This window comes from Pteropus medius, unplaced genomic scaffold (assembly GCF_902729225.1).
Source record: "Pteropus medius unplaced genomic scaffold, Ma_sr-lr_union100, whole genome shotgun sequence".
Lineage (NCBI taxonomy): Eukaryota > Metazoa > Chordata > Mammalia > Chiroptera > Pteropodidae > Pteropus > Pteropus medius.
The window spans coordinates 19820087-20108444 of NW_024352787.1; the positions used below are offsets into that span (position 1 = coordinate 19820087).

Here is a 288358-nt window from a genome sequence, read left to right on the forward strand (position 1 = left end):
TCTAGCAGGTGTCAAGCTTCCCCAACATGGCCATGGTAGGTAGAATATCATCAGTGGAAGGCATTTGCAAAGACAAGCCCAAATCAGCACCACTTTTTCACATAGGATGCACATGTAAGAGACCCAAGTGCCTCTTAGGGTCTCTAAGTGGGTGAGTAGTGCTCAGGCAATCAGGACATGCAGCACCTGGAATGTGGATGAGAAGCAGCAGAGTGGAAAATTTGACCCCCAAGGACTTGGTGTAGAGTCGGTAGTGGTGGGCTCAAATTGGTTATTGCACCAGCCAATTCAGAAGAAGAGGCCAAATCTCAAGGCAAAGAGCTGGAAGTCGAGGACATAGAAGGTGGCGGGAAGATGACTCTAAGCACTCACACTCCTCCTGTATATAATGATATCATCCTGGGGATGAGCCAAGAAAGAAAGAGAAGCACAGAAAATACAAAGAATGCACAAAAAGAGATTGAGCTAATGTGAAAGAGGCTTTTCTAACCTGGAGGAAACTATTTTATATATAGATGAAATATAGCATTTTGTTTAAGAACATGGGTTCCAGAGTTGGACCCTCTGGTGCAAATTACTTTTTTGTCACTTACTCCTGTCAGGTCCTGGACAAGATGCCTGCTCTGTCAAAGCCTCCATTTTATCATCTGAAAAATGGGAACAATAGTAAGATCATGTACTTAATAGGTTTTGTGAAGATTAAATGAGATAATGGAACCAAAATATTTGTAGCACAGTGTCTGCCACATAGAATGTTTTCAAATATCAAGAGCTATTAATATTATAAGTAATATAAAAATGTCCATTTTCTGAAGTGTTTAAAATAATAAATTAACGATAAAATGTACTTTTTGTTACTTTCATGTTTGAAACAATTAATAAATAAAAACAATTTTTTTTCAAGAAACATTTCTAAAGTGGCTATTGAGCTTCCTTTTTGTCTCATAGCAGTTAAAACCCCATGCTATTGTTTAGGGAAATTCTCACTTTAGGAGTCTTGGTGAGAATTTATCTCCCACTGTAAAGAGAAAAATGCCAGATACTTTTTCTCAGCCTTCATTGCAACCAAAGTCAGGTAGGTAGTGTGGGCTCCACCAATTAGACACACTCCCCACAACTGCCACACACCCTCCCCGCAACTCCCCACCCCCACACACACAAATGCTGGAGTTGCAGCATCTGGAAAGAAATGTCTGACAGTGATGGAGGTGCAAGGAATCTAGCTCTGGGGTGCCCATGTCTGTCCCAGCAGTGGCAGCACCCAGACTCCAGAGCCAAGTGCTTACAGCAGCACTGGCCCAGGGTGCAGCTTCAGTGTCTCTCTCCTCCTTCTCCTTCCCAGGAAGCACCCCCATGCAGGACAAGAGTGAGTCTTTCCAGGTGTAGACCACAGGCCTTCTGGTACACTACCCTCTATGTTCAACTTCCTAGTGTTGATCATCTGAGAAATGGTATTTGTTGGAAAAGAGAGAAAATAGCTGCCTCAGGAGAAAAATCCAGCCATCTGAGCCAGCCTCTTCCTCTCTTTTCTCCTTGTAAGGACCTAAGCTAGAATGAGTTCACAACTGCTCCACACAATATGTCACAGGGCTAGACGTAAGTTTCAGAGACAACCTCTGCCCAAGGTTAAAGAAGTTCTAATACACACAAAGATTTCAGAGACAACAATGTGGGAATCATAAAACACAAATGAAGAAGCTTAGCTAAAGAAAGGATGGAGGGAGACTCGTTGAAAACATGGTGAAGTGAGAGACGTCCTCAGATCTCTCCCCTTGAAACAACAATAAGCTAAACATCTAAAACTGAACAAAAAACACACAAACTGCACACCAGCACGTCTGAGTGTGGGATCTGTGCATAAGAGCTATCACAGGTCAGAACCTCAGGTGTCCGGCAGTGGATTAGGAGAAATAAAGAATCTGTCTCTCACAGCTTCCAGAGCTCCTTGCAGGAGGAGAGGGAGGGGTGAAGATGTGGAGAGTTCCCTGAACAGCCCTGCCTGGGAATGCTATAAGCTCCCCGCAGCTAGCCAGCAGCAGGGCCCAGTCATCAGGGCAAAAAGTGGAGAAGTGGGCAGGACTGCAGAGAAACAACAGTAAAATTTTACCTGTTGTAAAACCCAGGCTGAGCCACAGCCCCCAACTCCCAAACCAGAGGGTTCCTCTCCCAATACCCTCTGAGACCAATCACAGCAAAGCCCCAGGGGAATCTGAGCAAATGTTGCCTAGACTGTCATTGACACTGACAGGGACTGAAACAGGGTAGCGAACGTGATTAAATATCTACAAGAAAATTAAAAAAGGTATTATTTAGGCTTTAGATAAAGCAGGGATCCAAGAGGCTTAGACACCTCCTACTGGAAACCAAAAGAAAAATGCCTTCTTTGTATCAGGCTAAAGAGAGACCTTTATATAATTAACCTTCTTTCTGGAAAAACACAGAATACAATTCTATTAATGCCCAAGTGGAGAAATAGTCTATCAAACACCATGAACAACCAAGGTGACAAGGTATCTCAGAAGGAAAGTGAAAAAGCTCCAGAAACTAAGCTTACAGACATAGAAATATGTGATTAAATGACAGAGAATTTAGGATGGAACTTCTGAAAATACTCAGTGAGTTTCGAAACGAGTCATATCAACAATTTCAGGAATTATAAAACAACTAGATGAACAGAGCAAAGAGACTGAAACTCTCAAAAAGAACAGAATAAATCTCCTGGAGATAAAGAACATACTGCAGGAGTTGAAAAACTGAAATGGCAAGATTGGGAAATAGAGTCAACCAAATGGAGGAAAGTATCAGTGATATCGAAGACAGAAATCTAAAAATAAATCAGAAGGAAGAAGAGATAAATTGAAGAATGAAAAATAATGAGAGAGAAATGTAAGAACTAGCTGATACCATCAAGAGAGGAAACGTAGGAATAATGGTCATTCTCAAAGGCGAGGAAAAGAAGCAGGGACTAGAAAACATTTTCAGACAAATAGTGGGCGAGAATTTCCCAAATCTAAGGAATGAGCTGGAGTTTGGAATTCAAGAGGTCAACAGAACACCCAATTATCTCAACCCAAAAAGGCCTTCACCAAAACACATTGTATTAAAATATCAAAAATCAAGGACAAAGATAGAATTCTCAAGGCAACCAGGGAAAACAGTAACGTATAAAGGAAAACCCATTAGATTATAACCGGACTTCTCAATGTAGACTTTATAAGCCAGAAAGGAATGGAATAAAATATTTAAACTGTTAAATGAAAGGAACTACCAGCCTAGAACAATGTATCTAGCAAAGCTCTCCTTTAGATATGAAGGAAAAAGATAGACCTTTCCAGACATATAAAAATTGAGGGAATTCTCCACTACAAAGCCTGTACTACAGGAAATACTGAAAGGGGTCAGCTCACCTAAAACAAAATGACAGAAGAAAAAAAAACCCTAATTAGGAGTAAAGTGACTATCAGGCAAATAGAAGCAGAGGAGTGCAATCCTTATTAAGAACAGGGCATTGTAAGTTTAAATAATAAGAAGAGAATTTTGATAGGAAGATAGTAATGAATGTTCAGCATACATGGGGACAAAATGAAACAACAACGACTGAAAAATAAATGCAAAAGGGGGAGGATTCAAAGATCCAAACTAGCAAAGGGGAATGGAGATAAGGCACATGCAAAAGTAAATGGACGACTGTATATATATAACTATCCTTTACATATTTGTAATGGTAATCATGCACCGAAACAAACTTCAAAATAAAAAAGGAAAAGAAAGACACCAAGGGACACTTAATGATAAAGGGAATCATGCACCAAGAAGACATAACAATTATTAATATCTATGCTCCCAATCAGGGAGCCCCAAAAGCAATTACTAACAGAACTAAGAGAGAAACACTAAAACACTATCGTAGTAGGAGACTCCACTGTCGGATATGGACAGATTATTCAAATAAAAAATCAATAAGGAAATAGCATCCTTAAATAATACATTAGACCAACGGGACATAATTGACATTTACAGAGCATTCTATCCCAAAACAGATGCTTATACATTCTTCTCTAGTGCACATGAAACATTCTCAAGGATTGACCACATACTGGGACACAGCGATAGCCTCAACAAATATAAGAGGGTTGAAATCATACCAACCATATTCTCTGATCATAATACTTTGACACTAGAGATTAACTGCAGAAAAAAATCAGGAAGACCCACAAATGCATGGAGATTAAACAACATGCTACTAAAGAATGATTGGGTCAGAGAAGAAATAAAAAGAGAATAAGAGATACATAGAAACGAATGATAATGATAGTACAACATATCAAAACTTTTGGGACATGGCAAAAGCGATCAAATGAGGAAAGTTCATATCATTACAGGCTTACCTCCAAACACAAGAATGGGCCAAATAAACAACCTAACGCTTCATCTTAAAAAAAAAAAAAAAAAAAAAAAAGACTGAAAAAAGAAGAACAAATGAGGCCTAAAGTCAGCAAAAGGAAAGAAATAATCAAAATTAGAGCCGAAATAAATGAAATTGAAAACAAACAAAAAAAATAGAAAAAATAAATGCAACAAAGAGCTGGTTCTTTGAGAAGGTTAATAAAATTGACGACCCCCTGGCTAGACTCACTAAAGAAAAAAGAGAAAGGACACAAATAAACAAAATCAAGGATGAAAGGGGAAATTATGACAGACACTGCAGAATACAAAGGATCATACAAAAATACTATGAAAAAGTATATAATATCAAATTTAATAACCTAGAAGAAATGGACCAGTACTTGGAAAAATACAATCTTCCTAGACTGAATCAAGAAGATCTGGAGATTCTAAATAGACTGATCAGCAGTATGAAAACTGAAACGATCATCAAAAACCTACCAAAAAGTAAAAGTCCAGGACCAGATGGCTTCACCAGTGAATTCTACCAAACATTCAAAGAAGATTTAATACCTATTCTCCTCAAACTCTTCCAAAAAATCAAAGAGGAGGCAATATGTCCCAACTCATTTTATGAGGCCAATATTACCTTGATACCAAAACCTGGTAAAGATAACACAAAAAAAGTAAACTACAGACCAATATCCTCATGAACACAGATGTAAAAATCCTAAATAAGATACTAGCGAACCGAATACAGCAACGTATTAAAAAGATTATACGCCACGATCAAATGGGCTTCATCCCAGGGGCACAGGGATGGTTCGATATACACAAATCGATTAATGTGATACACCACAAAAACAAATTAAAAAATAAGAATCATATGATCATATCAATATATGCAGAAAAAGCCTTCAACAAGATGCAGCACCCATTTATGATCAAAACACTTAACAAAATTGGTATAGAAAACAAGTACCTTAACATAATAAAGGCCATATATGTCAAACCCTCAGCCAACATTATACTTAACGGTGAAAAACTGAAAAACTTCCCTCTAAGATCCAGAACGAGGCAAGGCTGTCCACTATCACCACTGTTATTCAATACAACATTGAAGGTCCTATCGAGTGCAATCAGGCAAGAGAAAGATATAAAAGGCATCTAAATAGGAAACAGAGAAGTCAAATTGTCACTATTTGCTGATGACATGATTCTCTCTATAGAAAACCCTAAAGACTCCACAAGAACACTATTAGAAACAACAAGCAAATGCAGTAAAGTTTCTGGATACAAAATCAACGTTCAAAAATCCATAGCGTTCCTATACTCTAATAACAAAGTGTCAGAAAAAGAAGTGGAAAAAATAATTCCTTTCACAATTGCAACAAAAAGAATAAAATATCTAGGAATAAATTTAACAAAACATGCAAAGGACCTATATAATGAAAACTATAAGACCCTATTAATAGAAATCGAAGAAGTTACAAAGAAACGGAAAGATATTCCATGTTCTTGGATTGGAAGAATCGACGTAGTTAAAATGACCATATCACCTAAAGCATTATACAGATTTAATGCAATCCCCTCAAAACCTCATTGGCATTTTTTTTTAAAGAAATAGAACACAAAATCATCAGATTCATATGGAATCACAAAAGACCCCGAATTGCCAAAGCCATCCTGAGATAAAAGAATGAGGCTGGAGGTATCACTCTGCCGAACTTCAAATTATGCTACAAAGCGAGAGTAATCAATATGGCATGGTATTAGCAGCAAAACAGACACATGGACCAGTAAAACAGAATTGAGAGTCCAGAAGTAAACCCATATTTATATGAGAAAATAATTTTTGACAAAAAAAGCCAAAAACATACAGTGGAAAAAGAAATCCTCTTCAATAAGTGGTGCTAGGAAAACTGGAAAGCCACCTGCAAAAGAATGAAACTCGACTATTGTCTATCGCCACACACCAAAATTAACTCAAATTTGATTAAGGACCTGAATATAAGGCCTGAAACAATAAAATGCATAGAAGAAAACATAGAAACTAAACTCAAGGAATTTAGGCTTAAAGAGACTTTTATGAATTTGACCTAAAAGGCAAGGGAAGTAAGAGCAAAAATAAATAAATGGGACTACATCCAACTAAAAAGCTTCTGCTCAGCAAAAGAAACCATCGAGCTAAAGAAACAACCATCCAAGTGGGAAGCAACACCTCCGATATGGGCCTAATATCCAAAATATACAAAGAACTCATACGACTCAATAACAGCAACAACAACAAAAAACAATCCAATCTAAAAATGGACAGAGGACCTGAACAGACACTCCTCCCTAGAGGACATACAAATGACCAACAAATATATGAAAAGATGCTCAATATTGCTAGCTATTAGGGAAATGCAAATCAAAATCACAACAAGATACCATCTCACACCTGTTAGAATGGCTATAATCAACAGGACAAGTAATAATAAATGTTTGAGAGGATACAGAGAAAAAGGAACCCTCATACACTGCTAGTGGGGACTGCAAATTGGTACAGCCACTATGGAAAACAGTATGGAGGTTCTTCAAAAAACTAAGAATTGATCTACCATATGATCCAGCAATCCCTCTACTGGCTATTTACCCCAAAGACTTGAAAACTCATATTTGAAAAGGTATTTGCACACCGATGTTCATAGCTACATTATTCACAGCGGCTAGGACATGGAAACAACCGAAGTGTCCTATGATAGATGATTGGCTAAAGTAACTGTGGTACATATATAGAATGGAATATTACTCAGCCATAAGAAGAGATGAAATATTGCCATTTGCGACAACATGGATGGACTTCGAGATAATCATGCTAAATGAAATAAGCTAGATAGAAAAAGTTGAAAATCACATGATATCATTTATATGTGGGATATAAACCTAAAAGCAACAAATGAACAGGACAAATAAACAGAGACACATGGACATGAATAATAGACTAGTGGTTACCAAAAGGTAGGGTTTGGGGGGTAGGGGGGGGAAGTAGACAAGGTAAAGGGGGTCAAATATAAAACAAACAAACAAACAAACAAATAAATTATTTTCTATAAAAAAAGGAAAGACAGGAAAGATGAATCAAAGTTCTCTAAGTGTGGAGAAATGAAATACTAATAATGTTGACTGATTTCCCAGGTTACTATTCAAAACGGCCACCAAAGCATTCTAATAATGAAAGTTGAGAGGAAAGTGAAATGGTATACAGCTTAGGGAAGTTAATTTTTAAAATATGATAGTGGTATTAATAATAATATCTAACAATTACTGAAATTTTACTACATGCTGGAGATTGTACTAGGTACTTTTAATTATTTAATTTGCATAGCCTTTTCAGGTAGTTAGTATCACTGCATCTATTTTCAGCTGTGGAATCTGGGGTACAAAGAGATAGAGATTTTCAGAGTCAGGCAGCTTCTAAGTGATAAAAATGAACAGCATATAAATGCAGACATTAAAAATGCTTCAACAACAAGGGAAGTTGCTCAGAATATAAAGTGAACTAAAAAAAGAATACAAAACTCTGTACATATTCCACATGTAACTTAAAATATATTTATGGTACTCAAAATCATATTGACATTCATATATATGCAAAGAAGAAATATAGAAGTTAACACACTACAAAGATAATATTTATTGGTCTTGATGATATGAATATGGGCATTTTTCTTTTCATCTTTACCCTGTATTTCTGAGTTTCTTCAATGAGGACTTACATCAGCTCGTCCCAAGGTAGAGCCATAGCCCCCTCACATTTATGCCAAAGAGCCCTACAGAGACTACCATCCCTATCTTGAGATCCACAGGGCAAGCATGAGACCCACGGAAAAGACCTTAGGCCAGCAGCCAGTATTAAAGGCTTAAGATCCTGCCTTGATCCACCACTTCCTTCCCTCTCCCCAATTTAGGCCACACCCACCTGCCACTTACTTGAGGTGTCCTGCCACCAGTTCTCTGCTTCCCTGCCTTCTCTTTGAGGATACAGCCTGTCCACAGAATGTCGCTGCTGGAAGCATTCGCCTTCATGTCCTTCTGGCCTCGTAAGTCACATTCCCTGACCATGTCAGTCTGGATGAGTGAGCAAAGAAATTCTTTAATATTTCTTATATTATCACAAGTTCACTGCAAATTCTCTTCTTTTGCATGCAGTTGTACTTGGGTTATCAAAAGTGGAGCAGTCCCAGATATCCATTTCCACAGTAGTAAAGAAAAGTGTTGACATACATTGCAAGATATCGAGCACAAGTTTTGAAAAGGATGTCATTTTCTGGTACTGGCAGAAACCTAATCAGGCTTTGGAGTATCTGATTCGCGTGAGCTCAACACAATCCCCAGCTCGAAGTCCCAAAGGTGGGAAGAGCAATAAAGTTGAGGCAAGAAAGAATTCTCAAATTCTCACTTCAATCCTTACCATAAATTTCATAGAAAAAGAAGATGCGGCCATTTACTACTGTGCTGGGTGGTCCCACAGTGCTAGAACTGTTAAGGCAATACACACAAGATCCCCTCCTTGGATTTGTGCCCACCCACATCCTTCTCAAGAGTGGCAACCACAACCAGCCTCCTGGCTGGGCTCCTGGCCTCAGCCTCAGCTTGTCGGCAGCATTTCCTGAGGTTTCCAGGAAGCCATATTGGATTATATTTGCACATTAGCTTCTAGCTGATCCCAGGAATTGTGCTTCCAAGCTTTATTTGATACTATATCCCAATGAACTGGTCTTTTCTGAGGACTGAGAATACACAGGATATGCCACTGTACATCATCTTATAATCCAGAGACTTTCAGTAATTGATCAAGATTTCAGGCTGAGAGAGAATTGCTGGAACCATTATTATTGTGTATACTCAAGATAACCCCTTGGCAATGTAATTATTATTGTTCTGTTCTACATCTAAGAAAATTAATCTTAGAGAATTTAGGTTTAATAATCAGCCAAAGGCAAGAAGTTCATGCTTTTCAACTGGACTGTAAGATCACCCTGAAAAAGTTTAGGATTGTAATTATTTAAGTAAACACTAGGGTATCTGGGATAAATTAAGAATGAAGCAATATTGTTCTTCTGAGGAGTGTGGGGAAATGTTTCTGCCAGCATGATGTCATCAGAACAGAGCTCCGAATTCACTGAGACCATTAGATGAGCCCACCATATTGGGTAACCCTTGATTCTGCCTGTGAAAGAAGAGAGAGAACCTGCCAAGATCAGCAGAACTAATAGTGTGTGTGTGTTTAAGTTCTCTATTAGTGTTCTCAATTCTTTAAATCTTAGCTCTTTTAACCCATACCTCCTATAAAGTTTGTTTTGTTATCAAGCATATTTGACTCATGGAATAGGTGAAATACTAAGTGGTTCAGTCACTCGTCCAAGTCACACAGCTGGTATGTGGCTAGTTGGCAGAGCATGTAGGGGCCCAGATAATCTGGCTCCTCTTGACTGTTACACTACACTTCCTAATAGCAAGACAATAAAAGGAAGAATACATTGTTCCTACCCATAGAGGAAACAGAATAATTATGGAAAATTAACTGATACAAATTATTATTGTATGCTGAAGCATGTGAAAATTAACTGATACAAATTATTATTGTATGCTGAAGCATGTGCCCAGGCTTTGAATGATTAGGTGTCTTCACAGAATAAATAAATAAATAAATACCAATAAATTGTCAATTAACTTTCAATACAAAACAATAAAAAGATCCTTATTTTCTAATAGTAGTATTTGCAGGGAGTTTCTTGTAAGAATTTGGATATCTCCTTGCAAGTTTCTTATGCGTACTGTTCATTTTAATTAAAAATTTCCAAATAACATAAACATATCCATTCTCTCTAGCCCCTATTTCAAGGATCAACAGATTATTGTTTAATTTTGAGATGTATTAGAAGGAAAAAAGAGAGTTTTGCAGGCCAGGCAGACCCATGAGATGGAATTAAATGAATGATCCATCACTCTCTCTTCTATCACCACTGGCGAGCTCGTATTTCTTTGACTTACATCCTGACCTACATTGTGCATGGCCATATGATTTATGTGGGACAGAAAACTGAAAGCAACAAATGAACAAGATGAACAAACAAAAACTCATAGACACAGACAACAGTTTAGTGGTTACCAGAGAGAAAGGAGGTAGTGGGGAGGTAGATAAGGGTAAAGGGGGTCAAATATATGGTGATGAAAGGAAATTTAACTTTGGGTGTTAAATACACAATGCAATATATATATATATATATATATATAATATGCAATATATATGTAGCATATTATATATATAGTATATTATTGAATTGTACACTTGAAACTTGTATACTTTTATTAACCAATGTCACCCAGATAAATTTAATTTTAAAAAATTCAAAGTAAAAGTAAATGATGGTTGCCACTGTTGCTTTTTATACTTCATTTTACACAAATTTTCTTCAAAAAGCACTGTTATTTATCTGAGTTCTCGTATTTCCCAGCTCTGTGTTTTTGGATGAATCGCTTTTCTTTGCCATTGTCCTCATTGACAAATGAAGATTATCATAACAGCTACCTCACAGGACTGTTGAGAGAATTAAATAAAATAAGTAAACATTTAGAACAATGCCTGACAAATAGCAAGTTTTCGGTGGATATTAGATGCTGTGATAATTTTAAAGCTTATTATTACATATTAAACATAATATTGCTTTGAAATACTCCTGCATGTGACATACACAGTGTTAATGAAACAGGTCCAAGGTCCAAAATGAGAGGAAGTTGATTTCCACAGATTGCTCTGTCTCCTATATCTGCCAGCAATAGCTGTCTAGTCCGTTCTTGGTGGCATCCAGATAAGAAATGAAATTTAATTGCTCTGAGTCATAATCTGTGTGGTGACATCTTGAATAATTTTTTAAAAACACAAAAATGTTCTAGTGCTTGTGCATATGACATATTAAATAATGTCAATGAGGTATTTCAATGTGATGTTTGTGTTGTGTTACAGAAAAATAAAGGTCAGATTTTATACATAAGTCCTGAATCAACAGCAAATCACAGAAAGATAGACACAGGGGCTGACTACAGCAGATATGTCTTCATATATCTGAAGCAATGTTTCTACAGCATGGAATTCAGGAGGAATGGCTGAGTAAGTATGAGAACTGTCTCTCCCTGCCCTATCCCTAGACAGACACAGTTATTCCAGGATTTTCTTTCCAGATCACAACCCCTCCTACCTGATTTTCTCTGCACTCATGGGACACAGGAAGCTCCAGAACTGCTCACATCATAGCAGATCATGAAGAACCCTAGGGAACTATCTGAGCTACCACTTCTTCTGCGAAACCAGAACCAGCCAGCCCTCCTGCCACTGGTCTGAGAACTGCTGCTAACAAGGACCTCACTTTCTTACCTTCTCCCTGGGGAGTCGGCCTTGTGTACAGGATGCCACTACTGGAAGCAATCATCTTTTCTTCTTTCTGGGCTTGTGAGTAGCCCCCAATTATTTCAGTCTACAAGAGAAACTAAAGAAATTCTTTATTGTTACCTCTTTACATTTCATTTGTTCATGGGAATTTGTTTTTTTGCTTGCAGTTGGCCTTGGGCAGTTAAAGTTGGAGCAACCTGAAATATCAATTTCCGAGGCAAGAGATAAGAGTGCCCACATATCTTGTAAGGTGTACACACAAGACTTTATTGAAAAATCCATGCACTGGTACCGGTACAAACCAGATCAAGGTTTAGAATATTTAAAATATGTTCCTTCAACAACCCCTGTTCAAGGTCACTTAGGTGGGAAGAAAAACAAACTTGTGGCAAGTAAAGATTCTCGCACTTCCACTTCAACCTTGAAAATAAATTTCTTAGAGGAAAATGATGAGGCTGTGTACTACTGTGCCTGCTGGACTAATACCCACAACGTTAGAGTTGCCACTATAACTTATATGAGAACCATCTTTGGGTCTGTGCCTACCCACATCCTTCTTACTATGGGCATCCACAGAAGCTGCACAGCTGGGCAGCCAGCCTGAGCCTCCCTCCCTACAGATCTTGAATCGTGTACATTTTTTTTTTTACTTTACAGAGATTACCCATAAATCATATGGCTCAGACTCAAAGAGGAAATCATCTAGTACCAGAAAACATGCTGGTGGTATTACATCTTATGTAATCATCACAATACTTTTACAGTGTAATGATCATTTTTTTCCCACTGTACTTTTAAAAATTTGAAGTTTAGGGAAATAAAATTACTTTTAAGTCCTAAACCCCATGCTTCTTCAAATTTGCCGGGCCATCCTTAAGAGGTTCAGCATTTATTTGTTCCACACATTTTAGAGTGGATGTGGGATGAAGTACTTGCCCTCTCCTCCAGGAAGAGGAGATTGTGTGCTGAGGGACCGTGTCACAGCCTGACCATCACAGTTCCTTTTACACAGGCCTCAGACCCTCCTAGGGAGCATTAGATGATCACACAACAAGGTGGACATTCATATCAGAATCCTTTGCCCTAGGATTCTGCTGGGAGCCTTTGAGGATCACAGCAGTCATTCATTCAGAGCCACTGCTCTTTCTCAGGCACTGTTCTAATTCATCTCATGTTTGTGACAATCTGTTGACATGCTATTATGATTCAATTTTTATAGATGAGAAAACAGAGGCATAGAGATGTTATTTAGTTTGTCTGTGGTCACTGAGTCACTGAGCAAGTTGGAGGCTGGGTTTCTGGCTCCAATGTCTGTCCTTGCAACCACCATGCCATCCTGCCTCTGAAATACTAGAAGCAGAAATGGCATGTAATCTGTGATTCCTACAGCTAAAGAGAAAATAAACTCATTTATAAAATAATTACTGAAACAAATGGATTACTATTCTAAGCTGAGTCTGAATTTAAGTGTTGTTTTCCTTGAATAAGTATAAATACTATGGCTGATTTGACTTTTAAAATGGAAAACACTAAAAAGTATATAAAACAATATAAAAACAATAACATTATTTCATTTCCTTCTTTTTGTTTGTTTGTTTGAAATAATAGAAATGAATGAAAAATGAAACCTTTTCTTTTAGGACATTTTCTAATAGGACGTCTGCCCCTGACATTCCTGGAACGCAGCCATGTCTAGTCATTTACAAACTGTCTATGACTGCTTTTGAGCTACAACGACAGAGAATAATCACAGCAGAGACCTCATGGCCCACAAAGCTGAAAATATTGGTTATCTGACCACCTACAGAAAAAGTTTCCAGCCCCTGATGTGCAATATGGGATTAAGAAGTGAGTTTGTAACTATGACTAAAATTCAAGTTGCAATAAGGGAAAATATTGATAAATTTCCCTACATGAAAATGAAAAGTTTGCATGGTAAAAAGCAACATAACTTAAATCAAAGGACAATCACAAACTATTAGAAAATATTTGTAACCTGTTTAGCAGATAAAGGCCTATTATCCCTGACACAAAACTACATTTTAAAAATGGAGAAAAAACATTTAAAATATCCTATAGGAAAATAGCCAAAGACATAAAAAGCCAATTCATAAGAGAGATATAAAAATAGCTCTTAAACATATAAAAAGGTGGTCAATTTTGCTTATAATGCAAATTAATACTACACTGAGATACTATTTCTCAATCATGAAATCAGCAAGAATTAAAAGTTTGACAATACACTCTGATGGTGAAGTTATGAGGGAAAACAGGCACTCATTTATTGCTGGTAAGAATGAAAATACAATATTTTATAGGGAAATTTTGAAATATCTAACAAATCTTCATATGCATTTATCTTTTCACCTAGCAAAAAAACTTTAGGAATTTACCCTGAAGGCACGACTTTTAACAATATGAAAATATATATGCATGAAGTTAGTTATTGTGTAACTGCAAAATATTGGAAATTACGTAACTTCCAAACATAGGAGATTGGTTGAATATATTATGGTACATGTATAATGGAGTACAATACAGCTATAAAATAGAATGAGAGATGTAAAATTGTTGTCATTTTATATACAGTTGACCCTTGAACATGAAAGTTAGGGACACCATGTAGTCGAAAATCTGCAAATAACTTTTGACTCTTCAAAAACTTAACACAATCAGCCCTCAGAATGTGGTGGGGAGGGGAGTTGATTCCAGGACTCCCCCACAAATACAAAAATCTACAGGTGTTCAAGTCATTTATATAAAATGATGTAGAACTATGCATACAGTTGGCCCTCAGCATCTGCAGATTCCAAACAGTGTGTTGAAAATATTTTTGATCAGCTGTTGGTTGAATCTGCAGATACAAAACCCATGTTATTTACTGAAAAACAATCTATGTGTAAATGAACCTGTGCAGTTCAAACCCGTGTGGTTAAATAATTTTTAACAAAGGTGCCAGGGGAATAAAACAATAGAAAAAGAATAAACTTTTAACAAATAGTATTGGAACAATTGTTTGTCTATATAAAAACACAGCTGCAAAACAAAAAAGAACACTCAATCCATACCAAGCACCATATACAAAAATTAACTCAAAATAGATTATAGACCTAAATGTAAAACCAAAAATATTAACTTCTAGGTAAAAATACAGGAGAAAATTTTTGTGACCTTGGATTAAGCAAAGATTTCTTAGGATACAAAAAACAAGAATCATATAAGACATATTTGATATGTTGCACTTTCATCAAAATGAACATTTATGCTTTTTTTCAAGACTGTTATAAAAATGGAAAGAGAAGCCACAGATCAGAAGATACTTTCAAAACATATATTAGGGAAAATAATTGTGTCCAGAATACATAAAGAACTCTACTCTCACAACTAATAAAAAGAAAAGCAAACTAATTTAAAAATGGGAAAGAAGACCAGCATGTGTTCAGAGATATAGAGAACTGGAAATGGCATTGCTCTCCTCTTACAACATTTAAAAAAAAAAAAAAAGGATAAACTGAAAATTAGTGACTTTATTTGAACCCTGAAGAGAACTGAGTTTGCAAGGCAAATGACTTACTCAAAATCTGGAAACAGACAGGCATTTGCAGGGAGAAATAGGAGCTGAATATTTGCTTATTTTGGACAGATACTGTCAAACATGTTAGGCTGGTCAAAATATTAAACTATAAATTTTTAATAAAATAATAAGAGTTGAGTATAGAATAGTGGGACCACAAATATAAGGTATTTCTCACTACCTTTTAAGCTTTTTCTCAAGAAGCCCATAAGATTCTTGCAGTGAAGATGAAGGAGAATACAGAAAATAGCTTCCCCAATGGTGTTACCTTCAGGAAGGGAATAACAGCTACTGCTGAAATCTACCCAGACCTAATCTACCCCATCTCCACTGTAGAAAAAAAAAAATTCATCTGCAGGGTAGGGTACTGGTGGAATTTCATTGCAGTTGAAGGAGGAGAAAGAAAGCCACAACTTTGCCCAGAACCATCTCCCTTATCTCTGAAAAGTAACAAGTTTTCATCTGCAGAAAGATGAGCATCACAACCATAGCCTGAAGTAAGTGGATACCTACTGCAAGTGGGAGAGGAAAACAAGGATAAAAAATTTTCTGCCTCTGAAAGAGAAGTAGGAACATGTAAAGTCCACATTCTCGAGACTCAGTTTTACTATACCTGTTTACGATTGAGTCTTAATCAAAATATCAGAGAATGTCCCCCTTCCTCACCTCTTGCCAGCATGCTAGCAAACGTTGAATAAGAATAACAATGAAATATAGCTAAGGGCTCTTCATGAGACAGACTTTCTCTGGGGAGCAAAACGAAGGGAAGACTCAAAGCCAAGTGAGAAGACAAAAACAACGTATGACTAAACAAGTTTAAAATCTCTGAACATTAACAACAAACCAACTCTAATAACTAAACTGCAAACTTCAAACCCAGTCTTAACTCTTGACTAGATTTACACAAACTCCCACAATAAAGGTTAGCAGAAGGAAAGGTGTGCTCATTTTCAAGCATAAAATATATTTACCTCAATATCTATCATTCCATACAACATTTCTAGCTGTAAAGAAAAATTTCAGAGACATATGAAAAGACAAAAACAAACAGTCTAAATACACAAAGCAATCATTAGAACCAGACTGAGACATGACACAGATGTTGGAACTAACAGACAGGGAATTTGAAATAGATATAATTAATATGTTAAAGGCTCTAATGGAAAAGATAAATGGCATGCAAGATCAGAAGTAACTTCAGCAGAGATATGAAAATTATAAAAAAAAGAACCAAAGAAAATGTAATAAATTAAAAACACAGTAACAAATGAAAAATGCCTTGGAAGGCCTCACCAGTAGACTCAATCGAGATATAGAAAGAATTAGGTAACATGAACATAAGCCACTAGAAATCATCCAAACTACAATGCAAAGAGATTCGATAGAGATAGAAAGTAGATCATCATATATCACAAAAGCACAGAACTGTGGACAATATCCAATTTTCGAACACATTTATAATTAGAAGCGGAAGAATGAAACAATAGAGGAAAAGAAATATATGAAGAAATATCTGCTGAAAATCTTCCAGAATTAGTGATATCAAAAACAAAGACAAAGAAAAAAACTTGAAGGCAACAGGAGTGGGGGTTGGGAGGAATAGCAGACTTCTATCAGAAACTGCACAAGTAAGAAGACATGGGAGTGAAATCTCTAAAGTACTGAAAGAACTGAGAACTCAGTAAGAATATCCTTCTCTCTCCCTTCCACTCTCCCTCTTTCTCCTTCCTTCCCTCCCTCTCTCCCACTCCCTTTTAAACTAATAAAATACTTTAGTTCTTTAACAAGAAAATGTTTTCTTTACACTAATATCATCGGTGGTAACAATCATACAATAATGACAGAAATCTGCTGATAAATTCAGTTAGCAGACCTATTTCCACAGTATGTTTTGGAGGAAATACCATGAGCCTCTTTTCCTGTAGTCTATGTGTCTTAGTTGTGGGTTCAGAGTGCCACTTCTTACTAAATCAGCCCTTGGATTTACTCTGTGATCATCCCATTATTCAATCACGTTAACTGACGGTTTGGGCAGAATGTTCCTTCTGCTGCAAGTCATCCTGATGGCTTCTCTTTGGACTTGTGAGTGGCTTTACACAGGGGATATCTCTCATTCATTGGAAGGGAGGTGATAGAAATCATGGACAATCAAATCAGCCCACTCATGGAAGAAAGCCACATCATCACTCAAATTAAGCTGACAAATTCCAACATTACCTTGAATTCTTCAGGAAGAAAATGGAAATTTCAGACCCCAAGATTTTCATTAACAGAAAACAAATGTATACTATTTTAATGAATGTCAAAGTTTTAATAATTTTTCTTTTGTTTTTGTTTCAGATACAAGTGGAGACATTCTAATAACACAAATCATAACATCTATTACCAAGAAAAGAGGAAATACAGCATTTCTTGAATGTCAAATAAAACCAGACATTTTAAAGAAGAATGTATATATACACTGGTACCAACAGAAGCCAGACCAGCCTCTCAAACGAATCCTGTATATTTCCTCAAATGAAAATGTGGTCCATGAACAAAGTGTTAGTGAGGAAAGATATGAAGCAAGGAAACAGCGGAGTGGTTTATTGGTGAGCCTCAGGATACATCAAGTAAATGAGGAAGATGCTGGACTGTATTACTGCGCCCGCTGGGATACACTCCATGGAAACACTCATTGTCACTGAACAAAAACCTTCCCACGCCGTCGCACCTGCAAACACACACACCTCCTCCTCTTTTGTACCTCCCAGAGGGACCCAGCTACTATCTATATAGGACTTTTCTCTTGCACATGTGTCCTGAGCAAGGTCCGAAGTAGAGCCCAAGAACCCAAACTGTGAAGTTTCTTTCAGTTCGTCACGTCATCGTCGACCCTCATCTCTCTCGGGCTTATACCTGCTTTTCTGAGTGTCCTCTTTTCTGAGTGTCTCTGCTTCTCCATCTATGGGAAACCTCCTGGGAAGGAAGCCATAATCCAATGCTCAACTTGGTTTGTTGACTTTGAATGAATGATGGAAGATACAAAGCCTTTAAAGTGACAGACACCTGAGTTTTCAAATTTCTTCTCAGCCTCTTACCGACAGTATGATCTAGGAAAGTTACTAAATTGGTTCCATTCTCTTTTTCCAATTTTAAGTGGGCATATTGTTAACAACAAAACAGGGGTGCTGAAGACTGAATGAGGTTTCATACATAAAAGTCTTAACATTGCGTTCAACAAATCAGTGTCGTTTTCCGTTATCACTAAAGCTCTTCGCTGAGTCACCTCAGCAACTCTTTAGAATTCATATCTTCCATTGTCCTCCAAATAATGGTAAAGTGTAGTTTTAATTCTGAAAAACTAAGAATTATGAATAGGAAAAGAGAGGAAAGAAACAAACCAAGGGGATTTCTTTCGCTCCAACATCATTCTTCATTCACAGCAAAGTATAATAACATCATAGTATCTAAAGCAATACCTACAGTAATTGTTAATATTTACCAAACTTTATGAACTTCTGCAAACTATTGATTTATAAAATGCACATATTTCTGCTTAAAGTTGTGGGAATATTATCTCACTAGTTATTATAAAATAATGATACTTGCCTTCTAATTCTCATGATAGCCATATATAGTTACCTACACTTTCACAAAACATATCACAAAATCTATAATGTAGGGAGTAAAAAAGAGCTCAATAATAACTATATTTGAAGCAACACTTTAAGGAAAAATGGGAGGAAATTGCTCCCAAGGGGAAGTTATTATTGAATTATTATAACATAGGTGTTTTGATGTGGTCTCCTGGGATCTGATAGTTTCTTTATACAAGGAACATGATAAAATAACACTGTGACAGATCTTACTGAGGACTTTCATTGGTTCTAAAGCAAACTTTCCTCCCCCATCCCTGACTCTGCAGAGCAAGGGCTGTCACTGCATTCCAGGTCCTGATTCACACCCTTTCGGAGTATCTATTCTGACTAGTCATTGGCAATGCCAACTGCATGGATTGTCCTTTTGTCTTTGGCTTGGGTTTGTAGGTTGACTTTTCTCTTTTCTTGTATTTTCATTGTTTTTGTGTCCAGTCAACCTTTTCCAGTGCCTCTGAATTCTCTCCTTTGCTTTTCAGATGGAGACACAAAAGTGAGAATATCTCAGAGTCAACTCTCCTTTACCCGAAGAACAGACAGAACAGTACACATAGGCTGTAAGCTGTCTGGGGTTCACCTAGAGAATGCCATTGTACACTGGTATCAACAAAAAGAAGGGGAGCCCCTAAGACGAATTCTTTATGGCTCAACCAATAATTACAAGCAAGACAAGCCCAATTCCCGCTTAGAGACAGATAAGAAAGATAATGGAAACTTTTACCTGATAATCAATAATGTTGTCAAGTCCGATGAAGCCACCTACTACTGTGCCTACTGGGATCTCACAATGCCGCAGAGTTACAAGGGACCTGTAAGAAAACCTTCTCTATTACCAACTCTCAATTCCTGTCACACTTGAGCAACTATAACAGATTCTTTAATGATCTTAATCATAAGTTCATAGACCTTTGGGACAGGAAGGGCCCTTCGTCCTATGTAGCTCAGTGCCCACACTTCAAATGAGGAAGCTGGGGCCTGGAGATGGCAAGTGACTTGTTCAATTAACCACAGAGGTAAGTTTCCTCCTGCATTTTTGATTTTCAGTTCACTGTCTTTTCCTGCCTTTCTTGTGGTTAGTATTGAACTTCTTTTAGCAAAATTTTATTTATTTCAAAAGGAAGCTTTAATAACTATGCCTTGTCTTCATAAGTGATGTCTTCAGAAGCCAGTAAGTTCTGACTTATAGGCAAAGTATGTGACTCCACACTTTTGAGAAGAGATAAAGGTCAGCAGGTGATGGACTCGAAATTCTATTTATCTCCATGATGTCTTCCCATGGTGACTCCCCTTCATTTCTGTAGTTCCTTATCTGTTCTGAAATGCCCAATAATTAGAATAGTTTCCCTCAGACATACATGAAACATATGGGCATATAGAAGGTGGAAATTGGTTTCTCATTAATATATTTGTAAATCTTTGCCAGTTATAGAAGGACCTGCCCAACTAAGGCCCAAATTCCCCCTGCTCTTCATTCTGAATACCTGGCACCAATCCTAACTGGATGGTCACATATTTGGTTACAAATCTGATAACTCTGACCTGCTTTATGTTTTGTTAACATGACTCGGGATGCTTTTATATCCAAAGTCTTACCAGGCGCACTTTGACAATAACAAGAACAATAGTAATAACAACAATATCTATATCATTACCTTACAGCTGAAACCTCTCTTTCTGGATGTTTAATAAGTATCCAGAACAAAATTATTGATTCCAGATCCTCTCCTTGGCTCCAGTCCCCTCAATTTGTATTATTTTTCTCTCTAAACTTTCCTATCTCAGTAAAGGGCAAAGGTATATTGTGTCATTTAACACAATGGCAAAGATCTTTCACAAAACAGATGTTTTCTTGACTTTCCTCATCTTTTGCTTTCTCTGGTAATGAGAGAAAAAGAGATGAGAAAACATGACTATTTTTTGGTCATTTCCCATGATATGAGATCTGAGAAAAGAGACAAGAGACCGTGGGAATTGTGGTTTCACCGGCCAGAAGGTAAACCACAAACCAGGCCAAACCCCATGGGGCACCACCTGAGACTAGAATTGGCTGTCCAGACAGTGCCTCCAACCCAAACTCTTAGATCCAATGCAGAGAAATTCCAGTCCTTTCTCTCTAACTTAATGCAAGTTTAGAAACTCTTTTTTTTTTCCAGCTTACACATGTAATCAGCAAGCTCATGACAGATATAATCACTTAATTCAAATAATGTTTATTTGCGCTGTATGGCCCAAATATTCCCATGGACACTTTTATCTCCTTGTGTAACTCAAGGACAAGTTAAAAGAAGCTAAATTGTAGGATTTAGTTGGATATTCGAATTAAACTAGACCTAGTCCTCACAGCTTCTTTTGTTAGGTGCTTGTACTGACTGTCCATTGCTTTTTAAGATATGCAAATCAACCATTTCTTATACTTGCCAATTTGAGATACAGATCTTCTAAATTATACAGACCTGGAATAGATCTGGAAACTGTCCCTGCCACACATATCTTTCCAACTCCATGCAAGCAGTATGAAGTAGTTGAAAGAACAAGGTTTGTGATTTTGTGATTTTAAATTCAAATCCCCCTTCAGTTTAAACTTCTTAGCTCTTAGTTTTCCCTCTACCTTATAATACTAATAACCATTGTAGAGGTGAAGCCTAATAGGGATAAATATATGAATGGTATCTAATTCATGGTAGACCCCAGTTTATGAATTTCCTACCTTTTACTACCAGAGCACACAGAGCCATAGCTTGTGATCTTGGAGCAGAGAGTAAAAAGGGAAAGAAGATTTTGAGCTAAGATAGAGTATTTCTTCCTGAAGAGAGATTCTTTCACATACAAGTGCCTTTCATGCATACTTATTCAGAATAGACAAGAATTTCTTGTTTGCAAAAAAAAGAAGAAGAAAAGAAAAACAAATGCTTCATCAAACATGTTTGCCTGTGGGTGCTGTATAGATTAAGAAGTACCTGAATTGTACATAGCTGCCTGTTGAAGTATCCAAAGTGCAAAGGAGCCCCAAGAGACTAAAAGGTAACCAAGTTCACAATGAAGATAGATGGTAAATTGCTAAAGGAAGAAGCTGCTTGAAAGTGAAATGACCTGGCCTCTAGCAAACACTGCCTTCACTTTTTATAAACAAGTATCTTGGTATTTTCCAATGATCTATTGTATTATATAGAAACACATCTGATTTTATCTAAGTGATAGTGAAATCAAGATTATGTCAAACTGTGAAAGTTAGTGGCTCACAGGTGGTATGTGATTTTATGTCTTGTAAATGTCAGATAATATGTTAATTTTGTCTTCTGGACATCTTTATTATAGAAGTTTCTGTAACTTACTCATGTATCAGATTTAATTAAAATTTCTAAAAGATAAACCAATCTGAAAAAGATGTATAAATTATTATTTTGTTTCAAGATGACAACCACATCCTTAAAAAAAAAAATGAGATGTATTCTCATAGCTTTTGATGGTCTACCAAAGTTGTTTGAAGTTGGTCAGTTATAAAATCATAATCAAATCTGAAAAAATGATGTAAAACTTCAAGTAATTCAGTTGAAACTTGTGTTTTACTTCACTTGACTTGCTTATTATTTATATATAGTTATTCATGCTTCCCCTGGTTTGAAGTAGAATTTTAGTTGCTTCACATAGTCACCTAAAAATATGGTGAGTAGGTTGTGTGCGTGTGTTACATAAAGCAGGGTTAAAAATAAAATTATTGATTTTTATACACAAGACTAAGATGTTTCCATTCTTTCTTAGAAAGTGAATTATCTGTGGCTGAACTTTCACACCATCTTTTCTAAACACATTATCTCATTTGAAACCTACCAAAGTCCTGAGAAATAGATATTATCATCTATTTTTTTAAAGATGAAGAAACCGAAGACCTTAGGAGTGCCAAGGACACATCACTAAGAGTGAGAGAGCTGGAATTTGAAACTGATCTTTCTGATTTTATTTTATTCTTTAAATGCTAGTTTATTTTTTTTTCATACTATATATACATAATATTTTTAACATTTTCTTTTTTTATTTCCCCCGTTCCCCGCAAACTTCTGGTAACCATTAGTCCACTGTTTATGACCATGAGTCTCTGTTTGTCCTGTTCATTAGGTTTATATCCCACATATAAGTGATATGTGATTCTCAACTTTTTCTGTTTGGCTTATTTTGCTTAGTATGATTACTTCAAGGTCTATTCATGTTGTTGCAAATGGCAGTATTTCATCTCTTCTTATGGCTGAGTAATATTCCATTGTATATGTGTACTGTTTCTTTAGGAAACCATCTATCGTAGGACACTTCAGTTGCTTCCATGTCCTGGCCACTGTAAATAATGCTGCTATGAACATCGGTGTGCAAATACCTTTTCAAATATGAGTTTTCAAGTCTTTGGGGTAAATAGCCAGTAGAGGGATTGCTGGATCATATGGTAGATCAATTCTTAGTTTTTTGAAGAACCTCCATACTGTTTTCCATAGTGGCTGTACCAATTTGCAGTCCCCACTAGCAGTGTATGAGGGTTCCTTTTTCTCTGTATCCTCTCAAACATTTATTATTACTTGTCCTGTTGATTATAGCCATTCTAACAGGTGTGAGATGGTATCTTGTTGTGATTTTGATTTGCATTTCCCTAATAGCTAGCAATATTGAGCATCTTTTCATATATTTGTTGGTCATTTGTATGTCCTCTAGGGAGGAGTGTCTGTTCAGGTCCTCTGTCCATTTTTAGATTGGATTGTTTTTTGTTGTTGTTGCTGTTATTGAGTCGTATGAGTTCTTTGTATATTTTGGATATTAGGCCCATATCGGAGGTGTTGCTTCCCACTTGGATGGTTGTTTCTTTAGCTCGATGGTTTCTTTTGCTGAGCAGAAGCTTTTTAGTTGGATGTAGTCCCATTTATTTATTTTTGCTCTTACTTCCCTTGCCTTTTAGGTCAAATTCATAAAAGTCTCTTTAAGCCTAAATTCCTTGAGTTTAGTTTCTATGTTTTCTTCTATGCATTTTATTGTTTCAGACCTTATATTCAGGTCCTTAATCAAATTTGAGTTAATTTTGGTGTGTGGCGATAGACAATAGTCGAGTTTCATTCTTTTGCAGGTGGCTTTCCAGTTTTCCTAGCACCACTTATTGAAGAGGATTTCTTTTTCCACTGTATGTTTTTGGCTTTTTTTGTCAAAAATTATTTTCTCATATAAATATGGGTTTACTTCTGGACTCTCAATTCTGTTTTACTGGTCCATGTGTCTGTTTTGCTGCTAATACCATGCCATATTGATTACTCTCGCTTTGTAGCATAATTTGAAGTTCGGCAGAGTGATACCTCCAGCCTCATTCTTTTATCTCAGGATGGCTTTGGCAATTCGGGGTCTTTTGTGATTCCATATGAATCTGATGATTTTGTGTTCTATTTCTTTAAAAAAAAATGCCAATGAGGTTTTGAGGGGATTGCATTAAATCTGTATAATGCTTTAGGTGATATGGTCATTTTAACTACGTCGATTCTTCCAATCCAAGAACATGGAATATCTTTCCGTTTCTTTGTAACTTCTTCGATTTCTATTAATAGGGTCTTATAGTTTTCATTATATAGGTCCTTTGCATGTTTTGTTAAATTTATTCCTAGATATTTTATTCTTTTTGTTGCAATTGTGAAAGGAATTATTTTTTCCACTTCTTTTTCTGACACTTTGTTATTAGAGTATAGGAACGCTATGGATTTTTGAACGTTGATTTTGTATCCAGAAACTTTACTGCATTTGCTTGTTGTTTCTAATAGTGTTCTTGTGGAGTCTTTAGGGTTTTCTATAGAGAGAATCATGTCATCAGCAAATAGTGACAATTTGACTTCTCTGTTTCCTATTTAGATGCCTTTTATATCTTTCTCTTGCCTGATTGCACTCGATAGGACCTTCAATGTTGTATTGAATAACAGTGGTGATAGTGGACAGCCTTGCCTCGTTCTGGATCTTAGAGGGAAGTTTTTCAGTTTTTCACCGTTAAGTATAATGTTGGCTGAGGGTTTGACATATATGGCCTTTATTATGTTAAGGTACTTGTTTTCTATACCAATTTTGTTAAGTGTTTTGATCATAAATGGGTGCTGCATCTTGTTGAAGGCTTTTTCTGCATATATTGATATGATCATATGATTCTTATTTTTTAATTTGTTTTTGTGGTGTATCACATTAATCGATTTGTGTATATCGAACCATCCCTGTGCCCCTGGGATGAAGCCCATTTGATCGTGGCGTATAATCTTTTTAATACGTTGCTGTATTCGGTTCGCTAGTATCTTATTTAGGATTTTTACATCTGTGTTCATGAGGATATTGGTCTGTAGTTTACTTTTTTTGTGTTATCTTTACCAGGTTTTGGTATCAAGGTAATATTGGCCTCATAAAATGAGTTGGGACATATTGCCTCCTCTTTGATTTTTTGGAAGAGTTTGAGGAGAATAGGTATTAAATCTTCTTTGAATGTTTGGTAGAATTCACTGGTGAAGCCATCTGGTCCTGGACTTTTACTTTTTGGTAGGTTTTTGATGATCGTTTCAGTTTTCATACTGCTGATCAGTCTATTTAGAATCTCCAGATCTTCTTGATTCAGTCTAGGAAGATTGTATTTTTCCAAGTACTGGTCCATTTCTTCTAGGTTATTAAATTTGATATTATATACTTTTTCATAGTATTTTATGATCCTTCTGTATTCTGCGGAGTGTCTGTCATATTTCCTTTCGTCCCGGTTTGTTGTACAGTGTCTCTTTTTCTTTAGTGGGTCAGCCGGGGTCTGATCAATTTTGTGTGTTAACAACCTCAAAGAACCAACTCTTTGTTGCGTTATTTTTCTATTTTTGTTTGTTTCAATTTTCGACTTTTTATTTTCTCTAAATTTTGTTATTTTCTTTCTTTTACTGAGCTTTAGAGCTCATTGTTTTCTTCTTTTTCTCCGAGTCTTTTTTTTAAGATGTAGGCGTTCAGGTTGTTTTATTTATTTGATGTCTTGTGTTTGGAGGTAAGCCTGTAATGATATGAACTTTCCTCATTTGATCGCTTTTGCCATGTCCCAAAAGTTTTGATATGTTGTACTATCATTATCATTCGTTTCTATGTCTCTTATTCTCTTTTTATTTCTTCTCTGACCCAATCATTCTTTAGTAGCATGTTGTTTAATCTCCATGCATTTGTGGGTCTTCCTGATTTTTTTCTGCAGTTAATCTCTAGTGTCAAAGTATTATGATCAGAGAATATGGTTAGTATGATTTCAACCCTCTTATATTTGTTGAGGCTATCGCTGTGTCCCAGTATGTGGTCAATCTTTGAGAATGTTTCATGTGCACAAGAGAAGAATGTATAAGCATCTGTTTTGGGATGGAAGGCTCTATAAATGTCAATTTTGTCCATTTGGTCTAGTGTATCATTTAAAGATGTTATTTCCTTATTGATTTTCTGTTTGGATGATCTGTCCATATCTGTCCATATCTGACAGTGGTGTATTTAGGTCCCCTACTATGATAGTGTTTTGGTCTGTTTCTCCCTTTAGTTCTGTTAGTAATTGCTTTACATATTTCGGGGCTCCCTGATTGGGAGCATAGATATTAATAAGTGTTATGTCTTCTTGGTGCATTATTCCCTTTATCATTATGAAGTGTCCCTCAGTATCTTTCTTTTCTTTTTTTATTTCGAAGTCTCATCTGTTATTAGTACCGCTACTCCTGCTTTTCTCTGAATGTCTTTTGCTTGAAACGTCATTTTCCATCCTTTTATTTTGAGTCTCTATTTGTCTTTGGAACTGAGATATTTCTCCTGGAAGTAGTGTATGATTGGGCTTTGTTTTTTGATCCAATCTGCAATACTGTGCCTTTTTATTGGTGAGTTCTGTCCATTTACATTAGGGTGGTTATTGAAATATGAGGTCTTCTTATAGCCATTTTATCTTTGGCTTTCTTGTAGCTCAGTATTTCCATTGCTTTCTTGTCCTTGTGCTTCTGTTTTCTTTATTTTGGTTGGCTTTTGTGGGTTTTCCCTCTGGTCTTTCTTGTTTTATGTTATATACAATGGTTCTGAATCTTTTTAGCATGTGGTTATCATTATGAATATGTAAAGGATAGTTATATATATATACATATATATATATATATATATAACTGTATATATATACAGTCATCCATTTTCTATGCGTGCCTTATCTCCATTCCCCTTTGCGAAGTTGGATCTTTGAATCCCTTCCCCCCCCTTTTGAGTCATTGTCATCTCAATTTGTTCCTATGTATGCTGAATGTTCAGTACTATCTCGTGATAACAATTCTCTTATTATTATTTAAGCTTATAATGCCCGGTTCTTAGTAAGGGTTGCACTCCTCTGCTTTTATCAGCCTGCTAGTCACCTTACTCCTGATTATGTCTTTTTTTTTTTTCTGTCATTTTGTTTTAGGTGAGCTGACCTCTTTCAGTATTTCCTGTAGTGCAGGCCTCGTAGTAGAGATTTCCCTCAATTTTTGTATGTCTGGAAAAGTCTTAATTTCTCCTTCATATCTAAAGGAGAGCTTAGCTGGATACATTATTCTCGTCTGGTAGTTCCTTTCACTTAATAGTTTAAATATTCAATTCCATTCCTTTTTGGCTTGTAAGGTTTGCGCTGAGAAGTCCAAGGATAATCTAATGGGTTTACCTTTATAAGTTACCGTTATTTTTCTTCCTGGCTGCCTTGAGAATTCTGTCTTTGTCTTTTGATAATTTTAATACAATGTGTCTTGGAGAAGGCCTTTTTGGGTTGAGATAACTGAGTGTTCTGTTGACCTCTTGAATTCCAAACTCCAGCTCATTCCTCAGATTTGAGAAATTTTCATCCACCATTTGTCTGAAAATGCTTTCTAGTCCTTGCTTCTTTTCCTCACCTTGGATAATGCCCATTATTCTTGTTTCCTCTCGTTATGGTATCAGCTAGTTCTTGTATTGCTTTTTTATTATTTTTCATTCTTCAGTTTCTCTCTTCTTCCTTTTGAGTTATTTCTATATTTCTGTCTTCGATATCACTGATCCTTTCCTCCATCTGGTTGATTCTATTTCCTAAGTTTGTTATTTCATTTTTCAACTCTTGCAGTGTGTTCTTTATCTCCAGAAGGTCTATTCAGTTCTTTTTGAGGGTTTCAATCTCCTTGCTAAAGAACTCATTCTGCTCATCGAGTTGTTTTTTCAATTCCTGAAATTGTTGATATGACTCATTTCGGATCTCACTGAGTTTTTTCAGAAGTATCATCCTGAATTCTCTGTCATTTAAGTCACATATTTCTATGTCTGTAAGCTTATTTTCTGGAGATTTTTCTCTTTCTTTCTGAGATGCCTTGTCTCCTTGGTTGTTCATGGTGTTTAATGAACTGTTTCTCTGCTGGGCATTAATAGAAGCGTGTTCTGCCTCCCCCACCGCCCAGAAAGAAGATTTTTTATGTAATGGTCCCTAGCCTGTTGCAAATAAAATGTTTTTCTTTTGGTTTCCAGTAGGTGGCATCTAAGCCTCTTGGATCTCTGCTTTTTTAAAGCGTAATAATGTCTTTTTTTTTCCTTATTGATGTTTAATCATGCTTGCTACCCTTGTTCTCAGTTCCTATCAGTGTTAGTGACAGTTTTGGTAGCATTTGCTCAGATTGCCTGGGGCTCTGCGGTGTTCAGTCTAGGAGGGTATGGGAGAAGGGGCCTTCTAGGTTGGGGGTTGGAGGCTGCGGCTCAGCGTCAGTTTTGCAACTACGGCTGGTAAAACTCAACTGTTGTTTCTCTGCCGTCCCCGCTTTTCTGCCGTCCCCGCTTTTCTGCCGTCCCTGCTTTTCTGCCGTCCCTGTTTCTCTGCCTTCTGCCCTGATGATTGGTCACTGCCGCTGGCCGCGTGGAACTCACAGCACTCTCAGGCAAGGCTGTTCAGGGAATTTGCCACTCCTTCTCCCTTCTCCCTCCTCCTACAGGACCTCGGCTTCTAGAGGCAGCTTCTTTGTTTCTTCCAGTCCACTGTAGTAGCTCTTATGTGCAGATCCCACACTCAGATGTGTAGTTTGGGTGTTTTTTGTTTTATTTTAGGTTATTATTCAGCTTATTGTTGTCTCAAGGAAAGAGATCTGGGAACATCTCCCATGCTGCTATGTTTAATCCAATCCTGATTTTTCTGATTTTAAAACATCTTTTTCTTTACTTTCAACCTCCTTAAAGGTAATTTGATTTAGCTCATGTGAATTGTTTTAAAACTCTAATAAACTAATTGGTACTTATTGCATCAGCCCTCTTGTCCTTCTCTACTGTTTCTACAATAATATAGGTCTTTGGATTTCTCTTTGTGGCATATGGTCTCATCTTTGAAACATCCCTTGACCAACCTAGCTTCCTGCTCATACATTTATTTTCGTAAAGCACAGATCTGATTATGTCACTTTCCTTAATTCTTCGTAATTTATTCTTTTAAAAATTTTCTTTATTTGAAAATACTGTAAAGAGTAAAAATTCTCTAAATTCCTCTTTTTTTTTAAATTAAGGATAAATAAAAGTGTCTCCTATCCCTTTCCATTTCAAATGGACATAATTAATCCCCTATTTGTTCTTCCTAGCTCATATCTCCAGATGCTTTTTAATTTAAATTTTAATCTACTTGGAACTTATTTTATATGGTATGAGCTAGAAAGCTATTTTGTTTTTACAACAGATAATCAATAGTCCAAAGCCATTTTCTAAATAATCTGTTGTTTCCCTACATTTTAAAAAATTCATATCATATATTTTGTCCAGCTTTATTGAAATATAATAGACAATTAGTTACTCATATTTACATAATACAATTCAATGAGTTGTTTTTTAATTATAGTTGGCATACAATAATATGCCTGTTTCAGTGGTACAGCATAGTGATCAGAGATCCACATAACTCGCAAAGCAATCACTCCACTAAATCCAGTACCCCTCCCCCTTACATATTTATTACATTATTAACCACCTTCCCCATGCTACACTCTCTATCTCCATGTCTATACTGCTACTATTCATTTGTACTTCTTAATCTCTTTGCCTTTTTTTGTCCCCCCAATTCCCCTCCCATCTAGTATCCCTCTAAATATTCTCTGTATCTATGAGTTTATTTCTGCTTTTGTTGTTGTCATTGTTGATTTTATTCTTTAGATTCTGCATGTACGTAAAATCATGCAATATTTGTCTTTCTCTATCCGACCCATTTCATTCAGCGCAATACCATATAGGTCCATCAAGGCAGTATCTTTTTCCATCCCCTTCCTTTTAGTCTGTATGTGTCTTTTAATTTGAAGTGAATCTCTTGTAGGCAGCATGTGTAGGGGTCTTGTTTTCTTATCTATTCAACCATTCTATCTTTGTCTTTTGGTTGGAGCACCTAATTCTTTTCCATTTGAGGTATTTGTTGATAGGAATGTAGTTATTATTCCTGTTTTTGATGTATGTTTTATGTTTTTTTCTTCTTAAAGAAGTCCATCCAACATTTCCTGTAATACTGGCTTTATGTTGACAAATTCCTTTAGCTTATTTTTCATGGAAAGCTCTTTGTCTGTCCTTTGATTCAAAATGATAGCTTTGCTGGATAAAGTATTCTTGGTTGTAGATCCTGGCTTTTCGTCATGTTGACTATTTTGTGTCAAGCCTTTCTGTCCTGCATAGTTTCTTTTGAGAAATCAGCTGACAGTCTTATGGGTGCTCTTTTGTAGGTAACTAGCTGCTTTTCTCTTGCCGCTTTTAGAATTCTCTCTTTGTATTTAAATTTTGGCTTTTTAATTATGATATGTCTTGGTGTGGACCTCTTTGGATTCCTCTTTCTTGGGACTCTCTGAGCTTCCTGGGGTTGTATGTCTATTTCCTTTACTAGATTAGGGAAGTTTTCCATCATTATTTCTTCAAATAGCTCATCAATATCTTGTTTTTCTTTCAGTATCCTTATGACACAGATATTTTTGCATTTAATAATGTCTCATAGGGTACTTAAATTATTATTATAATCTTGGTCTTCTTTTTTCTTGCCATTCTGATTGAGTGTTCTTGGCTTCCCCATCCTCTATATCAGTGGTTCAATCCTCTTCTTTATACATTCTGTTTATTCCATCTAATACACTCTTCATCTCAGATAATGTGTTCCTCATTTCTGACTGGTTCCCTTTTATAATTTCTATTTCTATTTTTATGTTTTTTATCTCTTTGTTAAAGTTCTCACTGAATTCATCTACACTTCCCGTAAGTTCATTAAGCATCTTTATAACCAGTGTTTTAAACTCTTCATCTGTTAGATTGTTTCACTCCATTATTCCTGGATCTCTGTTCTGTTCTCTCATATGGTTTCTGCTTCTTTGTCTTCCTGTTTTGGCTGCCTTTCTGTGTCTGTTTCTATGTACTAAGCAAAGCCCCTAAGTCTCCTGTTCTGATCAGTGCAACTTTATGTAGTAGGTGTCCAATGGCACTGTCCTAAGAAGGGTTCAGCTGTAGGCCAAGTTTAGCCCCAGCCTGTGCCCCTCCAGGGCTTCCAGAATCAGCAAGTAATCCACAGATGCTGTGCTTATAGTTGCCTCAAGAAATCACACCAGAAACTGAGGCCAGCTGCCACCACTCTGGGTCTTGGCGCTGCTCAGCAAGAAGCACCTGACTTACCAAGGACACACCTGGATGTGACTTGGGTGGGGCCACAAGTTGGGGGAGGCAGAGTTTCAGGGAATATTGTGGGCAGAGCAATCTCTGTTATGCAGTTTGATGTCCTCTCAGCTATGGTGGCACTGTGTCCACACACTGGGAGGTGGGGAGGACTCAACAGAGGAACAATAGATACTGCCAGCACGGCACCACTGCCTGGAGAGATACTCGCCTCTGGACCTCATACTGACAACTCAGTGTTCCCTATAAGTCCCTGGTGCCTCCCTCACAGCCTACCTGGCACTGCTGCTCAGAGTGAGCAGGTCTGTTACAGCAAAAGTCCACTTGTGGACACGGCCCCTTTAAGAGGCGTCTGTAGCTGCCTGCTTCAGCTGCTGCAGCTTCTGATCCACTCAGCTGCTGGGGCCCAGGGAGCTTTGCCCTCTCCTTGTGTCTTTGCCCCATCCTACCTCTGTGCTGCAGATTGATTAATTATTTCTCTCCCTAGTTGTAGTGCTTCTGTTTGTCTAGGTCCCAGGCGACTTTCCTTGTTTGCTCGGTATTTCTGTAACAAATTTTATTTGGTTGCAAGAGGAATGAACAAAGCCTCTATCATCTACACCATTTTTTTCCTTTTCATATCATATTTTAATATCAACATACACTTGGAGAATTTTCCAGAGGATTTGTTTTATTTTGTTTATTATTCTTACACCATTATCATATTATATCTGTAGCTTTGTAGTAAGTGTTAAGATCTACTATGCCAAAAGTCTATTCACTATTATTTTTCAAAAATTTATTTTTCAGTTGTCTCATATTTATTCTCATTAGCACTCAAAATGAATTTATCTTGCCCATCTTCAACCTTTACATTATAAAACAAAAATAAAATGATGTAATTCTGATTGGAATTATGGTCAATTTACATATGTGAATTTAGGAAAGATTAGCATATTTATAATATTGAGTTTTTCCTTCATGGATATAGTGTGTCTATCTATTCAGATTTTATTTTATCCTCTTTTGTAAAATCTTGTACTGTTTTCTTCATATTTCTAGTATTTTTTTGTAAATTTAATAAAAAATTTGATGACTAATTCTTTTGCATTTTATTACTTAAATTCTTCATGGATCTTGAAATATAGATAACTCCTAAAGCTCCTAATAATTTTGCTCATGGTTTTGGAATAAAGACAAACAGAGGACAAACTATTAGAAAGGGATTGAATGAGTATCATTCGTGTATACAATCAGTGTAAAAGGTATTTGACAGCTCCAAGTAATACAACTTGGAATTCTCAGTTAAAATTAAATGCTTTTCAAAAATAATTTTTACCCAGGCCTTTTATCTTCTCTCATTGTGTTGGGGACTGTGATGTGCTGTGAATGGACAGTTGTTTGTCCACTATGATCACCTCATACCTTTATTCTCAGGGGCAGAGGCAATATTTGCTGATTGGACTTAGGCCAGGATAAAGTGGATTTGGCATGGACCTGGGAATCATCAGGGTTTGTACTCTCTGCAGCCTAGCAGACGGACAATTCCTCCATGCTTTGAGTAACAAGGAGCAGCTTCCCGCAATTTCTTTTACCGCTGATCCAAAATGAGTGGCATGACTATAGAACAGCTACCAAGAGTCTTCTTCTTTCAGCATATTAGAGAACTGGATTTTCTTTTTAAATTTCAGTTTAAATAAGGAATCTATTCTGTTTCCATATGGCTACACAGCTATGCAGCATCTCTGCGGTGGCACAGGGGCTGCTTTGGGGCCCCCAGACCTGTGCCGGGGACATTGTAGCTGAGGTTGTGGCGCGCTTCGATTTCAAGGACAATGAAGGCAGCTGGTTCCTCTCCCTCTTCATTCACAAGGTGGCTCCCCAGAAGGATGCCCACTCTACCCTACTGTCCAAGAAGGAGACCAGCAATCTCTACAAGATCCAGTTTCACAATGTGAAGCCCGAGTGTCTGGATGTCTACAACAGCCTGACACAGGCTGTGCTGCCCAGGCCAACCTGGATAATGACTACCCCTGTTTGCTCGTGGGTAACTAGAACACATGGTATGGGGAACACGACCAGACAGTATACCTGTAGTGATTCTCAGGTGGCTACTCAGCCCTCAAGGACTGCATGAACAAGCTCTAAACAATGAGGAGTACCTGGAGTTCCTAAAGGAGTGGAGCTAGATACTGCTGTCTGGGAAAAACCAGACCCTCTTCGAGGTGACTTCTGGAATGAGCCACAGCCCAGAGCAGGCCCCACAATCTATGAGCTAAGGACATACCAGCTCACTCCAGGAACCATAATCAAGTGCGAGAACAACTGGTCTCAGGCCATCAAGTACCGACAGGAGAATCAGGAGGCAGTGGGCGGCTTCTTCTGGCAGACAGTGGGGCTCTACATTGTGTACCATCTCTGGACCTATAAAGACCTGCAGCCTCAGGAGGAGACTAGAAATGCTACCTGGAGGAAGAGGGGTTTGGATGAAAATGTCTACTACACAGTTCCCTTGGTGCAACACATGGAGTGTCCCTTTGAAGATCTTGCCTCTTTAGTGCTGTTGCTGCTTCTGACTCCATCTCCTTCCCCTTCTCTCTCAGAGCAGCCACGACAGAGGGGCTCCCAGTCCTGCTGTCTAGGCCTTCTCTCAGATCTGGGAGGACTCTAGGGGTTAGTGTTCAGCTCAGACAAGGGGGAGCAGAAGGATGACAGGGTTCTGAGGACTTGCAGCTCTGCCTAGACCCTTCTCACCTTTCCCACCCTCTTCGTCCCCTGTCCTGGAAGTAGTTTTTAATTTCTTTGAATGAAAAACAGCAATCTTTTATGTCTTCTCACATTTACCTCTAAGGTTCCTTATCTCAAGGCCTCCAGTCTCTAATTATCACCATGGAAACCCTCAGTTTAGCTTTAGTTGTACAAAAGGTAGTGCGTCCAGAGGTTAGAGAAGGAGTGGGAAGGGAAGAGGTCAATCCAAGCCAGGCTCTCAAGAATTCTCTTGTCTTTATTTGCCATCCTCTTGCTTGACAGTCTGAGACAAGTCTCTTCAGCTGAGGAAAAGCCTAGAACTGCCAGAGAAGTAAAAGGAAAAACCCTCAAGTTAGCAAAGTCAGCAGGAGGTCCACATATTCCATCCAGAAAGGCTGGGAAATGGGAGCTGGGAAGGATCTGGGGGCAGAAAACAATGGAACAGGAACAAGAACTCAGAACTGGGAACCTAGAAGGCAGAACTTAGAATTCAGAGCTTAGGTTTGAACTGCAGAACTTGGAATACAGAAAGGGGAAGAAAGAACAGAGATGACGGAAGACCACTTGGAGAGGGGTTCTTACCACAAGACAGTTGAAGAGAGGCTCACTTGTTTCTCTCTATATAATGAGGTTGAAAACTTGAATACATAGTTCCAGATCTTTCATAGAAGGAGTCTCCTGCCCTCCCTTTTCCTTCCTGCAGGCAGAGGTATGGGTCAGGCCTGTATTTCCCTCGCCCTGTATTCCTTTTTTCTCTCTTTACATTCTGTCAACCCAACTTTCATTCTACTGGGCACTAGGTGTGAGAGTAGGGTCAATGACTGTGACGACCTCCTAAGTGACCCCCACAGCTCACGAACCTGTTAGTAGCTTGATTCTGACTTCCTTTCAGGAAAATTTGTGCTAGACTTGCTGATGAAACCCATCAAATGTTTACTACAAAAAAAAAAATCTATTATTTCATAAGAAATAGAAGTCTACAAATTTCTTTTATTCCACAAAAATTGCTATCTTCGCAGAAATTACTTTCCCATTTGGCATCGTCTGGTAAAGAATCACATTGCCAAATGATAAAAGTGGCTTTATTAAAAATGGAGAACTTTGTTCTCATTTTGCAAGTGTATTTTTGTTGGCAGATTTGCATTTTCAGTTTCTGAAGAGTTTCTTCCTTTCAGAAATACATTCCTAAATTGCTAACAGAGCAGCCCTGGTGTTTGTGAGAACAGAAAGGCCTTTCCTTTGATGTAATCTCTGAGTAGTTTCACAGAATTTAACACCTGGAAATACAAAAGTCTTAATTCTCTGAATACTTTTCCTGGTAATTTAGAAAAGTAGCTGGTTGAGCAGTTAAGCCTAATCTCTTCTTTTCCTGCTCTTATTCTTTCCATTTTCTATCAGTGCTTTTCGATGATTACTGCCTTGGTAGAAAATAGACATTTAGGTCAATTTCTCTGAGGCAAACTTATGAAACATCAGATGTCATGAAATGTATATTCGAGGACTTCCAAAGGAACCCAGAAGATCAAATTGACAGCATATAGATTTTTCATTTCTGGTCATGGAGAAGGGTGAGCTTTTTGTAGGAGCTGTAACCAGTGTGATACCTCAGGATGGATCAAGATATTTGCCGAAGGAACTAAACTCATAGTAACTCCTCCCGGTAAGTAACTTTTTTCCTATATTTACTCTAGTAATAAAAAACTGATAGATGCTTTTTAGATAAAAATTTAGGCTCGACCGTATCTGACTGCCACAGTTTTGGCCTCAGCATATAAAACAACAATTTTGCAGCTACTGGTCACTGTAAATGGAAACAAAACTACTTTGTAAATGGTTTACTTATTTATTTATTTATAAGCAGATTCAAATTCTTCTTTTAAAATACACACACACACACACATACACACAACACACAGAGTAGACTCAAACTAGAAATTAAAATGTCCTGAGAACCATGTCTGTAATCCATTGATATGTTATTGGTTTAAGATACTTTTCTTGTAGATGGTCTTTTAATTGAGAGACACTTTTATTATCTATTCTCTATATTTTGAGTTAAAACATTGAGCTTCTTTCTCTCAATAATCTGCAAAACTTATATTATTGGCTTTCATCTCATCCCTAACACTAGGGCAAACTTAATTCTTATAGTAAATGAGTATAGAACATCAATAAATTCCACTTCTTATTATTCTAGCTTTTTAGAAGGTAGACTGAGATCAGTCAAAATATATGCTATCACAAGTTTTGTCATATTGCCTAGAAATGGGCCAGTTTAATGGAACTTTAAACTCAATAAACCATTTCAGCTCCAAAGACCATGAAGAGTTCGCATGGTTTTACATCCTCATTTGTTCATTTATTCTCTCAGCAGACATTTATAAAAGACACTTTCTGTGCTGAGTGCTAGAGATAAAGGATGAACAAGATGCAATCCCAACATTCAAAAACTTTCTAGTCTAGTGGATAAGTATTCTAGATGCTGGCTTGATTGGTCCCCATGTTCTTTGGACTGCAGTTTCCAGAATGGCAGAAGGTCTTGAGTTCTTGAGCTTGTTTTCTTCCTTAATTTATTTAATATTTATTGCTTATGAAATCTATATATTTTGTTTGGTGGGAAAATTTGAAAAAAAGGGCCAAAACTATTCCATTAAATAGACTAATAGTAGTGAGTATTTATTGAAGGCCACTATGCTAAATAGTTTCAGTGCCTTATCTCTTTCCACAACAGCCCTATATGGGAGATCTTCTTATTCTCAATTTATAGATAAGAAAACTGAGGCTTAAAGTTGTTTGGTTATTTGCCTAAAGACCACATGACTAGTTAATATGGCAAAGTTTGGAATCCAATAAAGACTTGTCCACTCCAAAGTGCATGGTCTGGACCATCATGTGATATTAGAAACATTAAGTCAGGTTTTCATATTCTGAATATTTACTCTTCTATAGCCTGACCTTTTAAATGGACTCTTTAATTGACTACTTAATTAGTAATAGTTCATAATTTGTATTACTGCTCATGCATGAAAACAATGCTTCTGCTTCTAATCATGACACATAAATTACCTCCCCCTCACCAAAAAGAAAGTTGAATAAATCATGTTGTATATGCATTCATTAAATATTCAAAATGTGATTCTTAGGGTATTTCTATAAAATGACAAGTCATTTTGACACCATTCCACTCAATTTTCTTTCTGTATTGGCATCATATTTGCTAGAAATATTGTCGCTGGTAAAAGAACTATAGTAGTTATACCAAATTGCACTACTAACTAAATTGAGTAACTCAGAGTTGCCTTTCTACTCATGATGGGACAGAAATACCAAACTGAACAGAATTCTCTGATGAGCAGCACAGGATTTATAGTCAATGCCCTGGAAAGTGTAAGGATATTTTCAAGTTCAAAGGAGCAGTCTTTCAGCAATAAATAGCTTATGAGACCATCATTAAGAATTCACAGCTCATCTGATCTACTATCAATGTGAATTAGATTCTGGAAAGAAGTTACTTTAGAATCAATTCATTTGCCCACCCCTCAACACATATAAATACAGAATACCTGTAAAACATATTGAAATACATTTATTAAATACTCAAATATTTTATTTAATACTCAAATATTTTATTTCTACTGTTGTTCCTCTTTGAAAATTAAAGAAATATTAACTCTAAACTACACTCTGGGGAAAAGAATGACTTAATACATGAAAATCTTTTCAGGGAGATTCAGGCAAAATGGTGAGAAAAGATAAAATTATACTCTCCAACATGAATTGATATGGGAAAAGACGTAACCTAAGCTGCCCAGACAGAGAGGGTTCAGTTTTTCTATTCTTGACTACATTCATATCTAATGTGCTTTTGCTTCAGGTTCATCTTGGTTTAATGTTAGCAGGGTAAATTTTTTATATATTTATGTAAATATGGAAAAACATGGGCACAGTTTTAAAACAGGCACCAAGGGATATTTCTATAAAGACTTTTCAGATAGTGGGCAAATGGATGCCAGAGAATCAAGTGTTAATCCTGGCACACAGCTCATTGTTACAGGTTAATTTTCATTAAATTCTTCAGTTACGATAGGGAAGAGAGACAGGTAATGCAAGTAATGCAGGCTAGGTGCTGGTGCTGGCTCAGAATTCTTAGATTCTGTCCCAGTTTGGTCATTAATCATAGCGGAATCATTGGAGAGGTTGGTGACCCCATTCAGGTCCTTGCGGACAGTTGTCTGCCTGACATAGCACAGAGGACATTGATAAGAAGTTAACTAGTTAGAGCAACTGTAAGTTTTTAAGGGATGGAGATGTTAGATATATTTGGTATTTTTATTTTGAAATATTTGTAAAGAAGATTATATATTTTATTTATTTGATTGCAAAAAAACAAAAACAAAAACAATTGGAAAAAATGAACAAAATCTGCTAAATTTGTCATTTGGTAGCAGATGATTGATATCATATATCAAAACATTTAAGTGCTTGACCATATTCAAGAATGTCATAAGCTGGATTTATTTTTTCCTAAATTCAGTCCAGTATCGTCATTGTTCATTAGCCTTAAAGATGAAATTTTGCCTGAATGAGGGACAACATCTCACAAGGAGATCCACTCAAAAATTTTCAAAGAACTTTCACAAAGTTGATAAGGCATTGAAAATAATGAAAGAAATGATATATTTTGGTTCCCTTAGTGGTTGTGATCATATGAACAAATAAATTTATAAATTAAAAAGCAACTTTATGGTCCTCTTTCTCCAGCTGACTATATACTCAATGTAAATTGTAGCCATAAAATTAAAAATAGTAACACAGATAAAATTCATGAGGGTCCTGAAAAATGCTTTTTAGGAGAGTATAATTCAAGAAAAATTATAGAGTTTGATTCTGGGTCATTCACTTTCTGTATAATCATCCTTTAGCAAATAAATTCTGATTTAGTGATTATTGCTTTATTAAAATTATAAAACATACTACAAGTCTATTATGGAAAAAATTGGAAAATACAAAAAATAGAATAAAAAATAAAATTTAATATTGACACATCACTGTTAACATTTTGATACATTTTCATCATTTAGTTTTTTATGCAGCAGCCATTAAAGTAGCTGTTGTGAGGATTACATTGAAATTAAACATGGAAATTATCAACCACAAAGGTTGGGCATGTTTGGTGATAAAAATGTGAATTCTCCAGAATTCAAAGTACCACCCATTGGAGTTCTTTATGAAATCAGAATACAGATAAGTGTATTAATTCTCATCTAGTCTACATCTCACTTTAGAACAAAAGGTCAGTATTTGCAAAATATTTTTAATTTCTAAGACTAATTAGTACCTGCTTTTACAAATGATTAGAATACGATAAGCATTGTCAAATATTATTAGCCTAAATATTAGGTGATCTCTCATTTTCCAGTGAAAATATCAAGGAAAAAACGGGGAAAAGTTTGTAATTTGCATACATAAATTTATAGAGATATAGATAAAAGTCAGATATTCACTTATAATATTTAATTTCTTAATTGGATTATATCTACAAGGTTAAAAATATATCAATATAAATATCAGGTGAGAAATATTGATTTATTTTTGTCCTCACATTTTGTTAAAAATTTCATTTACTCTTCACATACATCTAAAACATCTACCTTAGAGCAACTTTAGAAGTCAACTCAGGATCTGAATGTCTCTTTTGAGATCCCCATATGATGATATCTCTGAAAACTTAATCTGAAGATACGATTATCCATTTATATCATAAAAGAAAAGCACTGTTTTCATTTATTGTTATTCTATACATGTGCAGTATAAGCATAAACTGTAGAGACTTTAGTCCCAAATAATATTTACCAAATCTATGTTAAATTTCTTTGCTGTCTTTTACCAGTGTTTGCTTTTAAACTAGTATTAATTGAGTTATTAAAATAAATTTTAAAAATTAACTTATTTCAGGTTGATAGCTTATCCAAGTAGTATTTTTTGATCGAAGCAGAGTACTGGAAGAGCATCTTTTAATATGAGAGGTTGCATAGGACCGAAATATAAGGCAACTCCTGTTTTGTGATGTATAATTTTGGGAAAGAAATCCTCACCTTATGTTCTGGCACTTTCAGTCTGTTTGAATTCCACAGTTTTGCATCTGTGTCACAGAGCTAACATTTGCAAACATATTCTTCCATCCCTCACATCATCTTCAAATTAGGCTTCGTTAAACTATCAATCTTTGGGACAGAAAAAGAAACAAGCTATAATGCACACACTTTTTGTCATTTATTTAAACTGTCTATTTTTAAAATCTGTTTGAGATGACCTAAAATCAAGTACACAAGTTATGGTCAGACCATAAAATAAAAATAGACAATCAAAAGCACTAAAGAAAGCAGAAGAAAAAAGGCCTATAATTATCTAGCAAAAAGGATAGGGTAAACTTTTATGTTCAAAGGTAGGAGAGTTATGTTAGTAATACCTCACTAAAAAAATGAATAAAAAAGAAAAATAATAGGAAAAATGTAGTGGGATACATACTTTTTATTAACTGATAAAGTGAGGTACATCAAATTTTCAAATATGATCTTTTTCCCCACTATAAACTTAAAAAAGGATTTCAATGCACGAGTCCTTTAAGACAGTGGTCCCTAACCTTATTGGCACCAGGGACTGGTGCTCCTATGAGAATCTAATGCCTGGTGATCTGACATGGAGCTGAGGCTGTGATGCTAGCGCTGGAGAGTGACTGCAAATACAGATGAAGCTTCACTAGCTTGCACCACTGCTCACCTCCTGCTGTGTGGCCTGGTTCCTAACAGGCCTCTCACTGGTACCGATCTTCAGCCCAGGGGTTGGGGATCCCTGCTTTAGGAGGAAAGTGAAGTAAAGGAGTGAATATTGTCTTCAATGTCCATTTTATAAAATGGAAGAACTGGTCTTTAAATAAATCCACTGCATCAAGGCTATGGGCATTATAACATTAATGTCATTCACAGATGGTGACCCTCAGCAGACATGGTCAGGCAGGTAACGTTTTAGCGATCTAACGTGACAGTAAGAGGACTTAAGGACAGGCATCCTGCCATTCCTCTACTCATTCTGGCTTAAAGACCCATTCTCAGGAGCTTTGAGCTGAACTTTCATCATGAGCTAGAAAGGTGTCAGTTTGAGGCTGAAATTTCTGGTGAAAGCTTGGAATGCAACTAGATTGTGCTTTTGATTGGGGAAAGAGCTGTTTGTTTTGAACAACACAAATGAAACAGTTCCATATACTTACTGCATGTCATTAGGCTTTAGCCAATGTTCCCCTTGATTTTCTTAACACTGAAAATGCAGATAAGACAAGGCAAATGGTTGCTTATTAATTAGGTGTATAAAAGGCACATTTGCTGTGATGATGACTTTGAAAATTCCAAACATATTAGAGCAAAGTGAAATGTATTGCCTCAGTTTTAGCTACAACTTCGAAATGCTGAATTCCTATTAGTAAGGCCAAGGTTTGGTCCCATGAGATTAAAATGTCACATTGGAGCACAAAGTCATCACAATCAAATTGCTAATAATTATTATAATCTCTTATTTCTATAGCATTTTAATCAAATTGCTTTTTAAATCTTGTTTCACTTTGGTCTCACTTTGGTACTTGTAGTGATATTGAATTGATTTATACTAACATCACTGTCTTCAGATAAATAAAGCACCCAAAACTTTAATTTACTTGATTTGAACTAGGACCAGAACCTTGATCTTTTGAATTGCAGGCCATGATAGTTCTAATAACATTTGAAAAACTTGAGAGGCTAAGTTAGTCTAAAGTTGTTGATATGGGTTGGATCACTGTGGAATCATAGAAAACTCTTCAGTGATGGAACAAAACTTGCTGTCACAGGTAGGTATCATAAGAATGCAATTTTTCAAGATAATAGAAGGAAGGCAAGAAATAGTTAAATTTGAATAATTATAAGAAGATTTAAGAAAAACAGGAATGTGATGGGGATTTGAGGCAGAAATCTTAGGAGAGATTGTAAAACAAATCCTTGTAATGAAAGCACATATGGACAACAACATTTTGAAAATATTGTAACAGGATTTGGCTTTTGTGTGCATGTAGATTTGTATGAAATGCTCATGTATAATGTATGTAATTATCATAGAAGTGTTTGGCCCAAAGACAAAGTTTATTATTACAGGTCAGTTTTGTGAGTTGACATGTTTCCTTTTCTGATGGTGAAATTTGTCGTGAAAGAGCCTGTGCTTTGGAATCAGGATGACCTGAGCTCTGGCTCTACCACTTACTGCTTATGTGAACTTGGGCAATTATTCCCTGTCCTGTTTCTTAATCCATAAAATGTGATAACTATGTATCCAGAGGCATTGCATGAGAATCGATTGAGATGATATGAATAAGACACTTGCACATTGTCTAAGACATAATAAGTGCTGGATAGGTGTTCCCCAGTTCAAATAAATGTAAAAGGAGAATTGTATTCAGTATGAAGAGCTGTTTGCAGCCAATAATATTGACAGAGCAGAAATTCCCCAGAGAATTTAGCTGTACTTCTAACTGCTCAAAAAAAAAAAAAAAGAATTTGGAGGTATTTGTTTCTCTTTACAATCATTTTTCCCTTACTTGGCAAGAATATTGAGATTAACATGTGTTATTAATTTTTGTTGTTTTACTATATGCTTTAAATCTAAATTTATATTTTGTAGTATTTAAGATAAATAGTTTATCTTAATTGATATCATCTATAATAACCAACATTAATTGGTCCTAAAATTTATAACCAATAAATTTTATAGCCAAGTTTTGACTTTATGTTCATATTTAACAGAAAAAAAGTTCAAATTCATACAGAAAATAATTACTATGCAAAGTCAATTAAATATAGTTAGAAATTTTTATATAAAGATAAATTAATATTACTACTTATTTGATAAAAGAAAAATGACAATAAAAAGTAGAGAACACTTAATATCAATATGTAGGTTTGAAATATATTTTCAATTGAAAATTTAGTTGACATTTGGCAAATTTACATAGAATTTACACCACTTCATCTTATAAATTTAAACGCAGGCAATTTAACTCAAACGTATTATTTGATTATACAAATGAATGTATTTAAATGTACTAGACAGTCTTATTTATTTTTTAACCTGGTTTCTGTTATATTCATCACGAAAATAAAAAAAACATAAAAAACATTGTTAATAAGTTTAAAAAATATATATGAAGAAAAAATGTGATACAATTATCCAAAATATGGACATTAACCATTTTTAATCAAGTACACTATTTAATATTCAAGTTAACAATTACATTAAGAAAGTTAGGGAAATTCAAGATTCATTTTATCTTGGAAATAATGACAAAGAATCTATCTAAGGAAACAGGACAGGTGATAAGAATAGTGTGTTACCACACAGAAAATTTCCAAGTTCATCATTTAATTTTCAATTTCTTTAGTATAATGAATCTGAAATATTACTATGAAGAAAAAAAGTTTCTAAGATGAAAATTAAATTCTTTAATATATTGATTAGAGTAAAATTATGTAAATATAATGTACAATTGAGAAATTAATGTTATATAACATACTTTTAAAATTAAAAACAAAATATATAATTGGAGAAATATACAGTGTCTTACCGTTACAATCAATAAAATACTATTTCAGTAAAAGCAAGTTGTATAAAATTAAAATAAGCACACTATGACCTAGTTATATTTGCAGCATAAGGGAAAATAACATTGTTCGCATACTGATTTAGTATAAAAATTATGAGTTTGCTACACAGGCATAGATTCTCAAGAATTTTTTTTCCTTTTCTTCTCAAATGAGAAATACAATTTTTTTCTTAAAAAAAATGGCTTTTAAATCATTAAACTAACTCTAAGCTAGCACAAAGATATTAAATATTTGTGTTTCAACTGGAAATAAAATTGGAAAAGGTTCTAACATTTATATTTTCAGTCATTAGATTAAAAATAAATGTATAATCAAGTAATGCCTTTGTAAATACATAATGTTTTGTTATGTATTTTGATATTATGCCTGCAAGAAACTCTAAAACCGTGACTTATAACATTACCAATTGTGTGTGTGTGTGTGTGTGTGTGTGTATAATTCAATAGATAAAAACAAAATAAAACAAAATGATGGCGCTCTAGACAGCTCAACAGTGTTACAGAGTAGATACAAATTTTAGGGGAGACACTGAGTCAAAATACGGTGTATTCAAAATATGGTGTATTAGTCATGCTTAAACTTCATATGAAATTACAAAATAAAATGGGCTTTTGGTAAACATTTTCTGAAGTGAAACAAAAGTCTGTTAAGGGCATTTCCTTGATAATATTAATATGAGTGTTTCTGAAAATAATCAATAAAATTTTTAATAGAAGTTTTAGAAATATTGTTATTTTGCTTCTAAATTTAAGTCATCATAAATAATTTGGAGGTGCAGCTTTTTTGAGTAGGTACCCTACTCAAAAACCTGGAGTGGTTCAGACATGAAATTAAGATGTTATATAAAATTAGAAATCAATTAGGAGAATTTCATTACTTCAGAACTGGGCATGGGGTCCACATTTAAGCTAAAAGATCAACTTGGTAGATCGTTAAGTATATGTGGAAGTAGAGTCTCATTAAAACAAGTGACTGTATATTGTTTAGAAAAAATAAAAAACTTAACCCTGGCATTTGTTTATATGGAAAAAAAGATAATATGGTGCATTTCAGAATCAGTTAAATGAAGAGTGAGTTTCCATAGAGTTGTGGAACACGAGAATGTGTTACTTGGCCAAAGGGAGCTTAAGTTACAAAATTCATGGGATGGGAAAGGGAAGTGCTTTAGAAGTGATCGAAGATTCTCATCTGTAGAGAGAGATCATATAAGTTACCCAGTCTCCTCCTCGATCCCTGCCATCCACCCTCCACCTTGAAAACACGCTCCACTATGATAGTACAAAAAAAGATTTAAAAAATTTAAATATGTTGACAAATGTCGGAAGTCTTGATATAGAGCAGTTAAAAGTCATACTCCATCTTAGCATGTGGAGAGGAACAATAGCTAACTTCTAATTCAGGCTGTGCTATTTAATGATTGTGATTTGGGGCAGGTTATGTGACCTCTTGTATCTCTTTTCCCATTGGAAAATAAGAACAATAATAAGTACCTCACAATCTATTGTGGATGAAAAGCCAAAATAAGCCCTAATTCAAAGGCAGCTTCTCTTCCTTTTACTATGTGCTCGGTTGTTCCAAACCACAGAATATTTGTGTTTCTCTAATAATTCTTCTTAATTGCTTTTTTATTTTCCTCCACAGATAGAAGGCTTAATTCAGACATCTCTCCCAAGCCCACTATTTTTCTTCCTTCGATTGCTGAAATAAACCTACATAAGGCTGGAACGTATCTTTGTCTTCTTGAGAAATTTTTCCCTGATGTTATTAAGGTATCTTGGAAGGAAAAGGACAGCAATACAATTCTGGAATCCCAGCAGGGAGATACCATCAAGATTAACGACACATACATGAAGTTCAGCTGGCTGACCGTGACTGCAAAGTCAATGAATAAAGACCACAAGTGTATCGTCAAACATGAGAATAATAAAAGAGGAGTTGATCAAGAGATTCTTTTTCCTTCAATAATGAATAAAGAACACAAATATAAGGCCAAATATGAGAATAATAAAAGAGGAGTTGATCAAGAGATTCTTTCTTCTTCAATAAAGGAAGGTATGTGCATATAAATATAAATATAAATGTAAATATAACCTCTCAGAACCTCTTTTTTCAAAGAGAATGCCCCACATTTTTGTCAAGTATTAATAATATATATGTATTTTAATAATATATATATTTCTTAAATGTTGCTACATTTAATAGTGGCATAAATGTCCTGCTATTTCCTCATAGAATTAAAATAGTATAGGCTTTGGAACATAAAAAAGAAAAAGAAATAGAAAAATCTGCTTAACTTTATTCAGCATCAGTTTTAGCCAAAATATTAAGGTCACAATGATGCTTTTAAGGATTGTTGTATGGGTTAAATAAAACAATATACTTGAAAGCACCTAGCAGTTTAGCACATGGTAAACACTCAAAAAAGAGATCCCACTTTGATTATTTTATTTGATCAGGAAATAAGAACAATTACACATCTTTCAGGAATCTTCTACTCAGCAGGCAAAGTCACTGTCTCTTCAGTCTTCCTATACTGAAAGAATAGCCCATAAACAAATGTCCATCTGAGGGAGCCAGATCGAGGCTCAACAAAACAATAGAGTAATTTAACCACTGCAGTTTTATTATGGTCTTAGGTTTTTCAGCTTTGTATTTTATATAATACCATAAGGTAAACTTTCATAATTAAAGTTTGGGTGAGGCTAACATGTAGAAACATATTTCCATTTTACATGATGAATGCATTTCTTGCCATTGGTAAATGCCACTCAACAAACATGTACTGCAGTACTGCCATGTGCCAGGCCTGGAAGGGATGCATGGATAAATACCCCAGGATGAATTGCTGTCCAAGGAGGATGTACACAGTAAAGAGAATATACTCTTTTCTAATCATTCAGGGCCACTTGTGACTCAGGCATGAAGTACCAAAGGAGTACCTTTGATGCAGATGCTGCACATTATTTAGACAGTATGGGCAGGGGGCTGAATGTGCCTGGGCTCCGGCAGAGGTCTGGCAGCGGTCATTAGACTCAAAACTTAAAGTTCCGAATATTAACATAACAGACCAAAGACCCTGGGAATTTCTCCTGAGAAGGAATCCTTTTGTACTTTTCCCTGTGGTTAACAAGTGCCTTTTAAACTGTGGAGAAGAAGCACATAACAAGATGTGCTAAGGCCTTTGCTGTGTACCAGTCTAAATTTCTGAAATCTTTATCTTCTCAGACCTGAGTTTCTCCAGGGATCAAATTCAGTTTGAACACTTGCCTTGGCTTCCTCCTTGGGCTGTGATGAAGAGCAAATGAAATAGTGAAATGCTTGCTTTCGAAAATATAACATGGATGTATTTATTCATATGTTTATTTATATCCATTCCTAAAATGAAAGTAAGATTACCAAAACAGCCCTAATTTTCTATTGCTATGGCTAAGAAACAGAGGGAAAACAAATATGCAATATGCAAGTTTAATATAACCTATTAGGTTATATAAAAGAGTCCTATTAGGTTTTGATCTTTCTAGTAATCAGGGAAAAATAAGAAATGTAGTAAGTTTCATGGTGATGATTATCATAAAAGAGAAAAGTTCCAGTTTACAATGTGTTTTACTTGGCACTTAAATTCCAAAACAAGCGTCTTCCATGGGCTTCTCACGGCAACAAAGCCAATGAGGACTTTTCCGTTAATGCCATTCTACAGCAAATTTCTAACGCTGTTTCTTGGAATTTTTTTGTTTGTTGTTTTGTTTTTGATAAAAGCTAAAAATATCGCATGGAAGCATAAATAAATGAAGTGACTTTGAAGAGAGATAAAACTATTCTGGTTGAAGTTTTTGACCAACCTTGACTTAGAAAGAGAACTTAGGCACATGCACAGATTTTATTGTGAAAAGTGTTACTTTATTGTTTCTACCTCAATCAGTGCGTGATCATAAGAGATTTTTGTTTATCCTTTAATGAATAAAGTCACTGTGAGGAAAAGAGACTTTTAAGACACATTAAAGTCAGTCCTTGAGGATATTTTAATATTTAAACATGATTATACTAACATTTTCAATCTTGGGATTTACCCCAAAGCCTATATACCTCAAATCTATTTTTTTTAGAGCACACCAAAAAAAGATCTTGTTGAGTACATAAAATTGCATACCAGAACTATATCCATATGGACAAGAACACATCTAGTAGAAAAAGGATAAACCAAAGTAATCATTGTGACTCTGTTTTCCTCCATCTGACAATCAATGATCTTTTAAAGAAATTCTGTCTTTATATGTATATTTGCTTTTTAAAAAAAAACATTGTAGATAAATACAGCTTTCACTTCAGATTTTATATATTCAGATAACTATAAATGTGACTTGGTCTATTTTTCTGTTCCTTGAAAGAATTGCAGAGCTCCCATAATAAAAAGTTCATTTGTAAAGCATAGTTAAGATATCTGCAAGAGAAGATGTTTTTAGTGTCCACAGTGGTGGAATTATATTGTCTCTCTATAGATTATTTGCTATTTGTATGGATTATTTTTACAGAGCACTTTCCATGTGCTCTCTCTCATTTAATCTCCCACAACAATCCTTTGAATGCTGGGTCTGCCAGTCATCAGTATGACTCTCAGAAAATTCTTAATGTGGTAATTTTCTAATCTGTAATATCAAGTCCTCCGAAATACAACTCACTCAGTGTTACTGGAGGATTAAATAAGATAATGCATGTGAAATATTTAACAGTGCCTGGCACAATAGTAATCACTCAATACATTAGATTTTATTAATATTGTTGTCATGTTCACAAATACTACAAGTCCAGAAAATTATGTGTGTGATCTAGGGGTCTTGGGGATATACATGATTTGGAAAAGTATGGCTGCTCTCCTTTGCTTAGATTGGGAATTTGCCTAAACCAGATTCCTTCAACCACATAAGATTCTGTTGTGGATTCTAGGATTAAATACACTTATTTTGGTAGCAACCTTTCGTGTCAACAGTGTGTGCGGAAGACTGTAGAGCAGCCCTTTTTCTGTTTAAGTTTTCTATTCAATGAGTATTTATTGATCAGCTACTTTTGCAGTAGGCACTGTGCTGGGAGATATGAATGCAGGGGGAAACAAGGTAGTTTTGGATAGTATCCTCCAGTTATGATTAAAAAGAAAAAGTGTATCCTTAATTAATATCAATATTTTCATGTGCAGAAACACAAAATGTGTATTAGATCTACTGAATTATACAGAATTTGAGCAACTATATCTGGAATTGTGAGGCTCATATTTTTAATGACTCTCTTCTCTCTGCCGAAAGATTCTTTTTATTTGTCTATCGTCATCTATCTATCATCTCTCTCTCTCTCTCTCATCTATTATCATCATTTATCTTCTATTATCTATGTATCATCTATCTATCTATCCACACAAAGACACAGACACACATTATCAAATAATAGATACGAACAATTGATTAATAGTTGCTTTCATTTCTTGTAGAGGTCGCTGCTATTAATAATGCAAAAGAAGCTTGTCTGAAAGACGAAAGTGGTAAGATTTTATATGTGTGTGTGTATATATATATATATATATATATATATATATATATATATATATATTTTTTTTTTTTTTTCCTTTATATCATTCTATAGCATTTTTCCCTTCTGACTAACTTAACTTTTGAACTTCTCTGGCTTAAGGTAGAAAAATCAGAATGGCTAGATTTTGCAGACTACACTGAGTGATATTTTAAGCCAATCCATCATTTTTCAGTCATTATCTTAACACAGTAAATGCTGGATTTTGGTATAAGATGACTGTAAATTAGAGGGTACAGTGATATTTTTGGAGTTATTTTAACAATAGACTTCATTTATTTATATGGCTTTGTTTCTAATAACTAGGGAGAACATGATATCAAGTTGATTCTAGATTTTTTTAAGTCTGAGTTTTGCTAGTAGTTAATAACATGAACTGACATTTACTGAGAGCTGCTTATAGAGAAGGCATTGTGCTGTTTTGAATGCATTTTCTTGTTTAATTCTCATAATAATTCTATAAAGTGGTAGAATATATTTTTTCCCATTTTACAGATGGGGGCAATGAACTAAAATTAAGTCCCTTGCCCCATGCCACACATTTAGATCTGGGGTTTTGACTCAGCCCATCTGAATCAAGAGTTCATACACTTACTCAGTTATCTATTCTTCTAAGATAGAGTCATAGAGCAAGAAAGCACAAAGCTAAGACCTGGAGACACAGTGGATGTGTGGCTGAGAGGCAGGGAGTACATGGGCTTCTGAGCACTGCATACTGGACTTTAACCATAGTTATTTTAATTATTAGTTGTATGTATATGGGTACTTTCATTTTCTGAGCAACACTTTTTTCATCTGTCAACCAGGAATAATTACACCTAACTTGGTTATTGAAGGGATAAGGTCACATATGTTAAATGTCTAGCAGAGGATATCTCATTTAGTTTTTGGCCCTTTCTCCCTACACATATGCAAAGAAAGTAACTAGAAGCATTGGCTCTATTTTTGTTGTTCTCTCCTCCATTTCCAATATCAAGGGGCCTTTGGACTTTAGCTAACACCTTACCTGACCAGAGGCAAGGAGTTCTGAGCATATCACCTCTTGAGGTGTCTTTCCACACCAAGTGCTAATAATTCTGGAGTTCTGACTCTATGATAATAAAGCACGTAAAAGAGAAATTTCCACAAGAAAGGACTTGGCCTTATGGTTCACTGAGTAGCCAGTGTGACCTACCATCACTGTTGTTAATTATTTCTTGACATCATATATTTCTTGCAAAACTTCAAAGGATATTAAGTGTAATTCCCCTCTAGGATCACGGCCACAATGAGAGACATTCAGGAAAGACAGGTGAGTGAGCTATTACCTTCTAAAGTTTCAGAGAATTTGGATTAACTACTTTCTTCCAGTTTATATAATGCTCTCTAGTAAAATCTCCCACTCACCCTACGGTAAACACCACCACATTTTCATGGATTGTACCCTTTGTAGGAATCATATTGAATGCACATGTAATGGCCCAGATGTTTCAAAATCAGCAATTCAACTTTATATTTATGCTTGACCCTTTGATGTCTGGAGTATTTATTGCACTTGGAAATGCAGAATTAGAGTGGCTAAGAATGCAGTCTGTAAAATCATTGCTGGCATTGAAATCTGTTTTCTGGTACTAAAGAAATGTGTGACATCAAGCAAATTACTTCTCTATCTTCAGTTTATTTGTAAAATGGGGATGAATAATAATTTCATAAGTTATTATAAAAATTATATAAGATTAAAGCTTTGCACAAAGCTATCAGAATAAACATTTGGCATTTGGTTAGTGGTTAATAAATATTAGCTATTATTATTATTTAGAGACAGGATAGGGGTGAAAAAATGCTAAAAACTATCACAAATATGTTTTTGGATGTACTCGTTAAAAACGCAATCTTACTTTTTAATATTTTAGAGTGTTCCAAGTGAATTTAGCAGAGGTTGTTTGTTGACTTGAAAGCTGGATTCTGAGTTGTCTTGATGGTGATGATGACGATGGTGGTAGACATTTACTGTTGGGTTTTGGCGGTATGGAGGTGTCATTTCAATCTAGATCACAAGAAATAAATAATTGTGACCCTCCCCATTAATATTTTTTATCCTTAAAAATAGCAAGAGAAACTAACCAAATGACTTTTCTTAGATATGCTGCAGCTGCAGTTCACCAACACTTCTGCCTACTACACTTACCTCCTTCTCCTACTCAAGAGCATGATCTACTTTGCCATCATCGCCTTCTGCCTGTTTAGGAGAACAGCAGTCTGTGGCAACGGAAAGAGTTCATAACAGATGGTGGAACAAAGCGGTCAACTTTTCTCCATTTATTGTCCCTGAGGTGTCTGCTGTGGATCTAGCTAGAATTTCTTTCTGGGTTTAGGTTATTTCAGTTCACATGTGCATTTTTTTTATTATGTCATTATTGCACAACAGTTTTTCAAACTGCTGAGCAACCAGAAAATTTCAATCTGTAACAGTATCAAATTCTGCCATTTCTCAGGGGCAGGGCCAAGGAGTAGCCTTTAGCACCATTCTCTTCATAATCTCTATTAGCTCCTCCAGCCAAGTAATCATGACTTCTGAGCACAGACAGCATGCAGCTTCTAGTCATGGTCCTTGGTACTCTTTAACCAGATAGCTGCCTTGAAGCTTTCCATTTTACACACCCTGAAGCCGCCATCTTTGCTACTTGAATTCTGTACTTTTTTTTTACATAATAGGAACAATAAATTTAAAAAATCAAAAGTCTACTCTGTCTATGTATTTTAATTTGATAAATCTAATTGAAAGTCCAAGGTAAGAAAAGGCATGACAACTAAGCTATCAAATTCAGGGGCGTTTGTAATAACGGTCAATTCTACATTTCTATTTCTTTCCCTGAGACAGTGGTCATGATGTTTTCTTTGGGTCAGTGGCTCCAAGAGGAACCAGAACCAAATGATAGTGCCCAGGTTTCTTCTTTTTCAAAGGTCACCAGAGTTAGACTCATTTGGTTTGAGACATTCCGATGGTGACATTATAACATCTATCATGATTTGCACCGTGTGTGCTCAGATCTCTATTAGTGTCTCAGAAGCATCAAAGCTTACTGATCCTCATGATAACCCCATGTGGACTGCACTGACACTGGAGAGGCAGTTTGGTGGAGGGGTTAAACACTTTGACTCTAAACCCTAAGTGCCTGAATTTGGATCTAGTATTGGTATCTGTGTGACCTCAGGCAAGCTATGAGAACACTCTGTGCCGCAATCTTCTCATTTGTAAATAAAGTTACAGTGCTCAGTCTCCTGGAATTGTGTGGATTAGATAAGTTAATAACATTTGGCACATTTCAATCCTCAATAGCATTAGCAGCTGTTAGTAGCTCTTTAGAAATAGGAGATACTCCCCATCCCCACACACATACAACCCCTGACAATCATCTCTAATCTTATTTCCCTGCAGAGAGTTTAGATATAAACTATAGATATATATCTTAGGGTTCTTTGTATATATATATATCGATAGATATATAGATATATAGATATATCTCTATATCTCTATATATCTATATATATACAAACATCTCTGATCTATAAATGGGAAAACTGAGGCAAAGAGGGGGTAAAGAATATACCCATATTTAGGCAGCTAATAACAAACAGCTAGGATTTGAACCCAAGCTGACAGGCTACTGGAGTTCTGCTCTTAACTTCTATATTAGTTGCTACTAGAGTAGAAACAGGTTACTTCTAGTTTCAGCTTAGACAGGCAAATTTCCTTCCTTAAACAGGCTGAGCTGGTAAAGAGAACTGCCTCTTTACATGTCCACCTTTCCTTTCCTTGCTCCTATGCTGTGCATTTAACCAGAGGATTATAGGCTAACTTGCAACATAATTTTTTGTGTTGAGAAGATTTTTATATGCTGACTGCCCACCTACCGATTGCTCTTCTGTAATTAAAGTCCATGACACATGGTTAGATGATATAAATACCAGAACAACAGGTTGTATCCACAGGTGTGCAATAGAAAAATTAGGCAAAGATTTATACAATTCCACATAAAAGCACCCATGTCTCAACAGTCTTTATGAAACTAGAGTACTCCATAATCTTCTCAACCACAAAAAAGGAAAATTTCAATGCAACAATTCTCAAAATTTTCTCCATTATGAATTCTCTCTACTGTTTTGGAATTCTTTTACTCATAAACTTCATTTTTTAAAGGCTTTCTGTCAATCAAGCAGGCTGCAATTTAAGTAATACTTGATTTTTACATTTATATTAATCAAGGTCATATATAACTGCCAATTAGATATTCTGATGCGTGATAACCAGAGATACTATACAAACATGATGCAATTCAGCCAAAAAGCTAGAAACTCATTTCGTTATCCATGAAAAAACATCTGGGTAACAGCACGGTTTTTGTCATGTTCTTTTAGGCTATTTTTTGTTTGCTTTCATTTTGTTTGAGTAACAGCAAGAACCTACCAGTTAGTGAGCATCAGGAATCCTGACAGGCAGTTTGCATACTCTAATGCTCTCACTGTACCACAGTACAGGAATCATGCTCATTTCACTGATGGGAAGACTAGATCCCATAGAGACTAAGAACATGCCCAGGTTAAACACAGAGTGCCAGATTCCAGGTCTGTCTGACTTAAAATCTGCTGCTTTATCTGTTATACCAGTGACTCTCCTCTTGGAGTCTTTAAAAATCACTGAGGCCTAGACTTCATCACTGGCCAGGCAGAAGACAAAAACCTCCTTCAGTAGTTGTAATGCGCAGCCAGGGTGGAGGCCAGCAAGTGACTGAAATAGCTCCTGAGCTCTAGCACTGCTGTCTTGGTTCTCAGGCAGTGAGGAGCTATCACAGATCCCACTCCACAAGTGTGAAACGTGCTACAACCTGGAAAGTATTTGACCCATCAGTTTCCTAAGGAAATGGAAGGTATATACTAAGATTTATGTGCAAGGATGTTCATTCACTGTAGTGCTATTTATAGCAGCTCCAAATTAACGCAAATGTCCAATAAGAAACTAAAAATATAAACTAAAGAATGTCATATGACAGATTACTATGCATCTTCAAAAAATGTATTTAAAGAAATGAAAATCAATCAAGAAGTGTTGAAAAAATAATATGCATAGAATTCCACTAAAATTGTTACATAATACCTTCATGTGGTTCAAAAATCAAAACATTCTAAAAAATGCATTAAGAAGTCTTGCTTCAACCAGTCTCTACCTGCCCCACCTCTTACAAGTCACACTTTTATTTCTTATGCATCCTTCTAATTTTTAGTACGCAGATATGAATGCACTTATATAAATACACGTCTATATGTGAATATATATATTCTAATTTCCTCCCTTAGTACACAAAAGAATTATATAATATACATTATTTTGCATTTCTCTTATACATCCTGTAGCTCTCATGTAGGAACACAAAGACGGCTGCATATTTCACTGGTGAATGCATAATATTCTATAAAATCAATTCTCTGTCATAGACTTGGGAATTTGTAAAATTGGCTTGTTTCCAATCTTGTGGACTGAACCAGTGGGATGCAGCCAATCCTCATAGGAAGCCAAGGCTCACCCAGAAGTTGGTTCTCAGAGCACAGACTGAGAAGAACGAAGTATCTGATTTGAAGAAAGCCGTAAAGTCAGACTATGAAAGCCTGAAGTGTTGATCGCAACCATAGAGCTTTACTTCTTCTTAGGATGGCACAGATTGAGTCTGTGAGCCTGGGAACCCATTCTGAACAGCCCTCTTCCACTTGACCCCAATCACACATCTATTTGATGTTAGTGTCCTCTATTAAGCCTTGCTCAGGTTGGCTCCAAAGTCTTTTTATCTCTTTAGAGGGACTTACATGATTCAGTACGTGACATGCAATTACACAGTTGAATTTAGGGCCTTGCTAAATTCCCTTGTGAAGGAAAAGGTACATCACTGTTGCCCACATCTATGAAACATCCATGCTACCAGGTTCACGGGCACAGGTTTTATGTCACCTTGTCTACACTGAGAAAATGAAACCAAAGGTACCATCCTGAGTAAATCAAATACCATGGAAAAGCACAGATATTTGGTGTAATGTTAGGGATTATCTAAGTGCTACTAGAAGTCTTGGCTGCTCTTCCCTTCAGAACAGTGTCATGATGGACTAAAGAAGCATCTGAACAGTCTGGGCATAAGATTTCCAACTTCACATAGTAGCTCATTGGAGTAAACTCTCTATATAAAATGCAGGGAACCCATCCCCACAGCCTAAGAGTATGAACAACCGCCTACATGCATATGTAGATGAATGTTTTCTTTCCATTAGCTATGGCCTTTTAAAAGTGAGCAAAGTTGGTTGTGGTTTAACTGTTCTTAATTTATCTTATAACACCCTACTCACCACATGCACAGTCCCAACCAGGAGGGGCTGGTTTGACTTTGAGCATTTTCCACGAATCAACCACATTCGACAGAGCACGTAAACAAAAGAAGCCTGAGAAAATAAAACACCATCAGCCACACCAGCATCCTCCTGCCACCCATGCTGTCTCCTCCACTGCCACCTTTGTTCACCCTCTACTGCCCAGTTTAGGGCAGCCCAGGTTGAGTTGGGAAGGAAGTTGCTAAGAAGTTTGAAGCCACAGGAGATGCTCCTTAGTGGTGCCCCCCAGCAGTGAAATTGACCACACGAAGCATTCAGTGATTTGCGTGTTTCCTCTTTCCACTTATATGCTTTCTCAATGCAGAAATAGTTCCAACACTCTAAGTAGAGGACCAAGTATTTGGCCTAAAGAGGTCTGACCAAATTTATGAGAATCAAGGAGTAGATCTAATTAAATTTAATCTTTCTTGTACCTGGTTCATCTTATTTTGTTTCCAAATGGGAACCTCTACTCAGTTTCCAAAAGATCGTGTTTTACAGAAACAAGCTGATTGTAAAGAAACCAATTTTACAATTTTACAAATTCCCAATTTTAAATGAGACGTTTTAATTCTAATATATAAAAGTTTTTACCGCTAAAGGATTCATTAGAGAAAATAGAAACATGCAATCGCTTATATTTTCGCCATTTTGTTTTATGCCTATGCCTGTCGAAATACACAGACACATGTGTCAATGAGTATCATACTTGTTAGTATTATTAATGGGAAAAGTGGTCAAAAGACATGTCAGAGAAAGAAATATAAATAGACTTTAAATATGTGAAAAGAGGGTTATCTTCGCTTATAAAAGAAAAACAAATTAAAACCATGATGAGACTAGTTTTTACTTGTCAGGTTAGCAAAGTCCTGGCATTTGACAGCACACTCTTGGTATTCACCTTCATTGTTTTAGGTGTGCAAAATGGTGCTCTCTCTATCCCGGGCAAGTCAGAAATGCCTATCAAAATGACCAATACAGTGAAAATGACATAAAACACTATTATTTATTTCAGCATTTTTCTCACCCCTTTCTCCACAATAAGAAGCTCCTCCTAGTTAGACCCCAGCCTCCTAAGTGCATTTCTGTCATTTGGCCCACTCTTAGAACAAGTACAGATGGACCTGATTTGATCTGCACAAATGGCCAGTTCCCACACAAACAAGCACCATTATCTCTACACGCAATTGAGTTTTATTGAATGAAAGAAATGAATGAAAGAAAACTAATAGATATTCTGCTTTCCTATGAAGCATTAAATGAATATTCACGTTTTTTTTAAAAAAAATAACTCACAATATAATTTAGTTCACTCCAATTCAAATTAGTTAAACAAAAAAGGAAAATGATGGCAATGATTTCACAGTGTAGGTCAGAATAAGAGTACTCAGGCTATTTCAGAAAGTACTTCTAAGAGAAAGATACAATTTCATGATAAAAATAATACAAAATATCTTGTGAACTTCTGTATGTATTCACAATCCTTCTTTGTCCCCCTTTTGTAATTCCAACACTTTAGGCCAAATACATAATGCAAGCAAGAAAATTAATCATTTTTATTTGTTAGATTTTATTACTTTTTAAAATTGTACAAAAAGCGCATGTGCGTGAATTAAAAAACACAAGGGAAATGCAGGATGTTAAAAAAGAAATACAAAAGAAATCTGAGACATGAAACAATTCCATTCTGTGAATCCAAATAAGATATTCTGCTTACTAAAAAAGTGTTATTCCAATATATTAAGAAGTCTTTTGATTAGGAATACAGCACGGGACTTTTCTGCAACTATTTATTAACAGATCAGACTCAGTCTCAGAGAATGTAGGATGGGTCATCACATCTTACCAGTCAGAGGCAGGCTACTAAATATGTGTGGATATGGTACAATGTCTGTGAGGTATTACAATAAATAAATTCTTTATTAACTGTTCAATTAATCAGTAGTAGATATTACCATTTCAACTTTCATACGGGGACCCCATCTCCAGTCCTTTTATTCTCTCTGGTGATTTTCAATGAGGGTTTTTCACACTTAGGAAAAGAGAGAACACAAAAATATTTGAGATGTTGTGGTAAAAGGCAAAACGCTACACGGTGCCTAATGTTTTTATAACAGTCTATGTACTGAAGATGGGCTGTGTTATAGACACTTAAAGGACAATGGGTGTAGTCACACAAGAATTTACTTTAAAACATTTTAGAAGAGGATTGACTCTTCACATGCCTACACAGGTGCCGTTGTGGGAAGCAGGCACTGAGGAGTGTTGCGTGCTGCTGACGCAGGCACACATCTCCATTTGTCAGGACTCTGGCTGCCATTGCTGGCCATGTGGCCCCAATTCTGGCTCCCTGACTATGCCGAATCTCTCTACTACTTTTCTTTTTAAAAAAAATTATTATTTTTTGTGATATAACTGATATATATTATATTAGTTTCAAGTATACAACATAAAGATTCGATATTTGTATATATTAAGAAATGATCACCACTACAAGTCTAGTTAATATCCATCACCATACAGTTACATAATTTTTTTGCTTGTGAGAGAACTTTTAAAATCTACTCTCTTTTCTATGTTTAAATAATTAAGCAGAGTTGCTGCTACCACAATTTACTTTATGTTTATCTGCTTGTATTTCTGAGGCTGAAATGTTTTCCTTTGATGATTTCAAAGGATTTAACAACATGCCCCACCTGGAGGCAGATCAAGGCTGCTGCTCGGGCTAGATCACATCTTTCACCCTGGAAGCTCCAAAGACTTGAGAGACATCTCAATGCAGGGCGAGAGTGAATACTGGAACAGAGGGGCAGGCTTGAGTCTTGGCTCTGCTACTTGCTAGCTGTGAGACCCTAAGTCTCACCTGCCTTAAGTGTAAATGGAGATAATAACAGTACCACATCTCATAGGACTGCTGCCTCACAGCACACCTAAGTTAGGGTTTGTAATTAAACAATGTCTGATACAGAGACATTCTGGCTAAGTAAACAAAAATGAATGCACCCTTATTTAGAAATTTGAGACTCAGGTATTTTTCATGCTTCACAAATTTACATCCATACAGAAAATGTAAAGAAATTATACAGTAATAAAATGTGACTGGTAAATTCATGTAAACAGGACAGATCTGGCTACATACTCACACTCATATTCTTTGAATTTTACTTTAAATTGACTCAAAGAAATGCTCCATATTCCACTAGTCTGTTGTTACAGTTTCATTTTTAAAGACTTACTTTAACAAAAGTAGTACTCATAGTTCTAAAAGTGGTTTTTCACTGTCCTGCTTTTCTTCAGCTTCTTCAGAGCCTATATGGTAAGAAAAGGAAAGAGAAAAAGTATTGCATTCCATTAAAGTAACAAATGATTTCTTTAAAATTTATACACACATGCACATTTTAAATGAGAGATGCATGCATACATTTCATCTTCAAGAGATTCAGGCTAACAAAACTGTAACTGTAAAACAAAGTTTTTATTTATTGTAACAGGAAAACCTTTAAAATAGGATCTCTCATATGTACTAATCCGTCTAAAAGGATTTCACTTATGTGTTATTTTTATTTATTTTCACTTATTTTTTACTTAAATTTATTGAGTTGACATTGGTTAATAAAATCATGTAGGTTTCAAGTGTATCATTCAATAATACATCATATATATATTGCATTGTGTGTTCACCACCCAAAGTTAAATTTCCTTCTGTCACCATAGTTGCTGTCCCCTTTTACCCGTATCTACCTGCCCCCCTCCCACCTTTCCTCTACTAACCACTAAACTATGATCCGTGTCTATGAGTCTCTGTTTGTTTGTCATGTTCATCTATGTACTATTAAAAGTATTCATACAAACCAAGAATTATTATCCAGGCTATCCCCCCTCTACCCTTTGTTGACAAGCTTGCATGTATTTTTCAAGTGCAAATAACTTTGAGCTTTGGTACAAATAATTGAATCTACATAGTTTTTAAAACTGCTGTACCCAGCAAGTGAGAGAGAAGTAAAGGCTTCCTAATGCTAAGGGTGATGACAGATGGTCACTCTCGAGTGCTGTTGCCAGTGATCACTGTTATAACCACTCTGGGTCAGTGTTTGGTGAGCCTCAAGTTATTCATGCATTTGATGCTTTCAAATAATTGATATCAAATAATTTTAGGATTATTTCTTTAGGATATATCCTTGTTTTCCCTCTAAAAAGCAAAAAAACATCTAAATATCTGAGAGTGGAAGAAAAGTTAAAAATTATTACATTTCCATGAAATATCCTGCATCCACTTAAAATTGTTTATATAATTATAACAACATGGAAAATGAATATGCAATCAAGTAAAAACAAATATGTAATTTAAACAACTATAATACTATAAGATCATATTTGATGAAAACAAACAAAAAAAAACTAAATATATATGTGCAAATCAGAAAAACTAGAAGAAAACAACCAGGTATATGTAAACAGCTTACATACATGTCTGGATTTCCAAAATTTCTACTATATGTTTAAATTAACTTTAAATTTTTAAAACAAGATACAAATAATACAGGCAGTAAGGTCATAATTATGTATATTACAAACATGAAACTAGAAGGGAACAAATTAAACTATCAATACTGATGTTGCTGAATAGTTTAAAGAACAAGTAATCTTTTATTTTTGTTCTTTCCACATTTTTATAAAAAGTATGCCTTACTCTCACAATCAAGGGCAAGAAATAAAAAAGAATGGTAAGAGACCACTGCAGCAGGTAAGGGAGAGAACCTATTCACATGTTAAAGCTAAAGCAGTTAAAGCTGCTGACTCTTATCAGGCAAGGCACTTCAAAAGAGGCATTTTTTTGTCTGCCTGGATTATAGCCGAAAACAAATCTGGTACAGGAGAATGAAAGGCTAAGAACCTTAAAAGGTTGTGTCCCACATCTTAACCTCATAAATGTCATATAGTTACGTTTGTGGTAAAATAAATAGATAAAGGCTTCACTTTCTAGCCTGTTAAACTGCTGTAAATCACAGACACTGGGGCGGTTGAACTGCTTTCTCACTTTGAAAGGAATCTGAGGGTGATGGTTATACCAAGACTTCCTGTTTCTGGGCTCACTTTCCACCTGTAGGGCTAATGGCATTTGAGCCACAATGAGCTATCATGGCTGGGAATTATTTGGTAGTTTTAAATAAAGGAAAACTTTTAATTAAAATAATAATATGTATGCTTTACATAATTTAAAAGTGAATGCTAGGAAGCCCTTCTGGCTATGGTCAAGTGAAGAGATCTAGAAATCTTCTTGAAAAGCAACTGTAAAACTGGACTAGATGAATAAAACTAACCATTTCAGCACTCAGGAAATGACCAAAGGCATACAATAATGTAAGAAGATGCTTGAAAAACTGCAGAATTCAGGGAATAAAAATGTTGTTGTTCCCTGAGCCTGGAGCTGCTCCAATTCCTTCACCTCCCAACACACAGACTGATGGCCATGAAGGTTCTTCCAGGTTAGGGCAGGCCACAAGGACTGGCAGCAAAATTACACAGCTGAAGGGAGCTCACTTAATTTAGGGTGGGGAGTGGTTAGATGGGGAACTGACAAACTCAGTAGTGTGTGAGCAGGAAGGGCCAGAGGCTATGCTGGTTTGAGGTTGCGGTCATGACTGCAGCAAGAATATGCTTGGTTGAAGCTGTGTGTATGCTTGGCAGAGACCCAAAAGAGCGCAAACTAGTCAAATACTCCTGGTCTATCCTGAGGCTGAAAGCTTATGCAGAGGAGATGTGAAAAGACTCAGCAGAAAGTACAAGCTGGGGAAGACTCCAAAAGACCTAAAATTTGAATGTGCTACTGTATACATACATATATTCATTAGGCAGAACACGGAAATCTTAATCAAGGTGCTTGAATATGATCTCTGTCCAATCATTAGTTACTGCTAAGCTATGTAGATATAGAGATGACCCCCATGAAGCTAGGCTTAAAAATAAAAGAAATAAAAAGAAAAAAAAACTGGGAAGAGACAGCAGCAGCCACACACCACAGGGGACATAATTTCACAGATTTAGCTCAGGCACTTTTTTAAGCAAACAAACAGTAATAACATCAACCTCTTTTTGGGGGGAGGGAATCAGAATCTAGAGTTGCTACAATATATTTTCAAGAAAATATTTTTCAATAAAAAATTACAAGACAGGCAAAGAATCAGAAAAGTGTGACTATTTTCAGGAGAAAAAAACAATACAAATGCCACAACTCAATACAAATTGTCTTTGAATGTGTCCAGCTATTTTATTCATCAGACCATGACTTCAAAGCAGCCATTTTAAGTGTATTTATATTTAAAAATATAAATTTATAAATATACATTCAAAGAACTATAGAAAACCATGTTTAAAGAATTAAAGGACAGTATGACAACAATAAATCAACAAATAGAGATTCTTATTAAGGAGACAAATTATAAAATGATCAGATTAAAACAATGAAATCTAAAGTAGAAAAATATAACTGAAGTGAAATATTCATTAGAGGGGGTTAAAAGAATGTTTAAGTTGGTAGAAGAAAAACTGTAAACTTGAAGATAGAGCAATAGAAGTTATCCAATCTGAATAACAGAGAGAAAAAGACTGAAGAAAAAACTGAACAGAGGTCAGAGACCTATGAGATAACAGATACTAACATACATGTAATGGGACTTCCTGAAAAAGAGGAAAAAACAAATCAGGAAAAAGTTTGAAGAAACTATGGCCACAACTCCTCAAATTTGTTGAGAAATATTAATCTACACATCTAATAAGCTAAACAAATAGTAATTAGGATAGATACAGAGATCTACAGGTAGGCACCTCACAAGAAATCTGCTGAAAACTAAGAAATGCATGAAAACGCAAAACATCAAAATTTATAAAATGTTGCTAAAGCAATGCTAAGGGGGAAATTTATGGCTTTAAATGCTTGCAACAGAAAGGAAGAAATCAATCCTGAAAAGGAAGAGCAAGATAAAACTCAACCTAAGCAGAATAAATGAAATAATAAAAATTGGACTAGAAATAATTAAACAAGAGAGAAAAATCAAGGAAAATAAAAGTCAATTCTTTGAAAATATCAACAAAATTGACAAACCTCAAGCCAGAATTACCGAGAAGATCTGAGATAAATATCTACACAAATTACCAAACTCAAGAAAAAAAAATTACTATCATTCCTACAGAAATTAAAAAGGATTAAAGGGAATATTATAAATAATTTATGGCAACAAACTAGATAGTTTAGAAGAAATAAATGAATTCTTAGGCACAAATTACCTAAATGAACTAAAAAATAAATAAATAAATAAATAAATAAATAAATAAATTTGAATAGACTTAGATATAATAAGAAATTAAATTAGCCATTAAAAATCTTCCAAAGTAAAATTCCTGATCCAGATAGTTTCATTAGAGACTCTATCAAACATTTAAAGAAGGAATACTAATCTTTCACAAGAAAGATTCACTCAGAAAAGAGGAATTGGATATACTTCCTATTGAATTTTATGAGGCCAGCATTACCCTGATATTAAAGCCAAAAATATAATAAGAAAACTATAGACCAATAAGTATGAAAATAATGGGCATAGGTACAAAAATCCTCAAGAAAATGTTAGCAAATCAAATCCAGAAATATGCATAATGGATTATACAATGTGACCAAGTTAGATTTATCCCAAATGTAAACAGTTGATTTAACAATCAAAAAATCAATTAATGTAATACACCATATTAATTGACTACAGGAGAAAAACCACATGATCATCTCAGTAGATGCATGAATAAGCATTTGAAAAATCCAGTACCCACTCATGATAAAAACTTTCAACACACTAGGGCTTAAATGGAACATCCTCAACCTAATAAAGGGCATCTGTGAAAACCCACAGCTCTCATCATACTTAATGAAAAACTGAATGCTTTTCTCTAAAGATTAAGAACAAGAAAAGAATGTCTGCTCTTGCCACTTCTAATCAAAATTGTACTGGAGGTTCTATAAAGTGCAAAAAGAAAAAAGAGTTAAAGATAGCCAACATATGGAAAAGAAAAAGGTAAAACACTCTTTATCCACAGATGACATGATCCCTGTATGTAGAAAATTCCATGGAATCCATACACACGCACAAAACTAAAACTAAAAATAGAAAACAGTTTTAGCAAGGGCAAAAGATACAAGTTCAGTATATAAAAATACCAACTGTATTTTATATACTATCAATGAGCAATCTAAAAATGAAAAAAAGCAAGCAACTGCATTCAAAATAGGACCAAAAAGAATAAAATATTTAGAAATTAATTTAATAAAGGAGACTAAAACTTGTATGCTGAAAACTACAAAACAATGCAAAGAAAAATTGAAGATTATCTAAAATGCAGAGAGAGTCCATGTTCATGGATTAGAAGATTCACAATTGTCATGATGGCAGTCCCAAACTGATCTATAAATTCCATACAGCACGCTTTTGGGGCAAAAATTAACAAACATTCTAAAATTTCCATGAAAACACAGAAGACCTAGAATGGCCAAAATAATTTTGAAAAGAACAAAGTTGGAGGATTATTATGATCACCCTGCAAAAGCAGGGTATGTGTGGTGGGGCACCCAAAATTTGATTTGGATGTTCAGACTGATGATGCTACACACACACAGGGAGTATGAAAAACTTTACTACTTACAAAATTGAAGTATCTTGGGACAGTAGGGCAGGACTTTCAAGCAAGATCTAACAGTACCTGATTTCAAAGCTTATATAAAAATAAAATCACAGCAGTCAAGTCAGTGTGATACTGGTGCATAAAGAGCATACAGGTCAAAAGAAGAGAACTGAGTCCAGAAATAAACCCTTATACTTATGGTCAACTGGTTTTTGACAAATGTGCTGAGTCAATTCAATGGGGGAAAGAATAGTCTTCAACAAATGATGCTGTGCCAACTGGATATCCAAAAGCAACAGAATGTATTTAGTTCCTTACCTCCATACACAAAAATTAATTTGAAATGGACCATAAACTTAAACTGAAGGAGCTAAAACTACAAAATCTCCTAGAAAAAAATATTGGAGAAAATCTTCATGACATAGGGTTAAGGTAAAGAGTTCTTAGATATGACTCCAAACACATTATTCATAAAAGAATAAATTTTGATAAACTGGACTTCATCAAAATTAAAAATTCATGCTGTAAAAGATTCCATGAAGAAAATGAAAAGACTACAGACTGGAAGAAAATATTTGCAAATCATATATCTGATAAAGGACTTTTATCTAGAATGTACAAAGAACTCTCCCAACTCAATAAGAAGACAAACAACATAACTAAAAAAATGGTATAAGACTTAAAATGACATTTCTCCAAAGAAGATAAATGAATAACTAATAAGCACATGAAAAGGTTCTCAACATTTATTAGTCCCTACAGGCATGCGAGTTAAAATCAGAAGGAGATACTATCTAATACCTGCTAGAATGGCTCTAATCAAAAAGACAGCCAATACCAAGTGTTGTCAGATATATGGAAAACAAACTCTTATACATCGCTGGAGAGAATATAAAATGGTACAACTTTGGAGAACAGTTTAGCAATTACTTAAAAAGTTAAACAGAACTTGTCATGATGATGATGATAATAATGACATCATATGACCCAGCAAATCCTCTCTTATAAATCTGTCTTAAAAAGATGTATGTTCCCACAAAGATATATGTGAATGTTTATAGAAGGATGACTCATAATAGCAAAAGAACTGAAAACAATCCAAATGTCCAACTGATGAAAACAAAATGCTATAAATCCACATAATGAAATAGTGTTCAGCCATATAAACGAATAAGCTACTCAAATGTGCTACAACATGATGACCTTCAAAAATATTATGCTAAATTAAAGAAGCCAGATACAAAAAATTACATATTACATGATTATATTTATGTTCATTGTCCAAAAAGGAGAAACTGTCAAGACAAAAAGCAGATGAGTGGTTTGCCTAGGACTAGGGATTAACTGCAAATAAAGGAACTGTTTTGGATGATAAAATTGCCCTAAGATTGTATTGTGATGTTGGTTGAAAAACTACAAATTTACTAAACATCATGCAATTGAACATTTACAATGGATGAACTTTATGGTATGCAAATTGTACCTCATTAAATATGTTTTATTTTAATGAATGGCACCTAATATCGTCAGCTATGACTTAATACTTTTCAAAATTTTAATGAAAAAGTGAGAAAATTGTGTTTCAACTCTACTGATATAAATAGGTGATTACATAATTCATTATTTAAACAAGAACACTTCTGAAAAATAAAAGGAGTTCTAATAATAATTATGTTAGGTCACAAGAGTAAACCAAGACTGTTGCATGCAAACCAAAATGTATGGTTACTTTTAGTAGGTGTCAAATGCAAATTTTAATGCTTCCATCTAGATTTGTTTAGCACAAATTGTAAAATGCAATTGAGCTATTCTTCATTTTAAGTTAGTCTTTCAATGAATTAGGAGGTGATGAATTACCTTTTCCCTAGCATCACAACTGGTTCATTTATGCTTGTCTAACCACACATAACGACTTGAACCCAATCATCTGAGAGAGGATGCTACTTCCATTTAATTCGCAGGTAAGCAGGACATGGCTAGACCAACAAGCAAACCTGCAAACAAACCACCTTTATATCCTTTAAAAGTACATCTACTAAAATGTGCTGCTTTTCCAAATCTCTGTAATATAAAAATTCAAGCCATTCCTTTACAGGGAAAAATGCTAACATTTCAATTTTGGTGCCTCCAATTTCTTTCTTTCTCTCTTTTCATTAATTCCTTCAACAGTTATAAATATACTATGTGCCGGGCACTGTAGTATGTGCTGGAGAAAGAAAGAAGAAACAAGGCAAGGCTCTTCTTATCTATGAGGGTCCAATCAATGTTGTATTAGGGCAACAGAAGCTTATAACATCTGCTGCTGAAAGACTTAGCCACTGTCCTGATGAAAAAGCTTACTTTAGAATCTTCTTTCCTAGGCACATTAATTCCAATAACAGTTCTTTCCTACACTGAACACTCAGACAATGAAAATAATACAATACAATACACTATAATTTGCATTTGTCTTCAAGCATTTCCCCAGAGGAACACTGAAAAGTATTTGTTGTTCATGTTCAGAGCATCATAATCCAATGAAATGGAAAACTTCCAGCTACCACTAGATGGTAGTAGAAGCCACAGGAAGGAAGCCAACGGATTGCTTGTTGAAGAATGCCTGAGTGGTAAGCCTCACGTTATTATCATTATGCTGTTGTTCTGAATTTTTAATTAAGAAAATATATCAGTGCTGAGAAATTTTATTAGTCTTTGAAAACTAAAAGCAATACAAAAACATGAACTATAATGCTAGCTACCTTTTCTAAAAGAAATGAGTCCTATAACATAAAATCTCAATGAAATAATCCTTATGAGGTAAGAATACGCTTAATACTTACTCTAATAGTTTCTGCTGGCTGAGAAACAGCTTTTCTGCTAATTCATATCTTTAATTCATATGACTCTATGTTTTTGTTGTTTTATACTTTTAGATCCAACACCAATATTCCAGAATATCAAGTTACTTCCAAATGCCAAGTTATTTCAAGTTTCTCAATATGCTACATCTCAGTTTTGTGCCTTTGATCTTCACATGGTTCTTTCTGCCTGGAATCTGTTTTACTACATTGTGTGTGTATGCGTGTGTTTGTTTAAAATACTTACTAAGCATAATGCTGATAATAAAATAATGCAGTGTCTAACTCAAGTTTATATTCTCAATGACAGAAACAGGCCTAGTCACTGCAGAAGACGGTGCAGCCAATATGGGATGACAGAGTTGTGGGAGAGGTCCCAAAGAACAGGTAAAGGACACCCTACCATCCACTTCCAGGAGCCAGGGGTGGGGAGAAGCCTTATTAATATGGGAGCAGAGACTAGTATTACAGGGGGTTAGTATTAACGATAGAAAAACAAGATGCACAATGGCTTGAGGGTTTTGATGCATAGAATTTTCAGAGAAGCTAAGAACATATCACAAGAGAAACAAGATAAGAGGTTAAACAAATGGGTAAGGGTAGTCACAGAGGTGCTTTCTGCCAGCCAAAGAGCCATGATTTTCCTAATCTTTTATGCCATTGAAGGCTTTTGGGCAGGGGAATAATGTGACCAATATTTCATTTTAATTAATAGTATAAGACTGTATATTTATTAGTTATGAGTATGGATGCTAGCCTTAGAGCCAGGGTTCATATCCTTGTTCCACCTCTTATTCTCTGTGTGATGTGGGACAAGTTATTTCACTTCTCTGTGTCTCAATCTGCCTATCTCTAAAATAGGAATCATGAGACTTTTACATCGGAGAGTGGTTATGAGGAACCCTTAGAACAATGTAATTACTATTTTTAACATGGCACTCTGGTGACTGAATGAGAGAAGGCAACTGAGAAAGAGAGACAGGAGGCTGTTGCAGACACTGAAGCAAGAAATGCCAAATTAAAGTAGACGGTGATATTAAGAGGTACAATTTGAATAAGAAATAGAGAGGATCAAAATGGCCTGGTGAATGATGGCATATGAGCCATAAGAAAGAGGTGGAGTCCCCAGTGAGGCTCTGGTTTCTGACTTGGGCAACTGGGTAGACAGTGCTGTCATTCTCAGAAATGAGAGATCCTGAAGGAGAGTCAAGTTAGGGGATGACAGGTAATGAAGAAAGAATCAAGACCCTTGTCCTTGACTGCCTGTCTTCTATGATGCAGATCACAAACCACAGAGTCTATGGCCCTCTGCTACATTTATTTTTACATCTCTGTTTCTCACCGCTAATCTCACATTACTGTTATGTCTTAATTATTCTCATATCCAAAATGCCTCATATGTGAAATGTTTGCTAAGTGCTTTGAGAAGTAGAGGGAGGGAAAGAGAGGAAGAGAGGGCAAGCTGAGCTTCTGAATAATGAACAAAATACAAATGATAATCAAACTTTTTACCTGCTTCAGATTCAGGAGGAGAATAAAACTGACCATCAGAAAGACCACCAGGTATAAGTGCCGCCCTCTCTGAAACGTCCTGCACTATCCGGAGTCCTGGAAGAGAAGAAATCCAGATGCTGAGAATGATGCCACTATTCTGGTAGCTTCTTGGCAAGGTTACCCACAATAAAACGTGTTAATGTTACATTAAAAAATATTCTTAACAAAAGGAAGTACTTTGAAACTCTTTCAACCAAAAATTAAGTTTTATTAGTTAACTATATACCTGTACTGTAACGACACATTCCAACTAGTTTTAAAAAATTGCCTCATGTTACTCATGGGTTTCTTTGACTCAGTATTTAAAGCATCTTTCCCTTGAGAATACCTGCCTCCCTACAGAAACCAACAACATCAAAACCAAAGCACAAAGCAAAACAAAAAACCTGGTCAGCTTGTACAAATGGTCTACAGTCTGCATCTGGTTGGAGAAATACCAGATGTAAAGCATACTAAATGGAGAGACTTTTATAAATATACAAAGAGGAATTAAGATGGTGAAGAAATATTTATTCATTAAAATAGTCCTTAAAAAAGAAGGGTATTAAAAAACAAAGAAAAGAGAAGGAAGCATGATGTAGCAAGGTCAAGGACATTAATGCATGTCCAGAGAGGCCATCGACAATGAGTTCTTCTGATTGAACATGGATTAACAATAAGAAAAAGTTGGAGGAAGCACCAGGCCAAACAGCAGGTGCCAGGTAGTACATAAAATATGCTACAGACAGTGAAAATAAATGCTGTTTTAAAATTTTTCATTAATTCTATATTCTGCTTAATTAGTTACTTTGAATTTAGTTTAATCACATAAGCATTCAGGCCTCACATTAATAGCTGTTCTGCTTTCAATAAAGTTCAATTTGATCTTTACATATAATTTTTAAAAAATGACTTCCATTTATTTTGTCCTTTCTCCATAATATATTTTCATTAAAGAAAAGAAGGCAAAAGATAGAAGACACATCATGGTTTGATTAATGTGTTTAAATCTACTCTTGAGTAATTCTTTCTTATGTATTTGTTCTCTGTAAATGAGGTTTTCCAAAAGAAAACCATTTGCAAAGTTATTTTGCCTTCTGCTAGTTTAACTTTCTATAACAAGACTTTTTTTCCTATTAGGCAGGGCAAATTGAGCCAGATGATTGACAAAGAATAAAAACAGCATGTCTTGAAACTGACTGGGTCTGTGTTGAACTTTGATAATGTCACCTCCAAGAGAGCAAGTGGGGTGCATGGGCTTCCCCTAAGGTCATCATGCAGAGAAGAATTTTACCCCGATAATTAATCAGAAAACTCAATGAGTCATTTGGCCTTCTTAGTCAACATCCAAGGATACTTAGAGCTACACAGGGAAATTATAACAGCTTTGGAAGGACTCATGATTACATGATGCTAGCTATCACTCAGATCCTCAGAGGTGGATGTGTGAAAGCCTGAGATGGCTGAGCATTTCCCTGGTTTACTATCTTCCTCCTCTTTAACTCCATCGTCATCACAAACCCACCAACAGTCTGCTGTACCCACTAAAGAATGGAGAAAACGTGATCCGCCTAACTGCTCCCACGTGCAGCTCCATTCAAATCACATTTACAGCTCTTCCAGCTTGGTGCCTAGCCAGTCTCAAGAGACTAACTTTGAGAGAAACTTACTGTTTTCTTCTTCTGCCTCTTGAGGTAACACTTTGAAATCCAGGAACCATGTCTCAATCCAGGCAAGGATGAATGAAATGATGGGCAGCATGTAGCCAAAAGCCCCTTGAGAGAAAAGCTGGAAGAACAGGTATGACCCAGAGAGGGAAATACAGTTACCATGGGCTCACATGAGGCTTTGTCATTACAGATGGTATTGTTCAGAAAAAGCAGTAGGCCATACCTTTGAGAGGATCACTTTCGCTAGTAAAAAGGCACTGGTCACTGCTGTTGTCAACTGAAAGACACAAAAATTCAGCACCATTCAAATTAGACATTTTACATTCCTCACACAAGACACCCATCTAACCAGAAGCACATAATGCCGAGAAAAGCTCAGCCTGACATCTTCCCCTAAACACAGACTGGGGAAAAGTAGGCTTCTGCATGGCACGCAATCCCTGACTGGCTGCTCACGGCTTCTTTTTTCCCCACCTTTTGGCAGGCCGGTGTGCTGAGCAACTAAGTTTTGTCTACTAGATGGTACAACATCCAAAGACATTATCACTACTGAAGAAGGGACAGTGAAATATAGAGGCAAGGCTCCCCCTAGGGGTTGGAAAGCCCAGAGATAATCCCACAGGACCTGGCCCTGACTCTTGTCATTCAGTCCTTCAACTAAGACTTGTAGCCATATGAAACCTGACCAAAGAGAATGCCAACAGTAGCCTTAACTGACAGAATGGAGGTCAGGGGATATTAAGTGTCATGCTCAGTAAGTATTAATAAAGTTGCAGAGTCAGTACTTGTTAGCAAAATACTACCGACACACATGGGCACGGACACATGCATGCGCGCGCGCGCACACACACACACACGCCAGCCAGCCAACCAGCCAGGCAGCCACTTGGGAGAGGCAGCATTTTATATTCTGATAATAATTAACTTTACAGGCTGACCCTAAGTGCTGTTTACGTATCAGCTGACTTCTCCTTCAAGTTGCTGGGCTCCTCTCTACAAATGTTTTTAAAAATAAAAATCAGAAAGAATAAGTGTGCTAAATTTGACCTGTCTCTTTGATAATTTGCAATTAGATACTGAAGATTCTTCCTTGAAACTCTCACTGAGTGTCAACCAGTTTTCTGAAACAAACATTGAGACAGATGGTCTGACATATACTAGTGTACATTATGGAGACTCTGGGACAGAATGTTCCAAATAGGAACTGTTGTAGAAAATTGGGAAGGGATAATCATCACAGCTATTTGGTATTGGCAAAAGCGTAGTCAGGAAAGGGAGCCAAGTCTGGCTAAAACTGTCAGCCTATATCCATAAAACATGAGCTCGGGGCTTGACAGATGTTCTGATGTCAGCCTTGTGATTCTGCGCATGCTCAGAAGAGATGGCCCAGGTAGAGGCGGCCCCTGGTGGACTCTGTCTTAGGAGAGCAGCACTCCATTCCCAGCCAGACAAACCACTGCTGGCCCACACACAAACCAAAGTCTCACACTCCAAAAGCAGGACCGCAGGTTATCCCTGAGCAGTTCTCTCCAGCCCGAGGAAAGAGCTCAACAGTGCCCCCATATACCTGCCTTATTAGAGCTCTCAGGAAGGTGAGTGTTCAGACCTCAGTGGAAATGGCAAAAATAATTCAGGCAGAACTGCTTATAATTCTTCTTTCAACCAATAAATATTTATTGAGAGTGAATAGCATGTGCCAAAGCTCTATGCCAGATGAAAGGAATCAGAGATGAGTAAAAAGGCTACTGCCTTTAAGAAGCCTAAAGGCAATAATAAAAAGGAACATGAGAACTTTTCCCTTTAAGATTAGAGGGAGGGGAATATAACAGGGAAGATGGCAATTATCAAAATAAGCAGAGCAAACTACGAAAAATCTCCCAGTAGTTTTAACCAACAGGAAATTTTCCAATATCTTTGTGACAGAAGTACTGATCTCATCTTTCATTGCAAAATGAGGTAGAGCGTGGGCTGGTACGTGGCCAATAATCCTGTTGGGCCCCTAGATTTCTCTTTTGGCTTAGTATCCATACAGACAAAGCTAGCTACTCATTACCATTGGAAAGAAGCACTGGCGTGTTAAATTTGCTGAAGTATGGAAGAAAAGGACTCAGGAAAAGCTAGTAGAATTCAACCTAGATGAAAACCACCTCTTCTCTTAGCTTAGCCTTGTAGTGAGCTGGCCCTGGCACCAGCATTGGAGGAGACGAACCACTGATCCAGGTATACTCACCGCTATTGCCCACCAATGGCGCAGTCTGCACACAGCATATGCAAGTATTAACACTTTGAATCGAAAAACTGCCAAAAGCTATATTAAAAAGAAAAAAAGAACAAGATACATTTTAAAATATATATACAAAAGTAAAGTAATTTGGTTTTATGAAGAACCCACCAGTCTTCACTATTCTGATTTAGCTGAAGACTGCCACAGACGAGCACTGTTCTATTGACCAGCATTTGAGACCCTTGTTCTAGAATTTATGTAATACCACCCAAATAAGGATTCAAATTAACTTCCCATTCTCAACAAAAGAACATATAATTAAATATTAATTTTTACTTTCCGTTTGAGTACACAGATATTTCTGATATACTTTTAAGATTGGAGAAAATGTTCTCAAAGTTCACTTTTCTACTCCAGCTACAGACGCAGACTTTTGGAAGATACCAGGTTCTTAGAAAAGTCCACTGTAAATCTCCAGGTTACTGGGGTGCTGGGAGCATTCAGCCTATTCCAGTAGCTACCATCTAATTATTGAGGGTGGTTCTGGGACTCTTGTGAACTCTTTATGTGCACTATTATCCTATATAGTCCCCACCCCAACAATTCCATGAGTCAACTCCTATCATTAATCCTATTACACAGATAAGATGGATAGAAAAATTTTCCAAACCACATGAGTCCTCAGCTGTAGAAGCCAGGATTAGAATCCAGGTAGCCTAACTCCACAGACCAGGCTCTTAATCACTATTCCACAGCTGTTTTAGTAACTCTTATATACTAAGGAATAAACACAATAACATTTTACCAAGTTTACTTGGAAAATATGCTTATTTTGAGTTGGGGAAGTCAGGTTAACTTGAAACTCAGGGTAGAAGTCTGCCAAAAGTTCCTCATTAATTAAAAATGCTGAAAAGCTGGAGGCTGACTTTTTTGCTGCCATTGACTGGATAACCTCACTTAAGATCCTTTTACATGAGTGAAGTTTGAAGGTTATATTTGTTTTTGCTTTGCTGCTTTCACTAAAAATGTGTTTTCCAACAATCTGCTAACCATTTAGTTTCTATATTCATTCCAACTCTGTGTTTGGGACTTGGCAAAAGTATATCTTTAACCCTCTATCTCAAAGTCTCCCAGATCCCAGGGTTCCCTGGGGGCCGTGTCAATTTCCTAGCCCATGCATGACAGTCTAACCCCCTAAGCATGGAGTACAGCTAGTCCATGGAGATCTGACTAGTGGATTAATCTGGATTCCTGGCAATTCCTGGCTCAGGCTATTTTAAGGTAAATTCAGCAAGGGAAACAGGAGAAAAAAGAAAAATCAATTTTGTTATTTATGTCAATAGTTTCAGAAGAAATAAATATCAAGAGATTTAGGATTTAACATCCTCTGTCACCAATTTCAATGACCTGAAGTAGATCAAGACACTGAACCATGAAATGCAATGTCCTCATTTGGAAAAACAAGGGGATGAAATTATATTAGTGGTTTTACAAATAGTCTGTAGCAGCCAGACACTTTTCAACATACTGTACAAATAAAAATGGAATTACTCAGGTTGCTGCTTATTGAAAATCCCACCTCCTTCCCCATACGCACTTCTGCAGGCCCCTTCAAAAACAAAACAAAACAAAACAAGACTTTTTAGAGTAGTCTGGAAACTACTAGTAAACATAATCATTAAAATTCTCAACCAAAAATAATGATGATGATGACAGTGATTGCAGGTGGTTCTCTGCACTTCTAGATGTATCATTGGGCTAAGTGTTTTCCATGTATTACAATTTCATTTAGTTTTCAGAACAATGATGATCTCATTTTACTTATGAGGAAACTGAAATTAGACCTGAAAATCTAGTAATAGTGTTGTGAATCAAACCCAGGTTTTTCTGACTTTAAGGGCCTACTTGTAACCATGTGCACACAGTTTCTAAAGATAGTTTTCGAAGATAGTTAAAATGAACTTGAGGGAATTCACTGTAAATTTTAATGGCCTATGCTGTATCTAATGCAGTGTTACAATCTGATTTACTAATACTATAAATATGGATATACCATGGAGATGTAGCAAACACAATTAAAGTCACAGTGTGTCCTAGGAAGACACTGCAAGCATTCATTTGAATAAAACAAATGCCTCATCTACATATAATTGCATCTATGTAATTCTACAACTGACTAATGTTGCCCAAGATTACCAACATATAACTGTCTTCAAATTATATTATAGAAAAATGAAACATAGAATTATTATTTAAAATACACTCAAATCTATCTCAAGGCAGAAAAGAAAGGTATTTTCATCATGTTATTATATAAATAGGTGAATTTTCCTTTTAGAAATTAATGTCAATGGCTTCTGTTTCAGCCATTCTACTCCAAGAAAATCAGAATGGCATTTTCTGTTACCCTCTCTTATCTCTCAATAATCTTTTTTTTTTTTTCATTGAGATGACCAGACAATTCCTCAGAAAGAGAAAGATAGAGACATAAAATGGGCCAGTAAAAAGAAATGACAGTGTTCAAGGGAGGGAACCAATAGCACTGTACAGAATTTGAGGTCTATTGAGAGGAAATTTGCCTTTTGGTTAAGGTTTCATTATATCTAAAGTGAAATAGAAACAAAAAATACTTACAAATATGTCAAAATAAGAAGAGTAGAAGTCATACTTCACCACCTCCTTCTCTAACGTGTTCTCAATGCCTCCATTCACCTAGAAAGAATAAGAAGTGAAAACAAGGTGTGAAAATAATATAAGATAACACATAAGTAAGGTTTTGCATACACTATTCTGCCTATCTTCTCAGAACTCAGAAATGCTAAAATATAGATGAATCCTCATATTTTTAATAGAAAAATAATGAATAGCATTTCCTACTTATTTCTGAATTCATTCATTCAACAAATATAAATTGAATTCATTAATTCAACAAAGTAGGAAATATAGCATTTCCTACTTCTGAATTCATTCATTCAACAAATATAAATGTATAATGAAAAACTGCTTTTTGTAGTTCATATTTTGGCAAACTAAAATGTTAAACAAGAAAACATTTTTTTCTCTTCAAGATTTCTTAGAAGAGAAAAAACCACTTAGCCCAAACTTAAAATCCTACACATACTTTTAAAGAAGACAATTCACATTTATCTGGGGCTTCCCTCACATTCTGAACACTCTCCAATGTTTTCGGTTTTGAAAGTAAATTTGACAGAACTTACTTTTAGACTGGATATGGGATGTGAAAAATACAAAACAAACTAACAAATCAAGCAAAGATGAGACTTCATTTTTGACTTGAGTATGTGTATTTACTGATCAAGAAGAAAGGGGAAAGAAGGAGTGTATGTGTGTATGTTGGGGAGGGAGCACGCTGACATCCAACTGGACATGGCAGGTAGGTCATGATGTGGAATGTGAATCACTAACTTCTGGAAGATCTCAAAACCATGTTTTCCAATCTTCTCCAGAACCTATAAAATCTCACTCTTGCATTAAGTCTAACACTTCTATATAGCTTTTAAGAATTTTAATAGTCTAGAACAAGCTTACCTATGCGATTTCATTTCCTATATAAACCTTACTGTCTAGCCAGGCTACTATTTTCTCAGCTTCTGTCCCTGTCCTCTCCAAAGTGCACGTGTGTGCGTGCACACAAACACACACACCCATGCATAAGCACAGACTCCTGCCTCAGTGCCTCTGCTCACCTTGATCTCCAAACCCTTTCCCTATCGTTCCCCAATCCAATTCCAGATCATCCTTCTAGCCCAAATTACACCTATCCTTCCATACCCAATTCACAGTCCATCTTTTCCACTTATTCCTTAGATAAATCTAACCCACTGACCTCCCCCTAATTTGAATTTGTTATTGTTGGTTATCACAGTTTAACTATAGAACATAGTGACAATGGGGCAATAAAATCAGAATCAAAAACGGAAAGAAAATAAGTACCTAAAACAATAGTGAGAAAATAACAACTCTAGGTTCACCAGTCCCTGCACTCCAGGCTGGGTTGGTCACAGTCAGCTCCCTGACGCAAGGAGGAAAAGTGGTTAAGTAGGAAGCCATATATGAAGGCAAAGTATTGTTATAATCGCATAGAACAGCTGGGTCCCCATATGCTTCTAAAGACTTATGGACCTTTTATGCTATTTCTTTCTTCTTTTAAAGACCAACAGTACAGGCAGTATAAGATATATACCTCCTCAGCTAAATTTTGTTATCTCACAGTTTTTCTGTGGAGCTTGCAACACCTGAATCAGAGGCATATACCCTGGCACTCAGTAAATGTATAGACGTATAAAAAAAAAATACAATGGATTTGAATGATTAGAGTTAGAGACAGACAACAAAAGAAAAGGGATGGTACAGAGTGTAGTGAAAAACTCAGGTCAAGATTGACAATTCAAAACAAATAAGACTAGAAATTGAATATTAAAAAAAAAAGACATTGCTAAAGTCATGATGCACTGTTTCAAAGACCGTATACCCATGTGATCTTTTAATTTTATAACTGAGGAGACTAGCAGGCAGTGGAAAAGTAAGAATAAAAACACATTTCTTAATTGCTAGGCCTGGTGATTTTTCATTTATAACATGTTACACAGAGGTAAACAGAAAAGCCTTCTGATAAACAAGAACTTCACTTCCAGTTGAATTTTCTTAAAGCAATAAAAAGGAGAGAGTGAGAAGTGTGGTCTCGTGAACCCCAGCACAGTTCTGCCCCACAGCTTCCCTCACTTAAAATCATGTGATATTAGTGGTAAATCAATAATTTTTAATTGTGCTCCTTTTAAACTGCTGCTGTTAAAATATGCATTTCTTTTTTCTCTCATTACATAACTATTAGTTTTAAAAATGTGTTTCTTTAAATATATATTAATTTAAATATTTTCTTTAATGTACATAGAACAAACAGTAAAAAGAGACACTAAATTATTGTGTCATATCATTGGCTTGTTTAGATTTAAACAAAATAAAGCATACCTATGGTGCTTAATTAACAGAAGGGAAACCTGTAAACAGAAACTTAATAGTAGATTCATGTGGCATAGTACTGCAATTCTGGGTAAATCTTATTTTCTAATCTAAGTATCTGCTGTCATAATGAGTTTTGTTACTCTATTAGGATCCATAATGAAATTAAATGAGTTTATTGACCCTAATTACTAAGAGTCTAGAACTAAAATTGCTGTTATGATTCAGAATATTTGAGTTTAGATTAAGATGTTGACTCTTCCTATAAAAAGGCAAAATTAAAAATTATTTTCAAACAGGAATCTCAGCATCTTTTCATATTTTTGTATTTTAATAAATTTCTTATAAAGCACCTAGCACTGTGCCTAGCAAAGAATAACGTCTTAATAATAAACAGCAGCTAATAGCTATTACTACCTAGGCCTTAGCAAGTATTTCCTAAAACTAGATGAGCTGCTGAAAGCAAAGGGAGCAGACAACTTTGCCTGAGAGGAAAGCATCCTGGAAGAGTTTACCTATTTGTTGGTAAGGAATGTAAACAGAACCAAGGCTTTGGGAGAAAACATATATGGGATTAAATAAAATGTTATTAAATAAATTTCACCTGTTTACTTTTACTTTTATTAAATAAAGGTAGCAACTAGAGAACTTAAAATTACATATGAGGTTTACATTATATTTTTATTGGATGGTACTGATCTAAACAATTTTTGGCATTATGATTGCATAAACCTAGCAAAATATAATCAAAGCTCCAAATGCTGCCAGGACCTTTTTTTTTTAGATAAAATACAAATAAATAATCTCTTCACTAAAATAATCAAAGAATAAATTAAAGTTTTATTCTTTGTAAAATTTTAAATATGGGAATTAGAAAAGTGGATGCAACACCTAAAACACATTCCAGAAGCATGCTACATTTTTAGGAACAAGGATCAGAAATCTTTTTCTGAAAAGGGCCAAGAATAAATATTTTTGCCTTTGTGGGACAGACTGACTGTCAGAATTACTCAACCCAACCACTCAGCATAAAAGCCAGCCGTAGGTAATATCTAAACAGATGGGCAGGGTTGTTGTCCAATAAAACTTTATTTATAAAAACAGGCCAGCTGAATTTGGCCCCCAGGTTGTAGTCTGTCAACTCCTCTCATAGAGTAAAACATCATTAATTCACATTTCAAAATCCCACACAAAGTGAGTTTTAAATTAACTAGGTTTATGTTAGTTTTTATAACACTAAAGGACAAGAAATGTACAAATCAGCTAGAAAAGACCAACGTTGCCTCATTTGAGGAAAAAAAAAAAAAGAAATGTACTAAATGAGTCAGAAATGATAATACAATTTATTTTTTGTCTCTAGAAAGAATTCTTATAAAGTCACGGGAAAAAAAACACTTACATTTAACTCAATTATCCACAGTAATGTTATAAATAAGAGGTCAAAGGTGACAAACAAACAGAAAGTCCTTCTGACATCAGATATGCCTTTCTTCTCCCTTCCTTCATAGGACTCAATCCTGGCCATGAGTTGTGTAGGGTTGATGGAATGGATGTCGTGAAAAGCAGCATGAGAGCTCTGGCTCCCTGTGAAAGCGTTCTCCATGTCTTCCAGCAGGGGGTTCATCCTGGAGCGGGGTTAAAGGAGCCTTTTTCCAACTTCACCATCCCTGGAGAGATCTTTGGGGAATAAAAGAGAGATACCATGTTAAATCAGAGCTCACCCAACACCACAGCAATATCCCCACTGCCAAGCAACTGCTTCTCTAAGTGAGCATCAGAGTATCTTAACTGAAGACATTAATGTCTTGATGAAGACATAAAGAGAAAGTGAAATGAGAAGCAATTCTTGATGTTATCAATCAATACTACAAAATAACTATTATGAAGAAAAATGGCAATAAAGAAAAAGGCAAATTTACAGTGGTAAAGGATAAAAAGAGGATGTTAACCACAGCAAAAAAGTGTGCCTGGTAACCTGGAGCAAGCCTCTTGGCAAAAAATCGAAGCCAGTTCTCTTGCTGTGCCAGGGAGAAAACTTCTACAATTCTGTGTCATTGCATGGACTAGGAAAACATTTACTGAATATCTTTCCAGAGAGTGTACAACCAGAATGTGTAAATTAGCTATAAAAAAATTGTTTCCCAAAACAGAAATGCTTTCCACTAAAGGTGTCTAATAAACCAAATTTAGCATTTCCCCATCACCTCTTAATTAATAAACATGTTTCTGGGCCTCTTCTTAGAAAAGAAGTACGCACAATGCAAAATTTCAGGAATACCTAAATGTCCCACTGAAAATTACGGTGTTACGGTCCTATGTGGGGTTGCAGGACCCCCTCCCTCCAAGGCCAGGGTGTGCTTCCATAGTGAAAAGATTTAGCACTCTAAGTGATCTGATCTCCTCATGGATAAGGCAAAGTCATCAAATAAAGAGCATGGTCATAGTATTTTTGTTTGCCAAATATTCTAGTTTCTCTCCCTATAGAAGCTCTTCCTGTGGGAGGATTATATTATATACTCCTGGCTCTACTGAACTCATGTTCCTTTTTTTGGCCAATGTAACGTGGGTGGAGTTTGTTTATCACTTACATCCACCTCTTAATAACAAGGTTCATCATGCTCTCTTTTCTTTCTGCCACAATGACTGGCCATGTCCAGATAAAGTAGAATATTTTCAAGGTGAGTAAAATAAAATTTCAAAACATTGCTGGAATTTCCCTAAGGTAATATGATTCCATTTGGTTCTATTCGCAGGCCAGAACTCTGTCTCTTCGTACTTGACCCTCACTTCTCTACCTTCCCACACTCAGAAACAAAATTCCTTTCCACATTTTCCCATATTTTTCTAATTTTTTATTTTGCACAGATTACATTTGCAATAGGAGGGACTAAAATTCAAATTTAATTTTATTAGCATCCTGGACAGATGTCTCAGGATTTTATAAGCCTCTTTCCTCCCTCTGCAACCCATCTGGGCAATAGCAGATATCATCATCTCATCATTCAATTTGCCTCCTCAGTCAGCAAATCAGTAAAGTATCTTAAAAAGCTCAACAGGAGTCCACTTCAGTGCCTTGCAAAAGAAAATATAAAGTTCCAAAAAGTGAACTTATTTCTACACAATTTCTTTCTCAATGAGACCACTACCATCCTAGTAAAAGAAATAGCAATGGCACATTCCCTAGAAAAGTTGCTCTTAAAACAAAGCTTGTAAAATACTAAGTTTATCTGCCAGATTTTTAAGAGTTAATTCTGAAACAATAAGTAAAAATGAATGTAAACCATGTTTTCTGTGATGAAATATATGTTTCAGAGTGCAAAAAGATAGCAGATATTCTCTAAAAGTGGATGAATATAGGCATATTTCTGCAACAACATATGTTACATAAAGAAACAGCAATTCAGATAATTTTTAAGCCAATCTAAAAATCTATCAGCAACTATATCTAAAACTTAATTTAAATTCTTAAATCCACTAAACAGAAAATCCAACAGTCACAATTCAAACTCAGTACTATTTCAGAAAGAAAATCATTTTCAAGGTAATTAGATCATTTTCTTAGTCTCACTCATTCCTCCTTTCCTGATTCCACTTCTCAAGAATAAGAAAGGACAAAACAAAACACCAACCTAGGAATCTGAGACCATTTCAAACTAAAAATTGACATCATACAGATGGTATACAACCACCTTGGAAATGAGAAGCATTATATTATTTTTCACATGTTTGCATGTAACTGGTAATTAGCTAGCATTTACAGATACTTGCATAACTTCAATAATAAAGTTACCCAAAGCTCAGATTTATCTTGAGCAGCTTGATTCTAATCAGACTGATCTCTCTGGGACAGAAGGAAATTCTAAGAGAGAAAGCTTCATTTTAATGTGTAAAGAGGATACTTCCTAAAGCCCCTTTCTACTCTACAGTTAGAGGTCTTCATCCTGACCTCCAAAAACATTCAGGATCTCAGAATTCTCTGATGAACTGAGGAGACCACAACTTCCTGTTTCAGAGGAGAGCTTGGATATTCTTCCAGATATAATTTCAGAAGTATTAAATATTCAGTTCTTGGTACTGAGATCCTCTCTAGTACTTAAGGAAAGATATGCCTCTCTAAAAAGAGCGTTAAGTATTGATTAGCTGTACACACAGGAACTAACTCTACAATTCAAGACTTATTTCGACCACAGGGAAAGCATGGGGGATGAGGAGTAGTGTCGAGAATCATAAAGAAAAACACCCCTTTATCTTTTCTCAGATTTGTATGAGGAAAATCCCTTTTTGTTGTTTTGGTTTTTGAAAACAAGAATCATGTGGTCACTATTTTATCCAGCTGGATAATTCTCCTCCACTGTAATATTAGCCAATTATTTCTATAATTATGCTGCATTAACAGCTACTCCAATATTCAATGGGTAAAACAATCTATATTCTCAAGCTCACAGGCCTGCAGGCTGCCTGAAGCTTGGCTGATCGAGTATGGACTCAGCTGGGCAACTCTGCTTCAGGTTGTAGGTAGTAGAACTTGGCTTCAAACTGTGTTGTGGGGGTCTAGCTCTTCTCCCTATGTCTGTTTTCTTCCTTGGATCAGGACTACCTGGGGCATGTTCTTTTCATGGCAACTGAAAAGAGCACATTAGAATAGCTAGATCATGTAAACACATCCAAAATCTCTGTATCCATTATGTCTACTCACATTCTATTGGCCTAAGTATGTTTCAAGGTCAAGCGCAAAGGCAGGAGAGCTGGGATGTATATTCCACCCAGAGGAAGAGTAGGTAAGTGAATATTTGCTGATTAATATTCCAATCTAGAACAACTATCAATCTTCTAGATCAGAGGTCAACAAACTCTAAGCTACAGGTCAAATATTGCCTGCTGCCTGTTTTTGAACATTGAGTTTTATTAGAATGCCACCACACCCACTCCCACTGTCTATGGATGATTTCATAGTAAGATGGCAGAGGTGAATTGCTGCAATGGAGACAATACTGGTTCACAAAGCCTAAAATATTTATTTTACTATCTGAATTTTTCTATAAAGAGGGACTACTGCTTTCAGCTCTCAAAGGGTGCTCGGGTTAGATTGAGAGCTATCAGATTGGCAAAAATAGACTAATTAACGAATATTAATTTTTCCAGTGCATGCTCTTAATCTGTCACTAGCAAAAACTTGTAATTCATTCTTAGTTTTCTGTGGTTGCTCTAGTGACACACCACAGCTTAGACATGGGTGGTCTTATGTTGGCTTACCTGAGGGCCACTTCAGCAGTATTTACAGAATGAATACACTGCTCTTCATCTTATTCACTTTCCTCAATTCCATACTACTAGAATTGAAGAAAATTTCTATACTGGAAGTTTCCTAACTCATACAGAAAAACAAAACCAAAAACAAATCAAAAACCTTGAAATCTTTTCTGCTTCCCAACATAATTGCTTACGCCTTTGAGATTCTTCTCCTGCATTAGTTCCCATCCTAGGTGCAAAGCTGGGCCAGAACTTTACCTCCATGTACTTCAGCATAGAACTGACTGATACTATCTAGATGACAAACAGTAGTTGCTTTGAAGCAGTAACTACCACCACTGGTATTTTACAGAAGTCCCACAATTTCTTGTACCTTCCTAGGAGGAGTAGAGAGAGCCCATGGGTATCTACTAGTGGCAGCCAATCCAAGGCTCTCAACCCAATCACCCAGCCTTCTTCTCTGTACTACTTCTGACAACAGCCAGGACACTGTATATTCTCCTCCAAGAGGGAGTATCAGAATAACAGACACTAAAAATATTTAATTCAGAAAGATGTCTTCTGTTGTCATCTTATCCAAAGGCCTAGGGAGCAGATTTGGCTTACAGACATGTTTTGCTTGGTATTATACAGTGTTTCTAAAGATTATAAACTAATTGCTGACTTTTTTTTTATGTCTACAGCACCCAGTCTTCCTAGGTGGTCCCTCATCCAAGTACTAACCAGGCCTGACTCCGCTTAGCTTCCAAGATCAGATGGGATCAGGTGTGTTCAGGGTGGCATGGCCAAAGACGCTAATTGCTGACATTTTAAATAATGAATTTTCATATAAAAATCCAGATTTCCAGTTTCTCTTGAAAAGTTAAAAGATACAGAATCATCAGGCCTGCATCCCCATACCATGATAAAAAAGCCAAGCAGCAATTTACCTCTTCAAATGGGGCATGCACTGGCCTCCATTTTGACCTAGCCTAGAAGTATCTGAGTTTGCCTTTCTGCTCTGATCCCACTCCCTTGTTTTACAGGTGAAGAGATGTATTAACACCTTAAGATTGTGCCTTATCACATTGTTTCAAACCTTTCTTCATCTTTGTTATCAAAGTTATTCTTTCCTATCAAGTAAATGTTTGCTTACAGATTAAAGAAAAAGTGAAGCTGAAGCTTATGGCGATTATAGGGATGCACCCATCTAAGAGATATTTCAAGGTATATATTAGGATTAAAACTTGGGTCTTCCACTTCTTTCCTCTCAATCATTCCATATTCCTAGAAAGAAATCAATTATTTCAAAGTAATAAGTGAAAAAATTTCTAAAGCATTTAAATAAAACCATCCAACCAATTGTTTTGTATTACTTTAAAAATCTTTCCTGAGTCAAGGACTGAAATTTTGCCAGCAGGTCCCTATTAATTTGCCAACTGAAAATAAGTGAAATATTTTTAAAAAGAAAAAGAAAAAAAAATTATGTGCACATATGAAACTCTGCAAGGCTTTCTATAGATTTGCCCATATCATCAGGGCTAGAATGGGGGAAAGAAGAGGAGAATTTTGAAACAATTAAAATAATAATACTACCCTCTGAGAGTTAAACTATAAATTCAACACATAATGAATTAAGACAAGATGTGATGTGTCCTTAAAGAAGCAAACCGGCTCACAGCCCAAGATACGAGAACAAGCTGACAGGACATATGTTCAGATCTAAAGAAGGGAAGAGGGAATGTGCCCAATAACCAAGGGGTGGGCCAGTCTGGAGAAGTAGTGTCACAGCAAATGGTAGTTGTGCCCAACCTGGCAATGTTTAAGTGGGGGCACCTGTTGGATTTTAAGTACCTCCATCCACTGGCCAGATTAATTCTATGATTAATACAATGACAATTTATTAATTCCCTGTATGCCTCCCACAACCTTTTAAAATTCTACGGTTCTTATTAAAATTATATTCTATGTAGAGAAACAATAAACAGGTCAGCTTGAAATAAACATTTAGTCTACATGGCAGTGACAGTGGTCACTGCAGATTCTGAGACATGAGTCTACTCACATAAGGCAGAGCTTCTTTCCACTGCGCTCTGTAAACAGAAGCTGACAAATCAGGTTTCTCAGTCAACAAGAAAGAGGGCTACACTCAGATCCTAAGAAAGTAACAAATGTGATGCCATTGAGAAGTTTTTTGGGAGGTGGACGTCTAGATGTCTCCTAATGACCCCAAACAGCACTATCGGGTACTAACTTGCTCTTTGAGAACTTCTAGAGATACCATTTAGATATCATCTTACTGATGGTTAGCCACCATAAAATATTAACATATATCCTGTAAACAATATGCAAGTGGTAACATTCCAAAAGAGAATTACAGACAGTTTTATCATCACTCCAGCATTCTTCCAATACCTCTTTATAAATTTACATGCAATTACCAATGATTTTCCTTAAGTAGAATTATTAAATAGGACCAGTTATCAGGCTCAAACCAAAGCTATACAACTGAACTTGACTGCAATGATAATACAACACATGCTTATTTTAAATCTAACTTGCAAGTATTTGGGGCTGATTACTAATTCATAACCAGTAAAAAGCAGGAGAGGTACATAGTTCAGCTAAAGGTTTTTAAGAAGTACACACAATCTTCAAAATCTCAAGATGCATAAGTTACTCTAAAGATTCTAATACATATTCTCTTAACTCAGTAAGTATAGCTAATATTTGGATTCTAAAATGTCAGGTTTATGATTGACCACTCAGTATCAATGTATGCTTTACCAGAAAGAACAGAGACATAAAATGCATCTTTAAAAACTAAGAAAATGCAAAAGCTAAATAAATGATAGATTATAATCGAAATGAGAGGTTTGAATAATTTACATTTTTATTTGGTATTTTAAAAACAAATTTAAATATAATAATTATTTGAGTACTATAATTAAGTTTTTTTTAAGATTGATAATTATTTTCTTAACCCTACAATCAGACTATATGCTATTTTGAGGATGCAATACACCATGTTTACAAAACTGATCATAAAACTAGACTACTAAAAATATCGAATAACTCTTGCAATTAGAGACTGTATACAGAAGAAACTGCACAAAATAGAAATTTAAAACATAGTATTTTTAAAAATAACTACTGAGATAAATACATCTAAAAATCAACTACTTGAAAACAATGACAGTAAAAACAGTAGACAGTCATCCAAGTTGAGCTTATTATCAAATTTACTTTCTTAAAGTGCTTTAATTACTCTTTGAAATAGCTTTTTAAATAAGAGTAAAATTAAAGAATTAGGCACTTAAATAATAAAGTTATAAAAATTACAATTATCCCATGGGGGAAAATGTAAAAAAGAAAAAGAATGACTATATTTAATAAATAAATCCAAAAAGATGACAATTGTTCCAAGCTGGGGGATGGGTACAATGTGATTTATTATACTATATACTATTATACTCTCTACTTTTGTACATGAATGAACATTTCCACAAACAAATTTAAAAGATATAAATAAACCCAAGTATTAATTAGTCTTTTAAAAGGACAAATAGGCAAACCTAGATTGGGGAGGGACAGATTAAGAAAGGAATACAAGTACAACTACAGGAGAGGTTATTTTTCAAAGGGTAAGTGATACTTTATATTAATTACATTTGAAAATCATAAAGTCAATACTCTGGAAGATGCAGATCGCCTGAATATAAAGAACCATACCAAAAAGAAAAGGAAAAAGTTGACAAAGAATTATCTAGCAAAGGAACTAGAGTCAGACAGTTTGACAGGTATTTCAAAATTTGAAATAAAAGATAAACAAAATCCTATAAGCTGTTCCAGAACATTAAAAAGGAGAGCTATCCTATTATTAAACAAAGCTAATATAATCCTGACATTATCTGACCAAAAAATACACAGCACAAGAATGAACACAAGTATAAACTAATCTCATCTATTAACATATCACATCATATTTTATAACACTGTATTCCATATATAAACATAATGACAAAATCAAGTTTCCATACGCCAAGACTGAGTCAGGCAAAGTGCTGAGTACTTAACATACATTATATATTCAAGCCTCACAACAGCTCCGACAAGTAGGACCCACGTATTAGAATATAATCTTGAAACAACACATAAATAAGTCAAACTCATATAACTAAAAACTAAACCTATTAATAAGGAAGGCAGATATTTCTGTTTATCCATTAAAATGTTTCACTATATTTTGAAAGCATGTACTAACACAACTTATAAATCATTTGGGACAAAAAGCTTTGAAATTATGTATGTTCTGACTGGTTTTTAATTTGGAGAGACTGGCATAACTTCAAACTTTGTGGAACTCCTTATTTCCATAGACATCTACTGTCCTCCACTTTTCTTAAAATGTGGCTCTCTCAAGTTTCTTATTTTCCAGGTTTCGAGGGAAATACATGTGTGATACGAGAAAAACCATAGTGTAAACTGAAAGAAAACTGGCAACCGACAATCAACCTTGGGAGAAAGGAACTAGAAGCAACCAGGAGAGAAATGTGCCTGATCTTCAGGGGCCGTATGTGTGGACAGAGAGGCCATATTGTTGATTTATCAGTAGAAGCCAGAAATCTGAACTGTAATAAGAAATGTACCAAATATCAAGCATTAGTTCAATTAAAAAAAATAAAAGCACCAAAGATCAGGCGCTATAAACCACCATCTTGCCTTTACTTTCCTAAACTTTTCTACAACGAAAAACTTGTGTAAATGAAAAAGCATCTACAGATGATAAAGATGCCACTGAAATTCAGTTGCAAAATAATACAACTATTAGTCATTCTAGTACATGGAGAAAAAAATCTATACATCAAAATATACTGAAGATCTTATTTAAAACTTAATGAAAAAAAAACATTTTCATGGGTTATGTAGAAGAAACTGTAGATAAGTAACATAATTTGGGGATGAGGAAGTTCTTCCTAAGAAAGTCAAGGAGAAACAGGTTTGAATACATAAAAATCAAAAACTTTTCTATCAAAAAAACATTAAAAGTATAACTTAAAAGTGATGAAAGACATGATGAAATCCTTAAAACTCAATCTGAAAAATGAGCAAAGACAAGGCACCTAAGAAAAATAAATGTACTGATAAACTAAAAATTAATAATAATTCTCACCCGACACCTGTTAAGTTTTTTAGAGAAGTAAACTAAATTTATGAGTTCATTTATTAAATAGTTCCCTTGACCTTCAGGTAGGCCTCAAATTCCTTAATCTTGCTTAACCTAGCACATGGCCTACTTCTGTCTACTTCTCCATAATCACTTCAACATACTAAAAATTATAAGCAGTTTGCTAAAGAAATCACGTTCTCTGGAATCTCTGTATTTTTCTCTCTATTGGGAGTTCTACTCTCCCTATATCTATGGCTCTTACTCTTCTTATAAGTCTTAACTCAAAAGTCACTTTCTCAGGAAAGCTTTTGCTTCCTCCTCCTCTTCCACGCCTATGGGAGAACAGTACACACAGACCTCTATAATGACAGCTATTACACTGCATCCAGGTTATTTTTGCTCCACATTTTTTTCTAAAAAAAGTAACAGCTTACTTAGGATAGTGTGATTCATCCATTTACCAGTCCCTTCATTCTGGGCTTCATTCTGGGAGTGAGAAGAAAGTACAAACCAAAAAAAACAAAAAAAAACAAAAAACAACAACAACAACAAAAAAACGGGGGGGCGGGGAAGGGGAAAAAAGAAAACAAAGGCCATTTAAAATAGCATAAGAAACATAACACCCTAAGAAATTAATAAAAATATGCAAGGTCTCAACACTGAAAACTAAAATACTGCTTAGAGAAATAAAGAAAATGAATATAATGGCGAGATATATTATGGAAATAAAGAATCCATATTGCTAATATTTCAATTCTCCTCAAATTGATCTACAGTCAACTCAATCCCAATCAGAATCCTATCAAGGTTTTGTTTTGTTTTGTTTTGTTTTTTGTAGAAAATGTCAAGATAATTCTAAAATGTATGTAGAAATGCAAAAAAATAAAAATCCAAAGCAACTTGACGGAAAACAAAATTGGAAGACTCACACTGCCTAACTTAAAGACTTCTACAAAGCTTCAGTAATGAAAACAGGATGGTACCAACATAAGGATCAACAAATAGATCAATGGAACATAATGGAGAGCCTCGAAATAAACCAGAACTTATATGATCACTGGACTTTGGGCAAAGATGTCAAAGCAATCCAATGGTGAAAAAGAAAGTTTGTTTAAAACAAACAATGTTGAGTCAACCAGATATCAAAATTGAAAAAAAAAAAAAGAACCAAAACCCAAATTTTACACCATGCAAAAAATAAGAATGTGCAGCAGAATATTTTTACTACCTTTTTATAGGCAAGGATTTCTTTTAAAAGAAACAAAAAAGAAGTGAGGCCATGATGTACACAATTAAACTTGTAAATAGTTCAGAAAAATGTAAGGATGTTTTGGGATGGAATTGCTTGCTCTATCCATCTATTCAAACATCTACCCAGTATGTATAAACATATATACAATATAAATATGTTTAAACATAATGTGTATATTATGTATTGATAGCTTAGAAAATAAAATGGAATAAACATTGCTAAGAGAGTCACTTAAAATACAGTCAGGAGGCTATTAAGGAAGTGGGGCCTAGCACACCTTGTGCTTCCTTAGTTCTCAGAGCTGCTGCTATTAAGTTGCTAAATCTGTTGCTAAACTCAGCTCAAGGACATCTTGGAGCCATAAGCATCCTGGAATAACTGTTACATGCACACATATAGACTACTTTCTTGTAGTTTTTGACTCCCTTGTTTGCATACTGAAACTAACCAATTCCTGTTAATCTACCCAGGAATCCTTCATTTGCATGGAAGAATTACATTTTGTGGTTTTTGCCTTTATAAATCCTGCCTTTCTCTGTTCTATCCAGAGAGCATTTTGGGTTGCTATGTGAATGTCTCAAATCCTTTTCCTCAAATAAATGCCTTCTGTTCTTTATTAGAGCCTGAACCTCTCCTGTGGTTAACAGTATACCTATGCATATGTAGTCTATAGAGATATCAAAGAGAGTAAGGCATTTTCATTGCAAAAATAATCATTAAATTAACTTTGCTTTGAGTATGAGCTACCTTTAAGAGCACAGAGTAAGGAACCAGAGTTATCCAAAAAACCTCTTAAATAATTCTATAAAATAGAGTGGACATGGAATTTGTATACACATTTTTGAATAATAACTATGTATACAACGGTTTGTGACACAGTGACAGATTAAAAGGAAAACCTATATAAGATTTCTGGGCATCCAAGTCATTCTGCCCTTCATATATCTATTAAATTACCTAGACAAAATGGAGATTTGAGTGTTGAAGTTAAAGACTGCTAAAGTGCTTGTGACTGCAGATAGGAGTCATTCTGTCTGAATCTTGAGCCAACATTAAATATCTAGTAACGGTCTTTTTGTTGTTGTCGTCATAAGGTTTAAATGAAACAGTGGAGTGTACACTGTGCAACAGTTTGAGTCTGAAGTTTACTCACTTCTTGGTGAAAATGCACATGAAATCACTTTACTTCAAGCTTTTAAAAGCCAAATTTGTCTTTCATTTGTTCCATACATTTGTATTCAAATACTTCCCAGACACTTAGAGAAAGATTTTCTATAAAGCATCACCTATCAAGGCTCAAGCACATCATGTGTTATTTTATTCAAGCAGCTAACTTAGTACACTGGTACTCACATTTCAACAGCATTTCTTTTTGTTCTTTCTCTTACTTTAAGAATTCAGAAATCCAACTACACAGTGGTTTGTCTATCTATAATTTCATGGATTTATTCCAAATATCTATTTTTATAGATATCATATTACCTAGTGTTGTTTACATTTGTTTGGGATGGAATGAAAGCTTTTTTTCCATCCTGATAAATTTGGTCACTTTCCGCTGCTTGCATTCTTCTCTCTTTCTCCCACACATTCAAGAGGACTCTCTATTAAAGCTCTATATGATTTTTTGCAGTCTTGTCTTATTCATTAATTTTGGTTAACATTAGTAGATGAAAGTAACCATGTGCACATAAACAGAATTTAATCTTTTGACAATCTGCTTCAAGACTCAGATGTACTTAGAAATTATCAACGACTTACAAATTAAAACAGAAAACAAATATGCTACGGTGTTTTTAAGTCACTCCTCTAATATACACTAATTTATCTCCTAAGCCCAAAACTGTTCTAATAGCATTTTCTTCCTAAGTAATCTATTTCTATAGCAATATTAGAAATATCAGAGGGTTCCAGTCAAGATGGTGGAGTATGTAAACACTGTGCTGCCTCCTCCCTCGACCATATTAAAATTACAACTAAATTACTGAACAATCAACCTGGATAACTATTTGCAGACAAGCTGAAGAGAACTCCTATAACTAAGGATATAAAGAAGAGGCCACGTTGAGATATAAAATGGGCTGGCCCTACACCCACATGTGGTGGTTGAATCTTGGGAGGGATATCTTGGCTGTAGAGGTCCCCCAGAGGAGTGAGGGGTCCCAGCTCCACACTGGACTCCCCAGTCCAGGGTTCCAGTGCCAGAAAGAGGAGTTCCCACAAAATCTGGCTGTGAAAATCAACAGAGAATCTTTGAGGTAAGATAGAAGGCTGCCGGAAACCATTGAGGTAAGATAGAAGGCTGCTGGAAACTCAGAATTCCTCTTAAAGGGCCCACACACAGACTCACTCACACACAGGCACTCATCTTCACAAAGGCACTCACCCTGGGCTCCGGTGAAGGGACTTCGGCTCATGTGGGACCCTGTTCCTCCCAACTCATGTACTGCCCGAGGCTCTTTCAGCTACTGAGTCTTATGAGCAACCAGAACGCAGCCTCAGGCCTGGGGAGGATCTGGGCCTTTTGCTGACCTGTCCCAGGCTGGCACTGGTGAGAGCTGGCCCACATGCCTCCAGGTCCAGAACAGGCAGCAACCAACCAATGATAGTTTTGAAGAGGTCCCAGAATCAAACACCCGGAGACTGGTGTCAGATGATTAGGCCCACAAGTGGCATACTCAAAGGGTGGTCTCAACAGGCACACAAGCCCATGGGTGAATCCCACTCCATGGGGTCAGCCCCACAAGCAGCTTATAATCTGTGAGTGTGGCCAATTTTCACAACCAGTCAGGCTGAGAGTAAATCCCCCACACTAACATGCCAACAGCAACCAAGGCTCAACTACAACAAGAGGGTACACACAATCTACACAAGGGACACCCAGTAAAGGTGATCATGGAGACTGCGCCACAGGGCAACTACTACATAAGGTTATCTGGACAAGACTGGGAGATGTAGCAGATCTACCTAATACATAGAGAGGGAAAAAACATAGAAAGGCAGCCAAAATGAGAAAACTAAGAAATATGTCCCAAATGAAACAACAGGAGGAAATTCCAAAAAAAGAAATAAATGAAGTGTAGGCAAGCAATCTAACAGATACATAGTTCTAGTATAAAGATACTCAATGAACTTAGAAAAACAGAAATTCTCAGTGAGAACTTCAACAAAGAGATAGTAAGTATAAAAAAGGGCATAGAAACCATTAAAATAAAAACAGAAATAAAGAACATAATAACTGAAATGAAGAATTAGAGGGAATAAATAGCAGATTAAATTAAGTAGAGGACTGAATCAGTGATTTGGAAGACAAGGTAGCAGAAAACACCTAATCAGAATGGCAAAAAAAAAAAAAAAAACACCCATAAAATGAGGATAGTTTCAGAGGCTTCTGGGACAACATCAAGCATAGCAACATTCCCATCACAGGAGTACCAGAGGGAAAAGAGAGAGAGCAAGGAATTGAAATGTCTTTGAAGAAATAATCACTGAAAACTTCCCTAACCTGGCAAAGGAAACAAATATACAAGCCAGGAAGCTCAGAGAGTCCCAAACAAAATGAACCCAAAGAGGCTCACACCAAGACACATCAAAATTAAAATGATGAAAGTTAAAGTCAAAAAGAGAATCTTAAAAGCAGTAAGAGAAAAGCAGTTAGTTACCTTCAAGGGAGCTCCCATAAGACTGTCAGCTGATTTCTCGATAGAAACATGGCAAACCAGAAGGGCTTGGCACAAAAATTTTAAAGTAATCAAAAGCAAGGACCTACAACCATGACTACTCTACCCATCAAGGCTATCAATTAAAATTGAAGGGAGATAAAAAGCTTCCCAGACAGGAAAAAGCTAGAGGAATTCATCACCACCAAGCCAATATTACAAGAAATGTTAAAGAGACTTCTTTAAGAAAAAGAAAGTAAATATGAATAACAAATAGCAATAACTATGTACCTATCAATAATCATTTTAAATGTAAATGGATTAAATGCTTAAGACATAGGGAGGCTGAATGGATAAGAAAACAAGACCCAAACATGCTATCTACAAGACATCCACTTCAAATTGAAAGACATACACAAAGTAAAAGGATGGAAAAAATATATTCCAAGCAAATGGCAATGAAAAAAAAGCTGGGGTAGCCACACTCACATCAGACAAAATAGACTTTCAAACAAAGGATGATAACAGACAAAAAGGAACATTATATAATGATAAAGGGATCCAACAAGAAGATATAACCCTAGTAAACAGTTATATACCCAACATAGGAGCACCTAAGTATTGACTAACATAAAAGGAGAGATCAACAGTAATATGGTCATAGTAGAGGACTTTAACACCCCATTAACATCAATGGACAGAAAATCAACAAGGAAACCGCTGCCTTAAATGACAGATGGATTTAATTGATATTTTTAGAGCATTTCATCCCAAAGCAGCGGAACATACATTCTTCTCAAATGCACATAGAACACTACTTTCCAAGACAGAACACGAGTTAGGTCAAAAAACAAGTCTCAGTAAATTTAAGAAGACTGAAATCATATCAGGCATCATCTATGACCACAAAAGTATCAAACTAGAAGTCAATTAAAGAAGTACTAATTAGTAATTGATAGATGGTCACAGGGATGGGGAGCATGGCATAGGGAATGTAGTTAGCATTAATGAAATGGCTAGGTGGAGAGTCAGAGGAGAGAAAGAATACTTAGGGGGATCATTTTATAAATTATATAAATGTCTAGCCAATGTATTGTATACTCGAAACAAATAATAAAACTAAATTTAAAAAAAACCTGAAAAACACACAAACACAGGGGGAGGCTAGATAACATGCTACTAAATAATGAATGAGTTAACAATGAGATCAAAGAAGAAATCAAAAGATACCTTGAGACAAATAAAAATGAAAACACAATGACCCAAAGTCTATGAGACATAGCAAAAGCAGTCCTAAGAGAAAAATTCATAGCAATACAGGCCTACCTCTAGAAACAAGAAAAATTTCAAATAAACAGTGTAACCTTACACTTAAAGTAACCAGAAAAAGAACAGCAAATAAAGTCTAAAGTGAGTAAAAGGAAGGAAATAATAAAAATCAGAGCAGAAATAAATGAAATAGAGTTTAAGAAAACAATACGAAAGATCAATAAAACCAAGAACTGGTTCTCTGAAAAGGTAAACAAAACTGATAAACTTTTAACCAGATTCATTAAAAAAGGAGAGGAATCAAATAAATAAAATCAGTATGAAACAGGAGAAGTGACAACTGACTGACTCCACAGAAATACAAAGGATTATAAAAAAAATACTATCAACAATTATATGCCAATAAATTGGACAATCTGAAAGAAATGGATAAATTCCTAGAACCATACAACCTTCTTAGATTGAATCAAAAAGAAATAGAAAATCTGAACTGGCTGATTACTACTAACAAAATCAAATTGGTAATCAAAAAACTCCCAAAAAACAAAAGTTCTGGACTAGATGGCTTCACAGGTAAATTTTATCAATCATTCAAAGAAGACTTAACACTTATTCTTCTCAAACTACTCCAAAAAATTCAAGAGGAGGGAAGGCTCCCAAGCTCATTTTACAAGGCCACCATTAACTCTGATTCCAAAACCAAACAAAGACATTACAATAAAAAAAAAAAAAAAAAAAAAAGAGAGAGAGAGAGAAAGAGAAAGAAAACTACAGGCTGATATCCCTGATGGACGCAGATACAAAAATCCTCAACAAAATATTAGCAAAATGAATTCAGCAATACATTAAAAAGATCATATATCATGATCAAGTGGCATTTATTCCCGGGATGCAAGTTTGGTTCAATTTCTGCAAATTAATTAATATGATACCCCTCATTAACAAAAATTAAAGATAAAAATTGTATGATCATATAAATAGATGCAGAAAAAGCATTTGACAAAATCCAGCATCCATTTATGATAAAAACTCAGTAAAGTGTGAACAGAGGGAACAGACTTCAACATAATAAAGGTCATATATGACAAATCCACAGCTAACATCATATTAAATGGGGAAAAGCTAAAAACGTTTTCCTTAAGATCAAGAACAAGACAAAGATGTCCACTTTTACCACTTTTATTCAACATTGTATTAAAAGTCCTAGCCACAGCAACCAGACAAGAAAAAGAAACAAAAGGCATCCAAAATGGAAAGGTAAAAGTAAAACTGTCATTTCTTGTATAGAGAACCTTAAAGAGTCCACCAAAAAAAAAAAAAAAAAGTTAGAACTGATAAATGAATTCAGTAAAGTATTAGGATATAAAATTAATATCCAGAAATTGGTTGCATCTTTATAAACCAATAATGAATTATGAGAAAGAGAAATTAAGAAAACAATCCTATTTACAATTACATCAAAAACAATAAAATACCTAGGAATAAATTCAACCAAAGAGATAAAAGACCTGTATTTGGAAAATTATAAGTCACTGAAGAAAGAAACTGAAGAAGATACAAGTAAATGGAAGTATATACCATGCTAGTGGATAGGAAAAATTAACATTACTAAAATGGCCATAGTATCCAAAGTAATCTATAGATTCAGTGCAATTCCTATCAAAATACAATGGCATTTTTCATAGAACTAGAACAAATAATCCTAAAATTTATACAGAACCATAAAAGACCCCAAATAGCTACAGCTAACCGAGAAAGAAGAACAGAGGTAGAGGTGTCACATTACCTGATGTCAAACTACAGGGCTATAGGAAACCATCAAGAGAATGAAAAGACAACCTATTGAATGGAAAAAGATATTTGCCAATGATACATACGGAAAAGGGTTAACATCTTAAATTTATAAAGAACTCATACAACGCCAAAAACAAACAATGCAATTAAAAAATGGGCAGAGGATCCAAATAGGCATTTTTCCAGAGCAGATGGCCAAGACATATGAAAAGATGCTCAACATCATTAATCATCAGAGAAATGCAAATTAAAACCAAAATGACATGTTATCTCACATTTGTCAAAATGGCTATCATCAATAGATAAAAAAATAAGTGTTAATGAGTATGTGGAGAAAAGAGAACTCTCATGCACTGTCAGTTGGATTGCAAATTGGTGCAGCCACTATAGAAAAGAGTTCCTCAAAAATTTAAAAACAGAACTGCCTCATGACCCAGCAATTCCTCTCTGGGTATTTATCCAAAAAAAACTACAAAACACTAATTTGAAAAGATATATGCACCTCTATGTTCACTGTAGTTCTATTTAAAATAGCCAAGATGTTGAAGCCACCTAAGTGCCCGTCAACAGTGATTGGACAACGAAGATGTCATACATATATACGATGGAATATTACTTGGCCATAAAAAAATAAAATCTTACTATTTGCAACATGGATGGACCTAGAGGGTATTATGCTGAGTGAAATAAGACAGAAAAATAAATACCATATGACCTCACTTATATATGGGATCTAAGGGCAAAGCCCTGAGGAAGGTTGGAACTGGCTATGTAGGAGTTCAGCCAGCCCATCAGCTTTCAGTTCTTCTAGAGCGAAGTGACAGAGTAGGAGGGTATCAGGAGATGATAAAAGAGAAGGTATCAAGGGGTAAAGGACATTATAGTCCATGATAGAGACTCTAAATGAGAGTCTTTTCAGTAGAAGTGAAACATGATCCAGCTAAAACTTTAAGAGGCTCTCCAGCAGAGAGAACTATCAAAATAGGGTGACCAATTAGGGGACTATGGTAATAATTCAGAAGAGATGACATATTGACTTAGTAAACTAAGGTAGTGGTAGCTGAGGTGGTTAAGAACTGATTGGTTCTAAATACTGAGCCAAAAGCATTTGGTAATGAAATGGGTATAGAGTATGGAATAAAGGAAGAACTGAAGAACTGCCAAATCTATATAGCTTGAGGAAATGGAAGGACAGAGTTGCTATTTACTGAAATGGAGAAGATAGAGGGGCAACTTTGAAGAATATAAGTTCAGTTTGGACACATGAAATATGAAATGCTTATTAATATTTAAGTGGAGATAAAAAAGTTTTTTTTTTTATATATAAGTCAGGAATTCAGGGAAGAGGTCTGAGCTAGAAATAGAAATTTGAGAGTCAAGAACATACAGATGGAAGTTAAACCTTTGAGATATAACAGAAATTTGAATGTTCTTCCTTCTCTCCATTAAAGATAAAAAAATAAAAAGCCAAGGAAATGCACTTATTTATAGAACAAAAAAATAACAATTATGAAGTAGACCCTCTTTAAGTCCATTAAGAGTTCCCATTTTATTAAATAAGCATCAAACACCTACAAAATGTAATACCCTAAGCAGACATTCAAAAGGATTCAAAAGGTAATGCAAGAGTTCTCCTGCTCTTAGCAGAACTTCCACTTAGTTGAGGAGAGAGATATATAAGTATTACATGAGAGTGACTGAAGAGAGGAAAGAAATTAAGTGTATACTCTTAACAATAATGATGTTACTTGGTCTAGGGGAAGATGACCCAGCTGGATAGAGGAAGGACATTTAACAGTGTATATTTGTTCCCCCATAGATTCTAGGTTGGCAAAATGTCAGCATGCCTCGGAGTGGCCGAAGTTATATTCGGTGGTATATACTGTTAGCTCACCAACCCTGAAGGGGTTGATAACTTGGTAGCCAGTACTGTCACCATGTGATGTTATGTCACCAGTACTGTCTGAGTCAGATGGCTGGCAAGTTATAGCTACATTCAAAATAATCCTCTGAAGATGGGCACTGGAGAACAAGAATATTATCTGTTTCTCATCTTTTTTAGAAACTGCTATCTGTGGCCCAAAATAACTTGGGAACACAGGATCACTATAGCTACCTTCTTCCACAGTCTATTGTTTCTCTTCAACTTCTGATTCTCTTCCTAGCAGACCTCTTCTGGTGATTAAACTGATATTGTATTTTTTTTTTTCCTTTCTCAGCTTCAGCTCTAACTTCTACATTCAAATTTCTCCACAGTTCACCTAGAAACTTTGTCTTAATTTTCCAGGTCACAGAAGCTATATATAACTCTATTTTTCCTTCATGTGTCAAAGTCATTTCCACTAGTGTAAAAGATAACTGATTTATTTGGTTGCTGACTGCCCATCATTTTCCAGAACTTTTTTCTGTTCCCACAGAACAAAATGTACTTTCAGGTTTCCTAAAAAATCACAATAGATCAGTTATAAAATACCTGATGGTTTATGGAGTTACCACTATTCTTCCTAGTTTTGACCTCATTAGCACTGTGAACCATCAGCAGATGGTAATTCAAAGGAATCATGTTGCCCCTTAGTGCACATATTCTCTTGAATATTTAAAGCTTCCTCTTAGAAATCTCTTGCCACTTTTAGCAATGATGGAGTCAATAATCATATTATTATCTAGACAGATAATCCCTCAATTCAGAAACCTGAAATATTTTATAACGCATACGAAGACATCTCTGTACCATGTAACACCACTTCTTCAGTACTCACTACAAGCAATTTTCAAACACATGCTCTCAATTCTTGAGACTGACAGTCCTATTGATCTAGAACTGAAAATCATGAATATCTCAAGCTATTTTCTTCATCTTTTTAAAGACTAGAATTAAGAATGTGTTCATTTTACAAAATTCTAGCCTTCCCCCGCCCTGAGACCTATCTTCACTATATGAGAAAACAGAAGCTAAATTCTAAGTAGCCAGCCTATGAGTAGACAGCAAAGCTGGGTTTCTTTTTCATTCAACAACACAAGACTTCTTCTCTGAACGGGGAGAGATAAGGGTTCCTCCAAGTGTCACTCTAGTTGACAGAGCCATCTTCTACTCACTACTCTTTTAGCGGCTATAGCTGGTAGAAGTGGCACACTAATAGCAATGCTAGGTTAGATGTAACATCAACTGCCTCTGGAGTTTTCCAAGGCTAACTTTCGATTTCACAAACTAGAGCAAGTCAATAAAAGGGAATGTCATTCTCACCTTTGCCCAAGAGTATCTACCAACAGGCAGAAGTTACGTATGTTATCTCCTATACTCTGATATACAAGGATGGCATACAGTTCCTAAAAAAATTACTAATCTCTACCATGCATGAAGGTTTGAGGTCCAAAACTTGGTGAATGAGTCAATCTCAAAATCTTGATGCCTACATTTAAAAAACGTCAGTATCCTTTCCTGTTTTCATCAGACTTCTTAGGCAGTCACACATGAAACCAGACCCTCAACTAATCAGATAACTTTATCAATTTAGCTTGTGCTTCAGAAAAAAGAATCACATAAACAAGGATTACTAATTAAGACTCAATGTAACTACAGGTTAATATACCCAGAAAACAGATTATGAATTATAGCTTAATTATGAGAATGGGCTCAGAGCACACATTACAGCAGCAAAGGATATTACAAAAGTAGTAGAATTTTTTTAAACTCACAAGGTTCTCAATAGAGGTTTGAAACTAGCTCCATTCTCAAAAAATTTGCTCTCAAATTATTTAACAAGAGATAAGCAATTACAAAATTAAAAAGGAAATGATAAGAATGACTTAAAATACAGATATTGACATATATGTACTACCTGTAAATACATCAAAAATGTTTAAGGTAAGAAAAATTAAGCAATAATAACCAGTAAGATCTTATTTAGAGTTTTTATCATTAACACAGTGTATTAAATTTGATTCTGATGCTGGTTCCATTTTCAAGACACTCCAAAATGGTGACTATGTCATTTCCCCTAATATCTCTCATTGGTCTTTCCCAATCACCATTCATTCACATTATTGCAATAATTCAGTCTCATTCATCTCCAAAACATCTAAAATGAAAACTGGAATGAATCACTTCGTCCCTCTACTCAAAACTCCATTTCTTGCATATCCAGTGCTCTAGCTGTACTAACCTATCTCTTGTTCCCCTGTACAGAAGGAGGTTTCACCATTGTCCTAATAATGCCTCTGCCTGGGGTGCCTTTTCTTCCAACCAGCAAACAATTAACAGCAATAGCAAGCCTATTCATTGTTCGAGGAAGCTTAACTATCATTTCCAAATGAAATCTTCTCTGATATTGGTATAATACATGAGCCATATATCTTCCTTTAAAAGTACCTCTTATCTTTCATATATATTTCACATATTACATGTCTTTTTCTCATTGGTATACCACAAGTTCCTAGAAGACACTTCTATATCTATAGTACCTAGGGAAATGTCTGGCCATGTGTTTGTTAGGCATTCACTTGATACAATTCATGAATTACAAATAACATCATATAAACTTATGTAGTCTAAGTACTTGCTAACTAAAGTCAGACAAGTTTACACATATGTTTGGAGTTTCAATATACTATATTAACTAAACCAAGAATATTTAATCTCCAATTACCATAATTGCTAATGGAATTAATAAAAATGACCCAATTCCCCCAAATTAATTAATATTTTTGTCCAATATATTTTGAATGCACTTAGTGGAGTCACTCTAACAACACATTATATAAATTGGTACAAATATATGGAAAAAAAGAAAGAAACCTCTATATGAGTGGGAACCTATTCAACCCAAATGAATTAACAGATGTGTATTACATATAGATCACAAGTAAAACTCTATGCTAGCAGCTGAGGGGAAAAGTAAGATGGAAAATATACCGTCTTTATCCTCAAGTAGAATATAGTTTTATAAAGGAAGTAAAATGGTTATATAAATAATTAGAAATCAAAGCCCGACATAATTATAATACACACAAGGTTAAACTTTAAGTTCTTGTGACCAGAAAAGGCTTCATGAAAAAGCTGGCCTAACAGAAACTATATGACTTTGAAAGAAATGAAAAGGTAACATACTTCAGAGAAAGAGGTGGACCAGAGCCAACTAAAAACAGGAGGAGAATCTAGTGAGGAGAGCCTAGGATGCTGCTAAACATCCCACAATGCAAAGGACAGCCCTCACAACAAAGAAGTATCCGGCCCAAAATGGCAATAGTGCTGAGGACGAACATATTCTGAGAAGTGAGTCACCAACAGTCTGGAAGAGGCCACACATGAGGGAGTGTCAGGAAGTGCACCTAGACAGAAGTGTGTGGACAGAGTACAAGGGCCATGGAAAGTCAGGATAAGAGTGTGAGCTCACTTTTCACACGAAGAGCAGGAGCATGCCTGATGGCGCATGATAGCTCAACTAAAGAGGCTGGAATGCTGAGGACAAGGAAAATACTCCGAAGGCCAGCAGCAGTCCATCTGCTACTAAAACATAGGCAGAAAGCCTGGACATTCAAAGAGAGTTAAACCCATACTCAACTGGTTACTGGCTGTCAACAAAGTAAGATATGATTATGGTTTGCTTCTCCAGGATACAGCCACTGAATTCCAGAATTCAGTGTTTTCTTTATGTTCCATAAAATATGTACTAAACATCTGGACAAGTAGAGGTGATGGGAAAAATAGTTACGAATGATACGGCCGAAGGACATAAAAGTACAGAACTTTCAAATTGAGTCTACACTGAGCAGAAGAGCATTGAAAGTTCAAAGTATGGATGGCCATCTTTAATTCAGACTTTCTTGGCTTAAAAGAAAGCAAGACAACCACTTCTAGCCTATAAGCTCCACCCCACCCATCCTCATTACCAAAGCCTTCTAAGAAGGGAAACTTCTGCCCTCCACACAGAATCTACCTCATTTCCTCCATCAAATGAATATATACATCTACATGTCACATTACTGCAAAGTCTACACACATAAAAAAACTGCAAACTGAGGGCCCAGGACCAAATGTTCTCTATACAGAGGCGGTAGTATTTTATCAGTCTATTGGCTTAAATTATTAACCAATATTAAAAGTTGAAAGTTTTCCACATAAATAAAATCCAGATTTCTAGCTTCTCTTGAAAAATAGGCAATTCTGGCAATATTCCCCAGTTCATCAGTTTGCCACCCAGCCACCTCACTTACAGCCCTGCTTTGTCCCTGTTGGTAATTGTTCTGTTTCTTGGTTTACACGGGTTGTTGGATCACTAATAGTTGGTGCCCAGTCTGAGTTGGTTGTGTTAGGCCAGGATTCACAGACAGCACTGCCTGGTTTCAAATCTAGTATTACTGCTGAGTATCTGTGTATAACCTTAGACAAGTTACTTAAGTTCTCTATGCCTCAGCTTCTTCTAAAAAATGAAGGTAATAATATAACTTATCGAGAAAGTTGTTGTGAGGAATAAATTAGTTTAAATAAGGCAGTGGTTCTCAAGGTGTCAGGGGCAGAGGAGACATTTTTGGTTGTCACACTTGGGGAGGTGCCACTGGTATCTAGCGGGTAGAGCCCAGACATGCTGCTAAACATCCTACAATGCGAAGGACAGCTCTACAACAAAGAAGTACCCAGTCCAAAATGTCGATAGTGCTGAGGATGAGCAACCTGGACATAAAGCATTTAGAACAGCACCTGGCACAGAGGAAGCTCTTTGTAAATGTTCGTTATTATCAATAATGCCCCAAACAAGGCCTGGCTGGTATTTCCACCTCAGCTGGAGAAACATCTAATAGCTCAAGAGCTCCCTGTATTATCTTTGATGAATTTAACTACCACAGTAATAGGAAAATGTACTTAAAACTTCCTAGTTCTACATCATTAATTCGACAAGCAAGTGGTTAATTCAAAAAAAAAAAAAAATTGAGGATATATTTTACTGGAAAAAGAAAAAGCAAACAAGAATATACTTTCATGAGCAATAATGCACAATATTTGAAAAGTATACTGTTCTGGAAAATATGAAACATGGAAATCTGTGATTACCACAACTTAAAAGGTAAAATTCCTCCAAACTCCAAGTTTAATATAATGAGGATGCCCACAGGTCTCAAGAGATATTTTTTGGAAAACCATGACAAGAGGGAAAGTAGAAGAATTTTAAACTAAAGAGCTTACCAAACCTGATACTACCCTGATGCCTGCCCAGGAAAATCTAGGAGGCTTAAACAGCTCAGTCAGAGATCCTTGGTGAGAGGTCCTGCTTTGAACTTAAGTCACCACAAGAGAGATGTATCTTCCAAATCCAGGTCCACTCACAAGAAAAACAAGCGAAATAATCCAGAAATGCCTGAGCTGTGCTAATATACTTGTCAGAGGCTGTCAGGAATTCTGATGTCAGACATCAGACCCAATGACAACCTGCACAAGCTTTTGCTATTGTGAATCAGGAGTACTGACCAGGCTTCTTAGCCCAGCATTGCAGGGGCTCCTGGCTAGTCTCTCTGGGCCTCAGTTTTCTCATCTTTAATAATAGAAAGTGAAATTGTTGTTACTTTTTTCTGACACCATAAACACAGAGAACATTCATTTTTATTTGCGATGATAGCCCTTCAACATTTACAATCCAAAGATTTGAGTTCCTCTCAAGGGATCCCTTGGGTAACTGTAGAAGTCAGACTCTTAAATGAAACAGGAAAAAGTTCTGTTGGATTAAAGCCAAAAAAAGCATACCAATGCTTCTCTCAAAGATGAGTAATAAAAGTGTAAATAAAACTAAAGGGCTCTACAAGCTACAAAAATGTTGCATGTATAACAAGAATTGTCTCTCTTAAGCTCAAGCTGACACTGATTTGAACACCTATGTGTAAAATAGTACATTACCAAAGATATCAAAATTGGTAAACTGCATCACAGAGAAAGACTCCCAAAGTGCTTTGAAAGGAAGGCTTCCATTAAAGAGACAAAGGAAATCTCCCTCAAGAAATCAGCAAAGATATACGCAGAAGGACAGGTAGAACTTTAGCTGGATTTGTCTATCCAGAAGGCATTCTAGGCTGTAGGAAGACCACAACAATGGCACAGCAATGGAAGTTGGAAAGCCCAGGAGTCCCGTTTGAGGCTCTGTGCTAATGGCAGAAGGAGGGCACTATAATTTGAGGACAAATTATGACAGCTTGGATCTTCAGAACCTGGATTCTATAGCATGAACAATCTTAAAGGACAGAGATACTAAGTCGAAATATCCAGTAGATGGCTGAAACAGCAAAAGATCTCTTTTGCCTAAATTTAAACATCTTTCAACATTTAAGAAAGAAGGTGTTAATTCCCATAACATTATTCTAATTTGACTAATGAAAAAGACAATCCCCATTAAGTTATAGGAGAGTCAAAAACACCAGAGAGTAAATTAAGCTATTTGTTAGTTTATTATTATTCATCTATCATATCCCAACCATAATAAATAAAATATAACTTATAAACTGATTTTTACTTATTTTTTTAAATGATAATATATTGCTAAGAAAATGATATTATGTCCCCCTGAGCTGACTCAAGGGCTTCCTCAATCATAGGAAGAAACTCCGCTTGCTGACAGAAACTATGAGAAAACTCTAGGTAATATTCCCACACTTGTAAGTATAAGCTTAAAGCTGGGAAAACAGTAACGACTTTTAAATGTCCTTTCAAAGATTCCTGAAACTAAAACTTAAATTTTAATGTCATTTTGAAATCACTTTCTACTAATGGAAACCAAAGATTCATCTAGAAAGTTTATAACTACTTATGGTTGATAAAAGAGAATAAGAAAACAAAGGATTAATTTAGCCTCCAAAGCAGCACTGTGTCATCTTTTTAAAATTACTTGGTATGAGTTTATGGACAGTAAATTCATGATGTCGAATACTATATTTATATATACTCAGAAACCACATGATGAAACTTTCATGAAGTACACCAGAAAAAACATAAAGCTGAAAATCAGCAAGGGGAGAATTTGGTGTCAGTCATGTCTTGAAAATCACTAAACATTTATTAGCCTCCGCAGCCCCAGCTTTAAACCAGGAGGACTGAATCATGATCTCTACCATGCCATTTCATAAAATATGATTTGAAATAATAGAGGTTTGTAGCTGCTTTTACATACTCAGGGAAGTAGTGAAGTAGCATGGATTAGACATTGGGGCAGGCTAATTAGAGTTCAAATCTAGGCTCCTTCAGTACTAGCTGGGTGGCCTTCAGTGTAAGCTTCCTTTTCCATCAAGAAGAGATATTTACCTTTGCAATATGTTAGAAGGATTAGAAGGTATGTAATGCACCTGGCACATTGTAGGCACTAAGTAAGAAAAGTTGAAATGAAAAACAGTAATCCACTTGACAGTGCAGTTTCTTAGAACTCAGTTTGGAGAAGAGCAGGGATTGACTGCCAGTCCTTTCCAATGGGCAAGCACATAAAGATAATACTGCAGAGGGCTTATGGTTGGAAGTAGGGAGAATAAAAGCAAGAAGTTGAAGACAAGCTTAGAGTCCTACACATAATAACAACGAACAGGAAGGAAACATCATGGGACACAATGCTTGAGGGAAGACACCTTTTTCACTAAGAAAGAGGACCACTGGTGAAAAAAATATAGTGAATTACTGCAACGATTTCATAATCAAAATAAAGCAGAGAGCTGGTTAGCGTTTATGAGGGTCACTAAAGAAAACAAAGAGTGCTTTGGTAATGTACAAATCCTATTTCCTTTACCTGTCTGCAATTCTTACAGGGCATTCAGATGATCCTGTTCCTGTCCACCTCTTGAGTGTCATCTCTTATCACTGCTCCCCCATCTCCCTCTCCCCTAGGTTCACTTCACTCCAGCCACATCCCTTCTCTTCTACCCTTGGGGCATGCCAAGCTCATTTTTCCTTTAGCTCTGTTGCACTGTTACATCTACCTGGAAATTTCTGGCAGATCTTGCCATTCCAAACATCCAGGTCTCACCCAAACTGTCACTTCTTCAAGGAAGTCTTCCCTGATCACCACACTAAATTCTCCCCTACACTCAGTTATACTCTATCTAGCCCTTTACTCTGTAATATTTTTTCTACTATTTATCATTATCTAAAATTGTCATTTTTGTTTAAATGTTTATCGTATCTCCACCAAAATGTAAGGTGTCTGAGGGCAGAAACCTTACCTAAATTTTTCAGCACTCAGTCCCCAACACCTAAAACAAAGTGTGGCATAAATCAGACACTCATCAGATATACTTGTCCAAATAATAAATTCAAATGGTAACGATTACCATCCTTCTGTGAACATAAATGAGAAAAAGTACCTGGAAATGCTTTAATTTCTTTAATGCAGTTTTACGCAATCATGCAGTCTTAAAAAGGCCGATGTTTGGAACAGCAAGATTTAAAGAGAATGAATTATTCCAGATAATATAAAATATATATGTATACACTTATTATACATTACACATATTTTATGAGCATGTATTATGTCCCGCCTTATTAGAATCCATAAATAAAACAACAGTACCATAAGTTGTTTTGTTTTGTGAGATACTGCTCCTAGAAGGAGAGGATGTATGAGCAGATTGTATATAGATGAGAATTGTCTTTCAGAACCCTTCTCAACAAGAATTCTGAGATAAACAAAATGAATTTCAGTATATTTGAGAAGTTAAATCTGATACTTTGTTACTTTGCTAAACTTATCCAAACTATTAATGAGTCAAGTGATGAATTCAGTGATTCCATCTGTGAAACAGAAGACAAATGACATGGTGAACAACTGGCATATTAATGGAATGGTAAGAGAAATTCCACAATGTTAACCCATGTGGGAACTAAAAAGAAAAAAAAAAAATCCTTTCTAATCTTAAACCAAAAGTAAGCATGCTACTGAGATTTCAAAATACTTCCAGGAGTGGGCAAATCAGTGAACTGAAACCATAGTCAGAACATTTACGACTTGTGCTTTAATATTTTAATTGTTTTGTTTTGAAACAGCTTTTTTTGATGAATAAGAGGTCGCTTATACTTGGTCCGTATAACCCATGAATCACCTAGTGCCTATTCTCGGTCACTCTGGAGGACCCACGGCACCAGCATGAGGCTGGACTCCACCGAGGACTCCTCGGGGTCCGTAGAGTGAAGGAAGAGAGACCTCATCCCTGGGATTCAGCATCCCCTGAATCCCAGCTCAAGCCGTGGATCAAAAGGTGCTAATCATTTTGCAACTTCACTTTTGTACCTTTGATAAATACAGCTTGCCTAGCCCCGCCTCCTCCTCTCCGTAGGACGTCGCAGAACGCAACAAACAGAATCAGATGCTCGAGTTCTGGCCTCCGTTAGCGGGTGTAGAGCCCTGAAAGTCCCGTGCAAGTCATTTGACCCAGGTGACTCAGTTTTCAAATCTGTCAAACAGGGTGATGAGAAATCCAACCTACCTCATCGGGTAGTTCCGAGCCAGCCACCCTAATCTGGCTCCAGAACAACAGCTCCGTGGTCGCGCCCACGGGGCCCTACCGAGCGGAAGGGAGGGCTCAGCAGGGCGGGACCTGGGATCAAGCCTGGTAGGCGACGCGGGCCGTTCCCGAACCTCCTCGAGTACCCGGCCCGTGACGTCAGCACGCTGACGTAGACGCGCAGAAGCCGCATCTCGCCCTAGGGACCAAAGACCTGGATGGGGCCTCAGAGCCCCTGTAGTAGAGCCAGTGATTGGTGAATGAATCTGTCAATCATCTAGTGCCCAGTACGCGACGCCGGGAGGCGGGGAGGCGGGAGAGGACGGGTTGGCCTGCCCTAAGGAGAGGGCGGAAATCTGGAACTCCGTCTAAGAGCGCGCAGCTGGGGTTGGGCTTAGCTGTGTCTGTTCTACACCATTTTATTAAGAGGCCTCTTCCTCTTAGCGGATGATTCTGCGTCTTCCGCCTTTCTCCAGGATTCTGGTGGGGATTTAGGCTCCCGCTTGTGGACAGCAATCATTTCAGGACTGGATTTCAGAGCCCCTGGGTACCTCGCACTGAACACCTCCCAGGAATGAAAAAGTAGGAAATTCCATTTCTCTGTTCAAAGGTCATCTCCGTTTTGAATTCTCCGCAAGTTCCCCAGACCTATTTAGGAGACCCTTTCTCTGCGCTGCTATTAAATAACTGTTACCTTGATCTTCATAGTAATCACATTTAATTGCATTTGTGTATGTTTCTCCACGAGATTAGACATCTTTTAATTATGCTAATTCAAATTATCTTCGTAGTTTAATTAAAAATTTTCCCAATTGATACTACAGTTATATTCTTCAAATACCTAAAGAAATAGATGGTCATACAGTGAAAAGTCTCCGCTTCCAGTTCCTCAGGCACTCAGTTTGCCTGTTGGAGGCAGCTAGTGTTGTTGACTTCTTGGCTATTGTAGAGACATTCTAAGTGATATTATTAATTTTAAATTACACATAACCATAAATTCACATATTACAAATTAGGTTAAAATCTTGCTCAGGCACTAATTGCAAATTCAGTCCATATATGATGACTTTTGTTTCCTGTTCATTTACATATGTATAGATGTAACTTTTTTTTCCAATCAACATTATATAGTTGTGACCTTTCTGTATCCGTATGCAAATTAACCTTATTCTTTTAAAATACTGCACGGTAGCCTTCAGAACCAATAGATATAATTTATGATTCACTTACCCTCAGACATGTAGTTTCTTTTTCTTTCTTTCGAGAGTTGCTACCTTCAATATAAGTGTATGTTGTACACTTATATTGTACCTAAATGCAAATGTACCTAAATGCAAATGTTCTCCAAGGTAGAGATAGAGATACTAACAAGGTAGAGATACTAACAAGTGAATGTGCTGGATAGAGTATGCACATTCTAAATAGTAGTAGATTTCCTTCCTTTGCTCCTCTAAGTAGCTATTACAACTTACATTTCTACCCCAAATGTATGAGCTACTCTTCTCCTGCACCCTAGCGAAAACTGATACAATTTAAAAATTTTTCCAAATTGATAGATGTGAAAATATTTAAAGGGATAGGGTATGTACAAAAGAAGTGTATGTTTTGGATAACAGTCAATAAACCTGTGTAACTACTTCTTAGATCAAGATTTTAAATGTTTTAAATGTTTACCAGCAATATAGAAACTCTCTTCATGCTTGGTCTTAGTCAGTCGTTGCTCCCCTACACAAAAATAGCCACTATTCTAAATTTTACCACCAAATTTTTTTTTGCCTGTGTTTGAACCCTTATAAATGGCCACACGTAGTAGGTACTCTTGTGTGGCTCTTTTTGCTCAATAATATATCTGTAAGATTGAGCATAGTAGTAGTTTATTTATGTTCATGTTTGTATATAATCTAAAATTTCTTTAGTCAAATACTGCTTAACATCAGGTTGGTTAGAGTTTGGGGTGACTACAAATAATACCGCTATGAGTATTTTTGTACCTGCCTATTGGTGTATGTAGTTACACATTTGATTTTGGTATATAACTAAGAGTGTTATTACTTGCCACAAGATATGTATGTATTCAGTGTTAGTAAATACTGCCAAATAGTTATTTGGTTTACCAATTTATCACCCACTAGCAGTGAATGAAAATTCCAGTTGCTCCACATCTTTGCCAATACTTGATATTCTAAGTTTTGTCTTATGTTTATCTTTATTATTTGTTTTTTGTTTTCAACTTTGAGACAAACTAAATATACAAAAAGTTGTGTATGTTTGAATATATACATATACCTGTGACACTATCACCACAAATAAGGTAATGAACATATCCATTATCACCAAAAGATTTCTTGTGTCCTTAAGCATTTTTTTTTTTTGTGGTTAGAACACATAGCATGAGATTTACCTTCTTAAAAAGTTTTTAAGTGCACAACACCCTATTAACTACGAGCTCTATGTTGTACAGCAGACCTCTAGAACTTGTATGTAACTGTAACTTTGTCACCATTGAAAAACTCATCATTTTCCCCTCCCCCATTCTCTGGCAACCAGCATTCTATTCTCTGTATCTATGAGTTTACTATTTTAGATACCTCATATAAGTGGAATTATACAGTATTTGTTCTGCGACTGACTTAGTTCTAGGCATAATGTTTTCTATAGTCTCACAGTGACTCCTGCTCTTCCTCCCTCATAATCCCATGGGTGCCTCAAGTTAGATTGGCTTCCCGTGTCTTCCCTTCAGATGGTCAGAGCCATGAGAGAGTCACAGGGAGGGTAACAGGCACCATTAAGACTGTGAGTCACTCTTTCCTCATCTCCATGTGCAGCCTGACCTAGCCCTCATTTGAACTTCCCTGGGCCCAGCACCTGAGCTCCTAAATTTCTCCGCCCCCTCAAGATTTAGGCTCTGGGGCCCAGGTGGTAGACGAGATGCTTTAGCCCTAGTTTTGTATGATAGAAATCCCAGGGGATTATCTAGACAAGATAGATTCTGTAAAGAAAAAGTAGTGATTGAACAAAGTGAAGTGATGTCAGAGTAAAAATAATGTCTCTGGTTGTGCAACTGATCTCTCACATGTCATAAGCAATTAGAACTAGATAATGTCATTTGTCACCCAATTAAATTAAAAAGGCCAGAAATGCATAGATTAGCACTTTAATTTTTGCTTCAGTCAAAGCAGTTATTACTTCGATAAAAAGACATTTAAAATGAAAAGTGAATTTTGATAAAAATGTAGCTGTCTCGATAATACTCACTTCTTTTTAAATGCTTAAAAAAATGCATGTTTCAGATCCATCCATGATGTCACAAATGGTAGGATTTCCTTCTTTTATAAGGCTGAATAACATTCTATTGTATACATCTACCACATTTTTTTTATCTGTCTGTTGATGCTAATTTGGGTTGGTTCCAAATTGTCTAGTGTGAATCATGCTATGTTGCAATAAATACGGCAGTGCAGATCCTCATTTTAATATTTTTGGATATATACCTGAGAGTGGAATTAATGGATCATATTAGAATTACTGATAGAATAAATAGAAAATATGAACAGACTAATAAATAAGGACATTGAAACAGTAATGAAAAACCTCTGAATAAAGAAAAGACCAGGGCCCAATGGCTTCACTGGTCAATTCTACCAAACATTTAAAGAATTAACACCAGTCTTTCTAAAACTTTCAAAAAACTGAAGAGAAGGCAACACTTCCAAACTCATTTTAAAGGCCTCTATTACCGTGACACAAAAATCAGAAAAAGATACTCCAAGAAAAGAAAATTACAAGTCCATGTCTCTGATTAACGTAGATGGAAAACACTTAACAATAGTTATAGAAACCATAATTCAATAGCACATTAAAGGAATTATAAACCATAATAAATGGAATTTATCCCTGGGGTACCAGGATGGTTCAATGTACACAAATCAATAAATGTGATACAGCACATTAATAGAATGAAAGATAAAAATTACATCATCATCTCAACAGATGCACAAAAAGCACTTGACAATTTTCAACATTGCTTCATGATAAAAATTCAACAAATTAGGTGTAGACAGAATGTACCTCAACATTCTGATGAAGATCATAAATGACAAGCCCACAGCTAACATCATACTCAGTGGTGAAAAGCTTACAGTTTTTCCTCTAGAGTCAGAAACGAGAAGGGTGCCCACTCTTACTACTTGTAGTTGACATAGTATTGGAAGTCCTAACCAGAGCAATTAAGCAAGAAAAATAAATAAAAGGCATTCAGATTGGAAAGGAAGAAGTAAAAGTGTCTGTTTGCAGATGACATGATCTTATATATAGAAAAACCTGAAAATTACACACACACACACACACACGTGCATACACACGTATACACCTGTTAGGATGAGTAAACAAAAAAGTTGCAGGATACAAAGTCAACATAAAAAAAATCAGTTGCATTTCTATATACTAACAATCAGCTACCCCAAAATGAAATTAGGAAAACAGTCTAATTTACAATAGCACCAAAAACAATGAAATATTTAGGAATAAACTTAACTAAGGAGGTGAAAGATTTATACACTGAAAACTACATTACAGTGTGTTGTGGCACGAATGATTCTGAGACCCACGGAGCCAATTGAGATTAATTAGGAGCTTTTATTAGCCGGCCAGCGACTGACTCTTTACCACGCAGGGTTAGAGGAGATCAGCCCCGAGCTTACAGAGGAGGCAGCTTATAAAGCCTCCTACTACATCCTTGAATAAGCAGATTACAAGAAGCAGAAGTTAGTCGTTAACGTTTTGTACAAAGATAAATGTATCCGGGGAACTCTCATATCAAACAGGGCCTAGTAGACAGTTTTATTATTTTCACCTTGGAATGTTGCACTTCTCCTGGGGCTGGCGCCTGGAGATATCACCTCCCTGTGACTGAGTTACTGCTTGCACCTGGAGATACTGCCTCCCTGAAACTGGAGAATTTCCACTTTTACAAGTGAAAAAAATAAAACAGATAAATTGAAAAACATCTTGGGTTCATGGATTGGAATACTTAATATTGTTAAAATGTCCATACTACCCAAATCAATCTACATATTCAATGTTATTTCCATCAAAATAGAAATGGCATTATTTCACAGAAATAGGAAAACGATTCTCAGTTTCATATGGGACAGCAAGAGATCCAGAATAGCCCAAGAAAAGTTGAGAAGAACAAAGATGGATGCATCGCACGTTATTTCAAAATCTATTACAAAGCTACCATAGTTAAAGCATTATGATACTGCCATAAAGACAGAAATATAGACCAATAGAACAAAATAGAGAGCTCAGAAATAAAGCCATATATATACAGGAAACTGATCTTCAACAACAATGCCAAAAATACACAATGGGGAAAAGATAGTTTCTTCAACAAATGATGTTGAGAAAACTAGATATCCATGTGTAAAAAGGTGTCATGGAAATGATACCAAAATTAAAAATAGGTAGGACTACATCAAACTAAAAATCTTTACAGTAAAGGAAAAAAAATCAACAGAGTAAAATAGCAACCTAAAAATGGGAGAAAATATTTGCAAACCCCATATCTAATAAGACATTAATTTTCAAAGAATATAAGAAACTCCTACAACTTTTTATCAAAAACTAAACTAAACAAAAACCAAAAGAAACAAAAACAAAAAACCCCCCCCAAACAACCCAAATAAAAAATAGGCAAAGAACTTGAACAGATGTTTCTCCAAAGAAGACATACAAATAGACAACAAGGTACATGAAAAAGTGCTTAACATCACAATCATCAGAGAAATACAAATCAAAACCACCATGAGAAAGCACCTCACACAAAGTTGAGAAGGTTATTAACAAAAAAATAACAAGTGTTAGCAGGGATGTGGAGAAATTAGAACCCTTGTATTGTTGGTGGGAATGTAAAATGGTATAGTGACTATGCAAAGCAGTATGGAGATTTTTTGTGATGTTATGCATTTTGATGTGTATATAGGGGTATAACATTGTGGATTTAATTTGCATTTCCTAGATGACAGAAAGAGTTTAGTACCTTTTCATATGTATGTATGTCATTTGGATATTCTCTCATGAAATGACCATTCAAGTCTTTTGCCCATTTTAAAATTAGGTTATCTGTCTTTTTCTTCTTGATATCTTGGAAGTTTTTCTATATTCTAGATTTCTTTGTCAAATATATGTAGTGTGGATATTTTCTTATGCTATGTCTTTTTCATTGCAAATGAATTTTGACTTTTTAGTCTACTACAAATTAATACTTTTTGTAGTTTCTGGACAATGCAAAGATTTTAGAACACTTTCATGTACCTAATTCCTGAATTTTGTGCAGTTGTCACATATTTTAATTCTATTTAATTATTTTAAAATATGACAAAATATTTTATGTTATATAGACAATATTCGTTTGGGTGTATTTATGTATTTATGTTTTGCTTTGCTTTTCATTACTTTTTGCATTACCAGGATGACATTTGAAATTATTTCATTGTTTATTAAGTTTTAGAGCATATCTATTGGTGACAAAAATCTCTACCAGACTATCTAGGCTGAGATAATCTGAGCTATCTTTCCTGCCTGCTTTGTATACTCTCAGATGCAACTGTTTTCTTTTCAGATTTAATCCAGCATTTTGGTTATTCATGGTGAGAATTTGGGTCTAATACCAGACCTTCAAGTATAGCTTAAAAGGATTGAGCATATTGTGAATATTATTTTAGTATACCTTATCCTAGAATAGTACACCACAAAAAAAATATTTGGAATGATATTGGTGAAAAAGGCAATATAGGCAGTTCCAGTGGCCTATCCCTCCACAGAGACACTGAAAAATTAAGCAGAAACTGTCAGAATCAACTTTGTGAGAAGTCTGGAAAAACAGACGAAGATTTACCACAACCGAGCAAGTGTTGAATCAATATAAAGGCAACTTTATAACTGCAGAAGAGTTTGCAAGTATTTTTACTTGCCTTTGATCAGCCCCTTCTCAGACTTTGCAGTGATCTATACATGGCAGCCTATGTTCCCAGTACAGGAACCTGGTCCCTGAATTAGGAAGGAACAGAGCAGAAATAAAAAGGTATCCAAATTGGAAAGGAAGAAGTAAAATTACAAATATTCACAGATAATATAACTCTCTCTATATATATAATCCCAAATAATCTATATATTAAAAAAACTCTACTAGAGCTAATAAATGAATTTAGCAAAGTTGTAAGTACAAGATCATCACAAAAAATATCAATTGTATTTCTATACACCAGCAATGAACAATATGAAAATGGAATTAAGAAAATAATTCCATTTATACTGGCATAAATGAACCATCTAGGAATAAATTTAACCAATGATGTGAAAGACTTGTATACTGAAAACTATAAGACATTACTGAAAGAGATTTAAGAAAATCTAAATAAATGGAATGACATCCCATGCTCATAGATTGAAAAACTTAATATTATTTCGATGACAATGCTTCACAAAGCCTTCTATTGATTCAGTGCAATCTCTACCAAAAATTCAATAGCCTTTTTTTTCAGCAAGGGAAAAGCTGATTCTCAAATTCATGTGGGATTTCAAGATGCCCCAGATAGCCAAAAAAAAAAAATCTTGAAAAAGAAAAAATTGCAGAATTCATACTTCTTGATTTTAAAACTTACAACAAAGCTACAGTAATTAAGACAGTGTGGTACTGAAATAAACACACATATAGATCAGCGGAATAGAATTGAGAATCTAGAAATAAACCCAAACGTCTATGGCCAACTGATTTTCAACAAAGATTCCAAAACCATTAAGTAGAGTAAAAAATAGTCTCTTCAACAAATTATGCTGGGACAACTGGACATATATATGTGCAAAAGAATAAAATTAGACCCCTACTTCACTCCATATATAAACATTATCTTAAAGGGGGCTAATAACCTAAATATAAGAGCTAAAACCATAAAACTCTTAGAAGAAAATATAAGGGTAAATCTTTATGTCCTTAGATTTGACAATGGATTCTGACATATGACAACTAAAGGACAAGCAACAACAAAAATAGATACATTAGACCATCAAAATTAAAAACTTTTACGCATCAAAAAACAGTATCAAGGACGTGAAAAAACAACCTACAGAATGGGAGGAAATATTGCAAACCATGTATCTGATAAGTGTCTAGTATCCAGATTACTAAGAACCCCCACAACTCAGCAACAAAAACAATCAAATCAGAAAATGAGTAAAGGACTTGAATAGACACTTATTCAAAGAAGATACACAAATACATAATAAGACATGAAAAGATGGTCAACATCATTAATTATTAGGGAAATTAAATTCAAAACCACAATGAAGTACCAATTCACACTCACTAAAATGACAGAACAAAACAAAACAATCTTCAAAAAATTGGAAAATAAAGTATTAGCAAGGATGTGGAGAAATTGGAACCCTTGTCCATTATTGATGAAAATGCAAAATATGTAAAATGGTGCAGCTGCTGTGGAAGACATTTTGGCAATTCCTCAAAAAGGTATAAATGATATGACCCAGAATTTCAATTTATAGATGTATACACACAAAAAATAGGTAGTCAAACAAATATATGTACATGCACGTTCATAGCAGCACCATGAACATAGCTGAAAGATGGAAACAGCCAAAATGACCATCAATGAATGAACAGATAAGTATAATGCGATACATACATACAATGGAATATAATTCAGCCATAACAAGGAATAAAGTACTGAAAGATTATACTAAGTGAAAGAGTCAGGCATAAAAGGTCACATATTGTATGATACCATTTATATGAAGTATCCAGAATAGATAAATCCATAGAGACAATGCACATTGATGCTAATTAGGAGGAGGAGGAGAATAAGGATGGGATGAGAGCAAGCACTTAAGGGATGAGGTTTTCCTTTGGGGTGTTAAAAATGTTTTATAACTTTTTAGAGGTGGTGGGTGCACACATTTGGAATGCACTAAACACCACTGAGTTGTTCACTTTAAAATGGTCAATTTCATGTTATGTGACTTTCACTTCAATTTAAAAAATAAGAACTCAATTAACCACCCATACCCAAAAGAAAAATGTTCAAATGAGATTTCTTCTTCTTGGACTTGAGGTAGTGGAGAGACCTATAGCTACTGTAAACATGAAAGAATTATCTAAATTATGTGAAACATTGCTTACGCTATGTAAATGTAAAATAGGAAATTAATATGGAAAATCCTGTCACTGTGTGCCCATCTCCTCCTCCCACTTTCAATTAGGACTAGCTACACCTTTTTTCTGCCTCAGATTAGGTGCTTAGAAATATTCGTTGAATGATGATGCATTTTACAATACTCATGCAAAAACAATGTTCCCATCTAATCCATCTTCTATACTGCCACTAGTTAGTCCATATGAGATGTGATGAAAGCCTAAAGACTTGAAATAGATATGTTTATAATGGAAATCTGTAATATACATTAGCGTGGGTTGGAAAGGAGTGACAAATATGTAAGCTTTTAAGAGATAGAATTGACAGGACTTGACATTTAACTTTATTTGGGAAAATAAAGGAGTAAGGAAAGAAAGGGTGATTGATTAGAGAGTTTGGCCATTAACTTAAATCCGGAATTCAGGAGGAAAGCTCGATTGGACAGGGACTGTAATATAGACTTACTTTTGAACATTTTGTGTTTGAAATCTTGTGGTTTATTTGGAAGTGCGTGTTTAGTAGGCATCTAGATTATAAACCTGGAGAGTTTAGGGGAGACACTTTAGGACAATATCACTCAGGGAGAGTGTACAGATGGAGAACCCAGGGTAGAATCCTGAGGCATATAATCATTTAAGAAGTAGATGGAAGCAGAAGAAGCCAAAAGGAAACATAGACACCATTAACTCAGAGATCAGAGAAGAGTCAAGAAATGACTAGAGAAAGTAGTGTTTCGAAAATGAAGAAGTGATAAATATTTGTCAGAGTGAGCAAGAATTAAGAAAACGCAGAATATAAATCCTGAGAGTGAGGCAAATATGATAATATTTGCTTAAAGAAATTAATTGTAACTTAATCTTTAGGGATGTAAGTGATATAAAGCAGGAAAAAGCAAGTGAAAGATGGAGAAGAACATGTATTATAGGAAAAGAAATGGAAGCAGCAAAGTATGAGTAGCCTTTCCAACCCACACTAATGTATATTACTCATTGCCTTGGTTGGATGGTACATGAAACTATAGATCCCCGGATTATCTAAATTGGGAAATCACTTTAGATTCTGAGAGGCCCTATAGCTGATCATACGGTGAAAGGAGGGATTGATATATTTTGTTTAATATTTTTCGTATATTCCATTTATTATTAGTTTGCAACTAAAATAGTCTTAGGAGTTTGTCTAGAAAGGACAACCCTTTAGTAATTTGATAATTAGACAAATCTCTAATGCACATAGTGCACATTATAATTTAGTTCCCATTGAATAATCTTACAATATAAATAAAAGTGAAAAACCCGGGATTGGTGGTTTCAATTAAAGAAAAGAAAAGGAAAAAACATATGAATCCTGGAGAAGAATGTGATAGTGGATAGCTGTTGGCAGTATTCGTAATGTCCAAAGAGATGTTATGATGGCCAACATCAGGTCCACATGGCAAGGCGGGTACAGTGGCTCACAAAGTCCAACATGGGTTCTTTCTCAGGCAAATTGAGACATTAGGATCTGCTCCAAGATAGACTTTCAAAGTGAATTCACTGTTAAACAGAATGTAAATTCCTATAGAATTTATTGAATAGGCAACTTTAGCTTCAGCAATTTAACTGTTAGAAGTCAAAAAGACAAAGTAGAACATGCTTTATGAGCCCAGAGCTCATGTTAGACTTTTATAGAACTTTGCCAGCCCACACCATCAGTGAATTTGGTCATTTTCATCCTGTTCTCTCCTAATTTGAGGGATTTGGTTGCATATTGGTGAAACTGTTTAGCTCACTGCGGTCTCTCACATAACACAGGACCACAGTCCCAATGAGCAGCCTCTTTTGCTCCCGAATGAGTCAAGACAACCAGGAAGGAGGCTCTCTTCCACCACTGTGACTCATGGCACATGAGACTGAGCTGGTGCCCCGGGGTAAGGAGCCACTCCACTGCCTTTACGTGTGGACCTGATGTTGGCCAAGGCCAGTCAAACCACCAAGCCCACATGTAAAAATTCGGCCTGTATCTTGCAAAGTTGCTAAGAAGTCATACAGAGGTCATGGGTCTGTTCTTCCCAGCTATGTTTGTGAAGTTATCACACAATGCTTATATTGGCAGGAAGCAGCTCTGTAAGATTCTAGTGGTAACGTGAGGAAGGGCCAAAATAATGGCAGAATATCCAGGAAAGCAATGTTTACCATTATCATTAATTATTTTCAAAGAAAGTTTTTGAGTTTGCTTTTGTGACTTATTGGGGGTTTTCTTAATCTTCTTGTAAGCATCTGCAATCTGATATTCTTTCTGTGTTGAAAAAGGAATTCAAGTAAGAACATTGTTAGTAATTATTAACTTTGGAAGCACCATGTTGAAGTAAAATTTCTCCATAAAATCAAGCTATTTTTAAAATGAGAAAAATATTATAAGCCAGCACTATAATGCTCAGTATTTGTTCTTGGTGAACTCATTTACTATTAGCAGGAACTGGTAGAGTTAGTGAGTTTTTTTTTTTTAATTAGTCTCTTAAAAAATTTATAGGGAATAGAGATTGTACCTACCTTACTCCTCACTCTCCCTCCTCCACCCTACCTTTTTCCTCTTTTGCTGCAGAAAAAAGAAATTTAGAAAACAGTCTTTATACCTGGTTCTTTTAACATGCTGGATTCCAACTGCGAAGTAAGTTGGTCTTTCTCAAGAGGTTTATTAATATCTGGTTATAACAAAGTGGTCAGTATTTAGACGGAACCATTACCTATATGAACTAAACCTGAATAATATGTTAATTCCAACTTTGACTTTAAAAATTCCATGTCATATATGTGTGTGTGTGTATACGTATATATACTCCTTTCAAATAATGCAAATAGAGTGAAGAATAAATATCTTCTTTCACATACCCCCACCACTAATCCATTCCCAAAGATGACTGATAACCATTTAGTGTAGAGCCTTCCCAAGTTTTTTGCTATATTAACATTATGTAATTAGCATTTGAAACCAGTTCACTGGATAGGTAAAACATATTGGATATAATTAGAAAGCATCTTTATTTTTGTTTCCATTGTCTCTTTAAATAAGCTCAGTAGGAAATTTCTCTCTGACAGTGGATTAAAATTGGTTGCTTATTCGCTCTTCCACTTATTCCCAATTAACTGTAAGTCGTAAACTGTAATCCTATATTAGAAATTAGAATGCCAACTGCTATATATTGATTGGCTCTTCAAATCTCCTCATAAAGGCAAGCCGTGCCTCTTTACCTTGGTTAGGCTCACTTCAAGTGGACAACGTGCTGCCAGAGAAAGGGATGCCTCTTTTCTCCCCTCTTTCTGACTTGCCTCCTCCCCCACTTACTACCAGTGATATTGCCTCTGCTTGAGTTGGAGCTAACCAGGTACGGGGTGGGGAAGAAAGACAAATGGGAATGGGAGTCAGGTAAGAATTTTAATGTAATTTTTTAAGATGACTCCATGGTCTCTGGGCCGGGGGGTTTTGTATTATTTTAATTGTGGTTAAAAAAACATGTAACATAAAATTTACCATCTTAACCATTTTTAAATGTACCGTGCAGTACTGTTAACTATATTCACATCATTGTGCAATTGATCTCTAGAACTTTTTCATCTTGCAAATTGGGAACTATACTCATTGAACAAGAGCTCCGCATTTCCTCCTCCCCCAAACCCCTGGCAACTACCGTTCTAGTTTCTGTTTGTATGAATTTGACTACTTTTAATATCTCAATAAGTGGGATCATACACTATTTTTTTTTGACTGACTTATTTCACTTAGAATAACCCTTAAAGTTTATCCATGATGTAGCATATGATATGGTTTCCTCCTTTTTTAAGGCTTAATAATATTGCATTGTATATATATGCCACATTTCTTAATCTATTCATCTTTCAAGGACATTGGGTTGCTTCCATCTCTTGGCTATTGTGAATAATGCTACAATGAACATGGTTGTGCAAATGTCTTCCATCCTGCTTTCAATTCTTTTGGATTAATACCCAGAAGTGAAATTGTTGGATCCCATGGTAATTTTATTTTTAATTTTTTAAGAGACCTCCATACTTTTTTCCATAGTGCTACACTATTTTTTATTCCCACTAACAGTGCATAGGATTCCAACATCACCAACACGTATTTTCTGTTTTTGTTTGTGTGTGTGTTTGCTATCTCATTTAATTTCTCTAATAATCAGTGCTGGTAAACATATTTTCATATGCTTGTTTGTCATTTGTATATATATATATATATATTTTTTTTTTTTTGGAGAAATGCCTATTTAAGTCTTTTGCACATTTTATTGTTATTGAGCTGTAGGAGTTCTTTATATATTTTCGACATTAACCCCTTATCACGCATATGATTTGCAAATATTTTCTCCCATTCTGTAGATTGCCTTTTCACTTTGTTGATTGTCTTCTTTAAGGTGACAAATTTTTAAGTTCGGTGTAGTCTCATTTGTCTATTTTTGCTTTTGTTACTGTGCCAGAGGGGAAGGGAATTTGGAGAGTAAGTGCAACAGATTCTTACGAGCTTCCATGAGGCTCTTCTTGGCTTTGCCCTCACCTGGGTACTATAACCTTTCAGCTGGTTTCTGGAGTTCTTACTAAGGCAATTCAGTCTGTATGTTGTTGTTGATGCTGATGTTGTTGATGTCTCTGCAGGAACAAGAGCTTGGGGCTTACTGGTCTACCATTATGCTGATGTCACTCCTGGGCCTGAGTATTTTTTACATGTTCTTCATTCACTGCCTTTCCGAACATCTCCAAATGCAATTCCCATAAGCCTAGTAAATGCATTCTCATCTTTGGGTTGCTATATTCCTCAGTCTCTGATATTTTAGTGGTGTACTTCATTCTGACTTTCATCTGGGGTCCCATCTCAAAGTAAACTTCATGTATAGAATTTTTAAAGGATCCAGGTGAGCTGAGCTCTCTTCTGTTCTGTGATCCCACCTGGTCTAGAAGAAACACTCTTGCATCCTTTGTCCTACAGGCAGTGGAAGTGTAGCTGGTTCTCAAAGTGTTTTTTTTCTCTACTCTGCCACCCCAGGTAATAGCCACAGCGTGTCACTGTTGGAGTGCTGAGGACTTTGTCAGACATTAATTTTCTGTGGCATCCTTCCCCACAAATTCAGAGAACTTATATCAAGCCCTCGGTATGGTCTTTCTGTGCTCTCTTTCAAGTAAGACTAGCATCCTCTCACACACCGCAAACTCCTCTTCTTATGGGTGTATGTTGGGGCGGTGTGTGTGTGTGCGCGCGTTTGTGTGTGAAACATGCATAGTTCTAAAAAAACCTTCCTTATGAAATCCTCTCTCAGCTTCAGCAAGTACTACTTATCCTATTTCAAATTCTGTATACATTTAGTAATCTTTGGATTATACATCTATCTAACATTTCATTTACACATATAGAATTGTATTTATAGGCACATATAAATATTCAGTTATGTATATGTGTGAGTGTTTTTATGTATGTGTGTTTTACAAAAATTGGTTCATATTAGATGTAGTAGGCAGAATAATGGCCCAACAAATATGTCCACATCCTAAAGCTCATAGCATGTGAATATGTGAACTTACCTTGCAAAAAGGACTTTGCAGATGTGATTAAATTAAGAATAACAAGATGGAAAGATTATCTTGGATTATCTGAGTGTATCCAGTATAATCACAAGAGTCTTTATAAATGCAAAAAGAAGGCAGGAGAGTCTGAAAAGGAGATGTGATAATAGAAGCAGAGGTTGTAATGATCTGCTTGTTGCCTGGGAGCCATGGGTCAAGGAATGTGGGGCAGTCTCTAGAATATGGAAAAGATAAGGATATAGATTGAGCCATGAGCTTCCAAATGGAACATGGCCCTGTCAGTATCTTGATTTCAGCCCAGTGGAAATCCATTTTGAACTTCTGACCTCCAAAAGTGCAATGTAAGAAACTTGGGTTCTTTAAAGCATTAAGTTTTTGGTAATTTGTTACAGCAGAAATAGGAAACTAATAAGCATGTGAATAAATAGTACATAGAAATCATAGGTCAATAACTTGTGGAAGAGCCAGGTATTAGTCAGCAAATATTCCAAGTGTATCCTTACATTTCCCAGGCTCCCTTGCAGTTAAGTTGGGACTAATCATGGCCAATAAAGATGGTTAGTTAAAAGCTGATGTACTTTCATGATCTCTCTGTTCCCCTTTCTTGGCAACTTCAAAGGCCATATCTTCAAAAATATCTCTACAAGATGTAGGAGCCATAATGTATCAATAGATAACAAAAATGATCAATATCAGTTTCATAACGATATATTTTCTTCTGAAATACTAGGTGTGCTTTTTATGTTAGGTATTTATTCAGCTGGGATTTATTTTTTATATTGTGTTGGATAGTAATTTAAGATTTTTATTCTGTATTCATAAACAGTTGTCCCAACCCGCTTTTGAATGGTCTGTCCATTCTCACACATTTGTCACATATGGTTTCCATATGTGTTTAGAGCTATTTTTGAGCCTACTCTCACTTTATTCTATTTGCTCGATTTATCTATTCCTGAGCTCATTAGACAGTTTTAAGTACTATTGCTTGATCCTATGTCTCCTTTCTTGTTCTTCAGATTTGTCTTTGAGAGTATCGTCCTTTGTCAACTTTCATGGAAAAACCTGGTGGGACTTTGATTATGTTTATATTTGATTTGTAAATTTATTTGAAGAAAATTTACATCTTTGATAGAGAGTTTTCCAATTTGGGAGGTTGTTATTTTTTCCCCTCTTAATTCAGGTCTGCTTTTCCATCCTTCAGTAATGTTTTGTGCTTTACTTTGTAAAAGATTGTTAGATTTCTTCCCAGACAGCCATATTGTAATTGGAACTTTTTCTCTTCTATTCTAATTGTAACAGTCTAATTTAACTGGAGATATATGAGGATACTGTAGATTTTTTTTCTTAGTATCCAGTAACATCACTAACCACATTTATTTATCCTAAGGGTTTATCTGTAGATATTTGTGAGTTTTCTATGTAGACAATAATAGAATCTGAAAATACAAACAGTTTTGGCTCTTCTTTCTCAATCTTTGTATCACTTATTTATTTTTCTTATATTATTGTTTTACCCAGAATATCAATGTTGAAAGGAGCAACTGTGAATTTCCTCTTGTTTTATTTTCTATTTCATGGTTTCTGCTCTCATCTTTATTATTTTCTTTATCCAGTTTTCTTCAATTGATTCTTATTCCTTTTCTCATGTGTTGATTTGAATGTTAAGCTAATTGAGTTTAAGTAATTTTATTTTCTCATATAAACATTTAATTCTGTAAATTTACCTTAAACCCCACTTTAACTCCATCTTATTTGGTATATATGTAGTAGTTTTTTAGATCTTCATGTAATATTATTTTATTATGATCTTCTTTATATTTTAAAGGTTTTACACAGAGGGTTAATTTTTTTTCCCCTTTAAACCATCTTAAATTTTTTACTTCTGATTTTATTGTATTATAGTCGGAGTATATAACTTACAAGCTATTTAATCTTTGACCAAATACTAGCAAAGAATTGCATTGCATCTTTTCTAAATATTCTATGTGCACATTAAAAGAATATCTTTTATGTAATTCTTTGGAGTAATGTTTATATACACACTGGTATACATACAACCAATCAAGTAGTTTAGTTTTCTTATTTAGATACTATATTTTTTCCAAATATCTGGTCCCCTAGATCTGATATTTTCTGTTAGATAATTATAAACATTTCTCACTATAATTGTGAATGTGTACTCTTCCCCTATAGCTCTGCCAATTTTTTCTTATGTATTTTTATTGTGATAAGATATACATAACATAAATTCACTAATTTCATAGTTTCCAAGTATACAATTTAATGGCATTAATTACATTCACAATGTTGTATGACCATCACCATTGTTTCCAAAACATTTTTTATTAATACAAACAGACATTTTTTAACCATTAAGCCGTAAGTAACTCTCCTTCCCTCCATGGGCCCCCAAAACCACTAATCTATCTATCTCTATTAATTTGCTTATTCTAGATACCTAGATAAGTGGAATCTTATCTAGATACCTAGATAAGTGCAATCATATAATACTTGCTCTTTGTGTCTGGTTTATTGTACTTAGCATATTTTCAAGATTCATCTATTTCCTAGCATATATTAGAACTTTATTCCTTGTTATGTCTAAATATTACACAATAATACATACACACACACACACACACACACACACATATATATGTCACTTTGTTTATGCACTTATTTGTTGATAGATACTTGAGTTGTTTCCATTTTTCGGCTATTATAAATTATGCTGCTATAAATGTTGGTGTACAAGTGTCTGTCTGAATTCCTGCCTTCAGTTCCTTTGGGAATATACCTAAAAGTGAAGTGGAATTGCTGGTAAGTCATATAATAAGTCTATGTTTAGCTTTTAAAAAAAATTGTGATATAATACACATAACATAAATTTATGTTCTCCGAATTTAACTACTCTAGGTACCTCATATAAGTGGAATCATGTAGTGTTTGTTCTTCTGCGACAAGCTTGTTTCACTGAACATAATATTCTTGAGGTTCATTCATATCATACCATGTTTTAATATTTCCTTCCTTTTTAAAGCTGAATAGTATTTGGTTGTATGTATGTTCCACATTTGTTTATCCATTCATTTTTCAATGGGTACTTGGGTTGTTTTCACCTTTTGAATATTGCAAATAATGCTGCTATGAACATGGGTATGCAATCTATGTTTAGCTTTTTGAGGAATTGACACATTATTTTTCACAGCAGCTGCTGTGAAATTTTTCATTTTTCATTTCCACCAACAACAAACACACAAGGAGACACATCCTCACCAACATTTGTTATTTTTCATTTTCTTTTAAATATAATAACCATCCTAATGGGTGTAGAGTGGTATCTCACTGCGGTTTAGATTTGTATTTCCCTAATGACTAGTTCCCTAATGGCTAGTGACATTTTTCCATGTGCTTTTTGTCTATTTGTATATCTTTTTTGGAGAAATGTTTGTTCAAGTCCTTTGTCCATTTTTAGATTGAGTTGTTTGTTTGTTGTTGTTGTTGTTGTAGAGTTTTAGGAGTTCTTTCTTGATATTAATCCCTTATTAGATATATAATATGAAAAAAAATTCTCCCATTCTGTGGGTTGTCTTTTCATTCTCTTGATAGTGTCCTTTGATGCACAAAAGTTTTTAATTTGGATGAAGTTCTATTTATCTATTTTTTGTTGCCTGCTTTCTAAATCTTGAAGCCATTTTGTTGAATTTAGTTACAAGAAGTTATAGATTCTTAATATATTATTTGTTTCATTATTCCATAATATACTCATTTACCTGTATTATACATTATAGACTTTTAAGTCTGGACATTCTCTGCCATTCCCTTCAATCTTTCCTTTTGAAACTACTATTATATATATTTCAGGACTCCTTAATGGCTTTTGTATATCTCTTTATTGCTCTTTCATAAGAAAATATTATTCATCTCTGTACTTCATTTTGAGTTCTCACTACCATCTTCCATTTTACTAATTTACACTGTCATCATCACTTTCATTGACTTTGTATTACATTTTTAAATCTTTGATTCTATTTCAAAATCACTTTTTTCATTTCATAAGTGACTTTTCATGTATCATTATTTTTTCTTTCTATAGATGTCATTATTTTCATGTATGTTCAAAGCCCACTGATTTAAAGCTTTTGTCAAAACATTCTGATTCATGATTTTGTTGACTGTATTTAGTTATTTCATATGTTTTGGAATTTAGTATGCAGGCTTGTTTTGAGTGGAATATTTCATTCTCTCTCATTCTCTATTATAATATTTAAATTAATTCAAATATGTATGGTAGGTACAAGTGTTATTATATATCTATGTTTATGATATACTTGTACACTTAAAAAAAGATTTAGCCCACCACCATACACATATATAAATGGGCACCTATGCATGTACATACACACACACGTACACACACGTATGATTGCACATGTTCCACATTAGCCCTGTCCTAAGGGCTGTATAGTTATATACAAGAATGAGATATGTCTCTGACTCAAGAGTTAGAAAATCGATTTTATGTTCTTATATCCTGCAAACCATGAGAGAGCAAAATTCAGGCTTTGTGGCAGCTGCAGACTGGAGTAAACAAGTCCCCAGATGTACTGAGTCATCTATTTATCAACTTCACCAAGAACATTCAATTTACAATTAAAAAAGATGCATTGTAATTTTTCACATTTACGCAACATTTCTCATTTCCCCTGCACACTCAGTACATCAATACCCATTCTCACATAGAAAATGATGCATTGTTTCTTTTTTTGAAATCACATTTATTCATAAAAATATTGGATACTGTGTTCTTGAAAAGAGAGGACAGACAGAGCTATTAATTGAATTACAAATAAATCTATCTTTCACTAACTAAAATTCCTTTCATATAAATGATCCTCTACATTTGTTGCTTTTTTTTTTTTGGTATGCTTTCTTCCTGTTCCTCTAACGTTAAGGCTGTTAATAAAGATTAGCAAGGTAAAATAAAAATATACTGATACAGAGCTAGACACTATTTTAATATTTTGTAAGACTGGAGGCCAGAACAATTGCGGAAGTTGAAGAAAATATATTTTGACCAGCAGCTATCTAAGGCAGCGGTCCCTAACCTTTTTGGTACCAGGGACCGGTGTTCCCATGAAAATCTAATACCTGATGATCTGAGGTAGAGTGGAGGTGGTGATGCTAGTGCTGGGGAGCAGCTGCAAATACAGATGAAGCTTCACTTGCTGGCCTACCGCTCACTTCCTGCTGTGTGGCACGGTTCCTATCAGGCCATAGACTGGTACCACTCCGTGGCCTGGGGATTGGGGACCCCTCATCTAAGACATATAGCTATAAAGATGAGCTTGTGACCCAGATTTCCATTAGTTATGGGTGTACTAATGTATGTATGTGGGGTAGGCATATTGATTGCTGATACTCAGAAATTGTAATATCTGGAAAAAAACTGGCAATAAGACTGTATTAGTTTCTTAGAGTTCCCCTAACCAAGCAGCACAAATTTAGTGACTTAAAATAACAGAAATTTATTGTATTAGAATTCTGGAGGTTAAGAGTCTGAAATCAAAGTGTCAGCAGGGCTGTTGCAGAAACGTTGCAAAAATCAGACTGGTGAGAAACCAAGCAGTACTTGGAGACTTGAAGAACTCAGGTTTATTACTCCGGTGGTCCCAGGGGAGCTAGCATTCTGAAGATCTGGGTCTGGAGCTTAGTTGCAACATTGCTTATATAGAACTTATCTGGCAAGGGCTGATTGGTTAATTTGTCCTCAGATGTTTACAAAGTGCAGGAGTTGCTATGGGTTGCAGACAGTTAAAAAGATTTACAAAGTGCAGGAGTTACTAGGGGGTACAGGCAGTTACATTTGTTGCTTAGTTGGAACAAGCAAAAGGGAAAATGAATATGGCCTATGCAGCAAGTATATCTACAGAAGCAAAACAAAGAGCTGATTATCCTTTTGAGTGAAAACTCCTCTTCATTCCCCCCTTTTGATGCTCATTTAAATTCTTATAGGGCATCAGCCTCTTGATTTTCTTGGCCTAGGGGCTGGTATAAGGGTGGTCCTGATGTTACAACCATTTGTAACTTAATGGATTCTAGGCCTGAGGAAACAAATTTGACAAGGCAGTTCAAGATAAAGGGGGCGGGGGTGGGGCGTGGAAAAGAGAGAAATGAGCATGAGGAGAGGACCTACAAGTGGGAGAAGCCAGGATCCCTAACTCCATATTCTGGACCAGGACCCCCATGAATCATTTAATTGTTGATGGATTATGGTGGACCCCTTTTAAGATAGGATGATCTCAATGCCTTTGCAGGCAGACCCGGAAACCCCCCTAACTAATTTTCGTGCCAAACTCTTTTCTAAGAGCCATGAACCCCCTTATTATTAGTATGGATGTTGAGGGACAGGAGGTCTCTTCTTCCATTTCTGCTTCCTGCTGAGAATGGTCATAGTCCCTGTCTACTGGAGTTTTGTGGATCTCTTTACCCTACTGCCTTAATTAGAGTGGGGTCTTGGGTTTCCTGCTCAAGTGCAGCCTCAGTCTCTAGATAAGGAAGAGAAAATACGAATTGTTATTTAAATCATATATCTATTAATTTCTATTATTGATTTGCCTATTAAGCAAGTAAAGGGAAACGGGCTTGGTTAATATATTTCTTAAAGAGTAAATAGACCTTTGGCCTAAAGTCTCCTCCCTTCTCAGACTCTAAAGACCCTGCCTGGCCTAGGGCCATTCCTGCATGAAGGTCTGATGATCCTTATCAAAAGCCGGGGGACCTGAGTTATCAATTTCGGAATCATTCTCTGGATTTGGAGGAGAGGGCCTTTTTCCCAAAGAAAGAGGGAAGAAAACTTAACTAGGTATACTAAAAAAATTAAGAACTTCTCAAGAGACGTCCCATATCATTTCCTGCAAGGGTGAGTTCCCTGCTGTGCCTAGTTGGAGACTTTTGAGGCATAAATACAGTCTTTCCAGGGAATAAGATCCCCCAGTACTGTTAGCAGGAACATAAGAATAAATTGTTCTTTCATAAATAAGAAACCATCCAGCAGATAATTTAACATGTGCATTTGCATAACTTACAGAAGTGGTGGAGCTGCAGTTCAAGGTCATATTATCTGAGATGTTAAAACATTGGTTAGTACACTTAGTAAATGTTACTCATTTTTCTGCTGGTGTTATAGTAGAAATTTTCCTTATCCTTCCTGAGTTTCGGGTGGGGGCGGCAAGGAGGAAGGAATTCCCAGACCACTGGTCCTATCTATTTACAGATCGTTTGTCTTGTTGGTGTGGCAAGAGTTTCCAGAAGGCCATTTAGAGATCTATAGGATGTGGTTAATCTCTAACAGGCTGAGTCTGTCATTTCTGCAAGCCTGTCCCTTTGCATTTTTCAGATGCCTCTTCACTCTTATTCCCCCCTTTAAGACTAGACATTCTGTTTATATGCTGGAGTCTCATATTCTCCATCTAAACTATCCTGGGGGATCTCTTGATAGTGGTGGGTAAAGTATATGTGGGCTGCAGCTCACTGCTGTACTGTGGCTTCCACTATGCTTTTTAAGCTTTTTATTAGCAAGGGCAGCAGACATGGCCCTATCAGGCAGATTCCTAGGAGTAGTAAAACTGCTCCTATTAAGGCTTTAAATACACCAAAGGCTGAAAACTATCCCCCAGAAAGGCTATTGGGGTTCCATCTGTGCCATACTTGCACAGGCACATGTGCCAGTTTTGTCATCTTCTCGACAAGGTCCACAACTGCCTGGCCCTGGTCATCTATCTGTAGGTAGCAGTTGGTGAGATTGAATTTTCCACACACACCTTCTTATGCTGCTAATAGGTAGTTCTAGTGCCAACCTGTTTTGGTAGATGGCATTTCTCATCTGAGTCTGTTGATGTGCAAGGAGGGTCAGGGCTCTCCCAGTCTCCTTGGTAGTGATTTCTAAGACTGCCTGCAGTCAGATAATCCAGTTTAACATATAAATGAGGGTACAATATCTCCAAGATCTTCTGCCCAAGTGGCAGGCCCATAGTATAGGATTATCAGCTCTGGGGGCCACTCATCATCCTTCCAGTCCCCTATTTGGAGTTCTCTTTTTACTCACTGTAAGTGTTGTGGGGTGGGTAACCAAGCAATTCCTCTGTTTTCAGAGGTAAGAGGAAGAAGGATGGTCTTATCATGCCAATTATATATCTCCCTTCCCAATTTCTGGAGAGGCAGATGTAGGCCTTATTTCCACAAATCCAGTAAAACCCACATGGGGCTATCTAGTCTGGGACCCTGCCTGGGTCCTGCCAGACTCCAGTTAGCTCTAGCAATCTAGCCAATGGATTTCTCTCTGTCCGGTTTTCCTACCACATACTTAGTTTGGAGGTGGCATTATAATACCGTAGGCAAAGGCAAATTAAGTTTCTGACTGACTCCATGAGATTTCCTCCACCTCTAGCCAGGCAGTATTGTCCTATAATAGTATGCTTTAAAATCCATTGACTATCATCGGAGGTGCATGGGGCCATTATATTTGGCATTGTCTTGGCGGGAACTAGTTCTGTAGCTTCCCATGGCCACCTATCCCCCATTAGAGTTCTCCCACATACATAGCAGGAAGTTACATTCAAGGAGTGAGCTATTCCTTCAGCCATTTTGAGAAATAAGTTTTTAGTTGATTGTGGTGGTAGGGGTAGTATTTCAGTTACTTACTCGTAGAAGGACTTATAAACCTGAAAGGCTTGAGCTGGATGGTCTAGTACTCTACCTCTGATACGAATTTGAACATATGGATTTATCCCTGTCCCATCAATGCCAAGTGTTAGTACTTCCCCGGACATCCAGCGGGGTTGAGGGGGTTGGTTATGATTGGTTCTAATGGACTGCACTTATGTGTGGTGCAGTCAGCATTGGAGAGAGGCCCATGGGATGGGTCAGGACAGAGGAGGTAGCTCCAGTATTTAGTAAAAATTCAGTGTTTCCTTCCTGCCATGTCGAGGGTGACATGAGGCTCCATTGTTGTGATTGTGATGGATTTTTATAGGACTAGAGCTTGCAAGATGCCCCAGTCCTGATGATGCCAATCATGGCTAACTGAGATCGAGGCCCTCCAGGCCTGCAAGGTTTTTATTGCCTAGGGTCACCTCGAGATGATCCCTGTATTATGGCAGCTAAAATTTGCCTTTTTGTACTCTGCTTCCTTCACTGCCCTGTCCCAGTTATTGGACACCTTAAAGACCTCTGGCACCAAGGCAGCCTATGGGGTTTGGGTCTAGGCCCCAACTTTTGGAGCTTCTTTTGAATATTGGCACAGACCAAGTTATAAAATGTATAGAAAGGAATGTCTGGCCCTCAGACTTTGAGGCAATGTTAGTATATTCTCTAAAAGTCTCAGAAAACTGGTTAAGGCAATGTAAAACACTTTACTTTGATTAAGCACGGAGTCCTTGTTTTCTACTTAGAAAAATTTTCCATAACCAATAGTCTAAGAAACATTAAAATACAATTCTAATTTTGCATTAGCTTACTTTTGGCATTTAAATTTCCAATCTTGTTTAGCTTAATCACCTAAAATTTCCTCTCAGGATTTCTCATCACAAACATACCACTTTCCTCATTTCTTCAGTTTGCCTCTTTTCCACTCATTCAGAAATAACCAACTTTAAGACAAACACCTTTCTTTCAATTCTCTTCAAAATAAGTCTCCATACTTTACACCTTCTGTTACCAAAAACATTTTCCTTTCCATCATAACTAGAATTCTTAACTGAACCACCATATACATATAATACAGACAAATATAGATCAGAGGTCATACACATACTCATATTTCCCTAACATCAGTATTTGTAACTTCCCTGAGAGTGTATATCTAGATTCCTCAGGGAGCGATGAAATAGGTGGGGTCCCGAGAGAACATGTTTCTCCCTAAGAATCTGATGGTGAAGGGGGAGAAAATTCCTGATTACCGAGATCTCTGGGAAGGCGCTTCTATCAGTGGGCCAGCTAATAAGTCTGGGTCTTGGTGAAGGAGCATAGAAGTGGAAATTTTACTGGCATAGCTCTGGCTAGCCCAGGCTTGCCATTATATCAAACCATGGGATTAACTTGTTGGTCAATGCATTAAAAGACTGGGGGGTCTACACCCAAGTTGTAATGTCGCTCCTAATTTAGTTAAAATATCCCATCCTAAAAGGGAGCTGGGCAGCTTGGAACTATTAAAAACTGCTGCTGAAAGATCAGATCTTCAAATTGACAGGTCAGTGGTAGAACAAAATGGTTGACCTTGCCTTCTCCTACACCTATGATGATCATAGTTCGTGAGGAGGGTTTTCCTGCAAATGCAAGGAGAACAGAATAGGTTGCCCTTGTATCTAGAAGAAATTGAATTTGCTTGCCCAGAGTTACGTCCAGAGTTACCTGGGGTTCCTTGGTAGTAATGACCACATTTCTGGGCTGGGGCGGCAAGGATGGCCCCAGGCCTCTTCAGTCACACAGTTCCCGGACCTGGGCTGCTAGAGTGTTGGCTGGCTGCCTTCCTCTCTGGGAGCATGGCCAGTCAACACTCCAATGCCAGGGATTAGTACCAGTTTCTTTGCATGTGTGGAAGGGGCTCAGGGGCTTTTCGGTACAGTCCTTTGCCCAGTGTCCTACTTTCTTGCATTTGAAGCAAGAACTCAATGTCTTCTTGTTCCCTGGTCTCTTAAGGGACGCTTTTCGGTACCAAGGGCCTAGCCAGTTGCGATAGCCATAATCCTGGCTTGTTGTTTTTCTTTATTCTGTTCTTTTTTATATCTCTTCAAGATCTCGAGTGTTATAGACCATGAAGTCCATATATAGTAATTGATTTTGGTTAGTCTTTGGCCCCATTTGCAGCTTTTGAAGATTGTATTTGATATCAGGGGCTGACTAGCTAATAAAATGCTGGCCTAACAAAGCTAACTCTGCAGCGGAAGTGGAGTCTACATTAGTATACCTCCTAAAGGATTCTTCCAGCCAGCTAAAAAAACTGGCTAGGTTCTCATCTTTTTTCTTGAGTAATGGTTCTAAGTTTCTTATACTTCATGGCTTTTGTATTCCTTGTTCTTTCCTAGAGTCAGTCAGGCCACAAGTACCTTACTCTCTCCCTGACTGCGCAGAACCAGACCCAAGGGGGCACTGTGGTAGGATTTGCAATCATGAGTCTATGTATGGAAACTGGTCTGGATGTCTAGAGGACTCTGTACACAGTTCTAACAGTGGGGAGGTCCAGGGTTCCTTCCAAAGGCCATCATACCCTGTACGTGGGCCACTCAAGCTCACAAAGAGTATGAAGTTTTCCTGGGGTCAACCTGACCCCATAATCCCCTGAGAAGGCTTAAAATTTTTCAACATACAATTTAAGACAGCTGGCTCAGAGGAACCTCCCCCTATAATTGCCTTAGGGAGCTTCCTAATGGAGGGGGAATATAGACCTTAAAATCTCAAGAAAATAATTTGACAGAAGGCCCCTATGTTAAAAGGGCTGTTTGTAGATAGGCAATTCTTAAGCCGAATCAGTGGTTAATTGTGCCCCCCCCCGCCACTGTGTATCCCACCTGTGTCAGTGACTCAAAGACAAAGACAAACAAGGGTCGGTGCCTCCTCTAGAGAGGAGACTACTCAGGTGCTCATCTGGCCGGTCCCAAAGGAGCTTAGGTGACGCCTAGTCATAGCGGACTCAGTTTTGTGACTTACGATCGGACTGTAGTCCAATGACGCCCTGGACCATATGCCATACACCACAGAACCGCATATGAGCCCACTCGGACTCCATAGTCTTTATTGGATTTTAAGGATGCCCAGCCATGGAGCCACAAATTCGTACTTGACCGATGAAGCTGACCAGACTGCTCGTTTACTCACTTATTCACACACCAGGTTAAAACATTGCCTCCCCCCTTTTGGAAGCCTTGACCTATATCTTCCCTCCCCCCACACCCCTCTCCCCCAGAAGACCCTGGTGTCTTCTAACTGAAAACTAGAAGGTAATCAAGCTCCTCTTTGGTCAGAGATGGGACCTGACTAGCAGGCTGAGGCCCCAGGGCCTTACCTTATTCTGTGGCCATTCCTGGTGAGTTGGTCCATTCCTCCTATGAATATGGTGGGGTGCTCAGCCGTCCAGACAGAGCGCAGGTCAGAAAGAGAACCTGGAATACCGTCAGATGGCACGCCTCCCTGTTCGTCTTGGAGCCCCTCTTCCCTGGCCTGGTCAAGCCACTGGTCCAGTGGCTGCAAGGGCTGGCATGGTTGAAATCTTGCTGGGGCCTCCAGAAATGTTGCAGAAATCTTGCTGGGGCCTCCAGAAATGTTGCAAAAAAGTTGCAAAAATCACACTGGTGAGAAATCAAGCAGCACTCAAAGAGCTGGAGAACTTAGGTTTATTACGCCAACAGTCCCAGAGGAGCTAACACTCTGAAGATCTGGGCCTGGAGCTTAGTTGCAACATTGCTTATATAGAACTTATCTGGCTTGGGCTGATTGGTTAATTTGTCCTCAGACGGTTACAAAGCACAGGAGTTGCTATGGGTTGCAGGCAGTTGCAAAGAGTTATAAAACGCAGGAATTGCTAGCGGGTACAGGCAGTTACATTTGTTGCTTAGGTGTATAGGCAGTTACATTTGTTGCTTAGATGGAACAAGCAAAAGGAAAGATGAGTCTTTAGTTAATTTCGAGTATGGCCTATGCAGCAAGCATATCTACAGAAGCAGAACAAATAGCTAATTAGCCTTTTGAGTGAAAATTCCTCTTCAGGCCATGCTCCTTCTGAAAGCCTTAGGGAATATCTTTGCCTTTTCATAGCTTCTAGTGGTGGCCACAATCCTTGACATTCCTTGGCTTGTAGCACATCTCTTTTCTCTACCTCTGGCAACACATGGTGTTCTCCTTGTGTGTCTGTCTTCAATCATCTTCCTTTTCTCATAAGAGTGCTAGTAATATTGGATTAAGGGTTCATCCTACTCCAGTATTACCTCATCTTAACTCATTACATTTGCAACAACGCTATTTCCAAATTAGGTCAAATTTGGCAGTGACACATTTGAGTTATTGCAGGTTATGACTTCAACATATGCTTATGGGGGACAAAATTCAACCCATAACAAAGACTAACCCAGTTTTAAAGGTATTGGAGTAGTAGTGTTCAGGTTACATAGAAATGTTCTAGAGAATAAAGAAAAGACAGTAGTCCAGTTTTAAGAATTAGGACAAAAGGTCAGAACAAAAGTGAGATCAAGGATAACTTACAGCCAAATCAGAATATTAGCAAGAGAAGAGAGGAATTGTATCCAAGGTTTGGGTTCCTTCTAGAACTATAATATTGAGGTCAGGTGGAGAGTGAGGATTACGGAAATTGAAAGCCAGATAGGCACAGATAATCATTAACATCTTTATCTCATATTTAATGATGTAAATCATTTTGTACAGCCCTTTAAAATTTGCAGAAATATGATACAATCTCTTGTGCCAGGTCCTCTGCTGAGTAGCTAGACAGATACAATGATGGAGGATGCATTGTCCTTTAGGGCTTTCTAGCATTTTGGCAAGGCACACATATGGCATTTATACACAGATGTTACTGATATAGGCAATTAGACTGATAATTGAAGCATAAAACATTATTGAAAGGAAGGGAGAGAAAAATTGATTTTGACAGGGAGGATATATATTCTCTGTCCCTCAGCCCACCACCCCTTTCTCCATTCACTTTTGGTATATGTCTTCCTCTTTCCTTCTTCTGTGTTGATCTGTTCTTAGCAAGCTTATCTTCCAACATTACTGTCTAACACTGAAGCCAAAGGCTTCTGCTATAGACTGAATGTTTGTTCCCCCCTTCCCCCAAATGCATATCTTAAATTCTAACCCCTAATGTGATAGTATTAGGAGATGGGGTTTTTTGGATCTGATTTTGTCATGAGGGTAGAACCCTCATGAGTGGGATTAGTACCCTTATAAAAGAGACCCCATAGATTTCCTTATCCCCTCTGCCATGTGAAGTTACGGTGAGATGATGGCTGTCTATGAGAAGGTGACAGCATTTGTGACATGGATGGACCTGAAAACATTATGCATTTTTTAAGCATTTAAAAAGTAGAAGTAAATATCACTGATACTACTACATTTTTATCAAAATTTACTTCTCATTTTAAATGTCCTTTTGTCTAAGTAACAGTTGCTTTGACTGAATCTGCTGATGCCTGGATCTTGAACTCACAGTCTCCAGAACTGTGAGAGAGAAATTTCTGTTGTTTATAAGACACCATTCTATGGTATTTTGTTATAGCAAACCATACAGACTAAAACAGCTTCTTTCAGTGTTTATTTCTGCTTTGGCGTGTCCTGGATGGAAGGAAGGGAAGACAGAAGGAAGGTGAGAGGGAGGAAGAGAGGTCCTCAGTGTACCAGTGAGAGAGCAGAGAGGGAGAGAATTACTTGAAAAGCACATAGATTAACACTGAAATGTAATCCCACCATAGAAAGGCAAAATCACCTTCTCAACCTTTACTGTAATTAACTTTTCAGTCCTGCAGACAGCTAAACCACTGCTAACTCTGAGGAAACAATTATTGAATTTGAGCATGCTATGACTTAGGGAAAATGTAATTTTAGTGGTTGACTTGCACATATACACTTTCTCCCCATAAGCAAGACAGGCAGATCAGCTGAGGCACTCTTTCCTATACTTGACTGATCATAAGAGCCATGTGGGGTGACAGTTATAGGTACATGTTTCTGCCCCAGCTCCAATGTATCAGCCTCTCCAGAGGAGGGGCTCTGAACATATATTGTTGATTTAGGAGAGCCTCAGGAACAGGCAAGTTGGGAAACATTGAGCTAATATGGGGAAATATTTCTGAAAAGGAAAATAATAAAGCACTCAATTTACAAATATAACATGCATTTGGAAATAACTGTCTCATTCACTAAATGCATTTTTAAAAGTAAGAAATGTCCAGCTGACATCTTAAATCTTTTCTGTTTGATTTTTCAGATTCACAACTCTGAAATTTCCCCTTTGCATTGTCTTCTGCAATATTATCATCATGATGAATTGCCCAGTCAACACCTTTCAATGAAATGAGAATTGTAATTGCTTATGAAACACTAATTTATTATTTATATAAAAAAAGTTTTATAGAAATTATAGGAAAAATAACCTGCCTCTTATATGGAGGGAGAATATGGTCTTTTTGGGAGCATTTACCATGACTATATCACTAGGCCATGTAGCTGTCTTCAGATAAGAACAAGAGTTTCCATGTTACTGATGGAGGCGCGAGGCTTTACCATGGTCATAGAATATATGGTGGGCCGGGATCCAAACCCAGGTAATTCATCAGGACATCTGAATCAGTAACTAATTGGAGATGAAAAGTGTGAGAATTGAATTGTTTTAAAAATAATTCTGCCATAACCTATGCAAGAAAGAAAAAAAATTACAAATGCTTATTTTAACACAGGATCTACACTGCTTTTCTATCAATGGTTGTGTTGATTATAACATCAGTGAAGTTACAGATGTTGGGTTGAATTCTAAAAGGACATTGAGTAAGTTTAACTCTGGCAAAGAAATAATGAATCAACACAATTTCCCACAAAAACAAAGTAAACATCATTGTTTCTAGGTCTTTTGTATGCAAAAACAAACTATAGGAAAATCTCTTGGAAAAACAGACTTTTTTTTTTAAATCAGAATATAGAATAATGAAACTTAAATATTCTCTAGCTTCTCTCAGTAACTAGTTCACTGCTTTGAATTCTACAGATCCTCATATCAATTGTCTTCTTATTCTTTTAGATTTTTCTTTTTAACATTTTGAAATTTAATAGCCTAATATGTTGACTATAATTCCAGCTAATGTTAAATCAAACTACTCAGCTTTATAATATTCTAAGACCACCTAAGCAAGATCTCTTCTAATTGAAAATAGTTACTGACTCGTTTATGGTATTTGCCCTTCAAAGCTAAAATATAAACATTTACCATAATCTGTGTCAGGAAGTGTTTTGTTGCACACGAATTATCAGGTATTTAAAGAGAAGATATCAAACTTAGTAGGACATCAGAGACCTTTCCAGAGAAGCATTACAATAAGAGAAAATCATGCCGTGGTATATCATATAGTGCTTTAGAATATACACTTGGCTTTCCTAGAGATTGTGACTCATACTCAGCTTCTCAGATAAGTTTCTTATGTATAAGTAATACTAGTAACTTATTCAGGTAAATTATACAGGTAAGTTCCTAGTAATCTCTCACTCCAGTAATAAAACTATCTCCATGAGGATTATTAAAGGGGGATAATTCATCTAAAGCATATAGCGGTATTTCTGCTCCATTGTAAGTCACAAATAAAATTTAGTCATTATTAAAAGTTGTTATATCTGCCTCTACAGCATGTTTCCTTCAAAATGAGGAGTCCTGTTGAAAATAATAAATGTTAAACAAGGTTGTGTGGCTGGTTTGTGTAGCAAGAAACTTGAAAGCAGCATGCGATTTTATAGAAAAGAAGAATCATAGACTACCACGGTAGGATCCTAGGAAGTTTAAATATTTATATCCAAGTCTATCACACATACGAAAAATTATAAAACTTACAAAAGTAGAGAGAATGGTACATGAAACCATCACCAGCTTCAACAATCATCAGCTCATAGCCATTCTTTTCCAATGTAGTTCCCTAAGTCATTCTTCTCCCTCCACCACATTTTTTTTTCTTTACAGTGCCTAAGCCTTATGCCTACAGATGGCTTCTTGTTTATGGCTAATCTCTGAGTCACTCTCCTGAGTTTCAAGGGATTGTAGCTGCCAAGGGCTGACTCTGTCCTCATGGAGGCAACCAGGATACAGAAGAAATCCTTAAAATTCGGTCTCTGGAGAACTGACATGTACCAACATTTGCCATTATCTTGTGCAAACCTTTTAGATAGAGACTTATGAAGATGGTGGCCATTTTCATAGGCTATGGTCCTAAGAAGCTGCATTTGTGGTCTGGCAACACTGAGTTGGACTTTCTGCATCCTGGAGGCTATCTGTCCAAGCTTTGGGTTGACCTTTTCCATGCACTGAAGTTAATGTGGCCTTGAAAAGACTGAAGAACTTTCACATCTGTATCCCTTCACTGAACATTCATTTTCTAAGTACCTCCCAAGAATTTGGCACCAAGAAATACTGATACTCTGATACATGCTCTTCTACTTTCTTGCCCTAGGAATTATTACTCCCCTCATGTGGGAAAGTAAGAGATTGTGTTAAAAGCAGACACTTTAGTGAATCTGTAATTTGGGTGGTACTTCTGGGATCATGGAGAGTGATGGATGAAGGAGTGCATGGAATATGAACTGTACATGCTTTTATGGGATACGGGAGCATGACAAATGGCGGAAGTCATTATGAGTTAAGGCTACACTAAACCAGCCTTGAAAATAGCTACTTGCCAAGGGAAGGCAATAAATCATACTATTTAGTATAGACAATACAGAGTGGGAGTTTTCTTCCTCAGGTGTTCCGTATATCACTTGTGACTGGTTGTTCACTAAGCCTTCCTCTCCTCCCTGCACACACACTATTTTGAAGCAAATTGCAGACTCATATCACCAAATGAAGTCTTTAATCAACTTTTAATAAGATAAAATGTCAACAACATAAATCTATTTTATACAGTATGAACCTGACATGAATATAATTTAAAGGGCAAAAATGTGAAAAGTCTGATAGTGTAGATGTTAATCTTCTAGATGAAAAGAATAGAATGATAATGTTATCTCCAGTAAATCTCAAAATGATATCAAATATTTCTTATTAAGATCTCAAATATATGGTTAGAGAAATAATAAAAATTACTGAAAAGTTTTTAATATTAAAATATTTTGAATTACGTGATAACATTATAATTAATTTAAAAAGTAACAAAATATTCTAAAATAAGTGTTTCTAAATCTGGATGTTTCTGGATCTGTTATGTGGTATGGAGTATCTGGCAAGGTACTGATTCATATTTCTCATAATGATGAATCTCCACTGAAATTAGACTCAACTGTTCATTTTTTAAATCTTAGATATTTGTGTTATAGTAAAAAGAATAATAGTTAAGTCAAAAAGGAAGAAAGTGCATTAGTACTGCATGACATTGAACTGAACTAGGCCTAGGTACAATACTCATAAATCCTATGATGCTGGGAGAATCACAAACTGACTCTAGAACACGATATACAACATTTTCTTCCTATGATAATGTGTATTTGTTATCTACTGCTGTGGAACAAATAACACCAAAACTTAGTGACTGAAAACAGTACACACTGATTATCTCACAGTCTCTTTTGATAAAGAATCTGGGCCCATCTTAGCAGGTCCTCTGTTTTAGGGTTTTTCACAAGGCTGAAATCAGATTGTTGGCTGTAGCCATTTCCAAGTTCATCTGGGACAGAACCCCTTTTGGACTTATTCAGTGGTTACTAGGGTAGAATCAGTTTTTCACTGGCCATTATAGTGAAGGCGTTTGTCCTCCCTGGCTAATGGCCAGAGGTTACCCCTACTTCCTTACCGTGCAGCCCTATCAGATATGTTCTTAAAGCCAGTAAGAAAGTGCTAGCAAGACAGAAAACGCAATTTTTATAACCTAATCAATGGAAATAGGCTACTCATTAGATAAAAGTCACTAGATCCAGCCCCTACTCAAAGGGAGAGCATTACACAAAGTGTGAATAACAGGAAGCAGGGATTATTGGACTTCATCTTGGAAATCATTCTATTGCATGAGATCTTATAGGCATCAACCTACAAGCGCTTTTCTCTTTGACTTAAGATTTCTTTATTATCTACCACATCCTATGAAAATGTTTGGTCTGAAATATATTGCACCAAGTAATTCACAAATGTTAGAAGAGAGGATATTTCCTCAATATAAGCAAACTTTGGTTCTTAGATGTCTATGAAAATGATAAAGTTATGGAAGCAGCAGGAATTCTAGAACATGATATTCATCTATTCAGCAATGATTTTTAAACAAATCACACAAGTCTGTACAACAAGATGTATTAATTGGTCAGCACAGCACATTTTTGTGTGTGTGTATTGAATGTGAGTGTCTTTAGTTCAGACACACTTTCTCTTGTTTCTTACTGGCCTCTTCCACTGCTCTAGGCATCTTACAGCCCTGGGTGGTTTCTTGCTTTAATGCAAATAACTAGCCTGACGTTCCCTGCAGTATGAGGTAATGAATGCTAGGCAAAAGTTGTTCAGATATTCCATAATTTTGAGATAACTCTATTTCTCAGTTTCTTAATGATGAAGTCTTTTAAAACCTCATTAATATTCTAAAAGAAGATCAGCGTGCTAGAGGGATAGCTAGCATATAGTTTGTTATCCTTAGTATATAAGTGCTTAGGAAACCTGTATAGTAAATATGTAGGCCACATATTCTTAATTTTGTATTGTGTTTTGTAACTCTTCTTAGCACCAGGCTATATGAAAACAGACTGCAAATTGGATTTGGCCTATGTATTATAGTTTGTCAATTCTATTAAAGATTTGTTTTCTGCAAATTTTTGATGTTCAAAAGCTGACATGTCATTGTCATCAAATCTGAGACACAGGCACATTTGTTACAAAGAGTAATTCAAATTATTTATTGAATGAAGTTAATAATTTTCCTTTATGTAAACTAAAATATTAGTTGAATATAAAATATTTGGTAAATAATAGTCCACTTGTCATAGTAGATACTTTGTGAGCCATTGTGATTTGGAAAATTTTTCTGGGAAATTTGCATTACTTCTAAGTTCATCATTTTCATTTTTTTCTATTTTATGAACTTATTATGAAAAAATATTGGATCTCTTGAATTGATTGTCTTTTCTATCACATTTTTTTACTTTGGTTTTTGGTCATGCTTTTGGGGAGATTTTCTTAATTTTTATCTTTCAATCCTCATATTGACTTTTAAAAAGTCATATTCCTAAGAACCATTTTACCCTCCAATTGCTTATTTTCCATAGTGCTATGTTCTTGTTTTCTAGATGCAATATCTTCTCTGATTGTTCTGAAGATATTAAAGATGACAGTTTTGAAGACAACCTCATTAAACTACATTTTTTTTTTTCTATTTTGGCATCCTTTCATATGGGAAGTTTTTTTCATATGTTTCATAAAATTATATTTCCATTAGTATTTCACAGTGAGACTCAGAACCAGATTAGAAGCTGTGTGGTTTAGCTTGAGGACTGTTCATTCATTGGCTGTTTTTCTTATTTCAGCAAAATACCACAGGTGGAGTTATATCCGTAGGACCACTAATTTCTTTAGAGAAGAAACTGCCAATCTCTCACCTGGTGTGAGACATGGGAGGAGCTTAGCTACCAGCCTTCCATGCATAGGGTGAGGAAGGAGGATGGAGGAATTAATTGTATACAATGTTTGTACTATCTGTAAAAATTCAGTTTTGCCCTGTCCTTCCTCATTACTTTCTACTGTATTTTGTATCTCCTACTCCTGAGCCACCCCCAGTTTTGGCAATGGAAACTGTCACTCTTCATGCACTGTTTGGCTTTGTGACCATGGCTTCCTCAGCCTTGATAAATCCTTGTAGGTTCTGTTTTCTAGAAATTGATTAAAATTCCTCCTTGATGTTGTCTTTCTTCCCATGTGATCTTTGTATTTGTCAGTTTCGATCTTTTCTTTTTAATATTATTTTTAGGAGATTTTTAGGTGTAAGATTAAATGAATAAGTATTTGACTCCATGTATGTAATACTTAATTTAGTTTTATCTTGCATTCATTAATTTTAATTTTATTGGAATATATTCTTTGGTAATTCTGTTAAATGCAGTTTGAAGTTAGTACATTTTATGATTTTTAACTACTTAGTTTGCCTTTATCCTTGAATAATAGTTTGTTTAGCTGGGAGAGTCAAAAGATATTTCTCTCAGAATGTAGAAGATACCGCTTTATTATTGTCTTGTATCTATCACAGTAGTGTTACTACTGTGATGTATAATTTCAATCTGACACCTGATAGTTTATAGACAATTTTTAGTTGTTAGTTGCCAGTCAACAGGATCCTGAGATGTTTTCCCCCAACTTTATATTAGGAAAGTTTTCAAACAAATAGGAAAGTTGAAAGAATGGGAATACCCATGGACCTGACACCTATATAAGCATTTGACCATATTTACTTGATATCCTTTCCTCTATATATGTGTACATTCTTTTGCTTAGCCATTTGAAAATAAGCTGCAGCCATTATGGGATTTGCCCCTAATATTTCAGCATACTTCTTTAAAGAATAAGAAAAGGAAAATTAATACTTATTTTTTTATAAGTAACATTTTGTATTTTCTTCTCTTCTATATTTTAGAATTTTTCCTCGATGCTTTGATATTTTACTTTTATGTACATTAAAGTTGGAGCTTTTTATATGACTTCTTTTTAATCTACTCCTCTTAGCACTTAACCAGGCTCTTTCCATCTTAGACCAAGGCTTTTTTAGTTCTAGGATATTTTCTTCTTTTATTTTCTTTTGTTTATTTTAGGTACCATCCCCTCCCTTTGTTATTTGTGCTGTCTTCCTCTGGAACTGCCTCTAGAAACTCTGGATATACATGCTACGTCTCTTATCTTTCCATGTTTTTTGTCACTTTGTTGCCTTGGAATTCATTTAGGAAGAATTCCTTAGCTTGATATTTCAGGTCACTAATTTATCTTTCAGCTTTGTTCATTTTACTGTTTAGCCAACCTCTAGAGTATTTTTTAAATTTAATGATCAATTTAAAATGGTTGAAGATCTCTATTTGAGTTTTTGATTAATACAAAATCTTCCTGAACCTCTCTCTGTGGGAGAGCTGTCTCCACTTACATTTTCTAAAGTTTCATTTAGTTTTTTCTATTAGCTCTACTACTTTATGATTTTTTTCCTCAAATGTATTGTGAGTTTTCATATGCTCATCTTTATTTGTGTTTCCTTGCCAGCCCTCTGCAGACATTGTATGTTTTTATTGCTATCTTCCTGTTTTGACTGTGAAAAAAGGATAGAATGTGCTAACAAATGGGGTGGCTGGTAGCTAGTTTTCTTTATGTGGGGTTTTACCCATTATTCTTGCATTTTGCCAATATGGCGCCAACCTGATCCTTAGCAGAAATCACCACCACTCTGTGTTACCAGGCACAGATACTACTGCTGCCTGCTAAAATGGTGTAGGTCATCTCCATGAATTATTGAGACTGGACCCCTAAGGAGTGTGTAGATCCTCCAGAGGAGATTATCCATCACTTCTGTCTTCCACTGGTTGTGCATTTCCCCGTGGATTGCTAATGTTCCTGAGCTTCTAGGCTAAAAATGCATGCATGCAGAGTGGTCCTCTGTGTTGTATACTGCAGCAAGAAGAAGCCCTGGGCAGAGAGCATGGGCACTTGAGGTATTAGTTATGTTAGTAAGACAAAGTCCTCATGGAACCCTTTGCCACAGTAAGAGTTGATATTGGGTGAGGCTGAGGTCTAAGGCAGGCACTAGTGGCATTTGATACAAGAAATGAAATAGGAAATTTCAGGCAAATACGTTCTAGAGTCATGGTCCCTATGAAACACAAGAGAAGTTTAATAAAAGCAAAGACAGATCCTGTATACAGTTTTCTGATACCTGGCTTTACAAGGACAATGCCATATTCAAGTGAGCCACAAGTGACACCAGCTCCTCATAATACTTCAAACCTGATTCAAAGGAGTACATTTTTGACCAAGAAAAATACCAGCCAAAACCCTCTTCTCATTGCCGCTTTTTGGCATTGACTTCTAATTTCAGAGTGCATCCAACACTGTAATAATTCACAACATGGCAATGAGAAAGTGGGCCATCATTAGGAGATATGGAAGTAACTAATGGCACATGCTGTCTTCACCTACAGCAGTTTGTCCTTGGAAGTCTTCCATAGTTTTTTTTCAGCTTTTAACTTTTTGTGGTTTTTAGCATCTTCCCATAAATACTTAAGGATCTGCACATTACTCAACATCTCAGAACAGGGTTATAATGTTTCAATCATGTTAGATATATGCCAAAATTATGTGTACTGTATATGGCTACTAGGGGAAATTATTCTCTGACAGAAATGATAGGTGAACCTTTGCCGTTAACTTTATTTTATAGAAAAAGAATAACAGAAGGCTTGTATGGAATTGAATTTTGGAGGACAAAAGGGGGAAAGGTTTGTGGAGAATGAATATGAAGGGACCAACAACAGAGAGAGTGTTTAGGCATCTTTTGCATCTCCTAAAGGGGTTATGACAGCAGCCTGATGACTGGCAGTTACAGTGTAGATGGAGAAGAGGGTTCCAGGTACCAGAATATTTGACATATAATCAATGGCTAAGTTAAGGGTATGATATAAACACTGAGGGAGTAGGGAGCTAAAAAGATTTCAAGCTTTAGTTAAGATGGCTGTTGTATTGTCAGTAAATATTGGGTATGTAGAAGGGTCTGGGAGAATTAATGCAGGGTAGTGGAAGGAGATTAGTTTTAGAAATGTTGGATTTAGGTTTTTCTCAAAAATTAATAATCAGGTCCAGCCAGCTGGTGAAAATATTTATTCAAATCTCAAGAAGGGAAGGGAGTTGAGTTGAAAATATTGATTTGGATGTCAAAAACATACTGATGGTAGTTAAAAGTGACATAAGCTGAGTTAATTTTACATAACTTTTGTCTGTGTTGAAGGCAGAGAACTGAGAAAAGAATACAGAATTAAAGAACATGTGTAAGAGAGACTACTTGTAGAAATAGGAATAGAAATAAGAGAATAGTGTCCCCTGTCCACTTTTTTAAATTGGATTGTTTGTTTTTTTATTGTTGAGTTGTAAGAGTTCTTTGTATATTTTGGATGTTAGCCCCTTTTTGGAGGTGTTTGTTTGCAAATATCTTTTCCCATTTAGTTGGTTGCTTCTTTGTCTTATTGATGGTTTCTTTTGCTGTTCAGAAGCTTTTCAGTTTGATATAATCCCATTCATTTATTTTTGCTTTTATTTCCTTTGCCTTTGAGGTCAAATTCCACCCCTATTATTTTATCATTTAGGGGAAATCTGGTTAAAAGAAACTATTAATGGGAGCCTGGAAAGAGCTGACTATGCAGAAGAATGGAAAAGCTAATCTATTAGACATTCCCTCAATCACCACTTAGACATAATGTGATTATGAGCAACCACTGGTGGGAATATTTGCAAGGTGGGAATATTGTACCACAAGAAATATCCTGTTATATACTGTTTCAGTATATTTTCACAAAATGCTATGTGATAGAATAATCTGATACTAGGTGTAACGTTTAAAGATACGTCAAGGAGAGAATGACTTAGCCTAGAGGTTTTGAAACACTATGGAAAATGGAAATGTTGGCCTATTCTCATTAACTATTGCGGATAACCACTATATTTCCCAATCTGAAAAGTATGCAAATTGTGGAATATTCACAAAAAAGTTTTTGGCAAATAGCATTAAGAAAGTAGATAAACGATTTTTCTTCCAGAGCAGGTCATTAGAGTTTACCTTGGTTTTCTATTGCACACATAAATATTATCACCTACAATCCACACAGTAACTAGAGTACCCTGTACTCCATTTCTGTTTTGGCTACACGTCTGTTATCTTTGAAAGCTTCATGAACTTTTTTCAGTCTAAAAGTATACCACATTAGGATCCTGAAAGAGTAGAAATTAGCATTCTCTTCTTCTTCTATCACTTTAAAACATTATTTGGATTCTCTAGCCTCTTCCTTCAGGATTGGTACTCTGAGTTTAGGGAGGAAATAAGGCAAAAGCTTAACAACTGAAACAAATCACTTGGCACTCTAACTTTTTAATATATGTTGGACTGAGTGGGTAAAGTTCAGTAATTAGCATTATAAACACATCATTTTTTTTTTGCTTTGCTGGTTTAGAGTTTTTGTGTACTCTATGGGTATTTTTTTTTTTTAAGTCTACCCTTGTACTTAAATTTTCTGTCCCATCAGCAAAGTTTAGCTAAATTGAGCCTAAAATATGCCTTCTGATAAAATGAAGTATCCTCCAAATTACTGATACTAGTTCTGTCAATCAAGTGTGTATGCATTTAGGAAAAAAACAGTTTGGCCAGTCAACTGTAAATGTTTAATAATCCAGAAACAAAAGCACACAGCTTGCTTCGATTTTGTCCTCAACTTTCTAGTTCTAATACAGCCTCGGGCAACTATGTAGTAGAAATTCCAGCCAATTTAAAAAAAAATTACTTTTTAAAAAGTAGGAAAAATAAAGATTAGAAATAAAAAGGCAAATTTAAATTCTTTTTGGCACCTTAACCATTTCAGGATCACAGAAGTATAAGGATGCAAAGTTGGCTGTGTAGAACCCAAACCAACAGAATGGTAATAAGAACTAATTTGAAAAGCTGGTGACAGACTTTTAGAACCCTTGTTCACACATATTAGTTAAATCTACATACAGTAAATTATTTTATTTCCATTTTTCTAACCTCAAAACTTTAACCTTGCTGAATTTACTTTTCCAGTTGCCAAAGGATGTCTTCATTTACATATCTTGCTCTTTAAACTAATTGGGACTAAGTTAGAATATATCTCTGCCCACTCAATTTCCAAAGATAACTTGATAATATAGTTTCTGTTCCAAAGATGGGAGGCATATTGAATGAAAGTGACTGTAAAATGGATATTTCTCTAGTTCCCAGCTCAGATATTTTCTTTGAAGTACCCCATGGAAATTAATTCAGTGAGACAGAGCCATTGGGCATAGTGAGCACTAAAGCAGACACGTTATTTCTGAAGGAAAATCCTCTCCTCAGATTAATTCAGGAAGGGAGAGAGAGCTCCAACATTTCTCTTGTGGTCTGTTCCATTTCACTGCACTTTGTAATAAATGTTCTAGTCAAAAGACCAAGTTCTGATGAAGTGGCACACAACTGCATGTCATCCCACAGCCTTAGAAAAGAAGTCTCTTTGTTTTTATTTTAAGCATACAGTAACATGGGATCCTATCAGTCTCTGAGAATTGAAATATAACAACACACAACTGATGTTTGGATTGCCTGTAAACCACCAAAGAATAGCCACAATTCCGGCAACTTTCCTTCTTAGCTCCAGCCAAGTATTCTAAAAGCTATAATCTAGAATTCTAATATATAACATCATTGATTTTGGGGGGAAAAAGTGGTTTCAGAAGACAATGACTGATTAGTTCTAATAAAGCATGGGGTAATTGAAAGTGCCTTAGACAGGAACTTCAGCTTTTTTCCCACCCCAGTAATTTGCTCTGCAATTGAAGTCAATTATTTGGAGCTCTTATTTAACAGATGAGAAAATTAATGTTGAATGCAATCAGCTTTCTTACCTGTAAGTGAAAAAGTCAGAAGCTTGAATTTTATGATCTATAGACCTTTCTACAATTCCAAAGTTTTTCGTTTTGCTTTGGAAGGATTCCATCACTGATGAAAAAATATTACATAATACCCTCCATTTTAAATGTAAAAACCTCTCAGGAAATCATTTTTTCTTAATTCATGAGGTAATCAATCAATATATTGTACTAAGTAAAAGAAAAAGGTCTCCTTGGCTAATTACCTCTAGAACTGATTAACAAGAAAAGATGTGTTATGATTCTACCTCCTGGAAGATCTTAAGGACTAGGGTCCCAGTGCTTCTCAATTACCATGGGATAAAGCAAACCTAATTACTAATTAGCTATGATAATAATGTAACAGGAATCAAAAATTAGGCAGTAGTTATCTATCACTTGTTGCTGTAGATGTTTATTAGAACACCCTTCCCTCTCTCCCAGAAGGCTGGAGCAGTTTGGTGGCTTTAAGAAAATTACAGCCAAACCTTGGTGATAGGCTGCTTATAGGTTGGTGGAAGGAGTTGGAAAGCAGTAGCAGATGATGCATAGTTTATTTCGGCTATGACTTTGAGTTATTTGTGAACTTCTCTCTGTTCTGATTAGTTGAAAGTCGACTATATCTCTATATTACTATATGTCCAGAACGAAAAGGACAATTTATCAAGGTCATTTCATGATCCTCAAATCCATCTTTAGCATTTTCTTCATGTTTACTCTTTATCTCCAATCTCTTCTTAAAGATACAGAAAATATTTCCATGAGAAAGAAAATTGGCGTACAGTAGAATTATAAGAGAAACACCTTTTACTGAATTGGAAACTTCATTAAATACCATCCGTTGTTCAGTTGCATGCATCCCTAGCATAGTAATAATATCAGTTATTTTTTAATGAGAAGGTTTTTGGGGATCATCCTGTTAACATTCAGGTGCTGAGTATGCTTCCCACGGTCAGTCCATATCCAAATCTCTGAAACCAAAATATAATCCATACAAGGTGGTTTAATCCATACAGAGTAATTCTCTGAGCGAGAGAAAGATTCGTAGGCATTAAGGTTACTAGCTACTTTTTCGAAAAGCTCAAGTTTTGCTATAAAAGAGTATAACTCTTCCTTGAATAAAAAAAGGGGATGGGCACGGGGACCGAGAGACCGAGAGGGAGATTTTTCCCTTCGGGGGTTGGTTAAAGAAGAGGGGAGGGAGGAGAGGTAATTCTGGGCAATTACGTGGCAGAGATTGAAAATCCCTCCAAATGTAGCCACCCTGCGGATTAAGTGTGGATCCTGTAAAAATGGCTTCATATGTAAACTCAAATATTCTCTTAATAATAAGACTTTATTTGTGTCGGGGTCGGGGGCGGTGAGGGGGCTAGGGTGGCTCAGGCCTACATGGCACAGAATTTCGTAGTTCAAAGTGACATCAGGGAGAGATTTTTTTCTCTCTGGAGGAACTGGTGCGAGACAATTGATGAGTAGCAGTGGTGCTTCTAGGTCACCGAGGTTCCCCTCTGCAGGGTCCCCAGCCCCAGCACCGGCCTGGGAATCAGTAACAACGTTGTGCAGCAGGGATCCTACCTGAGTGGCCATGTTCCATGTGTTTCAACAGCGACACCTATGGCTGAAACTAAAAAAGAATGCCCACTACTGACAGAACAAGTTTTCTGGTTGTCTTTCAGGGTGGGAAGAGTAAATATCCCAGGGAGTTTTGGAATTCTCACACGAAGGAAATTGACTGCAATCCAAATGAACTGTGCCACTATCTGAAAGGGAACTTTGCTTCCCTCCTCTCCAAATGGAGAAGACGGAGGAGCACTTATCTTCCTTTAGGAATTACCTCCTCACTCAACAGGGAAAAATGAATTAATCATTGTAGGGGCTCAGAAGGAATCAGTATGAATGGCAAAGCAAACCAAAATACACATCAAACTGATCACCAAATAAGCTCTCTATGGCAGCAAGGGCCATAGTAAAAGCTAAGAGCTTGGCCTTTGCCTTATACCTACTGGGTTTAAACCCAGTTCTGCCACTTACTGTCTATGATTTTGGATAGTTATTTAACTCTAGGCCTCACTTTTCTTACTGTATAATGAGAAGGAAACAACACACCTCATAGAACGATTTTTGAGAATTTAGTGCAAGAATCTACATAAAGTGCCCGCCACTGGACCCAGTCAACTGAGATTTACCAGGTACTCTTGTTTTTTACCTTTTTATACTGTTCTGCTGTTTACTTTGCTCAAAGACTCCTTTACTTTCATTAATTCAAGATTCATTCTATAATATAGTAACTGTATCTTGATTCCTGTCTTATTTCTTCTCTTTTACCTTTGCATCTCTATTTCTGAAATACATTTCAGTATTAAGTTGTATTTTTATTTTCTTTTTTCTTTTTTTTAATTTTTTTTTTTTTTAAATAAATGGCCACTGCTTGAGAACTTCTGGTCACAAAGTTAACTACCTATAGGGCCAAATGAGATTATAAGTGATTAAAGCAGACAAGATAAGAAAAATAAACAGTGCTTGATGTGAAAGTGCCTGTTCTCTCTACAGAAATGGCCCAGTAGAGTCAGCTGTCTGCTGCTGGCAGGTGGAGGAAAGTCCCAGTGTTTTCAGGTCTGTTTTTCAAGAGAAGCAAGAAATGCAGTTAGTTTTATAATGTGGAATTCTCTAATCTTAAATATTGACTAGTGATACAAATTTTGAAAACATGATGGGCCAATCAAAACACACTTGTGGCCAGAGTCTGGCCATGTCGGTATGAGACCTCTGTGGCACCTTCCTGGGTATATACAACTTCGAATGAGTGCCACCTAGTGGTAAGAATTATAATTGGGACAATAATATGCTGTTTTATAGTTTATGATTCTAATGCTAAGTATAAATAATGGTTGACATCCTCCATTCTTTTCCTGAATAATTATCCATAAATACTAGTGGGAACAATTAGTTTCGGGAACTTCTCATCACAAACAGTGGTCTGTATCTTTCATTCTCACAGCAAAAACAGATACAGAAGAGCTGCCCAGTAATATAGCCATAAAACCACTTACATTCTATTCTACATTTTCTGGGGAGTTGGTTCTCATAAATTCTGGATCATCTACTGTCTGCAATTACTGTCCCAAGCCTATGTCTTAATTTTTACCTTGTCTAGAGCTGGTATAAGGTGAGAGTGAGGGAAAAGAAAAATCATGGTCTATCTACCATCTTTGTTTAATTCCTTCTCTATTTTTACTGAATACCCATTCTAGCTTCTGAGATTGATTTTTTGATAAAATTACATCTTAGTTTATTTCTTTGTATTTTAAAATATTCTTTTGCATGTATGGTATGCCCATGATTATGACCTTTCAGTTGACCTGTCAGCAAACTATGGCCCGTGGGCCAAATATGGCCTGCTACCTGTTTTCATGAATAAAAGTTTATGAGAACATATATCTGCTGATTTGTTTACATACATCCTATAGCTGCTTTATTACTACAATGGCAGAGGTCAGTAGTTGTGACACACAGCCCCAAATATTTATTATCTGGCCCTTTACAGAAAAACATTGCTGTCTCCTGCAGCAGAACTCTGTTTTGATTACTAAATACAAAGTATATATTTTACCATTTGTTTGCTTATAATCTTTCTGCATGTTCATGTTTTAAATGTGTCTCTTAAATATACAGAATACTGCTGTATATTTTATTAAATCCAACCTTAATTTTTAACTGTCAAGTTCAGTTAAACTGAAATATCCATCACTTATTTTTACCTATTTTGTGACTTTTGTTTATCCTATTTTTTTCTATGTTCCATTTCCCCCTCATTTCAAGCTTTTAGATTAAATATTATTTAAAAATCCTATTGCTCCAATAATACTTTAGAAGTTTTATTTTCTATTTCTATTGTTTACATAGTCTGTAAGTTTAAACACACACGTAACTGAAAAGTTCAGTGTTAATCAATATCTTTATCCCTCACCTGAAAAGTACAAATTCTTAGAACATTTAAATACCACATTCTCTCAGATCTAACATTTCCATTTTTTAGTTCTGACTTATTTTATACTCTTCAAATGAGTTGTTAATTATAATTATGATAATACTTTATGGAATAAATTCTTTTTTGTGTTTACTCTGATGTTTGTCAATTCTTTTATTTGCCAGTTTCTTGCTTCTCAGTTCTTTTAGGTTGCATTTCCTTCTTCAGTAAGCACATCTTTTAAAAGATATTTCAGTGAAGGTCTGCCATATAAGAAATTGGAGTGTCAGAAGGGAAGGAGACAGAAGACGAGGATGAAAGAAAAGATAGTCTTTCAATAATTTCCCAAATCTGACCAAAGATAATAAATAATAGGTTCAAGAAGAATATAAAATCCAAACATGGTAAATACAATGAGAACCACACTTTGGTACATCAAAGTCAAACTGCTGAAAATGAAAGACAAAAAGAAAATGTTAAAAGTACACAAAGGAAAAAAGTTATCTTTAAATTAGAAACAATAAAATGGGCAGCTAATTTCATAACAGAAATGATGGAAGCCAGAAGACAATGTGATGACTTATTTAATGATGAAAGAAAATAATTGCCAGTTTAAAATTCACTTGAAAAGTACATGAAAATGTACTTCATGATTAAAAGTGAAATAAAGAGTTTCCAGACGAACAAAAACAGAGAAGATTCACTCTCAGCAACATTACAGTAAATACCACAGGGGTTTCTTCAGGCAGAAGAAAAATGACCTCTGACAGAAACAAAAAATACTAGAAGGAAAAAAATCACTGGTATTGGAAAATACATATATGAATTAAAATAATATTTATGATAAAAATAATATTTTGTATGCTTACATATATTTAGAATTAAAATACATGACAGTAATCACACAAAAAAGTCAGAGGGGGTTAAAAGAAGTTAGAAAATTATAACTTTTCTCACTGAATTTTAAATAGAAACTATTATCATACAAGACAATAATAAGTCAAGGGTATCAAGGGTACATATTGTAATCCGTGGGGTAATGAGATAGATGATAGATCAATCGATCGATCGATAGAAATATATATAGTTATGTAGTATAACTATACTCACTATAATGTATAGCTATAAATACATATGTGTACATATATTTAGATATATAATATATATAATATATGTAATATATTCCACAAGTTAATAGAAAGTTAGAATAATAAAATACTTGATCAGTGAAACATAAAACAAGTTGCATATATGGAAAACATATTAGGATGGTACATATCAAAGCAATAATATCAATAATTGCATTATAAAAGGACTAAATATTCAAATTAAAAGACAAAGATTTTCAGACTGAAGAAAACAACACAAAACAATATGTTCCTTATAAGATCCAAAATTTAAATGCAATGACATAAAAAGATTGCAAGAGAATGGAAAAAAATATTTAATGTGTAGCTCTACTAATATCAAATAAAGTAGACTTTAGAGTAATCAATATTACTAGAGTCAAAGAGAGACATTTAATTTTACTAAACAGATAAATCTACCAGAAAAAAAAACAATTCAAAATTTATATATATCTGATAACTAATAGCTTTAGAAACAATAATTGACATAATTTAAAGGAAGAAAGGCAAATTTATCGTTGTAGTGGTTAACTTAAAACACCTCTCTCAATAACTGATAGCCCAGCATTAAAAAAATCAGTAAACATATATTTGAAAACATGATTCACCATATTAATTGACATTTGCGGAAAACTACACCTAGCTATAACAGTGTTTTCCAGAGCGTATGGAACATTATCAAAATAAGCCATGTGCTGAGTAGTAAAACAATTACCCCAAATTACGTACCCGTCGCTTTTTGTTACTACCGATTTGTACCTCTTAATCCGCACCTCTTCTTCACCAGTCTCCCCACCCCATCCCCAATTCTGCAACCATCAAAATGCTCTCTGTATCTATGAGTTTGTTTCTGTTTGTTCATTTGTCCTGTTCTCTAGATTCCACGTATAAGTGAAATCATATGACATTTGTCTTTCTCTTTCTGACTTATTTCACTTATTATAATACTCTCTAAGTCTATCCATGTTATTGCAGATGACAAGATTTCATTCCTTTTTGTGGCTGAGTAATATCCCTGTGTGTGTGTGTGTGTGTGTGTGTGTGTGTACCACCTCTTCTTTATCCATTCATCTATTCACGGACACTTAGGTCTCCTCCATATCTTGGCTATTGCATCTGGTAGATTGCTTATCTCCATTTTGTTTAGTTCTTTTTCTGGAGCTTTGTTCTGTTTCATTTGGGACATGTTTCTTTGTCTCTGCATTTCGACTGCTTCTCTGTTTGTTTCTATGTATTAGGTAGATCTACTCTGTCTCCTGGCCTTTGTAGAGTATTCTTATGTGGTAGATGCCTGTGGAGCCCTGTAGCACAGTCCCCCTAGTCACCTGAGCCAGGTGCTCCAAGTGTGTCCCTTGTGTGGAATGTGTGTGCCCTCCTGTTGTAGTTGAGCCTTGGTTGCTGTTTGCCTGTCAATGAAAAGGACCTTCCTTCTGCTATTGGTTATGAGGACTGGCTGTGACTACAGTGGAGGAGCAGTTGTACAGGAGTTGCTCTTACAGAGCAGGATTTGCTGTAATGGGTCCCTGAAGCCTGTCCCATTTGCCCTTTAAGTGTGTCTTTTGTGGAGGTGATTGGGTAGTGGTCTGGTGTTGTCTGAAGCAGCTACTAGGTGTGTGAGATCTGGGGTCTCTTGGGAGGGGCTCTACTGCAAGCCAAGTTTAGCCGCTGCCTGCGGCCACTTGTTATGAGTTACAAAGTGATCTTCAGATGGCTGCCACTTGTGCTGGGCTTGGAGGTGCCTAAGAGATGCTAATCTGTGGACCAAAGCTGGCTGCTACTAGTGCCCAGCTTCGGCTGCTTAACAACAGGTATTGGGCATGCCGAGACAGTTGCTGCTTATTTGTGTTTTGTGAAATTTTAAGAGCTTTTAGAAAAGTTCACAGTATGAGCCAAGATAGACTAGTTGTATGGAAAAGCCATTGGAAATGCTTTTGTGGGCACACAAGTTGGGTGGGGCAGGGTCTCAGGGAATCATCAGGGTGGTGCAAAAAGTATTAGCTAGGTTGATGGAGACTCAGATTTGGCAGCCACTGATGTCTGCACAGTGGGTGAGGGGAGAGTTCAACAAAGAAACAATGGATGCCAGAACTTCTGTGTGGGAGAGAACTGCCCCTCCAGCCCTCACCCTGAAGCCAGGCAGTTCAATTCCTCCCTGTATGTTCTTGGAACCTTTCAGCCTGTCCTGGCGCTAGAGCTCAGAGCAAGTGAGTCAGTCAGTGAGTAAGTTTGTGTGGGCCCTTTAAGAGGAATGCCTAGTACTCCAGCAACCTTCTCTCTTACTCAGCCACAATGTCTGCTGGTTTTCACAGCCAGAAGTTGTGAAGACATCTCTTCTCAGCACGAAAATCTTTGGCTCAGGAGCCCGGTGTGGGCCTGGGAAGCTTCGCTCCTCAGAAGGGTCCTTGGAAGCCAAGATTTCCCTCCCAATTTTTAAACGCCACACTTGGGACCAGCCTATTTTGCATCTCCCCCAATCCTATCAGTCTCAAAGTTTGCTACTTCTGTATATCCTTAGTTATAGGACTTCTGTTCAGCTAGATTTCAGGTGATTCTGCATGTTGGTTGTTCTGTAGGTTGGTTGTAATTTTGATGTGGTTGTGAGTGGAGGCCAGCATCTTTACTGCCACCTTGACCGGAATGCCACTGTCTCTTGGTTTTAGAGCTCTCTACGTCTTGAATCAAAGTGTAACAATTTATCTAATCATGTTCTTCACGATTGCTTTGACTTTCTTGAATCTTTGCATTTTCATAAATTTTAGAAACAGCTTGTAAAATTTTACAAAGGAACATCAGGGTATTGAGTGTGATTATATGGCTATATGAATTGATTTTGGGAGAAATGACAAATTAGTAAACTATTGAGCTTTCCAGACTATAAATATGGTATAACTTCAAATTATTTAGATCTTATCTATTTTATCTAAATAATGTTTTTCTCTGTAGAGATACTGCAAATCATTCGGAATGTTTTTAGGTGTTTGAGATCTTTAATTACACTTCTAATTGTATGTTATCAAAAATTTTATCTTTTTTCATTGCTTATAGATGGAAACAGATGGTTTCTAAATAGGAATGTGACATAAACACCTTTGATATTTAGAAAGAAAAAACTTCGTTGACAATGTGGAAAGAAGAGTAAGCTTAGGGAGTAAGAAATTTAGTAGGCTTCTGCATAATATACGTGATGTAGACTAAACTCAAATCGTGGGGCTGGAAAAGAAGCATATAAAAGAGATAGTTATAGCTTGGTGTGACTTTTAGATATGTGCGGAGGGAAAGAATTAATGATTACTTTAACTTCTGGAGGGATTGTAGTATTAGTCACTACAGGTGACTAAGGTGGAGGAAGAAAAATTGAGACTTCTGGGGAGAACCAGGTCTAAAACTGAACTCATTAAGTTTAAAATGCTTGTGGAACATCCAGATCAAGCTGTTAAATGTATAGTTGGATTTAATATAAGTATGACGTTTAGGAGAGAAATCTTGGCTTACATTTTTGTAAAAGTGGTAGGTAAAGACATAGAAGTTCAAGAGATTACTTAGGAAGTGTTTAGGAGGAGAAGGAAACTGTCAAATGTAGAACCATGGATAGATATATAAATATATAAGATATGAGCAGATAAATCTGAGCAGAAGACTAAGAGATAGGATAAAGAAGTAGGAAGAAATTAAGAAAATAAAAGCCAAGAGAAAGGAAAGTTCAGTGTCAAACATTAAAGAAACCTAGGTACAACAGAGTTGAAAAGTTTAAATATTTCGATTTTATCACAAAGAAGTCATGATAACCTGACAGAAATACTTCTAGTGTCTTGGGAGTGAAAGCCAGACAATGATTCTTAGTCTACTCTGTAGCCCAGTATGAACAATGATTTTAAAGAGCTTCATTGAGAAGGAACAAAGAAAGATAGAATAAAAATCAGAGGAGGGAAGACTCGAGTTACTTTTAATGAGTGAGAAGTAGTAAGCATGCAAAAAAAGAAAGAAGGAATATCACTGATCCTCAAAATTTGGCATGCATTAAGTATTATCAAAGACACTCAGATAAAGGAAATTCCTGAATTCTGCCTTACAGAGCTATTGATTTTGTTGGTTTGAGATGGAGCACTGGAATTTGTGTTTTTAACCCTCATGTGAATGTGAGGTCGGTATTGGAAAGACCACAATTTTAGAAATATTGCAGTAAGCAAGGATAAAAATGATAAAACCTAGTCTATCAAAGTATGAGAGGGTATAGAGTCTAGAGAATAGGTGGTAGAATAAGCATTGTAAAGGAAGAATACACTTACTTACCCCTTTGCGATAGGAGGAAGGGGGCAAGTTTTGATATAAATATACATGTCTGTAGTAAGCACACAAAGATGAGTGAGTTTCATTTTGAAGGTTTAATTCTCTTTAAAATAAGCAGTAAAATCATTTACTAAGAATAATGCACAAGGCTAAAGAGTATACACGTGAAGAAATAATTTTAAAATGAAAATTTTTAGGGAGTGAGGAAGAGAACATGACAGTATTGCTGGGAAGCTAAGGCCCAGGTAAAATTAGGTACTATTATTTATTTGTAGTGACAATGGTTTATAAAAACCATGACTTTCCCCTTTCCTCCCCGCATCAGTCTGGGCATTGGACTAGGTGTTGGATGGCTCCAAAGTTAAAGTTTTTGTTATAGCTATAGGAGAACAAAGGGTTAAGCTAATTATGCCTGTTGTCAATTTATTGTCTCTCAGTGGCAAATCCACCCTTATTGCCTTGCGGTGTGATACTTGGGATGGACCCTGTAAATATTTGTCCTAGCCAGCTAGGCCTTGTCATGAGAGAGGGCCAGAGTGATACCGTAAGTGGAAGGGGCTTCTCATATAGATGCTTTCCTCCTTGGTCCTGTGATGCAGCTGCTAGAGTTTGGCTTTCTTGTCAGAAAGACATTCTGAACATGGGCAGCTTCTGTATCAGTGATATGTGACCAGTGATGCATACTCCAGTAGGTAGCTTCTTGGTAAGTCTAGTCAGTGCTTGACTGTGGGGGTGAGGAGGGGTAGGGAGTGTGGATACTTTTCCCAGTTTGTTCTTTTCTTAAGTCTTCTCCCACAGCCCAAGAGCTGGTAGGTGCTCCTCATGTGTGCTTCTTCTTCTTTTTTTTTTTAATAGTTCATATACAATATTGTATTAGTTTCAGGTGTACAACATACTGATTTGATATTTATATACCTTAACAAACAAATAAAACAAAACAGAATTGGACTCAGATACAGAGAACAAACTGCTTATCTATTAGTGTTCTCTTTACTTCTTTTGTAGTTACTAATTAATAGTTCTTTATGTTAAAATTGCCCTGTTCACATTACTGGTGTAGTTTTACCTCCTTATTTCACTCTGAATAATTACACTGTTTGAGAAATTTATTTTGAAAATAGCGATTTGAATAAGTTAAAAACTACATTCTCAGAATGTTGATGAGATAAATTATTTGAGGATAGGAGGAGACAAAGAGTTTGGTTAACTTGATTAATTTCTTCCCTCACTTAGATTGGTTTCTTTGAGTGTAAAGATGACTTAGATTGGTTTACTAAGAATGAAAGTAAAGGGAATTATTGAATGTTCACACAATATATTTGGAGACCCATCATTGTGCCAAATAGTTTTGTAAAAGTGCATTGTTATACATGATTTTCTTATTGTGTTAATAGTGAGGAAGCATCCATGAAATTTTTCCTGTTTCCAAGCTACTTGAAAGTTCACAGGATATATGAAATGTTTTGACAAATTATATTTAGGTAGATTTTTATGTTAGTAATATTAACTTTCTGCTATGCCACAGTTTTTATTTTGAGGATAGTATTTGTGGCACATATAAATCTCCACTTGTAATTCCTGACTGATATAGGGAAGAAATATTCTTCCTTAAAGAAAATGTTATTTAAATACTTGTTATTTTCTATCATTAGGAAGGCAAAAGTGAGGGTTCATGCTTTTTTAATATGCATTATCAGCATTTTGCTGGCCATGGGTGTGCCCTTTACTCATTCTACCAAAGTCTACTGATCTCTGACTAATACACAGGTCACCATTAGGTGTCAGGGACACAGAAGTATATCCCCACCCTTGAGGAAATCTAAGATAAAACAATTACCTTTCTTTCATGTATTCTAAAATTCACATTCTCTTCCACATTTTAACATTTAATATCTAAAATTGGCAGCCCTCAGCCATACCAGCTACCTCACAGATGGCATCTTATCATTTATTGAGGGCCAGGCTACAATTGGAAAGTGATTGTCATTGCCTGCACATGGGTGAACTTGGGCATAGCAATTCACATTGTCTCTTCAATAATATATTACTGGTCAAAAGTGTTGGCCTTTGGGGGAAGAAAATTTACAGATAGAGTTCCTCAAAGGAACATGAAATAAGAAAGGCATTTCTCTGACCAGAAGAGACTCCTCTAGGGTTCATGGCAGGAGAGAAAGTAAAGTGGGACACTGACCAAGCATGAAATTGATGGGTAGGGGCCCTACAGTATTGACCAAGTATGCTACTTGTTTCATTTTGTGTACAAGCACTGCAAGAGTTAAAGGAAAAACTCAGTAGTAAGTATAGCGACTTTGTTGTTATTTCTGATGACATTTGTTGTTATTTCTGATGACATGAGTGGAAAAATGCACCTCTAAACACTTTAATCAAAAAACATTTTAAGGCTCATCTAAAAAGTAATGTGAATCTGTGGCCATGCTACCCTAAACAAGTCTGATCCCTTCTGATCTCGGAAGCTAAGCAGGATCAGGTCTGGTTAGTACTTGGATGGGAGACCACCTAGGAAGACCAGGTGCTGTAGGCGTAAAAAATAAAAAAAAGATAAAAGATTTTAAGCTGACAAGTTCCTTGTAATCTGTGAGGTCAACCAAGGGTTGCCTCGCCTAAAAATAAAATAAAATAAAAAGTAACGTAAGACATAATTATTTCAAAACCTTTCATCAGCTTCTGGTAGACCTTTTAATGTTAGCACTAAAGCCTGACGAGCAAATGTCAGTAGCTTGGAAGAAAAGCCTGGAGACAAAAATGGACATCCCTTTAATACATGACATAATGGCACATCTCCCGATGCCCTTAAGGCGATATTATGGGGGAAAATGGACATCACCACTTCTGATTCAGAACAGTTGAACTCTGATTGAGAAGAACTTTTGGGAATGGTAAGCAACTTATTTTGCTAACATTTTTCTTTTAATATAAGCATGAGCAGTATGTATAATAAAGTCTAGGTCTAAATGTGTTTAAAGAGTTCTTTCAATAAATGTAAAGTAAAAACATAAGATATTTAATTGGCAACTTTTTTTCTAATGGTATATAAAACAATCATGCCTTTTACGATTTATAGCATCATAGATTCAATAAAATATGATTCATAAAATTTGACAAAAGAAGTTATGACACTAAAAATATAAAGTTTTTCTTTGCTATGAACTTGGAACCTGTAACCATATATTAATAAATACCAATTAACTTTTAACCTTTGGAAGGAAATCGATAAGTATTTTACCGAGTGCTTAGTGGTGAATTCCCTTATTTCCAACCTCTAATTTCTTCAATTATATTGTTTCTACATACATGTTTTAGTCCTAGAAGCAGAGTAGCCAGACTGAGAATCTAATGTGGAGAGAATAACAAAATTTTATAATTCATATCATTGGTAGAATATTCTGGAACATTTTTGGTAGATTTGTCACACCTCTATGCAACACTTTGAAGTCCAGCTTCTGTTAAATTCTGCCTTATGCCTCATTTATTGAGTGGTGAGCATGGATTGAGAGGGAGAAAGGGAGGAGGCATAGAGAGAGTCTATTCTGTAGCCTTTTTTCTATGAATTGATTAGATCTTTTCATAATTATGTAGCTTTCTCCATCCAAAGTGGCAAAAAGAAAGATTTAAATGATGCTTACAAGATGTCTGATATAATGAAAACCTATATTTGCAGTGCAAGAGAGGTTGTGTAGCAGGACAATTCCTTTGGACCTAATAGTATGGCTATCATAGAAGAAAGTCTCAAGGCACAAACCTAACAGTTTGGTTTTCTACAGTTCCAACCTAATGTTTAATTTTTCTGTCCTTGCTTATTTTATCCTCATTAGGTTCACACAGAGTTTAAATTTTTCCCCACCCCAAAACCCACAGGAATCAAGCAAATGTGTTTTGATGGATTTTTGTAATTTCCTTTCAGAAATAGATGTTGGACAGCAGCCATCTTAGTAAAAACACTTACTAGATGAGGCAGGTTCAAAAGAGAAGTATATCCGAAGAAGAAATCAATTGGGGGAAAATGTTCAGCATATCCACAAATAAGAAATTTAATTCGTTACTAGATATTGATGCCTCAAAGATTTGGATTCTGTAATCCCTGGAAATGACATGGACTTCCACTCACCAAGGCTGACCTGGCTACGGCATTGCCGAGTGCCCGGTCAACCAGCAGCAGAGACCAACACTCAGTCCCTGAATGACACCATGCCTGAGGTTGACTGTGCATTGGGAAAAGGAAATAATCAGATCTTCTGAAGATTAGTGGACATGGACTCTTATCTAACACTAATTCAGGGAAACCCAAAATGCCATTGTGGTCCACAAGTCAGAGTAAGGACTTACGGAGATTTGGTGACCAATGGAGTTGGTCCATCTCACAGTGGGTCAGGTGGGTTCCTGAACTCACCCCATGGTTATTTCCTCAGCTTCAGAAAGCATAATTGGGATAATAGACATATTTATCAAATAGCAGAATCCCCAGCAGTTCTCAAATATTAGTGGCATCAAAGTTTCTTGGAGGGCTTGTTTGAATACAGATTGCTGTGTTTCTGATTCAGAGGTGGGATGTAAGAGTTTGCATTCCTGTCAAGCTCCCAAGTAATGCTGTTGCTGCTGGTAGGGGTGCCACCTTTGGGAATCATTGATTTAAGCTATGGTAATGATTAAATATTTTGTTTGGTTTCTTGCCATAAGTATTGAGACTACAAAGATGCTGTTCAGAAAGAAAGATGTGAGGGTATAGATGGGCCAGTATAAGTATCAAGCCAATATAAGTGATGAGATTATTTAAATACTGTATCTGTAGATATAAAACCAATGAGGGAAATCTGCAAAATCAGGAATTTTGTTAAGAGAGCTCTTGTTAAGTTTGAAATAAATCCAACTACTTTTAGCCTTTTCATTCTCTTCTGCAACATGACGATCCTTTGAAATCAGATGAACTAGGAACGGAAATTTTTAAAATAGTAAATTGTAAAATATTTTTGATGACTTTGGTAAAGATTGATGCATTAGTTTGCTAGGGCTGTCATAACAAATTACCACAAACTGGGTGGCTTAAAACAACAGAAGTTTATTTTCTCATAGTTATGATGGCCAGAAGTCTGAAATCAATGTGTTAGTAGGGCCACTCTCAAGGCTCTTGGGGAGAATTCTTGCTTGCCTCTTTAGTTTCCAGAGGCTCCAGGCATTCCTTGGCTTGTGGTAGCATAACTGCAGTCTTCACTCTGTCTTCACATGGTAGTCTTCTTTCTGTGTGTCTGAGTCTTCTCCTCTTCTTATAAGGGCACTTTTCATTATATCTAGGGCCCACTGAGTTAATCCAGGATGACTTTATTCTTAATTACATTTGCAAAGACCATTTTCAAATAAGGTCACATTCATGGGTTCTGGGATTTTGGATTGGACATAGTTTTAGGGGGCATTAGTCAACTCACCACAAACTATAACTCATGAAAGAATCCTTCATGAAGAATCCTTCAATCTTTCACTAAAATTTTACTTATTTGGAATTTGAACAACACAGAGTGGAATGTACTTTTGTAATCGAATGCTATATAGCTATAGAAAAAAGAACAATGACAATGGTTTTCACACCATACTTTTATTTGAAACACTTTTGTTATATCTTACTGAGGTAAAACAGAAGCAAAAACTTATGTGGTATATTGTCTGAAAAGTCGGCTATTCGTGATTATTTCTATAACAGTGAAAGAAGAGTCTCTTTCTCCTCTCCTTGAATTTAGGCTGGCTCTTTGACTTGCTTTGAGTGGCAGAAATTATTCTGTATAACTTATGGACATACTTTAAGAAGCTTTGCAGCATCCATTTTTACCCTCTTGGATGCCACTGTGATATTAAAAAAAAGTCAAATACACTATAAGAGAGAGAAGCCACATGGACAAAGAAAGGTGCCGAAGGAAGAGATTATAAACAGAGAAAGAGATGGGTGCCCAGCCCCAAGCCCTTCCAGCTACCACAGTTGGAATCTTGTGAGTTTAAGTCGTAGCTGAGCTGTCCTTGTCAAAATTAGCCAAGAAGAACTATCGCTGCCAAGCCCTGCTCGAGTTGCAGAATTATGAGCAAATAAATAATGTTTTTAACCCACAGAGTTTTGTGGGGTTCTTTGTTATGCAGCAGTAGATAATTGAAATAATTTGTTTTAAATTTAAACAACCAGTACATATATAATCGTTAAAGAAACTGGTATTTGTTAATGAGGATATAGAGAAAAAGTAATGTCCCCTTATCGAAAGAAAATTCGTTCTTCATTTTATCGTTAATAACTGTCCAGTAAGTATCAAATGACTGTCTTCTGATTTTCTGTTTATTTCTACCAAAGTTATTTTTCCATAATCTGAGGTGGTAAAACTTGAAAGGGTCAGGAAACGACTTGATGGGAAAGTGCAATTGTCAGACAGGGAAGGATATTATTATTCTTTTCTTTCTACCTTCTTGCTTTTGATAGGAAGGGCTAGGTAAATGTAAATATATTGGAGATAGAGACGTACATGACAACAAATTTGTAAAGACATTGAGCCTAGTTTAGACCATTGAGTTTCAATTGAAGGAATTTTGAGCAGCAAATAGCCATTTTATGTAACAGATTTTTAAAATAGGAAAATTGAAGTCTTACTTTCAGACTGGCATCAATGTCTTCCCATTGCTCACTAATTAATCTGTGTTTATCATACTGCTCTAAATATCAGTATCAGGGCATCAAGATGAAGGTACCCAGTGGGATGTTCAAATACTAGAATAGACGCTAGAGATACAACTCTAAATGAGATAGCCAATCAAGAACCTATGGTCCACAACTTCTTGCACATTTTTCCATTAAAATGGCTTCCCATTAAAATGGCTTCCCATTGCTTGCAGGTGTTGTGAGCAGCAGTCTTTTGATGATAATGGAGAATAGCAATGGAGGCTGCAGAAGTAGAAAGCCAGTTAAGGAACCAGCTATAAAGGCTAGTTTTAATTATATTGAGCTTAAGCTGGCATTAAAATGTTAACAGATGATTGTGAAAGAAAGAGGCAAATGCTGTATGCATGGATTTAGAATCAGACATAATGAATAGAGCCACAGCAGTGCTTTTGGACCATGAAGAAAATATCAAAAGAAGAGCAGAGCCCTTGATTTTGACATCTTTGAGTCATTGAATTATGTCAGGAAACATTTACAAAATATGCTAGACTTCTCATTACACAAGAAAAATTTAAATATAAATCCTGTGTGTTTAAGATCTGTAGACAGATCTGTTATTGTCTAACATAATTCCTAATTGTACACTTCTATTGTTATTATGAATAAATTTTTCAATTAAGAAATGATTTCCTTAAGAGAAAAAAAATAAATGAATCCAATGGCAATGTATCATGAAATCCAAAAAAGAACAGTATCTCCAAAAGGAGTGATCTATTTTAAATATACTTTGTAGTACCTTGCTTCTAGGATGTTAGTTGTAATCCCCAGGGTAACCATGAAGAAAATAACTAAATAATATACAAAAAAAGGAAGTGAGAGAATCAAAAGGATACACTAAGAAAAAAGCTAATATAAAATAAAGTGGCATTGGAGGATTTGAATAATAAAATATATGATATATAGAACCTAAATGGCGAAATGGCAAATGTACTCCTTTATCTGTAATCATTTTAAATATAAATAGATTAAATCAATTAAAAGATGAAGATCAGCAAATGGACTCAAAAAATCATCTATTGTGGTTAGAGATCCAACTATGTGTGGTCTACAAGAGTCACATTAGAGCTAAAGACACAGTAAGTTGAAAATTATGTAAAAATATATTCTATACAAATATTACCAAAAAGAAAATTGGTAGCTATGCTAATATCAGACAAAATTGAATTTAAGTAAAAAATTATTACAAGAGACAAAAAATTATCTGTTGATTAAAAAGTCAATTCATCAAGAAGACATAATAAATACAAACATATATTCACCAAACAATAGATCCTCTAAATATATAAAGCAAACTGACAGAATCAAAGAGAGAAATAGATGGTCTACAATAATAGTTGGAGACTCCAAATCCTACTTTCAGTAATATTCACAAATAATGGTTAGAACTGTGCAAGTAACAAAAGTGACTCAAGAAAAAAGAAATAGAAAAACTGAACAGACCAACAAGTAGAGATTGAAAAAGTAATCAAAGACTTTCTAACAAAGAAAAGCCAAAGACTAGATGGCTTCATTAGTGAATTCTATCAAACATTTAAAGAATTAACACCAATCCTTCTCAAATTCTTCCACAAAACAAAAAAGAAAGGAACCCTTTCTAACTTGTTATATGAGAACCACATCATCCTAATACCAAAGCCAAAGCTATCACAAAACAGTACAGATCAATGATCCTTATGAATGTAGATGCTAAAATCAAATATAATTACCAAACTATAGTAACAGACTGAACAACAGCATATTAAAAAGGATTACACACCATGACCAAGTGAGATTTACCTCATGAACGCAAAGATATTTCAATATGAAAAGTCAATATAATATATATTACATTAATATAACAAAGGGAAAAAACTACATGATCATCTCAATTGATGCAGAGAAAGCATTTGACACAATTCAACACCTTTTCATGATAAAAACAAAGCACTCAGAAAACTGAATAGAAGAGAAATTCCTCACCATGACAAAGGGAATTTATGAAAAACCCACAGCTGATGTCATATTCAATAATGAAAGACTACAAAATTTTCCCCATGATCAAGAACAAGACAAAGATGCTCACTTTGACCACTGCTATTCAACATTGTACTGGAAGTTCTAGACAGAAAAAATGAGCAAGGAAATGAAAGTCATCTGAAAGGAAAAAGTAAAATTATATTTGCAGATGACATGATCTTACAAAGAAAATCCCAAAGAATTCACCAAAAAAAAAAGACATAATGAAAGAATTCAGTAAAAATGCAATGAAGATCAGTATCAGCAATCTATAGCCAGCAAGCTATAAACCAGCAATAAACAATCTGAAAAAATTAACAAAACAATTTCATTTATAATAGAATCCAAAAGAATAAATTTTTAGGAATAAAGTTAACCAAGAAGGTGAAAGATTTGTTTACTGAAAACTACAAAAACAATGTTGAAAGCAATTAAAGACACAATAAGTGGAAAGACATCCCTTGTTCACATATTGGAAGACTTAATATTGTTAAGATGGCAATAATACCCAAAGCCACCTACAAATTCAGTGCAAAATTCTACTGGTCTTTTTTTTCAGAAATGGAAAGATGATCTTCAAAGTCTTATGTAAGTTCAAGGGGCCCTCAATAGCCAAGACAATATTTAAAAAGAAAAATAAAAGAAGGAATCCACTTCGTAGTTTCAAAACTTACTGCAAAGCTATAATAATCAAGACAGTGTGGCACTGGCATAAATATAGATCTGTAGACCAATGGAATAGAATTGAGAGTATAGAAAATACCCCAAATATAAATAGTAAAACAACCTAATAGATAAGTGGTAAATATAAGTGGTAAAACTAAAACTCTTAAGAGAAAACTTAGGTAAATTTTTATTACAAAGCTTGGATTTAGCAATGGAGTCTTACAAATGACCCCAACAGCATAAGCAACAGAAGAAAAGATAGATAAATTGGACCTTATCAAAGTTAAAAACTTTTGTGCATCAAAGAACATAATTAAGAAAGTGAAAAGACAATCTACAGAATGGGAGAAAATGTTTACAAATCAGATATCTGTTAAGGGTCTGGTATCCAAAGTATACAAAGAATTATTATACCTCAACAACAAAAAGTTAAGCAACTCAATTTTAAAAATATGTAAATAGTTTGAAATGACATTTCTTCAAAAAAAATATATATATATAAATAGCCAAAAAGCACATGAGAAGGTGTTCAACATCATTAATCATTAAGGACATGCAAATTAAAACCACACTGAAATACCTGTTCACACCCACTAGGATGGCAATAATTTAAAAAAAGGAAGGTAAGTGTTAGCGAGGAGGTGGAGAAAATGAAACCTTTGTACATTGTTGGGGAATGTAAAACAGTGCAGTCACTATGGAAAAATTTTTTTGGTCCCTGAAAAAGTTAACATAGAATTAATATGTGATGCCACAATTCCTCTCCTAGGTGTCTACCCCCAAAATTAAAACAGGAATTAATATAAATATGTGTACATAAATGTTTATAGCGGCACTATTCACAATAGTCAAAAAGTGGAAACAACCTAAATATCCAACAATGGTTGAATGGATAAACAAATTGTGGCTATGTTATATATATGTATATACATACATGCATACATACATACGTATGAACACACACAATAGAATATAATCCAGCATAAAAAGGAAAGTAGTATGGATATGTGCACAGTGTGTATGAATCTTAAAAACATGCCAAGTGAAAGAAGCCAGACACAAAGGTTACATATTGTACAATTCCATTTATTTATTTAATTATTTATTGATTTTGAACTATTTTATTTTATTTTTTAAATCTTTGTCTTAAACTATAGTTGACATATAATATTATGCTAGTTTTGGGTGTACGACGTTGTGATTCAACATTTATATACCTTATGATGTGATCACCACCCTAAGTCTAGTAACCATCTGTCTTTATGACTCCATTTATATAAACTATCCAGAAGAGGTAAATCTATAGAAACAGAAAGCAGACTGGCAGTTGCTAGGGACTGAGGGAAGGGAAAAAGGAAGTGATTGCTTAATGGGTATGGGATTTTTTGGGGGTATGATGAAAAAACATTGGGACTAGATAGAGGTGGTTGTTGCACAATGTGGTGGCTATACTAAATGCCATAGAATTGTGCATTTTAAAATGGTTAATTTGACTTAGGGTGGTGAACACAATGCAATATACAGAGGATATATTATCAAATTGTACACTTGAAACCTATGGAATTTTATTAACCAATCTCACCCCAATACATTTAATGTAAGAAAGTAAAAAAATATTAAAAGATAAAATGGTTTATTTTTAAATCCAAATTTTACCTCAATTAAAAAAAATCAAATGAATTAAGTTATTGATTAGAAGTAAGAATACCAAATAGGAGCCTGCAAATATGATGAATTCAAGTTAGATGAAATGACACACTTTCAAAAATGTATAGTAATACTTTTTATCTTTGTTACCTATTCTAATATGCTATTTAATTGCTATAAATGCTATTAGATACTTCAAAATAATACTTGCCTTGAACTGAGGGGGAATGAGTGAATAAGAATTGGAATTAGAGTATTTGATGTACTAATCTTTTCTAAAACCAGTCAAGCTTTTCTCAGCACTCTTCTACCAGCACAAATCAATACTGTGTACTAAAACAAGCACATCTGATCCCACCCTACCAATCCATGGACATTGTTTTTTTTCAACACCAAAGGTATCACCTTAGAATGATTTGTGATTTTATTGCTTGTAGTTCATTTTCTAATCTGCTGGTTACGTCCCTCTTCACAAATACATAAGCATATTCAGAAACTTGTTGGTCATATAGGAAATTGCCTTGAAGCCATGGTAGTCTCCAAGTATACTTTACTGTTGAGCTACCCCAAAGAGGCTAAATTAAGATCCTTGAATCATTCGATTTATTAAATCAATTTAAAACAAACAGAAAGAGGAAGAAGAAGTGGTAGGTTAACACATTAAGTATAAGTTGCAGATAGGGCAGGATCAGACTATTTAGATCTTCATTTAAGCAATGGTTACATGACTTGCCACTCCTTCTGCTGCATTAGCATTCCATGTTGATCTTAAAGTTATGAGGACCAGAGTTAAGGTTGAGCAAAGGAGATTAGCAGATAGAAGGTCCTCAGAGTTAACATTACACGCAGTTGCTCTCGCAATACAGGGACAAGTATTGGCGACAGCTGTATTTCACCAATTAGCCTGATGAGTAGCTACGTATTTTATTCGTACTTCTTTCATTGACAAGTCTGGCCTGAATGGTGTCAACAATCAATATAAGATCTCACAAATAACTGAATGCTTAATATATCTCATATGTTAGTGTATCACAAATATTAGGTTCATCTTGGTCTTTTAATCTCTACCTAACGTTGCTGTGTTCTAACATGCCTTATAGGTTAATAACTTGCTTATCTATGTTAATGTACTTAAGGACTGCTGCCCATTTCATAGAAACCATTCAATTACTTATTATCTACATTTAACACATTTTACAAGTCTTACCTATCTTTTGAAACTACTAACTTCTTTCTTATCTATGCTTATCACAACTCTTAAGTTTTATCCATCACATTTGGTTTTCTTGTGTTCCACAATAGAATTAAATATTCTCAGTTAATGTATGAAACATGTATTGCATTAATTAATTGGAAATTACATTTTAAGACCATGAACTATGTTCATGTATTACATTATATAATAAAATTTACATATACATATAGATATAATAAAACTTCCTCCAGACTTTTAGCCGATAGGTGCAAAAGATCAGATTAAATAGCGATAACCCACATTTCACTGACTAATGCCATACTTCTCTAACATAAGACCTAGTACTGTCCAATTCTCTGGAAAGTAATTTGGGGAGTCCTCAGAATGCCTCAAATGTACTCTAAAACAGTCTGCTTCATAGTTGTGCTATGATTTTCTGATAGATACAGTGTACTAATATATTTCAGGAATAGAATACATTTACCTTCTAGGAGATATATGAGCCAAAAGAGAAATTTATTTTCCATTGCTGTTTAGAATTTTTTAACAATTTTTTACTTTTTCAATTACAGTTGACATAACAATATTAGTTTCAAGTGTACAACACAGTGATTAGACATTTATATAACATATGAGGTGATCTCCCTGATAAATCTAGTACCCATCTTATACCATATATAGTTATTACAATATTATTAACTATATTCCATATATATACTCTACATCCCATGACTATTTTGTAACTACCAATTTGTACTTCTTAATCCCTTCTCCTTTTTCACCTATCCCTCCAACCACCCCGCCATCTAGCAACCGTGAAAATATTCTCTGTATCTAAGAGTTTGTTTCTGTTTTTTTTCTTTTAGTTTATTTTGTTTTATACATTCCAAATGTAAGTGAAATCATGTAACATTTGTCTTTTCCTTTCTGACTTATTTCACTTAGCATAATACCCTCTGGGTCTACCCATGTTATTTTTTATGGCTGAGTAATAATCCTACTGTATATATGTACCACCTCTTCTTTATCCATTCATTTATTCATGGACATTTAGGTCTCCTCCATATCTTGGCTATTGTAAATAATGCTGCAGTAAACATACGGATGCATATGTCTTTTCGAGTTAGTATTTTGGGTTTCTTTGGATAAGTACCCAGAAGTAGAATTTCTGGGTCCTTCCTTGTCTCTTATTATAGCCTTTGTATTAAAGTCATTTTGTCTGGTATAAGTATTGCTACCTCAGCTTTTTGTTGTTGTTCGTTTGTTTCCATTTTCATGAAATATCTTTTCCCATCCCCTTACTTTCAGTCATGTGTGTCTTTCAGTATGAAATGAGCCTTTTGTAGGCCACATATGTAAGAGTCTTGTTTTCTCATCCATTCAGCCATCCTATGTCTTTTGATTAGAGCATTTAATCCATTTACATTTAAAGTGATTGTTGATAGGTATGTAGTTATTGCCATTTTATTATTTATATTTTGATATCTTATAGAAGTTCCTTTAACATTTCTTATAATACTGATCTGGTGGTGATGAACTCCTTTCTCTTTCTCTTGCCTGAGAAGCTCTTTATCTGTCCTATAACTCTAGATGATAGCTTTGCTGAGTAGAGTAATCTTGGTTGTAGGGCCCTGCTTTTCATCACTTTAAATATTTCATGTCAGTCCCTTCTGGCCTGCAGCTTCTGTTGAGAAATCATCTGATAGACTTATGGGAGCTCCAATATAGTTAACTAAATGCTTTTCTCTTGCTGTTTTTAAGATTCTCTCTTTGTTTTTAACATTCGGCATTTTAATTATGATGTGTCGTGGTGTGGACCAATTTGGACTCATCTGGTTTGGGACTCTCTGAGCTTTCTGGGGTTGTATGTCTATTTACTTCACCAGGTTAAGAAAGTTTTCCATCATTATTTCTTTAAGTAGATTCACAATTCCTTGCTCTCTCTCTTCTCCTTTTGGTACCCCTATGATGTGAATGTCGGTACACTTGATGTTGTCCCAGAGGCCCCTTAAACTATCCCCATTCTTTTAGATTCTTTTTCCTTTTTGCTGTTCTGATTAGGTGTTTTCTGCTACCTTATCTTCCAAATCACTAATTTGATCCTCTGCTTCATGTAATCTGTCAATTCCCTCTAATGTATTCTTCATTTCAGTTATTGTATTATTCATTTCTGACTGGTTCATTTTTGCATTTTCTATCTCCATTTTTTATGTTTCCTATCTCTTTGTTGAAGTCCTCACTGAGATCTTGAGCATTCTTGTAACCAATGTTTTGACCTCTGCTTCTGGTAAATTGTTTGTCTTCATGTTGCTTAATTCTTTTTCTGGAGCTTTGTTCCGTTCCATCATTTGAGATATTTTTTTTTGTCTCTCCAGTTTAGCTGCCACCCTTTGTTTGTTTCTGTGTATTAGGTAGGGCTGCTATGTCTCCCAGTCCTAGTAGAATGGCCTTATGTAGTAGGTGTCCTGTGGGGCCCAGAGGCACAGTCTCTCTGGTCACCTGAGCCAGGTGCTCCAGGTGTGTCCTGTATGTGGACTGTGTGTACCCTTCTGGTGGAGTTGAGCCTTGTTTGCAGTTGGTACTTCAGTGGGAAGGATTGACCCTCAGGCAGATTGATTGTGAGGAGTGGCTATGACTACAGTGGAGCTATTGTTCAGGGGCTGACACTATGGAACAAATTTTGCTTTAGCAGGGCTCTGGTGCTTGCTGAGTCTGCCCTTTGGTGTGTCATTTTTGGAGGTGGAGTTCTGGTGTGATCTGAAGCTGGCTACTGGGTCTCTAGGTGTTCAAGATCCACTGCGGCCTGTGTCCTGCATGGGGCCACTTGGTGTGAGCTACAAAGTGATCTGCAGATGGTTGCCACTTGTGTTGGGCTTGGAGGTGCCTTAGAGAGGCTAAGCTGGGAACTGAGGCTGGCTCCCACTAGTGTATAGGGTATGCTGAGGCCAGATGTTGCTTGTTTGTGTTTTGTGAACCTTTGAGAGATTTTAGGAAAGTCTTCAGCATGAGCCTAGACAGGCTACTTGTATGGAAAAACCACTGGAAGTGCCTTGGGTTACCCACAAGATCCCCTGGCAGGATCTCAGGGAATTACCAGTGCGGGTGACAAGTGATAGCCAGGTTGATGGAGGCTCAGATATGGTGTCTGCCAATGCATTTAGGCTTGGTTGAGGGGAAGTCTCAGCAAAGAATAATGAGTTCTACCAGCACTTCTGTCTGAGAGAAAGCTGCCTGAAGCCTTTTCCCTGAAGACAGACAAGTCAGTCCTTTTCATATGTCCCTGGGACCTTTTGAGCTGCTGCCCCAGTGCTGAAACTCAGAGTAAGTGAATCTGTCATTAAGTCCTTAAGAGGAGTGCCTGGGACTCCAGCAGCCCTCAGTCTCACTCAGCCACAATCTCCGCTGGTTTTCAGAGATAGAAGTTGTGCAGACATCTCTTCCTGACTCTGGAACCCTTGGCTGGGGAGCCTGGTGTGAGCCTGGTACTCATTGCTCCTCAGAGGGGAAACCTATGCAGCTGCTACATTCCTCTTGATTTTCAACCACCACATGAGGGTGTGGGACCAGCCTTATCTGGGTCTCTGCCATTCCCACCAGATTCAAAGTGCCTTATTCTGTATATCCTTAGTTATAGTACTTATTATGTTCAAGTAGACTTCAGGCAGTTCTTAATGATGGCTTTTCTGTAGTTTAGTTATAATTTTGAAGAGGTCTGGGAAACGATGTGCACAGTATTTACTTACTAACTTATCTTGCCTGGAAGTTTTTTAGAATTTATTTTGAATTTTCTTTCCCTTCATATCACTGAGGTTTTTGTAAGTCCAGTGTTGGAACTGAGTAAAACCATATCTCAAGGATTCTGAGTAAGTCTGAAAATAGTAGTATCTGAAGCTGCCTTGCTGGATCTAGCTCAATATTCTTGACCCTTCCTTAAAGAATCTCTCTTTTTTTAAAGACACCATGATCTTATTCCAATGAGTTTCTTGTGGTCCTACCCCACTGATTCATCAAGAACAACCACATATATGTGTCACTCTCTGACTCAAGCTGAGACACCTCACACCCACACATAAATTATATATTTATTATTCCAAAATCTTTTAGCAAGCTTGAATGATAGGTACCATTGTGATTGAAGAACGTGTGGTTCCATGGGATAAAGAAACTTGCCAGAATATGATAATTCCCACCTAGACCTGTCATGCTCAAACCCTCTTAGCTCTTGTCGTGCTGGAAGTGAATGCACATATGCTTGTATTGTTTCAAGGTGACTAAGGATAGGAAATACCTTGTCATTACTAACATATAACCTCCTAACAATGAAGCCAGATGCTACTTGTGGAGAAAAAAAATTGTTTCTGGATCCTGACTGTTAACTCCAGGTGATGGGGTTTGTATCAAGGTATGATTATGCCCTTCTAGTTGCATCATGCTGATGGTAGCGGTACAAGTGGTCGTTATGTAGGTGAGTGAAAAGTGGACAGACCATCAATCCAATTTTGGTCTCATGGATTCCCCTCCATATCTTTTTGAGCCTTGGCAACTAGGAAATGGAAATTATTACAAGATATTATTACAATTTCTGTCCCATAGTTCCAAATTTTATTCTATTGACTGTAAGAGATGTTGTACACTAAGACCATGTCTCTGACTAACAGAAATCTTAATTTAAAAAAATTCTAAACATAAGCCCCTTTATGAAGATACCCACTTGAGTCTTGTAATTTGGAAGCTGAAAAATTATCTACTTCCTTTAAGGAAAACTTTGGACCAAGAGGCAATATTTAAGCAGATCTCTGGAACTCAAAGTCAATGGCATATTTCAGAACAATCAAATTTAATATGGTTTGAGGTTTTGCAATAAAATCTCATATGATTCTAAGCAAAGAATGAAACTCTGCAGAGTCCAGGAAAGAACTAACGATACTAAAAAATAGGTTAAACCAAACCAAAGGAAGCAGACAGTAGGATGGGAGGCTCTGCCAACACAGGGTGGATTGGAATAGATAGTCACATACATTATCATTTTCCAAAACATCCTCTCTCCTGAAAGCCAATGTTACCACTTGGCCTGCCAAAGGCTTTGTGACCAGCCATTAATAACATACTCAAGTCAACCATATCCTATGAAGCTCTTAACTCTTTAATCTCACAACAGTACTTTTTTGAAGATGAGTTGGCATATTTCTGTGTTGAAAAAATTTGAAGATTTGGTATTGTCCAGAAAAAGTTGTCTCAAGGGATATTGTCTTTCAGAAGTTATGTAGTCTTTTCCTCTGCTGAATACTCCAGAAGACAGTTAAAATTGTGCCTCATATTTTAAGCCATTCACAATTTATGGGAAATTATTTGCTGTGTTTGGATATTCCTCAAGTAAAAAAAAATATTTAAACATGTGAAATAAAAATGTTATTAATTATTGAAATGCTATTTAAACTTTCTAGGCAGACACTGTATTTGGAATTTTCATGACGTTCTAATTTAATCTTCTAAATAACTCTGTTTTGCAGAGTTGAAAGTTGAAGGAACCAGGCTTAGAGGAGCTAAGTAATGTTTCTACTCAGTCTGGAATACTGGCTTTAAGGGATTAAAGTCTCCTACTCCACCCCTCTGCTACCGATATCATTCCTATAGAAAGCACAACCAAACTTTTCTTTGCAACTGAAATATGTATTTCTTAGTAAAACTTCTATTTCAAAATTTTTGTGGTAAAATACTCATAACATAAAATGTACCATCTTAATCATTTCCAAGTGTACGGCTCAGTGATATTAATACATTCATATTGTTGTGCAACCATCACCATAATGGATCTCTGGAACTCTTTTCATCTTGCAAAACTGAAACTCTGTACCCATTAAACAATGAAGCTCAATCACCATTCTAACTTTCTACCTTTATGACTTTGACTACTCTACATCTCTCATATAAGTGGAATTATACAATATTTGTCTTTTTACAGATAGCTTATTTCATTTAGCATGATGTGTCCTCAAAGTTCATCCATATGTCAGAATTGCCTTCCTTTTTAAAGCTGAATAATAGTCTATTGTATGCACATAAGACATTTTGCTTATCCTTTCAACTTTTGATGGACACATGGGTTGCTTCCATGTTTTAGATATTACAAATGCTGCTATGAACATGGGTATACAAACATCTGATTTTAATTCTTTGGGGTATATACCTAGAAGTAAAATTGCTGGATTATGTGGTAATTCTATGTTTGATTTTTTTGAAGAAATGTCATACTCTTTACACATCAGTTGTGCCATTTTACATTCTTGTCAATAGTGCACAAGGCTCCAGTTTCTCCACATTCTTGACAACACTGATTATTTTCTTTCTTTCTTTTTTTCTAAATAGTAGGAGATGGTATCTCATGGTTATGATTTGCATTTCCCTAATTATTATTGATGTCGAGCATCTTTTTATTCGCTTTAAAAGATGAGATAGAATGAGTTAAGGAGTGTTCCCTCTTTCTTGGAAAAGTTTGAGAAGAATTCGTGTTAGTTGTTCTTTAAATCAAAGAATTTACCCAGGGAAGCCATCAAGTCCAGGCTTTTCTTCCGTGGAAGATTAGCGATTTTTGATTAGTGATTCAGTATCCTCCTCAGTTATAGGCCTATTGTTTAATAGCCACAAATTTTAGAAATTTCCCGTTTACCTTCTGTTATAGATTTCTAACTTCATCTCATTGTTGTTGGAGAAGATACTTTGTATGATATCTACCTTTCTAAATCTATGCAGATTTAGCTTGTGGCCTAATACTTGTTCTATCCTGGAAAACATCTCGTGTGCACCTGAGAAAAATGTATGTGCCTTTGTTAATGGGTAGAGAGTTGTGTATATGTCTGTTAGATATATTTATTATGTTGTTTAAGTCCTCTATTTCTTTACTTATCTCTGGTTGTTATATCCATTACTGAGAGTAGGGTATTGAAGTCTCCAATTGTTATTGTGGAAATTCTATATCTTTCTTTAATTCTGCCAGTTTTTGATTTGTACATTTTGATTGTTATAAGGGGTATAAATGTTGATAATTGTTATACTTTTTGCTTTATTGAAGATTTATTTATTAATATGTATCATTCTTTGTTTCATACTTTTTTGATTTAAAGTTGTTTTTGTCTGATATTAGCCTAGCCATTTCTGCCTGCTCTCTTTTGGTTACTATTTCCATGGAACATCATTTTCCATCCTCTCACTTTTACCCTATTTGTGTCTTTGGATAAAGTGAGTCCCTTATAAATAGCACATAGGTAGAATTTTTTTTTTTTTAAGTTCAGTCTGCCAATCTCTGTCTTTTGATGAGAGAGTTTAATCCACTTACATTTAAAGTAATTATTGATGAGAAGAGACTTCTATAATTTTTCTATTTGTTTTCTATATGGCCTATATTTTTTTTTTTGTCCCTCTATTTCTGCATTACTCTTTCTTTTCTATTTAGTTGATTTTTTTATAGTGAAATGTTTTAAGTCACTTTTTAATTTTAATAATAGGTATATTCTAAACCTATTTTCTTTGTGGTTACTATGGGCATTGCATTCAACATTCTATAAAGTTTTAACATTCTAATTTGAATTCGTACAGGTTTAACTTCAGTAACGTACAAAAACTCTGCTCATTTACAACATGATCTTCATCTGCTATTGATGTCACAAAGTTTCATTTTTGTACATTGTGGGTCTGAAAACATAACATAACTGTTTTCTTAATGCAGTAATCTGTTAAATTATGTAGAATCAAAATGTGGAGTTGTAAACCAAAGCTAAAATACTGCTAGCTTTTAGATTAATAATTTAAATATACATATAATATATAATACATAATATGTAATATATATATTAGTCTGTTAAATCATGTACAAAAAAAGTTACAAAATGCTGTTACAATAATGCCAACTATTGTAATTACCGTGTAATTACTTCTACAGCGATATGGCAGCAACCTAGTATGCATCCACTTTCTTCATGTTCATATAATCGAACACAGATATACAAATACGTAAAAAAAAGTTTTGTCATTTTCGATCGTGACATTATATACAACTATTTGCATCTTGCTTATCTCACTCAAATCATGAAATTTCCTCCTAATCTATTGGTATAGCTTTAACATATTAGAGTGCATTCTTCTACTAAGAATTCTGCAGCCTCATGCACAGGTGTTTCTTTCTATAAGGAATGGCTTTTGAATCTTAATCATCACATTTTCACCATCAGTTATATTCATATGATCTTTCTCTTTTAATCTGTTAATGTAATAAAATATGTTGATAAAATCTAGTAATGTTTCAAAATAAGAGTAAACTTTAATCAAATAGGATTTATTTTAAGATTCCAGTGGTGGCTCTACGCAAAAATAGCTTTATTTTCTAGTATTTTGTGCAATGTATACATCTGTGTAAATGACATCAGTGTGTGTGTGTGTGTGTGTGTGTGTGTGTGTTTGTGTATACACACACATATTCAATATTATCTTTATCTGGTTTTAGTTTTAAAGTTATTCTGTGTTCATAAAATTATTTAGAGAGTTTTCCATTTAACATTAGCCTGGGATAACACATATTTTACATAATAAAATTTGAAAGCAAGAAAGGGGAATTCCTAAGTGCCTGAACCAAAAATGGAAACAAAGCTAGAATGATGAGTAGGAGTGTAAGCCAGAACTGAGTTTTCTAAATAAAGTCAGGATTTATGCTGGGCCATCTGTTTCATGTGCCAAGGCTTAGAAGAATTTTACCTTACTACCTTGAGAAACTGTAAGATTCTTATCATCTGCCTGAGCCATTTCATTATGTAGAATAAAGAACTATCTTAAGACATTAAAACTGGTGTGGGGTACAAAACATATATTACCCATATAAACTCAAGCCAAAAAATTAACAGTAAAATACATTAAAACCATTTGATCCATAGAGGTTCCCAACAAAAGTGAAGGTTTTGGGGAATGCCTGCATAACCTGTAGAACTACCTTTGCTGGTGAGGTACTCAGTCCAAAATGAGAAACCACTGCAAACAAATCACCATGAAGGAAATTCAGGAGACGGTACAAACAGGAGAATCATTCAAAACTGGAATTGAAAAATATAGTACTTTAAATTTAAAAACTCAATGGATAAATTAAAGAGATGAGACCAGCTAAAGATAATTTATACATTGAAAGTCTGATCAATAGAAAATATTAAAAAGGTATTAGTAAATACAGATAGTAGGATAGAAGATGCCAATTTAGGTCAAAGAAGTTTCATGAGGCAAGAATAGAAAGAATGCTATACACTGTATACAAAGGGTTACTAAAGGGAAAATTTCTAGAATAAAGACATGAATTTTTCAGAGTAAAAGATGATGCTGAGTCACAAATGCTACAAATTAAAACAAATCACAACTGGATACATTATATTAAAACACAACTAAACTTCAGAGATTAAAAATAATTTAAAACATCTTTTGGTACTTCTCCATATACTGTGTCCTTAACCTATACACGTACTTTTTTCATTAACCACTTCATTCCTTTCTTGCCTTAACTAAAATCTTTCTGTCACCTCAGAGCTCTGTTTTAGCAAGCACATTTTCATCTCCCATCCCAGATGTTATGGATGACCCAGTTTCACAAGCACATGTAGAAACAATTGTTCTTCCAATTTTTGTTAAAATTCCATCTTCTGAGATTATGGCATGTTATTATAGCACCCTTTCTATCTCTCACCATTGTTGTCGTCATTGATTCTCCTGGTTGTTATTTATCATTAATTTATAAATATTTGTGGGCAGGAAGTTCAATGAAATAGAAAATTTCAATAACTCTGAAAAATGGTCTCAAGTTGTTTATCTAATGTGATGATCCACTGACTTCAGTCTCTTTCAGTCAGTCTGGTCCTTTATCATTTATCCAGTATTGCTCAATCTGATCTTCTATCATTTACCCAGCATATAATTCAATTATACCAGACTTCATAATTTATTATGTAACTATTATGCCAGCATTTTCAACTACCTCACTTATTAATCCTTCTTTTTTCTTTCAAAAAGCCAACCCCAGATCAATCCAAATGGCTATGGTTGATCATTATATATCCAGACTAGTAGCTCTGCGTGGTTAAAACTAATCCATGTACATTAGTGCCCGATTCAGGGTCTCCATGTTCATTTGGGCTCTTGATATTGTTTGCCATTTCTTCCACATATCTTCAGTTAACTCTTCTGATACTCACAATAATTACTTTGTACCTTACCACTTTCATCCAGTGTGATGGGTAAGTTTCTTACCCATCACAGCCCCCATCCTTTACTTCATAGAAAATAGATGCTCAGATGACCATGTTAAATGTTCTTCACAAAGAACAACACATAGAAAATTAAACTGGAAAAAGATTTATAATATTCATAATAGGCAATGGGCTATTTATAATATAAAACAGACATAAATAAGAAAAATATTATATTTTCATTTAAAAAGAAAACAAAACATTTTCATTTAAAAATAGACAAAGAACATGACCATTTATATGACTGGCTAAAGTTTGGATGAGATATCATTTTTTCATCCATCAGTCTACCCAACGCTGGGCATAGGAAGGACTTGTTTGACAAGTATGCAAGGAAATTGCTATTATCTGCAGGTGGTAGAAATAAACAAGTTATACCAATTTGGGTACATATTGCTAGAATTTAAAAATTTAATTCCACTTTTAGGAATTCATCCAAAATATTTGGAACTGATTTTTTTCTTCTAATTTTAAAGAAGAAAGTGGAGATAGACTATTAAGCTGAACACTGATCTGTGAGTAACAGCTATTTGTAGGGTCTAAGGTATATGAAATAAGCCAGTCAAAAGAGAAAATACATTCAGAGAGGTAGGTGAGAAATCAGAAAGTGCAATACCAAGGAAATCAGACAGGAAATGGAATTCCAACAGGAAATCAACAGTACTAACATCTATAAGAAATCAATTAAAATGATTTTCAAATGGATAAAATGTGCTGACTCATTTGAAAGCTGATATTGTTAATACTTGTGGGCAGCTACTACCCGCAGCTATGTGGGGGTCACACTGCTTTTTGCATTTTCAGCCTTGAGGGGCCTGCTGTCCATCAGTGCTGTGGGCGCCGTCCTATTCGCCCTTCTGCTGGTATCCATCTCCTGTCTCTGCCCTTTCTACCTCATTCGCCTGCAGCTGTTCAAGGAGAACATCCACGGGCCTTGAGAACTTTTTTGACACTTAATATCACTTTTGGAAATTGTAAAATGCACCTGTTGCTAACCAACTGGGTAAACCTCCATGATGAGTAAATACACATACATATTTACTGTTGTTGCCTTTTTAAAGTCTCTTGTATTCAGATTTAAACCAAATGATAAATAGATCTAAAGTTTGAATCTCAGGCTTTTCACTAGGCAACGTTGCATTGGTATTTTGCTCTAGGCTATCAAAATAAAAACTATTTGAGAAGTTGGCTGCTGTTTTCATCTGGAAAGTCCAGGGAAGGGCCCCGAGCTGCTGCTGGGAAAGAGAAATTGTTCTCTGGCCCGTGAGCTGGTGTGTTTGTCTGGTGAGTGGCTTCAGTGGTTTCATCCATTGCTGAAAGAGCCAAGAAAAAGGGATAAAACGGGACTGTAACCCAGACCACAATGAGCGGGACAGGAACAGTAGCCAAGTGAGTGTTTTGTTTGTGTGCTGCCTCTCCTGGCACATCAAATTGCTGCAGATTATATGGGCTTTTAATCATTATTTAAATATGAGCGATTCAGCCTTGGCATTCACTGGGTTTTTATACCACTTGTGGATAATCCACAGGTGCTAGCACATTTAACTCCAAATTACGATTTCTCAATGCATAGTGTGTCATGGCAGGAAGGATAAACACCTCCCAGTGTATATTAGATCTTCACAGAGAGAAAAGGCTAGATAAAACACCTAGAATCTGATTTTTGCCTTCAGTTAGTCTCTGGTTAAGCACTGACTTCATTTCAAATCATGAAAATAGGCTGTAGACATATCACAATTTGGATCTCTGAGATTCAGATAGTTCAACACTGGGCATTGAAAATTCTCTCTTCTAAGTTTTTTTTCCCTTGATCCTGAAGTACTGAGGAATAAAACCGAAAAAAACTTTTATAAGAATATTCTATTAAAAATACCAGACTCATTAGCAAAGATAATAAAGAACAAAACTCAGTTTTTATGGAAATCACATAAGGAAATATGAAGATGTAGACTTATTCTCTTTGGTAAGAGAGAAGATTGTCCCATATCTTCTGGATGAAAATAGAAACCCAAATTTTTAATTCTTTATTGACTTAGCAATTATGCTTATAGGAATTTATCGTAAAGATCTAATAAGATAAGTGTCTAAATATCTAAGTATAAGGATAATTGTAATATGATTTATACTGTAAAAATTTAAACAACCTAAACATTTAACAGTGATTAAATTGTATTCCGCTCTATAAATTTTACAGATTTAATCAGTCCTTTAAAATGTGTGGAAACATTTGATATGGGAACATGTCATATGTTCTTTTCCTCACTAACATTTTAATATGAAAAATTTTGAAAATGACAGAAGAGTTGAACAAAATGTACAGAGAATATCTACATAACTACCACCTAGATGCTGTAATTAACATTTAACTATATGTGCTTTATCATATATCTATCCACCTGTTCATCTCTGTCTCCATCTATCTTTTTTATGCATTTTAAAGTAAGAGGCAGACATCAGTTTACTTCCCTCTAAATACTTTAGCATGTATATTATTAACTAGAGTTCAATTTTGTTGTTCTTTTCTTAGGTAAAATTTACATACAATGGAATGTACAGATCTTAAGTGGACTGTCAGATGAATTTCATACATGCATACATCTGTGTAACCCAAACCCCTATCAAAAGATAGAACATTACAACCACCCCAGAAAGTTCACTTTTGCCCCATCCTCACTTCCTAACCCATTCTGCCAAGGCAACTTTTCTTATTTTTTTTCATCATAGATGAGCTTTACCTGTTCTAGAACTTCATATGAGTGGACTCATACAATGTGTACTCTTTTGAGTAAAGCTTCTTTCACTTAGCATTAATTTTTGAGATCCATCTATGTTGTTGTGTGTGTAAGTGGTTCATTTCTTTTTATTGATAAGTAATACTCCATTGTATAAATGCACCATATTTGCTTATCTATTCTCTTGTTTATGGACACCTGGGCTAGGAAAAATGTAATGTTCATAAGTGAAAAGGAAGACTGCAAAATAAGATAGATCATATGTTTCATATTTGTAAAACACACAGGCACCCAAATATATATCTATATGCATAGATATATATGTATATATATGTACATGTAGATACATATGTATATCTATATATACATATGTAGATATATAGATATAAATATCAGTTTGATTCTCTGAGATTCAGATTGTTGGAAATATATACAAAATAATATAATATATATTTTATATATAATATATAATGTATAATATACGTATATCATTTTCTGAGAGCTTTCTATGTAGGTAGTACTTAAAAGCTTTCAATGTAAATAATACTCAAATGTTATTTTATATGTAATATGTATTTATATTAATATCAAGTATTAATACTTGAGTATTAAATAAATATATATGTATGGCATATTAATAAATATGTATTATATATGCAGTATATATCATTTATGTATTTAAATAAATATATATTTTATATTTAGTATATATGCTAAATAAAAAACATTTTCGAGTACTATTTACATAGAAAGCTATCTAAGGATAGTTGCCAACACTATATCACTATAACAGGCCATCTCCTCAGTGGTAGAATTTTTTTTTTTTTGCTTAAATGCATTCTAACTTCTATAATTAACATTTAATAACTTAACATTATTTCTTTTTATTATTAGATTGCATGTGATGGGACCCTAGGGAGCAGAGATTGAAAAGAAAACATGGATCTGTAACATAAGTCTCCTTCCCTGAAATCAGTGGGAAGAACAGAATGTAACTGCTTGGCTGGAAGAGCTGTGACATGATCGTCTCCCCACAGAGAGAGGTCTGGTTACTGTAAAGTGACCAAAGTGCCGTCTGTGGAGAAACAGCTTATGAAAAACTCCTCTCTAAACAAAGACTCAGACCGGAGTCCTGTGCCTTGATTAGAAAGCCACCTCATAAAATTCCCCAAAGTTATTTTTTCTCTACAAAGATTGTGAATTAACCTTTTGTTGTTTCCTAGGGGTGAAGAAAAAAATGAAACATTTTACTAAAGGTGATTGAAAATAAGAGTGACAAGGAAAAAGGAAAACTCTAGTTTGCGTGAAAGGATAAAAAGATAATGCTAACTAAATGCATTGCATCATCTCATCTTTAAAGCCATGCCAGGTACACTGGCAAAGTAGGAATAGTTAGGTGATTGGGACTTCGCAGAAATCATGGAAAGTGATATCTTAGAACCCTTGTACCCTTGTTCATAAACCAAAACTCTCCCTGCTATATCTGTTAAGGACCCTCGATTACATTATTATACTATTTAAAACATTTTTTAAGTTATATCTTTAAAAAAGGTGATATTTGTCATTAAAGCTAAAAGGCAAAAGGAGTCATTTGAAATAGACAACAGTCTTCAGGAAGATGCCGAGAAGAGAAAGGAGCATCAGACTTTGTGTTCCAGCCTTCCTGAGGAACCAGGTAGTTCAGTTTCCCGTTCTTGCAAAACAGATGGTAGGCTGAAGAGCCAGCCCTGATTTTTCTCTCTCCTTTTCTTACACAGAAGGGAAGTGATTCAAAAGCTCAGTATTATTTCTGAGGTAGGAACAGAACACAGACTTTCTCATTTTTGATTTGAGAGTCATATATTGAATGCAGCTTAGGCAGAGTCACTTGAGGGCCAGCAGAAACCTTGGTTCCATGAGTACCACAGGTCTCCCTCTGCATTTATCTCATTATGCAAAAAGAGTCCAATGACGTCTTTAGCCGATCCACTGTGTGAGAGCCTCAGAGAGCAGCCCTTACAGCCACAGGAGGACCAGGGCATCCTGTAGCTCCAGGATGTAGATCTGGCAGAAAGATCATTTGGCCAAGTAGGCAAAGTGCTGGATGTGGAGTCAGAAGATGAATTTAATCCTGGGCCTACCCAGGGCATCAGGGCACTTAAACTCTCAAGTGTTAGTTTCCTAATATGGGTGGAAAATATGTCAAATAAAATACTTATCACATGAAAGCACTTGCTATAGATCACAGTTTTAATATCCCCTATTAGAATGATGAATTCAGATTTTTTGTTAGTGCTCATTTGTTTAACACTTTTTGCTAGGCATTGATGACTATATAAAGACAATTTAATGATTGAAAAGACTCCAGAGTTAGACTCCAGAGTTAGACTATCTCAATTTGAATCCCAGCTTCACCATTGATTATCAGCAGGAGATTGGGAGATTATTTAATCTCTTTGCTCAGTTTTCTTCTCTGTAAAGTGAGGATGGTAAAAGTACCTTCTTCACAGGGTTATTTTAAGTATTAAATTAGTTAATATATGTAAGACACTTTGAACAGCTCCTGGCCCATAGTAGGTGTTATATATTTGGCTATTATTACTGTTATTAGATATGATAAAGACAGGAATAATTACAGAGAGTAAAATAACTATGTATCCATGTGCTATCTTGATGGAGGTATGGGGCCAAAAAAAAAAAAAAGCAATAGTCAATTTGTATATGAGCTAGAAAGTTTATATGGACTAATTTGCCATCAGAATTAATCAACCAGCCAAGAATAGCTATGTACACCACCCAAAGAAATGTAAAGCAACTGTTAATCTGCTCAGGCTTTCTAGGTCTGAGCTGATGCAGTGTCCTGTGATGGCATATGATTAACCAGGGCCATGGATCCCTTTGACTCTGTCACCTGCCACAAGTAGCAGCTTGGGGAAAAGGGGTTGGCTGGGGAGGGGTCACAGGAAAAGGGCTGTAAGCTCTTTATGGTTAACTCAGGAGCCAACTTCTTTGACCCAGTCTGACTGTCTGTATAATCCATTTTCTTCTCAGAAGCACAGCAAAAGGTATTCTGACCTTTTCCATTGCACCTCCTTATTCTTTTCAACAGATTTATTTCTCCTTGGGTAACGATTAAGAAGTATAAAAGAATTGCACATTTACCTTTTCTGCCTTCACTTAAATTATACTGATATACTGGCCACAAATCACCAGCAATTAAAAAACAGGAGTCTGCCAGGAGTCAGTTGTTGGGGTAGAGAACACATGCTACAACCAGTTGGAGAAGGCAGGGCAAGATTGAGAAGGCAAGCCAGAATCAGAGACCAGCCGTCAATATGGAAATTTTTAAGAGCTGCCTAAGGATGAAAACAAAGACCAAAAAAGGAACCAGCTGAAGCAAGAAGCAAAAGGTGGTGGTGGAAGAATTATTGAATTATTTCTAGATAATATTTTAAGATATAGAATCATCTTTTTAATAAATAGAATTAGGCCACATTCACAGTTATCCTGTGAGACTTTTTCTTTTAAGTTTGTTTCTGTTTTGTTTGTTGGTTTATTTTGTTTTTTAGATTCCACATATAAGTGAAATCATATGATGTTTGTCTTTTTCTGACTTATTTCACTTAGTTTAATACATGTAACACTTCTTAAAGATACCAGTTAGCTGAAATTGACAGAAATAATTTTTTTACACTACTTACTTTTGGGAAGAAAGTTATTGATTCTCAGGAAAAAACTAAAAACATACCAGTATTCTGAAGGGAGAGAGAAATTCTCAGGATTTTTTTTTTTTAATTTAAATGTAATTAACCATTTGTGGAACAGACTGTCCATGCAGAAAGCCCAAAGAACCATGAAGTTGAGTCAAACAGCATGATGAGAGGGGTGAGGTGTCTGGAGGCAAGATGAAAGACCCTCCCTGGCATCAGGATTGAGTGTCACCTCTCTCTTGGTTCAGGTGGACACCAAGAGCTTGGTCTCTGTGATACCTCCTGCATACAGTACAGAGGCATTCCCCTTCCAAACTGCACTGCCCTTCTTGATATCAAGAATCCAGCCTCTTCTTAAAGAGGCCTTATGGCTGTTTTGGGTCATTGAAAGGAGGGGCAGTTGAGATAAGACTGTGCAGTCTCAGGACACAGGCAGTTCTTCCTGACAAATGATCAACAGGTGATAGAGGGAGCTTTCCCTTTATGATAACCAGGAGAACAACCAATATTATCCTCTAGAAATATAGTACACTCTGTAATTATTAGATCAAGATGGACAGTGATCTCTCTAGTGGAAGCTAAGCCAGCTCCCAACTCTGTTCATCTAGTCACTTCAGGTATAGTCCCCTGCGTGGGGCTCTACTGACCTCTCTGAGGTCATGTCTTGTCCCCATTCCAGCCCTGTCTTCCCTTATGGGGAGATGGTCACCCAGTTTTTCATCAAATCTCTTTCTAGGCTATGATTTATGTCATAGTCTATCCTTGATTTCTTAGTTTTATTTTTACTCTCAAAGTTTGTGTTGACAATGTTATTTTTTAAAAAATCATTAATTTCTTCATCACTTGTCAGGCTGGCTGACTGATACTCATGGTTGATCTTTGTTTCTGTTCTCCAACTCCATGCCCACATTCCCCCTAAAGAACTCCAGATATATCAGGACAGTGCTTTCCCGCCCCCCACAGTTCACCTTGCACATACATTGAGATCTAGAGACCCTCAAGCAAGAACCTGATAAAAATGACCTCCCATTAGAAGTTCAGACATATCCTCCCTAGGAAATAGATCCTGGGGACAGACAACTATATAAGGTTCAGTGAAGTCTCATATGTTTAAAATTCAATTCCCCCGAACTGGTAGGTGATGCTTTATGGTAGGAGATGCTTTCAAATACTGGCTTTCTTTTTTATTAGGTAAGTATAATCTACTTTAGGCCCTAGTCCCATGACCACATTATAAAATACCCAAGCATTTCAATCTCTATCTCAGTGTCCCTAAAGCTGTCTTAATTCTTTTGAGTTGGGGTTGGAAATAAGGAAGGGCTCCTTATTTCCAACCCCAACTCAAAAGAATTAAGACAGCTTCTCCTACCCACAGAATCCCCAAACTGCTATAGCAGTCTAAACTTTGATAGATTCAGCCTTTGAGGATTTAAGAAGTGAAGGATGAGATGAAAGAGGAAACAAAGAAAGACCTCAAAAAAGACTCGTTCCTGCTTAGACAATGAGCAAACAGAATTAGAAGTCAACACATAAGCCACCTCAGATCCATGAAGAAATGAGTGTGAATGTGGGGAGCAGAGTAAAAGACATCTAATTGTTTATTCTAAGTTTCAAGCCATAGTCTCTTTTCTTTCATTCTCCCTTTTATCAGCCCAAGTTTCCTCAATGATTCCCTTCATGTAAGCAATTAAGAGTCGTACAGTTCCTTCTTCATGTCACTGTGGAAAGCAAGTTCCAATTAGCATAATCAGGAGGTCCTCACACTAGCTTATCCAGAGAAACTGAGCAGGGTCAAAGTTCTTTAGTTCCTCATATCTGGGGTCTATGAGAATGTTTCAAATCCCAGCTATATTAGGTAAACTTTCACTTTTGGAGAATATTTTTGAAGGACTCCATTGCTGTAGGTGATTCTGGTTTAAATCAGTGTATATGTGTCCAGAGCGGGGAGGAAGTTCTGCTCCAGTTCATTGCTCTAACTGATCTGGGGTATGGCTGAAGGCTTCCAACAGGAAGAGCCTGGAAGTCCATGTTTTCTCTTTTGGCCACTTCAAGAACCATTTAGAAATGTAGCAGTCATGATTTGCTAAGTCATTATTGAAAAATTTTCTAGATATTTTAGATTTGAGATAAATGCATTACATACAGGAAACCTTGATCTGTGAACTGAATAGAAATATACTTCTCCAAAAGAAGTGAGAAAACATTCCTCCTTTTGATGTTGACCCATCTTGACATGGTATAACATTCTATATTTAGATCAGTGATGTTCATTCAAGCTAATGACTATGAGTTAATTTACTCATAAAGAAGAGTTAAAAGAAGAGTCCAAATACAAGTAAGGGCACTTGTTTCAACACAGTAAACATCGCAATAACAATGTGTTTGCATTCCTTTTATAAGTTAAGTAATTTTAATATTTCTTAAGCAAACCTTCAAAGTTTCATATTTTGTAAATTAAAATGTATCTAGGAAAGTAGTGAAACATAACATCAAGAAAGTATTTCTAGAATTTTGGAATAGAAGGGAATCTTATAAATAAAGGAATTGAACACTAAAATAGAAGATTAAAGTAAATAATGGATTTACCAATGTCATAGGTATCAAAACAATAGAATCCATTCTGATTTATTTTTTCTCTTTGAATTATGAAATATTTCAAATACACAGAATGGAGAACATAATACAACATCTTGATATAAAGTTTTACCGTATTTTAGTCAAGAATTGTTTAATCTGAATTTTAAAACCCTAATCATGCCTCACTGATCCTATTTCCCTGTCTCCCTTCTCTGTTAACCATTCTTCTCAATTTGCTGTTTATCATTTCAGGCATGTTTTAATACATTTAAATTATGTTTAATTATCCATAAATATATGTATAATATTTCATGCATTTAAACTTTTTCTGTTGGTAATTTTTTGTCTTCGTATTTTTTGCAATTTGGAATTCTATATAATAAAGAACATAAAAAATAATGTTGAAAAACAGCCACAGAATGAGAAAAAATATTTGCAAAGACACATATGATAAAGGACCATTATACTATACAAAAAACTCTTAAAACTCAACAATAAAGAAAACAACTTGATCAAAAACTAAGCCAAATACAACTATAGACTCCTCACCGAAGTAAATATGCAGATGGCAAATAAGCTCATGAAAAGATGCTCCATAGCATATATCATCAGGAAAATACAAATTAAAACAACAATGAGCTGCCACTGCATACCTGTTAGCATGGCCAAAATCTGGAACACTGACAACACCAGAAGCTGTGAGAATGTGGAAAAACAGGAATTCTCATTCATTGCTGATAGGAATGTAAAATGCTATAACCACTGTGGAAGACAGTTTGGCAGTTTCTTACAAAACTAAATATACTCTTACCATAGGATCCAGCACTTGCGGTCCTTGGTATTTACCCAAAGGAGATGAAAACATGTCCACACAAAAACCTGCACATGGATGTTTAAAGTAGCTTTATTCAAAATTGTCAAAGATTGAAAACAATTGAGATGTTTTTCAGCAGTCAATGGGTAAATAAACTGTTGTACATTCAGACAATTGAATATTATTCAGGGCTAAAAATAAATGAGGTATCAAGTCACCAAAAGATGGAGAGAAACTTTAAATATTTATTACTAAGTGAAAGAAGCCAAATATGAAAAGTCTCCATACTGTATGATTCCAATATATGATATGCAAAAAAAATTGCAAAACTATGGAGACAGTAGTTTTCCAGGGTTTGGCAGTGGGAGGATAAATAGGCTGAGCATAAAATGTTTTTAGGACAGTGAAAAAACTGTTTTGTACCATAATCACGTATACAAATCATTTTATATTCAAATCTACAAAATGTAAAACGCCAAGAGTGAACTGCAAGGTAACCTATGGACTTTGGGTGATTACGTATCATTGTAGGTTCATCAATTGTAACAAATGTACCATTCCGATGGAGAATGTTGATAAATGAGAAAGGCTATGCATGTGTGGGAGCAGGGAGTATATGACAGTCTCTCTACTTTCCCCTCAATTTTGCTGTGAACCTAAAACTGATCTAAAATATAGTCTTAATTTAAAAGTCTTTTAAAAAGTTAAGCCTGATTATAAAAAATATGATATTATATATGTATTTTATATATATTTATATGGAAGTATTGATGATGTATAAATAACTTACCACTTTTATTTTCTGGCTTGAGCTACTAGGTAGGTAAGATATGAGATCCCAAGATATAAGATTTCCAGAAAGCGAATGTGAACATCAATATTTGAAAGATGGATGGAGCAGCCACAGAGAAGTCAGAAGGAACAGAACCATAGAAGAAAAATAGAGGAATGTGATGTTATCATAGAGGATCATCAAAGGATTGGAGTAGTTGACAGTGTCAAAAGTGACAGACACTATTTAAGGAAATATGACAACATTCAGTTTTCGTATAGAAAGGAATGAGAGAAACTGAAGAATTTATTTTTACCACAGGACATGCAAGCATTCCACTCTTTGCTCGGTCGACAGTCCCAGGCATATAATTAAGTTCTTTTATTTAGAGAAACTTATGTGAGAATATCCACAATAAAATAATTTCAGACTTATAATTCTTCATATTAGTAATCACTATAAACTAATGCAGAGTACAATTTCTTCTTATCTATTATTTTCATCTATAAGAATATTACTTAAAATTATACTACAAGGCTACAGTAATTACAAAAGCACAGTACTGGCATTGAAAAAAAGCTACATTGATCAATGGAACAGAATAGATAGCCTAGAAATAAATCCACATCTATACACTCACTTAATATATGACAAAGGAGGCAAAAATATACAATGCTGTAAAGACAGTCTCTTCAATAAATGGTGCTGAGAAAATTGGATGGATACATGCAAAAAAGAAAAGAATCTAGACCACCTTCTTACACCGTGTACAAGAATAGAATAAAAATGTATTAAAGACTTAAATGTAAAACCCGAAACCATAAAACTAGAAGAAAACATAGGCAGGAGACTCTCTGATATTGCTAACAGTAATTTCTCTTTGGATATATTTCCTTGAGCAAAGGAAACAAAAAAATAAAGAAATGGGACTACATCAAACTAAAAAGTTTTTGGACAGCAAAGGAAACCATCAACAAAACAAAAAAGCAACCAACTGACTGGGAGAAGATATTCACTTATGATACATCTGATAAGAGGTTAAGTTCCAAAATATATAAAGAACTCATACAACTCAACAACAAAAAAACAAACAATTCAGTTTAAAAGTGGGCAGAAGACCTGAACAGATATTTCTCCAAAGAGGAAATACAAGTGGCCAATAGACATATGAAAAGAAGCTCAAGGTTACTAATCATCAGAGAAATGCAAATTAAAACCACAATGAGATATCATCACCTCACACCTGTCCGAATAGCTATCATCAATAAGTCAAAGAACAACAAATGTTGGCAAAGATGTGAAGAAAAGAGAACTCTCATACACTATTGGCGGGAATGCAAATTGGTATAGCCACTATGGAAAACACTCTGGAGATTTCTCAAAAAATGAAAAAGAGATATATCTTTTGACCAGCAATTGCACTTCTGGATATTTATTCAAAGAAAACCAAAATAATAATTTGTAAAGACCTATGCACCCCTATGTTCATGGCAGCACAACTTTCAACAGCCAAGATAGGAAGCAACCTAAATACCCATCAACCGAAGATTGGATAAAGAAGTTATGGTTCATATATACAATGGAATGTTACTCAGCCATTAAAAAAATGAAATCCTACCATTTGCAACGACATGGGTGGACCTAGAGGTTATTTGCTGAGTGAAATAAGTCAGAGAAAGATAAATACCATATGATTTCACTTATATGTGGAATCTAAGGAACAAAAAGAACAAACTAATCAAAAATAGACTCACAAATATAGAGGACAATCTGGGGACGGCCAGAGGGGAGGGAGGTTGGAGGGTTGGGAGAAGGGGGTGAAGGGTTAAAGAAGAACAAATTAGTAGTTGATAGTTGGTCACGGGGTGGGGAGCACGCAGAGAGAATGCAGTTAGCATTAATATAATGGCTAAGTGGAGAGCCAGAAGAGAGAAAGAACAATTAAGGGATTGTTTTACAAACTATATAAATGTCTAACCAATGTACTGTATACTTGAAACTAATAATAAAATTAAATTAAAAAAGAATATTACTTAAAAACATTGTTCATCCAAACTAAACCCTATATAAATTCTTACCCACTGCTATGTTGCCTCCTCCAAAACAAACTTAAGAGTTTAGGTTTGGAGCCAGTCAGAATTCCATCATCAGCACTTAGCTGTGTAACATTGGGCAAGTTATTTAACCACTATGAGTTTCAGTTTCCTTTGTCTTAAATGGAAATTACAAGGTTATTTCAAGCATAAGTTAGATAATTCATGTAGTAAGTGCTTAATGAATTGTAATAATGCTAAGACTCTCATAACATATTTTAAAATGCCATTGGTTTTGCTTTTGTAATTCTTCTCAGCACCTGTATCCAGGTCTTTGTGTTTGAAAAGTATCTTCTAATCTATGCTCTAATTTACATGCACCTATTTATAACTGCTATTAGTATAAACAATGTTACATCTCCTTGACAAAATTGAGCCCTTGCCCTTCTTTCTGTGTGGGAGGGGCTAAAAACACAGGGGTTGACTACATGGAAATGAAGTTTTTAGTGCCTATGTTATTGCCTTTAATTCAGAAAAACTATGGTTTTATATGAAAGTTAATCTTTTTATTATTCCAGAGAGCTCTTCTGCCCTCTGAAAAGAGGTAGACCAGGCTTCCATTTAACTAGTTTGTATATTCTGAGCTGTTTGAGATTTTTTAAAAATTGTGTTGAGATGATAAGATCTCAAATAATTTCCTAATTGGAAAAGATACTTTTAAAGTACAACATTAGGGGTAATGGAGACATGAACCATTTATTAGTAAAGTATTTTTTAAAAATTTTTTTATCTGATTTTATTTTAAAAGGAAAACGTTTCCTTGCTGGATAAGAACTGAGAAAAAGCAATGGAGAGAAATATGCTATGGAAAAATGGATTTTTAAAAAGTTTTCCACTAAATGGAAAGTATAGATATCGGCTTCAGGTGTAGCTGAATGCAGATACTTTCACAGCATGACCAGAAAACTATCTGTATTCATCTCTCATCTCTGAGGTTTGTTTGTTTGTTTGTTTGTTTTGTTTTGTTTGTTTGTTTGTTTGCATTATCTTTATTCTCTGAAAGACTCTTCCCACTTGGTGGTAAAGATGTACACAAGTAACTCAAGTGTTCATTCTACTACCTTCACAACTCCAGCACAACAAATGTATCCCTATTCTGATGGCATCAGCAAGAGTCTTTGGATTGACTCTAGTTTTCAAGACCTGTGTGATTGGGGCTAGGACCAGCCCTACCTTAATCACATGGACAAAAAAATGTAGAAGGGAGTTTTCCCAAAGTGGCGCTATGTTGATGAACATTTTTTCCATTGAAAAATAATTATTCACTAAATGGAGCTGTGATAAACATCTGTTGCTTAAAACGTATTTGCCATTCTTCTAACATCACCAGTATTACCAATATATCTGTCTTGCTCTTAGAAGGCACTATGGTTGTTTTCACTACTGAAGTTCCTTTTTAGTTGTTCACACTGAATATAGGACATTGGACTGTTTTATTTTTTTCCCCATGGAAATAGTATAGATTTAAAAATCAGTGGTGTTTTTCAAGTTGCCCTATTTCTATTTAATAAAATACTTGATTGATATATGTGAATTTAAAAAATGTGACCCATAATTACTTGGCTCATATTTTGGAACACCTCTATGCCCCCAAAGTACTCAATGAGATATCTTAATTCCAAAGGGGACCTTTATTCAGCAGCCATTTATGAAGTACCTGCAAATTATGCTCCATTTAGGCACAGGGTATGTTAATTAACAAGTAAATTAGGGTTGCTGTCCATGAGATTCCAGTGTAGCAAATCTAATTTCCCCAAGTTCAGATTTATCTCTTCTCTCCCAAATCTGAACTTATATTTGCCCTCATGTAAGAAATTTAAATTTTGTCACAAAACAAGATGTCCACTCTCATCACTTTTATTCAACATAGTAATAGATCTTCTAACCACCACAATCGGGTAAGATAAAGAAATAAAAGCCATCTGAATTGGAAAGAAAGAAGTAAAATTGTCACTATTTGCAAGTGACATTATACTATATAGAGAAAACCATGAAGACTCCATCCAAAAACTATTAGAACTAATAAATGAATTTAGTAAAGTTGAAGGATATAAAGTTAATATATAGAAATTTATTGCATTTCTATATAGTAATAATGAATGAACAGGAGAAATTAAGAAAATAATCTCATTAACAATTGCATCAAAAAGCATTAAATACTCAGAAATAAATTTAACCAAAGAGATGAAAGACCTGTACTTTGAACACTGTAAGACATTGAAGAAAGAAATTGTATAGGACACAAATAAATGGAAGGATATTCATGCTCATGGATTAGAAGGATTAATATTGTTAAAACAGTATACAGATTCAATGCAATCCCTATTAAAACATCAATGACATTCTTCTCAGAACTAGAACTAACCCTAAAATTTATATGGAACCACAAAAGATCCAAAAGCCACGGTGATCTTGAGAAAGAACAAACTGGGAGGTATCATACTCCCTGATTTCAAACTACACTATAAAGCTATATTAATCAAAACAGTGTGGTACTGGTGCAAAACAGACACATAGATCAATAGATTAGAATAGAGAGCCTAGAAATAAACCCATTCTTATATGGTCAATTAATAGGACACAAGAAGCAAGAATATACAATGGAGAAAAAAAGTTTCTTCACTAAGTGATGTTGGGAAAACTGGACAGATACATGCAAAAATAAAAATAAAACTGGACCACTTTTTTATACCATATACAAGAACAAACTCAAAATGGATTAAAGACTTAAATGTAAGACCTAAAACCATATAACTCCTGGAAGAAAACATAGACAGTAAACACTTTGACCTAGTCTTAGCAATATCTTCTTATATATGTCTCCTTGGGCAAAGGCAACAAAAGCAAGAATAAACAAATAGGATTACATCAAACTAAAGTTTTGTAAAGCAAAGGGAACCATCAACAAAATAAAAGACAACCTACTGAATGGGAGAATAGATTCAAAAATGACATATTCAATAATGGGTTAATATCCAAAAACATATAAATATTACTCAACAATAAAAAAGAATGAAATCTTGCAATTTACAACAACATGGATGGACCTAGAGAGTATTATGCTGAGTGAAATAATTCATACAAAGACAAATATTATATGATTTCACCTACACGTGGAATCTAAAAAAAAACATGAATAAACAAACAGAGACCCATAGAAAAAAAAAGAAATTAAAATTTTGTCAACGGAAGTTCAATAGATCATGTTAACCATAACTATATTTGAAGGTGCATTTCAATAAGTGTGGTCTGATACAAATGACACTATTCATAGCAAACAGCAACAGGCCAGCTGCAGTTTTGAGCCATATTTCATTAAATAGAATATGCATTAGAACTCCGATGACTAAGTAAAGTTTCTACAACTCAATAATTTAAATAATGAATGTGATAAGTTTCTTAAAACCAACTTTTGTGTCACAAACTCTAACCAAAGTAGTGCTTCCAGGCATTATTCTTGAAACAACTTCTAATAAAAGGTATTTTCTTCTGTATCTCCTTTTTTCAGGAAAAAGCAAAAGGCAACCTAATGAATTGGAGATAATTGGAGTGGTTTCTAAGGACAGAGTCTTAAGGTAAGTTGGAGTTTGTAGGAAATAGCATTTCATTCTCCCCCTTTGTCCCTGGTTTCACTTGCCTAGGCTCTTAGTGATAGACAGTGTTCTTAGTAATCTGAAGGACAAGAAAGCGTGAAGACACCTTAAAGAATCCTAGTCATGTCACCGAAAATATGAGTTGTGATCATAAATACAAACACAGTCAAGAAACCCCAAACATTGGTATTTCTGGAAACAGGCACATTTAGGTGCCAGGTATGGCAGTGGGCGTGTGGGTGACAGCCCGGACTGAGCCCTGCATGAGTAGTCAATTCTATCAAGCTACACTGAGGCAGCTCTTACTTCTGGAGCAAGATTTCCTTTGAGGTCTTGGAGCTGTCTAACTGACTGATATGGGAAACCCACACCAAGTGGCAAAGGCACCAGAAGGGGATTGAGTTTAGAATTTTGGCCATCTGCTACAATCTCCATTTCATTCTAGGAAGCAGGCAATGTACTCATCCATTTTTGCAAAGCTGACAGAAAGTTTTCCAAGGAAACGCTAAAGCCAAGGTCAGTTTAGATTCAGAAAGTCACTGTACCAAAGATTCAGTGAACCTCTCCATGCAGAAATGAGGAGGGTAGTTCTGGGTCAAGCTGGTTTTTAACACATGTGCAAAATGAACCACCCAAGAAATAATCCTTCCTGAGTGAAAATGGCCTTCCTTTCGTGTTCTTCTATTTGCAAATCTGGGACCAGGAGCTAGCTGAAGACATCAGTTCAGGGGCATAGAGGATCATTCTTATTCATTATGGGCATTTAAGACAGCAGATACCAGGAGGAATACTATTAGATTCAAAGACTTCACCAGTGGTTATTATATGCAAAGTTTTCCAGTGGCAAAGAATAGGAAAGGTTTAACAAAACAGTCAACTCACAAATGCATTTTTGTGTCTTTCTTTCACACTTGCACAATATGACAAATTCAGGCAGAGGTACCCTGGGGATTTCTTGGACTAATCATAAATAAGTGGTTTTGCTGTAATATCACTATTCCTGAAGGCCCACTGTCTAAGCCTCCCTTTGCATATTATACTCTAGTATTGTTTATTCTTTCTGGCTGTTATGTGACTTGCCTTTTTAGCTCTCTCTTCCAAATAACACCAAATTTAGCTTAAGGCTTTGACATCTATTAAAACACAAGGTGTCCTCCAGTAGTAATATACTTGATTACTGTTTTCACATAAGACATGAAGTTCGGAATCCTATCAGTTAAGCCCAAAGTAACCTCAACCAAGTTCACCAGTTTGCAGACTGTGGACTAAATCTGGCCTGCAGATATTTTGTTTGGTTTGCCCAGTGATTTTTGTTTAGCTTTGTCTTGGTTTTGTTTGGTTTTGTTTTGTAATTGAATTTGAAAGACTTCTGGCAGAAGGTTCTTTCTCAAATTCCATAAATCCTACCCCTCCCTATTCCCATGAATCTGAAGGCATTTGGTTTTGTGATGCTGCCCTATATAGTAAGTAGTAACAGCAAGCATCCAGGTCTCATTTCTAATCTAATGATAAAGCTTTCAATATTTCGCCTCTAAATTTGATGATTCTTTTTTGTTTGTATTTGCACTACTTGGGCTTTTTTTGAGATGCTCATTATCAAAGAACTTTTTTATTCCTAGTGTACTGTAAATCATTATCATGAATACATGTGGAATTTTATCACATGCTTTTTCTGCTTCTATTGAAATGACCATATTATTGTTCTTCCTTTTTTCTGTTAATTACTACATTACATTGCTTGATCATCAAATGTTAACTTAACATCATATTCTCAGAATAGTCCATGTTGGTTGTGATATATTACCCTTTTTATATAGAGCTTGATTATGCTTCAATTTTTTATTTAGAACTTTTACCTAAATTGAAGAGAGAGCTTAGTTTTTAATTTTCCTTTTTAGAAAAGAAAATTTTGGGGGGGTTGTGGAAGTCAAGAAAGTAAGGGTACATTACAGAAACTGGATGTGTTTCCTATTTTCTATTCTCTGGAAGACCTTGAGGAAAATGTAGGTTATTTCATATTGCGGGAAGGGTTTTAATTTCAAATTCATTTTTAATAGACATAGAACTATTTGTATCTTATTTTTCTTCATGTTAGAGTTTCTCTAGAAATTTGAGATTTTTAAAAAATTTAGTTTCAAGTTAATGATATAGTGTTCTAAATAATAGCCAGCCGCTTATTACCTTCTTAATACCTACATGATTTCTAATGATGTCTTCTTTTTCATTTCTGATATTGACAATTTGAATGTTTTTTCTAGTTTTCATCAATACTACTAGGAGTTTATTGACTCATTAATTTTTTCTCAGAACTACCTTTTGGCTTTATTTGCTCTATTATATGTTTGTTTTTAATTTAATTACTTTTAATTTATAATGACTCAGATATGACTACACCATGAGACATAATTAAGCCTGCAGATGTTTGCAATCATGTGTAGAATCATCGTGAATGTGATATCACAAGTAACATTGCTGTCAGTGAATAAGGTGGTGAATAGCTTGTAAAATCATTCTAATCAAACCAAATAAAATCTCTCAATTTGCAGTTATTATTGGAAAATTCAAGATATATTAAAACTATACAGAAATATTTTTTGTTAATATAAAAGAAGCTCTAGGTAGATTTTTTTCATCTATGTAAATATCTAGAGAGATAATTTGGAAGTTGTACAGGATGTGGGACAATTATTTGTATTCCTTGTATTCCTGACCCTTCTCACTGAATGTCCATAGTGTTTCCAATCACTGGGGCAAAAGGAAAATAACCTAAAATTTCCGAACTACCTTTGGGTGATTCTACTATCCCCACTGAGGTATAACTATGTGTAGGGTTAACTCAGAACATAGCGCCTCCACATACTCAAAAGACTGATAGCTGCCCCTCCAACAGCCAAGGAAGGCAGTACACAAAGAGCTTTCAGTAGTGCCTACTCCCAAGGATGTTTTCTGCTGCTCCAATGGATGTTATCTGCTCCGGTAGTCAAGTAGCATATCTTGTTCCCATTCATCGGAGAAGGCGGCTGCTCCCCTAATGAGATAACCCCTCCATCTGCTTGCTCTTGGTCAGCAGTTTTTCTTCCTGCAGTTTCGACCAGCCACTACTAAAGCTTCCCTGACTTGTGAGTAATAAATGGCATTTCTCACCCCTCTGGTCCTCCTGGTAGTTCTTCTGGAATATCTAAACCCAGGTGCCAGTTCCAGGCCTGGGGCTCCTGCATTACACTATGGTTATAAGGGAAAAGTCAAATGGCAGATTACCCTTACTTTTCATTGTCAAAAATGGATATTTGTTTTACTCCTTCATTTTCACCATTGTTTGGGGTTGACTACTGGGCTCCACTTTGCCTCCCCTGCTCAGATATGTTGTGGCTCCCTGGGATTTGCCTTGCCAAAGGCTTCCTCTAGGCTGTATTCAGTCTACTCCTACTATGTAATAGTGCTCACTTGGCACTGCTACAGCTATGCTAGTGCAAGATCTGTTCTCAACCTGAGTGGCAGCCTTGATTTTGATCTCTCTAAAGCCCTTGTGGGTATGCTTTCAACCCACTTCTTCATTCGGGCTGGGCTATCCTGGACTGAATTCCAGTACAGCCTGAGCCCTTCATTCTAGCAGGTGATCACCTGGGCACAAGGCTTCCTTTCTGGAGATACCAGGGGAATTTCCAGAACCAAAATTGACACCAGGGCTATGTAGAAGCAGAGTAGATCCTGATTGGGTTTGGTACTCCAGGTCATTACATTTTTTAGGAGCATTGCCTGGATTGTTTGTCAGTTTCAAATGTCTTCACCAGTGCTTTAACCTAGTTGCTATGTCTGCCTCTTTCTTGGTCCTTCAACTATCTCCTTTCTTGGACAATCGTGGTGTTGTGTACCAGTTATAAAACTGGCATTTTCTATGCTACTAGCAAATCCTCAGATGGTGTTACCTCACCACATCACAGGAGATGCACCTTCTAGCCCCATAGCTAGCTAGAATTTCCTCTGCTACCGATGGTTTCTACATTTGCTTGATACCGGGCCCTAAGCTCAGGGACTTGTGATACTGCCTGCATTGAGACAGCTTTCTTCCTCCAAGCACACCTACCCAGATTAGACATCAAATCTCTTCTAACCTTTTCTTCCACTGAAGTGGAAACAGCCACTTACCTACCAAGTTAGAGGAAAGGTCATCATCATCAACAAGGGCTCCTCAGGTACTGACCTGACTTGATGAACTCCTTCCTTGTGTTGAAACTCCTTTTCCTGATGAAACTCCTGAGAACTATGTCCATGTATACCCAGAGACTTCCATATCCAGGCAAACCACGTCTCCAGCTGTTCACCAGGGCACTGCCAAATCAGGACTTAAAAAGAGCCTAATCTTTGCAAGAGTACTGACTTTTTGTTTTGTTTTGTATTTTTGTTTTAGTTATGCTTTCCTCTTTCCTGCTGTGACCCAGCAACAATTATCAGAGAGACGTATGCAATCAATTTTAATGTAACTAATGAATGGGACATACGTAAACCAATTTTAACATAACTAACAAATGGTCAACAAATGGTTAGTCAAAATTTCCCTGAGTGTGAGTGTGGTATAACAAGACAGGACTGACCTGGGGAAAGCATTATTCTATATTGGATACTATTTGGATCTTCCTATATCCACATATTTTTCTATATTCTGGGATTCTTACTCCACCTTCCCACTTGCCTGAGTTGGCCTTACTCATCTATCAAATGCAGACAAATCCAAGGCCATGAGCAGAAATGTACATATGAATGCTCTGTTGGGAAGGTTGCCTCATTCTAATTTTGGCCACAAGCTGACTCCTCTTGTGCATGGAATGCTCCTAAATTAGCCGCTCAAGGTGGGTAGTGCCGACACTGTTATAAAACGAGAACACACATAGAATGGACTCTGAATGATACCAGCATGTATAAGCTACATAGACATTGACTAAAACTTTTTTCGTAAATATTTTCTTTATAGTTAGTCACTAAAAATTATAGAGCTTCAGTCTATACAAAAAATAGAAAAAAATGTATTTAAAAATACAAAAAATGTATTTTTATGCATAATCACTGAAACCAGAAATGTAACTTGATTCTGAAATTGAAATAGTACATTTTATTTATTTATTTATTTATTTATTTTCCTGTGGGAAATGACTGACTTTGGTAGAGTAGAAATAGAAATTTAAAGCTTATGAAGAAACAAAGATGTCTAATGTACAAAGCACCCATTACATCTTTGAGAAGTCAAATATCATCTATAAAATAAAAATGTTTAAAGAGTATTATTTCTTGGCTTTGTAAAGAACTAAGCTATATCTGAGTTAAACTTTTGGCTGTTCAAAAGCTCTCTAAAATATTTGGTCAAATGGATTCATTCTCAACACAGATGGTTTCAGATGCACCTGTGAGGCCACAGTCTCAGATTACAAGCATTTCCCTATACGAAACGTACAAGTGCCCTTGTATGTTTCCCGGCTTGGTCGCCAATGGCCACATCAAATATCCTCATTGATAGAAATCTTGTTCAAGAGGAATAATGGACAAAAAACAAAACAAAACAAAAACAAAAACAAAACCACACCTTCCGTGGCCTTTTTGCAGTATTGCTAACATAGAAAAGTCTGTCATGTAAATAAGAATGTCTCCCATGAAAAATGAATAAAATACTTCTTTTAAGGAACACAAATTGAGATATAGCACTTTTTTTATTCAAGATGGCGGAGTAGGTAAATGCTCTGCAAGCCTCCTCCTGTGACCACATCAAAATTACAACTAAACTACAGAACAACCATTGTTGAGAACTGCTTGACATCTAGATTAACAGAAGTCCTATAACTAAGGCTATAGAAAAGAAGCCACGTCAAGACTGGTAGGAGGGGCGGAGATGCTGAGTGGGCTGGTCCCACATCCATGTGAGGAGGTTAAAAATCTGGAGATATCCCAGTTGTGAAGGTCCCTCTGAGAAATGAGGGGTCCCAGGCCCAAACCAGGCTCCTTATCCCAAGGTTCCAGTGCCAAGAAGAGAAGTCCCTATAACTTCTGGCTGTGAAAATCAGCAGATTGTGGCTGAGTAAGACTGAGGGCTGCTGGAGTTCCAGGCGCTCCTCTTAAAGAGACCATGCATGGACTTACTTGCTCATAGACTCACTTTTTCTGAGTTCCAGTGCTTGGACAGTAGTTTGAAAAGCACCAAGGACATATGGGGAAGAACCAGGTTGTCTGGCTTCAGGGTGAGGGCTGAAGGGGTAGCTTTCTCCCAGACAGAGGTGCTGGCAGAAGCCATTGTTTCTTTGTTGAGCCCGTTTCTCATCTAGCCTGAATGCACAGGTAATCTCTATATTTAGTCTCTATCAACTTAACATTGTTCACCCGGCCTGATGATTCCCTGAGACTTTGCCCCACCTAAGCCTCTTCCAGTGGCATTTCTATATAAACAGCATGTCTTGGCTCATGCTGTAGACTTTCCTAAAATCTCTCAAAGGTTCACAAAAACCCGAACAAGCAGTATCTGGCTTCAGTGAGCCCTATACCTCTTGCTAAGCAGCTTGGCCTTTGTTCCCAGCTCAGCCTGTACCAGGCACCTCCAAGCCCAGCACAAAAGGCAAACATCTGCAGATCACTTTATAGATCATACCAAATGGCCCCAGGCAGGGCACAGGCAGCAGCTGACCTTGGCCAGCAACAAAGACCTCCCAAGAGACCCCGGAACTAACACACCTGGTGGCTGCTTCAGACCATGCCAGAGTACCACCCAACCACCTCCACAAAAGATACACGCAGAGGGCAAACTTAGCAAGCACCAGAGGCCTGCTAAAGTAAATTCTGTTTTGTAAGGACAGCTCTTGCACAACAGCTCCTCCACTCTAGTCACAGCCAGTCCTCACAACCAATCAGCCTGAGCGTTAACCCCTCCCATTGAAGTGGCAACTACAACAGGAGGGCACACACAATCCACAAAGGGACACACCTAGAGCATCCGGCATAGGAGACCAGAGAGACTGTGCCACTAAGTCCTGAAGAACACCTACTACATGAGGCCAATCTCCTAATTCTATGAGACGTAGCAGCTCCACCTAATACATAGAAACATACACAAGGAGGTAGCCAAAATGGGGAGACAAATAAACATGTCTCAAATGAAAGATCAGAACAAAGCTCCAGAAAATGAACTAAACAAAATGGAGATAAGCCACGTACCAGAGCTCAAACACTGGTTATAAGGATTCTCAATGATTTCAGTGAGAACTTCAAAAAAGAGATAGGAAACATAAAAACACAGATAGAAAACATTAAAAAAAAAAAACCCAGTCAGAAATAAAGAATACGATAACTGAAATGAAGAATACATTAGAGAGAATCAACATTAGATTACATGATATAGAGGATCGAATCAGCAATTTGGAGGATAAGTCTGCTGCAAATTCTGAGACTCCAAAATGAACTGTATTTCCAGAGAGGCCAGCACCCAGTACTCGTCAGCTACAACTAGCCAAGGCTATGTTTTACTTGAAGGCAAAATCATGCCAAACATAATTTTTGTTGGTAGAACTGATGTTAGGATGGATGAAACCGAAATTAAAAGTTTCTTTGCTAGATATGGTTCAGTAAAAGAAATGAAGAGAATCACCAATTGAACTGGTATGCCCAAAGGCTATGGATTTGTTTCTGTTTATAATGACATGGATGTTCAGAAGATAGTAGAATCACAGAAAAATTTCCATGGTAAAAAGTTGAAACTGGGCCCTGCAGTCGGGAAACAAAATTTATGTACTTATCACGTGCAGCCACATCCTGTGGTTTTTAATCCTTTTCATCCACCACAGTTTCGGAGTGTCTGGAGTAATCCAAACACTGAAACTTATATACAGCCTTCAAACATGATGATCCTATAACTCAGTATGTTCAGGCATTTTCTCCTTATCCAAGTTCACCAATCAGGTCATCACTGGATATCAGGTGCCTGTATATAATTATCAGATGTCATACAGTGGTCTGCTGATCAAAAGAAAGCAAATGTGAAAATGGCAATTCTTCCACATATTGAATGTGCACTACAGGCCAAGTGCTTTAGGTCTACAATCGTCATTTACAGATGAGGGAACCAAAGTATAGACATGGTCCAACCCAACAAGCTGAGAGATGGCAGAGTCAGGTTTTAGACAATTTTTGTTTGATTTCAATGTCCTGCTTTCCATGAAACAATAATACCCTTATAATTTACTATGCCTTTATAATAATTTTTATGCTTTTTGCAGTGCTGTTATATAATAAATACTTTATTTGTTGACTAATGTGACAATAAAAAGAATTGTTTACCACAGAAATAGACTCATAGATACAGAAAACATTTTGATGGTTGCCAGATAGGAAAGATTGAGGAGGGGTAGGTAAAAAAGGGGAAGGGATTAAGAAGTACAAATTGCCAATTATAAAAACAGTCACAGAAATGTTAAGCATAGCATAGAGAATATAGTCAGTAATACTCTAATAACTATGTATGGTATCAGATGGGCACTAGACTTATTAGGGTGATCACTTCACAAGTTATGTAAATTTCTAATCACTATGTTGTACATCTGAAACTAATATAATATTATGTCAACTATAATTGAAAAAAATTAATTATTTAAAAAAAGTATTTTTTTGTTATATTGACATGTCTGGCTAATGGAAATTTTTGCAACATAGAAAAATCCAAAAAGCATTTAATTGTTGTTATTTTAAATGTAAATCCTCTCTATTCTTTTTTGAAAGGTATGCTCTAAAACATTTCAACCTGCATATTGAGGATAAAGAAATCTATTCAGTTTTGATCCAATTCCAAGCCAAAGAAACTCTTGTGCTGAGGTTTGAAACAAAGTGCTGAAATGATACATGGTCCTTGCTAGTCTATAAACTACTCAGCTGCTTCTTTTGATTACCTTTTCATGCTGGCTTGTCCTTAATATAGCTAATGCTCCCCAGATGTATCAGCTGCTAGCTCTCTAACCCTAACTGGTTTCACATGTAGCACTGACTCCTTTTCACAGACATTGCTAGTGGAGAAAATTGCATATCTTTCAAGTGCCATTAGGGCATGACAGTGCCATACAGGCAAAGCTATTAAATGCATGTTTTTATTTTAAATGTTTTATTTTTGAAAATTTCAAAATATATGTAAAGAATGATATAATAAATTCTCCATGTGCCATTATCCAGCTTCAACAAATTATTTCATGTAAACCCTTACCTACAGCCACCTTCCTAAATCATTTTGTAGCAAATTCCAGATGACATTTATTTTATGAACAAACATTTGAGTTTGTAACTCTGAAAGAAAAGGACTCTTTTCTTTTTGCATAAACACAATACCATGATTAGATCTTTAAAAATTAATAATTCTGAATGTCATTAAATACTTGGTCACTGTTCAAATTTGCAGTTATATCTTTAATGACACATTTTTTCTGGTTTAAATCAGTATCCAAACAAGGCCTACATGTAATTATTGGTGAATATATTTATTTCCAGTCTCTTTTTACCTATTAGTTTCCTCCTCCATCTTTTTCCCCCTCTTTGCAATTTATTTGCTGAAGAAACTCGATTGTTCACACTGTAGGATTTGGCTGATTACATCCCCATAGTATAGTTTAACATATTCCCCTTTCCTCTGAATTTTCTGTAAATTTGTAATTCGATTCGACTGACCAGATTCAAGTTTGATTTTCAGAAAAAACTCATTAGGAGTTTCTTCGTTCCTCCACCAGGAAACATCTAATATCTGATTATCTTTCTCTTTTTGATATTAGCACTAATTGATGCTCAATGCCTAGATCCATTAGTTCATTTTGGGCTCCAAAAGGATGATATTCAATTCTATCATGTCTTTTTTATCTATTTGCTGAAATATCACAATAAATAAAGATCTTGTTCTTATCTACTCTCTGATTATCCAGTGTTTTATTTTTAAAGTCATTTAAAAAAATTTTACTTTACAATTACAGTTGGCACACAATATTATGTGAGTTTCAAGTGTACAACATAGTGATTAGACATTTATCTAACTTATGAAATGATCATCCTGATAAATCTAGTACTCATCTGACACCATACATAATTACAATGTCATTGACTATATTCCTTATGCTATACTTCACATCCCCATGACTATTTTATAACTACCAATTTATACTTCTTAATCTCTTCTCCTTTTTTGCCTACCCCCAACTTCCCTCCCATCTGGCAACTATCAAAATTCTCTGTATCTATGCGTTTGTTTCTGTTATGTTTGTTTATTTTGTTCTTTAGATTCCAAATGTAAGTGAAATCACATGGCATTTGTCTTTCTCTGTCTTACTCCATTTGACATAATACCCTCTAGGTCCATCTATGTTGTTGCAGATGACAAGATTTCATTCTTTTTTATGACTGAGTAATATTCAATTGTATGTATGTGCCACCACTTCTTTATTCATTCATCCACTTGTAGATTGCCTCCATATCTTGGCTATTGTAAATAATGCAATAATGAATGTATGGAAGCACATGTCCCTTTGAAGTAGTGCTTTGGATTTCTTCAGATAAGTACCCAGAAGTTTGATTACTGGGTTCTTTGTCTCTTGTTATAGCCTTTTTTTAAAGTCTATTTTGTCTGGTATAAGTATTGCTACCCTAGTTTTGTTGTTGTTGTTTGTTTCCATTTTCATGAAATATCTTTTTCTATCCCTTTACTTTCAGTCTCTGTGTGTATCTTTCAATCTCAAGTGAGTCTCTTCTAGGCAGCATATGTAAGGGGTTTGTTTTCTTATCCATTCAGTCACCTTATCTTTTAATTGGTACATTTAATCCTTTTACATTTAAAGTATTTATTGATAGGTATCTAGTTATTGCCATTTTATTATTCATATATATGTATATATATATACATATATATATATATATTAATATTTTTTCCCCTTCTTCTTCTTAAAGAAGTCCCTTTAACATTTCATGCAACACTGGTTTGGAGGTGATAAGCTCCTTCAGCTTTTTATTATCTGGAAAGCTCTTTATCTATCCTTTGATTCTAAATAATAGCTTTGTTTGGTAGAGTAATCTTGGTTGAAGGGCCTTGCTTTTCACCACTTTGAATATTTTGTGCCAATCCCTTTTCACCTGCAAAGTTGCTGCTGAGAAATCAGCTGACAGTCATATGGGAGCTCCCCTGTAATTAACTAAATGCTTTTCTCTTGACACTTTTAAGATTATCTCTTTGTCTTTACCCCTTGGCATTTTAATTATGGTGTGTCTTTATGTGGGCCTCTTTGGGTTTATCTTGTTTGGGACTCTCTGAGCTTCCTGGGCTTGTATACCTATTTATTTTGCCAGGTTAGGGAAGTTTTGTCATTCTTTCTTCAAATAGATTTTTACTCCCTTGCTCTCTCTCTTCTCTTTCTGGTACCCCTAGATGCGAATGTTGGTACATGATGTTGTCCCAGAGGCCCTTTAAACTATACTCATTTTTTGGATTATTTTATCCTTTTTGCTATTCTGATTGTTTTCTGCTACCTTATCTTCTAAATTGCTGATTCGATCCTCTGCTTCATTTAATCTACTGTCAATTGCCTCTAATGTATTCTTTATTTTAGTTATTGTATTCTTCATTTCTGACTTTTTTTCTATTTCTGTTTTTATGTTTTTTATCTCTTTGTTGAAATTCTCACTGAGATCATTGAACATCAGTGTTTTGAGCTCTGCATCTGGAAGATTGCTTATCTCCATTTTGTTTGGTTCTTTTTCTGGATCTTTGTTCTGTTCTTTCATTTGGGATATGTTTCTTTGTCTCCTCATTTTGGCTGTTTTCCTGTGTTTGTTTCTATGTATTAGGTAGAGTTGCTATGTCTCCTGGTCTTAGGAGAGCGGGCTTAGGTAGTAGGTGTTTTTCATTGTCCAGTGGCAGTCTCCCTAGTCACCTGAGCCAGGTGCTCCAGGTGTGTCCCTTGTGTAGAATGTGTGTGTCTTCCTGTTGTAGTTGAGCCTTAGTTGCTGTTTACATGTCAGTGGAAGGAATTGAATCTTGGACTGGTTCTCTCTGAGGACTGGCCAGTGAGGGGCTGACCCTATGGAGCAAGACTTGCTTTGGCATGGATTTGCTGCCTTTACAGTATGCCATTTAAGTGTGTCACCTTCAGATGGTGCTCTGGCTCAGTCAAAAGCCAGCCACCAGGCATGACAGCCCCAGGGCCTCCTGGGAAGGACCCTACTGCAGGCCAGGCCACCTGGCAAGAATCACCAAGCAATCCACAGATGGCCACCTCCTACTCTGGGCTTAGAGGTACCTTGAAAGATCAAACCATGAACTATGCCTGCTGCTTTAGTGCCAGACTTGGTGCTGCTCATCAAAAGGTACAGGGCATGCCAAGACCAAATGCTGCTTGTTGGGGTTTCGTGAACCTTTAAGAGATTTTAGGAAAGTCTGCAGCATGAACCAAGATAGGTCATTTGTATGCAAAAGGCACCAGAAGCATCTTGAGTGGGCCTGCAAATTGGGAGGGGTGGGGTCTCAAGGAATTACCAGGACAGAGAGACCAGTGTTAGCCAGGTTGTTGGAAACTGAGATATGGCAGGGCCTGTGTCTGCATATGGGCAGGGGTGAAATCTCAACAAAGAGACAATGGATTCTGCCAGCACTTCTGTCTGGGAGAAAGCTGCTTCTCTAGTCCTTGCCCTGTACCCAGAGAACCCGGTTCCTATCTTTATGTTCCTATCGTTATGTTCATTTTGAGCAGCTGCCTCAGTGCTAGAGCTCAGATAGAGTGAGTCCATCACTGAGTAAGTCTGCATGCAGGTCCCTAAAGAGGAATGTCTGCAACTCTAGCTGCCCTCCATCTCGCTCAGCCATGATCTCCGCTGGTTTTTATAGCCAGAATTTGTGGGCACTTCTCTTCCCAGCACTGGAACCCTGTGCAAATGGGACCCCCTCACTTCTCTGGGAGGGGTGGAGGGACTTTGCAGCTGAGATATCTCTCCTGATTCTTAACCACCACAGGCAGTATGCAAGACAACTTGTTCCATTGCTCCTTCCCTCTTATCAGTCTTGAGGTGGCCTCTTGTGCGTATCCCCAGATGTAGGACTTCTATTCAGCTAGACTTCAGTCAACTCCCAATGATGTTTGTTCTGTAGTTTATTGTAATTTTGATGTGGTCATGAGAGGAGTTAAGCACAGCATTTACTTACTCTGCCTTCCTAACTAAAACATATCCAGTGTTTTTTTTTGTTTGTGAGTTTTCAAAATAATGAGTTGGTTTACTAGCATCTTCCAATGGCTGACCAATTGTTTTCTAAGTATCATTATAAACTTATGGATTTACACTTATTTGGATATATTTCAGTATTTTGAAGTTTTTTTTCTCACTTATCTTCATATTGCCTCATCTTTGAGTCTCTGCAAGTTGATTCTCAAGTGTTCGACACAAAGCTAGTAATCTTTGCTAGCTTCCTTATTATCTGATGTTACAAGAATTTCCAAGATAATCTTGTATATTTCCTGCCCCAGACCTGGAATTAACCATTTCTCCAAGAAGTTCTGGTTCTTTTCAGAAAGAAATTGAATTTCAACACCAAATTCTGGATGCTGGAGGCACTCTTGATACTGGATGCATCAGTATATCTAAGAATTTTCAGTTGAAAATGTTAGAAATTTTTTTTTTCAAGCAGCAAATATTCTCAAGTTATATTTATACTTCAAATTCAGGATTAAAAGATTCCTCACTCAATCTCTTCTTTCTTACATGTTTTTCCTTTCTCCCTTACCAAGAATCTTGCTTGTGAAGGACACCGGATATTAGGATTATAATATCACAGAATTATATTTTATATACACAATTTTTTTTTTAATTTCAAAACCATCCTATCATCTAATAATATAATATTAATAAAGAAAACTGTTTATTATTTCCAGCTTTTTTTGTCCTTGGGTCATATAGTATTAAGGATGTACAGTCAAAAACTATTTTTTAAAGTTACTTGGCTTAGTTTCTGTGTGGTTATGCCAGCAACTAGTTACCCATTTAGATTTATTATTATTTTAATTTCAATTTTAAGGGATTAAAATTTTTACTATATAAGATTCTTACATGGTTTCAAAGTCAATTCTATAAAACAAGATATATTCAAAGAAGCCTACCTTCTATCCCTGTTCCTTTATCCTATTCACTCTGTCCCTTGAGGGAACATGTCAACATTAGGAGTGATACATGTAACTGTTGTATTTCTTCCTTTATTACCATCATCTATTCCTACTGCTACAATTAATTATATGCTAATCCTTACCAACAGTCTTAAATTGATATATTTCCAGTCATTTTAATTGTCTAAAGGTTATTCTCTAGTAGATAATTCAGGAATAAAGCATGAGATACCGAAAATAGTTTGGCTTTCAATTTGAAAAACATTTTAACTAAACATAAAATATTTGGCTCAGATTTTATTTTTTGGTTTACCCCTGAAGCCATAAATTGTTGCTATTGAAAATTCTTCACAATTTAATTTTCTTTCAGTTATAAATGACTTAAGCTTTTTATCCAGATGTCAAAAGAATTTACTACTCACTTTCTTTAATGACCAATAATTTTATTAGACTTTTCTTAGTGTGTTCAGTCTATTTTCCCAGGCGCATAGTGTACTTTTCAACATATACTTTCAGATCTACGTATTCTTAATTTTAGGAAAGTTTGTTTTTAATTATAGATTTGATTTTTTATCTTTCTTAATTTATTATTTTGGTTTTCTTCTTTAAAGATTCTTATTATATATTGTTTCCTCTTTTGCTATAAGGCTGAATGTATGAGAGATTTTAGAGGGCTGATATCTGAATTTCACCTATTGAAAGCCCAACTTTGAGTGAAAAGTAAAATTTCAGAGAATATAATCCAAGGATAGAAGTGATTAACAACCAAGTGAGTTGAATGTGTATTCTCTATGATTCGACAACCAACAGGCTGCCTGTTTCCTAGGAATCATATTCCTCTTATTTTCCTAAGTGGCCAAAATAAAAATAAATTACATTAAATTTACTATTGCATTTGGGATTATACATAGTTTCCAAGTAAAATTTATAAAAGTGTCCTAGGTAGAATTATTTATAGTTCATTGCTAGGCAAAGCTTTTTTTCCTAAGAGCTGTGTTTCCTTTTTTGATGAGAGTCATGTTAACTAGGCTCTCTATTTCCCGCTGGCTGCTACAAATCTTGGCCAGTTGCAGTTCAATCTTATAATAATAAACACAGTTATGTAGAGATAATTGTTGCATGCATGTATTCTTTAACTTGGACCCAATTTGTACTTCAAAGATTTATAAACTTTGGTGTCAAAGGACAAGCTTGCAGAGAAAGCATATACAAAATCTAGTTTGAATATGCATTTTTTTTTCTGGAAAAGCCTAGACATTTTATTAAATTCTGATTCTAAAAGGGATCTGTGATGCAATAAGAATGTTAAAACTACTGTTTTTATATTATATTATTTTATTTATAAAACAGAAGCTTTTGTTCTAGTTTAAAGTTTAACTTTCAGTGACTTAAGTGTTTTACTTTGGAATCTCACTAAGCATTTTATTTTATTTTTTAATTAGAGTTATTGGGGTGACATTGGTTAATAAAATTAGATAGCTTTCATGTGTACAATTCGATAATACAGCATCTATACTTTGCACTGTGTGTTCACCACCCAAAGTTAAATTTCCTTCCATCATCATATATTTGACCCCCTTTACCCTTATCTATCTCTCCCCCTCCCACCTTACCCCACTGGTAACCACTAAACTGTTATCTGTATCTAGGAATTTTTGATTGTTTGTCTTGTTCATTTGTTGCTTTCAGTTTTATATCCCACATATGAGTGAAATTATATGATTCACAACTTTTTCTGACTTATTTCGCTTAGCATGATTATCTCAGGATCTATCCATGTTGTCTCAAATTGTAGAATTTCATCTTTTCTTATGGCTGAGTAGTACTCCATTGTATATATGTACCATTGCTTCTTTATCCAATCATCTATTGAAGGGCACTTCAGTTGTTTCCATGTCTTAGCCACTGTAAATAATGCTGAAATGAACATTGGGATGCATATGTCTTTATGGATAAATGTTTTCAAAAATTGGGGGTAGATACCCAGGAAAGGGATTGCTGGGTCATATAATAATTCTGTTCTTAATTTTCTGAGGAATCTCCATACTTTTTCCATAGTGGCTATACCAGTTTACATTCACACCAGCAGTGTCTGAGAGTTCCTTTTACCCCACAGCCTCTCCAACACTTGTGTTCTTGATAATAGCCATTCTAACAGATGTGAAGTGGTATCTCATTGTGGTTTTGATTTGCATTTCCCTAACAGCTAGTGAAGTTGAGTATCTTTTCCTATATCTATTGGTTATTTATTTGTATGTTCTCTTGGGAGAGGTATTTGTTCAGGTCCACTGCCCATTTTTTTAATTGTATTGTTCGTTTTATGTTGTAGTTGAATTGTATGAGTTCTTTGTATATTTTAGATATTAGCCCTTATCAGAGGTATTGTTTGCAAATATCTTTTCCCATTCAGTGGGCTGCCTCTTTGTCTTGATGGTTTCTTTTGCTGTGTAGAAGCTTTTTAGTTTGATACACTCCCATTCATTTATTTTTGCTTTTACTTCCCTTGCCTTGAGGTCAAATTTATAAAATCTTTTCTAAAACCAAGGAAATAGACACAGCAGACCAATGGAAGAGAATAGAGAGTCCAGAAATACACACACACACACACACACACACACACACACACACACACACACACACATATAATTTTTGACAAAGGAGCCAAAATCATACAATGAGGAAAAGAAAGCCTCCTCAATAAATGGTTTTGGGAAAATTGGAAAGCTATATACAAAAGTATGAAACTAGACTGCTATCTGTCGCCATACACCAAAATTTACTCAAAATAGACCAAAGACATAAATATATGGTACACTTTTTATCTTGACAAAATATAATTAATAATAAACTGATGAATTTATAGTACAGACCCCAATCACTGAAAATTAAATCATGCCACTTACAAGCCTAGCTCATGTAACACAGGGAAAAAAATGCTAAGCTCTTTTCCTGCAAATATTAAGAGCCCGATGAAAATGCACCAGTTTGGTTCACTAACTTTGAAAAGAAGACTAGCCTCATATGTGATCATTCTAAATAGTATCCTCTTAAAAATAAGTTGAGACACAAACAACTTCAATAAAGTCACTTATTATTTCTATATAAGCTACTTTCATTTTATTTCTTCTCTAAATTTCTCTTCCTCCTATCATTACATTGTGTTTTCTTAGGTATGGAAAAATGTCTGCAGTCTTTTGGCAAACATTTATCAAACTAGTCATAGGCTTATTACCATGTATCAGATGCCTCTGGAGAAATGCTTTCATATACTTACCCAAGAATTAAAGTCTGAAAATGGTTCCCTGGCTTGATGCATATAGACAAAATATATTGTAATATAGAGAGTATTATAGAATTAAAACAAGTACTAAAATTACTATGCTGTCAATCCTATTAGAGTGAAGAGGTAGAAATCATGCAGTATTTCTTAAATCAAAGCTAAACAAACTTGAGAGGGAAAAATTAAGCTTGTGTTTGGGAATCCAAAGTATCTCAATTAAATGTATAATTGAATGGAATTATTTATCTAGAATGCATTTGCCAATGATTTCTTTTTAACTATTTGCATGAATTCCTTATAACTTTCTCTAGCATAGAGTAAGTTTTTAATTCTGTGAACAATAGATTGGCATTCAAATAAATTTTGTTCACTTGAGAAATAAAATTAAGTTTTTTATTATCTTGAACCTATTGGAAATGTGGTTGCAATTTACATTCTCCTTGCAATTGTCTAAGAAGTTAGCTCTGATTATTTCTTCCTGTTTTGCTATTCTTAGTGCTATTAACCACTTTAAAATTTGGAAAATTTATAATTGGCTTGAGATTTTAAACTATTTAGTAAGTGGCTGATGATTAAATATTAAATAATACTAACGTATATGATTTTCCATGAAGAATAAAAATATTAGTGAAAATTTCCAAAGCATTTTCACTTTAAGCAAATAATTACATATTTTTGGTTTGCTGAGTTATTCAATCAACTAGAAAAAGTAGTTAACTTGCAATTTGATGGACTTGAGGTAGGTGAAAAATATTTGAGGTTGGAATTTGTTTATATGAATTATTTTATAAATTGTAGAGTCAGCTTAAATGCCTAAAGTAGATTCTGACACTGACACTTTTCTTTCTCTTTGCCGATTCGATTCACAGAGCCAGTGACACTTAAGCGGCCAAATCATTAGGTTACATGCAGTTATTAAGCTAAGCAAAGTCTCACCATTTCTTGTGGTCAGACATCTGCTTTTCATTAGAAGAGAGGTAGATAACCACTGATGCTCTGGTTATATAGAGGTTGGTATGCTTTTCTAAGCTCATTAGAGCTTATAGCTTGCCAGTTTTACACACACACACACACACACACACACACGAGGTGCTACAATAAGGAAGTCTAGTTTCTGTATTCTTTATATCTGTATTCTACTGATAATTTTCTAGAGGGATAAATACAGCTTCAAGTGTAACCCTAGCTTAAAAAAGCGAAAAATACAAAAAAATCAAAATTGCCCAGGTTTCAGTTCACATTCTCTAATACCCGTCCTTCAACGCCAACCCTTAGGTCTCATTGGAGCCATATTACTCAGTTATTTATCCCTAAATCATGCAATCCCATTTCTCTACCACTTCTTATTTTCCTTAACTGCACTCTAACCCTTGCCAAAAACAAAGGACCAAAAATATCAAAGAAAACCCCACAAAAGTTTTGCTTAACTTCCCTTTCGCCCCACTTTTTATCAAATGAATTCCTTAGAAGTCACATCATGATTAATAGTGTTGGTTTTCAGTAGACTCACTTTACTAATTTAACAAAAATCAGCATCATAAAGATAGATGATTGAACATCATACACACATTCTTGTTTCTTCTGCATTTTATACTATATTCCTAAAAAACTGATTTTTACTAATTATCATCACAACATATGAAGCACATCAGAGAAAATTTACTTTAATAAACTTAACTCATTTTACAATAGCCTCACTCAGCTTACTATTAATGTTATTTTTCAATAATTTTTCCCTCAACCTCCATCAACTTCAATTAAATTTATGTGCTTATTAATAGAGTTTGGATGACTTTTCATCTCTATTTTCTACTTCTCTACATTTCCTGTAAGTCACCCCACCGAAAGATAAGCCTGCATAAAGCTTAAAAATGTTTTGTGATATTGATTACCTTCCTGCACTGAAGAAATAACCAGGAAATATATTCCATGCCCCATGGCCTCTAAGTAACCATGTGCACAACCAACTATCCTGAGAGTAGACTCAGGATTCAGGAAGCAATAGGTCACATGTGGTTACAGGCACCATTTTAAAGATCAGACCAGCTCTGAGTTGCTATGGGCAAGCTACTCAAAATAAATCTGTTCTATTGATTTTACCTGCTATGTAGGTTTGTTTATATAGTTTGATGTAAAAAGTATCAGTGGGAAATAACTAAATTCCCATTATAATGGCTAAAATTAAAAACAAAAACACTTGCAAACATAATGCATGTTTATTCTCACCTTGGCAACTGTTTCTTAGAGAATTAAAGGGTGAATTTTACTGTATATACATTATAGCTAAAAAAATATGCCAACCATATAGTAATCGTTTCACAAAACACTATTTTTGAAAGCTCTCAACATCCAGAAGTGTTAGGCAAAAATAACAATTAACATGGTTAAATAACAATGAATATGATTTACTTTCACAGCTTTAGTTTAGTAGTAGCTTAAGAATTTCAGTACTGTATCTGAATTAACTTTAAGTACTCTTTGGCCAAAATAAGGAGCTTAAGCATTTCCAATAAAGATTCAGTACATTGATGAATTTAATAAAGCTTTAATGGTTTAAAATCAATTATTGAAATAAAAACTTATTTAAAAATATTTAAGAAGTCTTGTTCCCCAAGTACTATTTATAAAGCTGTTCAAATATTCAGAATCTATAATTTGCATGTTTTGATTCTTTTCAAATTTCAAAAGTAATATATTTGTGCTACAATATGTAAAACAACACAAGGCAGTTCAAAATGGGCAAAGCTAACAGTGACATACCTCAACAGCCCAAATCCTATAAACACATGCCACCCTGAGGTCAGCCCTGCAGATCTTATTGTGTATCTTTCCACACTCTTATTTTTGCTCATACAGACACATTTTTGTATTGTGTGGCCATTGAGTTGGCTCTGACTCCTGGCGAATCTATGATTGAATGATGTCCACAACAGCCTTGTTCAGCTCCTGGAGACTCATGCCTGTGGCTTCTTTTATGGAGTCAATCCATCTTATATTTAGTCTTCCTCTTTTCCTGCTGCTTTCTATTTTTTCCCAGAATTATTTTCTTTTCCAAAGAACCCTGCCATACCATGATGTACCCAAAGTGGGACAGCTCCAGTTTTGTCATTTTTGCCTTTAATGATTTTTCAGGTTCATTTTGTACTAGGATCCACCTGTTCACCTTTATAGCAATCCAGGGTATCCACAGAGTTCTCCAATACCATATTTCAAGTGAACCATTTATTTTTCTTATCAGCCTTCTTTACTTTCAAACTTTTGCATCCATACATAGTAATCAGAAATACAAGAGTGTGGGTGATCTTAGCCTTGGTCTCTAATGATACATCTTTGCTCTTACTGAGCTTTCCTAATTCTTCCATTGCTGTCCTTCCAAGTCTCAGCCTTCTCTTGATTTCTTGGCTGCAGTCTCTATTTGATTTGATGACTCAGACAAGGTAAGCAAAATCTTTAACAATTTCAAGGTCTTCTGTTATAATTAAAGCAAGTCATGAACTAAATTTTTCACATGTGCATTGATTAACAAGCAGTCACTAAAACGGTCTATCTGTTCCTCTAAGCAGTCCAAAATCTCTACTCTCAGTCCTTAACACACTCGGTCCTTAACACATCTTGATCAACACTCATTTCACCAAAGAAAACTCATTGCTAATCAACAAATAAAGTGGTGAAGATTTAGACCTTGCAATTTAACATATTTTTTTTTGTATTTACTTCTGGAGAGCAGACACCAGACAGGTTCTCTCAAGGGCTAACTAACCCACCATGGAGTATGAATTCAGGATTAGGAAACCACAAACATTAACTAACTTCTCTAGACTGTAGACTGAACATAGCTTATACACACACATTATGTTGTCCAAACTAAAATACTTCAAAGTAAATACAACGGCATAATAGGTATAAGACAACAGCTTGGCTTTGTTGCTTTTCCTATAGCAAGTGACAGCAAAAGAGAAAATACATTTCTCTGTTTTACCTGATATGCTTCAGTAATTTAAAGCCATCAGTAATAAGACCTCCATTAATCAAGGTTACAAGAGGAGATGAGAAGGAGACAGCAGCCAGGATCTGGCAACTGAGAGGAAAAATTCATGAACTCATGCCTATGGCATTAAATGCTTGGAGAAAGAGGCCTTATGGGTACTTATTTGCAGATGATGAGCAAAAATAGACAAACTGTGTCTATTGTGTTCTTCACAATTCTTCCTAATTGTCAAGTAGTTCATTTAAGATTTTAAATACCCAAGGCTGTACTATAATGGTAACAAACAGACTGAAACTACTTTTTTCCCCACAGCACACACACTCATATTTCTTCAAGGGAAATTCTGAAAACATAGTTACAAAGTTGGAAATAGTTCCACTACTTCCCAAAGTATGGAAAAATGTTCAAAAGACACTTTGATATAATTATCACACTTAAAGTATAAGTCTAATATAATAAGTATTTACAGGCATGCAGAGATTAAATGCTTTCCCAAAGATAATGGAGTCACTTTGAGTAATAGCCATTTGGTTGCCCTTGTTTTTGACACAGTGATGAGAGCATGTTATGGTCACTGCAGTTTGATAAGTGACCTTCCCACCATTCTCATTTTGTGGGTTTAGGTCAGACACCCATATTGTGACTTGGTTGATGTGGAGGCTGGTTTTTTACTGTATTTTTAGAATATTTAGTCTATTTAGAAAGTTTACATAATTTTGGTTATAGTGACTAAAGTGACTAGGACTAAAAATAAAATTGGCTTTTACCAAAATAAGTTCTTCTAGTGTTAGAAGATTGCAGTGTGTCCCAGCGTTCATTCAGAGTCCTGATTCCAGGTTTGGTGCTAAGGGCTGCAAATGAGAGTGCTCTAGGAGAAGAGAAAATACTTTGTTATTTGTAAAAACAGAATGTTCCTGAAAGACAAAATGAAAAATGTATTTTTTATCATGCTGCTTGGTCTAGAATAGAGATGGAAAGTAAGTTTCATTTATTTTGCCAACTCTGAAGAATTGATAGTAGCTTCCAAGAGTATTCTGTTGAAAAGAATTAGGATAGAGAATTGGCACCCTGCTAGAAAAGATGCTAAATGTTTGTAACAAATGCCAAGGATTGAGTATGAGAGGAGAGGTAGGACACATGTAACATATTTGATATTGCTAGACTAATAGGAAGTAAGATGGGTATGGTCAAATACTCCATTTCTAATTGATATTTCCTGGAAAATTTATACCATGCTTTGAATCTACTGAATCGGAAGTTCAGTGTGGGCTGATTTTATTTATTTATTTATTTATTTATTTATTTATTTATTTATTTATTTATTTATTTTTATTTATCATTATTTATGCCTACAGCACCTGGTCTTCCTAGGTGGTCTCCCATCCAAGTACTAACCAAGCCTGACCCTGCTTAGTTTCCGAGATCAGACATCAGGCTTGTTCAGGGTGACATGGTTGTAGACCATGGACCGTGGCTCCACTGGGGTGCGAACCCGGGACCTTCTGCATGTAAAGCAGACGTGCTAATTGCTACACTATAGAGCCATGTCCTGGGCTTATTTTAAAAAATAAATTCTGATATATATAGTTTACAAACATAAAAATGTACTTTCACAGCTATTACACATACCTATGTATGTATGCTTCTTAATCACAATGAAAGAATTTTAATTTTAATATAATTAAAGACCATAATTTTAATTATTTTGATGAATTTTAATTTTTTAAGAATTGCACTTGAAAATCTAGTTGAAATGAAAACAAATTTTGCTTGGTAGTTAAATAATATGTTAAGAATATATTTTAAGATGAGATTTTAATGAAGATTGAGATCACAGGGAAAGTATAACGATATTTACACAGACAAACAAAACACATAAGTGGTGGTCTACATTCAGAGTCTGAAAACCAGCAAGTACTTTTTGCTAAATACCTTTGGCTAAACTTGTATATGTCTGAGTGGCATGAAGTTTTAAAAACTTCTTATTTTCTTATAAATTGTTTTTAAAAGATTTATATTCATGCTTAAAAGATACCTGTCTCATGGCTGTTTGAAAAAAAAGTGAAGGTGTTAGTTTTGTTTTTTTTTATCAGTCTGTAGGGTTTCTTTATAATATCTGGATACTAATCTGTTGTGGTTGTATGAATTCAAATATATTCTTCTAGTTTGAGAGTTACTTTTTTCATTTTGTTTGTGGTGACTTTTGATGACAAGAAGTTCTTAATTTTAATATAGTCAAACTTATTAATAATTTTCTTATTGTTTATGCTTTTCTTGTGTCTTGTTTGGAATATCTTTCCCTACCCTGATGTCATAAAGATTCTCCTATACTGTCATCTAAAATTTTTACAGTTTTGTTTCCTATATTTAAATCATTAATCCACTTGGATTTTATTTTTGCACTTAGTATGAAATAGTGAATTCTCACAACACAATTACTAAACAGTCCATTTTTCCTTCAGTGGTCTGAGACCCGAACTTATGATTCAAGTTTTCATGTTATGTTTGGGTCTATGTCCAGTTCTCCATTCTTCTCCATTAGTTATCTAAATAAATAACTATTTCTGTAACAAGATTATACTGTGTTATTTCTTACATATTTATAATAAGTTTTGATAGCTGATAGTGCAGTCTGCCCCACCATCACCCATTTCCTAACTTTGTTCTTCTTTTGGAGTTTCTTGACTATTCTTGGATTTTGCACTTTCATATAAATTTTAGTATCAGTTTCTCAAGTTCCACAATAAACCTTGTCTTTGCTTGTATTCTTTGGGAAATAGGTTCTGAAATGGAGATTCACATGTAGGAGTTCATGCACTTGCAATCAATACCTGAGAAGCAGTTAGACAAGCAGAATAGAGAAGAGGGGAAAGTTTAACTGTGGTGCAGGTTCATCAGAGGCCTCACTATCATGAGGAATGCTGGAGCTGAGTGGACTCTTCAGAATGTCTCAAATTGAGTTAAAGAGACCAGGACTTTTAACTCTAACATCTACCAAATGTTGCATGTGTACTACTTATGCAAAGGGAATAGTATTGTGTGAGGCAGTTCCCTTCAGCCAAAAGCAATTCTATAGAAAGAGTCAGATAAAATCAAGTCAATAAATACTCCAGGCAGTTTGGGGAATGAATGCCTTGGTGGATTTGGGTGGTGCACTACAGCATCCACTATAGTTGAGCTTCTTCAGGTTTCTGCTTATTCTCTTTTCTGGGGAAATTCACAAGAGGATGGCTAGTGGAATTAACTATAGATTGTGCTAATTACTAAAGTAACTGCTGAAGTTATTCAAGGATGTAACTCATAATTCCCCTTCTCCACCACCTTTGTAGATCCCTTCACCCTCTACTAGCATTTCTATTAGTCTAGGTGACTTATAGAAGGCATGACCCAGCCCCTTGTCCCTAAAGATCTGAGACCTTCTTAGGACATGGCTCCTGCACTTATCCATTTACTGTTAAAACTGGGCAAGGGTGTTGCAAGAGATGATATAGTGGTTCACCTAGGTGCCAAATTTTTTCTTTCTTACCCGCATTGTGTATTAGCCCTGCCTCCTCTTGAAGAGGATCAGAGTCAATTATCCTCTCTCTTTGCCTGTTCTCTTTACATGAGAGATTTTCAGGGACTAGGCAGTAACCATAATTTAAAGTTCAATCACACTCTGTTTTCTTAGTGGAAACACATGACTTTTGGGAACCAGGAGTTCTAGACCTACAGGTTCCAGAGATAGAGATATATCCTGGAGGGTAGCATCCCATCTTTTTAAGGTATATCTTTAAATTGATGCTTCAGCTGTACCTTTGAAAAGCCATTTAATAGCTCTAGTAGGCCAGTATATTTTGAATAGTGCATTTTGTGATAAGACCCATGAATCCCATGGACCATCTTTATTGTAAAGTGGGGCCCTTGGTTCAAGGCAGTGTTAAGTAGTACTCTGTTCTGTGTTGCTGAAACACTGTACACCTTCAGTTATGCTGGCCAAGGTCCTGCAGACAGGAAAGGCAAACTATACCCATAATGTATATCAATTCTAGATGAGATAAATCACTGCCCCTGCCAAGGGTAAAAGTGGTCCTATATTAGTTTCCTAGGGCTACAGTAACAAACTACCACAAACTGAATGGCTTAAAACAACAGAAAATGATTCTCTAACAATTCTTTAGACTAGAAGTCTAGAGTCAATATATTGGCAGGGTTATGCTCGCTCTCTTAGCTTCTTGTGGTTGTTGGTAATTCTTTACATTTTTTATTTAATTTATAACTCCCATATTTGCCTCTGTTGTCATATGGTCTTCTTATTCCCATGTGTCTGTGTCTTCACATGGCATTCTCCTCTCTGTGTATCTGTCCCCGTATCTCTTCTGCTCTTATAAGGATATCAGTCATATTGGATTAGGGGTCAACTCTCTCTCTTCTTAACTTACATCTTAATTACATGTTCAAAGACCCTATTTCTAAACAATGTCACATTCACAAATACCAAGTGTTAGGACTTCAACATATCTATTTGAGAGATACAATTCAACTCACGACAGGTCCAAAGTAGGTGGCTGCTTCCTCTCCTTGAGGAATATGTGGAACAATTGTTGTTGGACCCATGCACAACATCCATCACTGCCACTACAACTACTTTATGCTTGAGTCCACTATGCTAGCACTGAGCTGATCAATGGCAGAGGCTGCCTGAGGTCGGTTATTTACACCATTCTGTCTACTGGCTGAAGAATGCTCACTGATGGGTGTTATCACGCAAATTAAAGATACCATGTACTTTAGGCTATGTTAATCTGCTCTAGCAAAGATACCTCACCTAACATAGCAACTGTGACTGGGTACCCCCTGTTGGTTGAGTCTGTGATGGATCACTGTTATCCACCAGGATCGATATAATTTTTGTAGGGACCCCACAGATGAATTAAATGGGTATATAGTGGAGACCACCACCTCTGCATACTTTAGGACTCTAAGGGTATCACTCATCTCTGGCAACTACCCCTCAACTTCAAGATGCAGTATTGTTTGTAATTTACTGTTTGGGCTGGGGGAAGGAGAGAACTTTCAGAGACTTCAATTTGGCTTCCCCACTGGGTTAGGTATTATTCTACAGATTAGGAAATGTGAAGATTATGCCAACTATCAAGTATACTGTTTCAGAGCTGAGAAAAATGACCACTGACTGGATTCACAGACTCAGAGGACACTCTGAGAACAGAACCTGGGTTAAGATTCCTTTTATTACTTCACTTCTACATGTCTTTATCCTAAAACGAGGGCCATTTGTCACTTCAGGTCAACTTGGAACCTGTCCTCAGTAGTCCTTAATGTGTTTGTGCTTTTCTTTTCTCCACTGGTAAAAGTCTTTTACATCCTTTGAGGAAGGACTAGGAAAATTACTAGGAAAGAGTGCTGTGATATAGTATCCTATCTCCTAGCCACCCAGCCTATGCTTAAGCCTAATGGATCTGGGTCAGAAAAGGGTCCATCTCTTGGGCTCCTGGGAAGATTGTACTCTGTTAAATATCTCCATAACTGCTCCTAGCTGCCACTCTAACTGGCCATTGCTTGCAGTAACTGTGTTTACCTCCATTTTCTTAGTGAAGCCAAACCTCTTGTCCTCTATTATTTGGTAATCATTCTATCTATGAGCTCAGTTCTGCAATAATAGTCTCAAGCTTAAAGAAGAGTTTTTCAATAATGGTGGTGCCTGTCTTACCAGCACACTCTTTATTTTTCTAATAAGTGGAGTGTTTTCCAGATCTTTCTGTAGAATATAGTCAGCTGATAGGTTTACTAGTTGATAGACTATAACCACTTTTGAATGCCCACTTCAGTGAACTTTTTGATTCCTTCCTCCACTCCTGTGACAATTCTAGCACTTCTGCTTCACTTAGTGGGTACCATTCATTTTTTAGGTATCCAAAAGTTATTGTAGCAGTGTATTAACATTACTTCCTGGGGCCTTTGCTAAGGAATTAAACCGTGTAAGGTAGAAATGTGCTCCTAAATACAAAATCGGCCTCTATCCAATTTTATTGACCTAGCACCTTCAGAATCCAGATTCATGTCCTCTAACACCTTCTATTATATATGTTGACTAGGCCCTGTAGCTCCACACTGCCCTCTACAAACCACTTCGGAATTTTTGTTGGATGTTCACTGAAACTCTACCTTAAGATAGGCAGAATTGAGTCTTTGCAGGAACAAGTTCTTTCTCTCCACTTGTTTAAGTCACCCTTGATGGTTTCTATCAAAATTTCATAATTTTCTCCATTAAGGATTTGCATGCCTTTTGATAGAATTATCCCTAAGTATTTTTATATTTTTAATTGCCACTGAAAATATCCTTTTTAAAACTGCTTGCTCCTGATGTACAAATATAAATGACATATATCTTGATTTTTGTATTAAAAAAATTGTCAAACTTTATTAAATGTCTTAATTTTTAAAATTTATTTTAGATTTTCTATATTAAGACAAAAATTATATCTGCAAAAATGAGACTTTTGGCCTTTCTTTTCTTTCCTTATTAGTTTTCTTTTTTTCTTTTTTCAAATCCGTTGCACTAGCTAGATCCCATAGTCAATGGTTAAATAGAATTCATGGTAACTTGAGTTTTTTAAGATCTTTTTCCTGATCTTAAAATAAATGTCTTTAACATTACATTTTTAAGTTCATGTTTGCTATACATTTTTTTGTTTGTATGTTTGTGACTTATAAAATTAATGAATTTTTATGCTTTTCTTAATTTGCTAAAACATTCTTTAAATCACATATTGATGTTACATTTAAAAATGCTTTGTCTATATCTATTAAGATAACCATCTGCCTTTCTCCTTTTATTAATGTGACAAATCATATTAATTGATTTTTTATTATTAAACCAAAAGTGTATTTCTGGGACAAACTTACCTTATTCATGATATATTAACTTCTTATATATTTCTGTATACAGATGGCTAATATTTTATTTAATTACTGATATGTTATGCTTTGTTCAAGAGTGTTGTTATCTAATTTTTATTTATTTGACTATTCTAGTCAGGTTTGAACGTCAAAATGCTGGACTTGTAAAATGAAATGAGATGTATTTTCTCTTTCTCTATTCTCTTGGAAAAGTTTTATGAAAAACAAATTATTTTTTCCTTGAATGTGTGGTAGAACTACTCTTTAAAGTTGTCTGGGTCTGATGTTTTCTTTGTGGGAAAGTTTTTATTGACTTTGAATCATCTTTACTCAAAGAAAATATGTATTTCTTGGTATTTTCTGAGACACTAATTCCTTGGCAGGTGAATCATAATACTTTTACTTTACCAAATTATAACAGCATCATTATCTATGAGAAAGAATATACTTACTGAATTTCTACCAACAGTGGCTGGAGATTACTGAATATTTCTGTTTCTATGGCAGAATTCCTGGCATCTCAACAGAAATCACTTAACAATTTATATGTAAGTAACAAAAAAATTGTCAGTGTTGTCTATATATTTTATAAATCTGGATTTAGAAAGTAGTGACATTAAGACGAAGATAAATTTCCATAATAACAAAACTAGTTTGGCATTACTGCTAATTCAGATGAATTTTCAGATTTTTCAATCATTCTTATTTGTTCATGACTATTTTCCTTTCGCTATTCTTTGGATATGTTCTTTCTTTTTATTTATTTTATTAAATTTATTGGGGTGACATTGGTTAATAAAATTATATGTTTCACAAGTACAATTCAATAATACGTCATATATATGTTGCATTGTGTGTTCACCACCCAAAGTTAAAAAACAAAAACAAAAACAACGAATATGTTCTTTTAAGTGATGTAAGTACAGCTGAATTCTATTTCTTGACTATGGTTAGACTATATTAAGACTACTGTCGCCTCTCTAGATTTAGATATAAATCTATCATTCTATCAGTCTCTGGCCTGACATGTTAAGAACTTGGAAGTCACCACTCTTATTTTCATAACAAGAAAAGAACTGAACAAACTGAAAACTTAACAACTCTCCTCAACAAGATCCATCTGAGAATTGAGTCACAGGGCAACCACTGCCTCAAAAACTAGAGAAAGAGAGGCAGATATTAGAATCACAGCTATGGGAGCAGAAGCCCAGGAGTAGAAGCCTGAAGTTGGAGACAGTGCTGACAGAAACACAAATTATAATTGACAGATTGCTGGAGGCTCAGTGTGGATAAAATTCACACTTTTGTAGATTTTACCTCTAGGAGCTCTACCAGGTTTGGGTGAAGACCAGAAAGATATCCCCTAGAGCTGTTAACAGGGGGAGGAGAAAGTAATCATTCCGAAATACATCCAGAGCTATCCACTCTCCTTAACAAAGTCCTGCCCTCAAGAAAAACTATTTACTATAGCCTAACTGACCTAGAGGAAAAGAAATACCCAACTTCAGCCCTCTGTTAAAGGTCTCTCAGCTACCTCTTGACATTGCTCATTCCATGGACATTTGTCACCGTCTAGTCTGGTTTCACATCAAAATTGGATTAACATATCTTTACTAACTTTATTCAGATTTTGATATCTGTTAAGCAGCCCTAGAAACTTTTCTCTAAGCTAATTCAAACTCATTAATAGTCTTCTATTTACTCATCTGTAGCCCTCTTGTCTCACATAAGGATAGAACAGGGGTGGGCAGACAGTAGAGTTTAGAATTACTGTGAAGGTCAGTGCAGGGCACAGGCTCACTAAAAAATTAACACCTAATCACATCTTACTACCACATCTTACCACCACATTATAGGGCTCTTGCATAATAACAGTAAATTACAGCTAAAAGAACTGCAAAGCTCAGACCCTATTTAAGAAGGAGTCTCTACAGAAACCCAAACACAACAAGAGTCACTAAAGGAAGTAAGGACATTTTAGGAAATTTTAGCCTCTGACATCTATAGCTTCAATAAACATTATATGTGTGGCAGAAGTAAGCACATATAGCTGCAATAAACATTAAAAAGTCCAACTTTTAGTCAGATAAATCTATTATTCTAAATTGCATTGAATTTGTGTGGTCACTCTAATGTTTACTCAAAGGAGCAGCTTTTGACATTATGTTGTTTTATTTTTTATATGTGGTACTATTAAGCCACATCCTACATTTGGTAGTTTTTTTGTTTTGTTTTGTTTTGTTTTGTTTAACCTGGTCCAAGATCTTCTATTCAGCTCTGCTTCATGAACATTTGTGCTTGTTAATGATCAGTCACCTGTAAAGGTCTCTCAGCCCCACCCCCCCATGATGTTGTCCATTCCATGGATATTTGTCATTGTCTATTCCAGTTTCACATCAAAATTGAATTAGCATATCCTTATCAACTTTATTCAGATTTTGATATCTGTTAAGCATTCCTAGAAACTTCTCTCCAAGCTAAATCAAACTCATTAATAGTCCTCTTACTTATTTATCTGTAGTTATTCTTGATCACAATGATAGGAAGTTTCGATCAGAAAAAAATTTCTCAAAAACCTTGTAAAAAGACTTGCTGGAGTTCAGATGTTAAGACAGGGTCAGTAGAGTATACAATCAGAAAATTACAATATAGCAAATGACATAAATTTTAAGTGACAAAAATGTACCGATTTTAACATTTGATAACTTCAATTTTTGAAAACTAACTTTTGAAAACACAATGTTAACATGATGTTACTCAAAATACTTCAGATGCATTAGGGAAAAAAAGCTTGTATAAAAGCCTCTGGAGTCTTAACTGCAATATGATATTTTGAAACATGTTAATATGATTTTCTTATTTTTCCTTGCTTTTCCTTGTTTATAAACTTCCCTCATTCCATTCATTACCTAGGAGAACATTAGGATATTTCTGATGAAATATTCATTGAAAACAGTGCTCAGTGTTGATTTCTAAAACATGCTCCTAAAGCTTCCTGAAAGAGCACAACATTTAATCATATGCAATGGATAGAATGCCTAGGCTGGGAGACAAAGAAAAGTAGAGGCCGGTAGGATAGAGGATTGTGTGAAACCTTCTGGATTTAGAGGAAAGGAACAGAATCAGTATCCAAAGTCTGTTCAGCCTTTGCCCTGTTGGCATCATGCAATACAATGAAGCCTTTGTGAGCTAAGCCAATGATGCCCAGGTGCCATTCCTTGCCCTCCAGTTGAGCACCCATTGCAGGTACCTGTATTACTCACTTATTGTCCAATAGGAGAGTGCTGTGAAATGTCCTAAGACTGTTGGCTTGTCTAAGTTAGCCTATGCAGGCAACCACCCATAAACTCCATGTATTCCTAAGATCCTCAAAATAGAAGATGGGCCCAGGACTCCCAAGGAAGCAGTGGTGATATGGAAAGGTTTGGATAGTACTGTTCAGATCCATCTTAAGATCTGTATTTTCCCTTCACCTGCCCCATCACCACAGTCTCCAGGAGAAGCGGCGGTGAAGCCTTTGGCTATGACAAAAAGAATAAAAAATACTGTCATTAACAGGCATAGACTTTCTTTTATCTCTCTGATACCTGTTTTCCTATCATTCTATTTTGAATTATCTCTGAAAAAATAGTAATGTAATTAAAGTGGAAAAGAATGGCTGAATAATAACAGAAAGGAAGTGTAATTTGGTAGAAGTAGCATTATTTAATATTTAAGAACACACATCTTGAAGCCACAATCAACAACTTCAGTTTTCTGACTTTCAGCCAACTGCTCATCTGAACCTCTATTTTCTCATTGGTGAAGTGGTGATAATACTTTCCTTAATAATTCTGAGAACTAAAGGTGTTAGTATATATACACACCTACACATAACCACACAAAAACCTGGTTACATCATTTTTATCTGTTAGCACTACTTTCGTTCAAATTTATTGAGCACGTATTACCTTGGGTGGCTGCAAATTGACTCCAAATGAGACAAAATTCTAAGAGACCATCAAGCAGAAGGATGCCTTAGTGTTCCTAGATCCCTTGTAGTCACATACCTAAGGGCGACTTTCCCTCACAGGACAAGATCAGAAAAGGGACAGGGATAATCAACTACTGGTCTCAGATCCAGATGTCTATATTAAAATATGCACAAGGGATCCTCAGGCCCAGAATATCTATATGAAACCCCAAACCACAACTGTTGTCACCTTGGTCTCAAGTTTTGGATGAGTACACATATGAGATTTTTGTATAAAATACTTTGTGCAAAATATTCAATTTTGTGGTTTTTCTTATTTATTATTTTACATGATGAAGGTCTGCATTTGAACATGTTACTCAGTGTGTGTTAGGTATATTGTATACCATGAGACAGAAATCACAAACACACCTTGTCCTTGGGAATCTTATAGTATAGTGGGAGATACTTACCTATTGCTTTACAAGCATGCAGCCAGCCCTGAAAAAATATAAGATGAGGAGCTTTAAATCATTATTAAATCTTTATTTGGTGCTTGATTCCTCCTGACATACACCTTAAATCTATATTGCCATTTTCAAAAAGTCACAACCTACAAACGTCCTTTCCTTGATGTATTTTCAAAGAAGTTGCAATAAAAGATAGAACATGTATAAAGAAAAGTAACCAGGGCAGAGGAAACAGAACTCAGGCCTGCATCTATAACTTATTCACCACGTGGTTGGTCAAAACCACATCTTTGAGGGAAGAGACAAAGAGGAAGAATGCTCTAATTTTACCAGAGCTAAAATCATGAAAGTATCTCCCTCTGAGGAAAAGAAAAAAAAAAGTAAAGGAAGGAAGGAGGGAAAGGATGGCATTATATTTTATTTGCTAATTTGCAAGTGCAATTAAGGTTAAACTCATACTTCCCTTTCACAAGAAAACATGACCGAAAGCATTGTGAGCAAGAGAGTTTTGTTTGTAAAGAACTTTTCAAGATGCTGTTTTTCTCCTGGAAAATGTGGTTTATCTAATTGATGGCTGAGGAAAACCATCTCTTTAAACTTCCCACTCAGTGAGTCAGCCTGGGGTGTGTCTGCCTTGTAGCATCCTGTGAGATCCAGTAATCTAAAGTGGCATGACCGATGCAGCCCCAAACTCATGCGTCAAGCAGAGCTACCGGCACTGGGAAACCAGAGGGAGCCCAGTTTTCTAAACAGAGTGGTTAACAAAATTGCATGTTAGGAAGTGGAGTTTCATCCTTTAAAGAATCATTACCTATTTTTAAAAAGAACCTGTCAAATTGTTCCTATCAATAACCAGAAGTCTACTAAAGGCCAGATAATTATTCCAACTGAAGGGCAGGTATTATCATGTTAGACTTTCTTCATATCCATCTTGAAGAAAATTTCTATGCCACCACCAGTTACATTAAGTAGAGGTGAAATGGAGAATTTGGACAAGTCCTTTTCCAAACATGACTTGAGACACCAACAAAGCATTGTGAATACTGAGCCAGACAGCCAATGAAACATCAAACGCTGAGGAAAGAAATTAAAAATGTTCTATTTTCTTTATTATAGATAGTCCAAAGTAAGCATTTATCTAGGTATGATACAAGAATGTGACAGGATAGTATTGGAAATTCTTTAAAATTTATCTCATCAAACTTCCAGAGCTAGTTCTTTAGAATAAAATGTAGAGGCTATAAAATGAACCAACAAAATGCAAGTGTTACTCCAGGCTAAAAAACCTTTATTCAAATCTTCAGGGATTAATATATGAGGTAAATTAAGGTCTTGGGGAGAATGAATGGGACACAAGATAGATTAAGTTTCTTAAGAAGGTGTGCAGGATTGTACGGGATCTTTATTTTGGAGAAGCAACAATATATAGAGATTTACTTTTTAACTTCTCTAACTTTTCTTACATGATTAAGACTAAGAAAATGTATTAGATTCTGTGTGACACAAAGAGAAGGAAATGAGCTTAAAATAGATAAAAGAGCTATCTTTTATCTATTTTAAGGAATAGATCTTAATGAGTTAAATAATAAACTATGACAGGAAATTAGTTAAATAATATTATCACAGCTTTAGATTTCTAGGAACCATATCAAGATATGCAAAATATGTGTCTTAGTTGCTTTAGGCAGAGTTTTTAGCGTAGTAGCATGTTTAGAATAGTCACCATATTATAGACCTAGGAGGATTCTCTGGAGGTTTAAGCCTGAGAAAACATGTGCTTCTTGGTTCTCTGGTGTTTCCTCACTGCTCATTAGCAACAATATAATTTTCACTGCTCTATAGTCCAAGAAACATCACAATTATATCCCCAGATCATGATAAGCTCTGGTCAGCTCTAGAAGAGAAAGTCGTGTCCACCCATGGGAGATTGTGAAGGCTCCCTTTGCTTATAGTTGGTTATAAACTGACAAAATTCTACTGATAGAATTCTTTTGCAACTGTGAATATCTATGAATCCTTTACACTAGGTTTTGGACCCCTTCCTTAATATTTCCAAAAAGCATTAACTGCAGATTCTCTTTTCTTTTCTGCCTGCCTTCTTTCCTTCCTTCCTTCCTTCCTTCTTCCTTCCTTCCTTCCTTCCTTCCTTCCTTCCTTCCTTCCTTCTTCCTTCCTCCTCCCTCCTCCTCCCTCCTCCCTCCCTCCCTCCCTCCCTCCTCCCTCCCTCCTCCCCTCCCCTCCTTTCTTTCTCTTTCTTTCTTTCTTTCTTTCTTTTTTTTTCTTTCAACTTTCTTTCTTTCTTTCTTTCTTTCTTTTCTTCTTTCTTTCTTCTTTCTTTCTCTTATTTTAGTTTTATTAAGGTATATTGATATATAAAATTATGAAATATTTAAAGGGTACATTGTGATGATCTTATTACTATACATCGTGAAAAGATTCCCTCCATCTAGTTAACTAACACATCCATCACTTCATATATTTATCTTTTTTTGGGGGGGGAAGTGAAAACATTTAAATTCTATTCTCTTAGCAAATTTCAATTATACAACAAAGTGTTATCAATTATAATCATCATGGTTTACATTAGATCCTGAGACTTTATTCATTTGATAACTGTAATTTTGTACCCTTTTACCAACCTCCTCTCACTTTCCAGTCCCTGGTAACCATTTTTCTATTCTGTTTCTATAACTGAAATTTTTTTAAAGATTCCACATATCAGGCAGTATTGGTCTCTCTGTGTCTGACTTATTTCACTTGGCAAGATGTCCTTGAGTTTCATTCATGTTGTCTCAAATGACAAGATTTCCATCTTTCTAATGGCTAAATGATATTCCATTGTATATATGTCACATCTTCTTTACCCATTCATATGTTGATGGAAACTTAGTAAATTTCCATACCTTGGCTATTGTAAATAATGCTGAAATAAACATGAGAGTGCAGATATCTCTTCAATATCTTGTTTTTACTTCCTTGGATATATACTCAGAATTGGGATTTCTAGACCATATGGCAGTTCTATTTTTAATGTTTTGAGGAACCTCCATACTGCTTTCTATAGTAGCTGTATTTATATTCCCAACATGCACAAGGGTTCCCTTTCTTCTACATCCTTGCTAATACTCGTTATCTCTTGTCTTTTTGATGATAACCATTCTAACAGGCATGACATGATATATCATTGTGGTTTTGCTTTGCATTTCCCTGATGATTAGTAATGTTGATCCCCTTTTCATGTATCTCTTCTCTATATGTCTTCTTTGGAAAAACGTGTATTCATTTCTTTTGTCCATTTTTTAAGTCGATTGCTTGGGGGATTGTTTTTATTTTTGCTATTGTGTTCTTATATATTATGGCTGTTATCCCTTATCAGATATGTTTTTTTGCAAATATTTTCTCTCATTTGGTAGGATGTGTTTTTATTTCATTGATAATTTCCTTTGCTGTGCAGAAGCTTTTTAGTTTGATGTAGTTCTAATTGTTTATTTTTGCTTTTGTTGCCTTTGCTATTGTTATCAAATCACACACACACAAAAATCATTGCCTAGATTGATGCCAAGGAGTTTATCCCCTATGTTTCCTCCTAGAAGTTTTATGCTTATAGGTCTTACGTTCAAGTCTTTAATCCATTTTGAGTTGATTTTGGTCCAATTTCATTCTTCTGCAAGTGGCTGTTCATTTACCCAATGCCATTTGTTGAAGAGATTATCCTTTCCCCATTGCGTATTTTGGGTTCATCATAAATTAATTGACCATATATTCATGTTTTTTTTTTCTGGGCTCTGTATTCTGTTCCATAGATCTATTTGTATGGTTTTATGCCAATACTATACTCTTTTCATTACTACAGCTTTATAATGTCATTTGAAAAGAGGAAATGTGATGTCTCATTTTTTGTTCTTCTTTCTCAAGTTTGTTTTGGCTATTCAGAGTCCTTTATGGTTCCATACAAATTTTAGGATTGTTTTTTCTTCTTTGAAAAATGCCATTGGAATTTTGATAGGGATTTCAGTGAGTCTTAATTGCTTTGAGTAGCATGGACATTTAACAATATTAATTCTTCTGATCTATGAGCACAGAATTTCCTTCCATTTACTTGTGTTGTCATCAAACTCTTATAGTCTTCAGTGTACAGATTTTTCATCTTTTTGGTTATTCCTAGGTATTTTGTTCTTTTTGATGCAATTGTAAATGGGATTGTTTTCTTAATTTCTCTTTCTGATAGTTTATTATTGATGTATAGATATGCAGCAGATTTTTGTATACTAATTTTGTATCCTGTAACTATACTTAATCATTGATTAGCTTAACAGTTTTTTTGATGGAGTCTGTAGGGTTTTCTATATATAAGAGTATGTTATCTGTAAACAATGTTACTTTTTCCTTTCTGATTTGGATGCCTTTTATTTCTTTTCTTGCCTAATTGCTCTGGCTAGGATGTCCAGTGCTATGATGAATAAAAGTAATGAGAGTGAGCATCCTTGTGTTGTTCCTGACTTAAAAGATTCAGGTTTTCCCTGTTGAGTATGCTGTTAGCTGTGAGATTGTCACATATGGCCTTTCTTATATTGCAGGTATGTCTCTCTGCAGTAAGTTTAAGATTTTTTTAAATAATAAATGGATGTTAAATTTGTCAAATGCTTTTTATGCATCTAGTGAGATGATCATGATTTTTAGCCTTCATTTTCTTAATGTGGTGTATCACATTGATTGAGTCATGTACATTAAACCATCATTGAATCCAGGGAATAAATTGCACTTGATCATGGTGTATGATCTTTATAGTGTATTGCTGGGTTTGGTTTGCTAATATTTTATTGAGGATTTTTGCATCTATGTTTCTCAGAATACTGGTCTGTAATTTTTATTTTCCTGTAGTGTCCTTGCCTGGTTTTGGTATCAGAGTAATTTTGGCCTCAAAAAAAATGAATTTAGAAGTACCTCCTCCTCTTATATTATTTGGAGGAGTTTGAGAAGGATTAACATTAATCCTTCAAATGTTTGGTAGAATTCACAAGCAAAGTCATTTGGTTGTGAATTTTTGTTGGCCGGGTGGTTTTTCGTTACTGAGTCAATCTCAGTAGTAACTGGTCTGTTCAGATTTTCTACTTTCTTAAATAGAGAATCTCTCAGATATAATCTTGATAGATAGTATGTTTCTAGAAATTCATCCATTTCTTCTAGGTTGTCCAATTTGTTGGCATATAATTAGTCTAAGTAGTCTCGTAAGATTCTTTATATTTCTGTGGTATCAGTTGTAATGCCTCCTCTTTTGGTCCTTATTTTATTTGAGTCCCCCCTCTCAGTTTTCTTCAGAGCCTAGCAAAAGTTTGTTTATTTTGCTTATCTTTTTTTTTTTAAAAGCCGTCTCTTAGTTTCACTGATCTTTTCTCTCTCTCTCTTTTTTTAGCCCTTATCTCATTTGTTTTTGTTCTGATCTTTGCTATTTCCTTCCTTCTACTGAGTTTGGGATTAATTTGTTCCTTTTCTAGTTCCTGAGGTGTAAAGTTAGGATGTGTATTTAGCTCTTTCTTTTTTCTTAATGTAGGCACTTATCACTATGAACTTTTTCTTTTTAGAACAACATTAGCTGCATCCCATAAGTTTTGGTATGTTTTATCTCTATTTTCATTTATTTCTAAATTTTCAAAAATTTCTCTGTTGATTTCTTCTTTGGCCTGTTGGTTGTATAATCTTCACATATTTGTGAATTTTCCAGTCTTCTTGTAATTGATTTCCAGTTCCACACTGTTGTGGTTGGAAAAGATGCTTGATGTGATTTCAGAATACTTAAATTCATTGAGATTTAATTTGTGGCCTAACATATGATCTATACTTGAGAATATTCCATGTGTACTTGAAAAGAATGCGTATTCTGGTGCTGTTGAATGGAATGCTTTGTAAGTATCTGTTAAGTCTACCTAGTCTAATGTGTAGTTTAAGTCCAATGTTTTCTTCTGGATTTTTTACCTAGACAATCTATCCATTGTTGAAAGTGAGTATTAAAGTCCCCTACTATAATTGTATTGCTGTCTGTTTCTCTCTTCAGGTCAGTTAATATTTGTGTTATATATTTAGATGCTCCTATGTTGGAGGCATAAATATTTACAAATGTATATCCTCTTGTTGGATTGACCAATTTATCATTATATAATGACCTTTTTTTTTTCTTAGTACAGTTTTTGGCCTAAAATTTAATTTGTCTGATATAAGTATAGTTACCCCTGCTTTCTTTTGGTTCTTATTCACATGGGATATCTTTTTCCATCCTTTCACTTTTAGTCTATGTATGTCCTTGAAGCTGAAGTAAATCTCTTGAAAGCAGCATACGGCTGGGTCTTGCTTTTTTAACTCCATTGAGCAGCTCTATTTCTTTTGGTTGGAGAATTCAGTCCATTTATATTTAAAGATATTATTGATAGGTATAGACTTATTAATGACATTTTGTTAATTGTTTTGTAGTTCTTTTATTCCTTTCTTCTTCCCTTGCTCTCTTCCTTTGTGATTTGATTATTTTCTGTAGTCATATGCTTGGATTTCTTTTTTTTTAATCTTTTATGTTACTATTATATGTTTGTGCTTTGTAGTTATCATGAAGTTTACATAAAACATCTTATATGTGTAATAGTCTTTTAAGCTGATGACAATTTAACTTCAAATGCATACTAAAGTGCTACATTTTTACTCTCCCTTCCCCCGTTTTGTATGTTTGATGTCACAATTTATATCTTTTTACCTTGTGAATCAGTTAACAAATTATCGTAGTTATAGTTAGTTTAAATACTTTTGTCTTTTAACCTTTATACTAGATTTACACAATTTACTCATCATTACATTAGAGTGTTCTGAATTTAATTATATATTTACTTTTACCAGTAAGATTTATACTTTCATATGTTTTCCTATTATTAATTAGTATCCTTTCATTTCAGTCAGAAGAACTTCCTTCAACATTTCTTATAAGAGCTAGTGGTGAACTCCTTTAGCTTTTGCTTGTTTGAAAAAGTCTTTATCTCTCCTTCAGTTCTGAGGAACAGCTTTGCCAGGTTAAATATTCTTGGTTATATAATTTAATTTTTTTTCTAGCATTTTAAATGTAGTATGCCTTCTTCTTCAGACCTACAAAGTTTCTGCTGAAAAATATGTTGATAGTTCTATGGAGGTTCTCATGGACATAACGTTTTTTCCTTGCTGTTTTTAAGATTATCTTCCTTTTCTTTTCCTTTTGACAGTTTTATTATAATGTTTCTCCGTGTAGGTTTCTTTGTATTCATCTTTTTTAGAACCTTCTGACTTCCTGGATCTGGATGTCTGTTTCTTTTCCCAGGTTAAGAAAGTTTTCAGCCATTATTTCTTGAATAAACTTTCTGCGACTCCTTTAGAGACTTCTGTAATATATGTATTGGCCTTCTTGATACTCTTTCATTATCTCTTAAGCTATCTTCACTCTTTTTCTTTTTTCTCTCTTTCTCCTCAATTGAGTGAATTCCACTGCCCTTTATTTAAGTTTGCTGATCCTTTCTTCCCCTTAATTTAGTTTGCTATTGACCCTTCTAGTGAATTTTTCAGTGAGTTAGTGTTATCTTCAGCTTTGTAATTATCATTTGATACTTTCTTAGACTTTCTGCCTTTTCATTGAAATTACACTTTGTTCATGCATTGTTCTCCTGATTTCAATGAGCAACTTTATGACCATTATTTTGAACTTTTTTTTCAGGTAAATTATATATCTCCATTTTGTTTAGACCTGTTTCTAGAATTTTATCTTTTTCTTTTGTTCAAGACATATTTTTTGTTTTTTTCATTTTCCTTGACTCTCTGTGTCCATCTTGGCCTTTCGTCAAGCATGAGAAATGTTTTCATTAATTTCAAGCCTTATAGAATGAGATTATTGGAAAGAAAAGATAATAAAGATACAATAATTTATTCTACCAATATATTATTTAAGAGAGAAAGAGTATAATTTCTAGGAAGTAGTTAGGGAGCTCCCAAGTTGCTCACTGACTTAGATACAAGCACTTGCCTCACTAAAACAGTTTTACCACTCTCTCCAATCCTAGTCAAGTCAGAACCTATTTAGCTAGAATCTACTCTCACAAAGTAACAATATTAATGGTAATTTGGTGTGACTAGTAGTATTTCATTGATCTGAGAAATAAAATCATACAAGTCTTGTTTTAAGTGGGGTAGATAGAGACAGAAAGAGCTTGAATAACAGAAGCATTAAAAGAGAAAACACAGCTTTACTCATCTCAGTCACCACAGCTTATCATCACGATCTGAGAATGTTATTGTGATTTTTCTTGGTCTGTAGAGCAGTGAACATTACACTGTTGTTAATTAGCAGTCAGGAAAACACTAAAGAAACAGAGAACATAAGTTTTTTAGACTCAAACTTCTGGAGAGTCCTCCTAAGTCTATAATGTAGTAATTATTCTAAATACCCTCAAAGATGGAACAACATCAAGAGCAACAAAACTAGAGAGTTTTAGAGCAAGGAAATGGTAATAGGAAGACATTCAAAAACTTGTCTCTATCTGAAATATACTATATAGTAGGGACTGGGCTAGAAGTTTTAAAAAATCTTCTTGCCCAGCTATAGACATGAAGAAGAAATTCAGGTCAGTTTCTCATTCCAGCTCTGATATGTAAAGAGCATGAAAGTCATCATTCTTATCTTCAAATCAAGAAAAGAAATCCAAACACCTAAAAGTCAATGACTTTAGAATCATTGAAGAACTAAGGTCACAGAGCAAACTGCCATTCTGAAACCTGGAGAGACAGGTGAATACAAATAATTATATCTGAGACCAACTTACTAGGAACAGAAGCTGCTGAAGCTGTATATCAGTAGGAAGACCAAATGTTATTTTAAGGCATTGCTGTGAACTAGCTTAAGAGTTAAAAATTCCTGGGAGTCCTTGCCCCCACACTTTCCTAAGTTTCAACTTTAGGAGCTCCCAAAATTCTCATGATGAAGTTTGGACATGAAGAGTAATGAAGAAAAAAACATTTGACAAACTCTAGCATCCATTCATTCATTTTTTAAAAAGATAAATCCTCTTCAAACTAAGACTAGACAGGAATTTTCTTAACTTGATAAACAGTGTCTATAAAAAAACCTAAAACACCCTACAGCTAAGGTTATACTTAATGGTGAAAAAATAGACACTTTCTCCTAATCAAATGCAAGGTAAAAATGTCCTCCCTCACCATGCCTAATCAATATAGTACGGGAAGTCCTAAGCAATGTGATAAGACAAAGAAAGAAGTAAATGTATATACACTGAGAAGAAAGAAATAAAAATGTTTTTATTCACAGATGACATGATTGTCTTTGTAGAAAAATGTTTAAAAGTCTTAGAAGTAATAACATAGCAAGTTTGAAGGACAAGTTCAAGTTAACATACAAAAGTCAATTGTTTTCTTATGTATCAGCAAAGGAAAATTGAAATTTTTTTTTATGTATTAGCAAATACCATTTACAATAGTATCCCCCATTAAAACACTTATATGTAAAACTAAGAAAATATGTACAGAACCTCTAAACAAAAATTTATAAAACTCTAATGAAAAAAATTAAAGATGATTTAAACAAATGAAAAAATAATTATTGTGGATAGGAAGACTCAACACTGTTAAGATGTTAGTGCTTCCCAACTCAGCCTATATATTCATTGTAATTATAATCAAAATCACATCAGGCTATTTTGTGGACATAGACAAATTAATTCTAAATTTCATGTGGCAAAGCAAAAGACCCAGAATAGCCAGCACAATACTAGAGAAGAATGAAATCAGAGGACCGACACTACCCAACTTCAAGACTTATTACAAAGTTAAAGTCATTAAGTCTGCATTATACTAATGAAAGAATAGACACATAAAACAGTGGTACAGTATAAAGAGACTAGAAGTAAATCCACAGAGAAATAGTCAACTGATCTTCGACAAAAGAGCAAAGGCAATTGAATGAAGAAATAATAGTCTTTTCAACAAAATGTGCTAAGACAATTGAACATTTACATTCAAAAATAAATATTTATAGACACAGACCTTACATCTTTCACAGAAAATTAACTAAAATTTTAATGTAGATGTAAATACAAATTATAATACTATAAAACTTCTAGAAGAAAGCATAGGAAAAATTTCAGAGACCTTAGATTTAGTTATGAGTTTTTAGATATAATACAAAGCCCACATTACATGAAAGAAAATATTGTCTTTATTAAAATTTAAAACTTCTGTTCTGTGAAAGAAGTTTAAGATAATCAAAGGAAAAGCCACAGACTGGGAGAAAGTATTTCAAAACATATATCTGATGGACTTGTTTCCAAAATATACAAAGAACTCTTAAAACTCAACAATAAGAAAACAGAAAAATAATTAAGAAATGGGCAAAGGATCTGAACAAACACCTCATCAAAGAAGACATACAGATGACAAATAAATATAGGAAAATATTTTCAACATCATATGTGGTTAGGAAATTGCAAATTAAAACAACAATGAAATACCACTACACAACTATTAGAAGCTAAAATTTAAATAAATTAACAATCGCAAATACTGAAAATATTGATGAGAATGAAGTGCAAAAGGAATTCTCATTCCTTTCATTTGAGAATGGAAAATGGTACAGATACTTTGGAAGACAGTTTGACAGTTTTATATAATGCTAAATATGGTCTTACAATTCAGTCCAGCAATCACACTCCTAGGTGTTTACCTAGGTCATATCCAGTTTAGTTGAAAACTTATATCCACACAAAACCTTCATTCTTGTGTTTAGAGCACCCTTTTCGTAATTACCAAAAGCTGGAAGATATTCTACAATAGGTGAATGGATAAATAAACTGTGGCACATCTGTACAATGGAATATTATTAAGCAATAAAAAGAAGTGAGCTATGAAGCCACAAAAAGACAGGGAGAGTGTATGATCCAATTATATGACATTCTGGAAAAGGCAAAACTGTAGAGGCTGTGGCATAACCAGCCGTGGCCAAGGATTCTAAGACAGAGTGAGGCACAGGGATTTTTTAGGACAATAAAACATATAAAAAACATACAAAAATGTTCTGTATGATACTATGATAGTGTATGCATTACTACACGTTTGTCAAAATCCATGGAATTTTATAGCACAAAGAGTCTACATTAACATATGTAATATTTTAAAAAATTATTTAAAAGTTCTAGGGATGCCAGAAAGAAATTCAGACTGTGACAAGATCATCTGACTATATTAAAGTATGAAAAACAAAAACAAAAACAAAAAACCTTATTGCGTGGGTGGAGGGGAAAGGTGCTGATGTAAATAAATTTAATACTAAGTGAGGTCTGTAAGACTAAAGGCAAAAGGAACCATACAAAAGAACTGTATTTTAGCTGATAAATTTCTGTCCCAGTGGGCTATGAATTAACAATTCTGATATTGGTACCCATGTATACTGGAATTGAAAAATTGAATGGACGGCAGATTGTAGGAGCCAGATTTTTCAGTTGGAATGACAATTTATAGCTAAGCAACTGAAAGATCCAATGATCCTTTGTGGTAATGGATTAGAGTAAATAGGTCAAAATGAACTCATGTCCAACTTAGTATAAATACAGATAGTTACATATAAAGACATTTACAGATACGTATATATACACAGGTTAATATACATACATATATTTCTGTGTTCTTTCAGCTGAGAAGCTCCAAAAGAAATGGTAAAGCCAAGCAGATTATGTTTTCTAATATCATTCTCCAGTGAAAGGAGCCAGGACTCCTTAGAAAAATGACTGAATCTTGAACTGGGAAAGGAAATACACAAGATGCGATTGAAGCATTTCGTAGAGGCAGAAAGTAAATAAATGCTAAAAAAAATTGACACAAATTAATGGGGATAAGTCAGAGATGTACAGGAGCCAACTTAAAGAGTTCTCAATAGCCAAAACTGGAATAATTTGAATAAAAAAGTTAATTATGTAGTATTGTATTATTAACTCAACGTATAAACAAAAATCCATGAATCCAAACTGATACAAATACATGATCGAATGAATTAATAATTGGGGGAGAAGAGACAAATCTCTCACGCAAAAAAAAAAAAATCCAAATAATATACAAAGGCACTCTACCTTCAAGTAGGGAGAGTATATCTTTCCACTCCTTAGGTCTGGGCTGTGCATAATAACTTCCTTTTAAATAGGACAATATGAAAAGGAGGGAAAGGGAGTAACTTTATGGTGAAGAAAACTGAAATACACTACTTAAACATCAATAGCCATAAATCATATTGATAATAAGTACCCTCCATATGATGTGTTGAAAATACCACTTTATCTCTGATGTCTTTCTCCAAAAAACCCATTACCTCAGTCTTATCATGATAAAAAATCAGAGAAATTCAAATAATGGATATACTACAAAATACCTGAACAGTATGCCTCAAAACTGTCCAAATTAACAAAAACAGAAAAATCTAAGAAACTGCCACAGCCAAAAAATGTCTAAGGAGACGTGACCAGTAAATCTAATGTGCTATCCTAGATGGGATTCTGGAAGAGAAAAAGGACATAGGTATAAACTAAGGAAATCTAAATAAACTATGGATACCAATATTGGTTTGTTAATTGTAATAAATATACCATCTTAATGCAAACATGTTAATAATAGGGAAAACTGGTTGGAGGGTATATGGAAACACTCTGTATTCTGTTCTCGATTTTTCTGTAAGTCTAAAACTTTTCTAAAAAATAAAGTCTGTTTAAAAACCAGAGCTCAAGTATATGGCTATTCTCCTGGAGTTTCCCTTTGTTCATATCCTAGAAAGTCCCTATTCCTACTGCCTTGTTGGATTCCCTAGATCCTGTGCCTTCCTCTCTCTTAGCTTATTCCCTTATCTTGTTGGATTTATTGTACACCAGCTCTGATAAAAAGTGAATGGAAGATAAAATGTGCATGTTTCAAAATGTGCATGTTACAAAAAATCATTATTCTATACTTATCCTTGATTGGACATGTAGATGTGTATAGAATTCCAGGTTGGAGATCATTTGTTGTTACAGTTTTGCCAGCATTTGTCCCATTTGTTCTTACTTCCAAGGTTGACATTAAGAAGTTCAAATCATCCTAAATCTAGATCTTTGAATTTTACCTCTTTTATTTTACTAGAAGATAGGAGATCTATTTCATCCATTCCTGGTTGTGAGTCATTTTTCATTTATTGTAATGAAATTGCAGGGATTTGATGGACCTTTTCAATCTGGGAAGTCATGTCATTCAATTATGGGAAAATATCTCTCTTTTTACCATAGTATTTTTATTATTTTTTTCAATTGTAGTTGATGTATAATATCATATTAGTTTCAGGTGTATAACAAAGTGGTTAGATAATTACATAACTTACAAAATAATTACTCCGATAAATCCAGTACCTATTTGACACCATAGATAGTTATTAAAATACTATTGGCTGTATTCCTCATACTATACTATACATCCCCATGACTATTTCATAATTACCAATTTGTACCATTTAATCCCTTCTCCTTCACTTATCCACAACCCCTCAATCTAGCAACTATCAAAATGCTCTCTGTATCTATGAGTTTGCTTCTGTTTTGTTTGTTTGTTTATCCTGTTCTATAGATTCCACATATAAATGAAAGCATGTGACATTTGTATTTCTCCATCTGACTTACTCCACTCAACACAATACCTTGAATGTTGTGACAGATGGTAAGATTTCATTCTTTTTTTATGGCTGAGTAATATTCAATCATATATATGTGCTACCACTTCTTTATCCATTCATCCATTGATGGAACCCAGGTTGCCTCCATATCTTGGCTATTGTAAATAACGCTGCAATGAACATATGGATGAATATGTCCTTTCAAAGTAGTGTTTTGAGTTTCTTCAGCTAAATACCCAGAAGTGGGATTACTGGGTCTTTTTCTGTTTCTTGTTATAGGCTTTGTTTTAAAGTCTATTTAGACTGGTATATGTATTGCTTCCCAGCATGCTTTTTCATTTCCATTTGAATGAAATATCTTTTTCATCCCTTTACTTTCAGTCTGTGTGTGTGTCTTTGGATGTGAAGTGGGTCTGTTGTAGGCAGCATATGTAAAGGTCTTGTTTTCTTATTCATTTAGCCACCTTATGTATTTTGATTAGAGCATTTAATACATTTAATCATTTTAAAGAAATAGTTGATAGATATGTAGTTATTGCCATTTTATCATTCAAATATTTCTTCTCTTCCTCCTCCTTCTCTTCCTCCTCCTCCTCCTCCTCCTCCTCCTCCTCCTCCTCCTCCTCCTCATCCTCCTCCATCTCTCTCTAACATTTCTAGTAATACTGACTTAATGGTGATGAACTCCTTTAGCTTTTTCTTGTCTGGAATACTCTTTTTCTGTCCTTTGATTCTAAATGATAACTTTGCTGGGTAGAGTAATCTTGGTTGTAGGGCCAATATTTCATGCCAATCCCTTCTGGCCTGCAAAGTTTCTGTTGAGAAATCAGTTGACAGTCTTATGAGTGCTCCCTTATAGGTAACTAATTGCTTTTTCTTTAAAGAGGATTTCTTTGTTTTTAACTTTTGGCATTTTAAGTTTGATCTGTCTTGGCGTGGGCATCTTTGATTTCATCTTGTTTGAGATTCTCTGAGCTTCCTGGGCTTGTATGTCTATTTCCTTCACCAGGTTAGGAAAGTTGTCAGTCATTATTTCTTCAAATAGGTTCTTGACCCCTTGCTCTTTCTTCTCTTTCTGGTACTCCTATGATGTGAATGTTAGTATGCTTGATGTTGTCCCAGAGTCCTCTTAAACTATCCTCATTTTTTAAAATTCTTTTTTTTTTTTTTGCTGTTTTATTGGGTGTTTTCTGGTACCTCATCTTCCAAATTGCTGATTTGATGCTCTATTTCATCTAATCTACTGTTGATTACCTCTAATATGTTCTTCATTTCAGTTATTGTATTCTTCATTTCTGACTGTTTCTTTTTTGCATTTTCTATCTCCATTTTTATGTTTCCTATCCCTTTGTTAAAGTTCTTACTGAGATCACTGAGCATTCTCATAGACAGTGTTTTAAACTCTGCATCTGGTAAATTGCTTATCTCCATTTTGTTTATTTCTCTTTCTGTAGTTTTGTTATATTCTTTCATTTGAGACATCTTCTTTTGTCTCCTCATTTGGCTGTCTCCCTGCATTTGTTTCTGGGTATTAGGTAGAGCTGCTATGTCTTAGTAGAATGGCCTTATGTAGTAGGTGTTCTTCAGGACCCAGTGGCATAGTCTCCCTGGTCACCAGGTATGTCACTTGTGCGGGTTGTGTGCTCTCCTGTTGTAGTTGAGCCTTAATTGTTGGTGGCACATTGGTGGGGAGGGATTGACCCTCCGGCTGATTAGTTGTGAGGACTAGCTATGACTACAGTGGAGGAACTGTTGTGAAGGAGCTGATCCTATGAAGCAGGATTTGCTCTAGCTGGGCTCTGGTGCTTGTCCTGACTACCTTTTGGGTGTGTCTTTTGTGGAGGTGGTTCTCTGATGTGGTCTAAAGCTGGTCACTGGATGTATTGATTCTGGGGCCTCTTGGGTGGGGCTCTGTTGCAGGTCAAGTTTAGCTGCTGCCTATGCTTTGCCAGGTCCCACTTAATATGAGCTACAAAGTGATCTGGAGATGGTTGACCCTTGTGCATGGCTTGGAGGTGCCTGAGAGAGGCTAAGGCTGACTACTGCTAGTGCTGGGTTTGGAACTGCTTAGCAAGAGGTATGTGGCATACCGAGGCCAGATGCTGCTTGTTTGAGTTTTGTGAAACTTTGAGAGATTTTAGGAAAGTCCTCAGCATGAGCCAAGACAAGCTGTTTTATGGATATACCACTGGAAGTGACTTGAGTGGGCCTGCAAGTTGGGTGGGGCAGGATCTCAGGGAATCACCAGAGCAGGGTGAACACTGTTAGCCTTGTTGATGAAGACTCAGATATGGTGCTTGCCTGCCACTGCAAGCTGGGTTTGGAGAAGGCTTAGCAAAACAACAATGGCTTCTACCAGCACTTTTATCTGGGAGAAACCTGCTCCTCCAGCCCTCACCCTGAAGCCAGACAACTCAGTTCTTTCTGATAATTCCTTGAGCCTTTTGTGCTACTGCCCCAGCTCTGCAGCTCAGAGCTAATGAGTCCGCCATAAGTAAGTCCATGTGAAGTCTGCTTAATAGGAATGTCTGCAATTCTAGCTGCAATCTGTCTCACTGAGCCACAGTCTCCACTGGTTTTCACAGTCAGAAATTGTGGGGATTTCTCTTCCCAGAACTGGTGCTCTGGGCTGTCAAAACTGGTGTGGGGCTGGGACACTTCACTCTTCAGGTGGTACATCCACAGCCAAGATATTCCTCCCAATTCTTAATGGCCAGTCATGAATTTGAGGCCGGCCCATTTTGCATCTTTGCCCCTCTTATCAGTCTCAGTGTGGCTTCTTCTATATATCCTTAGTTATAGGACTTCAGTTCATCTAGACTTTAGGCAATTCTCACTGATGGTTGTTCTGTATTGTAGGTTAATTGTAATTGTAATGTGGTCATGTAATTGAAATATGGCGAGTACAGTATTTACCTACTCTGCCATCTTGACAAGAACTCCTCATGGCAAAATATTTTGTATTATTTCTTTGATAATTTGATCTCACTCTGTCTCTTCTTTCCATTTCTCTACTTCATCTGATTTCTCTCCTCTCTTTGCCATAGATTTACATCTTCATTAATTCTCTCTCTCTCCCTCTCCTTCTTCCTCTCCCCCCTCTCTTTCTCATCCCCTCTGTACTCTCTCTCTTTCTTCTCTTCTATGTTTCACAACATCTGACTCTCTTTTCCTATTCTCTCTCTCTGCTCATCTCTATTTCCATCCCACTCCTGTTAACACTTTTTATATTGCTCTTTCTCTGTATTATGTTTTTATTTTCAAAATATCTTAGTTGTTTCTGATATTCTCTAAAAATACATATAGCTGTAGTATATTCTTATCTTTGTGGATATTATAATTTTATTTGAAGCTTCCCCCCACCCCCCCGCATGGGCACTCTATTTTGCCTATGCCATCCCATGTTCATGATTCCCATTTCCTTGTTGTTTTGAATGTTTGTTTTTTACATTAGATGCCTTCTGATTCTACTTAATGGTCTATATAGATCCACCTCTATTTAATAAGTTCACTTATAAGCCGATTGAAAGCTATGTGTGAAAGGGTAAGACTTGTTAACTAGTAGACTTCACTGTAGAGTTACTGAGCAGAATTTTATCAACGTTTTGGAGAATCCACAATGTCAGTATCTATAGGCATTTTTCATTTATTTAGCCCAAAAGTAATCCTCCATGCAAATAAAATTTTCACTCTTCTGTGTACTGTGTATAAGCCTAGATAATAAATTCTAGCACTTAGTCAAGAAGACCTGTGGGTTTCATCATTTATCATATTGACTTTCATTTAAAGCTCCTTTTTTCTGTATAGAAACTCCCTTTCATGTCAATGATAATTGAAAAAAGAAAAAGAAATAAAAAAGCAACTAATTTTCTCTCCACTGTGGCTAGGATCCACAGATCTGAAACCTATCTGGTCCATTCTTTCCTAAGAATAAATATTTAGTCTTCTGCTAGGTTGAAAGATACTGTTTAGCCTGGGTTCCCCCAAAAGGAAAACTTGAGACTAAGACATAAAATACAACGTTCAGAAAACAAAAGTGTTAGGGGGAATCAGGCAGAGAAGATAAGAGAACAATAAACAAAAATGAAAAATATAAATTGGACAATTAACAGCAAAAAAATGTGCTCAATATACCAAAGTTAGACTTAGTTCTGAATTCTTTATGTTTGTATAATAATTCCATCGTTTAAAATGTTTCAGAATATAAAAGTATGAAAGTTTCTACTTATTTCATTAATGTATCACAAATGACAGAAAGGATATTAGAAGAATGAAACTGTGGTCATGTAAGAATTTATAATTAGAATGCAAGGATGATTGAAAATTAGGAAATCAGCAGACTGTGTTAGTCAATCAAGAGCCTAAAAAGGCTTTTGATAAAACATTCATTTTTTTAAAAAAAATAAACTTCATAAACTAAGAATAAAGAGCTCTTTCCTTAACATGATAAAGAACCATTCTTAAGCCAACATTTAATACCACTCTTAACAGTAAAACATTGGATGCATTCCCATTAAAGGTGGGAAAAAGATATGAATGCAGGCTATGACCACAGTTTAATTTTGGTCTGGAAATTCAGAAGAGCTCATGGATTCTTAATCACTGTGAAGGTGGTATTAGAACATAACCTCCTACAAATACTGACTCCTTCTAATTATGTAATTATGTTGTTACTGAGGAGTTCTATTTTCATTGAATAAAATTCTGTGACCTTTCCAGAGCTTTCTAAAAGTACAGAGGAAAAGGGTGATAAAATTCTCAGAACACTCAGGAATTTAGCAAAGTGCTGTTTACAGAGTAGAGTGGGAGGTCTTCATGTGTCAAGAATGAAAGGCTAGCCGCAATAATTCCATGATTGTTGGCTTTACATACACATTCCAGACACTCCCTAAGACCTACTGGGAACATGACTATAAGCATCCCTATGTGATAGAAAAGCATTATTCATTAGAATCGTGGATAGTTTTCATGGATGCTTCAAAGAAAATCTTAGGAGAATTTTTGAAAGTAGAGTAGGGAAATCCTGATGCCTTTTTCAATGGATTTAAATATGAAATGTTAGCCAAATGGAAAAAGATTTGAGAACTAGTATCCATAGTGGACATATCTTGGGATCCTTCAGTTAGGAGCTCTGAGTTCAAGACCATCCATTATTTGATGTCTAATGTTGGATAAGTGAATTACACCCTTTTCTAGGATAAGTTATCAGACAGGCTAACCTCTGCCTCAAAGAATTTCTAGTACTAAACAGGAAGATAAAACAGAACAGAAACATTATATGCTAACATTTCTGAAAAACCAGGACACTTTTTATCAGAAATTTTTTGTCCTTTGTCACAACAATTTTAACAGAGTTTTCAATCATCTGACAGGCCTGTGTCAGAGCTGAGACTACTGAGGCTGAAAAAGTTTATAGTTTAAGGACACAAGGACTCTGCCTACCTGGGTGGACAGAGATCTACAAACTAAGGAGGAAGATTTTTGGATTCAACAATGTATAATGATTTTGTATAGGTAGTTTCAAAGAGAGCCAAACCCATAGGTTGGGCCCATGCTAGATTTTTTCGATAAAGTTCAACAATCCTTAGAGGAATAATAATGACTAAATATTTCAGTAATTTTTTTCATATGCTAGCAAATGAGGTAACATCCTACTTTGAAAGACTGAGGAGTTATCTAAATATTCATTTTGAGGCCAGTAAAATTATTTTTAATTTAATGATAGATTTTTTAAGTGGTTAAATTCAAGTGTGCAATCAGTGTTACTAAAAATAAAGCTATTAAAGTTTGTCTACATCTGTAAAAATAAAACACTCAAAAGTTAAAATATTTTTCCTTTATTTTTGCCCAGTTTTTAAAATTCAAAAAATGCTACCTTTATTTTCAGGAAAAACACACACATGCTTTATGACATCTTCATGGTATTTCTACAATTAGTATTTTAAAACAATTTTGGCTACATTCTCTTCTTTAACCAATTTAAAATAAGAATACTAGTAATAATAACAACATTAACTCAACTTATAGAGGGTTCAGATATTTCCCAATGTTTTCCAGAAACTTTATTCTAAGTTTGGATTCCTTGTGTCTTAGGGGTTTTCTACACCACACTTTGTAGCAAACAGATCATTCAACACCATTAACAGAATGCTGCATCCCCTCTGGATAATAAAAGAATCTTAGCATTGAGGGTCATTAATTTTTTTACACTGAACATAATTTTTGATTGAGTCAGTTCATTATTGTTTCCACTAGCTTCAGACCATGTGTGCAAAGCTTCACTTCATATGATTACTAAATGTGTTATGACTGATGAAGTTTCACGAGGATGAACACCAAGGCCTGACTTGCCAGGTGAAAGACATTTTTTTCAATTGAAATTAAATATTGTTAGTTCACTAAATACTAACTCCTGGCACTCAATATTCTTCATACTCCATTCAGGTCTCTTCAGGTCTTTTTTCATATTGCCAGGGCCAGAAGCCTGGGAGCTATTTCCTAGGCTCCCTTGCCTACAGAATTTCGAAATGTTCAAGGTTTTACCAATGAAATACATTCTTATAATATTTGAAAAGCCGAAGAAACAGAAGCCATCTTTTTTTTCCTGTGACAGTGAGAGGAGGTGTGTGTTATTCAGGTGTGAGTTTTTGTAGCAATTTCTACATTCTAGTGCCATTCACCTTCCTGGATACCATGATGGAGTTCTGCAGCTGTTTACTGACTCTGGGTGGCAGCAACTCTGTATCACTATAGCACTAACCCTAAAACCAATGACTTTTACTACTTTAGGCTTTAAATATATTTTCTAAACACCTAATTCTAACTTATAGTAGTTTTTTTCTTATTAAACCATAAACACAAATAACCATGGCAAAATACTAAATATTGAGTAACATTAAGTGCCAAAGAAATAAACCATCTAAAAAGCCAGATTATGCTAAAGCAGAGGGAAGCTAGCAGAAAGGGAAAGTTTAGAGTTTAGAAGCCTCAGGAAAGGTTGAGATGCTGAGGAAAGTCAGTGAATTCTGCTATAATTAGAGGTAGTGAGGTCCCTATCCATTTATACTGCTTAGGCCCATGTCTATAAAAAGCAATGCCAATAAGTAAATCCCACTTCACAAAGTGAGAAAAATGCATTGTTGTACTCCTACTTCCATTAGTTCCCATCAGTTTTCCACTCAGTAGGCCAGTCACATCCCACCTACTCCCTACTCATCTGGCAGCATTTGTTGCCTAATAAGTCACTTAATCTGGAGATAATTTCCACCACCTAATCAGAGAGTTATCATTATTAAATGATTTCTGGTATGTGAAAATGCCCAGGAGAGAGCAGATCCAAAGCAAGACTAAACCGCTCAGGAAAGCTAAGCAAGTAAGCTACATAAGTTAGCCTGAGTAATTAATGCTGGCTTTTATTGGGAATTCTAATGCTCTGGGAACTAGGAAGTCCAGATTTGGCTTTTGTCACCACTTTGCCATGCAGGAAGTAAGACACTGGAATAGTATTAGCACCTAGAAATAAAATATCATTTTTTTACTTGCAATTAAATCTGACATGCAATCTTGCTTGCTCACTTCATTCTTATTTTTATGCTGTCATGTTAGTTATTAAAAAAATATTGGACTAAGACAAAGTAAGTACATTCCATTCTATCCTACTGAATGCACCCATGAAAACTGTACAGCATTCCTAGAGCAGCTATCTGAAGATTCTGAAAGTAAAAAATAGAAGGCAATTTGGAGAAGACCAGAATTTGAAATACTACAGAACCAGTAATGAATTCAACATTTTTTTTTTGTTTTCCAGTATCCCCCAGCCTGGACTCGAGACAGCCTATAATCCAGAGGTAGATATTGACACAGAAAGAGCTAGAGGAGAAATCTTTGAGTTTTAGCTCAAGATGCAAGAAGGGGATAACAAAGTACTTAGGAAGAGTGGAAAAAGTCCCTTACTTTTTGTTGTGTTTGTTCTCTTTCATCCCAGCTCCATAGCAGTAGGGCCAGCAGCAACAGCAGAGACTTGCAGGTGCCTTAAATTCTGAGGGAAGGAAATGTTTCTCTCCACTCAGAGAACCTGTGGTTTCAAGAAAGTGGGGTGAACTTTCATTGCTTTTTTATTCTCTGTCTTTCCACCTCTTAGCTGAAATATAGAAAGTATGCAGCTGAGCAGGGTGGATAAAACCCTGGATTTCTGTCTTACAGACTGAAAGGGGAAACACATGGAACCAAAATGTAACAAGTAGATCATGGAGAGGGAAGAGCTTGGGTAAGTGACCTCCATAAATTTGTTTATGAACTCCTGGGCTCACTTCCAAGCTGCACACACATGGATCTGATTCTAAAGTACACACCAAAGGTTGTTCAATTAAGAACTGAATGAAGAGATAGACCACTGCCCATGTCCCAGACTGGCTGTTGGGTGGCACACTTTCAATACAAATCCAAAGAGCTTTGCAAAGTCTTTATAAATTGAAGACTAATTGAACCTTGCAATGTGAATTCAATTAGATTGATTGCTAATAAAACAAAATATCAACATTCTCTATAGGATTTAAATAAGACCTAGAGTTTTATAATGTAATTTTCAAAATGTTCAGGATACAATCCAAAAGTATCCAGCATGTGAAGAAATGAGAAAATATTAGCTCATGTGGGAAAAGACAATCACTAGATGCCAGTGCTGAGATGACACAAATGTTGGAACTATCTGACAAAGACTTAAATTCAAATATTAAAAAATGCACCAGAAAGTAAGAGCAAATCTCTGAAATGAATGGAGAGATAAGAAATCTCAGAAAATAGAAGATATAAAGGAAAACCAAAAATACAATAGAACTAAAAATACAATAACATTTTTAAAAATCTCACTGGATAAACATGGTAGTGAAATGGAGATGACAGAGGAAAGGGTCAGTGAACTTGAAGATAGAGCAATGGAGTTATCCAGATTGAAAAATAAAGAGAAAAATGTATTGGAAAGAAAAAATTAGCAGAGCTTCAGGGACCTAAGTGGCAATACTGAAAGTTCTAATATTTGTGTCACTAGAGAATCAGAAAGAAAGGATAAATATGCAGGACAAAAGATATCTGAAGAAAATGTGTCTGAAAAAAACTTTTTCATATTTGGTGAAAAGCATAAATCTAAAGATTCAGGAAGTTAAGCAAAATATAAACAGGATAACCCCCTAAATCCACACTCAGGCACAACATAATCAAGCTTTCATAAACTAAAGGCAAAGAAAATACCTTGAAAGTAACCAGAGACAAACAGTGTATCACACCCAGGAAAACAACAATTTGAATAACTGGGTTTCTTATTAGAAACCATGGGGAAACTGCAAAAAAACGTGGCACAACAATTTTCAAATGCTAAAAGAAAAGAACTGTCAATCCAGAATTCTATAGGCAGCAAAAATATCTTTCAGAAATGGAGATGAAATAAGAAATCCTCTGCTGAAAGAAAACTAAGAGAGTTCCTTTCCGGCAAACCCGCACTAAAAGAATTATAAAGTTCTTTGGACAGAAAGAAAATGATACCAGAAGGAAACTTGGAATTTTGGGAAACAAGGAAAAACAAGGAATTATAAATATCTGGGTAATTCTAATAGACTATTTCTATACTCTTAAGTTTTAAAAAATATGTTTGGTGGTTGAAAGCAAAAATTATAATATTGTTTGGTGCTTTCAATATTTATAGATGTAATATATAAGACAATTACAATATAAAGGAAAGAGGATAAAACCTATGTTATAGTATCGTTTCTATCACTTGATGTGATAAAATGCTTTTAAGTAGACTGTGAAAAATTATGTACAGCATAATCCCTAGATTAGCCAATAAAAAGTCTATACGAAGAGATACGGTAGAATGCATAATAGATAAAACTGAATACTAAAAAAAAATAAATAAATCATACAATCCCAAAGAATATAGAAAAAGGAAACAATAATTTTAAAATGAAGTAACAAATAGGAAAGAAATAATAAAATGGCAATCCTAAATCTAAAAATATCAACATTATATTAAATGTAAATAGTCTAAACACACTAATTAAAAGAGATTATCAAAGTGGTTAAAAACATATATATGACCCAACATGCTATCTACAAGAACTCACTTTAAATATTATTACATAGATAAGTTAAAAGTAAATATGTGGAAAATATACATGTCATATAAACAATCTTAACTTTAATAGACAGATGTATCTAGTGAACAATAGCCCTCAAAGAGGCTGCAGATCAGGAGGTAGAGAAAACAGGAACTCCAGAGGTTAAGTGGTTAGTGAAAGCCATGATGAAAGCTGGATTCCCATTAAATTATGAACCATCCCCTTATATGCCCAGCACATGGTCATATGAAGCTGGAACCTGGCTGAGACAGATGGTTTAGCCATGGTCTCCCCGCCAAAAGTAAATCAATTTAAACTTTATTTCCATCTCATCTTTCCAAAAGACCTCCTCCTTAAAGATCACTTTTTCTCAGTATTTGAAAAACTGGTATATCTATGGAGAAAAAAATGCTACTGCAACCAGCCTCTTTCATTCCAGCCACCCTGAAGCTTATCTTGTCTGTTTGCCAAAGGCACTTTATTTTAATATAATTGCTTTTGCAGAGGCTGCCTCCTTTCTGAAGTTAGTTGTTGCCATGCTTTGACTCTATTCCACTCAGTATAGATTCAGAGCCCTAGTTTTCACCCTCTTATATATACCTCTACCTTCCAAAGCAAAGGATATTATTATATTATTGAGAGAGGACAGGATCCTCTTAGATCCTTCTCCACTTTCTCCCCAAAATACCTTGACCTGGGTCTTGCCTGATTCCAGATGTTAAGAATGATAGGCATTTTAAATAGTCCAAGGTAGAAAAACTGTAGATAGCAACTGTAACCCACTTTTACTACTCTGTACCTTCTCCTACTCTGACTGGGAAATTATCCCTGAAGGCATTAGGAACAAAATACAAAATCAGTCTCCTGAGAGGAGGGGAGAAGCCTCAGCAAGGTTATGTCTAGCTCTGACACTAGTCACAAGGTGCAGAAGCCTGGAGACAGAGAGTCTAAGTTTACTGGGGATAAAAGAATGGCCACTACCAAGAAGCTCTGTTAATTAAGAAATGATTTTGCTAGAGATCTGGCCTTCTATTACAAGTTCTGAAGATTTGAGCTCCAATAAAATTTTGTCATATGTTGGTAGAATCATGAAGACAAAAGACTAACATCAAAGCAAACAAACAAACAGCATTAGCATGTACTATTGCCTTTTTCAAGAACCAATTTGCTAACAGCAGTAGACATTCAGATGTGGAAAGTAAACTACCTGTCCTATCTAGCTATTTGTGCCATCATTACCCTGATCGTAGTCTCTAGTATCCTGGTTCAGCCTTAAGATGCTGGCCTGAATTTTTACAGTTGGAAGGTTGGATATTTGGAAGGAAGTGATGAAGAAGGTGATGAGTTATACATATAGTCTCAAAATTTGTCTTCTTAAGAACTTATCAATTTCTTGCTCAATCTCCCATTGAACTCGGGAAAGCCTATGGTCTTTAAACTGGCTTTCCACCCAAGCAAACTAGTTTTACTGTTCTTTGAGCTGGTCATGTTCATTTGGAACTTTACTCTCTGTTTCTTCTGCTGTTCCCCTACCCGGAGAGTCTGGTTTTCCTCTGCCCTTCTCCAAATCTTACCCATTCTGCTTCTTTGAAAAGGTTTCCTCTACATTGGGTCACAATATTTTTCTTCTTGTTTTTAATAGCTTTCATATACCTGCCAAAATAAGAGACAAGAATGTCTAAGGTTAATTACCACTGTGTCTGTGTGTAGATCTTGGGTCTAAAAATGGGTATCAATTCCTTAGAAACCATAGACATTAGCTTACATTTATTTTCCTACTAATAAGGCAAAACAGTTGAAATTTATCTTAACAAGATTCAAAAGCAATTATCAGCTTTTTTTTTCGTGGATACTTTTCTAGCCCATGAATCATAATTTCCCTTTGCATATTCATCTTTATGCTGTGGCATGCTTATACATTGATCAAAACAAATGTTCCACATGCAAAGAAAAAGCAAGAGGATCTTTGGAAACATGCAGAGTGAGAGATATCCCCAGATCTCTCCCCTTGAAATAACAATAAGCTGAACATCTAAAACTTAACAAAAACCACCCAAACTGTACACCAGCACATCTGAGCATGGGATCTGCGCATAAGAGCTACCACACATCAGAACCCCAGATGTTGGGCGGTGGCCCAGGAGAAATAAAGAAGCTGCCTCTCACAGCCACCAGAGCTCCCTGCAGAAGGAGCAGGAGGGGAGAAGAAGCGGTGAGTTCCTGTGGAGAGTTCCCCCAACAGCCCTGCCTGGGAAAGCTGTGAATTCCCCATGGCTGGCTGGCTGCAGGGCCCAGTCATCAGGGCAGAAAGCAGAGAAGCAGGATGAGACTGCAGAAGAACAACAGCTGATTTTTGCCAGCTGCAGTTGCAAAACCAAGGCTGAGTCGCAGCCTCAACCCCCAACCCAGAGGGCCCCTCCCCGCATATCCTCCGAGACTGATCACCGCAGGGCCCCAGGAGAATCTGAGCAAATGCTGCAGAGACTGTTGCTGACACTGACAGGGACTGAAACTGAGAGTAGCAAGCGTGATTAAATATCTACAAGAAAAATTTAAAAGCATTATTAAGACTTTATGTAAAGCAGGGATTCAAGAGGCATAGAGGCCACCTACTGGAAAGCAAAAAAGAAATGCCTTCTTTGTAACAGGCTAAAGAGAGATCTTTATATAATAAATCTTCTTTCTAGAAAAACAGCAGAATACACTTCCATTAATGCCCAGGTGGAGCAATAGTCCATTAAACACCATGAACAACCAAGGTGACAAGGCATCTCGGAAAGAAAGAGAAAAATCTCCAGAAAATAAGCTTACAGACATACAAATATGCGACTTAAATGACAGAGAATTCAGGATGGTACTTCTGAAAGAACCATCTCATTAGATCCAAAACAATTCAAATCAACAATTTCAAAAATTGAAAAAACAACTAGATGAGCAGAGCAAGGAGATTGAAAGCCTCAAAAAGAACCAAATACAACTTCTGGAGATGAAGAATACACTGCAAGAGTTGAAAAATAAAATAGCAAGCTTAGGAAATAGAGCTGACCAAATGGAGGAACGGATCAGTGATATTGAAGACAGAAATCTAGAAATAAATTAGAAGGAAGAAGAGAAAAACTGAAGAATGAAGAATAATGAAAGAGAAATACAAGAACTAATTGATACCATCAGGAGAGGAAACATAAGAATAATGGGCATTATCGAAACCAAGGAAAAGGAACAGGGATTAGAAAGCATTTTCAAATAGTTGACAAGAATTTCCCAAATCTAAGGAATGAGCTAGAGCTTGGAATTCAAGAAGTCAACAGAATACCCAATTATCACAACTCAAAAAGGCCTTCACCAAGACACATTGTATTAAAATTAACAAAGGACAAAGACAGAATTCTCAAGGCAGCAAGGGAGATAAAAAACGATAACTTATAAGGGTAAACCCATTAGATTATCCTTGGACTTCTCAGCGCAAACCTTACAAGCCAGAAAGGAATGGAATTGAATATTTAAACTATTAAGTGAAAGGAACTACCAGACTAGAATAATGTATCCAGCTAAGCTCTCCTTTAGATATGAAAGAGAAATTAAGATCTTTCCAGACATACAAAAATTGAGGGAATTCTCCACTATGAGGCCTAACTATAGGAAATACTGAAAGAGGTCAGTTCACCTAAAACAAACGACAAAACACACACACACACACACACACACACACATACACACACACACACACACACGCACGCACACACCAAAAAACCTAATTAGGAGTAAAGTGACTATCAGGCAAATAAAAGCAGAGGAGTGTAATCTTTACTAAGAACAGGGCATTATAAGCTTAAATAATAATAAGAGAATTGTTATAACAAGATAGTAATGAACATTCAGCATACATAGGAACAAATTGAGATAACAATGACTGAAAAGGGTGGAGAGGGGATTCAATGATCCAACTTCGCAAAGGGGAATGGAGATAAGGCACGCGTAGAAAATGGGCGACTGTATATATATAACTATCCTGTATATATATAACATATTCATAATGGTAACCACATGCCAAATATTCAGAACCATTTTATGTAACATAAAACAAGAAGGACCAGAGGGAAAACCCACAAAAGCCAACCAAAATAAAGAAAACAGAAGCACAAGGACAAGGAATCAATGGAAACACCGAGCTACCAGAAAGCAAAAGATAAAATGGCTATAAGAAGACCTCATATTTCAATAATCACTCTAAATGTAAATGGATCGAACTCACCAATAAAAAGGCACAGAGTTGTAGAATGGATCAAAAAATAAAACCCAACCATATGCTGCCTCCAGGAGATACATCTCAGTTCCAAAGACAAATATAGACTCAGAGTTAGAAGGTGGAAAATGATATTTCAAGCAAATGGCATTCAGAGAAAAGTGGAAGTAGCGGTACTAATATCAGACAAAATAGACTTCAAAATAAAAAAGGTAAAGAAAGATGCTGAGGGACACTTCCTAATGATAAAGGGAATCATGAACCAAGAGGACATAACACTTATTAATATCTATGCTCTCAATCAGGGAGCCCCGACTATGTAAAGCAATTTCTAACAGAACTAAAGGAAGAAACAGACAATTACATTATCATAGTAGGGGACCTAAATAACCCTCTGACATATATGGACACATCTTCCAAACAGAAAATCAGTAAGGAAATAACATTATGATGTTAAATAACATTAGACCAACGGGACATAATTGACTTTTACAGAGCCTTCCATCCCAAAACAGATGCTTATTCTTCTCTAGTGCACATGGAACATTCTCAAGAATTGACCACATACTAGGACACAGAGATAGCCTCAACAAATATAAGAGGATTGAAATCATACCAGCCATATTTTCTAATCATAATGCTTTGAAACTAGAGATTAACTGCAGAAAGAAATCAGGAAGAAACACAAATACATGGAGATTGAACAACATAATACTGAAGAAAATCTGGGTCAGAAAAGAAATAAAAAGAGAGATCAAGAGACACATAGAAATGAATGATAATGATAATACAAAATATCAAAACTTTTGGGACATGGCAAAAGTGATCATAAGAGGACAGTTGATATCATTACAGGCTTACCTCCAAAAACAAGAATGAGCCCAAATAAACAACCTAACGCTTCATCTTAAAAAACTAGAAAAGGAAAAACAAATGAAGCCTGAAGTCAGCAGAAGGAAAGAAATAATCAATATTAGAGCAGAAATAAATGAAATTGAAAACAACAACAACAACAACAACAAAACAATAGAAAAAATAAATGCAACAAAGAGCTGGTTCTTTGAGAAGGTTAATAAAATTGACAAACCCTTGGCTAGACTCACTAATGAAAAAAGAAAAAGGACACAAATTAACAAAATCTGGGATAAAAGAGGGGAAATTATGACAGACACTGCAGAAATACAAAGGATCATACAAGAATACTATGAAAAAAGTATATAACACCAAATTTAATAACCTAAAAGAAATGGACTAGTACTTAGAAAAATACAAACTTCTTAGACTGAATCAGGAAGAACTGGAAAATCTAAATAGACCGACAGCAGTATGAAAATTGAAACAATCATCAAAAACCTACCAAAAAGTAAAAGTCCAGGACCAGATGGCTTCATCAGGGAATTCTACTAAACATTCAAAGAAGATTTAATATCTATTCTCCTCAAACTCTTCCAAAAAATTGAAGAGGAAACAATACTTCCCAACTCATTTTATGAAGCCAGTATCACTCTGATACCAAAACCTGGTAAAGATAACACAAAAAAAGAAAAGTATCAACCAATATTTCTTATGAACACAGATGCAAAAATCCTAAATAAGATACTAGCGAACCTAATACAGCAACATATTAAAAAGATTATAACCCACGATCAAGTGGGCTTAACCCAGAGGCACAGGGATGGTTCAACATACGCAAATCAATTAATGTGATACACCACATAAACAAATTAAAAAATAAGAATCATATAATCTTATCGATAGATGCAGAAAAAGCCTTCGACAAGATACATCATCCATTTATGATCAAAACACTTAACAAAATCAGTATAGAAGGAAAGTACCTTAACATAATAAGGTCATATATGACAAACCCTCAGCCAACATCACACTCAATGGTGAAAAACTGAAAACTTTCCCTCTAAGATCCAGAACAAGGCAAGACTGTCCACTATCGCCACTGTTATTCAATATAACATTGGAAGTCCTAGCGAGTGCAACCAGACAAGAGAAAGATATAAAAGGAATCTAAATAGGAAACAAAGTCAAATTGTCACTATTTGCTGATGACATGATTCTCTATATAGAAAACCCTAAAGACTCCACAAAAACACTACTAGAAACAATAAGCAAATACAGGAAAGTCTCTGGATATGAAATCAACGTTCAAAATCCATAGCGTTCCTATACACTAATAATGAAATGTCAGAAAAAGAAGTGGAAAAAAATAATTCCTTTTGCAATTGCAACAAAAAGAATAAAATACGTGGGAATAAATTTAACAAAACAAGTGAAGGACCTATATAATGAAAATTATAAGACTCTATTAAAAGAAATTGAAGAAGATACAAAGAAATGGAAAGATATTCCATGTTCTTGGATTGGAAGAGTCAACATAGTTAAAATGACCATATTACCTAAAGCACTATACAGATTTAATGCAATCCCCATCAAAATCTCATTGGCATTTTTTAAAGAAATAGAACCCCAAATTATCAGATTTGTATTATAGCACAAAAGACTCCAAATTGCCAAAGCCATACTGAGAAAAAAGAATGAGGCTGGAGGCATTACTCTGCCCAAATTCAAATTATACTACACAGTGACAGTAATCAAAACGGCATGGTATTGGCAGCAAAACAGCACGGTATTGGCAGCAAAACAGACACACGTACCAGTGGAACAGAATCTGGAGTCCAGAAGTAAACCCATATTTATATGAGCAAATAATTTTCGACAAAGAAGCCAAAAACACAGTGGAGAAAGGAAATCCTCTTCAATAAATGGTGCTAGGAAAACTGGAAAGCCACCTGCAAAAGAATGAAACTAGACTGTTGTCTATCATCATATACCAAAGTTAATTAAAAATGGATTAAAGATCTGAATGTAAGACCTGAAACAATAAAGTGCATAGAAGAAAACATAGGAGCTAAACTGAAGGACCTTGGACTTGAGGAGGATTTTATGAATCTGACCTCAAAAGCAAAGGAAGTAAAAGCTAAAATAAATGAATGGGACTATATCAAACTAAAAAGCTTCTGCTCAGCAAAAGAAATCGTCAACAAGGTAAAGAGACAACCATCTGAATGGGAAAATATATTTGCAAGCAATACCTCCGATAAGGGCTTAATATCCAAAATATACAAAAATCTCATATGACTCAATAAATAACAAAAAACAAATGATCCAATCAAAAAATAGACAGAGGACCTGAACAGACACTTCTCCTTAGAAGACATACAAATGGCCAACAAACATATGAAAAGATGGTCAACATCGCTAGCCATTAGGGAATTGCAAATCAAAACCACAATGAGATACCATCTCACACCTATTAGAATAGCTGTAATCAACAGGACAATCAATAACAAATGTTGGAGAGGAAGTGGAGAAAAAGGAACCCTCATACACTGCTGGTGGGACTGCAAATTGGTACAGCCACTATGGAAAACAGTATGGAGTTTCCTCAAAAAACTAAGAATCGATCTACCATATGATCCAGCAATCCCTCTACTGGGTATTTACCCCAAAGACTTGAAAACCTATATCCAAAAAGATATTTGCACACTGATGTTCATAGCAGCATTATTCACAGTGGCCAGGACACTGAAGCAACCGAAGTGTCCTACAGTAGATGATTGGCCAAAGAAGCTTTGGTACATATACACAATAGAATATTACTCAGCCATAAGAAGAGATGAAATACTGCCATTTGCTACAACATGAATGGATCTCAAGATAATCGTGCCAAGCGAAATAAGCCAGACAGAAAGAGTTGAAAATCACATATCAGTTATATGCGGGATATAAACCTAAAAGCAACAAATGAACAGGACAAAGAAACAGAGACCCATAGACATGGACTATAGGTTAGTGGTTACCAGAGGACTATAGACTGACTAATGGTTACTAGTGGGGTCGGGGAGGTGGGGGAAGGTAGACGGTGTAAAGGGGGTCAAATATAGGGTTTAGGGAGAGAGTGAAGTGGGTAAAGGGGATCAAATATATGGTAGCTGAAGGAAACTGGACTTTGGGTGGTAAACACACAATAGAATATACAGATTGTAATAGCCCGCTGAAATGTGAAAGGGTTAAAGAATAATTAAAACCTGAAACTGGACAAAGGAAGTCTATAACTTAGGCCTAGTTTCTGGAACCCCTAACCACATTCTGTTAATCATGAAACTTGTAACAATGAGCTCATACGCTAACTGCCAATTTTAGCCTGTGTAACCCTGCTTGCTTGCGTGGCATGAAAAATAATCAATTGTATATAAGCTGAAAATTACTGTTTGGCCATCGCCCATGGGAACACTGGCTATTGCCCACGGGAACATAAGCAATCACCCATAGGAACATAACATTCTAACAACAAGCTTTCTGCTTCTGTACTTCCCGCTTGCACACCTGACCAGTGGGTTGACAGGTAGTGAATAGGAGAAAGATGGACCTTTGTGTTTAAGACAGAATGAGGAATGGGATTTGGGGCTTAAAAACTTTGTATCTTGGCAATTCGGGGCTGCTCCTTTGCAAGGACAGCCGCCGGCTAATAAACTGTCTCCTGGTTAAGAGCACTCAAGTTGGGTCTGGTTATTCTGGACACAACACAGATGTCAAATGATAATGTACACCTGAAAATTATATAATTGTATTAACCAATGTTACCTGAATAAACTTAAATAAATAAATAAATAAATGAGATAACTGAAAATTTTGATTAAGTGCTAAAAACACAAGAAGAGCAATTTTTTTTTTTGCGGTGGGGGGAGAATGTTCGAACTCACCATATAGCTTGAGACTGATATTTTTTAATATAATTAATATATGCATGCATACATAAAAGTATATAGGATTGAAAGCTTTTGGTGCCCCCTCACTAAAAATCTTGTGATGATACTTTGACAGATATATTCAATTAATAAATTGACTTCTGTTCAACATAAAAAAAAGCAATAATTTTCTTGTTATAACATGGGAGGTTGATACTTTGGGTGTCATGATTAATATTTGTTTAAATGGAAAATTACAAGAATAGATATAGAATTTTGGTTAATAGATTTTTATTATTAATAGATGTTAATCCTCTGTTAGTAATTGGCAATAAAATCTGCTGTGTTCTTTAGACATTTTAGATGAAAGATAACAAGCTGAATACTTTGCTACTTGATTTGTATCAGATTTGTATTGTTATCTTGAGGTGTCCCCTGATTGCAGTGAGATTCAGTTTTTTTATTATTATTATTTCAAGGAAACATTTGTAATAATGAGCTTTTAATAAATGTAGGCGCTTTAAATAAAATGCTTACTGTAAAATATTAGACATTACAGAAACATGTAAAAAGTAAAAAAGAAGCCTCAATCCTAGAGGTAACCACTATGAAGAATTTGGCACAGGAGCTAGCAAATTACAGCCTGTCACCTGTTTTTGTAAATAAATTTTATTGGAACACAGCCAAACCCATTCATTTCTGTATTGTGGAGGGCTGCTTTTGACTACAACAGTGAAGCTGAGTAGTTGTGGTAGAGAATGTATGGCCATAAAGCCTAAAATTTTTACCATCTGGCCCTTTATAGAAAAAGTTTGCTGACTCCTAATTTAATAAGGCAATTCACTTCCAGATTTTCCACATATGTACAAATATATATGCTTTAAAAAAATCTTACTGAAATGTAACATGCATGCTAAAAATTGTACAAATATAATTGTACAGCTGGATGAATTTCCATAGGTGAATATCCCCGATGACCAGCAGCCAGTTCAAGCAACAGAAGTGTTTTTTTACTAGCACCTTAGAAGTCTCCCCCCATGCTCTTTTCCTGTCACTACCATCCCTTAAAGATAACTTTATCCTGGTTTCTATAGGCTATTTCTCTCTGTTTTTGAACTTTAAAAAAGTGGATGCATACTATGTGTTCTGTGCCTGGCTTCTTTTGTTCAATATTATGTTTTAAGACTCACCCATGTTATTGCATATGACAACACTTTGTTTATACCTATACCACTACCTATAGCATTTCACTAGATAAACATACCACACTACTAATTCATTCTACGGTCAATGGACATTTGTGGCATTTTCAATTTGGAGCTATTTTTAAATAATGCAGAAATAAACATTTTAACATGTCTTTTGGTGAACGTATACAGACATTTCTCAAACATGCTTTTCTGAAACTGTTGAATAAACATCCTGTTCTGAAATAACTTCTCATGTCAATCTATGTAGAGCTGTCTTATTTCTTTTACAGCTGCATAATATTCAACTGTGTGATATTTTAGACATTTTTTCCCTGCTTTTGGTCATTCAGTCATGTGGCAGAGACTGCTAGTTATTCCCCGAAATCCATTCTCTCTTTCATCTATGGTAATCGTCCTTCCACATTTTTAGCTAAGTACATGGCTGCCCAGAATTGAGACTATATTTTCCAATTTCCCTTGCAGCTAGGTGTAGCCATGTGATGAAGTTCTGGACAACAGAATATAGGTGGAATCATCACATAGAAGATCCAGGGATACTTTCTAAAAAGATAGGATGCCTACCTCTCTACCTTTCTACCTTCATTCCTCTATCCTGCTGACTATAAACCCATGCTGCCATCTTGTATCATGAGGTTGAGGGCTACATGGTAGAGCCACAGACATAGGAAGCCTGGGCCTTGATATGGTCTAGTCTTATACCTATGTTGGACCTACTTGGTTTTTTACATGAGAGAAAAATGAATATTCATCTTATTTGAGCTACAACTGTTTTCCTGACACTTATAAAATGAATTACAACTTACACAAGTTTGTTTCCAATTTTTGTTTTATATACTACATGGAAGTGAACGACTTTCTACATATCTTCATATTTTTATATGTCTATTTTGTAGACAAAATTGCTATAGGTAAAATTGTTAGGTCAAAATTAAAAATATTTTAAAATGGAGATCCTACTGTGTGTTCTTCCAAAATGTTGTACCAATAACATTACCACTTACATTATGGGTGACATTTCCTTACTAAGAACATCAGATGTCAATTTGCTCTTATGTTAAAAAAGAAACAGGAAAAAACAGAACCAATGACTAAACTTTAATTTTATTTTTCATGTCTTTGTTGAGGAAATTGAGCATTCATTTGAAAAGTCTATTTTTTTCTTATTTTGTGACTTATCAATTCAAATGCTTTGCCCACTTTTCCATTTTAGAAGACCTTAATAATTATTTTCATCAATATTTACATATAGTTTGTCTTTTAATTTTATTTGGGTTAGTTTTTTTTTTTTTTTTTTTTTGGTATGTTCTAAGGTAAAGCTTTCACCGTTCATACAAAATTTAAGATATTCCTACATATTTCTCTTCCAGAAGAAATTTAGATTAACATACTCAAATTCTAAAAATATAAAGTTGACAATTTGATTAAAATTTTATTAAACATATTTAAGTTGAAGGAGGCTAGGATAATCAACATATAATAATATTGAATATTTTCTTTCGGTCAGGTGATTTCTTTCCACTTAGTTAAGTCTTGTAGGCTAAGTAACCATATGAGTTTTATACCCATTTTTTTCTAAGTGTATGCCAAGATATTTTAGAGTTACCAATATGAATTGGAACTTTTTACTTTTACAATTTTAATTTGATTAAGTCTGGCTCATGATAATGCTATTGAATTTTGTATTATTTTAAAATATTTTTTAAAATTTACATATAATTGACATAACTGTATTAGTTTTAGGTGTACAACTTAGCAATTTTATGTATATAGTGAAATTATCATCACAATACATAATTTTATAAATTAGCTAACATTAATCACCACACTTAGTAAATTTTTTTTTTGTTTCCTTGTTGTAAGATTAAGTTTTGTATTATCTTTTTTCTGTCCCTGAACTCATTGTTTTTTTCATTCTCTAAAAACCATATCAGTAGCAAATAATTTATGTTCAATTCTAATATATACTTCATTTTTCTTGTTGTATTACATTGAAAATACAACCAGAACAATATTGAATAATATCAATGAAAGTAGTCATACTTTTTCTTTTACCAGTGGGAATTCCTTTAGTAATTTACCATTAAGTATGCATTTTAAAGTGGCTTTTAATCATTTTTAAATAAAATTAAGATAAAGTTTAAAATATTTAGTCTCACTTTACTACATTATATTTTTCATGTAAATAAAAAGTGGTCTGTCTTTAATTGTAAAAGAATTTCTTACACATGAAGTTATTAAGTAAGAGAAAAGACCTTTACAAAACCAGAAAGTGAAGACACTTTCACTGGCTCTGAGTTTTAGAATGCTTGGCGAGCGACCTACTTTGGAGATTCTTTAGTTTTAAGATCCAACAGGAAATGATTCTGGAATGTATACCTCTTACACAATTTAATGTCTCTGTTTGGGGAAGAGGTGTTTAAATTACATTGTTTGACATCAGTTTTTACTATATAAAAGATGTTTCTTTTAAAATAAATCTAAGACCTGTCTGAAGCATGTTAACAATACATTATATTTTAGTTTAATATGATACCACCCAAAATTAAATTATCCATGTTATACATCAGGTATCTTATTTTAACCCAGTTACACAGAAGACTTATTCAACTTTTCCCCCCCTATAACATCCATTCAGAATGCCATCAAGTTCTTTCATTATTTTATTTTCTCCACTCCTATCACCTTAGTTAAAGCTTTTACATATTGACCATGCTGACTAGAAAGACCAATTAAAACGTTGTAGAAAATAGACACGGGCTCCCATGTTTGGCCCCTGAGGCTGAAATCTTATTCAGTGGGTCCAGCATAATGCTATCAATTGCTAGAGTATAAAAATCTCTTTAAAAATCCTAACCCAAATCTTGAGATAGAATTTGGAAATGATTATATTGAGATATACTTTACAACTCAATAGTCTAGAAAACTCGGCAACAGAAAGCAATGTGATTTGGAAATTTCTTCACAGTCATAAAGAAAATATTTTGGCATCTCTGAAGGATGTTCCAGGCATTAATTGAGTCTTACTTCAGCTACATAACCCCTTCAGGTCAGCAGAAAGACAAAAAAACTGGCCAGAGTTCAGAATTAACATGCTTTTGAGATTTGTGAAAATCAAACTTCAGATCTAAAGTCTGCAAGAACAGACCGTAGACATTCCTGCCATAATTCATTTGTTATTGATACCATATGATTGCAATGGCATTTGATAGTGTAAGGAAAATACTTGCTGCCAAGACATCCTTATACAAAGCTTTCTGATTTTGGCCACTCATGTAACAAAGATGTAATTTTGGTTATTTTCATTTTTTATCCCTCCAAGGGCCTTGTGGTCATTCCTCACTTCCATCTCCGACTATTCTATTCCGAATGGGTCAAGATAGAATTTTTTTTTTTTATTTACAGAGACTATCTCCTTTAAGCTTATAAGATGATGGGAAGAAACCACTTGGCTTCTAATTTATTCTACAGGTGAAATTTTACTTCTTTCTCTTTTCTAGGAAGCATCACCAGAATACAATCTTGAAGTTCTAGTAACTGAGAGACTTGCCTACAGAATTTACTTTTTGCTGATGTTGTGAGGGCCCCCTTCCAACCCAGATCAATTCATTCCACAAATAGTAAACCTACCCCTCTACACCAGAAGGTGGGAGAGTAAATTATACTCGTTTGCTAAAGACAAATGAAGAACCTAGGATTGCCTAGCTGCAATGATGTATTGAATTCAGTTATTTGAAGGAAGAAATTTCTGGCACAGACATTTACACCACCAATTGATGCTAATGTTTTGGCTTTGTTTAGTGAACTTGTGGTCAGACTGATCCTTATTATTCAGACTGCCTGTTATTCTACTGAGGGCCACAACCATTTAGCTTTGATTTTTGTCAAAAAAAAAAAGCTAAAACTGGAAGTGTATCAGTTCAAACACAAAATCAAGAGATAAAATAGAAAAAAAATGAAAGGTAGTCCATAGCTGGACTGCAGAGTGGGATATATGGAATTCAAATGGGCTTACCCAGGGTAACCATCTTGCTACAAGGGAAAGGGAGATTTTTACATTTTGGCAGTATTTGGTGAGGGTTAGAGATGATCACATCACATTTTATTATAGTTTTGAGCCTACTTCTAAAAAGTTACTTAATGCAACACTTTAACAAGAAGTAATGTGCTACCAGTGTCTTTTATGTGGATGAGATAAGGGGAACAATTAATGCAGAACAGCCTGTTCTCACTAGCATCCAAGGACATGAAATCTGGGCGATATTCAGACCCTTCTTTCCTCCACCCACATCTAATCAGTCACTTCTTTATGTCCTTATTGTCTGCACAAGTTACCCATGTGCATTGTGGAAATGTTAGAAAGTATACATAATAAAAGATAAATTCACTTATCTCACCACTCAGACAATTTTAAATGCTTTACAGAGCCAAGCATTTCTGTTCTGGTTACTATTGCTATATAACAAACCAACCCAGACTCAGTGGCATACAATTGTATTGAAATAAAAACAATTTTATTCACAGATTAGGGGGATCAGGAATTTAGTTTGGACATGGGGTGAACTGCTTATGGTTGCTACACCATGGTTGGGGCATTAGCTGTGAAGACTCAAAGACTAGGGTGACAACAGATGAGGACAGGAATTATCTGGATGTGTCTTATCTCACGTGTCTGACAGTTGATGCTGATTGTTGGCTGGGACCTCAGCTGCGCTACTGGCTAAATTACGTAGGCATGGCCTCTGCATGTAGGCTAATTTGGGCTTCCTCACAGAATACATAGGTTTTAAGAATAAGTGTTTTGAAAAGACAAGCCTCAGAAGTCATGTGGCATCATTTCTATTATACTCTATTGGCCAAGATAGTCACAAAGTTTTGCTCAACTTGACTCTATAGGTTTTTCTTTGGGGGGCTCAGAATAAAAAGACAGACAAAGCCTATTCCTGTTAATCTCTTATTCTTTAGAGGGTGTTTTATTGTATAGACAAAGAAAACTTTAGGGATACTGTCCAATTTCGTAGGAACCAAAAGAGAGACTGTGAAGGAAGCATTGGCATAACACTACAGCACATTTAAGAAGTATAACCATGCATTTCCCACTTGGGATTATAGCATTTACTCTCACAGTCTTGGGGTATTTGGAGATCAAGTCTGGTGGAGAAGGCCAAGAAAATAAAAGCTACAGCTCTTCAAGATCCTTCCTATTGGGGATATCACTCATATGACAACTGGAAAGTCCAGGTTTAACAAAGACCCAGAGCCTTCTAACTCACTTCCTACAGAAGTTAGCATAACAACAGTAGTGACAACAACAGCAACAAGGCAGCTTCAATTTTCTAATTGTGCACCGGGGTTCAAGAACACCTGTTATCCTCAGGGCTTAATAAATATGAAATCTCAAAATGTAAGTACAGGTGCTTAGGCCAACCAAGAAGATAGTTATAGCCATGTTACACCTAGGTTTTGGTGAAAACAACATGTAAGTTTCTGTGAGGTCCTCGAGTGGTTAAATTATGAATAAGGCAATAGTCATCTTAGAGGAAAATGTGAACCAGTGAATGTCAGATGGATTAGAAACACTAAAGGAGATAAGAGAAGCCAGAAAATTGTCCTAGAAATAATCATGTCATCCTTGCTTTGCACAGATCCAACCATACATAGATTGCAGTTACCACACTTTAGTTAAATGACACTAGCCCTCCAACAACAGTTTGGATTTCAGTTACCACAAAATATTAGTTGTGAACAATCACATAAAGTAGAAATGTCACTGTTACACCTTCAATACACAAATCTCTACATAAATAACCAATACACATCATGATCAATGACCAATCATATTACTTCTTTCAAAGTCTATCAGTGATTGGCCACCACACATCTATTATTCAGTTCATACAAAGACATGTAGTTGTGTTGCCTCTTTGTCCTCCAGTTATAATCTTACATTACATTTGAAAAATAGATATTCAAAGAAGGAAAATGGCTTAGAGATCAAGTGCAACAAAGATGAAAGTGCAACAAAGAAACAAAAATTGATAAGGCTGAAAGTGAAATTCAGATTGAACATGTTATAGAAGAAACAGCTGTCTGTGAAGACAACAGAATGCTGACACTGTCATTGTTTGAGAGACTCTAGGTGTGCAGCCAGAGGAACTCAGTGAAGGCAAATTTAGTAACACAAATGAAGAAAATGGTTGTGATGAAAGGATGAAGATGTCCTAGAAGAAATCACACTGGCAAAAATCCCCACATTAAAGAAACTTCCAGAGGTATTCATGACATTGAAAGCATAATGGATAAATAGTCAAAAGCTGATCCAAATTTAGAAAGGAATATAACAGTTGAAGGCATAATAAAGATGCTCACTCCATGATGTAACTAATACAATGAGAAAAAGAGAGTGCTGCTCAAACTGTGCTCAATAAGATTCCTACGAAGAAAAAACACCTTACTGTTCAGCATTTCTAATGTTTTAAATTTCAGTGTACTAAATTAATATTAGTTTTACTTTTTAAATTCTCCTATATGTTTTTAACCTACAGTAAAAGTTTTTAATGTGTTGACAAAAAATGTGTAAAGGTCCCAGAACAATTGTAATTTCCTCCCTTTGATAAGATTGCTTTGCATAGTTTTTGCTTCCACAGTCATTTTTATGGTCACTCACTACCATGCAAAGTAAAGACTGCATGTATATCTGAGCTGGGGTGGTCATAGTGGGAAGGTAAACAAAATTGTAGATATAAAATAAAGCAAAACTGCAAGGACCATGATTGAGTGGTTGTGAAGAACAAGGTTGGAGATTATAGTGGGTGTGCTTAGCAGGGAGCAAAAATAAGCACAAAGTTATTAGAAAAAAATTGGAAAGAGAGTCGTGACCTTCAGAAACAGTATGGTCATTTAGGAAAGATTCAGATATGTGAGATATATCAGATGCGACAGTACACCAAAATTTGACAATTTATAATATGATTGGGGGACAGGCACACAACTATTGTTGATACAAGTAAAAAGAATGCTTCTCATTCTCATACCATTTCATATACTAGTTATTGTTTGTTGAGTGGGACAAACTTATTTTTTAAAGTCTACCTTTAAAACAGGTAGAAGAGCTTCTGCATTTTCTAAATCTAGCTGGTTTCAGCATGATATTTTAAAAAAGACAAATTGTCCTAATCGATAATTTGCCTCTTTGATGACAAATGTCTCCTTTCCACATCTTAAAGAGATGTTATTTCAGAATTAAGATCAACAAAGGCACTTGGAAGAGGAATATATGTCAGTGTCCTAAGAGAAAGAAAAAAAGAACAACTTCTGGGGGAGGAATTGTGAATAAAAGGATTCAGCCAGCTGAGATAGAAGACTATGCCCAGCAGGAGGGAATTGTAACTGAAATCCCTGCTGTTCCAGAGCTTCAACTAGGAAGGCTTTTTTTCTGTAGTGTGAAGAACAATACTCATTCACCATAGTTGGTTGACATGATTTATTAACTTGAATCACGTACAGAAAAGTTCTTTACGATAGGCCAGATTCCATGAGTGGGAATTATTTGGAGTCAAATTGGGAGAGAATACGCCCCAGTGTTAAATACTTTCCAGAAATCTCTTCCACTCCACTTTCTACCACTCCCTAAATCACTTGCCAAAGAAATACTTTGCTGGACACTGAAGTGGCTACAGCTGTGGTCATAAGAAAACATTGGGATATAAAACAAATCATCCTCTCTTTTAGTTAACTTTTTTGGAGTATGCAGACAGGGTAAAGAACAGGTGCTATTAGAATAATAAACATTATTAAAGTGTTTGGAAGTGCTGTCAGTTTCCATGAACAAAAGCTTTCCAAAGAGCTGTAATTATTTGTAATGTAAATGAACTAAAATTTTCCCTGTATCAGTATTAAGCAAAAAGGTCATTAATGCTTTAGGGGACTGTAATGAGTCTGGAAAAGATTGACTTGATTCTCTATAAGATCATTCTGCAAGCCTCCTCAACTGCCAGACCCATGGATGGCTGAAGTAGAGCCAGCAACTAACACCCTGACCAGCCATGCAGGGCCTGCAGTCATCCACCCAAACTGGCAAGGTCTTTTATGACTTATGTATACTCATCTTCAGATGAGGGTCACCATCCCCCACCATCCCCCGAAAAGCTTGAAGTCAGCCCTCTCTACTAGCTGTGAAAGAGGAGAGATAACAATAGTCCTTCAGGATGGAAAAAAATATGCTGTTGTCTTGAAGCATCAAGGATTGTACATATAAAGACATATAAAGATTGTACATATAAAGACATATAAAGGATTGTACATATAAAGATCTTTCAATCACAACAGAATTCCAGTTTTGCTCCATGAGAAAAGGAGGAGGACAGTCCTACAGATGCTACAGGTGTTTGGACTCTCATGTTGTCTCCAAAGCTGGGCTTGTCCTCTAATTCTAAAGGGCTAGCTTTGGTGATAATTTTGCCATAGATGTCATCTCTCAGGATCCTGATAATATACTATAATGTTTTAAACTTGTACTATATCCAGGATATGTGTGTGTAATATTTTCTTATTTAAATACTACCACCTATAATGTAGTTATTATTTTGTTGCACGAATACAATAAATGAAACTTAATGACTTTCTCAAAGATACTGATTTAACCTTGCCTGACTACCAAGAGTTCCAGGTAATGATGATTTGGTTTCCTTAAGGAAAACTCCCTATCTTTTGTTCATCTTCCAAAGCAACTTTAATCGTTGTCTAGACAGTTACTGATCTTGCTGTTCTTTGAGCCCTTCCTCATGAGATCCTAAAAATTTGCTTCTAAGCATATCCTGAACTTGCCACCCACAATAACTACAGCTCTTTCCTTGTCACTTCAGCCCATCTAATGTAAGACGTCACAGATATTTCTTCAAGAAAAGAAATGTCTAGCTGTAAATAATTCCCTTCAATTGATTTGTAGATAGTTCCATTAACATTGGCAGAATTTCTTTTGTTTTTCAAGTTAGACTCAGTGCTCAGACAGTAATCTTCATCTATTTGTCTTTGTTTTCAATAGCAATATATATATAAACTAATGTTAAAATAACTGTGCCATTCTTTTAAGAATTTACCTTTGTGTATGACTATAAATAAGGATCATTATCAAAGAGATTTATTACATAAGAGATTCATTATGAAACAGTTTAATGATAAAAAAACATTCATCAATGAGTGTACATTTCATGAAAGAAGAAAGGCATATTCCAAAAATGTATCGTTAAGTTAAATATTAGTTCCACCACAAGAGAAATACCACCCTCCTCCTCCTAATGTAAACTCTTGGCTTGGCTTCCACAGCTATCTTTGGCTCTGAAATCTTCAACTCATCACTTGCAGGGTTCCAAACACACACCCTATCTCTCACCCCACGAAGAGTTACCGTCTCTGAACCCACAGAGCTGAGCTCTGTGGGGTGTTTTAGCAATCATCGGATCTAATTTCCACATATTGTTCTGAGAGCTGAGATTTATGACCCCAATAAAGATTTCAACAGAAAGATGAGAGTAAATTGCTCAGCCGAATTTGTTTTACAATATTGCCCTGAAATTCCCCACTCACCACCCTATTTATCATGAGTCCAAATAAAAACACATATGAGCTAATATTACAGAGTCTCACTGGGTGAAAATGTTTTGAAATTAAGAGCAATCCCTTCCTAACAATGCATTATTATCTCTGAAATTCCTTTTTGGAATAATAATCTTGATATGAAACATTTACAAATAGCAGACAAAATTCTTAATAAGACATGACTAATGAGTGACGAAGGACACTCTGAGGAGAGCCATTTACTTTGAACTATTTTAACAAACAAGCAAACTCTAAAAATATTAATAAGTTTTCTGGTATAAGAGATGTCTGGCTAGTCCTTGACAGAGCCTTACCCAGCTTCCCACTAAAACACCTTTGAAGACACAGGCAAGGATGAGAGCACACCTTACCACTGAAAATCAAGAGTGCTAGCCAACCTAGTGCCAGAACTCCTGGGAAAGTTTCCACCTTTAGGCCAATCAAACTCAGCTGAGAAACACAATTGTTAGCTCAGGCCTACAAAAGGAGTAAATGTGATGGCCTGAAAAAGGGTCAAAGATATTTCATCTTGTTCCTGCATTTCTGCAGAAAATTGAACTGCTCTTCATCTATTGTGTGGGCATTGCTTTCAGAGGTATCCAGAATGATATCTCTGTTGTCTTTTTGATTTTCCACTTGCCTACCATAAATCATAAGCATGTGTCTCATGCACTTTATGTCTTTCTTTTCACCCCTTTAAAAAAGCTAATTATGTAAATAATGTATGCCTATTAGGGAAAATTTAGGGAAAAATTAGAAAACTGCAAAAAAGAAATAATTACCAGAGATGCCCAATGTCAATATTTTAGATTTTACTGTCTTTACTGTCTGCGTGTATTTTCACAGAGCTAAGTGGTCCTCAGTGTTGCCAGTTCTAGCCCCTTCACTTGACCTAGAAGATGATTTCACACTCCCTTCTCTTTCCTCAAACCTGAACATCCTTTCTCTGCTTCTTACTCTCAGCTGAAGACTTTGACTCACACAGAAGTAATCAGAACAGATCTTTCTACAAAAAGTACTGGACATAGGCATTGTCCCATGCACTTTGCCTTCCGTCTGCTCATAAGACAAACCTTTCACTTTGCACTGGATCCCATTTCTGTCTCTTCCTCTGAACTTTGCTTCTGTAATTATTTGCACCCCTGCCTCACCGTTCTGCTCCCCTTCTTTAATGGATCATTACCAAGGAAAAATATACAATAATATTTTCATTTTAGAAAAGCCTTGTCTTGACCCTAAATCTCTCTCGGCTCCTGCCCAGTTTTAAGCTTTCTCATTCACAGGAAAAGTGATTGCAAAAGTTATCCAAGCTCAAAGTTTTTTTTTTTTTATCCTCTTCTCTTCTTCTCTCTACAACCCAGTTCAACTAGATTTCCTTTGTTCTGAAAATGCCACTCATCTGCTGGACTGTGCCATACAGCCACTATCTGCGTTAAGCCTCCGAGCTCACAGGAATATGTAAAAGTGCTATCAGTTTCACATCTCTGCTCACTTCTGGATTCAGATGAAATGCTGTGCTACAGGGCATGGGATATGTCTTCCTGTCTATCTATCCACCCATCCTCATGACCAGTGGAAAACAGGAGACTGAAAGAGTCAAACAGAGAAGGATAGAGAATAAATCTAGAAAGATACATGAAGAATAATCAAGACATCCTCTATCCTCTTACCCTATTTTTTCTTTTTATTGCAGACTGATGTTTTATTGCATATATGTACATATGCATGTATATATGACCATTGATAGCAAAGATTCCATTTTTTATGTTTATCGTAATATCACCAGCTCTTAGACCAGTGACTGGCACATAGTAGGCACTCAACAAATATTTTTGTAAAAGAATTAATGAAGATTCAATACAATTTCTCATCTTGTTCTTTTCAAACAATGCAATAGCTTTCAAGTGTTTATGGCTGTAGTATTTTTCTAAAGAGGGGGAATCTAATATAAATATACATGAAAGCAAAGGTACTACTAAAGTAAGTTGTTTAAGCAAGATAGGTAGTGAGTATTAGTGATTTTATAATAAATAATACTATTATTTGGTTAAATTGGTCCAAAAAAGATATAAGTTTTTAGCGATGAGTAGAGCTAATAGAAAAAGTATTTATTAGGTAGGTGGTAAAGAAGCATCAGGAAATTTACAGCAATCTCATAAGCAAAGATACAAGGCAGAAATGAGCTGGTAGGAGAAGTGGTCAAGGGAAGGAAATTTCAGATTTAGAAGACTAAATCTGCTGGACTCCTTTTCTTGGGAATAAGTATGGCTACAGGGGAGAGGGTGGTAAGAGATTTGATACTTTTCGGAGAACAAAATGTCAGTCCTTCTTACGTGGATATGTTTAAAACATAGTTGTTTGAGGGACACTATGGGTTTTCTTGTTACTTTTCTTTGTCAGTTACAAATTGTTCATTCCTGAAAATAAAACTCAAATGAACCATTGAGCAAATTATTTCTGAAACGAGCTGGTGGAAATGGATGAGCCTCTAGGTAAGAAATATTATTCTTTACAGGCTTTATATGAATGCAAACTCCATACATATGCAAAGCTATATGTTTATAATAACTGTTTTACTTATTATGTAAAATTAAACTTATTCTAGAAAGTTTAGGAAATAGCTATAAAAAAGAAAAAAATGAGAATCAAGACAAAAACAAGCACTGTAAACATTTTCATACACAATATTCCTGAAAGTTCTAGCCAGAGCAAGTAGATAAGAAAAAGAAATAGAAGACATCCAATTCAGAAAGGAAGAAGTAAAATTGTCTCTGATTTCAGATGACATGATCTTATACATAGAAAAAATCCTAAAATATTTAACAAAAAAATCTGTTACAATTAATAAACAAATTCAATAAGTTGTGGAATGCAAAATCAGCATACAAAAATCAATTCCATTTCTATACATCAACAATGAACTATCTAAAAAAAATCCCATTCACAATAGCATTAAAAACAATAAAATACTTCAGAATAAATCTAACTAAGGAGGTGAAAGATCTATACACTGAAAACTATGAGACTTAGATGAAAGAAATTGAAAAAGACACAAACAAATAAAAAGATATACCATGTTCATGAAACAGAAGAATTAATATTGTTAATATGTCCATAATACCTGAAGCCATCTGTAGATTCAGTGTAATCTGTACCAAAGTTCTAATGGATTTTTCAAAGAAATAGAAAAAAAAATCCTAAAATTTGTATGGACCACAAACAATCTTGAATAGCCAAAGCAATCTTGAGAAAAAACAAAGCTGGAGGCATTATGCTTTCTGATTTCTAACTATATTATAAAACCATAGTAATCGAAATAGTATGGTACTGACTAAAACAGATACATAGACCAATGGAACAGAACAGATAGCTCAGAAATAAACCCAAGCATATATAGTCAATTAATATTTAATGAGCCAAGAATATTCAATAGGAAAAGGATAGTCTCTTCAATAAATAGTATTGGGAAAATTATATTCATATGCAAAAGAATGAAACTAGACCCCATCTTATACCACTACTCACAAAAATTAACTTGAAATGACTTAAAGACTTAAACATAAAACCTGAAACTGTAAAACTCCTAGAAGAAAATATAGGGACATTGGTTTTGACATTGATTTTTTTGATTTAACAATGGAACACAAGAACAAAAGCAAAATAAGTAAGTGGAACTGTAACAAACTAGAAAGTTTCTGCACAGCAAAAGAAACCATCAACAAAATGAAAAGGCAACTTACAGAATGGGAGAAATTATTTTCAAACTAAGTATCAGGTGAATATCCAAAGTATATCAGGAACTCATATAACTCAATAGTAAATATTAATAATAATAATTAGTAATAATGATAATCCAATTAAAAATGGGCAAAGGACCTGAACAGTTTTACAAAGAAGACATACAAATGGTTAATGAGTACATTAAAAGGTGCTCAATATCACAAGAAAAATGCAGATCCAAACTATAATGATATATCATCTCTTACCTTTAGAATAGCTATTATTAAAAAGACAAGAAATAGCAAATGCTGGTGAAGATATGAAGAAATAGGAATGCTTTGCACTGTTGGTGGGAATTTAAATTTCTACGGCCATTTTGAAAAACAGTATGGAGATTTCCCAATACATTAAATATAGAACTACTGTATGATCCAGCAATCCCACTGAAAGAAATGAAATCAGTATCCTGAAGAGATAGTTGCTTCACAATGTTCATTGAAGCATTATTCATAATAGACAAAGCATGGAAACAACATAAATGTATGTCAACTGATAAATGGATAAAGACTATGGATACAATGGAATATCATTCAACTATAAAAATGAAAGAAATCCTACCAATTGTGACAACTTGAACAACTTACTATTATGCTAAGTGAAATAAGTCAGCGGACAGCTACTGCTTAATCTCAGAGAATTGATCTAATTAATGCACAGCAGGGTGAGTATAGTTAACCATTCAGTATTGTATACTTGAATGTTGTTAAGAGTTGATCTTAAATGTTTCACCATGCATATAATAAAGTTACTGTGTCAGGTAATGTATGTGTTAGCTAACCTTTTTGTGGTAATCACTTCACAATACATACAGATATCAAATCATGCTGTTCACCTTAAATTTACACAATATTATATGTCAATTAAATCTCAATAAAGCTGGAGGGAAAAGAAGAAAATGTGAATAAAAACCAAAACAATCACTGTAAACATTTTGGTTTATAATGTTCCAGATATTTTCTACTTATTCATTAAAATAAATATGTTTAAATATATAATTATGAAAAATTGTACTCATTACTATTTACTAACCTGCTTTGTTGATGATGAAATAATTTTTGAGTATTAGGATAATTATGATTTTCTATTTAAACTATTATCATAATAACATAATAATGGATTTTCTAATATTGAACTATATAGTTCAAAAGATAAAGAAAAAACAAAATTCTACTTAGTCTTGGCATATTAGTATTTTAATTTAAGGCTGGATTGATTTGATAATATTTTACTTACAACATAATCGGGATTAATTTGTAGATTTCTTTTTGTAAAATATTTGTCAAATTTTTGTATCAGGACTATGCTAGCTTTATAAAATAAATTAGGATAGTTTACATGTTCTTTTATGTTCTAGAACAGTGTTTTTCAAATGATCTGTGGTTAAAGACCTCTTTTTCTTCATTTCCAATCCATCACACCCTGCTATATTTGTTAAAAAAAAAAATTACTAGAAAAAAGAAATAAAAAAACAAAAATAACTAAAATACAAGTTAAATTTCTTCATTATTAGTTTCAACAGACATAAAATTTCTCTATTCTATAAAAGTTTCTAAACATTGCCTTTCAATTGCTGTATTTATTGTGGACCTGCTGAACCATGGACCATCCTTTGAAAAGGACTACTTGAAGAAGAGGTCTAATTTTTTTTAAGGTGCAGGCCTATCAACAAAAATGATGTTTAAATATAACCATAATATATGTATTTCACTTATTTATAAATTACATCTATAAATAAAATTATTAATAATATTCTGGATATTTATATTTTAAATACCATATATTTCAATAATCTCATCTATTCATTAGTTAATACACAGGCAAAATGTACACTTAGAATAGGGTTTGTTGTTGCTAATACTGTATGTAGATCTCTAGTTTCCAGAAACAGTTTAGATTACTTAATGTTATTTGGACTGGTTTTTATATCTGATTAGATCATCTATGATTTTTGCCTCATAATATGATTGATGAAGTCTTTTCTTTGAACTATGAGTAGGAAAAGTATTGTCTTACTAGTGCTCTCTTCAATCTGTGGCTTCTATTCAGGAATATAATCATGCCACTTGTCCATTTTATGGAGATTCTTTAGTGAAAACTATATGATGTAATTCAGGAAAATTGCAGTGCAGTGTGTAAGGGCAAACATGACTGCGAGGGGACCATTAGCATCCATACATTTCTCCAAAGACTTTTCTTTTCTAGGCCCTGTATATGGCTGGGCTACCTGACATTTGGACTCAGAGTGGACTTGGTCAATCAGTAAAACAAATACTATTAAAGTGAAATTTCTTCCCTAATAAAGAAAAAAAGTTCTATTTTTTCCCCCTCTATCTATTGGATCTTTCGTGAGAACTTCATACTAAAGACCATAGCTTTAAACAGTTTTCTCAAAGAATAGCATGGTTCTCCAAGTACTTGTTTGTTTAAAATTCAGATTCCTGGATCCCATCCTATAAGCGCTGCATCAAATTCTCAAAGAGAAAACAAGGGTACGGAGACAGGATTCTATATGTTTACTAAGTTCTTTGAGTAATTCTCGTGCTTAGATATTTTGGAAATCATGCTTTTGAGCAATTTTTTTTTAATTATAGGAATTATATATGATACTTGAAGGTATTACATGTAAAACTAGGCATCTTTATTGTGAGATAGTTTGGTACTTTGACATCCTTTTTGATTTTTTTCCCTATAATTATTAGCCTATTCTATTTTCTGTTTTATCTTGTATCAATTCTAAGAATTTTTATTTTCCTAGGATATCATACATTTTAGCTAGATTTTAAAAATGATTATTTTAATAAAATTATATTTTGAGAAAAATAATTAATATGCTTTTCTTTTCCATATTTTCCTGATTGTATATGTCTCTACACAGGGATACAGACTGTTAGAGATATCTTATAGTTTAAAGGAAGTTAAAGTTTAAAGTAGCTCAAACACTAAAAAAACAGTCAATTTTTTTGAAGTCAGTATGAAAGATGATAGTTTTGAAAGCTCTTAATTTAGAAGAACCAAGCTTTTTGAGAGAATAATTTTTGAAAACTAAAAGGAAAATATTTGACAGATCAAGTTACAAAATTAGCCTGTAAATAATAAATTTAAACTTCAGTTTTCCAGGGAGTCTATAGGAAGATAGAGAATGATCATAGAGGTCAAGGTGACCTTCTGGATGACCTGGAAAAGCAGAGATCATATTTAGAAATAAGCCAGTCTCTGCCCAAAAGAATATAACTGTGGCCAATTCAAGGACAGGTGATGGAACCAAGCCAATGCTGAAAGCTGCCCATCACCATTCAACAGAGCACTGAATGTCATCCTACCTAGGAACATTGCTACCATGAAGGTTTTCTACTGAGAGCTGCTTGTATCTCACCTCCAACCCAGGTATACCTCAGTAGAAGTGTCACCCAAGTATGTGCTGAGATTTTATTCAGCCCATTTAATCTCTATTATATATCTTTAATAACCTAAAATATTTAAACCTCCTTAAAAAAGGGTGGAGCCCTGGACACCTGAAGGGACTGCGGCGATGTACAAGGAATTAGTATCTGAACTTGGGTGGTATTGGGAAAAAAAAGAAACAGCTCAAAACTTTACTTTGAGCCAGAACAGTGGAGAGACCCACTCCTATTACATTAGTATGAATATTAGTAGAACATACTTAGGTCAGGCTTCAACTTTTCCTACTTGGAGAATTACAACCACGACTCAACTGATCTCTCTGGATTATTCTCTCCACCCTCCAGTCTTTTTTTTTTCTACAGTTCTACAATTATGTCCCCCAAATTTAAATGTCAGGTTGCTACTCTAGAAATTTTCATCATCCTGTTATTACATATAAAGAACTCCCTTTTCTGTAAGCACCTTCTTCCCATCTCAATTTCAAATGTCTTCCCAAACTTTCTCCCCTGACCCTATAAAAAGTTATTTACTACCCCAAAGTGCTTCATTCAGATTCATTTAAAAGCATCTATAAGATTATTTTATAATTATATATGTATATCTTTATCTCTCTACTGACTGAGAACTCCTAAGAGAATCGACTTCCACTTGCTCATCTGTCTCTGGCTATAAGCACAGAGCCTAAAGCAAAGGAGGCACTCCATAAATGTTTGTTGAATGACTTACTCATAATGTGTGACATGGCTAATAAAACTAAAATGCCCTTTGTTCACATAACAGTCTACATTCATCTTTTGTTTTTCTGATCCAGCTAGTTTTTGGACTGAGTTCCGTTATTTATTCATTGTACATCATTTCTTTAGATTTGGTCAATCATTCCACTCTGACAAGATGGTTTTCTTTTATCTTCCTTTTAAATTTTTGTGTCTATTACCTAAGGCATGTGCTGCCCCTTCCAGTTTCAGCAGCAGCAGCATTTATTATTATGTCAAAATTTTTTTTATCCAAGTTATAAATAACAATTCTGAACACAGGCTTTTATATGACATTATTTTATCCTTCTTAGGACTATAGTTATTTCTTCTCTTGTTTTGTCAAGTGAATTGTGAACTCAAGAAAGGCATCATGGCACACTCATTTTTATATTACCTTAACTTTCTTGAGATTAATAAATACTACAAAATGTCCTAACATTCCTTGTTTGTCGTAACAGAAAGCTAGTTCTATAATCAGATGACCTAGGATCAGACCGCAGCTCTCCACTTGGGCATAAACTTGTGCATGTTTTAGAAATCCTCCAAGCCATATACATATGTATATAATTTTTCTCATATGTAAAATGTAGATAATATTAGTACCTATATTATAGAATTATCTTGAAAGAATAAAATAATGTATGTAGAATGCTTACTGATGTACTTAACATATAGTATATGCTTAATATTTGTTAGGGATTATTATTATTAGAGGTATTAATTGCATAAAATAAGGAGTGGAAATTTCAGTGTCATAAAATCTGCTAATTTGTGTGTATTCATGATGTGCTGGCTGGAAAATTACTGCTTGGCTATAGCCCATAGGAACATAGGCTATCACCCATGGGAACATAACATTATAACAATAAGCTTTCTGCTTCCGTACCCCCTGCTTTCACAACTGATCTGTGGGTTGACAATTAGTAAAAAGAAGAAAAATAGACTTGTGTGTTCAAACAGGATGAAGAATGGGGTTTAGGGCTTAAAAGCCCGGTACCTCTACATTTTGGGGCTGCTTAATTTGGGGTCTGCATACCCTTGGCAGACCCAGCTGGCTGAATAAAGAGTGTGTTTCCTATGACTCACTGGTTTCTGGTGGTCCTTGTATCTATCGGGGGCTGGTGGCTACAACATTTGGAGGCCCCAGTGAGATCTCAGGGAGTGGCCCTGAGATCTAAGACCAGCCCGGCCTCCGAAGCGGTTGCTGTCCCTGTTATGGACTCAAAGGGGTGGCCAACGTGAGACGTTCCAGGGCCCTTGAATGCCATGACCGGGTCAATGCAATCATCAAGGATGCAACCTTTAGGACACACTCTTTGTTCCTGGTCCCGACAGGAATTTCTGAGGCCTTGACATCTGGATAAAAGGGACCTTTCTGTTTCTGTTGACCGGTCATTGGGGGTCCATGGAGAGACTGGACGCAGTCATATCTCCCGGACCATGGTCAGGCTGTGGGACGCCACCTCCTGTGCCCTGTTATCAGGTTCAGTCTATTGTCTTTGGTCTTGTCTAGGTTGTAGGTGGTGGACCTCTCCGGATCCACCTACACCCCAGTGATTGTTCTTGTCTGAGTGTCTGTCTTGTGTTTTCTCTGCAAGCGATGGCGGGAGGCCCTAAGTTCACCCTTAGGGTGTCTCCTGCAGTATTTCAAAAAAGGGTTTGTAGAGGGAGTTGACTATGACATAAAGTTTTCTCCAGGCAGACTAAGAACATTGTGTGAAGTTGAGTGGCTGTCTTTTGATGTAAACTGGCCTCCGAGGGTTCTTTTGACAGGGGTTTAGTGAAGAATTTTTGGAAAATTGTCACGGGAGACCCGGGACATCCTGATCAGTTTTCCTACATTGATCAATGGTTAAACCTTGTCCAGAACCCCCTCCTCGGCTCCGCCAGTGTGCCCTCTCTATGGGCATGAATCTTAGTTGTAGTCACCCTGAAACATACAGCAACTCAATCTCCTAGACAGCCCAGTCCCTCAGTCCTCCAATCTCCACCGGAGAATAGTAACCTTTCCCCACCCTTTAATCCAGGACAACAGAGGCCAAATAGCACTGCCTCACCTCCTTGGACACGGGCAGGTAACCCCTATGGGCCTCCTGCTCCAGCTCCGGGCAAGGCGCCAGCCGATACCACCACCCCGGCCATCCTCCCCTTGAGAGAAGCACCACCCCAGAGACATCACACAGACAGGCTCTTTATGGTTTATGTGCCTTTCTCGAGTAGGGACCTGTACAACTGGAAGGCACAGAATCCGCCTTTCTCTGAGAAACCCCAGGCATTAATGGGACTCTTAGAAAGTGTCTTTCAGATTCACTGCCTCATCTGGGACGATTGCCAACAGCTTTTAATTACTCCCTTCACCGAGAAAGAATGCAGACACATTTGGACTGAAACACAAAAGATAGCTGCAGGAGGGAGGAGAGTTGAGGAAGCACGGGAACAGACTGAGGAGAAATTTCCCTCCACCTGCCCAGACTGGGGACACAATTCTCAGGCAGGGAGAACGGCATTAGATCGGTACCACCAGATTCTAATTGGGGGAATTAGGATGGCTGCTCGTCAGCCAACTAACCTTTCTAAGGTAACTGAAGTTATACAGGGACCTCAGGAATCACCTGGAGCATTTCTTGAATGAGGTGTACCAGGTATACACCCCCGTTGATCCTGAGGCCCCTGAGAACAAGCAGGCAATTAATGTAGCCTTTGCTACTCAGGCAGCCCCTGATATCTGGCATAAATTGCAAAAATTAGGTTTTGCAGGGATGAACCTGTCCCAACTTGTTGAGATAGCCCAGAAGGTGTTCAACAACAGGGAGGCACCAGATGACCCTAAACGTGTGGCTAAAATCCAAAGCTACTGTCATCAATCCAGCCAATTTGTTGCCAGACCCAGACCCAGACCCTGAGACCTCTGTTCATGATTGCATAGATTTCACTGATGCTGTGTGTTCCTCGCAGCCAGACCTCAAAGATTCCCCTCTGCCTGAGGCCAATGAAGTTCTGTTCATGGACGGGAGCAGCTTTATGCAGGAAAGGAGGCTTGCTGGGGCAGCGGTTGTAGCTCTAACTGGCACCATCTTGTCACAAGCTCTTCCCCATAGGACTTCTGCTCAAAAGGCAGAACTCATCGCCCTCACTGAGGCACTAAGATAAGGAAAAGATGAGGCAGTCACAATATACACTGACAGCCGATATGCTTTTGCCACTGCACACGTACACAGAGCCATCTACAAGGAAAGAGGGCTTCTGACTTCAGCTGGGAAGGACATCAAGAACAAGGGGGATATCTTAGCCTTACTTAAAGCCATATAAATGCCTACGGCTCTTGCTATTGTTCTTTGTAAAGGGCATTGGAAAGGAAATAGTCCCGAGGCTGAGGGAAACTCAGAGGCAAGAACAGCAGCCACAAGGCCAGTGGGGCCCCCACCACATCTACTGACTGTTGTCCCTTACCCAGAACTGCCTCCGTCTCTGACCTATACGGCAGAAGAGAACATATATTTTCAAGATAAGGGAGCCACTAGGAACCAACAGGAGTAGTGGACGACCCCAGATGGAAAAACCAGGCTCTCACGGCCCTTGGAAGGACTCTCCTTCACCAACTACACCAGACCACACACCGAGGGCAAACTAAGATCCTCCAAGCTTTAGACCCCTACTTTCACTTGTTAGAAGGAGAAGAACTGCAGAGGAGATCACCTCACGATGCCTGGCTTGTGCCCAAGTTAATCCAAAGAAGGGGAAGATAGAAGAATCTAGGCATAGGGAAAGAGAAACTTATTCAGGGGACCACTGGGAAGTAGATTTCACTGAGGTAACCGCGACTGTCGGGGGCTACAACTATTTACTTGTTTTTATAGACACCTTTTCAGGATGGGTAGAGGCCTTCCCTACCAGGAAAGAGACTGCCTTAGTAGTTACTAAGAAATTACTACAAGAAATTCTCCCTCGATTTGGTTTCCCTGGAACTTTAGGGTCAGATGACAGGCCAGCCTTCGTAGCAAAGGTGTCACAGCAATTGGCTAACTACCTAAATTTGCAATAGAAACTCCACTGCGCCTACCGGCCCCAAAAGTTCAGGCTAAGTAGAGCGAATGAATTGGACCCTAAAAGAGACATTAGTCAAGTTAGGATTAGAAACTGGTGAGACCTAGGTAGAACTTTTCCCCTTTGCTCTTCTCCAAACCAGGTGTACTCCATATATTAGAGGATTCACCCCATTTGAATTTTTCTTTGGAAAACCCCCACCTTTAATACCTAGAATAGAAGATGAGAAAAAGGCAGAACTACGTAACCTTGTCTTAAGTTTTTACAGGCCCTTCAAAGTGTACAGAAGGAGATTTAGTCCCGGATTCGTGCTGCCCACTCAGCCACGGGGGACGGACTTCCCCATCAGTTTCAGCCTGGGGACTCTGTGTGGATGCGGAAGTTCACTTCCAAGGGACTAGAGCCCAAATGGAAAGGACTCTTCACTGTCTACCTGAGGACACCTACTGCAGTTAAAGTAGATGGCATCCCATCATGGATTCATCACTCCCATGTGAAGGCAGCACGAGAGTGGACAGCTCAGGAAGACGGGCCCTTAAGACTAAGACTCAAGCATACATAAGTCTAACCCTTTGTTTCTTCCTTTTTTCCTCTTTAGCCCAGGCATTCGACCAGCCACAACCAAAACCAGAAGGAACATTAATAACTTTGCTAACAAAGGTCTTAAATAAGACCACCCTAGACATAGGACAAGATTGCTGGTTATGCCTAAACCTAAAACCCCCTTACTATGTCGGGCTAGGAACTTCCCTAAACTTAACCGACCTCAGCAGGCTAGAACGTCAAGTCAATTCACTAGCAGAAGTAATCCTCCAAAATAGAAGAAGTTTAGATTTATTATTCTTAGAACAAGACAGATTATGGATGGCTCTAGGTGAAATCTGTTGCTTCTATGCCAATAACTCTGAAATAGAGTATAGAGAAATTTAGTATAGAGAAATTTAGATGCCAGGGAAAAACAAAGACTAGAATCAGATAACTGGTTTCATAGGATGTTCAATTGGTCACCATAGCTAACAACCCTTCTATATGCTGTAGCTAGATCTTTAATCCTCCTCCTCCTCTTGTTAACTTTTGGCCCACATTTCTTCAATTTCTTGTTTGCATATATAAGGAAGAGAATTAATTCTATTAAACTTTTAGTATTACAAAATAGGGGCTATAAACAAATTCCACATGAAGAATCAAAGATTTGATTTTCTTCTAAGGCCAGTGGGAAATGTGCTGGCTGGAAAATTACTGCTTGGCTATCGCCCATGGGAACATAGGCTATCGCCCATGAGAACATAGGCTATCACCCATGGGAACATAACATTATAACGATAAGCTTTCTGCTTCTGTACTGCCTGCTTGCACAACCGACCTGTGGGTTGACAATTAGTAAAAAGAAGAAAAATAGACTTGTGTGTTCAAACAGGATGAAGAATGGGGTTTAGGGCTTAAAAATCCCATACCTCTACATTTCAGGGCTGCTTAATTTGGGGTCTGTGTACCCCTGGGAGACCCAGCTGGCTGAATAAAAAGTGTGTTTCCTATAACTCACTGGTTTCTGGTGGTCCGTGTATCTATTGGGGGCTGGTGGCTACAACAATGAGTGTATTCATTTGCTAGGGCTGCTATAACAAAGTACTGTAGTATGGGTGGCTTAAACAGCAGAAGTTTATTTTCTCACAATTATGGAGGCTAGATATCCAAGATTAGGGTGTTGGAAAGATTGGTTTTATTCTAAGGCCTCTCTTGTTCACTTGTAGATATCTGACTATCTTCTCTGTCTTCACAGGGTCTTCCTTCTGTGTGTCTCTGTGTCCTAATCTCCTCTTATAAGGATACCAGTCATATTGGATTAGGGTCTACCCCAATCAACTCATTTAATCTTAATTACCTTTTTAAGACATTATCTCAAAATACAGTCACATTTGTAGGTACTAGAGGTTAGCACTTCTAAATATGAATTTTGAAAGGATATAATTCAGTCCATAACAATTAGCAATAGACATCACACATGTTATAAGTCATGTCTAAGTTGCTTTGACAGACTATATAATCATTAACAACAACTTACTTGCTTTTTTAAGGAGATTCTATTTTCTCACTTTCTGCAATTTGACTGGCAGTGCCTCTAGTGAGAGGGATAAACATTCATGCTACACTGCCATGGAGCTCAGAGATGTGACTTCATTTTGTCAGTAGTAGGTGAGTGTTTGTGGCAGAAGTTTCAGGAGCCATTTATTGTTTTCACCACCCTCTTGCTCTTTCCTCTCTGCTATGAGAATGGAAGGGCTGCTTTTTAGCTTAATGACAAGTCTGAGGAGACTGATGGAGCAGAACTACCTAAATGATGAGCAGCTGCTAATGTATAAATGCGAGTGACCAGTACATGTGTTTTAAGTAACTGGGATTTGACGGAGTTTTTTACTGCACAGGAGATGCCTAATATGACAACAAGTAAAAATCAAATGCGTATATATGCTTATTACTTTTCTTTGCAAAAGGCATAGAAACCCGATATACCATCAGTGAGATAATTCTAATAAACCTAAACTACAAACAAAGAACAGAGTATAAACAATTCAATAAACATGAGGGATCAAAGATCTGATGCTCATACTACTTTTCCCACATACATGTAAGAAAATGTCAGCCTCGCTTGTGGTTTAATTTTCTCTTGAATAAAAAGGAATTGCACCACTGCAGATTTTGTAACCCTGCCTCTCTCTGTCCTAGGAAGAAATCCTCTTTTGTTCTTGGAGAATCACAGTAGATATAGAAAATTAGAATTTTCTGCCTTCACTTGGCAAATGCTAGGACTCCTTAAACCAGTACAACTTCACTCAAACTAGTATCAATTTCACTGAAACACAATGCAATTCAACAACCATACTTCAACTTCCTGCTGTTTCCCAGTTACCTAGCGAAGGTGACTTGAGCAGGACTTTGGCTGCTGGAAAAGGATAAGAAGGAC

At 35.6% G+C, this 288358-nt stretch overlaps 2 protein-coding genes, 2 long non-coding RNA genes, 5 pseudogenes and 1 gene segment (V, D, J or C); 6 read left to right on the forward strand and 4 right to left on the reverse strand.

The window, feature by feature from the left end:
* Window positions 1-597: 597 nt before the first annotated feature.
* LOC120591808 (uncharacterized) lies at window positions 598-19975 on the reverse strand. Its single transcript, XR_005650002.1, has 3 exons — window positions 19755-19975; window positions 8351-8499; window positions 598-647 (listed from the first exon to the last, which is right to left on the reverse strand). It is a non-coding gene; the product is annotated as an uncharacterized LOC120591808 (long non-coding RNA).
* On the forward strand, window positions 8353-52380 carry TARP (TCR gamma alternate reading frame protein). The gene is made up of 6 exons (XM_039849523.1): window positions 8353-8471; window positions 8581-8902; window positions 36004-36059; window positions 45724-46134; window positions 49559-49609; window positions 51777-52380. Exons 1-6 carry the CDS (start codon window positions 8429-8431, stop codon window positions 51917-51919), a joined length of 1026 nt encoding a protein of 341 aa, XP_039705457.1. The 5' UTR covers window positions 8353-8428; the 3' UTR covers window positions 51920-52380.
* LOC120591806 (T-cell receptor gamma chain V region V108B-like) lies at window positions 19201-20078 on the forward strand. The segment is given in 2 exon segments: window positions 19201-19419; window positions 19513-20078. Coding segments are annotated over 2 exon segments (423 nt in total).
* LOC120591804 (protein NipSnap homolog 1-like) lies at window positions 33372-34360 on the forward strand (annotated as a pseudogene).
* On the reverse strand, window positions 51459-107956 carry STARD3NL (STARD3 N-terminal like). 5 transcript variants are annotated; one of them, XM_039849526.1, is made up of 10 exons: window positions 107770-107956; window positions 88788-88839; window positions 79354-79631; window positions 75609-75686; window positions 72981-73058; window positions 70974-71027; window positions 70751-70868; window positions 69060-69155; window positions 59283-59355; window positions 57588-58078 (listed from the first exon to the last, which is right to left on the reverse strand). In XM_039849526.1, exons 3-9 carry the CDS (start codon window positions 79576-79578, stop codon window positions 59300-59302), a joined length of 705 nt encoding a protein of 234 aa, XP_039705460.1. In that variant the 5' UTR covers window positions 79579-79631; window positions 88788-88839; window positions 107770-107956; the 3' UTR covers window positions 57588-58078; window positions 59283-59299. The 5 variants fall into 5 exon arrangements, with proteins under 5 accessions (XP_039705463.1, XP_039705460.1, XP_039705461.1 ...); XM_039849527.1 differs by lacking the exon at window positions 88788-88839 and adding an exon at window positions 106510-106539; XM_039849529.1 differs by lacking the exons at window positions 57588-58078; window positions 88788-88839 and adding an exon at window positions 51459-51682 and having other exon boundaries at window positions 107770-107955.
* LOC120591901 (uncharacterized) lies at window positions 83879-83997 on the reverse strand (annotated as a pseudogene).
* A 151-nt stretch (window positions 107957-108107) lies between the features above and the next one.
* On the forward strand, window positions 108108-188186 carry LOC120591591 (uncharacterized). Of its 2 annotated transcripts, XR_005649924.1 has the most exons (4): window positions 108108-108369; window positions 181956-182082; window positions 184425-185205; window positions 186619-188186. It is a non-coding gene; the product is annotated as an uncharacterized LOC120591591 (long non-coding RNA). The 2 variants fall into 2 exon arrangements; XR_005649923.1 differs by lacking the exon at window positions 181956-182082.
* LOC120591994 (uncharacterized) lies at window positions 160739-160857 on the forward strand (annotated as a pseudogene).
* Window positions 188187-202776: 14590 nt separating the features above from the next.
* Window positions 202777-205081, forward strand: LOC120591458 (deleted in azoospermia-like; annotated as a pseudogene).
* Window positions 205082-219823: 14742 nt separating this feature from the next.
* On the reverse strand, window positions 219824-219939 carry LOC120592045 (uncharacterized; annotated as a pseudogene).
* Between the last annotated feature and the right edge of the window lie 68419 nt (window positions 219940-288358).

Excerpts from the sequence above, each read along its gene's own strand:
- STARD3NL (XM_039849529.1), bottom strand. The coding sequence starts at position 79,578 with ATGAACCCCCTGCTGGAAGACATGGAGAACGCTTTCACAGGGAGCCAG. Across the intron at positions 71,028-72,980 it reads GCCATTGGTGGGCAATAGCG|TTGACAACAGCAGTGACCAG; the intron begins GTGAGTATACCT and ends TGTGTCTTTCAG. Across the intron at positions 69,156-70,750 it reads AGAGGCAGAAGAAGAAAACA|GACTCCGGATAGTGCAGGAC; the intron begins GTAAGTTTCTCT and ends CTTCTCTTCCAG.
- TARP (XM_039849523.1), top strand. The coding sequence starts at position 8,429 with ATGTCGCTGCTGGAAGCATTCGCCTTCATGTCCTTCTGGCCTC. Across the intron at positions 8,903-36,003 it reads TGTGCTGGGTGGTCCCACAG|CTCAGGATGGATCAAGATAT; the intron begins TGCTAGAACTGT and ends CCAGTGTGATAC. Across the intron at positions 49,610-51,776 it reads TTGTCTGAAAGACGAAAGTG|ATATGCTGCAGCTGCAGTTC; the intron begins GTAAGATTTTAT and ends GACTTTTCTTAG.